This window comes from Bubalus kerabau, chromosome 20, assembly GCF_029407905.1.
Source record: "Bubalus kerabau isolate K-KA32 ecotype Philippines breed swamp buffalo chromosome 20, PCC_UOA_SB_1v2, whole genome shotgun sequence".
Classification (NCBI taxonomy): domain Eukaryota; kingdom Metazoa; phylum Chordata; class Mammalia; order Artiodactyla; family Bovidae; genus Bubalus; species Bubalus kerabau.
In genome coordinates, this window is record NC_073643.1 from 55,220,429 (window position 1) to 55,484,826 (window position 264,398).

At 47.1% G+C, this 264,398-nt stretch overlaps 3 protein-coding genes, 3 long non-coding RNA genes and 2 other non-coding genes across 15 annotated transcripts; 3 read left to right on the forward strand and 5 right to left on the reverse strand.

Moving 5' to 3' along the window:
- The first annotated feature begins 15,462 nt into the window (after positions 1-15,462).
- SLC6A20 (solute carrier family 6 member 20) lies at positions 15,463-74,651 on the forward strand. Of its 5 annotated transcripts, none has more exons than XM_055557120.1 (11): positions 20,290-20,528; positions 27,263-27,403; positions 29,041-29,132; positions 32,947-33,174; positions 38,087-38,197; positions 39,079-39,320; positions 40,518-40,680; positions 68,800-69,004; positions 70,876-71,035; positions 71,588-71,753; positions 74,129-74,651. In XM_055557120.1, exons 2-11 carry the CDS (start codon positions 27,289-27,291, stop codon positions 74,276-74,278), a joined length of 1,632 nt encoding a protein of 543 aa, XP_055413095.1. In that variant the 5' UTR covers positions 20,290-20,528; positions 27,263-27,288; the 3' UTR covers positions 74,279-74,651. The 5 variants fall into 5 exon arrangements, with proteins under 5 accessions (XP_055413099.1, XP_055413095.1, XP_055413098.1 ...); XM_055557123.1 differs by lacking the exon at positions 74,129-74,651 and adding an exon at positions 71,961-71,993; XM_055557121.1 differs by lacking the exon at positions 20,290-20,528 and adding an exon at positions 20,535-20,698.
- Positions 19,637-20,290, reverse strand: LOC129634812 (uncharacterized). Its single transcript, XR_008705916.1, has 2 exons — positions 20,082-20,290; positions 19,637-19,822 (listed from the first exon to the last, which is right to left on the reverse strand). It is a non-coding gene; the product is annotated as an uncharacterized LOC129634812 (long non-coding RNA).
- On the reverse strand, positions 63,801-70,455 carry LOC129634811 (uncharacterized). Of its 2 annotated transcripts, none has more exons than XR_008705914.1 (3): positions 69,490-70,455; positions 66,832-66,966; positions 63,801-66,287 (listed from the first exon to the last, which is right to left on the reverse strand). It is a non-coding gene; the product is annotated as an uncharacterized LOC129634811 (long non-coding RNA). The 2 variants fall into 2 exon arrangements; XR_008705915.1 differs by having other exon boundaries at positions 66,382-66,966.
- Positions 74,652-81,951: 7,300 nt separating the features above from the next.
- Positions 81,952-151,752, reverse strand: SACM1L (SAC1 like phosphatidylinositide phosphatase). Of its 2 annotated transcripts, XM_055557118.1 has the most exons (20): positions 151,210-151,752; positions 120,823-120,920; positions 118,112-118,186; positions 116,718-116,845; positions 111,432-111,581; positions 110,118-110,177; positions 109,225-109,258; positions 104,352-104,453; positions 102,198-102,283; positions 101,328-101,414; positions 100,767-100,835; positions 97,937-98,020; positions 94,967-95,061; positions 91,144-91,282; positions 89,099-89,168; positions 88,908-88,980; positions 88,086-88,179; positions 87,886-87,978; positions 86,425-86,482; positions 81,952-83,803 (listed from the first exon to the last, which is right to left on the reverse strand). In XM_055557118.1, exons 1-20 carry the CDS (start codon positions 151,239-151,241, stop codon positions 83,667-83,669), a joined length of 1,764 nt encoding a protein of 587 aa, XP_055413093.1. In that variant the 5' UTR covers positions 151,242-151,752; the 3' UTR covers positions 81,952-83,666. The 2 variants fall into 2 exon arrangements, with proteins under 2 accessions (XP_055413093.1, XP_055413094.1); XM_055557119.1 differs by lacking the exon at positions 94,967-95,061 and having other exon boundaries at positions 97,941-98,020; positions 151,210-151,751.
- Positions 151,659-151,731, forward strand: TRNAR-ACG (transfer RNA arginine (anticodon ACG)). Its single transcript has one exon. It is a non-coding gene; the product is annotated as a tRNA-Arg (tRNA).
- Positions 151,753-158,514: 6,762 nt separating the features above from the next.
- Positions 158,515-234,135, reverse strand: LIMD1 (LIM domain containing 1). Its single transcript, XM_055557116.1, has 8 exons — positions 232,011-234,135; positions 197,156-197,257; positions 173,630-173,697; positions 167,494-167,556; positions 161,980-162,110; positions 161,368-161,419; positions 160,321-160,389; positions 158,515-159,309 (listed from the first exon to the last, which is right to left on the reverse strand). The coding sequence occupies exons 1-8, from the start codon at positions 233,395-233,397 to the stop codon at positions 159,172-159,174; spliced, it is 2,010 nt and encodes a 669-aa protein (XP_055413091.1). The 5' UTR covers positions 233,398-234,135; the 3' UTR covers positions 158,515-159,171.
- A 12,867-nt stretch (positions 234,136-247,002) lies between these two features.
- Positions 247,003-247,076, forward strand: TRNAR-CCU (transfer RNA arginine (anticodon CCU)). The gene has a single exon. It is a non-coding gene; the product is annotated as a tRNA-Arg (tRNA).
- Positions 247,077-260,414: 13,338 nt separating this feature from the next.
- On the reverse strand, positions 260,415-263,734 carry LOC129634914 (uncharacterized). Of its 2 annotated transcripts, XR_008705995.1 has the most exons (3): positions 262,748-263,734; positions 262,168-262,251; positions 260,415-261,694 (listed from the first exon to the last, which is right to left on the reverse strand). It is a non-coding gene; the product is annotated as an uncharacterized LOC129634914 (long non-coding RNA). The 2 variants fall into 2 exon arrangements; XR_008705994.1 differs by having other exon boundaries at positions 260,415-262,251.
- Positions 263,735-264,398: the final 664 nt, after the last annotated feature.

Sequence of the window (264,398 nt, forward strand, 5' to 3'; positions counted from 1 at the left end):
GTAGCTTTTTGAGGACCCTCTCTGTTGTGTCCTGCCGTGGCCGCACCAGTTCACACCCCTCCACAGTACATTCTCGCCATGAGTTTTGGTGCTCTAAAGTAACATCTTTAGAGCTGCTCTAGAGTCTGCTTAGATCATTATATATTCTAAACAAATAAGCCATCTTATGTCTAATCACCTTTTTGAGGTAAACTTTACAGTAATAACATACATGCATTTTAAAGTCCTGTTGGATGGATTTTGGTTGATGCAGTCACCTGTGTATGTGCTACCACAGTTAAGATACAGACATTTTCACCACCTAAAAGCTCCTTCCTGCCCCTCTACAGATGGTCTTCTTCACCCTGGGCCCTGGGAAGCCACTGATGTGCTGTCTCTCATGATAGGTTAGATTTGCCTTTTCTAGAATTTTCATATGATCTCACATAGTGTGTCATCCTCTATGCCTGGCTTCTTTAGCTCAACAAAATATATTTAAGATTATCCATATTGGTGCGTGTATCAATAGTTCATTCCTATTATTATTGAGTTGTATTCCATCATAGGCTATCTCACAATTTTGTTTATCTACCCAACTATGGAGAAGGCAATGGCACCCCACTCCAGTACTCTTGGCTGGAAAATCCCGTGGATGGAGGAGCCTGGTAAGCTGCAGTCCACGGGGTCGCGAAGAGTCGGACACAACTGAGCGACTTCCCTTTCACTTTTCACTTTCCTGCATTGGAGAAGGAAATGGCAGCCCACTCCAGTGTTCTTGCCTGGAGAATCCCAGGGACGGGGGAGCCTGGTGGGCTGCCGTCTATGGGGTTGCACAGAGTCAGACACGACTGAAGCGACTTAGCAGCAGCAGCAACCCAACTAAACCTTAGAATACCTTAAGCAGTATTTACTACACTTCACTTGGGAGTTGAAGCTTAGACACTCTCTTTGGACAAATTTGAGATGCCTCCCTTCCCTGACTTCCAAATGGGGATTTGGGTAGGTGGTAGACACACAAGTCCAAACATTAAGGTGGGGTCGGGGCTGAAGCTACAGCGTCGTGAGTTACAAATGTAGAGGTGGCTTGTAAAACACAGTTACGAAAGATACAGAGGCGAGTGGAGATGAGAAGCCCAGGGCCCTCCAGTATCACGGATCATGGAAAGAGGAGGAAGAAGCAGAGGAGAGCAAGGAGGGGAACCAGATGACAGTGCCGCCCTGGCAGCAAGCCTGCAAGGCTACCAGGAGGGTGGAGCGACCACCTGGCTCAGACTCTGCTGGGTGGTCACGGGAGGAAGGCCTGAAAACTGGCCACCCAAGTCAGCCACGTGGGCCCATCGGTGACCTGGACAGTTTGTTAGAGTGGCGGTGGCCGGCCTGGAGCGGGAGACTGTTAGCACCAATGGGAGGAGAGAGTCTGCAGACAGAGTGGGTATAGATATCTCTTGATGAGTTTTCCTAGAAAATAAAGTAGAAACAGGGTAGAGGCCAGAAGGAAAAGTGGGATCAAGCAGAGGGATTGTTTTTCTTGAGCTGGAGAAGCCACAGCATGTGTTCTTACCAGAATGCCCGTCCCAGAGAGCTGGGGTCTGGGCTGTCCTGTTTATTCATGCCTGCCCAGTGCCTAGAGCAGGGCCCACCCAGCACAGGGGGACAGTCAGTAATTACCTCTAAGTGAACTGACGAATCAGACCTGATAAACCAGAAACTCACATTATATGCTAAATGGTGATAAGGGCCAAGGAGATAGCATGAAGCAGGCGAGAAGGGCATAAAACGTGGGGTGGTGGCTGACCTGTTAGCTAAGCTTATCTCTGAGGCCTCGGGAGAAGCTGACTTTTGAGCAAAACTCTGAGGAAGTAGAAACAGCTGTGAAAAGAAGAGAAGCAAAAGGCAAAGGAGAAAAGGAAAGATAAACCCATTTGAATGCAGAGTTCTAGAGAATAGCAAGGAGAGATAAGAAAGCCTTCCTCAGTGATCAGTGCAAGGAAATAGAGGAAAACAATAAAATGGGAAAAACTAGAGATCTCTTCAAGAAAATTAGAGATACCAAAGGAACTTTTCATGCAAAGAGGGGCTCAATAAAGGATAGAAATGGTATGGACCTAACAGAAGCAGAAGATATTAAGAAGAGGTGGCAAGGATACACAGAAGAACTATAAAAAAAGATCTTCATGACCCAGATAACCATGATGGTATGATCACTCACCTAGAGCCAGACATCCTGGAATGTGAAGTCAAGTGGGCCTTAGGAAGAATCACTACAAGCAAAGCTAGTGGAGGTGATGGAATTCCAGTTGAGCTATTTCATATCCTGAAAGATGATGCTGTGAAAGTGCTGCACTCAATATGCCAGCAAATTTGGAAGACTCAGCAGTGGCCACAGGACTGGAAAAGGTCGGTTTTCATTCCCATCCCAAAGTAAGGCAATGCCAAAGAATGCTTAAACTGCCGCACAATTGCACTCATCTCACACGCTAGTAAAGTAATGCTCAAAATCCTCCAAGCCAGGCTTCAGCAATACGTAAACCGTGAATTTCCATATGTTCAAGCTGGTTTTAGAAAAGGCAGAGGAACCAGAGATCAAATTGCCAACATCCGCTGGATCATTGAAAAAGCAAGAGAGTTCCAGAAAAACTTCTATTTCTGCTTCATTGATTATGCCAGAGCCTTTGACTGGGTGGATCACAACAAACTGGAAAATTCTGAAAGAGATGGGAATACCAGACCACCTGACCTGCCTCTTGAGAAATCTGTATGCAGGTCAGGAAGCAACAGTTAGAACTGGACATGGAACAACAGACTTGTTCCAAATAGGAAAAGGAGTACATCCAGGCTGTATATTGTCACCGTGCTTACTTAACTTATATGCAGAGTACATCATGAGAAACGCTGGGCTGGAGGAAGCACAAGCTGGAATCAAGATTGCTGGGAAAAATATCAATAACTTCAGATATACAGATGACACCACCCACCCTTATGGCAGAAAGTGAAGAGGAACTAAAGAGCCTCTTGATGAAAGTGAAAGAGAAGAGTGAAAAAGTTGACTTAAAGCTCAACATTCAGAAAACGAAGATCATGGCATCTGGTCCCATCACTTCATGGGAAATAGATGGGGAAAGAGTGATAGACTTTTATTTTTTGGGGGGGCTCCAAAATCACTGCAGATGGTGACTGCAGCCATGAAGTTAAAAGACGCTTACTCCTTGGAAGAAAAGTTATGACCAACCTAGATAGCATATTAAAAAGCAGAGACATCACTTTGCCAACAAAGGTCCGTCTAGTCAAGGCTATGGTTTTTCCAGGAGTCATGTATAGATGTGAGAGTTGGACTATAAAGAAAGCTGAGCGACGAAGAACTGATGCTTTTGAACTGTGTGGTGTTGGAGAAGACTCTTGAGAGTCCCTTGGACTACAAGGAGATCCAACTGGTCCTGAATATTCATTGGAGGGACTGATGTTGAAGCTGAAACTCCAATACTTTGGCCACCTGATGCAAAGAACTGACTCATTTGAAAAGACCCTGATGCTGGGAAAGAGTGAAGACAGGAGGAGAAGGGGACGACAGAGGTGAGATGGTTGGACGGCATCACTGACTCGATGGACACGAGTTTGAGTAAACTCCTGGAGTTGCTGATGGACAGGGAGGCCTGGCATGCTGCAGTGCATGGGATTGCAAAGAGTCAGACAGGACTGAGCGACTGCACTGAACTGAGGAAGTAAGAGAGCCTGGCTCTCTCCAGGCAGCATGGCACCTTGGTTAAGTAAGCAGGGAAATATTTCGAGCTCCTCAGGTTCAGGAGGAGACATTTTTGTTGTATATACAACAAAATTATCTTTCAGATCTTTTTTGTTGACTCAAGTGTATTTTAGAGAGGAAATTGAAAAGGTGGAAAAAGGCAGGTAGAAGGGGACCATTTACAAGGAGCCCTGGGGACATGGGAAGTGGAAAATGGAATGGAATTTTGAGGGGAGATGTGCAGCCATGAATAAAATGAGTGTGGCATGGTGGCAGTAAGGCTCCTTCTTCTACTGGAAAAGGTAGCTGGAGCCAGCTCCCACGTGACTAGAATTCTAAAGGGAGCATTCACTGGGATCCTGCGTGTGTGCTTTAAAGCTGCATAGAGGATCCTGCTGTGAAACCAGGTTGAAGAACGCAGCAGTGCTCCTGAGACCTTGACATCCCTACAGAGCCCCTGGGGGTCTTGCTGAAACATAAGTTGTGACTCAGGAGGCCTGGACCGGGGCCCGGGAGCCTGCATTCCTCACAGTCTCCCCGGTGGTGCCCCTGCTGGGCCAGTGACCACATTTTGAATACACACAGGCACAAGAAGTCCAGTATAACTTGAAATGTTGAGCTTGTGAAACGAAGCATGTGTGTTTTCTGGCAGAGTGAGATTCACAGGGCTTTCCTGTTGTGAAATGAGAACAGGCGCAGAACAGCGCAGCAGGACACGGTGAAGCCCCTTAGGGGCCACTAATTGAGCTGTCTGTGTGCTCTGACCCTGGGAAATATTTTCACAGGGCTCTGTCTGTTTTTCTCCACCAGATTATGCCTTCTAGTGGGTCCTGATTGCTTGTTCCTGGCAAACAATATTTGAGCTGAAGAAATAAGTTTAGCCAACACCAACACAAAGCATGGAAGGGTTCTTCGCAGCTCTTGGGCCGCTGTTTTCATAGTGCTTGGCTGGATCTTCCTCAGGCAGGTGATCAGCTGAGTGGTCATGGGGAGAAACTGCGCTGTTTTCCAGATAGCTTGTTTCTCCATCTGTTCCCTCTGACCTGAAAAAAGCCTCTTTGTTCCGTCCAGGCCTTTCTAAACAATGCCCACTTGGTGCGCTTTACACACAGGAGTTCCTGCAGACAGCAGAAGGATGGATGTACAGAAAAGCCTTGCAGGTTGCTCAGCTGAAACAGTTGTCCTTTGGAAGTGAGCCTGTGGACAAAAGAGCGCAGCATGTTGAATGTGTTATTTTCTGTAACCTTACTCTGAGTCTCACAAAGCCGTGAGTTTTGACCCGTAATTAATAGTAAAGTTGCTGTTGTTCAGTCACTCCGTCATGTCCGACTCTGTGCCACCCCATGGACTGCAGTGTGCCAGACTTTCCTGTCCTTCACTGTCTCCTGGATCTTGCTCAGACTCACGTGCGTTGAGTCGGTGATTCCATCCAACCATCTCATCCTCTGTCATCCCCTTCCCTTCCTGCCTTCAGCCTTTCCCAGAATCAGAGTCATTCGGACACAAAGAGTAAGTTATACAAATTCAGACATTTATATTACGACTTCCCTATCATTTTAGATTGTCTTTGCATTCAAGCCTTAGACTTCTCATTCTCTTTTATCTTAAACTGCCATCCGAGTCATCTGTGTCCCATCAGTTTTCCTGTCTCACAGCAGAAACAACACTGGAAACAGCCACAGCCTGCAGCTGCCACGCCAGGCCCAGCTCTGTGCGGCCACCGGACTTCAGTTCTGGCCAGCAGTTCTTCAGCATCCTAGGCACTCTCGGCTTCACTGACACATGCCAGATAATCTCAGTTTAGTGGAGAACTTCATTTCGGTTCAGTTGCTCAGTCATGTCCGACTCTTTGCAACCCCAGGGACTGCAGCACACCAGGCTTCCCTGTCCTTCACCGTCTCCTGTAGCTTGCTCAAACTCATGTCCACTGAGTCAGTGATGCCATCCAACCATCCCATCCTCTGTTGCCCGTTTCTCCTCCTGCCAGCAGTCTTTCCCAGCATCAGGGTTTTTTCCAGTGAGTCGGTTCTTCACATCAGGTGGAGATACATCACAAAGTAGCAGAGCTTCAGCATCAGTCCTTCCAATGGATATTCAGGACTGATTTCCTTTAGGATTGACTGGTTGGATCTCCTTGTCAGGAGTCTTCTCTAACACCACAGTTCAAAAGCATCAATTCTTCAGCTCTCAGCTTTCTTTATACTCCAACTCTCACATCCATACTTGACTACTGGAAAAACCATAGCTTTGACTAGATGGACCTTTTCGGCAAAGTAATGTCTCTGCTTTATAATATGCTGTCTAGGTTGGTCATAGCTTTTCTTTCAGGGAGCAAGTGTCTTTTAATTTCATGGCTGCAATCACCATCTGCAGTGATTTTTGAAGCCCAGGAAAATAAAATCTGTCACTGTTGCTGTTGTTTCCCCATCTATTTGCCATGAAGTGATGGGACCAGATGCCATGATCTTAGTTGCTTGAATGTTGAGTTTTAATCCAGCTTTTTTCACTTTCTCACTTTCATCAAGAAGCTCTTTAGTTCCTCTTCACTCTGCCATAATGGTGGTGTCATCTGCATATCTGAGGTTACTGATATTTCTCCCAGCCATCTTGATTCCATCTGTGCTTCATCCAGTCCAGCATTTTGCATGATGTACTCTGCATGTAAGTTAAATAAGCAGAGTGACAATATACAGCCTTGACGTACAGATTTCTCAGGAAGCAGGTCAGGTGGTCTGGTATTCCCATCTTTTGAAGAATTTTCCACAGTTTATTGTGATTCACAGAGTCAAAGGCTTTGGCGTAGTCAGTAAAGCAGAAGTAGTTGTTTTTCTGGAAGTCTGTTGCTTTTTCTATGATCCAGTGGATGTTGGCGATTTTATTTCTGGTTCCTCTGCCTTTTCTAAATCCACCTTGAACATCTGGTACTGTCTCCCATTTTACAAATGTAAAATGTAAATGCAGGTTATACACTCATTTTTTTCCCAAAGTCTGACAATAGCAAATATAATTAAATGCCTAAGTGTATTTACAGTGCTATAATATGTATTATACATGCCATATAAAAACTAAATTAAACACATTCTCTGCAAGTTATAGGGAGAAAAAAGGTGTTAAATAACCCCCAATGAAACAGTCAGGCAAATCCTGAATGTAAAATATTCTGCAATTTAAACAATCAGTTTCGTCTCTTCAGAAAGTCAATGTCATGAAATTTAAAAGTTGGGAAAACTGTCCTAAAATGAACTCTGTTCTTACCAACTGCATGCAATCTGTGACCCTAATTAGATCCTGGGGAGCTATGAAAATCATTAGGGCCGAGCCCCCTGAAATGTTCACTGTGCATATACCATCACAGAGTCTAAAGTTATTCACCTCTGGGGAGCGTTTGAATTCTTGTGCTATGCTGTGCTCAGTCATTAAGTGTGTCCGACTCTGCGACCCCACGGGCTGTAGCCTTCCAGGCTCCTCTCTCCGTAGGATTCCCCAGGCAAGAAGACTGGAGTGGGTTGGCATCTCCTTCTCCAGGGGATCTTCATGAACCCGGGGTTGTGTCTTCTGGGTCTCCTGCATTGGCAGGCAGGTTCTTTACCACTGTGCCCACTCTTGTAAATTATGTGCTGTTCTACTTTTTCAGACCTAAGTTCTGTTTTCTAGTTTTTCAAAATCCCCCAAATTGAACAGTCCTCTGCAGCGAGACCTTTGTCATGGATTAAGGGCTCTCCCTGATGTTCTGGAGCTTCATCATGAGCCTCCTGATACATATTTCATTCTTTTTTTTTTAATCGTGCATAAGATTGACTGGACTAAATGAATCCATAGTGGAAAATGCTGAGCCCCTAGTACTTTTACAAGTATGGGTCTGTCTCAGTTTCTTTTCTCATTCTAGAGTTGTAAATAAGCGTGTACTACTTTATTGCCCTGTGTATCTTATCTGTGTATCTTCTCATATATTTTTTACCTGTTTCTGTGTAATCTTCCAGAAAATTTCTGACATATCTTTGAGTTCAACAAATCTCTCTTCAGCTGTATCTAATCCACTTTTAAACCCATTCACTGGGTTTCTGATTTCAGTTATTTTTCATTTCTAAAAGTTCCATTTGGCTCATTTAATAATCTGGGTCATTTTTCATTCCTTGTTCTTTACTTTTTATTTTCTGCTGTATCAGTAATGGAGCGAGGAGTATGGAAATCTCCATCATGATGTGTCCATTTCTCCTTGTTGTTGTTCAGTCGCTCAGTCATGTCTGACTCTCTGTGACCCTGTGGACTGCAGCACCAGGCTTCCCTGTCCGTCACTCTTTCCCGGAGTTTGCTCAAACTCATGTCCATTGAGTCAGTGATGCCATCCAACCATCTCATCCTCTGTCGTCCCCTTCTCCTCCTGCCTTCAGTCTTTCCCAGCATCAGGGTCTTTTCCAGTAAGTCGACTCTTCTCATCATGTGGCCAAAGTATTGGAGCTTCAGCTTCAGCATCAGTCCTTCCCATGAATATTCAAGGTTGATTTCCTTTGCTTCCCAGCTTTTGAAGCTATATCTTTCTGGCAATAGATGTTATTTCTATCATCAATAATACTCTATTTAGAGTCTATTTTGTCTGATGTAATATAGCTCTCCTTAGCTTTCTTTTAGATAATGTTTTCCTGCTGTTTTCCTTTTATCATTTTACTGTAAATCTTCCTGTGATCTTCTATTTGATTTTTCTCTTGTATATGGCATGTAAATGTATGTGTGAATTTTTAAATTCTGGTCTTATAAGTCTCTGTCACCATACACATTACTGATGACATCAAAGACATGTTCCCACCAATTAATCCAACAAGCCTACAATAACTGCAATACCAGATAGTAATTTAGTATTGAATATTTCCCAGATCATGTGAATCTGAAATTCATTCTGATCCATTTCCTTTGTATTTCTAAGAATTTATTTAAGCACTAATTTCATTGCAGCATATGTACTCTTAATTGCAGCATATAGAATTTAGTTCCCTGACCAGGGCTCGAACCCTGGGCCCTCTGCATTGGGAACCACAGAGTCGTAGCCACTGGACCACCAGGGAAGTCCTTCCTGCTTCCCGTTCTTTTTAGTCTCAGGAATTGGAGAGGGTCAGAAAAGATCAGTTGAGAGTCCTGGTAGAACACTTACATCTCAAAGGCTCAGGGTAAAAAGAAACTGGTTCCTCTTACAAGACCAGCGTCTTCTAACTGCGAATGCAAAAACCCGTTTTGGAATGTCAACAGAGCCCCATCTTCGCCATTTCATGCTGGTATACTTCAGTTCCCAAATAGCCAGTTCAGTTTAGACAAATCACAGTAATATTTAGTAACACATGTCATTCACTCACCTTCACACTTCCAGACAAACTTACTGTTCTGAATCAGGCTCAAGACCACATTTAAACTGTCAGTTTCTAAGAGTGTCTCGACCACATTTTCAAGTTACCAAGGACTGTCTAAATGGTCAAAACCAAGGATAGAAGACTTGAACATGTGTGTCAAGACACTCATGCACACACACACAAGATGAAAACCAAACCAATTCCAAAAGACTTATGTTGGTACAGTAGGATAAAAGCCTACACGTAAGCAATGTCATCCCAGGTCCCTTCCCTTTTACAAAGCAGCTCTAATGGAAAGATGGTGTTACAATCTAAAGAGCCATTGAGGGGCTGTTGTTCTCCAGATCCCAAGGAGTACTGAGGCTAAGCAGTATTACAATAAAATACCATTTTTTTTTATGGGAACATAACTGAAGATCTCCCAGTTTTGAAAAATACACCCTAGGAAACTCCAAAATGGAATAGAGTTACGGTTTCCCATTATTCTTTCACATGGCTGGTATTAGTAGAAACAGGCAGATCAGTATCTGATGCCTCTCAGAGTCACGGTTCCCTAGCACAGGAATGGAAATTTCCCAGATGGGGCTTCAGACAAGCCTTGATCTAACAGGGAGTTTCCCTCTTACCACTCAGGCGATACCTGATGACCCAAGGACTCCTCGACCCGGAATGGGAAATCCAGTAAAGCGGTGCTCCACTCAAAACCAGATGACCGAGTCTCATGCCTTCCCCTCCCCAGGAAGGGAAATTCTAATCAGGGCAACCCAGTAGAGAAGAATAGCCTGGTGGCATCACATAGAGGTTCTGCCACTTGCCAGCGAAGTCTTAGACACCAGGCTTTCCGTCACCGTGAATCAAGAGCACCTGGGTTAGCAGCAAGTTTGGGGGGTTTGTCCCTGAGACAGGGGCACTCGGGCAGCTACCGGACAGGACCCACCTGCCACCACCAGCCAGGGATCAGTGTGCCATGGGCAAGATGCCCACTTGAGACAGCTGTCCTTTCGTGGTTGCCAGTATTTTAAGTGAACTTGACTTCTGCTCACCTGCTGCACAACAGCAGGTTGTGGTGAAGGAAAGTACAGCATTTGTTTGCAGAGCATCAAGCAAGGAAAACAGGGAGCTCAGGCTCAAAAGACCCTAACTCTCTGCATCTTTCAAGAAGGGGTTTCTAAAGGCAGCATTTGGGGTGGGGGCTGCAAGGTGGAAGACTTCCTTTGGATTGCTTGGGTGAGGTAACTGGTTGGTGTTTCAGCAATCTAATTATCAGCCTTCTGATTCCAGTCTGAAGTCTGTATGCTTGGAGTCAGCAGAGTCACCGTCCTCCACCTGGGTGGCGGTCTTAGTTTCTGCCTAAAAACTCAGAGATCTGCGTCACATTGTTACATGTGTCCCCTGAGGGGAGCTAGGGCTGTGTTTTATCACTGAAGTAATTGGTTTTCCTGCTGAACTGTTCGCTTTTCCTTCTTTGTGTGTTCCCTCACTTCCCTAATTAGTAACAGGCTTGAGTCTGCTCTTTGGAATTCAGGGAAGGCCTAGGAGACTAAAGCCATTTTCTCCAGACAAGAAGCAGGGGACATGGAGAAACTTCTGTACCCAGGAAGGCCTCGCAGGACCCTGCTCGGTTTCACCATCTCCTCAGCACCACACACACACACAACAGAGGCCTGTGCACACATCGATGCACACACAAATACACATTTATATACATGTGTACGTGCACTCACAAGCATGTATGCAGGCACACATACAGGCACACACAAATACATGCACATGTGTATGTGCTCACACTCAGCCCTGGGGCAGGGGCTCCCCCAGACTCTTTGGAAGACCCTCCTCTTTACCACCTAGGCTGGACCAGTGCAGCATTTCTTCCGCAGGACCTCCTCCTGGTGGCTGCCACATGCCTGTGCGCACCGTGTGTGTGTGTGTGTGCGCGCGCGCGCCCCACAGGAGAATGAGCAGGTGCCTCAGACAACAGGGGAGGGAGGACCATCAGTGTGCAGAGGTTTTACCTCAAGTCCCCAAGCCGGCTCCAGGCACACAGTAGCAGGTGGGCAAGAAAGACTTGAACGTCTGCAGAAACCTGCAACACGGGCAACTCAGGGTCTTGGATGAAATTTATACTGAAGTGCTTGGATCCTGCAGCAGGCTTCTCATGTACCCACAACCTCAATGAGACTCAGCTGTGCGCCTGGCACTGGGGAGTAAAGGATGACTGTAAGACATGATTCCAGCCACAGCCCGAGGGGACATGTATATATCTTGTAGTTTTCCTGCCAAGGCAGCACAGAAAGTGTTAGAAACCAGATATGTACCCAGTCCTGAGGGCAGGGGAGAAGAAGGAATAGATTCTGCCTGGGGATAGAGCTGCTGGCACTTCTGGAAAAGAGTAATATTCCATCTGAGTCGAGAACAACGGACTGGCTTTTCCCTGGTCAAGAAAGGAGAGCCTGTTCCTGGTTGAGGGAACTGCCCTGAAGTATAAAACCGCACAGCTGTTTCCAGGAGGTGAAAAGTCTAGCCTCTCCTGGAACCTAGGTGAGCAAGGGTCAAATTCCTCAGGGCCCAATTAAAGAGAAAAAAATTCCCAGAGCCTCACCGACCAGGCTGAGGAGTTTGGACTTTTATCTTGTGGGGAACCGAGAGCCACTGATGGGATTAAGTAACAGCGGGGTCACTAGGGTGAGCGCATTACTGAAAGCTGCATGGCTGTAACTTGTGGGGTAAGAATCTGGAATCCTGGCACGTGGCTGTGACCCACACCCACACGGCTGAGTCAGGGCCACCATCCATGGCTCCACCCTCATCCAGAAATCAGATAAGGCGCACAGGCTGGCTTATCCTTCAGGGAGTGTGTCCCGCGTGACATGGCCCAGTGAGACCGGACAGGCCGGTCCACGGGAAGGTTTGTCCCACACTGCCCGTCGCAGCCCCCCAGGAGCACTCAGGGCAGGGCTTAGCTGAGCCGAAAACCCTGCTGCCCATGGGCCCTGGCCCTGAGAGCTGAACTGCCCCCGTCGCCCCTGCCATACAGAAGTTGTTCCCCAACCCCGGGTCCTTACAGGGCGCTGGGACAGGGCCTGTGGGCTGGTGAGCACCACCAGGTATATATTCAGGAATTGTGTGTGGGAACTGATTGCTAAACACAGTTATTATTAAAAACTGAGTGTTAGAAACCAGATAAGCACCCAGTCTTGAGGGCGAGGGAGAAGAAGGAATAGATTCTAGTGGGAGATAGAGCTGCTGGGGTTTCTTAAAAAGGGTAGTCCATCTTTTTGAGGAGAATGGACCAGCTAACAATGTAAATCAGAAGTAGTAAATCCCCAAAGGCCATCGCTTCCTAAATTATCTCCTACACTATTAGCTCTGTTCTTACTGAGGTTGCTTTGTCATTGCATTTGTACGGTGGACATTCGGTTTCATGGTGAGCTCCTGTACTTCTCTCCAAACTCCTCGTTCGGTGACACCATGTTGGTAGCTTGGAATCAGCCCTAGTGGAGGCATCTACACCATAGAAACTGGTTAACCGACGTATCAGCACTCCTCCCACAGGGAGCCGGTTGTTAAACGCCTGCCAGCCCGCTGCTGCTTTGCTGGCCCCCCATGGAAGCACACCCCCCTTCCCAGGCCTGTTCTGTCCTCTCCAAGTGGCCACAGCAGCGCAGTGGGTCTTGTCAGGTTACAGTCTTGTCAGATGGGGTTCAGGAAGGTGTGGGGACCTCAGCAGGACTCCTGAGTATTACTTAGTCCTGTTATGGGGGGTGTCCCCGTGTGCTGCCCATGACCCACCCAGGGCCTCATGCCATAAACAGGCCCCCACGATGTCTGGCGGTGTGACTGAATGGAGGTGCTGGCTTGATCCCCGGGTTAGGGAATTGAAGAGGGGTCTGGCCTATGTCAGACCAACAAATGCCAAGCAGCCTCCTGTTTCAGGTCATAGGCTGGGCATCTCCCTAAGGTGTCCTGTTCCTGAGCCACTGTATAGCCAGCTTCCCTCTGGGAAAACTCATTTATGAGAATAAGAAAGTGCCAAGTGAATGGCTAGAGACAGCAACATGCCTTCTTTACCATTCAACAGCATTAAAAGGCCGCCAATCTATGTGTCACCAAGGCTTATTTTGCCACAGATTTTAATTATCTCGTCATGACCCTGGAGTTGAGAGATTTATAAAAATTAAAAAAACCAAAGGGGAACACTGAAATTAACCATTGGTAAATTCTGACTTTATTAAAATTAAGTGTCTATTCATTGGTAGGTGAAGACATCGGAAGAATAAAAAGGCAACTCACTGACTGAGAAGAAATCTGTAATACACAAAACTGACAAAGGGCTCATATCCAGAATATGTAAAGAACCAAACCCACAAGCCGTTTAACGGTTGGCAGAAGACTTAGGCCCTCCAGGAAAGGATGTGCAAATAACCCCATCAGCCTATGGCAAGGTACGCAATACGGAGCTTAAAAGCTACGGTTAAGGATCACTGCACACCCACCAGGTAGGGTAGACCTTTGGAAACAGCGACAAGTGTCAGAGGCACAGCCAGTGTGTCAACTGGCACAACCTCTGGTGCACACATGCCTGCCTCAGGGCCCCGAGTTCACGCCATGAGTGGGTTCACGCACCCAAGGACTCATACTAGATGTCGTTAACACTATTCATCACAGCCACAAACTGGAAACAACACAGACACCCATCAGCCGTGATGGACGCACATTCACACCTCCGAATACTAGGCGGCAGGGATAAAGGACACTGTCCACTGCGCGCTGGAATGTGAGTAAGTCCCACTGAGGAAGCCAGGCAGCACAGCCACATTGCAAAAGTTCAGTTTTGTAAAGGTCAAAGCAGCTGAAACAGACCCATGGGATAGAAACCAGGGGGGTGGGTTCCTCGGGCGAGGAGGGCAAGGGGTTAAAAAAAAAAAAACAATAAAACCCCTCTGTCTAGAATATGAAGTCTAAAAGTCAAAATCGTCTCCCTGTTGCATCGAGAATTTGTTCTGCTTTGGTTTTTGGAGGTAGGAAGGTTGAAGACAGGTAATATGTCTAAGGAGCCCCTACCTTCCTCACGACACCCCACTTTCTCTTCTGCCACCAGCCAGGGGCAAGTCTAACCAGAGACTGAGGCACAATGGTGATTGCCTTTTGGCATCACATAAGATTTCCACTGGCAACTCTGCTTTTTGTCTCTTTAATTTTACTTATCAAGTATTTTCTTAACTGTTACTATATAACAAGTGGACTGTTCAAAGTATGTAATTATTATTTAGTGTATTACCTGTTCATTTATTCAGCCTATAATAACGGCTTCTTTATTGAGCACTTAGTATGTGCCAGATAATAAGCTAAATTGTTAATTCTCACATTAACCCATGGAAAGGGGAATATATTTGTTCACACTATAGATAAGGAAATGGGCTCAGAGAGGTTAAATGCCTTGTTCAAGGTCACAGCCAAGTCAGAGGCTTTGAATCAGAACTGAGATTCAAAGCCAGATCGTGCATTATTCCAAAGCACCCAACTTAGTCGTTGCTAGGGACCTCCTTAAACCCAATCACCTTGAGAGACTGATAGAATCGAGGCTTCTTAGGTCCAGACCTGAGGCTAGTGAATCGGAATCTCTGGCCCCAGGAGTAGAATATCCCACAGTGGTTGTTGGAAACCTGGTCCAGCCTCCTCTCTCCCTACAGAGCCATACTCCTGGCCCTGCACACAGTAGGCACACACAACCTGTCTGTAGATGGAAGCAGATGGCTGCGTGGGTCACTGCCGGTCCGCTGGGGAGGTGGGGGAGCCCCTCACTTTTTCCTGGTCCCTGAACAAATACAAGCCCCCTGCTCTGGGAAGCCCTCCTTGACCACCCCAGCCTACCCACCCGTAACTGCTGACCCCTTTGCTTTGCCTTAGTTGCTCTCCTTGTGTGTTTCTGCCTTAAATATGGAGTAAGATAAACCATATGGAGTTATCCTTTCTGGGGGTAAAACCTGGTTGAAAATGGGCTCTTTGGTCCAGTCCATTGAAGCAATTCCTTTTACCAGAGTGTCAGCTCCAGGAGGGCTGGGGGCTATCTGTATCGTTCACAGCCCCATCCACAAAGAGTGGCACACAGGTGGCCACACTGTAAATAACCCCTCCCCGGAGCTCGCAGCCGAGACACCAGCCCCCGCGTGGAACCGGAGGGGCCGGGGCGCCTCCCTGTTCGGCGCAATGTCGGGCGCCTTCCCGGCCGCGGCGGCCCGGCGGCGGGGTGGGGCTCGCCGTCACCCATTTACTAGCCTCGCCCCTCCGACGGGCGCGCCGTTAATGAGATTAGCAATTAAAAAGCCGGCGAGAGGCAGAGGCGTGGGGCCATCCCCTGGCCGAGCCGGGCGGTACGGCGCTCCTGGCGGCCGCGCACCCACCGCGCCGCGCGCCGAGCCCGGGGGCCATGGAGAAAACGCGGCCGCTGTGGGCCACCCCTCTGCAGTTCGTGTTCGCCTGCATCTCGTACGCCGTGGGCCTGGGCAACGTGTGGCGCTTCCCCTACCTGTGCCAGATGTACGGCGGAGGTGAGTGCCGGCGCCCGGGCTGCGCCCACCCCGCCAGACCGGCGTGTGCCCCTTCCGACCCGGGGGGCCCGGGGCGCGCTGGGCTTGGTCCCGTGTTGTGTGCCAGGAAACTGAGGCTCAGAGAGCGAAGCGATTTGCCCAGAATCACGGAGCCCGGAATTGGACCTAGGACATCCCAGTCCACAGCTGGAGCCCTTTTCCAGAGCTCCCTCCCGAGCCCTCTGGGGCGGCCAGGCGCCCCCCAGCACCCCCTGTCACCCCGGTCGGTCAGGCTGCCGCGCTAGGAGCAGTAGGAGCCGTCAGGGACACTCTTTTCCTCCCTCCGGAGCAGTGGTGATGATCTGACTGCTAGTGTGTAAACCTCACGTTTAAGTGTAAAAAGTGAGCAGGAAATTGTGTTGTTTAACAGAAACTCGTTATACAACTTTCAGATCCGAAGCATATTCCTGGCAGCATGACTTGAAACGCAAGATAAAATGATCTTGAGCTAGGCTTTTTTTTTTTAAACTTTTTAATCACAAGATTAATTTGGGTTTGGAACCACAGTAGGCAGGAAGGCTAATCACTCTATTTCAGTTTAGTTCGTTTGTTTTCTGCAAAATTTCCCTCACGTCGCAGGGCATCCCAGCCTTTTACTGGACAGCCGCACACCCACACAGCATTCCCCTGCCTTGCACGGAGCTGGACGCACCTTCCAGGACCTGCCAAGGAGCCCCGGACACGGCCAAGTGCATTTTTGGGAGGCAAGGTGGCAACAGGGATTGAAGTCTCAGCATTAAAAAAGTTTTTGAAGTATTCCATTTCTAGAACTTTACCTAAGTAAAATAGTTCTGAGAGAAGGCAGACACCAGAAGGATGGCCTCCGTCTTTAAATAAGAGCAAGATATTGGAGACCTCCTAAGCCCTCAATTAAAGGGGACTGCTTCCCTGAGTTCTGGGACCTGCACGCCACGCACGGTGCTCTTGGAAGCCATTAAGACGGTGTTTTCAAAAAAAGTATTTGAGTATTTTTTCACGTCATAGATTAAACAGAGGGAGGGAAGTCAGATTCGAATCTGTATAAAATGAGTGCTCTTAATTATGTTTGAAACAATGCAAAAAAAAGGGAATGAGCAAAAACATAGCCAAGAGAATAAAACAATAGATATCTCTGGGTGGTTTTTGCTGACCTTGTGCTATGTGTGCGTGTGTGGTGTCTTCTGTAATCAGCATGAGCTGTTTTTTGTTTTTGTTTTTTTTTTTTTCACAATAAAGGACAACGAAAGATGTTAGGTCAAAGTATTTACCAAATTTAAGCCATTTAAGAAGACCAAGACTAAAACACTGCTCCGTCAAGTCACTCTCACTCCCAACTCCCAGCTCAAAAAAAAGAAAAAAAAAAAAAACTTGACAAAAGATTGTACAGGTTTTTTAATATAGTGCAATCTTAATCCTCTGACTCCTTCTTAAATTTGAAAGACATATATATTATATATCATAATTATGTGAAGTGCATGGGTTCTCATATGCTATAACAGCTTGATAATTGACTTTTGAAAGCTGTCAGGATGAGATTTCCACATCATTCTGTGTTCAGCACACCTACCTGCAATACCTGTATCCTGGCTACACGTTTCCCAAACATCAGGCCGGGTGAGCCGTACTGTCACAGGGCTGTTTAATCCCTTGTTTCTAACAACACCATCACCTGGATAGTCTGCAGGTAGACACCGGTAGGGAGGGGTAGTTCTGAGGTAGAATACAATCGACCCTGGAACGACAAGGGGGTGAAGACACCCATCCTCTGTGCTGTGGAAAATCCCCATATAACTTACAGCTGGCTCTTTGTATCCATATTTCCTCTAGATCCACGGTTCAGCCAAATGGGGATTATATAGTATTATTGGATTTACTATTGAAAAAAGTGTGCATGTAAGTGGGTTCATGCCATTAAATCAGGGTGGTTTAAGGGTCAACGGTGTATATAAGTTGCTGGGGAGATGGTAAGACCTTCAAGAAGCAGGAAAAGAAGGAAGAAATCTTGTACCTGGTACAGAGTCCACTTAAGCTGATAGATGGACAGGTTGATGGATGGGTGATGGTTGAACAGAGAATGGATACTGGAGAGAGGATGGATTAGGGGGTGGGGGAGTGGATGGATGAATGGATGGATCTAGGGTGGACAGATGTAGCTTAGGTGGGTGGCATCCTCTCAGTCATGTGTCTGCAGATCAAGGACCAAAGAGTTTATCCTGTCTCACTGAGCATGTGACCACCCAGCACCTACCCCTGTTCTCACCTCATCTTCCAGCACGCTCTCCAGTTATCCTGAACAGCTCTTTGTTTACTGAACACTCACTCTGCCTGCACACTTTGCTCAAGCTACTTGTCCACCTGGACGTTAGCCTGGGGCACTCCCAGCACTTGGTCTGAAGGACTACACTTTGTTCTAGAGTTTCTCCCCCGTCTCTGTGAAGTGGTGGGGTCAAAGGAGGTGTCCAGTCAATGTCTGTTGAATGAAGAAGGCAGGTCTGTGAGGAAAAGCTGCCGAGTTTGGGAGGCGGGGGAGCGGGGGGCTTTCCCGAGCCTCTCACTGCCCAGTGATGTCACCTACAGTCAGTGACATGTGTTTACACTCCCATCCTGTACCTGACTGCTAACCAACCACATCATGAAAAGCTCTAGTGGGGTGTCTAACTTCCCTCCGCACAGAGCCCTGGCTTCCACCACCCCTACCCCCCACCCTCCAGCCAACAAAGAGCTTGTTTATAAACCGCAGAGCCAGGCCATGCCCAAACACTCCCCGGAATAAAAAGGATTAGGGTCCCGCTCCTCTCATCAGGCTCTGCCCGTGACCAGCGAGGCTGGTTTCCTGGCTGCTCTGCGGGCCGGGCTGCACGAGGAATGTTAATTCTGAAGATTACAGGCCAGCTGCCGGCCCAGAGCAAAGGAAAGGCAGCAGAAGGGACTGGTCGCAGTCTGTGCTCCGCAAGGCCAGCCGGCCTTGGCGGCTGTGCCAAAGTCTAAGGCCGTGGTGTTCGGGAAGAAGTCAGGATACAAACGTGTTGCATCCTAACGTGTGGAAAATGAGTGCACCCACGGTTGACTTTTATATAAATTTTCTCTTCCTCAATGGCTCAGCGGGTAAAGAATCTGCCTGCAGTACAGGAGACACAGGACACACGGGCTCAATCCCTGAGTGGGGAAGACCCCCTGGAGGAGGGCATGGGAGTTCCACTGCAGGATTCTTGCTTGGAGAATCCCATGGACAAAGGAGCCTGGCGAGCTACAGTCCCTGGGCTCGCAGAGTCGGACGCAACTGAGCGCGCGCTCAGATCATGGAGGAATAACCAGTTCTGTGGCTGATGGAAAGGTGGATTATTTTTTCCCCTTATTTTCTATATATGATATTTACCCCTTACGGGGAGGGGGGCAGTTAGGGGACACCTGACTCGGAAGTAAGATGATGGGACTTTTCTTCAAAGCCCCTCCTGCTCCTCCCTGGTACTTAGATCTTTGCATCTCGGATTTGCCCACGAAGCTTCTTGATGAACTACTGGCCCCACCCTTAGAGATTCTGACATGGAGACCTGGGGGAGAGGGCAAACTGCATTCCACACTTTAGAGGAATCCCACCCCGCCAGGCCACTAGCTGCTGGGAGCCAGGCACTGGGGCTCCATTCATGTAGTGCTGGCTTTGGAAGGAGGAGCAGGACTTAATTTATAGTGTTTGCTGGTGTGTGATGTAAACACTCACATGATGGCCGCATTCACACGGCAAGTGTGGTGTCCAGTGTAGTGTGGGGTTTGAGGAGACGTGCAGCTCTCGACAGCGGGTGTGAGCGGGCCCCGGCACGCCTGGAGCTACAGCCCTCTGGGCAGCACCCAGCCTGGGACTGAGCCACTCTGGGTCAGTCCACGGATGGACAGGCGGACGGCATGACCACTGCTCCCTTGTACTGTGTGTGCATGTGTGTGTGTGCGTGTGTGTGTGTGTGTGTGTGTGCGTGCTCACGCACTCAGTCTCTGGCTCTTGGTGTTTCTGCAGAATCCGGAGTTTCAGAGGCTATAAAGTGTCAAGCACAATTTGGCAAGTAAGCTTGAGATGCTGGGTCCCAGGCGTCAGGAAATGTGGCCGGGCGGTCCCTTGAGACAACACGTCTGTGACTCATCCTGGGGATTCTGGGTTCGGTCCCAGTAACAACCAAGCTCTTGGGCTCCTAACACGTGCTGGGCACCTGGAAGGTGGACACAGGGAACTGCACAGAGATGCCAGCAGAGTTAGCTTGGGGTTAGGCTGGGCCCAAAATAGGGAAGAACCTTTGTATTCTAGCACAAGTTAATCACTAAAGGGATGTTGCCTTAGGCTTGAATTATACATAATGAGCCATCTTTGGGAACCCTGGCTCCCAGGGTAAGAGGCATCAAGCTAAAATAGCTTTGTTTATCTCACAGGAAGGACTGTCCAGGTGGCTCAGTGGTAAAAAAAAAATTCACCTGCCGATGCAGGAGACCCAGAAGACGTGGGTTCGATCCGTGGGTCAGGAAGATCCCCTGGAGGAGGAAATGGCAACCCACTCTAGTAGTCCTGCCTGGAGCATCCCCTGGACAGAGAAGCCTGGCGGGCTATGATCCTTGGAGTCGCAAAGAGTCTGACACAACCGAGCGACTGAGCACTCACAGCTCAGAAACATCCTGGTCAGGCCCACGAGTGAATTGGCTGCATTGCTCTCCCCCATTCCCCCAACCAGGCTGACCGGAAGCAGGAAATGCTTGGCTGTACGCCCTCCCCCTTACTATAAAAGAGCCTGATTTCTTAGTCTCAGCTTTGAGTCCGCCATCTTCTCAGTCTGCTAGCTTTCTGATTAGAGTTGCTATTCCTTGCCCCAGCAACTCATGTTTCCATTAATTGGCCCGTCATTCAGTCAGGAGTACAAACTTGGAGTAAGTAACAGATTTGGGGGAATGTTTGAGTAAGGCCCTAGCAGCCCTCAGGACCGCTTGTTCTGTGCACCTGGGCTTCAGAAGTCTCCAAAGCAGCACTGGTTTCTCCAGTGCTTGGCGTTGGGAGCTAGGAATTGATATCTGGGATCCAGTGGATTTCATAGAGTAAGGTAAATCACGCTGGTGTGTACAGCCGGAAACTTGATTTCCTTTGGGTGTGGGGCTTTTTCTTCAAAATAAGGCAAGTTGTTATGTATTTGAGTGGGCTACCCTGTTGGAGAGAGGAAAGAGTTGCTGGACTTGTACCTGGTTCGTTTGCTTCTTTGTTTTCTGTTCTTTTGTACAGATTTATTTTTTGGCTGCACTGCATCTTCGTTGCTGTGCTCAGGCTCTCATTGCGACCTCGGGCTCTAGGGCACGTGGGATCTTCTTGGACCTGGAACCCATGTCCCCTGCATAGCAGGCGGGTTCTTTACCCCGGGACCACCTGCTTTCTCGGATGTTAGCATGTGTATGGGCCGTCTATATTTTGTCTTGAATTTCTGTCTTTAAAATGGGAAATGTTTCAACTGTCCCTAAAGAAAGCCCTCAGAGGCGTGTTTTGGGTGAGTGATCTGATTCCAGCTGTGAGCGGAAGGTGATTTCACTGTAACCCCGAGTGGCCACTGCACCTGTCAGGGTCTCCTCCCCAGGGGGCTCCAGCGGGGTGCCCCAGGGGCCCTGTGCACCAGGCACTGCCGCCCTTGCTGTGTTAGTGACGTCGCCTGTGGCCTCCTGCAAAACCCCGAGACCAAACTGGAGGTTTATTTAGGATTTTCTGATTGTCTTTGGGGTTTTTTGTTTCATTTTGTTTGACCCTGTTCCTCCACTTACAGCCAAATCAATTTGATGATATTTAAAACATTTAATGATGTCACATGGAGGAGAGTAATAGAAAAGAAAAGAAAAAAAAAAAAAACCTCCTCTTATCCCAGAAGAGAAAGGTTCCGCTTGGTTCCTAAAATCACCAAACGCCCCAGCCCAGCATTCAGCCTGGTTGTTTGATACCAAGGCAAAGCACCCTTTTGTAGTTAGAGATGATCCATTGCTATTTATGGTCTTAGGGTGGCTGTTCTGTGAAGAATGGGGGGCGGAAAATGACATTCTCTACATGCAAGCGTTTGTGCTATTACACCAGAGAAAATAAGAAAAAGAAGGTAGGGAGAGTGAGGACAGGTCGTTGCAAACCTTAACTCTTCCAGCTGAGCCCAGGATGACCCCTTCTTCAAGGGATCAACCAGAAAACCCTGTGTGAGCACTGGGACGCCGGGACCCGGTCTCGTATCACCATCTAAGACCCGACAGGGCACCAGTTGGGGCCAGAAGCCGCTCCCGGGACAGGGCAACTTGCCTTACCCCGTCCTCTCATGGGGGCCTCAATGCCAACCACCTGCTGGCTAGGTTTCTCGGACGAGTTTATTTGGAAAGATCCTGACCCCCTTACAAGGAGGCTCTCCTACACCTGAACCCACTTGGCAGTATCACAGCTGAACCAAATTGGGTCTCAATGAGGGAGGCCTGCTCTTATTCCAACGTTGCTTATATTAGTATGTCCTAGCCAGGCTTTGAAAAGCGGACCCAAAGCAAAAGAGTCTGAACAAAATTCAAGCAATTCAACAAAAACCAGTGAAGACCCTTCTAAATTTTTGGAAAAGATTTATCAGGCCTACAGACATTATACTAATACAGATCCTGAGGCCCCTGAAAATATAAGGACGGTAAACTTGACCTTTTTTTGGCGGGGGTTAGGGAATACCTTACAGCAGGAGAAAGTTGCAAAAATTAGTGCGTTTGGAATGAACCTTCTCAGTTGGTAGATGTTGCTTCCTAAAAGGGTTCAACAGGGAACAACAACAGAAGAAAGAAAACACAAAATGAAATGCCACTTTTTTGGAAGTGGCACTGGATTCCGTCAAAGATGAGTAACTCAAAGAGTTTAAAACCTTGGGCACTATACTAAGCTCTCCACGAGTTTGCCTCCAACAGGTAGGTCTGCCTGTCCAATGAAGTAAATGGTCATTTCATTGTAACTGGAGATGTGTCAACCTGTTTAATTTTGTCCAAGTAAAAAGTCACAGCTAACACGGTTTCCTCACGCTTCTGTCGGTGGCTGGGCGCTTCTCTTCCAGTCTCATCAGGCCTGGCTCACACGGCTACATTTGCTGGTGGGTCAGTTGGGGTGGAAGGCCCCCCACGTGTTGGCAGTTGGTGTCGCGTTGGCTGGACCCCTTGGCTGTCCTCCGTGTGGCCCCTCATCCCCAGGTGGCCTCTGCGTGGTGGCCTCAGGGCTGGGCTCCAGAAGGATGAGGCTGGAGCTGGGAGGCATCTTGAGGTCTGGGCTCTGCAACCATCATGGTGCCCCCTTCCCCACATTCTAGTGGACAAAGTAAGTCCCAGGGCCTCAGCCCAGACCCACGGGCGGAAATAGACTCCGTGTCTCTGCAGGAGCGGCCAAGAGCGCACATGTGGCAGGGGGAGGTGGGGGTGGGGGTTAGTCTCCCACTTTTGCCCCATTGACATGCAGGGGAGCAGGCTCACCAGCCTCAGGCCTCTGTTAGCTTCTCTCTGATGCCAGGCTCTCCTCATACAGAGCCTGGGTCAGTATTCTTATATAAAAGGAGTTTGAGGAATAGTCCAGTTGGAAGAGGGTTTGGTGAGTGGGCTTGTACTCAAACTGATCACAAAACAAAATTCTTTTATTGAGATTTTTTGCATGCAGAAAAATCGACATTTTTTGGTGAACAGTTACATGAATTTTGACCAGTGCAGGCAGCTGTGTTATCCGCACCACAATCATGCCCCGAGTAGTCAGCCCCTCCTCACTCCAGCCAGCCCCCGGAAGCCACAGCTTTTTCCCTATAGTTTTGCCTGTTTCAGAATGTCGTATGAATGGAATCACACAGTACGTCGCATCTTTTGAATCTGGTATCTTCCACTTAGCATAATGCTTTTGAGATTCTCCCATGTTGCTGCTTGGGAGAGCTTGTTGTTTTTTTTTTTTAATTGGCTGAGTACCATTTCCTTATATAGATACACTAGGATTTATTTATCCATGCACTCACCGAAGGACAATTAGATTGTTTCTAGTTTATGACACCGTGAATACAGACCCTGTAAATGTCAGTGTATAGGTTTTTGTGTGAATGTAAGTTTTCATTTCTCTGGAGTCGATACCCAGGAGTGGGATTTCTGGGTCATACGGTAAATGTGTGCTTAACTTTAGAAGCAGCTGCCAAGCTGCTTTCTAGAGTGGCTGAACCATCTTACATTCCCACTAGCGATGTGTGGGAATTCGCAAGTCCTCGTCTGCGCTTGGAATCGTCGGCGTGTCGTGTTGCCGGCATTCTGTTCGGTGTATGCTGACACCCCGTGGAGGGTCAAAAATGCATTCTCCTAGCGAACACGGCTTATGTATTGTCTTCAGTGAAATGTCTGTTCATTCTGCACATTTCTGAACGTGTTTTCTCATTTCTGAGTTTTTATTAATATATATTCTGGATATGAAGAAACGTGGATGTCTTTGTCAGATGTGTCTCCCTGATGCTTTCTCCCAGTTCGTAGCTTGTCGCTTTGTTTTCCAGACTTCTTTCATGAAGCACAGTTTTAAAATGAAGCCCAATATCTTACCAACATTTATCAATATTTTCTTTCACAAAAAGCTTTTCTGATGTTGTATCTAAGAAATCTAGGCCTAACCCAAGGTCAGAAAGACTTTCTCTTGTGTTCTCTTCTAGAAGTTTTATAGTTTTAAGTTGTCCATTTGGTCAGTGGTCCATTTCAAGGGCCTTCTTTTTGGGGGGGTGAGCGGTGTATAAAATGTGAGACATGGGTTGAGCTTCACTTTTTCTACATATGGATGGATTGTTCCAGCATCATTTGTTGAGAAAGTGATTGTAAACCAGATCCACTTGGGGTTGTGTGTCTGTTGGATGGTTGGGTGATGGGAGAGGATAGTAAACCCACTGAAGGAAGGGCAGGGCTGCAGAGCCCTCATATCCCCATCTGGGCACCAGGCCTTGAATTTCCAACCTTCCCACGGGCAGTGGGCCATCAGGCAGGCCCTGTGAAAGAGAAGAACGTTCTGTGGACCTTGCCAGGCCTCCCATGGTTACTGTTTAACATCTCGGGTGAAATGAAGCTTTTCTTACAACCACTGAAGGCTGCTCCAGGCAGGCTGTATCAGCACAGCCTGTACGGATGGTGTCTGTTGGGCGCAAGCCCCCCACGGCCTCTTGGACTCCTTGCTGTTGAGAGGAGCCGGTTAGATGATGAAGCCCGGCGAGGGCCTGGCAGAGTCCAGAGATGAGGGGGCAGGATTTGCTGTCGCCCTGATGTGAGCAGGGAGTTCGGAGCTGGGTGTGCAGAGCCCTGCTGGTGTGCGGCCTGCTCTGGTGAGCACACGCTCGCACCTTTCTCTCCGAGGTGAGAGGGTCGGGCGGGGGCTCTGCATGGCCTTGGTGCCAGCCGCCTCCTTCTGGGATTTCTATCCCGAGGAGATAAATGCACGGACCAGGCTTTGCTTACGATGGCAGAAGACCAGCAACAGCCTAAGTCTCCAGGGACCGATGAGGAATTGTGGGCACGTTCTCCTAGTGGAATGTGGACACGGTGTGGTCCAGAGAGTGGTCGTGAGACCCTGTCGTGAGAGAAACGTGGGCTACAGGACAGCATGCGTGTACAGTGGCGGCTTTAAAAAGAAACCTGTTTGGCTGTGTTGGGCCTTAGTTACTGCACGCGGCATCTTGTGTTGCGGGACGCAGGATCTTTTTCTTGCAGCCCACGGGCTTAGTTGCCCCACGGCATGTGGGATCCTAGTTCCCTGACCAGGGAGAGAACCCGAGAACCCTGCATTGGAAGGCGGGTTCTTCACCACTGAACCACCAGGCCAGTCCCCAAGGGAGCATTTTTGTGAGTATTAGATGTGTCTATGAACATATGTATTCTGTTTACCTTAATACTTCCAGAGCCAGTTCCTTCTGTAAGCAGCCCTTAATCCCTGCAGCTGTAGGGTCAGGGTTTTCTTTTACTCAGAAGTCCTGCCCTCCTCTCCCAGCGAACGTTTCTTCAGGTCCACTGCCAAGGAGCCAGGAGCTGGGGGAGAGGTGTCCGAGGGCATATGGAGGAGGAGACGGGACCAACAGCAGAAACAGTGGGGCAGCTGGCCTGGGGCCCCCCCTCCAGCAGGCTGCCAGCCTCTTTCCATGTGTCTGAGGGTGGGGGGGTTCTTTCTTAGCTCTGTTCACTCACCCTACTCCCCACTATCACCAAGGGTCCTTGTCTGCAGATGGCTCCTTGGGAACCAGTGGTTCAAATCTGCACTAGTCATAGCGGTGGTGGTGTGCAGTCGCTCAGTCGAGTCTGACTCGGTGCAACCCCGTGGACTGGAGCCCACTGGGCTCCGCTGTCCATGGGATTTCCCAGGCAAGAATACTGGGGTGGGTTGCCATTTCCTTCTCCAGGGGATCACCCCGACCCAGGGATAGAACCTGCATCTCCTGCATTGCAGACGATTCTTTACCACTGAGCCACTTGGTAACCTGTTATTAAAATGAAAATTTAGGCCGAGGGCCACTGTATAAAATGGACATATATACAACAGAAGTGCTCCTTCAAGGGAGGCGGTGGCCTGGGTTCTGTCTATTGGGGAGCCCTTGTCTCCACACATACCTATCAAGCCCCGGCCTCGTCTCTGAAGACATAAGCCCTGTGAAGTACCTGTGGCTCTCGACAATCATGAGGCCACTGAAATTCTTCTGCCCGGGTGACCCCTCGTGGGCATAAAGCAGGGCTGCTATTCTCCCATCCTCCGCACACTCAGCTCGGGGCCTGGCCCAGACGAAGTGTTCAGTGAGGCACCTGTTTAGGGTAACACCCGCTGTGGGGCACCATGCGGGCCCCGTGAAAAGCCCAAGGGAAGTACGTGGAGGTGGGTGGCTGTCTGGCCGGATAAAGGGGCGATGTTCAGAACAGTTAACCACTCAGCGGCCTGGGCTCTGACCAGCCATTAGCTGCTTTAGTAGAAATGGAACGGGGGCTTCTGGCAGAGGGGCGGGGACAGCCGAGGCACTGAAGGCACTCGAGGGTCTTGGGACAGGGGCACTTTACACACAGGATGGAAGTACTTAGAGATATTAAGGACTCATGTGGGTGCATGTGATCCGTGGGTGGAACGGTGAGTCGAAAGGTAAAAGGATAGAAGGATGGGTGGATGGAAGGACAGACGAGTGGACAGGTGGAGGGATGGATTCTGGGGAAAAGGGAAAATTCAGGAATGGATGGATGGGGCTTCCCTGGTGGGTCTCTGGTAAAGAATCCAATGCAGGAGACAGGGGTTTGATCCCTGGTCCAGGAAGATCCCACATGCCACAGAGCAACTAAGCCCCTATGCCGTGACTACTGAACCTGAGCTCTAGCACCCCGGGGAACCACAGCTACTGAAGGCTTCTCACTGCAGCTGGAGAGTAGCCCCCACTAGCTGCAACCAGAGAAAGCCCGCGTGCAGCAACGAAGACCCAGCACAGCCAAAAGTAAACAGAATATATTTTAAAACTGTGTTTAAGAACGGATGGATGAAGGGAAAGTTAGGAGAAGGAAGTGGCGAGTAGAATGGGGGGCGGTGGAGAGGGAGGGTGTGTGTGGGGGTCCCCGGGGGGAGCCCCGGGTGACGGCCCAGCTTTGTCTCTGCCCGCCTGCAGGGAGCTTCCTGGTGCCCTACATCATCATGCTGGTCGTGGAGGGCATGCCGCTGCTGTACCTGGAGCTGGCGGTGGGGCAGCGCATGCGCCAGGGCAGCATCGGGGCCTGGAGGACCGTCAGCCCCTACCTCAGCGGCGTCGGTAAGTGGGCACCCCTCAGTCCCGTCTGGAACAGGGAAGTAGGGTTTCCCTGGTGACTCCACAGCACAGAATCTGCCTGCCAACTCAGGAGACGTGGGTTCCATCCCTGGCTTGAAAATACCCGCTGGAGGAGAAAATGCAACCCACTCCAGTATTTGCCAAGACTCAGACACCACTGAGCGATTTAACTCATGCTACTTATGGCTTGCCAGTATTCTTGCCTGAAAAGTCCCATGGACAGAGGAGCCTGGCCAGCTACTGTCCAGAGGGTCTCAAAGAGTCAGACGAGGGGGCAGTTCCGCAGGATGTGTGAGGCCTGAACAGCTGCACACACACATAAGAAAGAAAGGCCCAAGACAAGAACTGTAACCCAGTGTCTGGGCCCTTCCACCGGCCGCTGCGGGACCACACAGTGGCTCCTGCTAAGTACTGACGTCTCCCCCCGTCAGCGAGCACCAGTGCTAGGAGCTGGCCTGTGAGTGTGAGCTCACGAATTGTCATCACACCAGAAGGCTTGTGGGGTGCTGTTAATATCCCCAGTGCATGGAAGTAGGGGCCCAGTGAGTAGCAAGAGGGGTACTGCCTTCCCTCTCGCCTCTTGAGTTACTTTGAGCCAGTGTCTGGGGCGCCCTCGTGGGATCTTTGCTGCCCAGCGCGGCCCTTGTGTGCCAGGCTCCCCTGGGAGCAGGACGAACTTTGGCCAGCAGTGGCCACGGTCTGTTCTGCTCACCTCTCCCACACCCACACCCACACCCCCACACACATACAGGCAGAAAGGGGAACAGGAAAACACAGGAAAGTTGCAGGAACAGGACACGTGTGAACTGGCACGTAACTTCCTCTCAGGTGCAGAAGAAGTGTGTCCAGAGGCCTCACACATCCAAGCAGAACTGCCCCCTCCTCTTGAACGGCTGTTAATTTTTAACGTAGAGGTGTGTGGTTTTACTATCTGCCCAAGCCGTCAATCACAGAGGGCTTCTCCGAGGCAGCGGAGAAGCTGCCTAATAGGAAAAACACCAGATGTGGGTGCCAGCCGGGGATGCTGGTGAATGTTTACCAGCCAGCTCTGCAAGGCGGGGTTGGGTAGGAAAGGCCCGAGGAGAGGTCCCGGAGCAGGGGCTCGGCCCGGAGGCGCGCACTGGCTCTCCAGACCCCCACACTCTGCTCCGGGTCCCCCGGCACCCCGACTGGCTCCCTGCAGGCCTGGCCAGCTCAGGGGCAGCCCCGTCCCCTCCACGCCTGACACTGCTCCCAGCCTGCTCCCCACCACCACCGAGCAGGGTGTGGCACCAGTGACCCCGCTGTAGGCAGGCCGAGGAGCGGGCAGCTGTGACGTCTGGCATCAGTGACTCGAGGCGTGAATCCCAGCTCCACCGCTTCATAGCGGCGTGGCCTCGGGCAAGCGCTGTGTTGGCTTCCCCTCTGCGAAGCGGGCCTGAGGTCACGACGCAGCTGTCAGGCCCCTAGAAGAGCGCCCAGAGCAGCGTCACCAGCTTCACGGCCGAGGAGGCGGGGAGGGCGGCAGAAGGCGAGACCGACTCTTAGAGGGCGCTCGCGGGTGCCAGGCCCCACAGCTGGCCCTGTGGGCGTGTCCTGGCTCCGGGCGCTCCTCAGGGCCCCGCGTCCTGTCTCCGCAGGCGTGGCCAGCGTGGTGGTGTCCTTCTTCCTCTGCATGTACTACAACGTGGTCAACGCCTGGGCCTTCTGGTACCTCTTCCACTCCTTCCAGGTGAGCGGCCACGGGCAGCAGCAGGAGGGGTGGGCAGCAGGGCCCGGGGGGCGGGGGTGAGGGGCGCTGGCCTCAAGGGCGCCATGCCAGGCCAGGGGCGGCCAGGCACCCCGGGCCGAGCAGAGTGCTTCCGAGCCGGGGATCCGTGGACCCCTGCTGTTGTGTGTGATGTGTGCATACGTTTTTGGGGAACAGGCCCCCAGATCTCATCAGGCGCTCTCTGAAGGATGTGACCCCCTCCCAAATAGTAAGAACCGCTGCCTGCTGGGCCGGGGGAACCTGTGGGGACAGCTGATGGGGACGGGCCCCCAGCGGAGTGTGACTGCATGGCCTCCCCCCCACTCTGCCTCCTGCCTCTCACCACGTGTCCTCCCAGGTTTCTGACCCCAGCCGGGTCCCTTCTTGTCTTTGCAAAAGTTCTAGAAGAACCACTGTCACCCTGTAACACAAAGATGCGCATTTGAAACATGCATTTCTGATTGTAGCCCTAGTTGATGCTCATTGTAGAAAATGTGGAAGGGACTGGGGCTTGTGGTGAAGAGAGGACCCTAATTCCACGCCGAGAGGGGGTCTTAGTGTCCAAAGCTTCCCCTCGTGGCCTGTGTCCACATCTTTTCCTCCGAGTCTGTCTGTCCGCTCCCAGGGCCCCTCTTCATGCAGCCTCCTGCACCTCAGCCTCTTCCCAGACAGGGAAAGATGGGGAGACGGGAGCCCCCTGGGGGGATGCCTGCCCCTTCACCACGGAGCCAGGCCTTTACGAGCCAGACCCTGTCTCCAAGGTCAGAAGCTATGTGGGCCTGGTCGTGGACTCAGAACTGACCCCAGCTTGTGAGGCCAGTCTCTGGAGCATTTGAGTACACCCTTGAATCTTTGGGGCCCCGAGAAATGCTTGGGTGAATGACCTCAGTAGTCAGGGGCTGGCATCCTTCTCAGAAGATGCTATATCCACATCCAGCGGTAGCTTTCCACTCTGCCACACCCAGGTCATCTGGTTGGAAAATGCCCTGACAGGACGGACTCTGCCCTGAGCTCACCTGTGCCTCCCTTCCTCCCCCTGGGTCAGCCTAGAGTTCCATGAAGACTAATCGCAACTGTGCCCCTCCTCCACCTTCCGGGTGGCAGCGGGGCAGCCTATCTGCTCTCCCGCCTAGGGACCATTCCGTTCCTCCGTGCTGGGCTGCCACGTGTGGCCGGGCAGGCCGATGCCATTCCAACTGCGGCGTTGCCATACGTGCCGCGGGCATTATATACAGGCATCCTGAAGGCCGTTTTCTGAAAGTAGAAGCATTGTGTGAACAAATCAAGATGATTTGACCATTTTCCAAAGGCAAAAATAAAGGATATAAAGTAAGGGGGTACCATTTTCTAACCCTCAGAAGTGTCAAAGTCACGGATTCCTGGAAATCACTTGGCCATTCATTCCAGCCCTCACAGGACCATGTGCCTCTCCCGCATCCCTCTGCCGTGAGGCTGCCTCCATGGTCCCAGAGGAATGACCATGCCAGCAGCTGCAGACACTCACTCACACTTGCTCCAGGCCAGCTAGCGCCACCAGCACTTTAGAACTATGCCCTTGTGTAATCACGGCCACGCCCTGCGATACTGATGCCCCAGCTTCCAGAGGGGCAAAGTTGGAAGGCTGGACGCAGCAGCCTGGCCGTGGGGTCTGTGCCCTGGTCCAACCAAGTCGGGCTTTCCAGCTTTTCCCCGTGGGAGCTCCAGGCTAATAAGCATGTGAATGCAGGGGTCTCGGCCTCCTCACCTAATGATTCAGGGGGAGAGAGGCTGGGTGCTGAGAAGTGGTCAGTCTAAGTCCTTCCATACTTAAAGCTTCTCCATGCTGGCTGCGAGCTGGAATCACCTGGGGAAGCTTTTAAAACTCAGACCCAGGCCCCACCCAGACCAGTGAAATCTGAGTCACTGCCTATGCAGCCTGGGTGTCAGAGTTTTTAAAGCCTCCCTTCCTCTGAGTGATTTAAGTCATGTTTGTGTAGCCAAGGTTGGCGACCAGGCTGTGCTGAACAACAATGAATGGACGCAGTCAGTCCCCCCTAGGCCAGGCGGATCCAGGGGGGCTGTGCTCTGGGCTTCAGGTCCACAGGGACCCCCCCCGCCTGACGGGGGTGCAGTCCTGGCTGGCACTCCACCTTCGTTTGCTCCACGCGGCCTTTCTCTCCACCAGTCCGCCTCGCTCAGCAGTCCAGCCCGACGGTCTGTGTGGGGTGCTGGTCCATGAGGGTGAAAGTAAAAGCTGCAAGGCCTCGGATGTGAGGCCAGGAGGTCACGCAGCCGCACCTCAGTGCCTCCTGCTGGTCAGACCTGGACACAGGTCAGCCCGGGTCACGGGCAGGGGCAGAGGGCGCCGCCTCTCAAAGGGAGTTGCTGGTGGTCACCTTTGGAAGCATTTTAGGTCAAAGCTAGAAACCGGCTTGGAGGGGTCGTTTTCTGCCAGGGGTCCCAGTAGCACAGGGCCTAAGCACTTTCCAGGTGATAGACGTGGGCTCCAGCTCCTTACCAGCAGAGTGGCCCTAGCCCATCAGGTAATGCTGTAGGGGCTCATTTCTGTTTCCTGTGAAATATAGGGGTTGAAGCCATTGGGGTTAGACTTGCTTCTGTCAGCGGGGAGTTTTTATCTAATGAAATCTGATCCATGTGGGGCTGGTTTTTGGCAGAGCAGAGGTGGGACCCTAACCCCCTCCCTCCCCACTCAGTTCAGCACTTCTCTTTAGCTCTTGGCCTTCAGTCATGTTCATCATACCTGCACCATTTCAGTTCAGTTCAGTCGCTCAGTTGTGTCCAGCTCTTTGCGACCCCATGAACCGCAACACGCCAGGCCTCCCTGTCCATCACCAACTCCTGGAGTTCACCCAAACCCCTGCACCATTTAGGCACTCTGGTTTCTAAGGGAGAGAGAACCCAGCTGGAGCTAGCTGATGCAGAAGAAGCCCTTCCTGGCTCTATCTGCAAAGTCCAGGAGTGGAACTGCTTCAGGTGTAGCTTGACTCAGGCTTAACAGGAGTCATCAGTACCTGCTCGTCCGTCTTAGATACAGAAGAAGGCTGCGGTGGGGACGAACCGCAGCCCCCTCGAACTTCCAGACACAGTGACTGTTAGGAAATGACCATCTCCACCCAGGTAGCGAGGGCAGGACCCAAGTCTTATTCCTGCTGGGACTTGCTAGGGGCTTGTGGAAATAAAGACCACCCAGATGAGAGCAAGCAGAGGCTGTTTATCCAGAGTTTGTTACAACGAGGGAGTCCCATCACTTGCATTTGACAGAGACTCCAGGGCAGGCAGAGGACTGGGGAATTGTGTTGGGTGTGTGACTGGTTAGGGGAGGGTCTCTGGCTTTTTCCTCTTGGTCCTGAGTTGGAGGGAACACAGGTTCAGAAAGCTGCAGTCAGTGACCAAGTCCTGGCCGGTCCGAGCTGATGACTGCAGGCGCTGCGGTTTGGGTTCCTGGGCTGGAGGCTACAGAGGTTGTGGGTCAGAGTTCATTTGTCATAGACAATCTGGCCATTGTCCCTTTGATTCGATCTCTCCCACCCAGCATAGAGCTGAGATGTTTTCAGCAGACACCCACGGGATCAGTGGGAGTGTGGGGCCCCTGCCCGCCTGTCCCTCTGCCCAAGCCCCACCTGTGCCTGGGGTGAGGGAGAGCCTTTGGCTCCTGGTCTGCCTTCAGGAGCTCCTGCCCTTTGGGGACCAGTGACCTCTTCCAAGAGCCTCCCCTCAGGGCCAACTCCCGTCCTCCCACCCCGACCTTTGGCCTCCACCTGCACCTCTGAGTGTAATGTTTCTTTTGACCCCATAGGACCCCCTGCCGTGGTCCGTGTGCCCGCTGAATGGCAACCGCACGGGCTACATCGAGGAGTGTGAAAAGGCCTCTTCCACGCAGTACTTCTGGTACCGTAAGACCCTCAACATCTCGCCGTCCATCCAGGAGAGCGGGGCGGTGCAGTGGGAGCCGGCGCTGTGCCTCATCCTGGCCTGGCTGGTGGTGTACCTGTGCATCCTGCGGGGCACCGAGTCCACCGGCAAGGTAGGACTTGGGGGGTTAGTGCCCCGGGCAGCGGTGAGGCTGCCTCCGCAGCCGGCGCTGGGGAGGAGGGGCGGACGGCGATGCTGGCTTGCATCTAGCCTCCAGAGACGGCCAGCAGTCCTGGAAGTCAGAGCCCTGAATCTTGAAATGAGGGCCTCCCCCGTTCCCGGAAAGATGAGCCTGTCTGTCCCGGTCCCCCGCCCGAACCACCCAGGGGAGCCAGGCAGCTCGACCTAGTTTTCCTCTCTCTGAAAACTTGTCACGTCGATGTCGTCCCCAACACACACTGCACTCAGCCTCAGCTGCACCGCCGGGAGAGCTCCTAGAACTTGGGTCTGACCCTCAGCTTCCGAGACGGTCTGTGTGGGGTTCCCCTGAGCACTGGGACTTTCAAAGCTCTCCAGCTGACCCGAGTGAGCAGCTGAGTCTCAGAACCTTTGGTCCAAGCTGCTTTCCATGACCTAGAGAGCTGTCGGGCCTGATTAGAAACCTCATCTCTTCGGTGTGTCCCTAAGTTTGTGGTCCTGCCAGAGCGGGGACGTTTCTTTGATCCGCTCCGTGTGGAACGTTTTCCTGGAGGGGTTCCCTCACCTCCCATCTCTCTCCAGCGGCAGCAGACGCTCTGGACGCGCGTGTGCCCCCCTCACGCTCAGTCACGGCTCGCAGTCCATCCGTCGTGGGTGGGACACGCCCGTTGTTTCAGTCTTCAGTCCTTCCCAATAGATCTCTCTGTCCGCTCACCTGAGGCTTTCAGAGGTGAAGTCCTGCCCCAGGGCGCCGAGTAGAGAGGGCAGAGCGAGGCAGACCCTGCTTTGGCCCAGAAACTCCCCATTATTTTTGATCGAACACCTCCTGCTGGCCCACACTTTTCAGGACTCAATCAAGCCCAGCTTTTCCCTTCTGAAGGCCGTACGAGTCCACCTGGCCCCTTGCTCCTGGCCAGCTCCGTCACCTTCTCCAGCCCGCCTGTGTCTCTAACACTGGCTGGTCTGTTTACGCCATTAGTCTTAGCGTGGCGCCGTCCTCGCTGTAGCCTGTGGCATCTTTGGATGCGGCGTGCGCGCCTCTCCCCGGCTGTGGCGTGCGCGCCTCTCCAGCTGTGGCGTGTGCGCCTCTCTCCAGCTGTGGCGTGTGGTCTCAGGAGGTGTGGTGTGCTGGTTTACTTGCCCCGCAGCACATGGGATCCTAGTTCTCCAACTAGGGATCAGACCCCTGTCCCCTGCACCAGAAGGCGGATCCGTGACCACCGGACCACCAGACCACCAGGGTAGTACCCCCACTGTGTGTTTCTTGAGGCATCAAGACCAGAACTACCCACAGTATTTTAGGTGTCCGGTGACACCCCAGTTCCGTGTCTAGTAGGTTATCTTCTTTCGGTTTCCGGGGCCCCGTGATGGCCAGCATCTTAGTCCCAATAACCCCCATCTCACCATCAAAAAGCTGAGATTCTACAGCAACTCACTCTGTCCCATCTTGAAGTTTGGAGGATATTTTATGCTCAGAAAAATGGTTTCACCACTGGCCTGTGCCAAATTATCATGAACATGATCCAGAAGATTCAAGGGCAGTATCTGCAAATGTGGAGATTCAGTGTTCAGTTCAGTTTAGTTTAGTCACTCAGTTGTGTCCGACTTTGCGACCCCATGAACCACAGCTCGCCAGGCCTCCCTGTCCATCACCAACTCCCAGAGTCCAGCCAAACCCATGTCCACTGAGTCGGTGATGCCATCCAACCATCTCATCCTCTGTTGTCCCCTTCTCCTCCTTGCCTTCAATCTTTCCCAGCATCAGGGTCTTTTCAAATGAGTCAGCTCTTTGCATCTGGTGGCCAAAATATTGGAATTTCAGCAATGAGGCCATCCCTTTTCCAGATCACTGAGAAACTTGCTAAATGAGGACATGTCATGACATGAAAACTTACTATTTCCTCGGCTTAAGCTACGCCCCTCTCCATGACAAAAGTGCCCAACAGTTGTTAGTTTATGGTGTACAGCAAAGTGATTCAGTTGTGGGTATTCTTTTCATATTCTTTTCCTTTATGGTTTATTACAGGATATTTAGTGCATCCTGTGCTAGACAATAGGGCCTTGCCGTTTATCCATTATATGTATATATATTTTATAGTTTGCATTGGCTAATCCCAGACTCCCAGTGCAACCTCCCCTACCCCCCTTTTTCCTTAGCAACCACAAATCTGTTCTCTGTTTGTTTTGTAGATAGGTTCATTTGTGTCATATTTTAGATTCCACGTATAAGTGATATCATATGGTATTTGTCATTCTGACTTACTTCAGTTAGTATAACTTCTGGGTCCATCCGTGTCACTGCAGATGGCATGATTTCATTCTCTTTATGGCTGAGTTGGAGAAGGCAATGGCACCCCACTCCAGTACTCTTGCCTGGAAAATCCCATGGACGGAGGAGCCTGGTAGGCTGCAGTCCATGGGGTCGCTAAGAGTCGGACACGACTGAGCAACTTCACTTTCACTTTTCACTTTCACGCACTGGAGAAGGAAATGGCAACCCACTCCAGTATTCTTGCCTGGAGAATCCCAGGGATGGTGGAGCCTGAAGTGACTTAGCAGCAGTAACAGCAGCATGGCTGAGTAATAGTCCATTGCTTACATATATCACATCTTTATTCATCTGTTGATGGACATTCAGGCTGTTCCCATGTCTTGTCTGTCATGAATAGTGCTGCTGTGAACGTAAGGGTGCACGTATCTTTTTTAATTTTAGTTTTGTCTGAATATATGCCCAGGAGTGGGACTGCTGAGTCATATGGCAACTCTAGTTTTCGGAGGCTTTCTCTAGTGGCTGTGCCATCTTACATCCCACCAACAGTGTGGGATGGCTCCCTTTTCTGCACACTCTCTCCAGCATTTGCTGTTTGCAGACTTTTTTTAATGACGGCCGCTCTGACCGGTGTGAGGCGATGCCTCATTGTAGTTTTGATTTGTCTAGTGACTAGCGACGTTGAACATCTTTTCATGTGCCCATTGTCCATCTGAGTGTCTTTGGGAAAATGTCTATTTAGGGCTCCTGCCCATCTTTGGATTGGGTTGTGTTTTTGTTTTTTGTTGTAGCTGTTACTGAGTCATAGGAGCTCCAACAGCTCTATCCGTGGGGGTGAATTTTGTTAAAGCCTGGGTCCTGTATGTTGGCCTTCTTTGTTGGACTCTGCTTTCGTCCCCTCCCAGGTTTGTTTTCAGATTATTCACAAACTGTTTTTCCAAGTAGTTCAGGCTGGATCACACATCCAGCAATCCTTCTAGCTTCCCTGACTGGGGAGAGGTGAGCCAGCCTGGTCTCGACTGAAGAGAGCTCTCCAGGAAACGTGCCGACCTGAGGGGGACCAAGGTCACCAAACCTTGCTGACCTTGGGGGCGACCAAGGCCTGGCTCCATGTGTCCAGTGCCCCCTCGTTACAGACGGTGGTCACCCCTCCCCTGTTGTCTCTTGATTTCCTTCAGCTCACTGGCCAGATGCCCTCTCTTTCCACTTTCCTGTTCCCATCTTGAACCTGGTTTATCTTCGTGTAATCTCATGTGGCTGAATTACTCATCTCAAGTTACAATATCCTCACTTAAGAAGCAATCATAGAAGACACACCCGACGTCTGCCTGCTGTCCCCAGGGTGACAGGGCAGAGCGCCACTCAGGTGTCCTTGGAAATTCTTGGGAAGATAGTGCCACACCTCAGTGGGAGTGGAGGGCCAGGTGCAGCTGGACTTGAGTCATCAGCTCCGTTTCTCACAGGGGGACCCAAACATGAAGGGAACTGCTTTTACTTAAAAAAAAAAAAAAAATACAAGAAACAAAAGAAACGAACCCAAAACAATCCCCCCTGCCAAAGAAGATAACCAAGCAAACAAAAAAATTGAGCAAAGTGTTTGAAAAGGGGCTCTGGTGCACATATGAGTTGATCTGCAGAAAAACTAATTCCAGCCCCGTGTGGGCATCCGTGCACTCCAAAGCCTCCATTGTAAGACTTTGTGGAAAAATGGCCCAGTGTGGAGAGGCTACTTGCAAAGCTACCATGAAAGTCAAAGATACAACATCAGTGAACCCGTGACATACGTCAGCAGGGAAAGAACTGGTTGACAAAAAACCTCCCACTGATATGCGCCTTTAAAGCCCAGGGAAGGCCTCTCTCACCTTCTGAGGTGGCCCACACTCTGTATGTGGGGTGTGCTTCCCTCTAAATACATCCCCTTCGTACCTTAAAGAAAAAGCCCGTGGAAGTGAGGCCTTGCTTGAAAGCCGTTGCATTGCTATTGTATTTTTCACAGGAACACCAGGTGGCACTGCTTTTCCTTTATACACTCACGGCCAAGCTTGTCTCGGGCCCCAGGCCTGGGGGTGCCTGACCTTCCTCCAAGCTCCTGGGTTTTTTTCCCTTTCAGAGACGATATAAATCCTGTGTGACTGCTTCCTGCTCTGCTTGGGCCATGAGGAAGCTCAGATCAGCCTGGCTCAGAATCTGGGTGGCACCTCACCTCTATCTGTGAGCCGCCTTTTCCTCGGGGCGCACCTTCCTGTTGCCCACATTTTCTTTTTACACGGATATCTCATGATGTATTCCTGTGGGCAGCCTCGAGTCCTTTCTGGAATAAGGTTGAGTTGCAGGGAGGCTGGAGGACAGAGCTTTCCAGGACCTGTTCCTCTTCTCCACTGAACAGGAGATTTCCTGGGGGTCACATGCGTGGGCATCCATGTCCACCACCCAGTTCCCCAAACTCAGAACCCGTGTCTGACCAAGAACCACAATACCTTCCCAGCTGTCGGTCACCCAAACAGCCAAGATGGCGCTGTGGCGTTCTGTGGGGATGGCGGGTCTGCCTTCCTTGGGCCTAAGGGCCCTGTAGTCCCCGCTTCTCCAGGGAGCTGACTCTGTGCTCTGGGGCCCACAGGTGGTATACTTCACTGCATTGCTGCCCTACTGTGTGCTCATCATCTACCTGGTCAGGGGCCTCACGCTCCATGGAGCCACCAATGGCCTGGCATACATGTTCACTCCCAAGGTATGGGCTGGAGGGGAGGGGCCCCCAGGGTACCCCCATTCATTCCCCCACCTTCCAGGATGGGTGGAAGGGGGAGACCAAGCGGGAGTGGAGCAGTCGTGAGCCCACCAGGCAGTGAGGGTCGTGGCTTCCCTGTCCTCAGCCAGGGAGCCCCCACGCCTGTGAATGCTGGGGCGTGACCCTGTGGTCCACCTTCATGCTCATCCTCACTGCCCCCAACCTCTGCTGCCCCAGCCTCACATTGGGCCTTTGCCCCAGTCTCACCCCAAACCCTACACTCCAGCTGCGGACCAAGTTGTTCACCAGGAGCATCCCTGCAGTCAGCTCACCCTCCTGCTTGCACTTCTAGGCACCCCTTTCCCTATGGGGTGAACCCACACACGGCAGGGCCCCCTGTGATCCTGCCCCAGGCACCCCATAGCTGATGCTCATCGAGAGAGCCCCTGTTGCCTTTGGGATGGGACAGTCATTTAGCAAGTCTGGTCCCTGGAAACAGTGACTGGAGCAGCATTGCCCCTAACGTCAGTGCCGGGGCACAAGTCAGCCTTGGGCACCAGCACCTCCATTTCTGGAGGCCAAGACCCATGCAGTGCATGGGTCATGGATCAGGGGCTCAATTCCTTTGAGAACTATTTTATCTGACACCGTCTCCTCTGGGTAAGAGGCAGTGGAGGCTGTGACATGAGGATGTGTTTTATCTGCTGAGAACCTGGCCCTGCCAGGTTCGAGCCTCAGGTCTGCCCTGGCTGGCTGTGTGCCGCAGGCCAGTTCCTTCCCCTCTCTGGGCCCCTACCCCCTGCTGGTCTGAGACCCTGGGGTTCCCACCTGGGGTTCACCCACCCTGTCCCCACTGGCTTTCCCCCCCCAATCACTCCCCACAGATGGAGCAGTTGGCCAACCCCAAGGCCTGGATCAACGCAGCCACCCAGATCTTCTTCTCACTCGGCCTGGGGTTTGGCAGCCTCATCGCCTTTGCCAGCTACAACGAGCCCTCCAACAACTGCCAGAAGCACGCCATCATCGTGTCCATCATCAACAGCTCCACCTCCATCTTTGCCAGCATCGTCACCTTCTCCATCTATGGCTTCAAGGCCACCTTCAACTACGAGAGCTGCTTGAACAAGTAAGCCTGGGCCACCTGGTGAGCCCCAGGCCTCAAGGGGGGCAGTGAGCCTGCAAAGGCCTGAGCTGAAGGGCCTCTGAGAAGAGGCAGAGCCCAGAAATCAAGGGGTATTTTGATACCCCTTGGGGCAAAGGGCACTGTCTTTGCCCCCCTCGATCCAGGGTTCAAATCAGAACCACCAGCGTCTGCCTGAGGGGATGAAGGCAGTTTTGTGTTTTCAGAGCACTTAGCACCAAAGGGCATTCAACACATGAGAAACTAGCTTCTTCTGCCCCATCTCCCCCGCCTCAGAGGTAACCAAGAGCTCCCCAGCTGAGCCGTGGAGCTTGCAGAGTCTTTCTGGCGCCCCCTTACCCAAAACAAGAAACATCATCCAGAAGGTATGCTGTCCAGTACAGCAATCCCTAGCCACAAGGGGCTATTTACAAATTTAAATGTAAATTGATTTAACATTAGCTAAAGTTTTGTTCTGTTATTGTCGTTCAGTGGCTAAGTCTTGTCTGACTTTGCCACCCCATGGACTGCAGCACACCAGGCTTCCCTGTCGTTCACTGTCTCCCAGAGTTTGCTCAAACTCATGTCCATTGAGTCAGTGATGCCATCCAAACATCTCATCCTCTGTCACCCCCTTCTCCTGCCTTCAATCTTGCCCAGCATCAGGGTCTTTTCCAGTGAGTCAGCTCTTCGCATCAGGTGGCGAGAGTATTAGAGCTTCAGCATCAGTCCTTCCAATGAATATTCAGGGTCGATGTCCTTTTAGGATTGACTGGTTTAATCTTTTGCTGTCCAAGGCACTCTCAAGAACCTTCTCCAGCACCACAGTTCAAAAGCATCCATTCTTGATTTAAGATTGGTCTCCATCTCGGTGTAAGGTAGTTGAAATCAGCCTGTCAGTGGCTCTAGCCTCATTCGAGTACTCAGTGGCCACATGTGGCGAGTGGGTACAAGGTTGGAAAGCACTGATGTAGAACTTGCCCATCGTCGCTGAAGGTTCTCTGACAACGCTGATCCTGAGGTTAAAATAGCCCACCCAGCCATGTGGGTTTGGTTCCTTTGGTCATCACTGTTTCTATCTGAGGCTCCTTCAAAGTCATTTACAATCACCCTGTCCTTTAAAAGCTCACCAGTCAACACATTCCCTAGGTGGGAGAGCGTTTGGCGACAGCCACCTTTATAACCAACTGCTGTGCTCTGCAGGGTGATTCTGCTGCTGACCAATTCTTTCGACCTTGAAGATGGCTTTTTGACAGCCAACAACCTGGAGCAAGTGAAAGATTACCTGGCGTCTGCGTACCCCAGCAAGTACAGCGAGGTGTTCCCACAGATTAAAAACTGCAGCTTGGAAACGGAGCTGGAGACGGTAAGCTGCTGGCAAAATCTTGACTTGTTTCACCCACACGCTTCACAGGGGCCTTTGACCCTGCCCATGAGAAAGAGCGACTTGAGGGGTACACACACCCCGTGAAAATCAGGGAAAACTCTGAATTGTCTTCCCTGCACCTCTTAGAGGACGAGCGCCCTGCCCACCATTCTCCCAGTGCTGCACGGGCATCCCAGTCACTACACAGCTCCTTTGGGACCCCTGTGTCCTTTGTTTCTTTAACTTGGCTCTTTTCAAAATTTAAAAATAGAAGAAAGGATGAAGAGTAATTAAACAAACTCCCACCTGTCCACCTCTCAGAATGAAAAATTTAAACATTTTGTCAATTTGGGGCTCAGATTTTCTTTTTTATGTAAAAGGAAAGAACATTTTAGGGACAAAGGTAGAATTCTCTTTGTTACTCTCCCGAAAAATCTATCCTACTCCCAGAGCCCAGAACCTTCGTTCTGATGACTTTATTTCCCATATATATCATGGGTAATGTTGTTGTTTTTCTTGGCAGTTTTTAAGTGGAAATAAATGGTCCTGAGAGAGACCTTTCTCATTCAGCATTTTATTTGAGATTGCTCTATGGGGATACATATGGACTTCCATTCATTCACTGTAAGAGTGACATTTTGTTCTATCATAAATATCCCACACTTGACTGAACCTGAGCCACCGGCACTGGAAGCCTGGGGTCCCCAGCTGGACCCCCAGAGAATTCTCTGTGACCTTCCCCACGGATAAATATTAGGGTTTTTCAAAAAACTTCTGCTGCAAAAATCGCTCTTGAATACATTTTACAGAATTAAATCACTATGCTGGGACCTCTATTTTTAAAAATATTAAAAAAAAAATTGAACTCTGCTTGATTTAAAATCTGTTATTTTCTTATAAACATCACAGTGATTCAGTTACACATAAATTTTTCTTCATATACTTTTGCATTAAGGGTTTGTATAGATTATTTAATACAGTTCCTTGTGCTATAAGTATTACCTTGTTTATCCAATATATCAATAGAAGTGTGTGTGTGTGTAAGTTTTCATCTCCAGGTTCTAACTCTCAATTCAACCTTCCTCAGCACCACCCTCCATGCAATCACAAGAATATTCTCAATGTTTGTGGCTTTCTTCTTTCATAGAAAAGTTCCTTTTAGTCATATTATTTTGTAAATTATTATTAATATAATTTTATTTTATAATGAGTACAGTTGATTCACGCTATTGTGTTTGTTTTGGGTATCCATCAACTTCAAACAGTTATACATAAAAGTATATCTATTATTTTTCAGATTCTTTTCCCATATAGGTTATTAAAGACTGTAGAGTACAATTTCATGTGTTATAGAGTAGGTATAATTGATACCTATTTTATATATATATTAGTGAGTATGTATTAATTCCAACTTCAAAATTTATACTTCCCTGACCTGGCTTTTCCCCTGTGGTAACCATAAGTTTCTTTGTAAATCTAAGAGTCTGTTGCTATTTTGTAAACAACTACATTGATATCCATTTTTTAAATTTATTTATTTATTTAAATTTATTCATTTTAATTGGAGGCTAATTACTTTACAATATTGTAGTGGTTTTGCCATACACTGACATGAATCAGCCTCGGGTGTACACGTGTTCCCCATGCTGAACTCCACTCCCACCTCCCTCCCCATCCCATTCCTCTGGGTCATCCCAGTACACCAGCCCTGAGCACCCTGTCTCATGCATCGAACCAGGACTGGCGATCTGTTTCACATATGATAACATACATGTTTCAATGCCATTCTCTGATATCATCCCGCCCTCACCATCTCCCACAGAGTCCAAAAGACCATTCTATATATCTGTGTCTCTTTTGCTGTCTTGCATATAGGGTTATCATTACTATCTTTCTGAATTCCATATATATGCATTGGCTATGGTTTTTCCTGTGGTCATGTATGGATGTGAGAGTTGGACTATGAAAAAAGCTGAGCGCTGAAGAATTGAATCTATTTAGTTCTTTGGCCCATTTTGAACTGTGGTGTTGGAGAAGACTCTTGAGAGTCCCTTGGACTGCAAGGAGATCCAACCAGTCCATTCTGAATGAGATCAGCCCTGGGTTTCTTTGGAAGGAATGATGCTAAAGCTAAAACTCCAGTCCTTTGGCCACCTCATGCGAAGAGTTGACTCATTGGAAAAGACTCTGATGCTGGGAGGGATTGGGGGCAGGAGAAGGGGACGACGGAGGATGAGATGGCTGGATGGCCATCACTGACTCGACGGACATGAGTCTGAGTGAACTCCAGGAGTTGGTGATGGACAGGGAGGCCTGGCGTGCTGCGATTCATGGGGTCGCAAGGAGTTGGACACGACTGAGCGACTGAACTGAACTGAACTGATACTGTACTGATGTTTTTCTTTCTGGCTTACTTCACTCTGTATAATAGGCTCCAGTTTCATCCACCTCATTAGAACTGATTACAATGTATTCTTTTTAATGGCTGCGTAATACTCCATTGTGTATATGTACCACAGCTTTCTTATCCATTTGTCTGCTGATGGGCATCTAGGTTGCTTCCATGTCCTGGCTATTATAAACAGTGCTGCAATGAACATTGGGGTACACGTGTCTCTTTCACTTCTGGTTTCCTCAGTGTATATGCCCAGCAGTGGGATTGCTGGGTCGTATGGCAGTTCTATTTCCAGTTTTTTAAGGAATTTCCACACTGTTCTCCACAGTGGCTGTACTAGTTTGCATTCCCACCGACAGTGTAAGAGGGCCCTTTTCTCCACACCCTCTCCAGCATTTACTATTTGTAGACTTTTTGATAGTAGCCATTCTGACTGGAATGAAATGGTACCTCATTGTGGTTTTGATTTGCATTTCTCTGATAATGAGTGATGTTGAGCATCTTTTCATGTGTTTGTTAGCCATCTGTATGTCTTCTTTGGAGAAATGTCTATTTAGTTCTTTGGCCCATTTTTTGATTGGGTTGTTTATTTTTCTGGAATTGAGCTGCAGGAGTTGCTTGTATATTTTTGAGATTGGTTCTTTGTCAGTTGCTTCATTTGCTATTATTTTCTCCCATTCTGAAGGCTGTCTTTTCACCTTGCTTACAGTTTCCTTTGTTGTGCAAAACCTTTTAAGTTTAATTAGGTCCCATTTGTTTATTTTTGCTTTTATTTCCAATATTCTGGGAGGTGGGTCATAGAGGATCCTACTGTGATTTATGTTGGAGAGTGTTTTGCCTATGTTTTCCTCTAGGAGTTTTATAGTTTCTGGTCTTACGTTTACATCTTTAATCCATTTTGAGTTTATTTTTGTGTATGGTGTTAGAAAGTGTTCTAGTTTCATTCTTTTACAAGTGGTTGACCAGTTTTCCCAGCACCACTTGTTAAAGAGATTGTCTTTAATCCATTGTATATTCTTGCTTCCTTTGTCAAAGATAAGGTGTCCATAGGTGCATGGATTTATCTCTGGGCTTTCTATTTTGTTCCATTGATCCATATTTCTGTCTTTGTGCCAGTACCATACTGTCCTGATGACTGTAGCTTTGTAGTATAGCCTGAAGTCAGGCAGGTTGATTCCTCCAGTTCCATTCTTCTTTCTCAAGACTGCTTTGGCTATTTGAGGTGTTTTTTGTTTTTTTTTTTACCTTCTTTTTTCTTTTTTAAATTTATTTATTTTTTAAAATTTAAATTTATTCATTTTAATTGGAGGCTAATTACTTTACCATATTGTATTGGTTTTGCCGTACATCAACATGAATCCACCAGGGGTGTACATGTGTTCCCCATCCTGAATCCCCCTCCCACCTCCCTCCCTGTACCATCCCTCTGGGTCATCCCAGTGCGCCAGCCCCAAGCATCCTGTATCCTGCATTGAACCTGGACTGGCGTTTAGTTTCTTATATGATATTATATGTGTTTCAATGCTATTCTCCCAAATCATCCCACCCTCTCCGTCTCCCACAGAGTCCAAAAGACTGTTCTATACCTCTGTGTCTCTTTTGCTGTCTCACATACACTGTTATCATTACCATCTTTTTAAATTCCATATATATGCGTTGTATACTGTATTGGTGTTTTTCTCTCTGGCTTACCTCACTCTGTATAATAGGCTCCAGTTTCATCCACCTCATTAGAACTGATTAAAATGTATTCTTTTTAATGGCTGAGTAATATTCCATTGTGTATATGTACCACAGCTTTCTTATCCATTCATCTACTGATGGACATCTAGGTTGCTTCCATGTCCTGGCTATTATAAACAGTGCTGCGATGAACATTGGGGTACACGTGTCTCTTTCACTTCTGGTTTCCTTGGTGTGTATGCCCAGCAGTGGGATTGCTGGGTCGTATGGCAGTTCTATTTCCAGTTTTTTAAGGAATTTCCACACTGTTCTCCATAGTGGCTGTACTAGTTTGCATTCCCACCGACAGTGTAAGAGGGTTCCCTTTTCTCCACACCCTCTCCAGCATTTATTGCTTGTAGACTTTTGGATCGCAGCCATTCTGACTGGAATGAAATGGTACCTCATTGTGGTTTTGATTTGCATTTCTCTGATAATGAGTGATGTTGAGCATCTTTTCATGTGTTTGTTAGCCATCTGTATGTCTTCTTTGGAGAAATGTCTATTTAGTTCTTTGGCCCATTTTTTGATTGGGTTGTTTATTTTTCTGGAATTGAGCTGCAGGAGTTGCTTGTATATTTTTGAGATTGGTTCTTTGTCAGTTGCTTCATTTGCTATTATTTTCTCCCATTCTGAAGGCTGTCTTTTCACCTTGCTTATAGTTTCCTTTGTTGTGCAGAAGCTTTTAATTTTAATTAGGTCCCATTTGTTTATTTTTGCTTTTATTTCCAATATTCTGGGAGGTGGGTCATAGAGGATTCTGCTGTGATTTATGTTGGAGAGTTTTTTGCCTATGTTTTCCTCTAGGAGTTTTATAGTTTCTGGTCTTTTGTTTACATCTTTAATCCATTTTGAGTTTATTTTTATGAATGGTGTTAGAAAGTGTTCTAGTTTCATTCTTTTACAAGTGGTTGACCAGTTTTCCCAGCACCACTTGTTAAAGAGATTGTCTTTAATCCATTGTATATTCTTGCTTCCTTTGTCAAAGATAAGGTGTCCATAGGTGCATGGATTTATCTCTGGGCTTTCTATTTTGTTCCATTGATCCATATTTCTGTCTTTGTGCCGGTACCATACTGTCTTGATGACTGTGGCTTTGTAGTATAGCCTGAAGTCAGGCAGGTTGATTCCTCCAGTTGCATTCTTCTTTCTCAAGACTGCTTTGGCTATTTGAGGTGTTTGTTTTTTTTTTTCCACCTTCTTTTTTCTATTTATTTATTTAGTAAAATTTAAATTTATTTATTTTAACTGGTGGCTAATTACTTTACAATATTGTATTGGTTTTGCCATACATCAACATGAATCCACCAGGGGTGTACATGTGTTCCCCATCCTGAATCCCCCTCTCACCTCCCTCCCTGTACCATCCCTCTGGGTCATCCCAGTGCGCCAGCCCCAAGCATCCTGTATCCTGCATCGAACCTGGACTGGAGATTAGTTTTTTATATGATATTATATGCGTTTCAATGCCATTCTCCCAAATCATCCCATCCTCTCCCTCTCCCATTCTTCTTTCTCAAGATTGCTTTGGCTATTCGAGGTTTTTTGTATTTCCATAAAAATTGTGAAATTATTTCTCCTAGCTCTGTGAAAAATACCATTGGTAGCTTGATAGGGATTGCATTGAATCTATAGATTGCTTTGGGTAATATACTCATTTTTACTATATTGATTCTTCCAATCCATGAACATGGTATGTTTCTCTATTAGTGTCCTCTTTGATTTCTTTCACCAGTGTTTTATAGTTTTCTATATATAGGTCTTCAGTTTCTTTCAGTTCAGTTCACTCCCTCAGTCATGTCCGCCTCTTTGCGACCCCATGAATCGCAGCACACCAGGCCTCCCTGTCGATCACCAACTCCCAGAGTTCACTCAGACTCACGTCCGTCGAGTCAGTGATGCCATCCAGCCATCTCATCCTCTGTCGTCCCCTTCTCCTCCTGCCCCCAATCCCTCCCAGCATCAGAGTCTTTTCCAATGAGTCAAGTCTTCGCATGAGGTGGCCAAAGTACTGGAGTTTCAGCTTTGGCATCAGTCCTTCCAAAGAAATCCAGGGGCTGATCTCATTCAGAATGGACTGGTTGGATCTCCTTGCAGTCCAAGGGACTCTCAAGAGTCTTCTCCAACACCACAGTTCAAAAGCATCAATTCTTCAGTGCTCAGCTTTCTTCACAGTCCAACTCTCACATCCATACATGACCACTGGAAAAACCATAGCCTTGACTAGACGGACCTTTGTTGGCAAAGTAGTGTCTCTGCTTTTCAATATGCTATCTAGATTGGTCATAACCTTCCTTCTAAGGAGTAAGTGTCTTGTAATTTCATGGCTGCAGTCACCATCTGTAGTGATTTTGGAGCCCAAAAACATAAAGTCTGACACTGTTTCCACTGTTTCCCTATCTATTTCCCATGATGTGATGGGACCAGATGCCATGATCTTCGTTTTCTGAATGTTGAGTTTTAAGCCAACTTTTTCATTCTCCACTTTCATCAAGAGGCTTTTTAGTTCCTCTTCACTTTCTGCCATAAGGGTGGTGTCGTCTGCATATCTGAGGTTATTGATATTTCTCCCGGCAATCTTGATTCCAGCTTGTGCTTCTTCCAGCCCAGCGTTTCTCATGATGTACTCTGCATATAAGTTAAATAAGCAGGGTGACAATATACAGCCTTGATGTACTCCTTTGCCTATTTGGAACCAGTCTGTTGTTCCATGTCCAGTTCTAACTGTTGCTTCCTGACCTGCATACAGGTTTCTCAAGAGGCAGGTCAGGGGTCTGGTATTCCCATCTCTTTCAGAATTCTCCACAGTTTATTGTGATCCACACAGTCAAAGGCTTTGGCATAGTCAATAAAGCAGAAATAGATGTTTTTCTGGAACACTCTTGCTTTTTCGATGATCCAGCAGATGTTGGCAATTTGATCTCTGGATCCTCTGCCTTTTCTGAAACCAGCTTGAACATCTGGAAGTTCATAGTTCATGTATTGCTGAAGCCTCGCTTGGAGGATTTTGAGCATTACTTTACTAGCGTGTGAGATGCGTGCAATTGTGCAGTAGTTTGAGCATTCTTTGGCATTGCCTTCCTTTGGGATTGGAATGAAAACTGACCTTTTCCAGTCCTGTGGCCACTGTTAAGTTTTCCAAATTTGCTGGCATATTGAGTACAGTGCTTTCACAGCATCATCTTTCAGGATTTGAAATAGCTCAACTGGAATTCCATCACCTCCACTAGCTTTGTTCATAGTGATGCTTTCTAAGGCCCACTTGACTTCACATTCCAGGATGTCTGGCTCTAGGTGAGTGATCACACCATCGTGACTATCTGGGTCATGAAGATCTTTTTTGTACAGTTCTTCTGTGTATTCCTGCCACCTCTTCTTAATATCTACTGCTTCTGTTAGGTCCATACCATTTCTGTCCTTTATTGAGTCCATCTTTGCACGAAATGTTCGCTTGGTACCTCTAATTTTCTTGAAGAGATCCCTAGTCTTTCCCATTCTGTTGTTTTCTTCTGTTTCTTTGCATTGATCGCTGAGGAAGGCTTTCTTAACTCTTCTTGCTATTCCTTGGAACTCGACATTCAGATGCTTATATCTTTCCTTTTCTCCTTTGCTTTTCGCTTCTCTTCTTTTCACAGCTATTTGTAAGGCCTCCTCAGACAGCCATTTTGCTATTTTGCATGTCTTTTCCATGGAGATGGTCTTGATCCCTGTCTCCTGTACAATGTCATGAACCTCCGTCCATAGTTCATCAGGCACTCTATCAGATCTAGTCCCTTAAATTTATTTCTTACTTCCACTGTATAATCATAAGGGATTTGATTTAGGTCATACCTGAATGGTCTAGTGGTTTTCCCTACTTTCTTCAATTTAAGTCTGAATTTGGCAATAAGGAGTTCATGATCTGAGCCACAGTCAGCTCCTGGTCTTGTTTTTGCTGACTGTATAGAGCTTGTCCATTTTTGGCTGCAAAGAATATAATCAGTCTGATTTCGGTGTTGACCATCTGGTGATGTCCATGTGTAAAGTCTTCTCTTGTGTTGTTGGAATAGTGTTTGCTATGACCAGTGCATTTTCTTGGCAAAACTCTATTGGCCTTTGCCCTGCTTCATTCTGTATTCCAAGGCCAAATTTGCCTGTTACTCCAGGTGTTTCTTGACTTCCTACTTTTGCATTCCAGTCCCGTATAATGAAAAGGACATCTTTTTTGGGTGTTAGTTCTAAAAGGTCTTGTAGGTCTTCATAGAACCGTTCAACTTCAGCTTCTTCAGCATTACTGGTTGGGGCATAGACTTGGATTACTGTGATATTAAATGGTTTACCTTGGAAACGAACAGGGATCATTCTGTCATTTTTGAGATTGCATCCAAGTACTGCATTTCGGACTCTCTTGTTGACCATGATGGCTACTTCATTTATTCTGAGGGATTCCTGCCCACAGTAGTAGATATAATGGTCATCTGAGTTAAATTCACCCATTCCAGTCCATTTTAGTTCGCTGATTCATAGAATGTTGACATTCACTCTTGCCACCTCTTATTTGACTACTTCCAATTTGCCTTGAATCATGGACCTGACATTCCAGGTTCCTATGCAATATTGCTCTTTACAGCATTGGACCTTGCTTCTATCACCAGTCACATCCACAACTGGGTATTGTTTTTGCTTTGGCTCCATCCCTTCATTCTTTATGGAGTTATTTCTCCACTGATCTCCAGTAGCATATTGGGCCCCTACTGACCTGGGGAGTTCCTCTTTCAGTATCCTATCATTTTAGTTTCTTTAGGTAGATATATCTCTAAGTATTTTATTCTTTTTGTTGCAATGGTGAATGGAATTGTTTCCTTAATTTCTCTTTCTGTTTTCTCATTATTAATGTATAGGAATGCAAGGGATTTCTGTGTGTTGATTTTATATCCTGCAACTTTACCATATTCATTGATTAGCTCTAGTAATTTTCTGGTGGAGTGTTTAGGGTTTTCTATGTAGAAGATCATGTCATCTGCAAACAGTGAGAGTTTTACTTCTTCTTTTCCAATCTGGATTCCTTTTATTTCTTTTTCTGCTCTGATTGCTGTGGCCAAAACTTCCAAAACTATGTTGAATACTAGTGGTGAAAGTAGCAGTGGGCACCCTTGTCTTGTTCCTGGCTTTAGGGGAAATGCTTTCAATTTTTCACCATTGAGGATAATGTTTGCTGTGGGTTTGTCACATATAGCTTTTATTATGTTGAGGAGATAGCATATTGAAAAGCAGAGACATTATTTTGCCAACAAAGGTCCGTCTAGTCAAGGTTATGGTTTTTCCAATGGTCATGTATGGATGTGAGAGTTGGACTGTGAAGAAGGCTGAGCACTGAAGAATTGATGCTTTTGAACTGTGGTGTTGGAGAAGACTCTTGAGAGTCCCTTGGACTGTTAGGAGATCCAACCAGTCCATTCTGAAGGAGATCAGCCCTGGGATTTCTTTGGAAGGACTGATGCTAAAGCTGAAACTCCAGTACTTTGGTCACCTCATGCGAAGAGTTGACTCATTGGCAAAGACTCTGATGCTGGGAGGGATTGGGGGCAGGAGGAGAAGGGGACGACAGACGATGAGATGGCTGGATGGCATCACTGACTCGACGGACATGAGTCTGAGTGAACTCCAGGAGTTGGTGATGGACAGGGAGGCTTGGTGTGCTGCGATTCATGGGGTCACAAAGAGTCGGACACGACCGAGTAACTGAACTGAACTGATGTTCCTTCTATTCCTTCTTTCTGGAGAGTTTTTATCATAAATGGATGTTGAATTTTGTCAAAGGCTTTCTCTGCATCTATTGACATAATCATATGGCTTTTATTTTTCAGTTTGTTAATGTGGTGTATTACATTGATTGATTTGTGGATATTGAAGAATCCTTGCATCCCTGGGATAAAGCCCACTTGGTCATGGTGTATGATCTTTTTAATGTATTGTTGGATTCTGATTGCTAGAATTTTGTTAAGGATTTTTGCATCTAAGTTCATCAAGAGTTGACTCAGTGGAAAAGACTCTGATGCTGGGAGGGATTGGGGGCAAGAGGTGAAGGGGACGACAGAGGATGAGATGGCTGGATGGCATCACTGACTCGATGGACATGAGTCTCAGTGAACTCCGGGAGATGGTGATGGACAGGGAGGCCTGGTGTGCTGTGATTCATGGGGTTGCAAAGAGTTGGACACGACTGAGCAACTCATCTGATCTGATCATCAGTGATATTGGCCTGTAGTTTTCTTTTTTGTGGCATCTTTGTCAGGTTTTGGTATTAGGGTGATGGTGGCCTCATAGAATGAGTTTGGAAGTTTACCTTCCTGTGCAGTTTTCTGGAAAAGTTTGAGTAGGATAAGTGTTAGCTCTTCTCTAAATTTTTGGTAGAATTCAGCTGTGAAGCCATCTGGACCTGGGCTTTTGTTTGCTGGAAGATTTCTGATTACAGTTTCAATTTCTGTGCTTGTGATGGGTCTGTTAAGATTTTCTATTTCTTCCTGGTTCAGTTTTGGAAAGTTATACTTTTCTAAGAATTTGTCCATTTCTTACACGTTGTCCATTTTATTGGTATATAATTGCTGAGAGTAGTCTCTTATGATCCTTTGTGTTTCTGTGTTGTCTGTTGTGATCTCTCCATTTTCATTTCTAATTTTATTGATTTGATTTTTCTTTCTTTGTTTCTTGATGAGTCTGGCTAATGGTTTATAAATTTTATTTATCCTTTCAAAGAACCAGCTTTTAGCTTTGTTGATTTTTGCTATGGTCTCTTTTGTTTCTTTTGCATTTATTTCTGCCCTAATTTTTAAGATTTCTTTTCTTCTAGTAACCCTGGGGTTCTTCATTTCTTCCTTTTATAGTTGCTTTTGGTGTAGAGTTAGATTATTTATTTGACTTTTTTCTTGTTTTTGAGGTATGCCTGTATTGCTATGAACTTTCCCCTTATCACTGATTTTACAGTGTCCCACAGGTTTTGTGTTGTTGTGTTTTCATTTTCATTCATTTCTATGCATATTTTTATTTCTTTTTTTATGTCTTCTGTGATTTGTTGGTTATTCAGCAGCGTGTTGTTAAGCCTCCATATATTGGAATTTTTAATAGTTTTTCTCCTGTAACTGACATCTAATCTTACTGCATTGTGGTCAGAAAAGATGCTTGGAATGATTTCAATTTTTTTGAATTTACCAAGGCTAGATTTATGGCCCAGGATGTGATCTATCCTGGAGAAGGTTCCGTGTGCGCTTGAGAAAAGGGTGAAATTCATTGTTTTGGGGTGAAATGTCCTATAGATATCAATTAGGTCTAACTGGTCTATCGTATCATTTAAAGTTTGTGTTTCCTTGTTAATTTTCTGTTTAGTTGATCTATCCATAGGTGTTAGTGGGGTATTAAAGTCTCCCACTATTATTGTGTTATTGTTAATTTCCCCTTTCATACTTGTTAGCATTTGTCTTACATTTTGTGGTGCTCCTATGTTGGGTGCATATATATTTCTAATTGTTATATCTTCTTCTTGGATTGATCCTTTGATCATTATGTAGTGTCCTTCTTTGTCTCTTTTCACACCTTTGTTTTAAAGTCTATTTTATCTGATGTGAGTATTGCTACTCCTGCTTTCTTTTGGTTTCTATTTGTGTGGAATATCTTTTTCCAGCCCTTCACTTTCAGTCTGTATGTGTCCCTTGTTCTGAGGTGGGTCTCTTGTAGACAACATATATAGGGATCTTGTTTTTGTATCCATTCAGCCAGTCTTTGTCTTTTGGTTGGGGCATTCAACCCATTTATGTTTAAGGTAATTATTGATAAGTATGATCCCGTTGCCATTTACTTTGTTGTTTTGGGTTCGAGTTTATACACCCTTTTTGTGTTTCCTGTCTAGAGAACATCCTTTAACATTTGTTGGAGAGCTGGTTTGGTAGTGCTGAATTCTCTCAGCTGTTGCTTGTCTGTAAAGCTTTTGATTTTTCCTTCATATTTGAATGAGATCCTTGCTGGGTACAGTAATCTGGGCTGTAGGTTATTTTCTTTCATCACTTTAAGGGTGTCCTGCCACTCCCTCCTGGCCTGAAGAGTTTCTATTGAAAGATCAGCTGTTATCCTTATGGGAATCCCCTTATGTGTTATTTGTTGTTTTTCCCTTGCTGCTTTTAATATTTGTTCTTTGTGTTTGATCTTTGTTGATTTAATTAATATGTGTGTTGGGGTGTTTCTCCTTGGGTTATCCCGTTTTGGACTCTCTGGGTTTCTTGGACTTGGATGATTATTTCTTTCCCCATTTTAGGGAAGTTTTCAACTATTATCTCCTCAAGTATTTTCTCATGGTCTTTCTTTTTGTCTTCTTCTGGGACGCCTATGATTTGAATGTTGGAGTGTTTAATATTATCCTGGAGGTCTCTGAAATTGTCCTCAATTCTTTTAAGTAGTTTTTCTTTTTTCCTCTCTGATTCATTTATTTCTACCATTCTATCTTCTACTTCACTAATCCTATCTTCTGCCTCAGTTATTCTACTATTTGTTGCCTCCAGAGTGTTTTTGATCTTATTTATTGCATTATTCATTATATATTGACTCTTTTATTTCTTCTAGGTCCTTGTTAAACCTTTCTTGCATCTTCTCAATCCTTGTCTCCAGGTTATTTATCTGTGATTCCATTTTGATTTCAAGACTTTGAATCATTTTCACTATCATTATTCTGAATTCTTTATCAGGTAGGTTCCCTATCTCTTCCTCTTTTGTTTGGTTTGGTGGGCATTTATCCTGTCCCTTTACCTGCTGGGTATTCCTCTGTCTCTTCATCTTGTTTATATTGCTGAGTTTGGGGTGGTCTTTCTGTTGTCTGGCAGTTTATGGAGTTCTCTTTATTGTGGAGGTTCCTCGCTGTGGGTGGGGTTGTACAGGTGGCTTGTCAAGGTTTCTTGGTTAGGGAAGCTTGTGTCAGTGTTCTGGTGGGTGGAGCTGTATTTCTTCCCTCTGGAGTGCAATGAAGTGTCCAGTAATGAGTTATGAGATGTCAATGGTTTTGGAGTAACTTTGGGCAGCCTGTATATTGAAGCTCAGGGCTGTGTTCCTGTGTTGCTAGAGAATTTGCATGATATGTCTTGCTCCAGAACTTGTTGGCTCTTGGGTGGTGCTTGGTTTCAGTGTAGGTATGGAGGCATTTGATGAGCTCCTGTCGATTAATGTTCCATGGAGTCAGGAGTTCTCTGGTGTTTTCAGGATTTGGACTTAAGCCTCCTGCTTCTGGTTTTCAGTCTTATTTTTACAGTAGTCTCAAGACTTCACCTTCTTTTTTTTTTTTTTTTTTAAGACTTCACCTTCTATACAGCACTGTTGATAAAACATCTAGGTTAAAGATGAAAAGTTTCTCCACAGTGAGGGACACCCAGAGAGATTCACAGAGTTACATGGAGAAGAGAAGAGGGAGGAGGGAGTTAGAGGTGACCTGAATGAGATGAGGTGGAATCAAAAGATGAGAGAGCAAGTTAGCCAGTAATCACTTCCTTATGTGCGCTCCAGAGTCTCAACTGCTCAGCGATGTTCATGGAGTTATACAGAGAAGAGAAGAGGGAGGAAGGAGACAGAGGTGACCAGGAAGATAAAAAGGGGGAAATCAAAAGGAGAGAGACAGATCCAGCCAGTAATCAGTTCCCTAAGTGTTCTCCACCATCCAGAACACACTGGTGATTCACAGAGTTGGGTAGGGAAGAGAAGGGGGAGGGAGGAGACAGAGGCGACCTGGTGAAGAAAGAGGAGAGTCCAAAGTGAGAGAGAGCAGTCAAGCCAGTAATCTTGCTCCCAAGTAAAAATGGGTACTGAGGACTGGGTTCTTAAAGGTCCAAAATTGATAACAAATACCAAAAAGCAAAGATTAAAAATCTAGAGTAGAGGTTGGATTTTCAAAAATACAATATTAAAGAAAAGAAGAAAAAAACACAAGACAAAGTCACAAAAATTACAAAATATATATATATATATGAAGTTTGCTTTAAAAAAAATAGGGTCTTTTTTTTTTTGCAAAGTAATAGGTTATAAAAATGAAAATTAAAGGAGTAATAGAGGATTTAAAATTTTTTTAAAAATTAAAAAATAATGATCGTAAAAATAGTAAAAATATATCTAGGACTTTCTGGTGGTGTTTTGGGCAATGTGGGGTCAGTTCATTTTCAGATAGTTCCTTGGTCTGGCTTATATTTCTCAAGATCTATAGGCCCCTTCCTATGTAGTCGGTACTAACTACAGGGTTTTAATCTATTGCGCCTGTCACTTCCAAGGTGGTTCCTTCTGTTTTAACTTCTTCTGTTTGCTGGTCTCTTCAGTGTCTGATTTCTGCCCTGACACAAGGGGGGCAGTGGTGGACACTTTTTTTTTTTTTTTTTTTTTAGGCTCACTTGTTCAGTCATGCTGTGGGGAGAGAGGGACACTGCAAACAAATAACACTGGCGTGTGCTCGCAGTGTCTCAGCCACAGTGGGCCTGCCGCTGCTCACAGCGCATGTGCCCTCCCTGCCCACACAGCTCAGGCTCTAGCTTGCTCCGCTGGGAACTGTCCGAGGCTGGCCCTGGGCTGCATGCACCTCCCAGGTCTAAGCCATTCAGGTTCAGGCCCTCAGGTAGTCCTCAGAGGCGCAGACTTGGTTGGGCCTGCATTTTGTGCCCTTCCCAGGTCCAAGCAGCTCAGATGATGAGGTGTTTGGCTAGCGCAGTCGCTGTGACTTATCACCTCCCCCATCCCTGCTGCTTGGTTTTCTGGGTATACAACCGGCATACCTTCTCAGGCGGATGTTGACTGTCCAGAACCCCAAGAAGTCTTAGTTAGCAAAGAAGCCTGCTTGCAGTTTGGTAGATAATGTCTCTCTAGGGCTGCGATTGCCCCCTTCCGGCTCTGGCTGCCTGTCACCGGAGGGGAATGGTCTGCAGCTGGCTAGTTCTGTTCAGTCCTTTGTTCTGTGCGCAGGCCTGGCACTATCTTAGGTTAGGACTTTTTGCGTGGTAGCTATCCCATAGTCTGGTTTGCTGCCCAAGTTAGTTCGCTCAGATTGCCCTCAGGGCATTCAGGCCTGGTCCTTACTCTAAGCAATGCAGCTCACGCCTCCATGCCTAGCCCCTGCTTGCTAGTGGCGGGTGCAGGCGTCTGCACTGCTTCTCCACTGGGGGAGTTACCATTGGGCCTGTAATCTGTGGGTTTTAATTATTTATTTATTTTTCCTCCCTGTTATGTTGCCCTCTGTGCTTCCAAAGCTCACCACAGACTCAGCAGTGAGAGTGTTTCCTGGTGTTTGGAAACTTCTCTCTTTTTAAGACGCCCTTCCCGGGATGGAGCTCTGTCCCTACCTCTTTTGTCTCTTTTTTTTGTCTTTTATGTTTTTTCCTACCTCCTTTCGAAGACAATGGGCTGCTTTTCTGGGTGCTTGATGTCCTCTGCCGGCATTCAGAAGTTGTTTTGTGGAATTTACTCAGCGTTTAAATGTTCGTTTGATGAATTTGTGTGGGAGAAAGTGGTCTGCCCATCCTATTCCTCCGCCATCTTCGTTTTTTTGTATTTCCATACAAATTGTGAAATTATTTGATCTGGTTCTGTGAAAAATACCGTTGGTAGCTTGATAGGGATTGCATTGAATCTATAGATTGCTTTGGGTAGTATACTCATTTTCACTATATTGATTCTTCCAACCCATGAACATGGTATATTTCTCTATTTGTGTCCTCTTTGATTTCTTTCATCAGTGTTTTATAGTTTTCTATATATAGGTCCTTTGTTTCTTTAGGTAGATATATTCCTAAGTATGTTATTCTTTTAATTGCAGTGCTGAATGGAATTGTTTCCTTAATTTCTCCTTCTGTTTTCTCATTGTTAGTGTATAGGAATGCAAGAGATTTGTGTGTTGATTTTATATCCTGCAACTTTAGTATATTCATTGATTAGCTCTAGTAATTTTCTGGTGGAGTCTTTAGGGTTTTCTATGTAGAGGATCATATCATCTGCAAATAGTTTTACTTCTCTTCCAGTCTGGATTCCTTTTATTTCTTTTTCTGCTCTGATTGCTGTGGCCAAAACTTCCAAAACTATGTTAACTAATAGTGGTCCGAGTGGGCACCCTTGTCTTGTTCCTGGCTTTAGGGGAAATGCTTTCAATTTTTCACCATTGAGGATAATGTTTGCTGTGGGTTTGTTGTATATAGCTTTTATTATGTTGAGGTATGTTCCTTCTATTCCTGATTTCTGGAGAGTTTTTATCATAAATGGATGTTGAATTTTGTCAAAGGCTTTCTCTGCATCTATTGAGATAATCATATGGTTTTTATCTTTCAATTTGTTAATGTGGTGTATTACATTAATTGATTTGTGGATATTGAAGAATCCTTGCATCCCTGGGATAAATCATGATGTATGATCTTTTTAATATGTTGTTGGATTCTGTTTGCTAGAATTTTGTTAAGGATTTTTGCATCTATGTTCATCAGTGATATTGGCCTGTATTTTTTTTTGTGTGTGTGTGTGGCATCTTTGTCTGGTTTTGGTATTAGGGTGATGGTGGCCTCATAGAATGAGTTTGGAAGTTTACCTTCCTGTGCAGTTTTCTGGAAGAATTTGAGTAGGATAGGTGTTAGCTCTTCTCTAAATTTTTGGTAGAATTCAGCTGTGAAACTGTCTGGACTTGGGCTTTTGTTTGCTGGAAGATTTCTGATTACAGTTTCAATTTCTGTGCTTGTGATGGGTCTGTTAAGATTTTCTATTTCTTCCTAGTTCAGTTTTGGAAAGTTGTACTTTTCTAAGGATTTGTCCATTTATTCCAAGTTGTCCATTTTATTGGCATATAGTTGCTGATAGTAGTCTCTTATGATCCTTTGTATTCCGTGTTGTGATTTCTCCATTTTCATTTCTAATTTTATTGATTTATTTTTCTTTCTTTGTTTCTTGATGAGTCTGGCTAATGGTTTGTCAATTTTATTTATCTTCTCAAAGAACCATCTTTTAGCTTTGTTGATTTTTTGCTATGGATGCTTTTGTTTCTTTTACATTTATTTCTGCCCTAACTTTTAAGATTTCTTTCCTTCTACTAACCCTGGGGTTCTTCATTTCTTCCTTTCCTTTGCTTTAGGTGTAGCTGCTGCTGCTTCTAAGTCGCTTCAGTCGTGTCCGACTCTGTGTGACCCCATAAACAGCAGCCCACCAGGCTCCCCCATCCCTGGGATTCTCCAGGCAAGAATACTGGAGTGGGTTGCCATAGGTGTAGAGTTGGGTTATTTATTTGACTTTTTTCTTGTTTTCTGAGGTAAGCCTGTATTGCTATGAACCTTCCCCTTAGCACTGCTTTTACAGTGTTCCATAGGTTTTGGGTTGTTTTCATTTTCATTCGTTTCTATGCATATTTTTATTTCTTTTTTGATTTCTTCTATGATTTGTTGGTTATTCAGCAACGTGTTGTTCAGCCTCCATATGTTGGAATTTTTAATAGTTTTTCTCCTGTAATTGACATCTAATCTTACTGCATTGTGGTCAGAAAAGATGCTTGGAATGATTTCAATTTTTTTGAATTTACCAAGGTAGATTTATGGCCCAGGATGTGATCTATCCTGGAGAAGGTTCCGTGTGCCCTTGAGAAAAGGGTGAAATTCATTGTTTGGGGGTGAAATGTCCTATAGATATCAATTAGGTCTAACTGGTCTATTGTATCATTTAAAGTTTGTGTTTCCTTGTTAATTCCATAGGTGTGAGTGGGGTATTAAAGTCTCCCACTATTATTGTGTTAATTTCCCCTTTCATACTTGTTAGCATTTGTCTTACATATTGTGGTGCTCCTATGTTGGGTGCATATATAATTTGTAATTGATTTATAATATATCTATATATTATATCATTATATATATCATCTATATATATATATATAGATCTATCTATATATATATCATCTATATATATCATATATAATATATCATTATGTAGTGTCCTTCTTTGTCTCTTTTCACACCTTTGTTTTAAAGTCTATTTTATCTGATGTGAGTATTGCTACTCCTGCTTTCTTTTGGTTTCTATTTGTGTGGAATATCTTTTTCCAGCCCTTCACTTTCAGTCTGTATGTGTCCCTTGTTCTGAGGTGGGTCTCTTGTAGACAACATATATAGGGATCTTGTTTTTGTATCCATTCAGCCAGTCTTTGTCTTTTGGTTGGGGCATTCAACCCATTTATGTTTAAGGTAATTATTGATAAGTATGATCCCGTTGCCATTTACTTTGTTGTTTTGGGTTCGAGTTTATACATCCTTTCTGTGTTTCCTGTCTAGAGAAGATCCTTTAGCATTTGTTGGAGAGCTGGTTTGGTAGTGCTGAATTCTCTCAGCTTTTGCTTGTCTGTGAAGCTTTTGATTTTTCCTTCATATTTGAATGAGATCCTTGCTGGGTACAGTAATCTGGGTTGTAGGTTTTTCTCTTTCATCACTTTAAGTATGTCCTGCCATTCCCTCCTGGCCTGAAGAGTTTCTATTGAAAGATCAGCTGTTATCCTATGGGAATCCCCTTGTGTGTTATTTGTTGTTTTTCCCTTGCTGCTTTTAATATTTGTTCTTAGTGTTTGATCTTTGTTGATTTGATTAATATGTGTCTTGGGGTGTTTCACCTTGGGTTTATCCTGTTTGGGTTCTCTGGGTTTCCTGGACTTGGGTGACTATTTCCTTCCCCATTTTAGGGACGTTTTCAACTATTATCTCCTCAAGTATTTTCTCATGGTCTCTCTTCTTGTCATCTTCTTCTGGGCCTCCTATGACTCAAATGTTGGGATGTTTAACATTGTCCCAGAGGTCTCTGAGGTTGTCCTCATTTCTTTTAATTCTTTTTTCTTTTTTCCTCTCTGATTCATTTATTTCTACCATTCTATCTTCTACCTCACTTATTGTATCTTCTGCCTCCGTTATTCTGCCGTTGGTTCCCTCCAGAGTGTTTTTTTTTATCTCATTTATTGCATTATTCATTATATATTGACTCTTTTTTATGTCTTCTAGATCCTTGTTAAACCTTTCTTGCACCTTCTCAATCTTTGTCTCCAGGCTATTTATCTGTAACTCCATTTTGTTTTCAAGACTTTGGATCATTTTCACTATCATTATTCTGAACTCTTTATCAGGTAGGTTCCCTATCTCTTCCTCTTTTGTTTGGTTTGGGGGGCATTTATCCTGTTCCTTTACCTGCTGAGTATTTCTCTGCCTTTTCATCTTGTTTAGATTGCTGAGTTTGGGTGGCCTTTCTGTACTCTGGCAGTTTGCAGTTCCTCTTTATTGTGGAGGTTCCTCGCTGTGGGTGGGGTTGGATGGGTGGCTTGTCAAGGTTTCCTGGTTAGGGAAGCTTGTGTCTGTGTTCTGGTGGGTGGAGCTGGATTTCTTCTCTCTGGAGTGCAATGAAGTGTCCAGCAGAGAGTTTTGAAAGGTCAGTGTGTTTGGTGTGATTTTGGGCAGCCTGTATATTGAAGCTTGGGGTTATGTTCCTGTGTTGCTTGAGAAATTGCATGGTATGTCTTACTCTGGAACTTGTTGGCTCTTGAGTGGTGCTTGGTTTCAGTGTAGGTGTGGAGGCTTTTGGATGAGCTCTTATCAATTAATGTTCCCTGGAGTCAGGAGTTCTTTGGTGTTCTCAGGATTTGGACTTAAGCCTCCTGCCTCTGGATTTCAGTCTTATTCTTACAGTAGCCTCAAGACTTCTCCATCTATACAGCACCAATAATAAAACATCTAGGTTAATGATGAAAAGTTTTTCCACAGTGAGGGACACCCAGAGAGGTTCACAGAGTTATAGGGAGAAGAGAAGAGAGAGGAGGGAGATACAGGTGACCAGTAGGACAACAGGTGGAATCAGAAGGGGAGAGAGCAAGCTAGCCAGTAATCAATTCCCTACGTGTTCTCCACAGCCCAGAACACACAAAGAGCTTCACAGAGTTGGGTAGAGAAGAGAAGGGGGATGGAGGATATAGAGGCGACCTGGTGAAGAAAAAGGAGAGTCAAAAGAGGGAGAGAGCAATCAAGCCAGTAATCACACTCCCAAGTAAAAATGGGTACTGAAGATTGGGTTCTTAAAGGTACAGAATTGATAACAAATACCAAAAAGCAAAGATTAAAAATCTAGAGGTTAGACTCAAAAATACAATATTAAAAAAATAAAGTCACAAAAATTGTAAACTATATATATGAAGTTTGCTTTAAAAATAGGGTTTTTTTTTCCGCAAGGTAATAGTAGATTATAAAAATGAAAATTAAAGGAGTAATAGAGGACTTAAAAATAAAAAGAAATTTTTTTTAATTTAAGAAATGATAATAGTAAAAATATATCTAAGAATTTCTCTGGAGCTGTTGTGGACAGTGTGGGGTCAGTTCAGTTTCAGATGGTTCCTTGATCCGGCTTATACTTATCAAGATCTAAGGGCCCCTTCCAGTGTAGTCAGTGCTAACTACAGGGTTTTAATCTGTTGCACCTGTCACTTCCAAGGCGGTTCCCTCTGTTTATTTTAGCCTCTTCTGTTTGCTGGTCTTTTCAGTGTCTAATTTCCACCCTGACACAGGGGGGCAAAGGTGGTCACTTATTTAGGTTCACTTGTTCGGTCGTGCTGTGGGGAGGGAAGAACACTGCAAACAGCTATCACCAGCGAGTGTGGGGAGTGCTCGCAGTGTTTCAGCCGCACCGGGTTTGCCCCCACTCACAGCGTGTGTGCTTTCATTGTCTACACTGCTCAGGCTCTAGGTTGCTCTGCTGGGAACTGTCTGAGGCGGGCCCTGGGTTGCATGCGCTTTCCAGGTCTCAGCCGCTCAGGTTCAGGTTCTCGGGTACTCCACAAAGGCGCAGACTCAGCTGGGCCTGCGTTTTGTGCCCTTCCCAGGGCCGAGCAGCTCAGGTGACCAGGTGTTGGTGAGCGCAGTCGCCCCCAGCTGGGGGGTGCATCTTGTCGCCTCCCCCGTCCCAACCGCTGTTTTCTGGGTGTACAACGGGCGCGCCTTCTCAGGTGTGCCGTGTGTCTCTTTTGGGGAGCTGATCTCTGGCTGCAACCCTACAGGTGGAGGTCAACCATCTAGAACCCCAAGAACTCTTGGTTAGCAACGGAGCCTGCTTGCAGTTTGGTAGAGGATGCCTCTCTGGGGCCGTAATTGCCCCTTGCCAGCTCTGGCTGCCCCCGCACCCCGCTTGTCTCTGGCGGAGGATGGGCCGGTCTGCAGCCGGCTAGCTCTCCTTTGGTATTCGCTCAGTCTTGTTCTGTGAGCGGGCCTGGCAGTGCCTCAGGTTAGGGCTTTTCACGGTATAGTTCTTTCTTTTCCTTCCTCTCTGGCTATCCCACAGTTTGGGTTGCTCTCTCAGGTTAGTTCCCTCAGATTGCCCTCAGGGCATTCGGGCCCGGTCCTTACCCTGAGCAATGCAGCCCACCCTCCCTGTTCAGCCCCCGCTTGCTGGTAGCGGCTGTGAGTTGCTGTTAGGCACGTAATCTGTGGGATTTAATTATTTACTTATCTTTACTCCTGGTTATGTTGCCCTCTGAGATTCCAAGATTCCCCACAGATCTGCTGGTGAGAGTGTTTGGAAACTTCTCCTCTTTTAAGACTCCCTTCCCAGGACGGATCTCCGTCCTACCTCTTTTGTCTTTTTATCTTTTATATTTTGTCCTACCTCCTTTCGAAGACAATGGGCTGCCTTTCTGGGTGCCTGGTGTCCTCTGCCAGCATTTAGAAGTCATTTTGTGGAATTTGCTCAGCGTTCAAATGTTCTTTCAATGAACTTGTGGGGGAGAAAGCAGTCTCCCCGTCCTATTCCTCTGCCATGTTAGGACCGCCCCCCCACATCCATTTTAAAGTTGCATCTATAAATGGTGGCATATAATACTTGTAATTATCTGGCAAACTTGACTAGTATGATCATCTCTGGTTCCATCCATGTTGCTGTAAATAGAGATTTCATTCTTTGCTCTAATAGTCCATCATATGGATGGTGCATGTCTTCATGTGTATTCTGTCAGTGGACAGATGGGGAGTTCACATGCTTGTTGTAGGTAGATGGGAAAAAGGCCACTGGACTCCATGTGTGATTGTTGTCAATGGTTTTCTCTTTGGACAGACAAGCAGGAGGGGCACTGCTGGATCTTCGGGGAGCTGCACCTTTCCTTTCCTAAGGACCTTCTCTACTTCTCTCCATACTGGCTGTGAGAAATTTACCTCTCCACGTATACATTGCACAGGGTCCCTTCTCTCCAGGCCCCCTCCATCATATATTCTGTGTAGTCTCTTTAATGACTGGTGCCAGGAAATACCTCCTTGTAGATTTTATTTGCATTTCTCTAAGCACTAGAGTGGAGAAGGCAATGGCACCCCACTGCAGTACTCTTGCCTGGAAAATCCCATGGATGGAGGAGCCTGGTGGGCTGTAGTCCATGGGGTCGCTAAGAGTCGGACACGACTGAGCGACTTCACTTTCACTTTCATGCATTGGAGAAGGAAATGGCAACCCACTCCAGTGTTCTTGCCTGGAGAATCCCAGGGACGGGGGAGCCTCATGGGCTGCCGTCTGTGGGGTCGCACGGAGTCTGACTTAGCAGCAGCAGCAAGCACTAGAGATGCCCTCCCCCTTCCAACCCCAGGGGTTTTAAAAAGAAAAACACAGGTTGAGTAAACTTTCCCCTTTTGAATTTGGTTTGTCACAGGATGGCCCATTTTTTAATGTGTCTTCGATTCCCTCATGCAGACAATTTCTTGAGAGCTATGGTGTTTCACAGCCCGAGGCCTTTTTGCATGTTAAGTACCCAGAAGCACAGGGTTTAAGGCTGTTGCTCCTAGAAATGGCCACAAGGCGGCAGCACTTCTGCGTCAGCTCTCTGGTAACCTAGGTAACCAGAGTCTGGAGAACGCCCTGTTTCTTGTTTGTCAATCAGGTGGAAAGTGCCCTAACAGACGCCCAAGGGCTTGTGTCTCATTTCTCCTGGCTCCATGAACTGCTGCTGCTAAGTCGATTCAGTCGTGTCCGACTCTGTGCGACTCCATAGACGGCAGCCCACAAGGCTCCGCCATCCCTGGGATTCTCCAGGCAAGAACACTGGAGTGGGTTGCCATTTCCTTCTCCAATGCATGAAAATAAAAAGTGAAAGCTAAGTCACTCAGTCGTGTCCGACCCTCAGCGACCCCATGGACTGCAGCCTTCCAGGCTCCTCCGTCCATGGGATTTTCCAGGCAAGAGTACTGGAGTTGGGTGCCATTGCCTTCTCCCCATGAACTTCTAGAGAGATCCTAACACCTGTGCCGGTGGTACGCAACTGAGGGACTGTAAGGAAGGAGGCTAGAGGTACCTATTCACCAGAAGCCATGAAGACTGGGGGGCTTGCTGTCCTTGCCCAGGGAGTCCACCACCCTTTAGCTGTATGAGACTTGGTTTACCTGCAGAATGGCTCGACTGTATTTAGAGATCACGGTCCCATCCAGAGGAGACCAGGTACTACAGGTCCAAGGTGGCTTGTATGCTGGCTGTCCCATTCTTCCCTGGTCACTGGGGCTCATGACTGTCAAAATAGGGACCCAAGCCACCTCTGCACTCCAGGAGATAAGCCCAACCAGAATCAATTAGGCCTGAGTAAAACAGGTCTTTTTATATTGAATTTTTATTTTCTCCTGGAATATGGTCAATTTACAGTCTTTGAATTCAATAGGTACTGGATTCAAGTTCACATAAACAAGGACCGATTTTTCTTTTTATTCTTTTGTGACAGTGTCTGTAGTGAGTAGAGTTGTCTGTGCTATGCAGTAGGGCCTCATTACCTGTCTATTTTACCTTTGTATGTAAGCATGTACCAGTTCAGGCTGACCTCATGATTTTTCTCTCCAACCTCGCCATCATGCTCCACCGGAAACTCTGAATGTTTTGTCTGAGGGTGGGTGTTTACATTTCCCTGTCAATTCAGCTCGGTTCATTTCTAGTTTCCACCTAGAAGTGGTATGTCTGACTTACCTGAGTTAGAGAGGTCTTCTCCAGGTCCAGGCATGCTATTGTCAATGGTGTGTTGCAATTTGGTTTCCTGAGTAAGTCTGTTGTATACAAGGGGTCGTCTTTGTCTGTTCTACTATAGCTGGACAATAGTTTGCATGCCGTGCCCATTGTAGGTAGATGGGAGAAGGCCAAGGGAAGGAGTGTGTGATTTTCACTGCTGATCTTCTCTTTGAACATAAAAGAAGTAAGTGCATGGCCAGATGTGCGGAGCTGTAGCTCTCCTTTCTTAACTAGCTTCTCTACTTCTCTCTATACTGGCTCTGAGCAATTTACCTCTCCATGAATACCTTGCTCAGGGTACCTTTTCTCCAGGCCTTCTCCATCATGTATTGTGTGTAGGATTTTTGATGATTTGTGTCAGAGATACCTTGTTGTAGATTTCATTTGCATTTCTCTAAGCACTAGAGATACCCACCCCCCCTCCCCCGCCCCACCCAGGGGTTTAAAAAGAAAAACACAGGTTGCATGAACTTTCTCCTTTTGAAATTGGCATGTGGCAAGCAGACTCTTGATGAAAATTTTTCTTCCATTACTTCCTACAGAACTTCATGAAAGCTATGACCTTTCACATCCTTCAAACCTTTTGCTTATTAAGTACCCAGAAACATAGGTTTTACCTTAGGGTCACAAAGAGTCAGACACGACTGAGTGACTTCACTTTAAACATAGGTTTTAAGGTTGTTGATCCTAGAAACAGCCACTGTCAAACTTGGGATCCAAGCTACCTCAGGGCTCCAAGATATGACCCCAGCCCAGACCAGTTAGGCCTGAATGGAAAAGAGGGGGCATTTCTAAAGTGAATTCAAGTTTTGAGTTGAATGGGAACTGGACTCCGATTCAAATGTACATGGAATGACTGTTGTTTGGATTCTTTGGGACATAGTTATTTGTAGAGTGAAGAGAGTTGTCTGTGTTCCACACTGTAGGGTCTCCTAAATCATCTATCCTAAATATGTAGACAAATACAGGCATGTGTAGCTGTGAACTCCGAGCTTGCAATTTCCCTCTCCACCCTCCCCATCGTGCCCCTTTACATTTTTTTGGTGTGTGGGTTCAGTGCTTTTGGGTGTCCGCCTATATGTGGCATCGTCTGTGCCTGGCTTTTTTCTGACTTGAGTTACTGTATCTTGTCCGGGTCCATCCACACTGTCGTCAGGCCTGTGCTGTCGTTCGGTTTTCTGAGTAGCAGTCCGTTGTTTATCTGAGCCGATCTTCTTTATCCTTTCTTCTGTCGCTGGGCATTCGGGTAGTTTCCATGCCTTGCCTGTTGCAGGTAGATGGGCAAAGGCCAGTGGAGTGGGACTGCCGGGGCTTTAGGGAGCTGCACCTTTCCTTCCCTAAGGACCTCATCACTTCTCTGCATACGGTGAGCCACAGCCTTCCACAAACACCTTCCTCAGTCACTTTTCTCCACACCCTCCCCATTAGATGTTCTGTGTCGTCTCTTTGATGACAAGTGCCAGGAGATACTGGGCATCTTTACAGGGACCTAAAAAAAAAAACACACACGCAAGTTCCCGCTACTTCGCCCTTTGACGCTGGCTTGTCACCAGTTTGCCCCAGTTGACGTTTTATGGGCTCACCTCCTGCAGTAGATTTCTTGGGAGCTCTGGCCACGCACAGCCCCTGGAGCCTTGTGCACATAAAGTAACCAGAAGCATAGCGCTGGAGGCTGCCGTTCATACAGGCGGCCTCAAGGCGGCAGCACTTTTTCATCCGCACTCTGCTCTCCCGGGTAACAGAGTCTGGGAGAAAGCCTTGTTCCTGGGATGTCAATCAGGTCAAGAGTGCCTGAATAGGCACCCAAGGTGGGTCTAATTTTCGCCCCTTGGAAGTTCAAGACCAATTCCAAGGCCTGCACCAGTGGCATGCAGTTCAGGAACTCTAAGAAGGAGGGCAAAGCACCTCTGCTCCAGGAGCCATGAAGACTGGGTGACTCTTCACTCTGCCCTGGGATACACCATCCTTTGGCCATAGGTGGTTTGCTGTACCTGCAGGAAGGCTCATCTGATTGGGTCGCATCCAGGGCTTACCAGGCACTTAAGGTCTGCTGTGGCCTCCATGGAAGGCTGTCACTTTCTCCCCACGCAGGGGAATCATGACTTTTTCTTGAGGCGTCACGGCCACTTCAGGTTCCAGAATATGATCCCATCTCGAACTGTGTATTCCTGAATGGAAAAGAGTATTTCTAAAGTAATTCACTTTTTATCATCTCCTAGAGTACAATTAACAGTGCCATGTTGAGATCATTAGTAACTGGACTCAGTATCACCTATATAAGGACCATATTATCTTTGGATTTTGGGAGACAGTCATTTGTGAGTACAGTTATCCCTGCACTACAGTAGGCCCTCATTTACTGTCTATTTAAGATACAGATACATACATAACATATACATACACACACACCCCTCACTGAGTACCAGTGAACCCCACCTCCTAATTTCCCTCTCCCCCCTCCACATTAGCCGTGTTAGAAACACTCCGTTTCTCTCCTGAAATTGGCTGTTTCCATTTCCTCGGTGTGTTAGTTCCAAAGGCCAGTGGAGCACGTACTTGTGTATTTTCGAACAACGGTCACCTCTCCCCACATGCAAGCAGGAGTGGGATTGCCGGGGCTTTAGGGAGCTGCACCTTTCCTTCCCTAAGGACCTCATCACTTCTCTGCATACAGTGAGCCACTCAGCCTTCCTCAGAGTCACTTTTCTCCACACCCTCCCCATCAGATGTTCTGTGTTGTCTCTTTGATGACAGGTGCCAGGAGATACTTCGTTGTAGATTTCACCTGCCTCTCTCTAAGCACTGGAGATACTGGGCATCTTTTCAGGGATTTTAAAAAGGAAAACACAAGTTCACTCTTCTTCACGCTTTGGCGCAGGCTTGTCGCCAGTTGGCCCTCACGTCCTGCAGTAATTTCTTGGGAGCCTGGTCACTCACAGCCCCTCAAGCCTTGTGCACATTAGGTACCCACAAGGATAGCGTTTCAGGCTGCTGTTCGTGGAAACAGCCACAAGGAAGCAGCACTGCTTCACCACCACCCCCGCCCCCCCCCCCCCGACTCTGCTCACCAGGGCAACCCGAGTCTGGAGAAAGCCTTGTTCCTGGGATGTCAATTAGGTCGCGAGTACCGGACTAGACATCCAAGTCGGGCCTCATTTTCCTCTCCCCATGAAGCTCTAGACCGATTCCAAGCCCTGCACCAGTGTTAGGTAGTCGCGAATTCTAAGAAGGAGGGCAAAGCTACCTCTGCTCCAGGAGCCATGAAGACTGGCTGACTTTCTAACTCACTCTGCCCCAGGACACACCATCCTTTAGCTGTAGGAGGTTTGGTGTACCTGCAGGAAGGCTCGTTTGGAAAAAGGCTCGTTTGGAAATAGAGATTGGGTTCCCATCTAGGGGATACTAGGAACTACAGGTCCACAGTGGCCTCCTTGGAAGGCTGTCACTTCCTGCCTTCCTCACGGGGACTCACGACTTTCCATCGAGGAATCCCAGGCTTAATCAGTTCAGCCTGATTTCAAACCGGATGCGTTTTTAATCTCGTGCAGTATGGTAGTTTACTGTGTCGTGTCTGAGTTCAGCAGGAACTGGATTCATCTTCACATACGCCTGCAGTGATTCTTCTTCACCTGCTGCTGTATGCTTTTGTGTCTTAGCTGTGCCTTCACCATCTCAACTCCCAGGTCACCCCCTCAGTCCTGATTAGTGAAGCAACAATTATTCCAAGCTGTTAATACCTCATTAGTAGAGAATGATGTAAGTTCTGGCAGAAAAAGCACACTCAGTGTCTGAAGCAGTTAAGAGTCAGGTATGAGGTCTCAACAGGTGACAGTTCTCTCGAGCCCGGGTCAACCTCAGGTGCTGCTGGGTAGATGGAAGATGCAACCTCAGAATGTGGCTTCTCCTCGCCCATTTAAAGGTGCCCCAAGTACCTTAGCAGCACGGGTGTTGAGGGAGTCCTAACTTCCCTGGGTGTGTAACTGTGTTCTTGCCTCGCATAGGCCGTTCAGGGCACTGGCCTGGCTTTCATCGTCTACACGGAGGCCATTAAGAACATGGAGGTATCCCAGCTGTGGTCGGTGCTCTACTTCTTCATGCTGCTACTGCTGGGCATTGGGAGCATGCTGGGCAACACGGCCGCCATCCTCACCCCTCTGACGGACAGCAAGGTCATCTCCAGCTACCTGCCCAAGGAGGCCATCTCCGGTGAGTGGGCCAGGCACCAAGGCGGTGGGGCTCGGGGGGGCCGAACGGAGGCGCCGTCCTCAGGACGCACCTGCCCCGAGTCACTGCCGCATCCAGGAGTCCTGCCACAGCTGTCAGGCGCTCTGGGAATGTAACTCACCCCACGTCTGGCCCTCCACATCATGGGTAAGTCAGGTGGTCACCCCAACCTTCAGCAAAGGCCAGACTCCCCAACACGGCCCTCCAAGCTCTCCAGGCATTCAGAGAACATGCTTTTGTCTGTGCTGACCCAAGAACAACAATGACAATTTGTACATTTCTTAAACACACTCTCAGTGACCCACCACCGAGTCAAGGTACAGAGCCTTTCTCTCACCCTAGAGCCCCTTCCCGCTGCTGTCCAGGCAGCACGCCCCGCCCCCAGCAGCCGCCTCTGCTCCGAATGCTGCCTTCTGAGGTTGCTCCTGCTCTCACACTGCACGTCAGTTAAGTCACACTGTACTTACCCTTTCTGTCTGTTGTTGTCATTCAAACTCAGTCAGTGAAATCCACTCTGGTTCAGTTTAGTTCAGTTCAGTTGACTCTGCGACCCCATGAACTGCAGCACTCCAGGCTTCCCTGTCCATCACCAACTCCGGGAGCCTACTTAAACTCATCTCCATTGAGTCGGTGATGCAATCCAACCATCTCATCCTCTGTCGTCCCCTTCTCCTCCCACCTTCAATCTTTCCCAGCATCAGGGTCTTTTCCAATGAGTCAGTTCCTCGCATCAGGCGGCCAAAGTATTGGAGTTTCAGCTTCAGTCCTTCCAATGAATATTCAGGACTGATTTCCTTTAGGATGGACTGGTTGGATCTCCTTGCAGTCCAAGGGACTCTCAAGAGTCTTCTCCAATACCACAGTTCAGAAGCATCAATTTTTCGGCGCTCAGCTTTCTTTATAGTCCACCTCTCACATCCATACACTCTGGCAAGTAGTAATCATCTCTCTCTTTTCTGTGAAAAAATCCATCAACAGCCCACATGCTACAACATATCTGCCCATTCTGCTCTTGGTGGACAAGCATGCCTCTCCACTTCACCCCACCACCCATCCGCTTCTCTCCAGCCCACAGTGTCTGGAGGACCCTGGCCCCCCAAGCCCTGCCTCTGATGACACCATTCCAACACACCCACAATGCCCCTCCAGCCCCAACCCAACTCTGCTCCTGTCAGCGCCCGCTGGCATCTCCTCTCAGAAGCCAGCACTGTGTGGCTGCAGCTCCCTGACGGCTCACAGCCTGTTCTCCCCTCGGGACACCGGTGGGGCTCTCATGGCGGGTGGCAGTGGACGGCGAGGGGGCAGCGTTAGGGTCTCATACCTTTTGGGGGGGGGGGGTGTCTGTGTTCCATCACTGCTTCTTTTCATGCTGTGTGATGTTGGGAAAGTTACCTGACATCTCTGAGCTTTGGCTCCCCCGACCCTATAAAAGGGGGCTCAACTCCTGCTACCTGACTCACAGCCTTCAGGAGCCGACAAGGGACAAATGCCTAAGGCGCCGTGGGATCTCGGTCAGCATTTGTTTCTCCTCTTCCCCTCTCCCCGGTCAGATGTCAGTCCTCCACTGGGAGTCCTGCAGCTCAACTCTCCTCCCTGCTAATTCACCTCCCCCGAGCTCGGAGGTTGAGTTGTTGGGATGAACAACATAAGCAGGCCCACAGCCCGGGTGGGACCACTTAGACAGCAGTGCCCCGTTTTACCTTCTACACTGGGTCAGGTGTCCTCTGCCAGACCCCTCCGTGAATGAGCGTCAGGAAGTCCTGCTGACACGCCTCCCACCGCCTCGGCCCCACGGGAAGCTGGGGGAACAGGCGCGGTCGCAGGCGGGTGAGCAGGGCGTCTTGTGGTCCCAGGTCTGGTGTGCCTCGCCAACTGTGCCATCGGCATGCTGTTCACCATGGAGGCCGGCAGCTACTGGTTTGACATCTTCAACGACTACGCTGCCACGCTGTCCCTGCTGCTCATCGTCCTGGTGGAGACGGTCGCCGTGTGCTACCTGTACGGGCTGAGCAGGTAGGGCTGCACGGGAAATGACCCACGAAGGCCCCAACTCCCAGCACTTTCTCCACGTGTAGTTTCCAGAATCCCGGAGAAGCCTGTCCAGTCTACTGTAAGACAGACACTGTCAGGCTACGTCTAAATTCAGGCAAGGGTCAAGCTATGAGAAAAAGAGGGCCCGCAGACACGATGGACACCACAGTGGTGGGCTGCAGGGCAGGAGGGACGGGGCAGGGCTGCCCTCGGGGCCCCCCGGGGCTGAGGACGGCTTCATGGGCGTCTCACCAGGCCCTCTGTGCCTGCTGGCGCTGGGCGCTGCCCTCCTGTCTGCAGCAGCAGCCTCTACCTGGAGGCTGGCACCAGAGGCATGTCCTCTGATGCCCACTCACCTGTGGGCGGTCGCTTTGCCCCCTTGGTGGCAGCCTGTGCCCCTCTCCCCATGGTCGTGTTCAAGCACCAGTAGTGCCCAGCACAAAAGCTTCCTAAGCGCAGAGGGCTCCATGGCCTGGCCCGCCTGCCTCCAACAGCACGGGCTATCCAGACTTTCTCTCCCCGCTCTCCAAACAGATTTGAAAGCGACCTCAAGGCCATGACTGGACATGCCCTGAACTGGTACTGGAAGGCCATGTGGGGCGGCGTGAGCCCACTGCTAATCATCAGCCTCTTCATCTTCTACCTGAGCGACTACATCATCACAGGGACCCTGCGGTACCAGGCCTGGGATGCCGCCCAGGTACCTGCCACCTCGGGGGTCTTGCCTTGCCTGTCCAGAACAGGGGCGGTTATTTGTCACAACGGGGAATCATCATTCAGGTCCTTGCTTTCTTCAGTTTTTATTGGAGTGTGGTTGCTTGACAATGTTGCGTTAGTTTCTGCTGCATGACAAAGTCAATCAGTCATACATATATCCATTTTTTTTTTGCACTTTCTTCCCATTTAGGTCACCACAGAGCTCTGAGTAGAGCTCCCTGTGCTACAGAGGGAGGTTCTCATTAGTTATCTATTTATACACTGTATTATATATATGTCAATTCCAATCTCCCAATTCATTCCATCCTCCTCTCCCGCTGATACCTCATTGTAGTTCTCGTTTCTCTAGTAATTTGTGAAATCGGAGTCTTCTGCGTTTCCAAGTGTGGAATGTTTTGTTCTAGTTCTGTGAAGATGTCCTTGGTAGTCTGACAGGGATTGCAGTGAGGCTGTGGCTTGCTTGGAGCAGTATAGTCATTTCACAGTATGGAGTCTTTCAGGCCAAGAACACGGTAGATCTCTTTATCTGTTTGTGTCATCTTTGATTTCTTTCATCAGTGTTTTATAGTTTTCTGAGTACAAGTCTTTTGCCTCCTTAGGTAGGTTTATTCCTAGGTATTTTATTCTTTTTGTTGTGATGGTAAATGGAATTCTTCGTCTCTCTTTCCCATCTTTTGTTAGTGTACAGGGATGCGAGATTTCTGTGCATTAATCTTGTGTCCTGCAACTGTAACAGATTCACTGATTAGCACCAGTTTTCTGGTGGCTCTAGGATTTGCAGATGACATACGATACACAGAAAACAGGATCGTTTACCTTCTTTTCCAGTTTGTATTTCTTTTTCCTCTCTGATCACTGTGGCTAGGACTTCCAAAACTATATGGACTAGACCTACTAGTGCACAGCACAGGGCACTCTGTTCCGTGTTACGTGGCGGCCTGGACGGGAGGGGAGTCTGGAGAGAATGGATACATATGTACGTATGGCTGAGCCCCTTTGCTCTCCACCGGAACTATCACAGCACTGTCAACCAGCTTCACTCCAATACAAAAAGTTAAAAGTAAGTATCTCAGAAAAAGTCATAGAGTTGTGGACATAAAGGTTCCCACTACTGTTGTAGCAGACACTGCTCCTGCTCTCGGCATCTGGGAATTCATCCCTTCTGTGTGGACATGAAGTGATTCGTGAACTCAGAGCCAAAGTGCTTGCTGTTTCCTCAGATGTACAAGCTGTTTGGCTGGAACTCTGCAAGCTTATTATCAGTCTTGGACATTTTCTTAATTTCTAATTCCTAACAGAGGAAATAAAAAGGGGGAACAAAGTCATTAAGGGGGCGTATGCAACGATTTCAGAAGAATAGACTGAACATATATAATATACCCTTTCCCCGATTATGAGAGAAAGAGGCGGTTATAAAGTCATAGAAATAGTAATTTGAGAGGGCAATTTATTCTGTTTACATGGAAAAGAGAACACTAGTATCTTCATCTACAAATACAAAGCAGGTCTACAAAACAGCACCTCACATGAAGCCCCCAAAACAGGGAATGGGAGGAAACTGTGGAATAAGCACGGTGGGAGGGACGTCCTTGGCCCATTCCTGATCTTAGCGGAAATGCTTTCAGGGTTTCACTGAGAATGAGGTTTGCTGTGGGTTTGTCATTTATAGCCTTTATGATGTTGGGGAAAGTTCCCTCTTTGACTACTTTCTGGAGCATTTTTACTGTGAGTGAGTGATGAGCTTTGTCAAAGCTTTTTCTGCATCTGAGACAGAGAACATAAAGAGCAACAGACGCCTGTGGGCTGCTTCCCACAGCCACACTCGGCGCGGCGTCTTGGTTTACACACCATACGTACTTTGGTTGACAGCAGGCTCCCTCGACTGGAGCGTCCTCTGGTTCCGTGGTGGGAAGGCAGCCTTTGTTGGCTTTGGGGCCTCAACTGGTTTGTCATCAATTTTGCATTTAGGGAAATATCACAAATCCTACCAACTAAGTCCATCAACCCTTCTCTTGAGACGAGATCTGTGTTACTGGATTTAGTAGCTAACAATCCACATGGGGTGGTTTGAACTCATTAAATAAAATTTAAAATCCAGCCCTCTCTCATCTCTGGCCACATTCCCAGGGGCCACCTGTGTCTGATGGGGGGCAATCCAACGAGACAGCACTGGGCAAGGGGAGCCCCTGCCTTTTGGTGCCTCTGTTGCTGCCTTGAACACAAGCCTTTATCACCCATGGTCGCTCTTCACGGGGAGCCCCAAACAGCAAGCACGCTGCTTGTGTTCACTGAGGGGCACGGACACGCTCCTCCTCCCACCGGGGGGGGCGTCTCCTGACACTCGGGTTCTCTCCTCAGGGTCAGCTGGTGACCAAGGACTACCCGCCCCACGCCCTGGCCGTCATCGGGCTGCTCGTGGCCGCCTCCACCATGTGCATCCCGCTCGGGGCCCTGGGCACGCTCATCACACGCCGCCTCAAGCGAGGAGACACAGCCCCTGTGGCCTGAGAGCCGGGTGCCCCGGGACTGACACCGGCCGCTCTGTTCCAGCCCCTCACCCAAAGATGGGCACACTGGCTGCTGCCAGAAATCCCGACTCCAGACGCACTCAGCCTGCTGTCTTCTTGCCCATCAGGAAGGTGAGGAGGTGACTCCCTGATGAGGAGCCCCGTCCTGCCCACCAGGCGGCCCTGTGTCCCCTCCGCGATCCCAGTCACACCCCGCCACCAGAGGCAGGATTCCCACGGCGAGTCTGGAAGGTGGCTGTTTGATGGCAGCAAAGTCCAACAAGCAGGGCGCACTGTGAACTGAAATTTGACTTTATGAAATAAAATTTTAGCATTTTTTTTTCTGAAGAAATCTCAAAATGTTAGAGGGCACTCATTTGTAGAGAAGTTGGGAAAAGGAGTTTTCAGTGCCTAAGATGACAAATCTCAATGTCATCAGAGCAAAATGAGTTCTACTTTCAGACACGGTGACCCTGCAATCAACTGTGTTCTTCCCTGAGAGGATGGGCTGGCCACAAAGAAAGAGGGGCTTTGCTCAGGGCTCACACAGGAGGTCACGATTCCCTCACCTGCGGCCTCTCCACGAATAACCCCAAACCCCAGTGTCTCAGAGCCCTCACCAGCTGCCAGAGTCACTGCAAGGATGAAAGTGAAGCCAGCTTTCCCACAGGCCTAAGGTAATATTTGGACATAACAACCAGCTCTTTATAGCAAAGACCATGATCACAACTTAGTGCTAATTTACCTGTACATAAGTCTTCTAAAATGTAAAGAGAGGCTCTGTTTGAGACCAGTCTTTCTAAAGTGAAGACACTGTATTTATGACACGGCATTAGTCCACCATGCAAACATCTGCTTTTAACCTGTAACAGCAAGCAGGTCAAGCTCATCCTGACTTGAGAGGGTCCCTTCCTGTTCTAATATTCCTGAATCCCATGATCGCAGTGAAGCACAGGAAGGTTCTTTGGGTACATTATACAGACATCTTTAAAGACACTTAAACACTCACCTGGGACATCAGCTGGAGATGGCTTTTCTTTTAAAACTGTTTATTTTCATGCTATAAACTTCCAGCTTCACCTGATGCCCAGTTATAGAAAGACCATTTGGAGGTGTGGGGTAAGCTGGAGAGTCACATGTAGATCAATGAAGTTAGGACAGACCCTCACCCCAGATACAAAAATAAACCCCAAATGACCTAAAGACTAAATTAAATATAAGACATGACACCGTAAGACTCATAGAAGAGAACACAGGCAAAACATTCTCTTGGCATAAACCACACCAATATTTTCTTAGGTTAGTTTCCCAAGGCAATAGAGATAAAAGCAAAAATAAAATAGGGCCTAATCAAACGTATAAGCTGTTGCACAGCAAAAGGAAACCATAAACAAAACAAAAAGACAACCTATGGACTGGGAGAAAACATTTCCAAATGTTACTAACAAGGGCTTGATTTCCAAAATTTACAGATAGCTCATACAACTCAACAGCAATACAGCAACCTAACCCAACACTGGGCAGAAGACCTAGACAGACAGCTCTCCAAAGACAGCGTACAGACGGCCAATATGCACATGGAAAGGTGCTCAGCGTCAGAAACCATCAGAGAAATGCAAATCAAAACTGCAACGAAAACATCACACAGGTGAGAGTGACCATCACTGACAAGTCTACAAATAAATGTGGAGAGGGTGTAGCAAAAAGGGGCCCTCCTACACTCTTGGTGGGAGTGTTCACTGCTGCAGCCACCGTGGAAACCAGTATGGAGGCTCCTCACAAAACCAGAGTTGCCAGATCACCTAGCAATCCCACTCCTGGGCATACATCCAGACAAAACTAGAATTCAAAACGATGCACGCGCCCTATGTTCTCGCCAGCACTATCACAGCAGCCCAGACCTGGGAGCAGCCTAAATGCCCATCAGCAGATGGGTGGAGAAAGATGTGGCACGTATATGCAGTGGAAGATCACTGAGCCACAAAAAAGGACAAAATAATGCCGTTTACAGCAACAGGGATGGGCCTAGAGATTCATTCTACGCAAGTCAGAAAGAGAAAGGCAAATATCATGATGTCACTTGTAAGTGGAAGCTAAAACACAATGCAGAGGAACTCATTACGAAACAGAAACACTCAGAGAATCGACTTGTGGTCGCCAAGAGGGAGGGATGGTGGCCGAAGGATGGCCTGGGGGTCTGGGACTACTATGTACAGGATGGACAAACAGCACGGTCCTACCGAAGGGTGCAGGGAACTGTATTCTACATCCTGTGATAAACCGCGATAGAAACAAAAACTACTCGGCTTTAAAATGTATGCACTTACGTACCACATCTAGTCAGTCCTTTGAGTTCTCATCAGAGGGTTCTTCAGTGTCCAGACCCCTCAGCTATCAAGGCTTGAAGAGTGGACACACTCGACAGTAAATACACCACACACAGTCTGCTCCTACCACCTTACAGCTCGGTCCCCACCTCAGCCCTCAGTCACGATCCTTGCAACAGAGGCCACCCCTCTGGGCTTGTTCGTCAGCTGGGCGTCTCAGCCCCAAATGCCAGGGTCCTTAGCAGCGTGGACCAATTCTGTCCTCAAGCAGCACCACACTCACAGCGCTTGGACCTTGGTGGTCCTCCACCAGTGTCCCTGCCAGCCCGCCGGGTGCACTTAAAACTCCTGATGTGCGGGCCACCCCGTGGAACCTGAGAACCGGTGCCCTACTGGAGAGAGATGGGGAATGGGTCAAATGTTCAGGCACATTTACATCAAAAAGTCTGAGAGCACTTTTGAGCACGGAAAAGTCACTTCTCCAAAATAATTTCTGCTCACAAAAGTCAAACACAGAAGAACCATTATTATAGACTAACGTGCTCCAGATGAAACTGTCTCCAGTTTCAGTTCAGTTTTATCCTGGTTTCTAAGAACTGCATGAAGAGCAGAACATTTCACAGTCACCCTCTTAAACCACTAGTCCTGTTTCAAAGAAGCCTTTCCTGGCTGTTTTCTAGGGACTGCACCCGAGCAGTCATCTTGGCATCCGTCCACCCTCCTCCAGGAAGCTGGAGGAAGAAGGCACACTCCATCCCTGCACGCTCAGTGGCACCACGACATCAGCACCAGGCAGGGGCTCTGTGAGCTTCCCACTTACACTAAGCACACCAACTCCTAGGGCTAAAAAGTCAGGCAGGGAAATATTGTGTTTTTAGCCACTGTCATAATAAAACCCTAAACAAACAGGTATCTCTCTTGGTCTTTTTGGTCATTTATGGAATGTTGTTTTGAAACATCTCTAAACACAAGTTTTTCCCTTCATTATGTGAACATACTACCTAATTTTGGGAAAAAAAGGAAATAAAGGAACAGAGAATCTGTCTGAGTTCTCTTTCATGTTTGCTTCCTCCTATGCACTGAAGCCACACCAGTGCAGTAGTGTGGGAGGGTCATCACCTGAGAACAGGGTCAGATGGTAACAGAAAGGGCAGCATCCCAAAGAAAAATCAGGGAAATAATTCTAATTTGCTGGATTTAAGCAGAATGTGAGCTCTTCTGAAGTGCTGCAGAATCTTTCCAATCCTTCTGAGAGAGAGGTCCTGGGCAATCTGCCCACCTCAGGATCCCTTGTTGGCTGAGGCCACAAGAACCTGGGTGTGACCTTGGAACTGTCCTGGGGTGGAAAGGGTGTGTTACCTACTGTGTTAGATTTTTTTTTATAACTTGTTGTACATAAAAACTTGTGGCTATTGCATTTTATAGACAGAAAAGCTGGGGAAAAGAACTCACCCAACATTTTCTACCGAACATTCAAGGAAAGAAAGAGAGTGACCGGTTTAAAAAATCCTTTTGCAAGGCAAAAAGTGCATCTACAAATATGAAATTCTCAACCAGAACTTTCTGACCCGTCTCTTCAGGTCAATCTTGTGTCCTTTGGCTACTGCTCACGTGCAGTAGCCGAAGGACAGGATCCACCTTCATGGAGTCTGAAAACCAGCCCTGGGGAGGTTCTAGGGACAGTTCCGGTCCCTGGACTTGATCGCTGTCAGATTCTAGAAGGGAAGAGAAACAATAATAAATGATACGATCACAGACTGCGGTCTTTTCTAAAAAGGAAATAAACAAGCCTGGTGATGGTGTGAGAGGGACAATTCGTACTATCAAGTGGCTGAGGAGGAGAGGCGGGGCCTGAATTTTGGAGAATGAACTGTAGTTGCTGGAATTGCTGGAAGGTCCATCCAGGCAGAGGCAGTAGCCGTGCAAAGGCCCGCAGGGAGAAGGAGCAGAAAGGAGGCCTGCAGCTGGACTGGGGAGGAGAGTGATGGTGGGTGGGCTTAGGGAGCAGAGGGGGACCAGGTCAGATGAGGCCTGGTAGCCATGACAATGAGGTGGCATTTTCTTCAGAGAGCAGCAAAATCTTACCCAAGGGCCTTAACATGGGGCCCTGGGTCACCCAGCTGACACTGGAAGATCACTGGTAGCTGTGGAGAAGGGACCGGAGGGGCTATAAATGGGGGTATGAGTCCATGGGAGAGACGGGGTTGGGGTGGACACTGACATCACGAACTGGTGGGTCTGAGGTGTATTTTGGAGGGGAGAGTTGCCAAGACTTGCTTAGGGACAGGATGCATAGTTGAAAGGAGGAGACGGATATAATGTCACACTTACTGGGTGGATGTTGGTGGCATTTTCTGAGATGGAGAAAGCTGGGCATGGAACCAGCCAGTCTACAGAGTACAAATCAAGAGCCCTGGGTGGGGGGGGCGGGGGAGGGAAACACCTCTGCTAGACTGCATTAAGTTTGAGGCGACTGTGCATCAGGGGGGAATATGTGGTAGGCTGAACATTAGAATCTAAGCTTTGGGAAAGATCCAATCTAGAGGCATATTTTTGGGAATCACAGTATAAAGATGCCATTCAACCCGGGTTTCTAAACAGCATCACCAGGGGCGAGTGTGTACATGGAGAAGAGGGCTTAGGACGGAAGGCTACAAAAACCCCAGTGTTGCAGACACAGCCACGGCTTCCTTTCTATCCTTCTCACAGAAGAGGGGGTCTGTGTGCCTCCCCAGGCATCTGAATGGGCTTCTCAGTGCTCTGACCAGGGAACCTGGTGGAAGGGACGCCCTCTGACATCAGGCTTGACCACACAAGCTTCCACCTGGATTAGTGCACCCCTCACTCGGGCCGCCCAATGCTGCAGAGCCGCGTGGAGGCGCTGAGCGAACAGAACCAGTGGCGCCCGCCTCTGGCCTCCCTTGTGTAGCGCCAGACCAACCTGGACCAGGGAGACCAGCCCCTCTGTCAGCTGAGAAACCCCATCAGCGCCCCCTGGATCACAATCACCCAGCTGAGCTCACACCCAGCTGTGACTCCTGACTCACAACGCTGTGAGACTACGTTCCAGTAAGAGGAAACCAGAACATAGAGAAGACATCAACGGGTGAGACTGTGGAGTCAAGAACCCAGGAGGAGGTGTGCTCCCAAAAGCTCAGACAGAAGGACATCTCCAGGTCTCCTAGACATGACTGACGACCTGTACTTATTACTTCTCATCTCAGAATCTACACCTAAAGCCAACTGTAACAGGAGATCAATTTAGGACATAAAATGTACGATGGTATTTTAATGGATGATACTGTAGCTCTGTACAGCTAGAAAAATAAATACACAAAAGGCATGCATCATTGAAAATGGCGAATGAAGAGGAACGCCTGGGCCTTGGGCTAAAACAAAAAGGAAAGACAAAGTCATGCTCAGAATAACTGGTTAAAGGAAGTGCTAAGAACAAACAGGCCATCTAACCAGTTCAGCCAGGACCAGGGCATTCGTGGTGATAATTACATGTCACAACAACTCATTAACTGTTCTGCTCCCCGCAGTGAAACCCCGTTCATGGCGCCTCTGCATGATGTCCAACCCAGAGGACGGGAGCTGGACCTCGAGGAAGACCTTCCGCCTGTAGACTTACCTGGGCTTCTCAGCAGGTGTGTGCACGCGCATCCATGTGGTGATCTTAGCAAACTGCCGTGTGGATGAGAATCAAAAAATGTGCGGAGACCAAGTACAACACTCAAGTGAGGTCCAAATACAAATCCAAGCCCACGTTTCTCAACTCCAAGGCCAACTGATTGCTCTCATGCACGCCTTATCCAAAATCAATTTCACAAGATGCTCTGTAAATAAAAAAATCCCGCAGACCAAAAATTCTGGTGCTGCTGTGTTACACACACCCCTCTCTAGGAGTCCCTTTTCAAACCTCTGACAAGCCCAAGAGTTGAGACAACTGTGACTTTAATCTGATGTCTGCAAATGGCTCTCACCTCAGATCCCTACTGTCAAAAAAACAACAGCTATGAGCACCCAAGACTCGGGTTACTGCAAAACACCCTCCGGAGAACCCTCCGGCCCAAAGACTGAGGAGCTGGGGCCCCGAGCTCAGGGCAGAGCCAGGCCACCCTGCAAGAGGCATCAGAGTGAGGACGCGTTCTCGGCAGTGGAGAAGCCTGACGCCCCTGGGAGTGGAGGGAGCCTGCAGTCCGACAGAGGCGGTGCTGTACCACAGGGCGGGGGAGTGGGCAGGCAATCTGCTGCCTCTCCCAGGAACCACGCGGGACAAGAAAACTGGACCACGTGTCAGATCACAGCACACAGTCTCTCCCGGGCTGCGCTCCTCCATCCGGCACTTCAGGTTTGGCCACGCGACCTGCTCTGACCAATGAAATGTGAGCAGAAGGGGCTGTCACCTTCAAGTGGAAACGTCTCCCTCTCCTTCCTGCCAGGACAACTGGTCATGTTCCGCGTGAAGCTGTTCCATCACTGGGCCCCAGGATGCAGACGGCACGTCGCAGAGCTGCAGCAGACCCTTCAAGGACACACAGAAGCAGTGAGAAATAAGCCTTTTTTTTTTTTTTTTTATGCCCTTTAGAGCTGGAGGAAGCTTCCAGGTGGAAGCTTGTGTGGCTCATTTGTTACCTCAGCATAATCTCATCTACCTGGACGGACAAAGACCCTTTCCTTACTTTACAGGGAGGAAAAAAGACCTAAACGGTGAAAAGATCAAAATTATGTCAAAAGGACGCCCCCACCTTGGAGCTGAGCCATGTGGCCATACCCAGGCACAAGTGGTGGGAGCGAATGTTTGGTACATTCAACACCACTGAAAGTACACACTTCTTTCACCAAAAGTCACAAGAAAATGAAGAGAGAAGTCACAGACACCAACAGAGAATTCCTCTACAAACAAGTATTCCAACAAATCTTTAAAGACAAGCAATCTTACAGACAATTTAGAAGCCCCAAAGGCACAGCACAGGGAACACCCGATTCTCACCAGCTCTGAGTCACGACCTTGGATCGCTCCCCTCCTTCCAGGCTAGGCGGCCAGACTCGCAGAGAGGCCCTGCCCTGTACCCGCGCCCTGCGCGGTCCCCTCCCCGAGTGCGCCGACCCAGTGACTTGTTTCTACTGCAGAGAAGATGGCACGCGTGAGAGATGAGAGGACACTTTGGAGATGAGGTTACGGGCTTTGATGAACCAAACTGCCAAGACGGAGAGGCCTATGTGGCAAAGAACATAATGTTTTAAAGATGATAATGACCATGCGCTGCTTTGCATGATTGTTAAAATTCTGAAATAAAAAAGAATATCCCTTTGAAGACAAGGTACAGGAATGACACCAACATTAGTTAGAAAAGAATATGTCATTTTATTTTCACTTACAGATGAGACAGTACATGAATTTAGGAATAAAATCACTGTAGGTTTCTGAAATATTGACACCTCAAGGTCTAACACACCAACATTAGCCCATTCACTGCAAAACAGCCACATCAGCATTCAGATTTGGTCTTTGTCATGGTTGTTGAAATAAGTTCTTAATGTGAAATGCCCAGTAGCATCTGACGATCCATCACAGTAGACATAAACCGAGTTTTGATATTTTCTCTTTGGAACAAATGATGCTTATTTACAAGTCAAGAGTAGGCAGTTCTAATTACTTACCCTATTGTGAGTGTTAATGACTGACTGTAAGCTACAGAGGGTTTTCCAGCTATTATTTCCTTTAGAGTTTCTAAAAGCAACAACTCTTATTAATGTTTATAAACGATAATGTTGGGAAAAAAGGTGATGTTAAAATCAAGGCGCTTTTTAGAGATATTTAAGGACAACAAAAGGTATTACCATTGGGAAAAAAAAAAAACTGTACATATTTTCAACCACAACACAAATATTGCAGGAGTATTTAATCGAACTATTTTAAAATAGTGGCAATTACACTATCTTAGATACTTCCTAGTTTTTAAACCTCATAATTACAATTTCAATATACAGTTTCCGACTTATTAATTAGAACTATGCACAGCTTCTAAAGCGTATTTTTCAGGTTTATTTCTGCACATAAATTAAAGCTGTCAGTTGGTCCTTGATCTGGAGAGCGATGACTACCTGGAAGCACTGAATTTCAGACACACTTACTGATGCAACAAAAATAATCACAGAGTGAAAAGCGCCAACACTGCCGTGCGTGCACAAGCAGCTGCTGCCTCCAAGGGCAACACAGAGTTCGGCATGAGACGCGCTCAGGGACCTGCATGTCTCGAAGAAAGACCCAGGAAAGCACAGGGGCCAGGAGGGAGGGGCTGACCAACCGCGGCTGCTCCCACACCGGGGCAATCCTGAAGACCGAGGCGGCTTTGGACCTCTAGCATGAGGAATAGACTTTACATTCACTGATTTCATTTACACCTTTTAAAAAAGATAGAGTATATCTGACACTTTTCTCATCACACTTAAACTGCACAGTTCAAACTGACTGAACTCGTAAGGCGGTCCAACTAGAACTCGAGAGGAACACCTCCTTCCTGCTATGTAGTCATGGACGATTTCGTCCAACTATCTGATCTATGTAGGAGATTTACATGTTATGAACAGACTAGTTAGCTTATCATTAAGCTGTTAAGAAAAGTCCAAAGGTATATGGAAAAGTAAGCCTGCTAATAGCAACTGCTTTTACAGTGACCATAAACTGAGCTAGAAAAATAATTTCACTGTTTCAAATGAGGGAAGAAGCTAGATTTTTTAAACACATTACTCATTCTGCAATGGCTGATTAAACTGACGATGTATAGGTTCCTTCCATTCTGTGAGCTGAATTCAGGTTACATTTTAATTATAGACTAGCTTCAAATTATAAATATAACTATCCCAACAGTAAAGAGATCATCAAGGCAGTTAACACCAGATCAACTCTAAGTCATCACCCCACACCCAGCACAAGATGTGCTCCTGGATAAATGATTTACAAAGACCTCAGCTGCCGTGGAAAGCGGGTCAGTAAAGACTCCAGTTCTGCATAATGGAATCTTCCAGGCCAAGCCGCTTTCCACAGACACAAATTCAGTCTATCTTTTCTTTTTGGACCAATCTGGGAGCATCAACAAAGTCTTTGCCATTGTAAAGAATAATAAAAAATGTTCCGATGCTTGCGACTCCCCAGAAGAGCACATAGGCCAGTGTTTCTGTCCAGGTGTCACCTGTTGATTTTAAAAAACAAAATACTGATAAATAACAAGCCATTTTATTGACACTAGTTCCAGCTTTCAGCTGTTTAGCACATCTTGACAGCATTCAAGTTTACAAACACATCCAAAGGAAAAACGTAAGAACTCTCAGTTAAGGTTTGAACCAGTGGTTCTCTGACTCTGGCTGGCTTGAGAATCTTCTTCAGGGCTGGAAACAGTGTCAGCTGCGGGGCTCATCCCCAGCCCGTGTGCTTTGGCAGGGCTGAAGCAGGGCCCCCGAAGCTGCATTTCTCAAAAGTTCCCAGATTATGCTGATGCTGCTGGTCAAGGGACTACATTTGAGAACCACTTGACAACACTTCCCTGGTGACTCAGACATTAAAGAAGCCGCCTGCAGTGCAGGAGAGCCGGGTTCGATCCCTGGGTTGGGAAGATCCGCTGGAGAAGGGAATGGCAACCCACTCCAGTATTCTTGGGCTTCCTTTGTGCTCAGCTGGTAAAGAATCTGCCTGCAATGTGGGAGACCTGGGTTCGATTCCTGGGTCAGGAAGATCCCCTGCAGACAGGCAAGGCTACCCACTTCAGTATTCTGGACTAGAAAATTCCACGCACTGTATAGTCCATGGGGTTGCAAAGAGTTGGACACGACTGAGCGACTGTCACTAAAAACCAAAGTAGGGGCTAGAAATCAAACACTGTCATATCGAACACCACAAAGATCATTATGTTACAACAACTGACATCAAAGATCACTATCCACAGCATCCAGTCCATCTTCACTTGTGTAACATTCACATTTGTACAGTTGCTAATTCTGACAGCTCTGGGTTTTAAAGCTCTTTCTGGATAAAGAGAAAGGCAGTTCCTCACAAGTCCACCCTGGGTTGCTCCCCAAAGGGATGACCCATTTGTTCCGGCTGAGTCTCGGTCCTGGCATCCCTGCTTTTGCAGATGCTCTATAGGGAAATGTGCGTATATAAAAAGACCAAGATAACAAAGCTAACTCAACAGTGGAGTGGCTCCCAGAAAAGGCATCCACTGGGCAGTGTGTTAAAGAAAGAAGTCAGAGGACTGAGGGCATGGACTGAACCATGAGCAGCACAGTCAGCTGGTCCCTCCTTTTCCTCCCTGCCCCGAACGTGACACAGGCCCCCGTCCCGGCACACAGCGATGCTGCACTCGAGACGCCCTGGCCTGTTTTCATCCTGTGAGAATTCTTACATTTTCAAACAGCTGCAAAAACAGTGTGCAAGAGAGACCATGTGTAGCTTGCAGAATCGAAAAAAATCATTGTCTGGCTCTTTTCGGAAAACATACGCTAACCTCTGCCCTAGAGTAACAAGGAGGGCAGCTCCTTCCTGTGTCGTGACCACCTTCACTGCTGAACACTCGGGGATTACAGAGACGAACAGGTTCCGAGCCACCCCTGAAGAAGCTGGCAGAATTAGTGTGGGGGGTGAACAGGAGGCCTTAATCCAGGAAACTTTTGCTGAGGGCTTCCTGTATCCAGTATTCTTGCCTGGGAAATCCCATGGACAGAGGAGTCTGGTGGGCTACAGTCCATGGGGTCAAAGAGTCGGACACGGCTGAGTCAACTTAGCACGCACGCCCTGTGTCCTAGGCACAGGAGGTAAAACAGTAAGACAGGTCTCTGCCTTCAAAAGGCTGCTGATGCACTCAGAAAGATGAGCAAGGATGCAAAGCATTACCACTCTACCAAACTAGAAACACCACGGGGTGCTGGGACAGCACGGAGCAGAGCGCCTCCCAAGATGAATCCCCCAGTGCTTACGCGGTTAGGAGAGGGAAGAGGGAGGGACACACCGCGCTGCGGAGCCCAGAAAGGGGGAGCCGAGGTCTGTGCAGGGGAGCCTATCAACCCAGCGGCGCCCTTCAGAGTGCCCGCGGCTGCACCTCCAGGCAAAACACAGCACCACAGGCTCATTCTCAGAGCACTGAACAGTACTAAATAAGCAGTTAAGGAACTTAACCCCATTAACTTAGCGACACAGGCAAACACTGAGAGGAAAAAGAAAACCAGCAACACTCCTGTCTGTTAGCTCAGGTTCCTAGGCAATGCTTCTATTTAAATTTAGTAAGTAATGTATTAATCTATAATACTATTGACTTGCCCAACAATAGGTGGTTGGCTACATAAACTATACATCCATCAACGGAATACTTTGCAGCCATTCAAAATAAAAGACATGGGGAAATATTTATACTGCTCAGTGAAAAAACCAGTACAAAAAAGTTTATAGGATCTGCCTTCTGAAAAAAAAATACATACCTATAAAGATTCAAACATCAAAATGTTAAGAGTAATTAGCTTATCTCTGAAAGGAAAGGTGATAACATTTTCTTTTTTGTCTAAGTGTATTTTCTGTAATTACTATGTATTACTTTGGTAATGAGAGAAAAAAAAAAAAAAAAAGAGCTCAAGTGGAAAAAAACACACTATCAAGCTACCAAGTATACTTTCCTTCCTGTCATCTAAGGACTCACCTCACCTGCTCCCTTTACTCATTCAGTTTAACAGGGACACACCATGTACTGAGCAGGCGCAGACTTAAGATGCTGTACAGGAAAGGTCAACATTCTAAAAGATGAATGTGAAATCAGTGCAGACTTACCAGCCATCAGCAAACAGATAATGCACATGGAAAAGGCAACAACCATGATGATAGGCAACTGGAAAAGGAAAGAGAGAGAGAAACCATCACGTAAGATGCTAATCGTGGCTGTAAAATCAGCTTTCCCTGAAAGACAACAGAACCCGTCTGCATCTAATACACAAAATACCTTTCTTTCAGAAAACGTCATTAGAGTTTTGATCATAACTGCCCAAATCTTCAAACAGATTAAAAGATCTGAAGAAAGTGGAGGGAAGTCACCCAGATGTGTACTCAGACTCTAGGCCCCCCACTCCAGGACACCCTGCCTGCTCGCATGAAACCCCAGAGAGGCTCTTGCAAAGTCTGGTGAATGAGTCAGAAACGAGAGACGTGTCAAAAACATACAGATTTCTACATCACAAGTTTGCCTCCAGCAATCAGGGGGAGCAGAGTCTCCCTGAAATGAGAGACCCTCACAACTGTTCCACGTCTGTGCTTTCACTTAAACAGCATCTGCAGCTGGACATCTCAGTGCTTCCGCGTCTTGGCTATCATAAACAGCGCTGAGATGGACGCCGGGGTGCGTGTCTTTTGGAACTGTGGTTTCTCGGGGCATATGCCCAACAGCGGGGCTGCTGGGTCATATGGCAGATCGTTCCTAGTTTTTTAAGGACTGCATGCTTTTCTCCATAATGGCTATGCAGGTAACATTCCTGCCAACAGTGAAAAAGGGCTCCCTTTCCTCCACATCCTCTCCAGCATTTACTGTTTATAGATTTTTTAAAATGTGGTACATATATACAATGGAGTATTACTCAGCCATAAAAAAAAAGAACAAATCTGAGTCAGTTCTAGTGAGATGGATGAACCCAGAGACTGTTCTACAGAGTGAAGTCAGAAAGAGAAAAACAAATACTGTGTATTAACCCATATATGTGGAATCTAGAAAAATGGTACTGATGAACCTATCTGCCGGGCAGGAAATACAGATGGAGAGGACGGGCATGTGGGCGCAGTCGGGGAGGGAGAGGGTGGGACGAGCGGAGAAAGAAGCACTGATGTGCACACACGATCATGTGTAGGATGGAGAGCTGGTGACGAGCTGCTGGGAGCCACAGGGAGCCCAGCCGGCCCTCTGTGCTGACCTGGAGGGGGCCGGATGGGGAGGGGAGGGAGGCGCAGCAGAGACGGGCTTTATGTATAATTATGGCTGATTCACGCTGCTGTACAGCAGAAACCCAGACAACACTGTAAAAGGTAACAAAACAAAACAAAGGAGCTGCAAAAGACGGTCAAGTTTTAAAGAAGAAACATTCCAAAGTTACCCCACTCTTCTCCCTGATCTTCTCCTTGGGGCAACCTAAGTATTTATATTCCATTTAGAACAACACATAATGTTTTACGTCAATGGGAGTTGGACCATCTGTACCTTCAGTCACAATGCTATTAACAACTTAAAAAACATAAAAGGTTTCTTACAGCCAGGAATTTCAGATCTCTTGGAACACTTAAAGGACTATGAGATTCTAATTCATCCACTGAATAGTTCCCAAGAAATAAGTCTATGGAATCCTAGAAGAGAAAAAAAGGAAAATAGTAACTCCCAAATTAGGTATGGGGAACAGTACAAAGATACAGCCACCAAATAACCACAAATTAGCATCAGAAAACAAACTTACTTGTCTAAATCCATCAGAAAAGTTGTTCTTGTAATACCGTATTAGTGAGTTCCAGCCATCCATTATAAGTCCCAACTGAGTTCTCTTCCCAGTTCTGGTTAAGTAAGAGTTTTAAGTTAAGTTTTGAGTTACAGATTTGCATATTAAATTCTCACACTGTTTATGGCTAATAAGTACGTGGTATGGAGATAAGTAAATTATAAAGATTTCTTTTTTACAATTCCTGTATAAAGGAGACATGTCACAAAAGAAAGCAGTACTGAGTCCAAGAAATGTGCATCCTCTTTCTAAAGCCTTGCCACAGTAGACACAGAGGAAACATGCTCAGTTCCCCTTGCAAAGGCAAGAAGCAAGAAGAGAAACACAGCCCAGGCTAAGTGGTATAAAGCAAGCAGACTAGAAACCTTATCTTGCTCCCAGGGAATCCATATGGCAGAAAAAGACCCAACCACATCTGTAACAAATTCACAACGTTCCAACCTCTCACTCCCCAGTACGTTCCTTGAAACCAGCCCAGCATCACGCGGGCACAGCCCCAGGCCCCTCCCAGACCTGCTGCAGGGCCTGGGGTGAGTCCGGTGCACAGAGGTGGCTGAGAGGAGCCGAGGCGCCGTGGCGCTCAACCCCACTGTGCACCAGGATCACCCAGGGGCGCTACGAAGCCACCGGTGCCTGGGCCTCCTCTCCCCCGAGTCCCAGCTTGACGGTCTGGAACGAGGCCCGGGCACCAGTGGGCACTCTTGGGTAAAAGCTGTGCGAGCAATCTGCCAAGCACCGGAACTGTGCAGCCCTGGACTGACGCGATTTCAGCGCGCGGCTTGCCTGGTAAAGTCCGTCTTCAAGGCACCGGTTCCCGCGTACTGTTTGGCACAAGCATTTGCATTGTCAGCCCAGGCTGTGGAGGGGGGAAAAAAGGAAAAATCAGTTAATAATCACTGACAACCAATGCTCTAAATCCAAAATATTTAGTTCAAAATTTGAATAACCTTGCCTCTGTTCAAGAAATGACCTACCATTTTTGTAAATCTTCTCAAATTCATCTTGTTCTTCAAGCTTTTGTCCCACATGCAGAACTCCTAGTCTCTGGAACAAGAATCACACCCGTGTTTACATGCTACAGATTCCAGCACATGTGATTTAGAGCACAAAGCATAGTCTCCACCGAGTCTCATGTGGTGCTGGCTTCAGCCAGGAGATGTTTTCCTTGTACACGGGGACCACAGCCCTCTCCTGCTCAGCCCGGCTGCAAAGCCTCTCTCTGGGCTCCCATCCGCCCACAGCCCCTCTCTCCCGAGCCCCAGACCACAGCACCAGCGGCAGGACTGTGTAAACCCAGAGACAGGGGCAGAGGTAAAGGCGGGAGTATGCGGTCAGCGCTCCCTCCTTCCGTGCCACCACCCCCAACCTCCCACCACCGGGACCCTCTGCCCGCCTCACAATTCACCACCCAGGCTGCTGACTCCACACTTACCCTAGCCGGGGCCTTTGAGAACCAGAGGAATGCTACCTCCCTCCCTCCCTCCCCACAAACTGCACAGAAGCACAGCCCTTTGCATGTCATCTCACAGGACTCGGGGCAGCCCGAGTCTCTCCATGGACTCCCCTTTGGAGCTCAGACCACAGATTAGGGACTCCTACCTTGGTCTTTGTTTCGGGCCCGCAAGCCTCTTAGAACCACTATCCTCACTGCTCGCCTTGGATGAGCCCTCCCTCACTCCCCCAGCACAGGGCCTGCCCACCCCGGTGACCGGCCCTCTCTGGAAGGGGACAGGCACAGCTGGAGGCCCGTCAGCGGGCCCTGAGGCTGGAGAGGCTCCTGCCCGAAGGCTCTTTGCAAGTTGCGGAGCTTGTATAGGACTGTTTTTAGCATGTAAATTAGTTAAATACAGATTACAGAACCCAGTCCAATAGATTTCTGTTAACCAGCCTTGGAAATAACCAGTCCCGATATGGTTTCTATGGAAAAATATCCTCTGAATTAAATCCATCAGACTGACAAGGACTCAGTATCACACAAGCTGGAGTACTCAAGGGCGGTGAGCACGCCTTCAGGATGAGTACGTGAGGATTCGGGGAGGGATTTTACTCCACAATTCTTCCCCAAGTTCCACAGAATTGCCATAAACAAAGACGAATTCTTACAAATGATTAAGGCGGAAATCATTTGGGATGCATTCTGTTTGCTCCCTACAACAAACAGCACTGCAGTCTGGAAATCTAGGCTGTATGTATTTTTAACTCCATATATAAACAAAAGAAACTATTTATACCTACTCTTTCTCAAAAACACAGTCACACTGGTGAAGCAAAGCTGTGTCACGAGTATTTCCCTGGGTGTTAACATCCCTTGCCAACAATAAAAGAGATACAAACAAAACAACTTAGAGGTGCTACTCGGTACCATTAGAAAAGAAAACCTTCCTCGATAAAAATAATGCTACCAAGATTCTTCTCTTATTTCTGGCTAGTGTTAGGGGTAAACTGGTGCAACCCTCTTGGAAAGTATGCATGCATGCGAAGTCGCTTCAGGCGAATCAAACTCTTTGCAACCCGCCAGGCTCCTCTGTCCATGGGATTTTCCAGGCAAGAATACTGGAGTGGGCTGCCATGCTCTCCTCCAGGGGACCTTCCCAACCCAGGAATCAAACCCACATCTCTCTCGTCTCCTGCACTGGCAAGCAGTGCCGCCTGGGAAGCCCCTTGGAAAGTAGAAATTCTCTTTAACCCAGAACAAGTTAACTCGAAGGAAATAATTCAAGCTAATGATATACACAGGTGTATTCTCTACAATCTTATCTATAAGCCAAAAATGTAGCAACCTAAATGGCTTAGTGAATTACAGCACAACAGTACAACTCTTAAAAAACTATAATGCTAGAGCAAAATAGCAGACTTTAAAACTGTATATACACATTGACCGCGGTCACGCACAAATTATACCCATGGATGCCAAGACACAAAACCACAAAGAGCTGGGTTAGGGCGGGGGCATATGAATGTGTTTTATTATTGGTTTTCAAAAATTGTTTACTTAATAGAAGGAAAAAAGCATGTGCACCTGAAGCTGGGCCTGAAGTGAACGGCGAGCCAGCAGACTCTGGATCACGTTGGTTCTGTCCAAACAGTCCATGCAGTTGCTGCGGAACACGCCCTCCTGGGTACTCAGCACCACGCCGGCTGGGTCTACTAGAAAATAACTAAAACATATTTGTATAAACACTCTCATACCAAAGCCAGCCAAGCGATCTTCCCAACCCAGGGATTGAACCCAGGTCTCCCACGCTGCAGGCAGATTCTTTCCCAGCTGAGCCACAAGGGAAGCCCAAGAATACTGGGGTGGGTAGCAGGGTATCTTCCCCACCCAGTAATCAAACCAGGGTCTCCTGCATTGCAGGCAGATTCTTCTATGAGCTATCAGAGAAGCCCTCCCACTAAGGACAGTCCTCTTATAACACAGGTCTATGTCAGAAACATTATTAAAGCCGGTAAATTAAAGGACAGACAGGAAATGTACAGTTCAGGTATATTTGATTACCAAGGACCAAAGGAAGTTTGAACAGAACAGGCAAGACAGACTCTATCTCAAAACAACTGCAGCATCAAGGTCACTTCACCCAACAGATGTGAAAAAGGAGTTGGGAGTATTGTAACAGATGCAATGGGCAACACCACGTCTCCCCAAGGCCGAAGAGGGCTTCCTTTGATGTAGTGCAACTATGACCCGCTCCTCAGTCCCCTGGGCTGCATCACAACTCCCTGAGTTGTTCATTAGAAATGACCATGCTTGACCTTCATTTTTAACAAAAAACTCAGAAATAAACTGAATAAGAATCTCTGAGGCAAGGATTGGATATTGTGCATTAAAAACATTTTAAAATCCCTTCTTCAAATGGCTAATATATGCAAATAGTACACAGTTTATAGGGTATGATAGGGTATTATTTGAAAAATCTGTTTTACTTTCTCCCCCGAACCACCCAGATGTCTGCACTGGAGCCAAACACAGTTACCAGTTCCTGTGGTTCCGTCATTTTTAACAATACGTTCAGAAAATTCTATGAACCCCCAAATTTTACAACATATAGTGTGGCGGTGAGGAGCGTAGACTTTGCCAGCAAAGTTTGCTAGCCTTAGTTCCTAGGCAAGTTACTAGCTGTGTAATTTTAAGTAAATAACCTAATTTCTCAGAGCCTGTATTCTTTCATCCACAAAGTGGAGATGGCAGCACCACCAACAGGCTGCTCTACAGTCAGTGAGATCGTGTATAATGCGTACAAAGCGCTTGGCAGAGGGTATGGGATGGAAAATACGATGAATACTAAACAGTATTAAATTAACCACACTAAAATCAAACAGTGAAGGGGAAATACAATAGATTCACCACAGGCTAAAAATCATGACCTTAAAAAACATGGGCTTAATGGATTTCCCTGGCAGTCCAGTGGTTAAGACTCCACGTTTCCAATGCAGGGGACACAAGTTAGGTCCCTGGTCAGGGAACTAAGATATCATATGTCAGGACACACACACACACACACACACACACACACACACACACACACACACAAAGACGGCTTAAAAGAAAGTGTTTAGACTAAAGATATACAAGAGGTTCATTCCAAACCAGTGAGGTTCAATTAGAGTATGTATATATAGAGTGCATGTGAGTGTTGGCATCCCATTCAGTTCAGTAAGTCGCGTCTTGACTCTCTGCGACCCCATGAACCGCAGCACACCAGGCCTCCCTGTCCATCACCAACTCCCGGAGTCCACCCAAACCCATGTCCATCGAGTCGGTGATGCCATCCAACCATCTCATCCTCTGTTGTCCCCTTTTCCTCCTGCCCTCAATCTTTCCCAGCGTCAGGGTCTTTTCAAATGAGTCAGCTCTTCGCATCAGGTGGCCAAAGTATTGGAGTTTCAGCCTCAACATCAGTCCTTCCAATGAACACCCAGGACTGATCTCCTTTAGGATGGACTGGTTGGATTTCCTTGCAGTCCAAGGGACTCTCAAGAGAGTCTTCTACAACACCATAGTTCAAAAGCATCAATTCTTTGGAGCTCAGCTTTCTTTATAGTCCAACACTCACATCCATACATGACCACTGGAAAAACCATAGCCTTGACTAGACAGACCTTTGTTGACAAAGTAATGTCTCTAGTTCTTATAAATACTACATATTTTATAAATATTACTTCTTAAACTACAGAACAAGTCTAAGAGATAAGTATTATTATCTCCACTTTCCAGATGGAGAAATCAAGGCTTGAAGATAACTAACTTGCTCCTGTTCACATGGCTAATAAGAGGCAAACTGAGATTTCAAACACTCTGGGTAGGGCCCCAAAGCCCAGATTCTTTCCACTTTCCCCCAAATCCCTGAGAACAAATGTACAGAGAGGTCTGAACACCACAGTTTCGTGAAAGGGGTCTACTGTCCCTGTGGAACATGGTGACTGCAATGGACACAGATTTTGGTGTCAATCTCTCCTTCTTTCTTAACTCTTGTGGGGCTGCAATTAACAGGTGAACTCAAGGAAATATCCCCCGACAATGTTTCTCTACACCCCAGTAATGATATAGGTCAACCCCTCTACACTAGCTATGCTCAAAACAAAACCTCATGGGGAAGGGGTGGGGGTGGGGGAAAAAAAGCAGATTAAACTAACTATAGCTGGGATTACTGGAGAAGGAAATGGCAACCCACTCCAGTATTGGTCCAACCCACTCCCATTCCAGTACTCTTGCCTGGAAAATCCCATGGACGGAGGAGCCTGGTAGACTACAGTCCATGAGGTCACAAAGTCAGACACAACTGAGCGACATCACTTTTCTTTCATTACCAATAAGAGACTCTCCAAGATTTTAAAAAACATGAAACAAAATGTTGTAATTAAAGAGTAGGCAGAGGCAATTCTTGGAGAAGGAAATGGCAACCCACTCCACTATTCTTGCCTGGAGAATCCAATGGACAGAGGAGCCTGGTGGGCCACAGTCCATGAGGCTGCACAGAGCTGGACATGACTGAGTGATTTAGCAGCAGGTATTACTTAATATGTATAAAAATATTTTTTTCTTAAAGCTGAGCAAATGACTATAGGAGAAGCTTTACTATGTTACCATGAAACTGAAATTCACACAGTACATTTGGCTTGCCAAGATTAGAACTACAAAGGCAAAAACAAAATAAGACTAGTTTCCAGATTCCTACTTCTGGCTCTAAAACAGGTCAAGACTGATATGCATAGAGTACAGTCCATCTATGAAGCCACACAGTAATTAACACCTTAACACACATAAGTACCATAAAGATATTTAGACCCTTCAGTCCATTATCCTGCCCTGAAGAATTTAAGAAACAATTTAACAGAAGTAAAAATACATTTATACCCAGGGATTCACTGAAGCACAGTCTTTCAGGGGAGGAAGAGAAAAGGAAATGAACCAGATGCCCAATGTGAAGAAGAGCGTTTAGCTAACTGTGCTATGACACAGTGGAACACGGCAAAGCCACTACATGCTAACATTACAGTCTTGGTAGGCTAATGACAGAAAGTAATAGAACATTTAGTGAAAAGAACTGAACATAAAACAGTAGCAAACTATCTTTAATTGTGTAAAACTTTGTAAATGTGTAGAAGATAATACATAAAAATATGAAAATACCTAGACTTGGGTCATTTTTAAAAATTTTAAAATACTTAAAAATCACCAAGCCTAATCTTTCAGGAAAAAAAAAAGAAAAGAAAAATGAAAACAGACCAGTCGTATGAACCTAGTGAACTATATGTGTAGGTCTGCTAGATAAGGCATAACATATGTGATTAATGTATGCACCTATCTCATCCCTCAATTTCCACAGAGAAATAGCAGAACTTACCTTAATTCATCTTGCATTTCTGCTACCTGATCCAATAAAATACTTAGCCGATCCCACCTCATATTTTTACATTCCTTATGGAAGTCAAAGGCAATGTACCTAACAAAACAAAAGATATTCAGAAACTGACTAAAAATTAATCATTTTTTCTTTCATAAAACCTTCATAAGCTGATCTTCCTCTCTAAATACATTTCACCTAGGAACATACATTTACTCTGGGTTTACCACTATACCTACACACACACAGAGGCATGCACAGATATGCTGACCTTCTCATGCTCATATCTACTGAAGGAAAAAAATACACACCAGTATCTTTACACGTTTTTCTCTTTACACGTTTTTCTAGAGGCCCTAAGATAGGAGTCAACAAGCCCAGCAAAAGGCTAGAGACGTGAGCTCAGGCACAGCAATGAGGCAAGTTAATATAAAGTAGCCTTGTCCAACTGAGTTATCTATTGTGTATTTATTCTCTGCCCCCAGGTGCCAAGAATAGGGCCCCTTTCTGATTTTCCAACCAATTAAGATATTCCAAATGGTCAAACTCGATTCAGGCCAAGGAGGGCTAGACTGTGTTGCGTGCTTGAGGCTGTGAGAAGAACAGAAACAGGATGGCCCCTACTCCGGTTGTTACTTGTTCATCCTGCCAAATATTCACTTTATCAACAGCCACACATCACACACGCAAGTGGTAGAGAGAACTTCCTGGTCTGCCAACCGGTAATGGGTTGTTTTCAGTTATCTGATATTTAAGAGGCATAAATCTCAAAGCTGGAACACATCTAACAGGGAAGGTATCCTCCTAGGAATTGAAAATGCTGCCCCTTGAGAGGGAGGAGAAAATCATTAACCAACTCCCGAAAGTCAAGAGAGGAAGAAGAATGCAAAGAACCTGGGCACCAGGGTACCTGATGATTCTCACACAAGCCACTTTCACCCAACTTCCTGTTCAAGCATCAAGTCAAGTCATGGAGGAGGAGGACTAGAAGGAGACTACACTCTCCTCAACAGAGCAGAATTTGGATTAGGCGCCTGCTCTCGTGTGACTTCCTGGCTCCAACGGCTGAAGGAACAACAAACACCAATACAGGGTGGGCTTCCAGCAGGTCAAGAGCGCGGTTCTCTCACCTCAGCGGTTATCTCAGGGCACAAGAGGGGCCTTAGGCATTAGCATAAAAACAGACGTTAGCCAACTGTGGGGCCTTGTTGTTGCTGAGTCACATCCGACTCTTTTGCAACCCCACGGACTGTAGCCCGCCAGGCTCCTCTGTCCATGGGATTCTCCATAGTAGAGTGGGGGTTACCATTTCCTTCTACAGAGGGACCTTACACACTAGCATAAAAACAGAAATTAGCCAACTGTGAGCTAGACTTTGGGCAGACTGAGAGTGGGGGAAGCACTTTCAAAGGCAGCTCCATTAAAATTGGTGGCATCATATTTATTTTTGGAGAGCTCTGATCATGGCCATAGACTCTTCTGAAGAATTTAAGCGGCTCATTAGCACCTAAATGCATTTGGATTCTTCGGCTTACATCCTTCTAAAATTATGTTTCTGTCTTCTCAGAATATGTCTTACATCATTGTATTTTGGTAACAATAGCTTTAGGGTTTCACTTCTTGGCAGAAAGAGCCTTCCAAGTGCACTGGAACACCAAGGGCACAACTTTAGACTGACATATGCCTCAAGTTCTCAAAGTTAGCTTCTGCTGCAAACCCGCCTACAGAAACTCTCTGAGGCACAGAGAGAGTCTTAACCAGGGGTGTAACCCAGCAACCAGGAGATAAACTTTTGCTAGAATATATGATACATGCTGGTTCAGGTCTTAGATATATTCTGAGTAATTCCTCTGAAAATTTTAAGGCACATCTTGGACAGGAATCACTTCTCTGATTCATGCAAAGTGTGTCTGGACAGGTCCCACTGTGAGAAGGCAGAAATGTGCATGGAGCAAGGGTCTGAAGAATTTGCTCGAGTTTTTGAGTTGGATAAAACAAACTTAATTTCTTCCCCAAAGGTTATGTCCTCATTTTATGTTTTAAAATTTTCTATAGCTTAAAAAAAACTGTCCCCAAATAACCCAGTACCATTTCTTTGAAAGCCTTCCCCGCTGCCTGTGACCACTTCCTACCAGAGTACACCCCATCTCCTAGCCCAGATTCTGGATGCAGGATGCTCCAAGCAGCTGACTCATCACCCTGCACATGCCACAGGGCAACTACTAATGTTTTGGGGTCCCCCTCTTTTCTGACAGAGCTTCAGAGAATTCCTACTGTTGTCTGGTGACTGACAGGAGAGGCAAGCTGCCGCTCCAGACAAGGCCACCACGCAAGAGTAAATGGCTCCAGCTTGTGTGGGGTCAGGACCAGGCAGAGGCGAGGAACTTAAAGACCCAGTGGCTGTGGCAACACAAAGCCTCAAGGCGAGGATTTCAACCCAAATTCAAATTAAAACTCAACTGTTAAATTATTCTGTACAAATGAGCTTATTTATAAGTAGAGTCACGGATGTAGAAAACAAACTTACGGCTACCAGGGGATATGGGCTGGCAGGGGATAAATTGGTAGACTGGGACTGATATATACACGCTACAATATATAAAGAGATAAAACTAATAAGAACCTGCTGTGTAGCAAAGGGAACCAAGGAACTCTACTCAGGATTCTGTAATGGCCTATATGGAAAAAGAATCCTAAAAAAAAGAAGAGTGGATATATGTATGTGTATAATTGACTCACCCTGCTATATAATACCTGAAACTAACACAACACTGTGAATCAACTGTACTCCCAGTAAAAATGAAAAAAGAAGTTATCCTGCAACATGAGTTATGTCAGAGAAAATTTCAAGCAAACAAAATCACGCTTTAAAAACAACAAACTGAAATATGTCTAGAGAGAGATCTGTGTACTTGCATGTACATGAAGTGCACACATAACCTGAAAAGCCCAACAACAGATTCTAGTGAGGTACCTGATCATTCCATTCCCCAAGGAAGACACCATTGTTGCAAATGCCTGTTCAAGTGGCTTCTCTGAGCCCTTCTGATTTACCTGTAAAAAATTAAAACCACCATAGCTTTAAGTTTAATTAAAAGGAGATAGTGACATCAGCAAAATGGCAGACTATGAAGCTTTAAGCTCTTGTACCCTCACAAAAACATCGGAGAAAAGAGATGCTGTCTAAACCAAATTTGTAGGAACTCTGGAAAACAAAGGTTTCTAGCAACCAAGGAGAGGTCCAATCAAGATAAAGCCATCTTCAAAACTGGAGGACAATTTTGTAGCATTTTTCTTGCCCTTGCCTTACCCTTTCTCCAGTGCAGTGACAATCTTAGCTTAAGCAGCAGCACCAGTTCTCAGTCCCTCTCCTCTAATTGGAGGGAGCAGAGGAGAACTTATTTGCAAACTATTGTGTATGTTTTGTTCTGATCTGAAGGAGTGACTTGGCGGTCTCTGTCCTGCATAAATGTGAACACAGGCAGGGAAAGTGGTCAACACTGCTCATATAAGCTGCAAGAGGACTAAAAACCAACAGATGCCTAGGGCAAGATATTTCAGGTGGTGACAAAGAAAAGACCATCTAAAGCCGCAGAAGCAGCTGGGGTGTTAATGATGACTCTTTGGGAAATTAGGATATTAAAAAACAGCCACATTCATGGAGGGTTTTAGAAAGCCCTGTGCATACCCAAGCAAGATGCATACTCTGAAAAATCCTAAAAAGACCTTAAGGCTTCACCTCAAGCTAATCCCTAGGTTCCGAGCAAGCCTAACTAAACACGTGAAGGACTGCTCTACCACAGAACCAGTCAGCAGAAATTGGGAGATGGGTTTGTTCTCTTTTTTGGTTCTTCCTTTGTCTATTTCAGGTCCTGACACTCAAGGAAATTTCTATCACACTGTTAGCTGAACACAAGCAAGCTAAAAGAATAGAGACTTTAGTGAGCATACACAAGGAACAGTCTTTGCAAAAATAGTCTGGAAAAGTCTCAAAATAGATGGATTACTATAGCATTCAACAATCAAAACAAAACAGGAAACCCCCAGGAAAGAAGAATCTGACTTCCTGAGTTACTGTACTATGTACATCCAATAGCCTGTTTTCAACAACAAAAAAATCATAAGGTATACAAAAAAAAAAAAAGACAAGGCTTAGTTAATGAAAAAGGATAAACTGATAGAAATCATCTCTATAGAAGCCCTATTTATAAAGAACTTTCAAAATAACTGTCCTAAATATGCTCAGAGCTAAATGAAAACACAAAGAAGTAAAGGAAATCAGTAAAAAAGGATATGAAAAAAAAAATGAGAAGATCAAAGAAACAAGAATTATTCTAAGGAACCACACAGTAAGTCTGGAGTTGAGAAGTACAAAAGGGAAACTAAAAATCCACTAAAGGAGTTCAACAGCACACTTGGGCAGGAAGAAAAAACAATCAGCAAACTTGAAGATAGAACAAATGAAATAATCAAGTTGAAGGAGCAGAAAGAAAAAAGAATCAGAAAACTGAACAGAGTCTAGAGGACTTGGAACACCACCGAACACACATACATTCACTATAGGAGTCCTAGACAAAGGGGAGAGAGGGCCAGAGAGCCTAGAGAGAGAAAATGGCAAAACAATTTCACTACAGGAGTCCTAGACAAAGGAGAGAGAGGGCCAGAGAGGCTAGAGAGAAAATGGCAAAACTACTTCCCAAATCTGATGAAATACAGAGATCTTCAAATCCAAGAGGTATCCAATCTCCAGATATGACAAATCCAAAGAAATTCACATCAGATATTATAATCGAGCTACTTAAAGACAAAGAGAGATCTTAAAACCAGCAAGAGAGAAAGGACTCGTCACATACAAGTGATTCTGAGCAGAATTATATGCCAATTTCTCTTCAGAAACCTTAGAGGCCAGACGGCCATGAGATGGTCTATTTATGTACTGAAAGGGAAAAAAAGGACTGTCAACCAAGAATTCTATATCTGGCAAAACTGTAATTCAAAAATGAGAAATTAAGATATTCTTAATTTTTAAAAAAGCTGAGGGAATTGGTAGCTCAGCTGGTAAAGAATCTGCCTGCAATGAAGGAAACCCTGGTTTGATTCCTGGGTCAGGAAGATCCCCTGGAGAAAGGATAGGCTATCCACGCCAGTGTTCTTGGGCTTCCTTGGTGACTCAGACAGTAAAGAATCCACCTGTAATGCGGGAGACCTGGGTTCGATCCCTGGGTTGGGAAGATCCCCTGGAGGAGGGCATGGCAACCCACTTAGTAATCTTGCTGGGAGAACCCCCAAGAACAGAGAAGCCCGGCAGGCTACAGTCCATGGTGTCACAAAGAGCTGGACATGACTGAGCAACAAAGCACAGCACAGATCTGCCCTACCAGAAACACTACACAGAGTCCTCAGCTTAGAATGAAAAGACATTACAGAGTAACTCAGAGCCAGGTAAAGAACAACAGTCTGCTTAAGATAAGCAAGACACAAAGGAATGAACGCTACGCAGTATAATTTAGATAAGGCACTTAGAACAGGCAAATCTACAGAGACAGAAGCAGAACAGAGTTAACGGGAGTTGAGGTGAGAGGGATAATAGAAGGTTACTACTTAAGGGATACTGAGTTTTTGCCTGCTATGATGAAAACTTCTGGAAACGAAGAGTGGTGATGGTCGCACAACACTATAAAATAACTTAAGGCCACTGAACGGCACACTTAAAAATGGTTACAATGGTTAAATTTTGTCATGTTAAAAAAAAAAAGATGCTAAGGTTTTGTTCCCCAAGAAATGTAAGAAAGACACATACCAGATTGATTATGACTTGTTTTCCATAAATAATTATTTGTGAATCAAAATGCCTTTGGAAACCATCCATCTAGAAAGAGGGGGAAAAAAATTATATACTTTACCAGATTACAAGAATACTTCCAAAATGTTTAAAAGGATCTCCTTAAATGTCCTATCTCTATATTCAAGAGAATGACATTAAGCTGTCTTCTAGATATTCTTAATACTGTGTAGTAAGTAGTAATTATAAGCCATTCTACTCTGAGCTACAATATTACTATTTTATTTCTGAGCTTAATCTCAAATAGAATATACTAAATATTTTAAACAGCATAAGGTTCCAAATCTCACTGAGATCTCTAAAATCAAAATTTACTGTGACGTTCAATTTGTTTTTCCACATTTTAATATGCCATCTATACAGTCTCTTGGTTTAGAGGTCCACTCTGTGCCAGAACCAAGGAGAAAGGCCTCAAAGACATTGAAGCCTGACTTATGAGGAATACATGCTCTATATGCAAATTATAATTCCAGTAAGCTTCTATTCATAGTCAATGAAAATAGCATGGAAGATACACACATGATTTGCTACTTTGTTGATCAGTGGCAATGGTTTGTACTTGAGGTTTGGTCTTTGAGACCAATAAAGTGGTATTGATCCTCGAGTCTACAAAAAAAGAGAAGATATGTAAAAAGAAACATATACACACACACTTGTTTTTCTCAGCTTTCTGTCAGGGGTATGTAAGTATCAATGACTGAAAAATAGAAAAATAAACATATGACCTACTAACTATGAAACAAATTCATGCTTACCTGCTCCTAAATTCGTATTTGGTGGGGAAACATTTAGAAAGGACTTTTTCTGATTTTACATACATGTACTTGTGGACAGTTGGGCTTCTCCCAAATTCTAAAATAAATCAATTTATCTACAAGTAAAAATTACCAAGTTATATCTGCTATATAATTTGGCATTATAATAAAACGAGAAAATAGCTTTATTCATTCTCAAAAGAGTACCTTTACGAACTTAAAAATATTTTTAGCCATTAATGCTCTCAACCACCAAGTGAGCCACTGCTCGGGTATTCCGTCACAATGCCGTGCATGGCACGTCGGGTCGGGCACAAACCAGCTGCTTGTCCTGTGCTCACTGCCCTGTAGAAGTCTGACGGGTTAAGCACACAGATGCCCCATTTCCACAACCCCTGCACCGCCTACCCTATCCTCTTCTGTAGGGATTTAATTCAAGGGCCGGAAACAGAGGAAGCTGAGTGCCAGCCAGCTTAATGGAATATCCTTATTCTGGGTGAACTCTATCCACATCATAGACTGCGATATTTCTTTAAAAAGGAGAGAAAAGGAGAAAACCTTCAACAATATAACGGGAAACCACAACCCAAGCTGAAAAGGCCAACTGGCTGGCTGCCTCACAGACGTAACTTGCCTGTACAAATGAAGCCCTGCTCCCATTGTAATGCACAATTTGTTCTGTTTCTACAAAGTTAGCTGCATGGCCTTCGGAGTCAATTCCTGAATTGAGAAAAAAATTAACTATATTTATTACATAAGAAAAACACAAGAAACTCGCTAATTCACTCTTAACTTGAAGAGAATTAAGTCAGTTCAAATTAGTGGAAAAGTACTTTCAAAACTAAATTTCAAACAAATGCAGAGTACACCATCAGAAAGCTAACAACAGATGCTTGCTCATTTACATGGGCTTAAAGGCAGTATTAAGGACCTATTAATAAACAAATGCTGTTGACTGCTATTTACTATATCAATTATTTATATATACACAATTCCTCCAAAACAGTGTTTCTCAAACTTTGTACATCGTTTAAGAAAAAATAAGTTCTCAAAAACCTCTGAGAGTGTATTATGACATAGATGCCAGTTTGAAAAACACCATTTTGGAAGTTAAACCATTAAACACAGTATTAAATGCAAATGTGGGCCATTTTGTTAATAGTTTTTGTTATAATGATGCAAGTAACCCAGGAGATGCTGATAATTTTAACTATCAAAATGAAAGCACAAAAAACTGTATATAATCCTATAATTTCTAGAACTCCATGCATACACCCAAAAAAAACTAATTTGAAAAGCACTGCTCTTATTTAGCCTTGATTTAGTTAGTTCTTTCAAATGTTTGAAGCATTACCTTACTATCTTGTTTATATTATCTATTTTAACTAAGGAAAGTTTGCTAAAAATAAGCAAAGGCAACTTTCAATTAGTGCCTGACTCAAATTATCAGTAAAAAAAAAAAAAAAAGTAGATTTTTAACCATCTCAAATATTTAACATCCTTTCTATCTGACATATTTTTAAAACACATAACACTGAGGTGTAACATGAATATCACTGTTTTTGTTAACATATTTACCAGAAAGGGAAAAAAATTATGAGTCAAATCAGCAATAAAATGCCTTTTCAACACCTTCTAAAACCACTTGTTGAAGCATGGGCTATACTCAGTTCTGCCCAGAATTTTCATTAGGGATAATATGTGGTTATTTTAAAAACTGAGACTGGGAGTAAGAGTGTGCAAGAGAGAAGAGCTAAGAGTTATGTGAGAGAGAGGATCTTTAAGAAGGGATTTTCAATATATATTTAGTTTAAAAAAACCCAAGGTGCAAGAAAATGTACACAGTATACAACCACTGCCTACAAAAGGAGAACACAGTTGCAATAACATAAACATTATCTGGAAGATAAGAAACCAACAACAGATCAGCTGGTCAGGGGTAAGACGCTGCAGATACAGTCAGAAAGGAGAAATATTTTTAATTGCATATCTTTTTATATTTCTTGACTGCACTGCAAATTTAAAGCTTTTAATTAAAAAATATGACTCCATCTAAGACAATCCAGATACAAAGGCACTGCTAACTTTAATCCTGGTTCTATAACCTTGGTCAGGTAACTCACTAAATGTCTTTCTTCCTCTGCTGTGCTCAAGATTAATGAAATGACTTTTACAACCTCCTAGCCCAAAACTTTCAAGATTTACCATAGAGTAAATCCACAGTTTTATTCTGATATATTTTGGCTTAAAAAAATAGATTCAAGGAAACTTCTCTTCACAATGACAGTAACTTTTAATACAGATTTTATACCCTGGTTTAAGCAAATTAGCATGTTGCTAGGACAAAGTCTAGAGAATAAATGCTCGAATGTAAATCTTAAAGGCTGAAGGCACAAAGTCAAATGTCTAGCTTTATACATGCAAAGAAACCAAGAGCAATAAAAGAAAAATACTTTCTGATACTGGTTTAGGTTACTGAAAACTACAGTGATTTCAGCTATGCTTTCGGACATTGAGCAAATAACACGACCGGCTCATCCTGAAGTATTAAGCAGCAGTCTACAGTCTCACGAACAATGCAACGGCTGTCACCACAGCAGCTGGAGTCAAGCACAGAAGACCTACCTAATCATTATAATGAAGCAGGAGATAAACATTTAGCGAGGCTATCAAATGATAATGAAAACAAATAAAATACAAAAGGTTACATTCATGTCACCATGAGCCAAACACGAATTAGAGACAGATATAACCCAGTACCAAATCGCGCCGACAAAATTCATCTCACCTCTCACATAATAGCGCACACCAGCTCTGAAACAACTCCTCCTCGAGATGAGAATCCAATCAAAGTATTTTCCATTAATAGAACATGAGTGCATGGTAATAACTCAACTACATTAAGAAAAATACAACATGTGGAGAAATCATTTGTATTATTTTCAGATGAAATTTGAATCTCTCTACCCTAGTTAAAATTACTCTGTCTCTAAAAGGAAAAAAAAAAAAGCACAGAGAATATGCAGATCTTTGTTTCTTCATGAATATTCATTCACAAGCCTTTACTTCTGATTGTGAAGTTCTGTCAAGTCAATAACCCTATGATGACATATAGTCAGTGTGTTTAAGTGGTTCATTAGAGTGTCTCTATTTACATAATATGATCTCCTTTCCCTGACAGTCTCAACCACTTTGTGGAAGTATACTAACCACATCACAAAAAAATCATCTTTGAGTCAAAAACATACACATTTAAAAATAGATTAACCTTCAAATAAGAAATGGAAAAAAGACTAGGCTACTGAAATTTGTATTATATATATTATATGCATAATTACAAATAACAGTTGGTAAGCATATGAAGATTTACAGGTCAAATTGTAAATTAAAGACTTCAGAAGCAGATAATTAAAAATTATCTCCTCCTTCCTCATGTGTTTGGCCATGGTTATTTTATATATATATATATATAACATTTTTCTTAATATAGTTTGATTCATCCATTATAAAGCATTCAGTTCAGTTGCTCAGTTGTGTCCGACTCTTTGCGACCCCATGAATTGCAGCACGCCAGGCCTCCCTGTCCATCACCAACTCCTGGAGTTCACTCAGACTCACGTCCATCGAGTCAGTATAATAATAAAATATCTATAAACCTACTTTCAACTTCCAAACAGTATCAAAACCCTGAATCTAACCATCTGCTCCTTGATCCCATCCAACTGTCTACTTGCCCACAAGGCTTGTGTAGACCAGTCTTCCGCCTTTTAAGTGTAATCCCTGATGGCTCATTTGGTAAAGAATCTGCCTGCAATGCAGGAGACCCTGGTTCAATTCCTAGGTCAGGATGATCTGCTAGAGAAGGAACAGGCTACCAACTCCAGTATTCTTGGGCCTCGCCTGTGGCTCAGCTGGTAAAGAATCCACCCACAATGTAGGAAACCTGAGTTCGATCCCTGGGTTGGGAAGATGCCCTAGAGAAGGGAAAGGCTACCCACTCCAGTATTCTGGCCTGGAGAATTCCATGGGCTGTGTATAGTCCATGGGGTCCCAAAGAGTCAGACATGACTGAGTGATTTTCACTTTTTCATATGCAACCATGACTTAAAAACACACAGCTTGTTTATAAGAATGGCACAACATTCTTAATATAACTCCAAGTCCTTGTTTATTCCCCCAGTAAGTACCTAAGAGTCATCATTACTATATGAAGCAGCAGTTCGGTCCTTTTTGGTGTCGTATGAAATCTGATAGGACCGTATCACAAAAGCCCTAATTGTGCTGATGGAACTTGCAGTGTTCAGAGTCGGTTCTAACATTGGTGCTGCGGACATTCTTAAAAAACCTCCTGGTATAAACACGTTGGGTATACAGAGGGGAGGGCCTAGTAAATTCACAAGGAAATGCTAAATAATTTTCAAAACAGCAGTACCGAATGACACTAGCAATATGAATTTCTAATGATTCATCCTTCTCCATCACCTGGTATAATCAGCTTTAATGATTCATCTTGAGCTCCCAATACACAATCCTTTAAAAGCACAGTGCTAAAGAAGACTTCAAAGCACTACTTATGCATTCATTTGCTCAAGTTACCTCTTTGGAGCAGGGCACAAAGATGGATCAGACAGGAGCCTGCCCTGACAGAACTGAGTAAAGCATGGAATATGTCTGTTTCATGAATCATTTTCTTCTGATTACAAGATGAATATCCTTCCAGAAAGCATTGGAAGGAACAAGAGAAGAATAAAAAGTCATGCAGAAGCCCCTCATCATGACACAGCTTAAGTCAATGTGTTTACTTCTAATCTTGTATCAATTAGTGACTCCCAGGGCCACACGCTCCCACGTGGGATGCCCATTTCACATGTCCTCAGCTTCTGACTACTCCTCACAGCTAACGGCACTGCTTCCATGTCACCGTGAAAGTAGCCGCCACCACATGCTCCCACCACACCCATGCACCGGCCAGCCTCCACACCCACAAAGCTGCTTCCTTTCTGCCACGGCGGCTGAGCTGCACAGTCCAGCGGACGAGCTGTCCTTGCCAGGCCTGTGACCTGTGCACGGGGTCCCAGCCCCTCACACACTCAAGGACACTGTGCCGGCAGGGACTGTGCTCTCACCTTCTTCACAACCTGGCTTCCCGGGATGTGGTGAGAGCCCCCACTGGGGAGGGCAGTGAGGGAGCAGGAGCCTAACCTCCCTCTCTAACGGTCATTTTAAACGACCAGCAGCACGTCAGCTGATCCGACCCTCTGCGTGGACACCTGGTATGCCTTTGCTTTGGGACACAGCTCTCACTTGGCTGGGTCTCCTCTTCCTCAGTGGCCTTTGCTGGGTGGTCTTTATTTCCCCAACTTTAAATCTTAGAGCCACTTTGTGTGACCTGTCCTTCCACTCACTCACTCCGACGCCCTGCTTCAAAGGCCCTCCATCCTCTCTGGGGCTCTAGCATGGACTATCTAGGATCCCCTTCAGACAGTCTTCTCTCTTCTCCACACCTTTTCCTTTGCTATGTACCTTTCTCCCTTTGAGGCTCTCATCCCGTAGCTCTGAATGCCATCTGTACCCTGAGGACCCTCAAATATATGTCTCCACTGTGGACTTCCCGCCTAAACTCCACTTTCATTAATCCATGTTTTCTTGCCATCTCTACTCTGATATCCACAGACATTTCAGGCTTAACATGTCCAAAGAAAGGCCTGAATGCTCTGGCCTCCCTCCCACCTCAGCTCTTCCCCATCAGTGCATGGCTTCCTTCCACTTACTCTGGCCAAAAACCTTAAGATGCATACTAAACCCTCTGTCCTTCCCCATGTAATATAATTTGTCAAACTCCTTTTAGCTCTATCTTCAAAACTTATCTGGAGCCCGAGCACTGTTGATCGCCATCACCTCCCATCCGGATTACGACAACTGCTCCTAACTCCGCCTTGCATCCCCCCTGCTCCCCTTGGGCTTATTCTCTGCACCAGTGTCCAGGTGGCCCTGTCCGACCATGCCGATTCTCTGCCCAGATCCCAAGCACTCCTCCTGACAGTTAGGCCAAGCTGCCGAGGGCCTGCAGGATGCAGGCCCAGCTGCATCTTGGAACCCAGCTCCCGCCTGCCCTGTCCGCTCTCTGCCCCAGTCATGCTCCCGCCACGGGCCCTCTGTTCTTGCTGGTCTCTAATTACAGAACCCCTGACGACAGTTCTAGTCAAAAGTCAACACTAAACAAAGAACAATGTAGGGCTTTCCTGGTGGCTCGGTGGTCAAGAATTCCCCCGCCAATGCAGGAGACACAGGTTTGATTCCTGGTCTGGGAAGATCCCACATGCAGCAGAGTAACTAAGCCCGTGTGCCACAACTACTGAGCCTGTGCTCCAGAGTCCAGGAGCCGCAGCTGTTGAAGCTCTCACACCCTACAGGCCGTGCTCTGCAGAGAGAGAAGCCGCTGCAATGAGAAGCACACGCACTGCAGCCAGGAGCAGCCCCACGTGCTACAACTCGAGAAAAGCCTGCACACAGCAACAAGACCGCCACAGCCAAAAATAACTACATACATTTAAACATTTTTTAAAAGGCCAATGTTGAGCTTCAGATTTAAAGCTAAATGGATAATCTGTTTCTATAATCCCATTTACCATTATTTGCCCATTCACAATCTCATTTTGGAATTAAAACACACACACACAAACAAGTGGCCCAGATCCTTAAAGCGCTACCTACATAGAACATTTGCTATCATTTTACCCTTAGGAGAACTTGAGAGAGCTTCAGGGAAAAGGCAAAACAAAACCAGAAAAAACAAGGGCTTTTATCCTGACATTTTCTGATTTCTATTCCCTCACAACTGTAGAAAATCTTTCCTGCATTACTGTTTTCTGCTTTTAAGTATAATAAGCATGATAATTTAAGGAAATCACATTAACACAATGAACAAATAAATCACAGACTGCTGTGTTAGCTCACAAGCTTCTTTGGGAGTACTTGAGAGAGACCCCCCTCAGTTTCTAGCAGAGCCCCGATCTCGGGCGCTCAGCAGCACACTGGGCGGACCCTTTAACAGCCAGCTCAGTCTGCTCCCCTGTTTTTATTAATATGATGATGTCTCTGATAAAGATTTTTTTAAAATGAACTTACAATTAGATAACCATTACTCACTCTGTACTAGTACCGTACCTGCTCCACAAGCATCATTCTTTGTAAAAACATCTATGTTTCATTTTTTCTGGGGCTATTTCAAATGACAAATATAATTTTCAACTGTAATTCTCCTCTCCAAATTGCTGATCACCCTAGTTCCTGAGTCTTTCTTAATTACTAAGAAAAATGTTCACAAGTCAGGCTAAAATTATTCTTGTTTATTGATAAAGTCTTAAAAAGCCAAAACACAGTGGACATATTTCTTCTTTTAACCCACTAGGCCTGGAATTCTGGGAGAGCGAGAACATGATTCAGTCTAAAGAGTTCATTCTATTTAAAAAAAAAAAAAAAAAGGTCATTTACAACCAGTATTCTCAGATTTTGTTAATAGGTTTGATTTTATCAAAAGTAGTACCTATTAATTCTAAAATACTCTCCTCATGTAACAGTTGAGACTGTCTTTGAATCTGCCTTATAATAATATTTAAATAAAGACTACCAGAAAACTAAAGAGTAATATGTAAGGATACAGCCATGTAATACCGGAAGGGCAAACCGATGGACCTGAAATGAAGATAATGTTTAGGAATAAATATACTTTAATAATAATAAGAAGCACTATATAAAAAATATTTAAAGATGGAGAGGTAATATACAAATACAACAAAGTAGCAAACTTATGGGCAACTTAATTTTAATGAAATTTTTCTAATGTCACATTGCCTTTTCAATTTAAAACATTTAAGTATTTGCTGGAATCATTTGGGCTTGAACATTCATCGATATTGGAACACTAACAAGACTACACAAGGGTCAGAATGTTTCTCTCTGTCAGTCTTGGCCTACGACAACTGCACTCCTCCAGGGAGTTCACTCTACTTTTCCCAAAACAGCAAAGCAAATGTCAAAAAATGAAGCCATCAGGCAAATCTATTTACCTAGATTCCATACATTACGCTTCAGAAGTGGGCCTCCTTGTTTATACCTCATTTGCATAAACCAGGAAGAGAGGAAGGTGACATCTATGCACGTCTATCCTGGGTGACTGAAGGGAGCCAGGATCCCTTACAGACACAAATGCAGAGCTTTCCACTTGCCTGGGGAATTAGCCATGGCTCGATTTCTACATTATTCATGTTCCAAGACGTATTCTCTCTCTCTTCCTTACAGAAACCAATGTTATTTTTACTCAGATATGTTTTTCCTGTATTTAAGGCTTCCGTACAAGAGCAAAGTAAAATAACTAGGCTTCTTCAACTTAGAATGATGTGAGAGGGTAGATCTAATCGAAGTCCACAAGTTTATAAACAGAGTTAAATCAGATTTCTTTACCAAAATCCTTAGTGATTAGCCATTATGTAACATGTATTCAATTACAACTTGGATGGTGACAAATAAGCTGGTTGTATTTACTGTATATTACCTCTGGCTGAGCAGAAAGTTCTCGGAGAAGATGACCATTCCATACAAACCGCTGATCTGCCTGAGAGAGAAGTTTTAAAATTAATGTGGGCTCAGTCATGTCCAATTCTTTGCAACCTCATCAACTGCAGTATGCCTCTGTCCTCCTGCAGACTCCTCTGTCCTCCACTGTCTCCTGGAATTTGCTCAAATTCACGTCCACTGAGTCAGTGATGCTATCTAACCATCTCATCCTTTGTTGCCTCCTTCTCCGTACACCTAAGCCTACATATAATTTTACCAGAGTAGACTATTATAGTCTTTAGTAAGTTGCTGCTGCTGCTAAATCGCTTCAGTCATGTCCGACTCTGTGCGACCCCATAGACGGCAGCCCACCAGGCTCCCCCGTCCCTGGGATTCTCTAGGCAAGATCACTGGAGTGGGTTGCCATTTCCTTCTCCAATGCATGAAACTGAAAAGGGAAAGTGAAGTCGCTCAGTCGTGTCCAACCCTCAGCGACGCAGCCCACCAGGCTCCTCCGTCCATGGGGTTTTCCAGGCAAGAGTACTGGAGTGGGGTGCCATCGCCCTAAGTTAGTCAACGAAAATATTGCTTTAGGTTGAACTATATAAAATTATCACTTTTATGGATCAAAAATGGTCAATTAGTGGCAATTTCATATAGTCTAAGCCAATAGATGACTGACTGCAACTTTATAAATGCTATCTGCCCCCTAAACATATCTATTTTTGTTAACAACAACAAAAAAAACCAAGGCAGCAATTATCTAGGTTCCTGAACAGCAGAAATTTCATGTTAAATCATCTGAGGTCTAGTTTTAAAGATGTGCTTAATTAAAAAAAAAAAAGGTGGAGGAGGGGGAATCACCAAAAAACCCATACTAAACAAAAGCATATTTTCCAAGTTAACAAGCTGTTACTTTTCTTGTTGTAAAAGCTATAAATGACACCACTACAATAAGAAGTTCATCTCTCAGGACATTAAGTTTACAAGCACAATGGTGTTGCTAATGTTCTGCTATACCACAGACCACTGAGAGCCAGGAAATGACCAACATGTGTGTTCAAGCTAGATTTCTGAAAATGCACAAATGCAGTTCTCGATCGTGTCTGTGAAACATACAGATCCTGGGATCTTGAATCTGAAGTGTGATGTCTACTTGAAACATGGTATGTTTTCAAAGCCCCATACGTGATCCTGATACAGCCAGAACTGAGAAAAATCAATATATATTTTATGGATAAAATAGAGGGATGCTCCTAAAAATTAAAAAATAAATTAAAATTAAAAAAAAAAAATAGAAGATTAAGCTTACCCTTTCCAAGAGACTCATTTCCTGGAATTCTGGACTAGTGTTGGAGAGCCGCTGCAAAGTATGGGTCAAATCATATGTTGTTGAAAAGTAAAACCCATCCATACTCAAGACATGGTTCATCATTGCTAGGAAAGTTTTATTATCTTGTAACTACAAACAAAGCAGAGAACACAGTCAGTCTATCTTATCCCTGAAAAGGAATCAGCATGATCAGAGAGTCAAAGTAAAAATCTTTAAGTCAAGCCCTGTTAAATGCCATCAGCACAAAGACTGGACAAGGGGGATGCTCGCTTCCCTCGGACCTGGGACAGTTCCTGTCACACAGGCAATCAAGAGCACAGGGTATTACAGAAACTGGTAGGCAGACCTCCTTCCCATTAGCATCCTTCACAATTTTTGCTCTAAAGGGCAGAAGAGGTGGCTTAATCCAACACCACCGCCTTAAGTTATGACCTACTGAGCCTCACATACTTTATACAGAGTCTCTGTTGTGCTCCCAGGAACTCCCTGCCAGGTTACCGTAATTATCCTCATGTGACAGAACCCAGTAACACAGAGAGTCAGTGACAAGAGAATAATACCGTCCTCATTCCTAAGAAACTTCACTGGTTTGGGCTAGTTGGGAAGTCAAATGGAATTCTTTTTAAAAAAAAAGCAAAAATGGAAAAGTCCAGGAGAGAGTGCAGTGGTCAAGGCGGTAATGAAGGAAGACCCTGAGCTCACCTCCTCCCACAGGCACCAAAATTACAACAATCCACACAGCAACTGTCTATGAAAGCAAGCTGAAGCCTGGTGGGACACATCTTTCACAGCTGAAGATATCAAGAAGGAACCATGAGATGGGTGAGAGAGGTGAAGACCCGGTATAGTCAAGACCCACACCCTCAAGTAGGTGATTCACAAACGGGAGGATTATCACAACTGCCAAGGTTGTGATAATCCTTGCCCCTTTTCCCAGTGGGCAAGGGGTCTGAGCGCTACGTCAGCTCTTGAGGTCAACGATCTTGTGCCAGCAAGACAAGCTCCCAGAAATGTCTGGATGTGAAGGCAGGCAGGGCTTGTGTACAGGAGAGCAGGAGCACTGCAGAAAACAGAGGCTCTCCTCCTAAAGGCCTGCGGAGGATCTCACGCACTCCAAGGCCTAGCATGGGGGCCTGAAAGGAGCCAGGGCCAGACCCACTTGGTGATCTTGGCAAGCCTCCTGGAGAGGCAGAAGGCAGCTGGGACTGCCACTGTGGGTGGAGATGCTGGCAGCAAGCACCTTAGGGAGCTCATTCCACCAGAAGGACAGAGGTGCTAGCAAGCGCCATTCTGGACCCTCCTTAGCGCCTGTTAGTGGGGGGGGCTTCTGCGCCCACCAGCTGGCTGGCAACAGAGAAGAACAAGGAAACCAAGACCTGATCCTTTGAAAAGGTAAACAAAATTGATAAATCAAGGGAAAAACAGAGAGGACTTAACTAAAGTCAGAAACAAAAGAGGACAAATTACAACGGACACCACAGAAACACAAAGCACAGAAGAGCTTATTACAAACAGCTGTCCGCCAGCAAAACAGACAACCGAGGAGACGGATACACTTCTAGAAACACCCTCCCAAGATTGAATCAGGGAGAAATAGAAAATATGAACAGATTTATTTCCAGCAATGAAACTGAATCAGTAATTAAAAAACTACCAAAGTCCAGGATCAGACAACTTCACCGGTGAATTAAACCAAAGAGTTAACGCCTCTCTGAAACTATTTCAAAAAACTGAAGAGGAAGGAATGCGTTCACACTCATCCCAAAAGGCCAGTATCACCCTGATACTCACATCAGATACAGTTATCACACAAACTCACAATCATAGGCCAGTATCACTGATGAACACAGCACAAAATCCTCAACAAAATACTAGCAAACCAAATTCAACAATACATTAAAAAGATCACATGCCATGATCAAATGGTACTGAGCCCAGGGATGGGAGGACAGTTCAGTACCCACCAATCAAACAATATACTACATTAACTGAAGAATAAAAATCATATGATCATCAACAGATGCAGAAAAAGCATTTTACAAAATCTATTATCCATTTGTGATAAAACTTCTCAACAAAGCATGTGTGCTGTGCTTGGTCGCTCAGTCATGTCCGACTCTTTGCGACCCCAGCCACAGCTGGCCGGGCTCCTCTGTCCGTGGGATTCTCCAGGCAAGAATGCTGGAGTGGGTAGCCTACCCCTTCTCCAGACGATCTTCTCAACCCAGGAATCAAATCAGGGTCTCTCGGATTGCAGACAGATTCTCTACCAGCTGAGCTACCAGAGAAGCCCATAAAGGGAGTGTACCTTATTAATAAAGACCATATATGATAAACCCATAGCCAGTATCAAGTTCAACAGGGAAAATCTAAAAGCATTTCTTCTAAGATAAGGAACAAGACAAGGATACCTATTCTTACCACTTTTACTCAACATATCAGATGTCCTAGCCAACTTGGTTGGAGAAGGCAATGGCACCCCACTCCAGTACTCTTGCCTGGAAAATCCCATGGACAGAGGTGCCTGGTAGGCTGCAGTCCATGGGGTCGCTAAGAGTCAGACACAACTGAGCGGCTTCACTTTCGCTTTTCACTTTCATGCACTGGAGAAGGAAATGGCAACCCACTCTAGTGTTCTTGCCAGGAGAATCCCAGGGACGGGGGAGCCTGGTGGGTTGCCATCTCTGGGATCACACAGAGTCAGACACGATTGAAGTGACTTAGCAGCAGCAGCAGCCAACTTGGTGGACATGAGTTTGAGTAAGCTCTGGAAGTTGGTGATGGACAGGGTAGCCTGGCATGCTGCAGGTCCATGGGGTTGCAAAGAGCTGAACATGACTGAGAGACCAAAGTGAACTGAGCTATAGCAACTAGACGAAAGAAATCAAAGGAATTTAAACTGAAAAGGAAGAAGTAAAATTGTTACTGCTTGCAAATGACATGATACTACGCATAGAAAACCCTAAAGGAAAGAGGCCACCAAAAAAACTAGTAAAATGTCAGGATATAAAAGTAATATATTGAAGTCCGTTGCATTTCAATACAGTAACAATGAACTAACTGGGAACAGAAATTAAGGAGAAAATCCCACGTACATCTGCATGAAAAGCATAAAATACCCAGGAAAAAAATCTAACCAAGATGGGAAGAAAACCTGTCACTGGAAAACTATAAGACAACGATGAAAGAAATTAAAAATGACCCAGACCCCCAGAGAACAAACTGATGGTTACCAATGAGGAGTGCAGGTAAGAAGGATGAGTGAAGTAGGTAAGGGAGACTAAGAGATACAAACTTCCAGTTATAAAATAAGCAAGTCACGGGGATAAAATGTACAGTATAGACAGTACAGTCGATGATGCTTTGTGTGGTGACAGACGGTAAGGAGATTTATTGTGGTGGTCATTTTATAATGCATAAGAGCACTGAACTACCATGTTGTACATGCGAAACTAATATTGTAAATCAACTATACTTCAGTAGGAAAGAAAGGAAGACTCAGTAAATTTCTACTTATTTTCTGATCATCATTTTAGCTGGCTTTCACAATGAATACTGAGACATTTGTTTTTATCCTTGTTTTAAAAAGTAATTTTTAATGTCTGGTAATACTTAATGTTTAACAAACGATTAACATTTAATCTACATATTACAAATCTACATACTACAAAATTTTTATTTTGGCCTCAACAATGTTTTGAAAAACGGAAGATACAAATAAGCAATTAGTTACACAGTCTGACAACAAATTAGAGCAATCAAGAAATTGTTCACTATTACTGGGCTATTAAATATAAACATTTTCATTGCCTTAAAATTATGTCTCATAGAGGATAAATATATTAATACACTGATTGATATATAAGCAGTAGAAAAAATAAATTTTAAGTTTAAAGTATAAAAGCCATATTCTATAGTTTTGTCATTGTTGTTTTAAGTTGCTGTTGTGTTCGACTCTTTTGCAACCCTATGGGCTATAGCCTGCCAGGCTCCTCTGTCCATGGAATTTCCCAGACAAGAATACTGGAGTGGGCTGCCATTTCCTTCTCCAGGGGATCTTCCTGACCAAGGGATCGAACCCATGTCTCCCGCGTTGGCAGGCGGATTCTTTACCAGTGAGCCAACAGGGAAGGCCATTCTACAGCTTTACTTAGTCAATAAGACAATAGCGTTAGGACTAATTTTTTTTAATGTCTATTACAGGTAAGATACATGTTTCAGAATAGTTAGCTTTTTTTAAAAAACAAACTTTTTATAATTCTGGGAATAAAAATACAATGTAAAAAAATTTTAAAGCTACTATACTATAGTACATACTAATATAGTATGTACATACTAATGTACACACTATAATGTACATTTAGAAAACAAATACTCAATAGATATAAATCTCTAAATATAATGTTGATTTAAGGTAATTTTCAAAAAATAGAAGAGTTAATGCCATTCAACTAAGTTTTTAAAAATACTTCAAGCAAAAATAGCTTTGTTTGAATAAGAATACTGGCAGTCTTTGCTTTGCACAATAGGGCTGGACCATGCAAATGACCAGGCTATCCTTCTCAACAATCTTAACCTATGTTAATAATCAATAGGAAAAATTACAACTGTTGCATGACAGATTTTTAAAAACTCAAAACATTAAAATACTCTCCTACTGTAAGTTATAAATGGAAAGATGAAAACATAGTAAAACTAATATTATTTAGTATACTATAATTTAAAACATCAAGAATTTAAAATATTTTATTTCTTGTCAAAACTGTATCAAGAGTAGCCTGAACAGTGCTTGTGCTGCTCCCGTCATGTAACTTATGAGCCATCTTTCTGTACTCTGGTGGACTATCACACAGCTAAGCCGGAACCAGTTTCTAACTCTTAAATATGAACTGAAATCTATGTGTTGAGTACATGGGCATTTTCAGTTTGTCCTTTTCTCTTTTACAAAATTTCATATTTTAAGAATTGAGTCAGTTTAAAAAAAAAAAAAAAAAAAGAGCAACAACCCAAGAGCAATAAAATATATGAAGGGATATATACACCTCTCCCTGGTCAGGGAACTGGACCCCACATGCCGCAACTAAGAATACGCATACCGCAACTAAGAATACGCATACCACAACTAGAGATCCCTCATACTGCAACTAAGATAGCCAGATAAATGTATTTTTTTAAACTGCACCAAACGTTCTATGTTCCACCTCCCTTCCCCACCCATGCCATGGGACTTCTTTGGGTTTTGCAATTATTGTTTCCAGTCCTTACCTGAATATCAGTTAAGTGCAACATCGTCTTCTTATAAGAAAGGACATCAAAATCTGTTGCTTTCCAGATTACATGATTGAAAAATTCACCTATTTTTTTCTTTTTGGTAATGACAATTAGATAATTACCTGCAAAAAGCAAAGCCAAACTTAGGTAAACAGAAACAAGGCAACTAGAAAGCCAGGAGTAGCAGTCCTTTAAACTCCAGAGGCAGGAGTTGTGCTAAAGAAAGGACGAACGCATTTTTAAGGCAATCTTATAATTTATGAATAGAGAGACGAGCATATTATTTAAAAATATTTTTTTGAAAGGTCAATTTTTTTCTCAAAAATGTAAAAGCAAAAGCTTTTGGTAACCAGAGTAGTGGTCCTTGCAGATGGAAAATAAGAGACAGAAAACACCTCTCTCTCTCTCTTTCGCCCCATACGTGCCTCTGCTAATGCATTTCCCAATGTGTAGCTTAAGGCATCACAGGTCATGAGATTTGGCCAGTGCAGGACAGTGTCCCGTCTACAACCCCCACGTCATCCCGTTATTCTGAATGGCAGAGAGATGTGCTGGGCAGCAAAACTAACTGGTTACTGTACACTCCAAAGATGAGTGGTCAGCAAGCAAGAAGCCGTCAGAGCACCGTGTGTAATACACCAACCCTGATCTTGGCCACCTCCCCTTCCTCCCACAAATAAGCCAGGGAAAGCATTTACCACTAGATTTGGTCTTCAGATCTGTTTGGGGCTCTAACAAGTGCCCTCTCTGGAAGTTTTCCTAGGTACACCTCTCTCCTAGAACTTGTCACACTGTACTGTAGTAACTTACCATTTAAATGCCTCTCTCATTTGACTGTAAACTGCAGGACAAAAGGGACCTGCATCTTTTACAACAGCATTCAGCATTTTATAGATATAACAGCATTCAGTTATATTCAGCATATAACTGTATGCCTGAAACAATAGGAACTTTTTACAAGTATGAAATAAAATTTAAATTCAAAAAATCACTCTTCTAATAACTAGAACCAGGTAACATTGTCTAACATGCTCTATGTCATAATCAACCCCAGTAAGGAGCTGAAGGTAGAGAATACTCTGGTTCATCAATGCATTAAAATTTTTGTGTAAATACTCTTAGAATTTATGAAAAATCTCTAGCGGACTAGAGATTTCAACTCCAGTTGAATAAAACCAAAATCAAAACTTAAAAAAAAAAAAAAAGAACCTCAGGCTTATAAATTTAACCACTTGCTACTAGGGGTGGATTACTTTTAGAAATTAAGGACAAATACCTAAACTACAGATTCATTGCTTCAAGTAAGATATAAAGTGTGCCTTCATCTTTATACTCTAGTAGGGTCGATTTAATTACTGTTTTTCCCCACTTTAGCTCATTTTTCTTACCTGCCACCAGATGGATTGTGCCCAGTATACCAAATATTGGTCTCGTAACCGCTGAAGGAGGAATATCTTTCTTGACTTTAAAGAAAAAAGTAAAGGAAAAAAGAAAACTCAATGAGAAAAAGCTCAGCAACAGCAAAGGAAATTTAGTTTCATTTCAATGGTTACTTCAACTAAATCAGTATGCATGCTTTGTTCTAAGAAAGTGATATTCCTTCATTAGTGCTAGACCTCCATTTTGGCAAAATATAAAATAAAGATGTCCATGTTACATCACAAAGGTCTCTGCCTGGTCTAGAATATGGTGCCAAAAGTAACATGCTTCAGAAACCTATGTAAATTATGGATTAGTTCCAACGGCACTTTTCAAATCATTTGTTCAGCCTCTTGTCAGAAACTTGTCTATCCCTTTAAGAGAATTAGAAAGTAAATGGAGATTGAGATGAGATTTTAATTTCAACATGCAACAAACGGAATGTAAAACAGGACTCTGGTGATCCTAAGAACGTGGGAAGTGGGGGCAAAGACCCAAGAGGGGAAGGAGGCAGGACAAGCCTCCTCTTGGTGCCTAAGAGCTGACACAAGCACCCAGGGAGGCCGCGTCACTGGCTGTGATTTATCAGCAATGCCCTCATGAGTGAAGAGAGCCTTAGATTCAAGGTTCATTTCACAACTGTTAAACTTTAAGCCAATGTGCTACACAAAACATATTTTGTAGAACTCTAGTTTAGGGAATAATGGAAAAAAGGAGGGAAAGTAGGGTCTCCCAGTCAAAGAAGAGTGTTTTGCTACATCCATAGAAACTCTGCTTCCTCTGAGTAACAATGTACAGTGGGAGATTAAAGGCTCTGAGAAGGCCTATGGTAAAAGAAAGCTGCTCCGTGGTTGAAGTCAAAGTTTTCCAAATTTACACGGCTATAAAGTGTTTCTTTCAGTCACATTTTAATTATCATCCATTTTGAAACACTGCTGTCTCGTTTCTTTACGGCAGTCCTGGAATTCTAAAATTTACTTTTCTCTCAATAATTCAATTTACTTAGTAATGCTATGCCATAGCTAACTACCATGAAAAATGGGAATACCAGTGCAGTAAAAAGCTCAGAGAAAACTCTGAACATATTGAGATGTCTGATAAACTTAAATGTACTATTGATAGAACTGTAAGTTATAATAACTCGAGTGTAACAGCAAGGGAAGTAAGAGTGTCAGTCACTCAGTCGTGTCTGACTCTGACACCCCACGGACTTCAGCCCACACTCCTCTGTCCGTGGAATTCTCCAAGCAAGAATACTAGAGTGGATAGTCATTCCCTTCTCCAGGGGAATCTTCCTGACCTAAGGATTGAATCCAGGTCTCCTGCATGGCAGGCAGATGCTTTACCATCTGAGCCACTGGGGTGATAATTCCTAGGACTATGATAATTTTTTATGGAAGAAAAAAAAAAACTCCTCTTTCTGTGGCAATGGTCTGCATTCCCGGTGGTAAAAGGAAACTGGCAGAGAAACTGGGATCGACAGGCTCTCATCACCACTGGCTTAAGGTCAAAGCATCTCTTCATGTGTCTACCGATGACCACTAACATTCCTACATCCACACTATTCAAGACCTTTAGCTTTGTCCACTCAAATGGCTCAGCAATCACTACTTCAAATAAAATGTCACTGACAGGTCAAAAGAGTAACTGAAAATACATCTACACTAAAGCTTTTATAAGACACTAGGTTGTATCAATGTGGTATAAAGAAGTTTGGGGACTAAAGTTTAGAAGTAAACTAACAGTGTGATAAAACCAGTCAGCCATTCTGAGAGCAGCCACCAAGCAAGTCATAGGAAAGGCCACATCACCAAACTACAACAGCCGGCACTCCACCGGTCAAACGGAAAGCTATACACAGTCCTTAAGGAGAACAAGCAGATACCCAAAAACACAGACTGAGAGTCCTAACTGTCTTACACTTTAGTGCCCTACGCAAAATATGTTCACGTCTCACTTTATCCATTCAAAGGATAGTTACTCTTTACTGAAGTGACATATGACATTCTAAATGTGATTCTCACATGGCACATTGATTTGTCACTGAAATTATTTCACATTAGTCAGAAATCAGTGTTCCACACAACTGAACAACAAGTTGTTTTTCACACCCCAGAGAAGCAAAACCAAAATACAGATAGATTAACCATTCTGCCTAAAACATAAGTTTTAGTGATATGTATATAATTTTTCATTTATTAAATTAATAAATGAAATTTATTATATAATTTATATAATTATATAAATTATAATATATAATTTATTTATAATTTATATAAATTAAATTATCCTTGTAGTCATGAATATTTTCAAAAACAAAGCGGTTGTTAAAATTCCACACATTTTATGCTACAACAACTTGCTCACACTCTAATAGTTTAAATTTTATAGTTAGAGAGGAACATTAACGTATCAACAAAATCAATCCTGTTATTGGTACCGTTGAGAGAACAAATAAAGAAATAATTAAGTTTTTAAATCCTTATGAACAGTAAAATGCTAAAAATTTCAAGAAAAAGCATAAAATCAAGGCACAAAAATCAACTGAAGTAGTAAGAATTAAATTTTTTCTAAGAAGGCACTCAGAGATCCACACACCAACAAGGATCTCGCCAGTTTAACTGCTACTGCAGCTGAGGTGTAAACTCTTTCAGGACACTATAACCTGGCCATGGAATACCTGAGAGCGTAACTTCTGTGGACACGCGGTCGATGATAAGTACATCATCTGCTCCATCATCACAAGCTTCCACATAAAATTTTTCAGGGGTGACGTGCCTAAGAAGAAGTTCAAAACCATAAATAACTGAAGGAAATAATATGAACACTTCCCCAAAACCTACTGCAACAATGTAGTTCAACTTGGCATCACTTCCCCAGCTTTAACAGATAAAACTGTTATGCTCTTCTTATGTGTTCACTGCAACTCTTATGACTTAATTTAATGCTGATAAGGTTCTAATCTGCTCTGACACCACTGTGACTTACAGAAGACAATCGTGCTAGAATCTAATTTAGAGTCAGCAGGGTGCAGAGGGAATGCACCACAGCAGTCAGGAGCACGGCCTATGGGACCAGACTCACTGTGCTGTGTGAACTTGGGCACGTTCCTTCTCCTCTCTGTTCTTCAGTCCCCTTATCCACAAAATAAGGATACCACCAGACTCATGAAATAGCACTGCTGTGAGGATGGAAAGAGCTAACCATTGAGTAACTCTCAGAACACTTGATACACAGTAACCAAGACATGTTAGCCAAAAATACTAAAAAACACATTTCCAGGAAATTGCTTAAAATAAACTCTAACATTTTGGTATTTTGTTAGAATGCCACCTATAATGTTCTTGGGGGGAAGAAAGACATTCTTCAAAATAAAAAAATAGGGTAAAATCAGGGTTGGGAAAGAGTACTCAAAATGTATGCAACTTTTTAATCTGAGTTCAACAAAAATGAACAGTTGGATCTTCGAGAGAGAAACTGGGTAACTTCAGCAAGCAACTGAGCATGGTTCAGGAAATAATTATCAACCAAAACAACACAGTGAAAATCAAGATTTGCATGCACTAACAATGGAGATTGAGGCTGTTGTTAAGGTGGTGTGTGTATTAATCACGTCCGACTCTTTGCGACCCCATGGAGTGTAGACTGCCAGGCTCCTCTGCCCATGGGCTCTTCAAGCAAGAATACTGGAGTGGGTTGCCATGTCCTTCTCCATGGGATTTTCTCAATACAGGGATTGAGCCTGTATCTCCTGTGTCTCCTGCACTGGCACGTGAGAAGCCCACTGGGTTTATTATAATATTATTAAGACAGATAATAATAAACTATAGCCTCAAAAAGTTGGAGTATAAAATGAAGAAGGGCAAAGGTTAACAGAGTTTTGCCTAGAAAACACATTGGTCATAGCAAACACCCTTTTCCAACAACACAAGAGAAGACTCTACACATGGACATCACCAGATGTAATTAGCACCAACTTTGCTCATTACTCTTGAGAGTCCCTTGGACTGCCAGGAGATCCAACCAGTCCATTCTAAAGGAGATCAGTCCTGGGTGTTCTTTGGAAGGACTGATGCTGAAGCTGAAACTCCAGTACTTTGGCCACCTCATGCAAAGTTGACTCATTGGAAAAGACTCTGATGCTGGGAGGGATTGGGGGCAGGAGAAGGGGACGACAGAGGATGAGATGACTGGATGGCATCACCGACTCGATAGACGTGAGTTTGAGTGAACTCCGGAAGTTGGTGATGGACAGGGAGGCCTGGCGTGCTGTGATTCATGGGGTCGCAAAGAGTCGGACACGACTGAGCAACTGAACTGAACTGAACTGAGTAATGCTGGCCAAGTTAGGAGTGCTACCTCAGCCAGGCTTTGTTAGGTACTAGAGGTACAAAGTCCCCAGATCACAGAGCTTACATGGCAATGGAAAAGACAATACACATGGAAGTGATTCAATGATTTCAGATGGTGATCTGAACTATAAGAAAATAAAGGGGCCTCCGGTTCAAGAAGGTAGAGTAGAAGGACATGCGTTCATCTCATCCTGCGAGAACACCAAAATCACAACCATCTGTTGAACGACCATCAACAGGAGGACGCTGCTGCTGCTACTGCTGCTAAGTCGCTTCAGTTGTGTCTGACTCTGTGCGACCCCATAGCCGGCAGCCCACCAGGCTCCACCATCGCTGGAACCTACCAAAAATGATACTCCATGGCCAAAGACAAATGAAAAACCACAGCAAGACAGCAGGAGGGGCACAATCACGATAAAATCAAATCCCATACCCGCTGGGTGGGTGACCTACAAACTGGAGAACAATACCAAAGAAGTTTCCCCACTGCTGTGAAGGTTCAGAACCCCATGTCAGGCTTCCCAGCCTGGGGAACCAACGGAGGGACCAGGAGTCCCCAGGGAATGTGACCTTGAGGCCAGCAAGATTTGATCACAGGACTGGGGGATATAGACGTCAGTCGTGGAGGGCACAGACAAAACCGTGTGTGCACCAAAACTCAGGAGTGAAGCAGAGACCCCACAGGAGTCTGAACCGAAACCACCTGCTAGTGCTGGAGGGTCTCCTGTGGAGGCGGATCCGCAGGGGCTCCCCACAGGGACGGGGGCACAGCAGCAGCAGGCCTGGAAGGTCCCCCTTGGTGTAAGCCCTCTTGGAGGTCACCATTAACCCTGCCACAGAGCCTGCGGACCCCAGGGCTGGGTCACCTCAGGCCAAACAACTCCGGGGGGGGGTGGGGGGGGAAGCGTGCAACCCTACCCCTCAGCAGATAACTGGATTAAAGCTTTACTGTGCAAGGCCCTGCCCTCCAGAGCAAGACCCAGTTTTCCCCACCACCAGTCCCATCAGGAAGCTTACACAAGCCTCTTAGCCTCCACCATCAGAGGGCAGACAGAAAAAGCAAGAAAAACCACAATCCTATAGCCACTAAAACAAAAGCACATCCACTAAAACAAAAGCACATCACAGAAAGTTATTCAGCATGATAAAGCAGGAAGTTATTTCCCAGAGGAAGGGACAAGATAAAACCCCAGTAAAACAAGCAAATGAAGTGGAGACAGGCAATCTTCCCAAAAAAGAATTCAGAGTAATGATAGTGAAGATAATCCAGGATCTAGGGAAAACAATGGAGAAGATTCAAGAAATGTTTACCAAAGGCCTACAAGAACTAAAGAACAAACAGAGATGAATAATACACTAGAAGGAACCCATAGCAGAATAACTGAGGCAGAAGAACGGATAAATGACCTGGGGGACAGAATGGTGGAAATCACTGCCACAGAACAGAATAGTAAAAAAAAAATAAGAGTGAAAAGAAATGAAGACAGCCCAGAGACCTCTGGGACAACATTAGACACATCAACATTACAGTGGTCCCAGGAGGAGGAGAGAGAGAGAAAGGACCTGAGAAAATATGTGAAGAGTTAACAGCTGAAAACTTCCCTAACATGGGAAAGGAAAGAGTCAGTCAAGTCCAGGAAGCACAGAGATATCAGGCAGGATAAAGCCAAGGAGGAACACAGAGAGACGCACAGTAGTGAAACTGACAAAACTGAAGACAGAGATAAAACATTAAAAGCAACAAAGGAAAAATGACGGGGGAAAAAAAAAACATACAAGGGAACTGCCATCAGGCTATGAGCTCATTTATCAACAGAAACTCTACAAGTCAAAAGGGAATGGTACCATATAATTACTTTCCTGGTGGCTTAGATGGTAAAGTGTCTGCCTACAATGTGAGAGACCGGGGTTCAATCCCTGGGTTGAGAAGATCTCCTGGAGAAGGAAATGGCAACCCACTCCAGTACTCTTGCCTGGAAAATCCCATGGACGGAGGAGCCTGGTAGGCTATACTCTCCATGGGGTCGCGAAGAGTTGAACATGACCTAACGACTTCACTTTCACTTTCTTTCACCATACAATTAACGTGATGAAAGTGAGGACCCTTCAACCAAGAATACTCTACCCAGTAAGACTCTCCTTCAGAGCTGAAATCGAAAGCTTTCCAGATAACCCAAAGTTAAAAGAATTCAGCACCACCAAACCAGCTTTACAACAAATGCTAAAGGAAACACAAGAGAAGGAAAAGAGCTACCCAAAATGATTAAGAAAACGATAATAAGATCATACCTATCAATAATTACCTTAAATGTAAATGGATTAACTGAGCCCACCAACAGACAGACTGATTGGGCAGATGAGAACAAGCACAGGTATGCACTCCACTTACCACACCACTCTGCCTGACCCCTCAAATTGTATGTAATTATTTTACATTGTTAAGTTAATTATGTTCCCATTATGGCTTGCAACGGTAATTATCTTTTATTTTTTGTCTGGCTATTGACTGTGAAAACTGATAAAAATCTTTTGCTGTTGTGATTGTGTAACTATTACTCAATACCATTTTATTATGACTGGTCAACATAAAAATAATAAGAATTCTATTTCATCAAAACTACCATCTAGTAGAAAAACCTGTACTCACTTTCTAAAATCCAGATGCATATCAGAATTATCTTGAAATTTTTTGAAAAATACAAATGCCCAGGTAATTCCTGTTTGGTTTATTTTTTGGCCAGAGCTCCAGATATGTTTCTAACGAGCAGTCATGTTTAAAAACAACAAGACTACATGAGGATCTTTTACTTCTATCTAGTTTGTTTCACTTTTTCTATTTCATATTCAGTACTCCCATTTCATTTAGTTGATGTTTTCCAATTACTCCATCTCTTTTCTTGTTTCTGATGTTCTTTCTCAAGCTTTTAACAAGTGTAACAGAAAAACTTTTGTATACATATACATATATATAGAAATAATATGCATAATATATGTATTTTAGGATACTTATGAATTTTTGCCTAACTAAAACATTTGATATACCGATTCCACTTGCTTGACTTAGTATGAATAGAATGTTAGATTTCTAATTTAGAAAAATAGATATACAACAAGCAACAACGGTTTACTATATAGCACAGGGAATTACAGTCAATATCTTGTAATAATCTATAATGGAAAATAATTTCAAAAAATAACATATACATATAACTGAATCATATACATAAAAAGAATTCTACTTTTTGAAATTCAGTAATGTTTATCTTTTTGCCAGTTTTTCTAAATGTCCTATGGATATCTACTAACAATGTATGAGATACAAAAATTTAAATATATTTGTACAGGATATAAGATTAATATAAATTAATTAAATTAAATCATTGTATTTATTAATCACATCATTCAAGATGTTCCTATTCTTATTTTGTCGGCATTTGATAAAATATCCTCAGAGAAATGTATGTCTCGCTCTGATTATATATTTTTTCTTTTCCCTTATATTTCTTCTGATTTTTGCTTTATATATCTGTTTGTTGTCAAGTGTCTAATGGTTTATGACGTCTGTCTTCTCTGTGAATTGTACCTTTTATCATTAAAAATATTCATCTTTCTTTAAAATAAATTTTTTAGACTAAAGGTAGGGTAGGGAGACTGGTAGTTAAGGGCAAGGGGATTAAAACAAAAACAAACAAATGGGATCAAATAAACTTAAAAACTTTTGCATAGCAAGGGAAACCATAAACAAAATGAAAAGACAACCTAAGGACTGGGAGAAAATATGTGCGAATGATGTAACCAACAGGGGACAAATTCTTAAAATATACAAACAGCTCAATATTTAAAAAGAAAAACAATCAAGTCTCTTCAACAAACGGTACTGGGAAAACTGGACAGCTACATGTAAAAAAAAAAAAAAAAGAAATTAGATCATTCCTTAACACCATACACACACAAAAAAACTCAAAATGGACTAAAGGTCTAAATGTGAGACTGGACACTATAACACGCCTGCATGCTACGTTGCTTCGGCTGTGTCTGACTCTGTGACCCTCTGAACTAGAGCCTGCCAGGCTGCTCTGTACACGGAATTTCCCAGGCAAGAACATTGCAGTAGGGTGTCATTTCCTCCTCCAGGGTATCCTTCCCACCGGGGGATCGAATCTGCGTCTCCTGCATTGGCAGTCGGGTTCTTTACACTAGTACCACCTGGGAAGCCTAGAGGAAAATACAGGCAGAACACTCTCCGACAGAAATCACAGCAGTATCTTTTTCGATGCAACTTCCAGAATAATGGAAATTAAAAACAAAATAAGCAAATAGGATCCACTTAAATTCAAAAACTTTTGAACAGCAAAGGAAACAATAAACCAAATGAAAAGACAACCCACAGATTGGGAGAAAGTATTTTCAAATCATTTGACCGTTAAGGGATTAGTCTCTAAAATTTACAAACAGCTCATGATGCTTAACAGAAACAATCCAATCCAAAAAATGGGTGGAAGACCTAAACAGACATTTCTTCAAAGACACACAGGAAAAGATGCTCAACACTGCTCATTATTAAAGAAATGCAAATCAAAACTACAACGAGGTACCACTTCACACCAGTCAGAATGGCCATCACCAGAAAAATCTAGAAACAATAAATGCTGAAGAGAGGGTGGAGAGAAAGGAACCCTCTTGCTCTGTTGGTGGGAATGTACATTGATATAACTGCTATGGAGAACAGTATGGAGACTCCTTGTAAAACTAAAAATAGAACTACCATCAACTGGGCAACCCCATCACTGGGCATATATACCCTGAGCAAACCATAATGCAAAGAGACACATGTACTCCTGATGTTCACTGCAGCACAATTTACAATAGCCAGAACATGAAAGCAGCCCAAAAGTCCACTGGCAGATGAACGGAGAAAGAAGATGTGGTACGGACATACAATAGGGTATTACTCAGCCGTGAAAAGGAAATCGGGTCATTCACAGTGACGTGGATGAACCTAGACTCAGTGAAGTAACACAGAAATAGACGAGCAAATATACGAACATGTGTATATAGGATGTAGAAAAATGGTACTGATGGACCTATTTGCAGGGCAGGAGCAGAGATGCAGACGTAGAGAACAGACGTGGACGTGGAAGGGAAGCAGAGGGTGCGGTGAACTGGGCAGGCAGCACTGGCACACACACTAGCGCGTAAAACGGGCAACTGGTGGAAGCTGCCGTGCAGCACAGGGGCTCAGCCCGGCGCCACTGACGACCTAGAGGGGTGGGGGCGCGGGGAAGGGAGGCGAGCCGTGTCTACACAGGGCTGAGTCACGCTGTTCTACAGCAGAACGAGCACAGCAGTATAAAGCAATCATACTCCAGATTAAAAAGATCAATTTAAAGAGTGCGCACCACGATGCACTCTGTCAGCGCAGCCCTGCGCTTACAGCAGCAGCACCCACAACGGAGCCACGGCAACACCCAGCATCCAGACCCAAGAATGGATAAGGAAAACGTGCTGCATAAACACGGTGCGATTACTCCTCGGCCAGGAAAAGGAAGGAAATGACGGCATCTGCAGCAACATGGGCGGACCTAGAGAAATACAGATATCGGACGATATTGCTTACACGTGGGATCTAAAACAATGATACAACTGAGCTCACTCACAGAACAGTGAGCATTAAATAAGCATCTATTAAGTACTTTGGCTCAGCATAACAGGGCTAACTCAGGTTTAACAACTTTCTGTCATTAACAACAGTCTTTAAAGGAGAAGAGACAGAAGTTTCAAGTTTTCATTATAGGGCCCTAAACACAGGACCTTAAAGGGTAATCAATCCATATTTTAGGAAATACAATAGAAGGCATTGATACCTTTGCCAATGGACAATATTTAAGCAATTTACTTTTGTTAGGAAGATACTGAAATCAATTTATATCTCAATTTGAAAACATTCTATTTTGGGGGGAGGGGGGCATAGAGCATGTGAGATCTTAGATCCCTGCCCAGAGACTGAATCTGTGCCCCCTGCTTTGGAAGCTCACTGGACCACCAGAAAGTAAAGAATGAAAGTGAAGTCACTCAGTGTGTTCTACTCTTTGCAACCCCATGGACTGTAGCTTATCAGGCTCCTTTGTCCATGGGATTCTCCAGGCAAGAATACTGGAGTGGGTTGCCATTTCCTTCTCCAGGAGATCTTCCCAACCCAGGGATTAAACCCAGGTCTCCCGCATTGTAGGCAGACACTTTACCATCTAAGCCACCAGGGAAGTCCTAAGGACCACCAGAGGAGCCCCTCAATTTAAATATATTCTATTTGAACATACATAACTGGAATACATGAACACCAACCTATTATCTATATTGTTACTTTGTTGTTTAGTCACTAAGTCATCTTTGACTCTTTTGAAACCCCATAAGCTGCAGACCATCAGGTAGGCTCCTCTGTCCATGGGATTTCCCAGGCAAGAATACCGAAGTGGGATGCCATTTCCTTCTCCAGGGATCCTCCCAACTCAAGGATCAAACTCACATCTTCTCCATTGGCAGGTGGGTTCTTTACCACTGAGCCACCAGGAAAGCGCTAGCTATAGCTTAACTCATATGGCTTCACAACTGTATTAAGCTACTAATTTTACCACATATTTCTAATTAGATAAAACTATTCCAGTAACAGTATTCTAAAAAGTAAGAATACCTAGGTTTTTTTTTGGCCCCAGAATTACAGTGACAAATCTGCCTTTCTCATAATTCCAAGCTTTTTAAAGACCTAATTATTTTCCAATATATCTGGACGGAATTCACATCAATGTAAATCTGCACGTTTACAAGAAAGGCATTCTTCAAATCAGAATATGACAAAAACCAATCCAAGAAAAAGTTACATTCCAAAGCAAGAAACCAGAGTAGCATATCAGGGGTAAATCCTCACCCAAAACATCAACACTACATAATAGAGAGGTCTGATTTATCAAAGACATAAGTTCTGAAATTTATAAAAATAAAAACACTAAGAATTATGAGTGAATGTCTTTCTCCATTTATTTGTAAAGATCATGAGTCTATAATAAGAAAAAAGCTTTTAGTATAGCTTTTTTAGTCAGCTTTTGAAAGACAGCATAAGATGCTGGTTACAACCCTGATACTTATTTTAGGAACCACTTTTACTTTGCATAACTATTTAAAAAATCTGAACAGCTCAACTGCAGACAGAATATGCTGAAAATTAAAGAGTTTTCCTGCAAAAATGATTGTGGTAGGCAGAATTCTAAAGATCACTGCCTAAGATTCCCACTCCTAATTATTCAATCTAGGTACTGCCCTGCAGATGCGAATCAAGGTTACTAGTCAACTGGACTTAAAGAAGGGAGATTGTCGGACTTCCCTGGTGTGGGTCCAGTGGTTAAGATTCCACACTTCTACTACAGGGGGTGTGGGTTTGATCCCTGGTCAAAGAAGATACACATGCTGTGCCCTGTGGCAGAAAAAAAAAAAAGGGGAGGAGATTACCTTGGATTGCTGGGATGGGAAGAAGACAAAAGCAAAAGACAATGGAAGAGTCTGTCAGAGAGAAGGCTCAGAAGCGGGGAGGAGAGATTTGAACCATGAGAAAGATTTGACAAATTGTCGCTGATTCCTGAGATGCTGAGGTCACATGCAGGGACGGGAGAGTGACCTCTAAAAGCTAAAGGTAGTCTCAGGCTGACAGCCAGCAAGAAAAAACGAACCTCAGTCCAACAACTACAAGAAAGCAGAGGCAGTCAACACCCTGAATGAGCTTGTAAGCGAATTCCTCCTCGAAGTTTCCACCATGAAACACTGGACTTTGGCCCACTGAGACTTGCACTGGACTTCTAAGAGATAATATACTTGTATAGTTTCAAGTTTCTAAATTTATAGTAATTTGGTACAGCAGCAAGACAAAACTAATACAGTGATCAAACCCCTCCTAGAATGAAATAACCTCCACACTAACCTCTGGCCAAAACACACTTCATCTTCCCGGCAGAAAGCAAGGAGATGTTTCCCTCAATTGAATTTGACACCTGGTGTCTGAGTTTCTAAGTGATAAAACTTTTTAAAAACTATTTTTAATATAATGTCCTTATATTTTATTAATCCAAGTTTTTCCCCCTTATGTCTTAATCTACGTATAAGTAACAATGTTTCCTTGAAGCACAAGAATCTCTGAATACACTGATTTCTAGGCCATCCTACCAAAAGATGATGTCTTTAAATTCTAGGCCTTAGGAAGCATCACTACGAACAAAGCTAGTGGAGGTGATGGAATTCCAGTTGAACTATTTCAGATCCTGAAAGATGATGCTGTGAAAGTGCTGCACTCAATATGCCAGCAAATTTGAAAAACTCAGCAGCGGCCACAGGACTGGAAAAGGGCAGTTTTCATTCCAATCCCAAAGATAGGCAATGCCAAAGAATGCTCAAACTACCGCACAATTGCACTCATCTCACACGCTAGTAAAGTAATGCTCAAAATTCTCCAAGCCAGGCTTCAACAGTACCTGAACCGTGAACTTCCTGATGTTCAAGCTGGTTTTAGAAAAGGCAGAGGAACCAGAGATCAAATTGCCAACATCCGCTGGATCAGCGAAAAAGCAAGAGAGTTCCAGAAAAACATCTATTTCTGCTTTATTGTCTATGCCAAAGCCTTTGACTGTGTGGATCACAATCAACTGTAGAAAATTCTGAAAGAGATGGGAATACCAGACCACCTGACCTGCCTCTTGAGAAATTTGTATGCAGGTCAGGAAGCAACAGTTAGAACTGGACATGGAACAACAGACTGGTTCCAAATAGGAAAAGGAGTACGTCAAGGCTGTATATTGTCACCCTGTTTATTTAACTTCTATGAAGAGTACATCATGAGAAACGCTGGACTGGAAGAAACACAAGCTGGAATCAAGATTGCCGGGAGAAATATCAATAACCTCAGATATGCAGATGACACCACCCTTATGGCAGAAAGTGAAGAGGAACTCAAAAGCCTCTTGATGAAAGTGAAAGTGGAGAGTGAAAAAGTTGGCTTAAAGCTCAACATTCAGAAAATGAAGATCATGGCATCCGGTCCCATCACTTCATGGGAAATAGATGGGGAAGCAGTGGAAACAGTGTCAGACTTTATTTTTCTGGGCTCCAAAATCACTGCAGATGGTGACTGCAGCCATGAAATTAAAAGACGCTTACTCCTTGGAAGGAAAGTTATGACCAACCTAAATAGCATATTCAAAAGCAGAGACATTACTTTGCCAACAAAGGTCCGTCTAGTCAAGGCTATGGTTTTTCCTGTGGTCATGTATGGATGTGAGAGTTGGACTGTGAAGAAGGCTGAGCGCCGAAGAATTGATGCTTTTGAACTGTGGTGTTGGAGAAGACTCTTGAGAGTCCCTTGGACTGCAAGGAGATCCAACCAGTCCATTCTGAAGGAGATCAGCCCTGGGATTTCTTTGGAAGGAATGATGCTAAAGCTGAAACTCCAGGACTTTGGCCACCTCATGTGAAGAGTTGACTCACTGGAAAAGACTCTGATGCTGGGAGGGATTGGGGGCAAGAGGAGAAGGGGACGACAGAGGATGAGATGGCTGGATGGCATCACTGACTCAATGGACGTGAGTCTGGGTGAACTCTGGGAGTTGGTGATGGACAGGGAGGCCTGGCGTGCTGCGATTCATGGGGTCACGAAGAGTTGGACACGACTGAGCGAGTGAAATGAACTGAACTGAACTGACTGTGATTCTATTTTACCTTCTGGTTACTGTTTCACTTATATTTTTATTTTTTTCTAAAATATCTCTTAGTTTTCCAATTTTATTTTTTATTCTCTGTTATTGTTCTGCTCCTTTTTTTTTTCTTGCCGCACCGCGCGATTTGCATAATCTTGGTTCATGTGCTTAAGGTTGGGCCTGAGCTCCTGTGGTGGGAGCACCAAGTTTGAACTCCTAGATTAGCAGAGAACCTCAGATCCCTGGGAATATTAATTGGAGAGAGGTCTCTCTGAGGTCCTGACCTTGGCACCAAGACCCCGCTCTACCCAAGTGCCTGCAGACAACAGTGCTGGAAGCCGAAGGCCAAACAGCCAGTAAGACAGGAACATGTGTATGCTGAGTCGCTTCCGTCTGTCTCATTCTGTGAGACCCTATGGACTGTAGCCTGCCCGGCTTCTCTGTCCATGGGCTCCTCCAGGCAACAATACTGGAGTGGGATGCCCTTCTCCAGATCTTCCTGACCCAGAAGATAGGAACACTATCCCACCCATCAAAAAAAAAAAAAAAAAAAGAAACAGACGGCAAAAAAATTTTTCAGGTGAAAGTGCAGGTTAAAAACCTACAAGCTCAAATAAATGAAGAGGAAACAGGCACCCTACCTGAAAAAGAATTCAGAGTAATAATAAAGACGATACGAAATCTTAGAACGGAGGCATGGATTGAGAAAATAGAAGAAATGTTTGGGACTTCCCTGGTGGTCCAGTGGTTAAGAATCCGCCTTGCAACGCAGGGGACGCACGTTTGTGCCTGGTTAGGTAACTAAGATCCCACACGTGACAGAGAAACTAAGCCCGCACAGCCACGACTGCTGAGCCTGAGACTCACAAGGAAACATCCCACATGATGCAACTAAGACCCAACGCAGCCAAAGAAACACACACACACGAACCCAACAAAGGAGCCCTCAGCACACAAGGCGAATGCTCACAGCCATGACAGGAGGCTCGACAGCAGCACAGGGACAGCCCCTCCCAACAGGGGACAGACAGACAGAAGATACGGACACACAAGTTTTACATGACACCTCAGGCCAGACAGACTTAACGAATAGGACATTCCACCTGAAAGCAGCAAAACACACTTTCTTCTCAAGTGCATGTGGAACATTCTAGAATAGATCATAGCTTGGACCACAAATCAAGCCCTGGTAAGTTTAAGAAAACTGAAATTACATCCACCACCTTTTCAGACCACAACTCTGTAAGATTAGAGATCAATGAAAGAAAAAACTACTATAAAAAGCACAAACACCTGGAGGGTAAACAACACACTATCAACCAACCAAGCGACACTGAAGAAAGGCAGGCAGGAATAAACACACATCAGACGAACGGCAATGCAAGGACGATCCCACACCTGCGAGGCCAGCGAAAGCAGCTAAGACGTTTACAGCACCTCAGCCACACTTAGAAAAGAAAAACCTTACGTAAACAATCCACCTTACACCTAAAGCAACTAGAGGAAGAGTAATAGCAACAAAAACCAAAGTCAGTAGGAAAAAAATCGTAACGATCAGACAGAAATAAATGAAATAGAATAAAGAGAAAATAGAAAACAAAGAATAGAAATAGAATAGAAATAGAAACAAAGGAAAGACAATAGAAATAACAAAAAAGCAAAGGTCAATAAAACTAAAAGTTGGTCTTATGAGAAGATAAACAAAACTGATAAAACTCTGGTCAGACTCAACAAGAAAAAAAAGAGAATTCAAATCAATAAAATTAGAAATGAAAAAGGAGAAATTACAACTGACACCACAGAAATACAGAGGGTCGTAGAGACCACCACTACATGCTCTGCTGTGCGCAGTCGTGCCCACTCTGGGCCCCATGGGCTGCAGCCCGCCAGGCTCCTCGTCCATGGGATTCTCCAGGCAAGAGTACTGGAGTGGGATGCCATGCCCTCCTCCAGGGGATGTTCCCGACCCAGAAATCAAACCTGCGTCTTATGTCTCCGGCATTGGCAGGTGGGTTCTTTACCACTATTGCCACCTGGGAAACCCTATAAGCAACTATACCTCCCCCAAATGGACAAATTCTATGGAAGGTACAACTTTCCAAGAATGAACCAGGAAGAAATTGAAACTATAAATGACACTCTTCCAACAAAAACAGTCCAGGACTAGATGGCTTCACAGGCAAATTCTATCAAATACTTAGAGAAGAGCTAACAGCTTTCCTTCTCAAAGGCTTTCCAAAAACCGCAGAGGGAGGAGCACTCCAAAACTCATTCTACAAGACCACCACTACCCTAATACCAAAACAAGACAAAATATATCAGAAAAAAGCGAAAATTACACACCAATATCACTGTTGATCACAGATGCCAAAATCTGCAACAAAATACTAGCAAAGAGAAGCCACCAACACATTAAAACAATCATACACCATGATCAATTGGGATTTATCCTAAAGATGCAAGGAGTCTTCAACATACCAATCAATGTGATATACCATATTAACAAATTAAAAAATAAAAACCACATGATCATCTTAACAGATGCAGAAAAAGATTCTGACAAAAGTCAACACCCATTTATGATTAAAAAAATAAAAAAAACTCTGGAAAGCGGGCATAGAGGGAAACTACCTCAACATAATGAAGGCCATGTACGACAAACACAAAGCAAACATTCTCAACAGTGGAAAAGTAAAAGCATTTCCTCTAAGAGCAGAACAAGACGAGGGTGTCCACGATCAGCACGCTTACGCATCACAGCTTTGAAAGCCCAGCCATGGGAATGAGGGAGGAAAGGAAGGAAAGAGTGCAGCTGTCACTGTGGACGATGCGCGGCTATACATAGAGAATCCCCAAGACGCCGTTAGGGACTGCTGAGCCAGTCAGTGAATCTGGTGAAGCTGCAGAACGAATGCACAGAAACCTCTTCATTCCTATACACTAGTAACGAAAGATCTGATAGGAAAATTAGGAAACGATGCCACTGTCCATCACAACAACAACAAAACACCCAGGAATAAATCTACCTAAATAGGCAAAAGACCTACCCTCAGAAAACCATGAAACACTGATCAAAGAAATCAAAGATGATATAAGCAGAGAAATTTACTGTGCTCCTGAATCAGAAAAATTAACACTGTGAAAAATGACTATACTACCCTAAGCAATCTACAGATTCAATGCAATCCCTATGGAATTACCAATGGCATTTCCCATGGAATCAGGACAAAAAATTTTACAATTTGTATGGAAAAATAAAAGACTTCAAATAGCCAAAGCAATCTTAAAAGAGGTAGCTGAAGGAACCAGAACTCCCAGACTATAAACTGTACTACAAAGCTACACTAATCAAGACAATATGGTACTGGCACAAAAAGAGAAATACAGATCAATGGTGCAGGATAGAAAACCCAGAGATAAACCCAGACGCCTATGGTCACCTCATCTATGACAAAGGAGCAAGAATATACAATGGAGAAAAGACAGTCTCTTTAATAAGCGATGCTGGGAAAACTGGACAACCACGTGTAAAAAAATAAAATTAGAACACTACCTAACACCCTACACAAAAATAAACTCAAAATGGATAAAAGACCAAAATATAAAACTGGACACTATGAAACTCTTAGAGAAAAACATAGGAAAAACACTCTTTGACATAAACCACACCAAGATCTTTTTGGACCCACCTTCTAGAGTAATGAAAATAAAAATAAAAACAAACAGGACCTAATAAAAATCAAAAGCTTCTGCACAGCAAAGGAAACCATAAAGAAGACAAAAAGACAACCCTCAGAATGGGAGAAAATATCTGCAAATGAAGCAATGGACAATGGAATAATCTCCAAAATATATCAACAGCACCTGGAGCTCAATATCAAACAACAGCACCTTCCTGGTCTCAGTTCAGCTCAGTCGCTCAGTCGTGTCCCACTCTTTGCGACCCCATGGACTGCAGCACGCTGGACTTCCCTGTCCCTCACCCACTCCCAGAACTTGCTCAAACTCATCAAGTTGGTGGTGCCATCAAACCATCTCATCCTCTTCTGTCCCCTTTTCCTCCTGCCTTCAATCCTTCCCAGCATCAGGGTCTTTTCCAACGAGTCAGTCCTTTACATCAGGTGGCCAAAGTACTGGAGCTTAACAATTGGAGCTCCTGGTGGTCTATTGGTTAAGAATTCACCTACTAAATCAGGGGGCATAGGTTTGACCCCCAGTTGGGGAAGATTCCACATGCCACAGGGCAACTAAGCTGTGCACCACAACCACTAAGTCTGTGCTCTAGAGCCCACAGGCCACAACAACTGAGGCGCACATGCTCAGGAGCCCATGTCCCCCAACAACTGAAGCCTACACGCCCTAGAGCCCATGCTCTGCAACAAGAGCAGCCTCCACAATGAGGAGCCAGGGTTACCGGAATGAGAGAGTAGGCCCCACCTGCTGGAACTAGAGAAAGCCTGGCTGCAGCAATGAAGACCCAGCACGGCCAACAATAAATTAACTTAAAAAAAATCAAAATAAAAACAACCCAATCAAAAAATGGGCAGATGACCTAACAGGATGGGAAAGAATCAGCTTGCAATGCAGGAGACTTACAGGAGAAATGGGTTTGACCCCTGGGTCAGGAAGATCCCCTGAAATAAGAAATGGCAACCCACTCAAATATCCTTGCCTGGGAAATCCCATGGATAGAGAAGCCTGGCAGGCTGCAGTCACAGGGTCCCAAAAAAGTAGAGCACAACTGAGTGAGTAGACAACAACAAAAAGCACACAAACATTCCTAATTAAAGTAATGCAGATCAATGAAGAATCACCTCATACCAGCCTGAGTGACCATCGTCAGAAAAATCTACAACAGTAAATGTTGAGAGAATGTGGAGAAGGGAACTGTTCCATATCGTGCTGGGAAGGTAAACTGATACAGCCCTTGTGGAGAGTTGTATGGATGCTCCTTAAAACACTAAAAGGAAAACTACTATATGATCCAGAAATCCCCCGCGCCTGGGCATACACCCTGAGAAAATGACAATTCAAAAGGACACATTTACCAATGTTCACAGCAACACTGTTTCCAGTATCCAGGAAGCAACCTCAAAGTCCAAAAACAGATGAATGGATAAAGCGGAGGAGATACATATACACAGTGGAGTATTCCTCAGCCACAAAAAGGAATGAAATTGGGCCATTCGCAGAGATGTGGATGAACAGCCACTATGGAGGTTCATTAAAAAACCAAAAACAGGACTTTCCTGGTGGTCCAGCGGTTAAGAATTTGCCTGCCAAAGCAGGGGACACAGGTTCAATCCCTGGTCCAGGAGGATTCCATACACAACTAAGCCTGTGCTCTAGGCCTGTGAGTCACAGCTACTGAAGCCTGCACACTCTAGGGCTCACAAGCCATAAGAGTGAGCCCAACCACCGAAGCCTGTGAGTCTAGAGCTTGTGCTTCACAACAACAGAGGCCACCGCGACGAGCAGCCAGTGCACCACAACCAGAGAAGAGTCTCCACTCACTGCAACCAGAAAAATCCCACACAGAAACAGAGACCCAGGCGAGTAAAAATAAAATAAGTAATTAAAAAACCTAAAACTAGAACTACTGTGAAAACAGTGAAGTGTTAGTTGTTCAGTTGTGTCTGACTCTTTGAGACTCCATGGACTGTAGCCTGCCAGGCTCCTCTGTCCACAGAATTCTCCAGGAAAGAATACTGGAGTGGGTAGCACTCCCTTCCCCAGGGGATCGTCCCTACCCAAGGACTGAACTGGGTCTCCCACATGCAGGCAAATTCTTTACCATCTGAGCCACCAGGGAAGCCACGAACTACCATACGAACCAGCAAACCCAGTGCTGGGCGTATACCTTGAGAAAAGCATAATGCAGACAGACACGTGTGTACCCCAAGGCTCATGGCAGCGCTGTTTACAACTGTGAGGACATGGGAGCAACCTGCATGTCCAACAAGTGATGAGTGGATAAAGACGATATGGCACATATACAATGAAAGTATATTTCACAATATTGAAAGTGAAAGTCGCTCAGTCATCTCCGACTCTTTGCAACACCATGGACTATACAGTCCATGGAATTCTCCAGGCCAGAATACTGGAGTAAGTAGCCTTTCCCTTCTCCAGGGGATCTTTCCAGCCCAGGGATCAAACCCAGGTCTCTCACATTGCAGGCGGATTCTTTCCCAGCTGAGAGCCACAAGGCAAGCCCACAATGGACTACTGCTGCTAAGTCACTTCAGTCGTGTCCGACTCTGTGCGACCCCATAGATGGCAGCCCACCAGGCTCCCCTGTCCACGGGATTCTCCAGGCAAGAACACTGGAGTGGATTGCCATTTCCTTCTCCCATACGTGAAAGTGAAACATGAAAGTGAAGTCGCTCAGTCGTGTCCGACTCAGTGACCCCATGGACTGCAGCCCACCAGGCTCCCCCGTCCATGGGATTTTCCAGCCAAGAGTACTGGAGTGGGGTGCCACCGCTTTCTCCGCAGGAGGACGCTGGAACCCACCAAATTGTCCAAAGACGAAGAAGCTGCAGCAAAGACGGTAGGAGGGGCGCAATCACAATCAAATCAAATCCCATACCCATGACATGGGTGACCCAAAACTGGAGAATAAGACGACCAAAGAAGTTCTCCCACTGTTGTGAAGGTTCAGAATCCGCTGGGCTTCCCAGTCTGGAGATTTGACAAAGGGACTAGGAATCCCCAGGGAATCTGGCCGCGAAGGTCAACAGGACTTAATTATAGGGCTTCCACAGGACTGGGGGAAACAGAGACTCCAGCCCTGGAGGGCACAAACAAAACCCTGGGCACAACAAGACCCGGAGCAAAGGACCAGTGACCCCACAGGAGACGGAACCGAAACCACCTGCTAGTACTGGAGGGTCTCCTGTGGAGGCGGGTCCGCAGGGGCTCCCCACAGGGACGGGGGCACAGCAGCAGCAGGCCCGGAAGGTCCCCCTTGGTGTAAGCCCTCTTGGAGGTCACCATTAACCCTGCCACAGAGCCTGCAGACCCCGGGGCTGGGTCACCTCAGGCCAAACAACTACCAGGGAGGGCATGCAACCCCACCCCTCAGCAGATAACTGGATTAAAGCTTTACTGCACAAGGCCCTGCCCTCCAGAGCAAGACCCAGTTTTTCCCACCACCAGTCCCTCCCATCTGGAATCTTACACAAGCCTCTTAGCTTCCTCCATCAGGGGGCAGAAAGAAGAAGCTAGAAGTGGCTTCTTGCTACAGTGGCTGAAAGAAAAAACGTATTACAGAAAGTTAATCAGGATGAAAAGCAAAGTTATGTCCCAGAGGAAGGGACAATATAAAACCCCAGAAAAACAACTAAATGAGGTAGAGATAGGAAACCTTTCAGAAAAAGAATTCAGAGTAATGATAGTGAAGATGATCCAGGATCTAGGAAAAACAATGAAGAAGATTCAAGAAATGTTTACCAAAGACATACAAAAACTAAAGAACAAACAGAGATGAATAATAAACACACTAGAAGGAATCAACAGCAGAACACCTGAGGCAGAACAGATAAATGGCCTGGAGGCCAGAATGGTGGAAATCACTGCCACAGAAGAGAATACGGAGAAAAGAAAGAAAAGAAATGAAGACAGCCTCAGAGACCTCTAGAACAACATTAAACGCACCAACATCAGCATTAGAGGGGTCCCAGGAGGAGAAGAGAAAGAGAGAAAGGACCTGAGCACAGAGTTCCAGACAGGATAAACCCAAGGAGGAACACACTGAGACACACAGTAATGAAACGGACAAAGATTAAAGACAGAGATAAAATATTAAAAGCAACAAGGGAAAAATAACATATAAAGGAACTCCCAGCGGGCTACAAGCCAGAAACTCTACAAGCCACAAGGGAATGGCACCGTATGTTTAAAGTGATGAAAGGGAGGACTCTACAACCAAGAATACTCTACCCAGCAAGACTCTCCCTCAGAGTGGACGGAGAAATCAAAAGCTTTCCAGACAAGCCAAAGAGAAGAGAGTTCAGCACCACCAATCCAGCTTTACAACAAATGCTAGAGGAACTTCTCTAGGCAGGAAATACAAGAGAAGGAAAAGACCCACAGAAAATAAACCCAAAACAATTAAGAAATGGTAATAAGATCTTACACGTCGGTAATTACCTTAAATGTAAATGTATTAAATACACCAACCAAGACATGGACTGGGTGGGTGGAAACGGGCACGTATGCACTTTCACTTACCACACTCTGCTCGACCCTCCAATTGTATATAATTATTTTATATTGTTTAATTATGTTTCCATTATGGCTTGCAACTGTAATGAACTTTTATTTTTTGTCTGGCTATTGATTGTGAAAACTGACAAACATCTTTCACTATTGTGATTATGTAACTATTACTCACTTAATACCACTGCATCATGATTGGTCAACAGAAAAATAACAGAACTCTGTATCACCAAAACTACAACTTAATAGAAAAAAACTGTAGTCACTTTTCAAAATCCAGGTGCATATCAGAATTACCTTGAAATTTTTTGAAAAATACAAATGCCCAGGTATTGCTCTTTTTCTCCAGAGATGTTTCTAATGAGCAGTCATGTTTAAAAACAACTGGACTATATGATGATCTTTTACTTTTAAAGATCTAGTTTCACTTTTTCTATTTCATATTTAGTACTCCCATTTCATTTATTTTATTCTCCAATGTCTCCATCTCCTTTTTTCAAGTTCTTTCTCAAGCCTTTATCAAGCACAGTAGAAAAACTTTTGTATACATATATATAAACAATATGTATAATATATATTAGAAAACTTATGAATTTTTGCCTAATTAAAAATCTATAACCTTTTGATTACACTTGTTTGACTTAGTATGAATAGAATGCTAGATTTCTAATTAAAAAAAATAGATACGTAACAAGCAATGAAAGTTTACATATAGCACAGGGAACTATAGTTGATATCTTGTTACAACCTATAATGGAAAATAATTTCAAAAATAATATGTGTACATGTATAACTGAATCACTTTGCTGCACACTGGAAACACTGTAAGTCAGCGATACTTCAGTGAAATATACATATTAAGAAAAAAAAAAGAGCTGCAGAATAGGAAAGCATAGAAAGGAAGAACGGGGAGAGGAAGAGGGGGGTACAATCCAGGATGCTCAACATCCGCGGAGCAGGAACTTCAGGACAGCAGACAAGAAAAAAAGAAATCAAAGAAATAATGCCCAAAAGAACCTCAAACCAAAGGACAAGTTTCCAGATGTAAAAGGCCCACCAAATACACATGGAAAGTGTGCGCGTGCGCGCGCGCGCGCACACACACACACACACACACACACACACACACACACACACAGGCACATTAAGGGTAAAACTTCAAAACACCATACAGATACAATCCTTAGGTTTCTAGGGAAAAAAAAACAGCCAAAAAAGTAAGAGAAAGAAGTACTGAAATATTCAACAAACTACTGGATTACTCAACAGCAACACATTCTGGACTATTCAACAGCAAGGTCTTCAATTCTAAAGGATAATAAAATTCTAGCCGAGAATTCAATACTTAGCCACATATAACTGTACCTGAGGACAAAATGGAAACATCTGCAGATGTGCAACATCTGAAAAGATACTTCTCTTTCACTCTGAGAAAGAAGGAAAAGCTCTTTCATCAAAATGGAGTAAATCAACATAGTTAGAATCCAAAACAGGAGAGAGGTAAAAGAAACTGTTGTGATGATGGTAAAGGGAGGGTCCAGGACAACAGCTTACACAAGAGGCCTAAGGAACAGCCAGTCAGATTAAAACAGAGAGGACAGGGCTCCCGGAGGCGACACTCAGAGAAGATGAATCGACAGCTACCTGACCTCCCTGAGAAGTTTTACTGCTGTCTCAGAGACTGAAGATTTATTAGCAATAAGGACATAAAGAAAAGCCAAGCAAATAAAATACAGGCACTTTTTTAAAAAAGCTTATTCTGTACCAGGGTCTAGCCCATTAACAAACAACGCAGTGGTGGTTTCAGGTGAACAGCCTACACAGACATGTATCCATTCCCCCCCCACCCCCCCCCAGCCCCTCTCCCATCCAGGATGCGCAACAGAGAGCAGAGTTCCACCTGCCGTGTCGTGCGTCCTTGTTAGTCATCCATTTTCAATACAGCAGTGTGCACATGCCCACCACAAAAGACACTTTCTAATTCAAGGAAAAACAAAGCGTTTTTATAAGCAAATGTAATATTATAATATGCTGTTGATGTCCTTTGAGTCAATCCTATGCAACCATAATAATGTGAGCCCTAAATTACTACATTGAGAGAAGAGAAAGAGAGGTACAAAAACTGAATTCCCATTTTTTGAAGCAGAAAGTCATCATATAACTAAAAGTGAAAAAAAAAATCAGGAAACGGCACTATAAGCATGTTGTTAACAAGTGCGGAGCAAAGGATCAGAGGAAACTGCATAAAAACATGAAAGCTGATCTCAGGGACAGTGGAGCTTGGGAGTGCGGAAGAGTGCTCTTTTATAATAAGCTTTGCTCGTTTTAAACTGTACACTTGTATTAGATTACAATGAAAATTAAGTTTTAAAAGGTGTTAAAAGAACAAAAACAAAAATAAGAGTAACTGCGGATCAAGCTAAAAAAGAGTTCCATCTAGCCCAAGGGCTCTGGGACCTTTGCTGAATCTAAGTTACTCCTGGTGCTGCCAGCAGGCTGCTCTGATCAGTGTTATTGACAAGTTTACGAATTGGAAAAATGAAGATATGAACAGTGACTGCTACCTAATCAACATTTCTAAGCAGAGTAATTATAAGTAACAGCTCAGAAGCCAACTAATTATAACAGCAAGTATCATTCCAACTCGTATCTTGGTTAGTCCCTCGGTCCTCTCAGACTCTTTTCGATCCCATGGACTATAACCCGCCAGGCTCCTCTGTCCATGGGATTTCCCAGGCAAGAATACTGGAGGTGGGCTGCCGTTGCCTACTCCAGGGGCTCTTCCCAACCCAGAGATCAAACCCACTTCTCTTATGTCTCCTGCACTGGTAGGCGGGTTCTTTACCCCCAGTGCCACCTGGAACGCTCTTCTGCAGTTATGCTGTAACCAATAAGAGGAGAAAGAGGAATCGGGTGTTCTCTGATTAGAAGCTCTACAAACTATCACTAAAGCCAAGTTCTGCCTGGAGTTTTTCCAAAATTAACGTCAACAGGCTACACCAAGTTCTCAATGGCTTAAGTACACAGAAACTAAGAACACTCAGTGATGAACAAATACAAGCAAGGACTTTCCCTGTGGGCCAGTGGTTAAGACTTCCTGTTCCCAATGCAGACGGTATGGATTCCATCCCTGGTTTGAGGAACTTAAGATCTCACATGCCCCTCTCTGTGGCAAAAAAAAAAAAAAAAAAAAATCCTAAGATAAAAATAAAGATCGATTCTCTGGTTTGCAAGTGTGTGTGTGTGTGTGTGTGTGTGTGTGTAAAATTTTCTTCCTGTTGCAAAAGGAAAAATAACGGCCCTCAACTATGTGATTTTTTTTTCAAATTACTTATCTTACAAGGTAGATTTTACAAGTTAAAGAAATTCCCTGTGAAAAGATTATTTGATCATTAACTATGCTGTTGATATCAAATCTCTAAAGTTCAAAGTAATATCGCATACTAAAATAAACCGGTGAGGTCACAAGAATCCAGGAGGTATAAACAATTCTAACTCAACAGGAATACTACCTGGTGTCTTTCAAGACAGAGGATTTGACATCAACCCAGAGTTCTGACTTCTGTTAAGATGACACTTAGTTTTTGGAAGACACATCAAAATAGGCCCAAGCCTGCACTCTCTCTTCTTGATCCCAGAGACCAAGGACTTCAAAGCCCATTAGGTTTTAAAAATAAAGGGCTGTGAGGCCCATGGAGATGCGTGGCCAAGATGGCAAAGCTAGGAAGATTGTGAGCTCGCCTCCTCCCACAGGCCCGCCAACGTCACATTTACAGAGCAACTACCGACGAGACAAACGGAAGACCAGCAGAAGAGATCCTCTACGACTACAGACCCAAAGAAGGAACCACAACAAGACCGGCAGCAGGGAGGAGACGAGGGGTAGGTGCGTCCATACCCCTGGGTAGGTGACCCCCAAAGGGAGGTAACTCAACTGCAGAGGCTCTCCCCAAGGCGCGAGGGCTCCAGCCCCACATGGAGTGCGCGCTCCAGTTGGGTGCTCCTTCACTGGGAAGATCAGTCCCTACAGCGTTTCACTTCGAAGGCCAGTGGGCCTTACTTTCAGGACAGCCAGAGGGCTGTGGGAAATAGATTCCACTCTTAAAGGGCGCACACAGAATCTCACATGCTCCAGGACAGAAGCAATCATTTGAAAGGAGCCTGGCTCAGACTCACCCGCTGACCCCAGAGGGAGAAAGATGGTGGCAGACGTCTTTCCCTCTGTCATACGGGCACTGGCAATGGCAAGTGTCACTCTGGAATCCTCTTAGCTTATCAGCACAAGGACCTCACCCCACTAGCTGTCTAGCCTGGCCTGACTCCACAAGCGTCAGTACTGGGACACCTCAGGCCAAGCAACTGGCCAGGCAGAGATACAGCCCACCTACCCACCAGCAGACATGCTGTCTTAAGACCCCTGAGTCCACAGCTGCCCCATGACCCAGCCCTGTACACCAAAGGGCAAAGGATCAGCCCTAGACACCAGGGTCCCGGGACTAGCCCCAGGATCCCCAGGAGCCTGCAGCCAGAGGCCCTGGGACCACCAGTGGGCTGGCACCACCCCTGGGGCCCCCTAAGTCCAGCCCCACAGTTCAGTGGGCAGACAACAGCCCCAGGAGCACTGCAGCCCTACAGCCTGCCATACCAGAATCCAGCCGCATGTTCTGAGGCCGAGCTCTGCCCACCAGCAGGGCAACTCCGGCTCTGGGCTACCGTGCGCTCCGCAGCCAGTGGATACAGCCAGGAAAATCACCTACATCCACAATAAGCAGTTAAGGGATACGCAAAACAAAAAGATGTAAAGGATGATGTCAAATGAGTGAACACGCGAGGCTGGGGGCGGGGAGGAGAGTAAAAGTGCAGGGTGGTTAAAATGCTTTTCACTTAAGAGAGCAGCAGCTTAAAATAATGATAGAGACTTCTATATATAAACCTCGCAGTAACCACAAACCAAAAATCTGTAACAGATACACACGCGTGTGTGCACGCATGCACACAGACACACACAAGACTTCTTCCAAAGTGCACAAGGAACATTCTCCAGGACAGTGTGTTGGCAAAACTGTGGACAGCTACATGTAAAAGAGCTAAAGCGTTCTCTTACACCATGGACAAAAGTGAATTCAAAGTGGATTAAAGATTTAAATGTAAGATCTGAAGACATAAAATTTCTAGAAGAAAACACAGGCAGAATGCTTTTTGACATCCATCTCAGTAATTTTTTTTTTTTGATATGTCTCCACAGGCAAAGGAAACAAAATAAAAAATAAACAAATGTAACTACATCAAATTAAAAAGCTTTTGCACAGTGAAGGAAACTGTGAACAAAAGGCAGCCTACTGAACGGGAGAAGTTACATGCAAATGATATATATGACATAAAGAACTCTAACAACTCAAGAGAAAAAAAACGAACAACCTGATTAAAAAATGGGCAGAGGATGTGAACAGACATCTTTCCAAGAAGATATTCAGATGGCCAGTACGCACATGAAGAGGTGCTCCACGTCACTAATCATGAAGGAAAAGGCAATCAAAACCACAACAAGACACCGTCTCTCACCTGTCAGCCGGCTACTATCAAAAAGACAACAGAGAACAAGTACTGGCGAGAACGTGGAGAAAACGGAACGCTTGTGCCCTGGTGATAAGTTAGTGCTGCTGCTGCTGCTCAGTCGCTTCAGTCATGCCCAACTCTGTGCGACCCCATAGACGGCAGCCCACCAGGCTCCCCCGTCCCTGGGATTCTCCAGGCAAGAACACTGGAGTGGGTTGCCATTTCCTTCTGCAATGCATGAAAGTGAAAAGTGAAAGTGAAGCCGCTCAGTCGTGTCCGACCCTCAGTGACCCCATGGACTGCAGCCCACCAGGCTCCTCCATCCATGGGATTCTCCAGGCCAGAGTACTGGAGTGGGGTGCCATTGCCTTCTCCGATAAATTAGTGCAGTCACTTTAAAAAAGAGAAGGGAGGTTCCTCAAAAAATTAAAAACAGAAATACCATATGATCCAGCAAGTCCATTCCTGGGTATTTAACTGAAGAAAACAAAAACGGTAATTAGAAAAGATAAATGCATTCCTACATTCAATGCAACATTATTTACAAAAGCCAAGATATGGAAACAATCCAAGTGCTGGTCAATAGAGAAATGGATAAAGATGATGTGTTTTAAATATATACAATGGAATATTACTCAGCCATAACAAAAGAATGAAATCTTGCCATTGTAATAGCCAATGAACTAAAAGGGTATTATGGTAAGTGAAATGAGTCAGAACGAGAAAGGCAAAATCTGTATGACTTCAGCTGTATGTAGACTCTAAAAGACAAAGCAAGTGAACCAACCTAACGGAACAGAAGCAGAGTCACAGATGCAGAGAATGGGGTGTTGTGGGAGGGAGGGGGGGTGCAAGATTGGAGGGAGGTAGAGGGAAGAAAGGAACACGTGAGGGAGATTAACAGGTACAAACTTCTAGTCAGAAAGTAAATGAGTCAAGGGTATGAAGTGCACCATGTGGGAAGACAGTCAATAGTTACTAATATCTCTGATGATGAAATAGCATAACCAGACTTATACACTATGAAAAGCACAAAAAGCAAATCATTATGCTGCGTACCAGAAACTAACAGTGTTGTAGGTCAATTATGCTTCAAAAACAAGCTCATAAAAGAGATCGGATTTGTGGTTATCGGGGGCCAGGCAGGGGGAGGCAGAACTGGATGAAGGCACAGGAAGAGAGATGTGTGAAAGATCCGAATGCTCAACGTACTGGACAGACTACCGACACCGTCAGCAGACTAGCCCGGTCTACGTCTGTGCTCAGGGTTCTAGCGCCTCTGCCCTGGTTGACCTCACAGCTATGACCATTTTTTGAAAAAGAAAGGCCACTTCTTAACTGAGGAAACAGTGTTTCTTTAGTATAAGCTGCAGCCTGACTCGCTTGCTAGATTTCCTGCCTTACACATTTTTCACCTGACACTGTAAAAGGAAAAAGCACCTTTCAATGTTTCCAATAATGGATTTCTGTTGTTAAGTGTCTTGTAATTTCAGATTTCTCAGTTTGACATCAAGCTTACATAAATGATTTAAATGAAATAGAGTACTCAGAACTGCCTAGATGTTAAAGTTATATAAATTTCAAGTTCCAAACAAATCAATATTGTTTTCTACATGTTCAAATTAAAATTGCACACGTCCATTATTTTCAACCGTATTTCCACACCACCCCAGGACTAAGACGAGAGCAGACTGGTAAGAGAGGAAAAGGTAGCGTGCAGTGAGCAGCGCAGTGTGATGGGAAGACCAGCGGACTCTGGGCCTGCCGCGTCCACGGCCAGCTCTGCCACCGCTGGGCTGGGTGACCTACCTGTGGGCCAAAGGCACTGCCCTCCCTGTCCTCCACAATGACAGAGAATACACATCAGCCTAGACTTCACCGAGGCACTGGAAAGCTAACACCATTCAAGAAATGCTTAAGTTGCTGCTGTTACATCATACACTCCAGATCACCCCAGACTGTGATCTTTCTGAAGCGCTAGTACTAGAAGGCAGCACTACAGAAAAGTGCTACTTTCTAGACTAGAAAGTTCTTTTCATTTACTCAGGCGCTCCACCGAGGACCTGCCATGCACCAGGCTTTATGCTAGGTACTGAGGAGGGCTAGAGAAGAAATCAACATTCAGATGTTTCTAGTATGCTCTACATACTTGTAACCCGGCTGGAGAAACGAAGTGCACATGATTTCATGGTTTCTAGATGGCCAAGTGAACGCCACAAGCGCTGCTATGGATCAGTCATTCTAACTTTCAGGCCTCCTGTCCATTAGGTCCTAAGTACACTGTTAACGAATCCTAAGAGACAGATGTGCAAACTCACATGGACATCTGGGGTCTGGTCCCTGTGAGAGCAGACTGTTACAGGAGCCCAGTGAAGAGACAGATACGGGGGGAAAGCTTCACAGAGAAACAGAGTTACCTGTTAAGCATGCTGGTTTTGTCTACACTCTGTCAACCCTTGTAATAATGATACTGTGAGGTAGAAACCTTCCCATTTTACAGATTAAATCCCATTCAGAGAGAGTAAGTAACAGGGTCAGGACACAAAGCGGCAAGGGAATATAAATCTGCTGTGACTGAAACAGCTTGCACTCTCTCAGCTCTACCACAAATGTGATCAGCATGTAAAGAGGGGAGAGAGGAAGAAGCCCTTCTGGATACGAAGATCAAAATAAGACTAACCTGGAGGTAAAAAGAGGGTGGCCAAGGCTGGCGAAATGAGAAACAAAAGGCATTGAGCAGTTACGGGAAATAAGGTCAGAGGACAGACTGTGGAGAGGCAAGAACACAGGTGGCTGAGAAACCTGGGCTTAATCCTATGGGTCAATAAAATGGAACTGGAGACTGTAAGCAGGAGAGTAGAGGATGAAACGCAGACATTAGAAGGTGACCATCATACGACAGAGATGGGCTGGGAAAAATGTATGGCATAACAAAGGACAAATTTTTAAAATCCCAAGCACTTCAATATTTAAATAAAGCCAGTAACAATACTTCCATTATAAAATAATCATACTATCTCTTGCACAAATCTCTTAACACACATCTCTAGGCACTTGAGAAAATGACCATTGTGTCCCACTAATTCTTACCTGGGTCAGAAACTGCTTCAACCTCCAATGCATCAACAAAACAAAACAAAACAAAAAAACCCCTCAGGTCAGAGAGGCCACATTTTAAAACCACGCCTCAGAGCAGCAAGGGCAAAACAGAAGAAATAAGAGCAGGCTCCAACACACACACTCCCTGACAAAGAAAAATAAAGTTGTAAAAAAGTTGTATCTATCAAAAAAAAAAAAAGTTGTATCCTCGTTTACAGAAGCACTTAGAACTATTTTTTCAGGCAGAAAAACTTAAGAACTGACAAAGTGCAACGTGACTTTCATATAACCCCAGATTTGCTTTTTCACCCAAACAAATTTATAGTCTCCACTTCTCACAAAAATCAATGCAAAAAAGCATCAGGCTCACCATGTCAGTGCCAAGTTTCCTTTCTCTTTTATGTATATGGAGCGCCCCGCCCCACCTTTTTAAGTCTGGGGACTGCTTCAGTGCCTCCTAGGCAGTTATCACTCTAACTCTCAAGTTCTCCATCCCAGTCAACCTTGGCCACAGGAAAATTGGACCTCGTTTCCTAACCTAATGCTGAGCGGCAATCAAGCCAAGGCTCCAAACTGCTTCAACACAATTGACACCTGGTAGAGGATCCATTAAACCCTTCAGTGACTATCAGGTAGACAACAATAACCTAATTAGCCAGGACGGCCCACGTGACACTAGTCTGGCCAGTACCAGTCAAAGACAGCTCCCTAGACTCAATTAACCAACAAGGATCACCTTGCAAAGGAGAACCAGGCGAGAGTGCCTGCAGCTGGGGTTTTCCAAGGGAATTAGAGTCAGGAGACTGGCAGGTGGGGGGCGGGGAGCGGCTGAGGAAAAAGTAATAGTCTTTTACGCAAAACATCTGACGTGGACATGACCTCACTTTCAATTCTGCAGCCATAACCTTTATCTGAACCTTCCAGAAAGTTAAGTGAGCTTGAGATTCTGTGAGCATAGGAAGTGTCCAAACCACATCTTGCTGTCCTCCTTTCCCTGTAGAGGAAATGTGATATCTCTGCCTAAGTCCCAAGATATTTTAACTTATTTAAGGACAGATAAGCTTCTGGAAAATTACATTTGCTTTTGCTGCCCGACATTCTGAGGTACCAATCACTGGATTTTCAGTCTAGAGGTAAAACATTAAAACACGAAGTGAGTAGAACAAAGTTATTCACAGACAAGCAAAGTGCAAGGGCTGATGCTAAACCCTAAGGGAAATACACGTTACTACTTTTTAATCCAGGACAAACCTCAAACCCTACCAACACCTAATTCACAACTCTTAACAACCAGAGCCTATTTTCTCAAAGCCTCGAGAGCTTGGCTTTAGCGAAAACTCGATCTGCAGAGCCAAAAATTCTCGACAGTAGCCCCTGGCTGTCAACATGGACTTAGCAATGTGCTTTATGCTTGGGCGGCATAACATTTAGAGCCAAGTAGGCAACCCACTCCAGTGTTCTTGCCTGGAGAATCCCAGGGACGGGGGAGCCTGGTGGGCTGCCGTCTCTGGGGTCGCACAAAGTCGGACACGACTGAAGTGACTTAGTAGTAGTAGTAGACTTTTTTAGGGCCTTGAGAGTACTGGCTTGTACTTTTAAATTTTTCCTGCAGCCTAAAGACTGGTCGGGAAGGCTTCAATGGCCAGCTAGACCAGGTTTATCCACTTGTGTGTGAGCCTTTAAAATGCTGCCATGGACCCATGAAACAAGAAAAAAACTTTTTCTCTCCTAAGCAATAAGGATAAATTTAGACGCCACCACTGCAAAAAAAAAATAAAATGGGAAGGAGGGCGCCCGGAGGGCTGCATGCTAACGCCGAGCCGGGCGAGCAGCTCTGCGCCCCCGCCGCGGGCGCTGAGGCGGAGTCCAGCGGAGAGAGGCTGGCGGGACTGTCGCTCCCGGGCCTGTGGAGACTCCGGCAGGGCCCCAGGGGCGGCTGCGCCCGGCCAGGAAGGCGGGGAGCGCGCGGGGCTCCGACACCCGGCCCGCCGCCCCAGGCGTGGACTCAGGAAGCCTCCCCGCGGCCGGCGGCCGACACCTGCCCCCCACCGCACCCCGCTGCCCTGCAGCCCCCTCAGGCAACGGCCCCTGGCCCGCGGAACTCACAGCTTCAGCCGCTCGTAGGTCGTGGCCGCCATCCTGCACCACAGCCTCCCTCCTAGGTTTCCGACCGCGCCGCCCCGCGCCACCTCGGCTCCGGCAATACCGGTCACCCTCCTACAGCGGCCGCAGGTCCCAGCCTCTTCCCACCGCCCCGCCCCGCCAGGCTGAGAGAGAAAACGGGACGCGGCGCTGGACAAACTTAGTGCGCGGGCACTGAGCTCCACAGGCGCACATTCCGACGCGACGCCGTGGGAGGGCGAGGAAGAGCGCGGTGACGTAGCGACTGAGGATTGGCTGAGCGCGTTGGCTGGGAGAGGCGGAGCCTTGGGAGCTTGCAGACCCGAATCACGCAGCGCCCGGCCGAGCGTCGGAAATGCAGCGCTACTGTCGTGGAGCCTGTCGTTAGGTGCGTAAGGCGTGATCTGCGCTCTAGTGCAAGGATGACTTGTACAGGGCCAGTGGCGCAATGGATAACGCGTCTGACTACGGATCAGAAGATTCTAGGTTCGACTCCTGGCTGGCTCGAGGTGTACTTTTTGTCGTGTCTGGGCTTGATGTTAACAGGGTGTCCTTAGCAAGGACTCTCGTCAGAAGGGTAAATGTCTCGAATGTTAAGGCTTGTTGTGTTGCTGTTCATTCGCTACCTCTTGTCCGACTCTTGGCGACCCTATGGACTGTAGCTGGCCGGTCTCCCTTGTCCTCCTGTATCTCCCGGAGTTTGTTCAAATTTATGTCCATCGAGGCAGTGATATTTCATCCTCTGCTGCCCCCTTGTCCTTTTGCCTTCAGTCTTTCCCAGCATCAGAGTCTTTTCCAGTGAGGCGGCTATTCGCATCAGGTGGCCAGAGTATTGTAACTTCAGCATCAGTCCTACCAGTGGATATTCGGGGTTGATTTCCTTAAGCCTGCTCTGTCCAAAATGTCATCTGTTGAGCTGGGTTTGGAACCCGGAGTTGTCTCAGGTGGTTTGTAAATTGCAAAGTGCCCTAATTAATGATGCACACGAGGAGACTCTGTAAACGGGGTACATTTAAGAAAACACAGCTAGGATGGTGGTAGTTGGGGGGTGGGGGGTGTGCTGTGGTAGGAGGTTAGCTAGCGGATGACGCAACTGCGCATTTAAGGCAGAGATTCTGGCCCTATTTCCTGTGGAGCAGAAACCCCCGCGGCGACGCGAAGAGCCGCGCAGTCCGTTTCCCGGGATCCGGCGAGCTCTAAGCTGCAGCGGAGGCGGGAACGCTGCAGTGCGACTGCGCGCGTTGCCTGGGGGTCCGCAAAGGGCTCGGGGTCTGCAGCCCTGTCCTTTCAGAGGGTGTTATCTAATATATTACAGCTCCTTTTATTGGTGCCTGAGTGGAAGACCTAAGAAGGACGGAAGGTCTGTGTTGGAAACGAGAGTGAAACCTGAAACGTAACATCTGACACTGTCCATTCACTAATCATTCAATCGATCAGTTAAACTCTCCAACACGTTTTTTCCTCCTGAAGAAATTACAAGACATTTGTAAAATACAGAAAAGTACTGGGAATTAAAAAAAAAATCCAAATTCCCATCACGAGATCATTACTATTAACGTCATAATTCCTCCTCATTACTATCAGCGTCATAATTTTTTTTTATGGACTTCTTCCATACTTTTTAATATAAATAAACCTATACACGTATTTTTTCCCAAATCTTTTTTTTAATTGAAGGATAATTGCTTTACAGAATTTTGTTGTTTTCTGTCAAACCTCAAGCATTTTTTCCAAATTTGAGATTGTTTGACAAATGTTCTCATTTTGTTCCCTTAGCTTTCGTCTGAGATTTATGGTCATTAAATATTCCTTGAAGATAGCCCGTGAAAAAACTATATATTTCAAATATTTACCTTTTTGGGGAATTTGAATCATCAGTTTAATACTTAAAAAAATAATGCTGAGTTGAATTATTTCTGATATGTATTAAAAGTTTTTAGATGTTGAACGATCAGACAGATGTTTTTAAAGTCCATTTCATGGATGTTTTTAATACTTTGGTACATATTTTCACATTGCCTGCCAAAAAACTAGATACACATTTCCATCAATAGCATCAGTTTCCTTGAATGTTCATCAGTATTATAAATTTCATTATTTTTTGCAATTTTCATAATTGAAAAATGGAACTTCCTTTGGCTTATATTACTTAATGTATATATTTTATCTTGATATATGTACTAATTTTCTTAATAGATTTGTTGAACTTTTAAATATATTAAGGATTTTAATTCTTTAGCTGTCAAACACATTGCAACATTTTTAGTTTATTTACATTTTCCTTTTCCTTGTATTTTTGAACTTCAAGTAATTTTCACTTTTATATACTCAATAATTACCTCTTGATTTTTTTTCAAATTGTTTTTGTTTGTATTGCTTTTTTCCACGTACTTTGATCCATTTGTATTTTGTTGACTGTCCCCATGGAAAGATCTAGTACGTCTTCAAACCTGTAACTTGAGCAGTGGCTTCCCTGGTAGCTCACATGGTGAAGAATTCGCCTGCAATTCGAGAGATCTGGATTCAATCCCTCAGTTGCGAAGATCCCCTGGAGAAGGGAACAGCTAAATACTCCAATATTCTTGCCTGGAGAATTCCGCAGACAGAGGAGCCTGGAAGGCTACTTTCTTTCAAGAGCTCTGTTTGCTACTTGAACTGTGTGTATGTATGTGTGCTGTGCTCAGTCGTGTTTGACTCTTTGACCCCCTGGAATGTAGCCCACCAGGCTCCTCTGTCCATGAAATACTCCAGGCAAGAATACTGGAGTGGGTTGCCATTTCCTCCTCTGGGGGATCTTCCTGACCCAGGGATTGAACCTCCATCTCTTGAGTCTCCTGCAGTGGCAGGCAGATTCCTTACCACTGAGCCACCCAGGAAAGCCCTTACTTGGACTAATTCAGTCAATTCCACAATAGTCCTATAAATTAAGTTCCGTTGTTATAGCCATTTTTACAGATGAGGGAACAAAATTTGCTTGCGTTCATTGAGCAATTAGGTGGTGGAATCGGAGTTAGATCTTGAATCCGGGCTTTTGATCCCAAAGGTGTCCTGCCCAAGGGCTTCCTGTGCCCCAGAGGGTTGACCACAGGAATTGACTCAGGGCATTCCCTCCCTGGTCATGGAGGGCAGTCACATAGGCTCCTCTCCTCTTCTTCCATGCTAGAGCAGCCAGGAGACCTCATCTCTAGTCCTGGGCACACCCCAGCCCAGACGTCTTCCCCAGCTACATCTTCATCCCTTGTAGCGTCAGTTGTAGAAAAACAGTAGCCTAACATCTGTAAAGTCAGAATAGCCACTCTTGTTGCTTGCCGCTTCCCCTTGCCAAGACCTGCCTTCCTGCACATGGCTGCCTTAAATCTAGAGGGTCACTCACCTCTGGGATTCAATATCCTGTGATAAACCATAATGGCAAAGAAAAAAAAATCCAGAGCTCTAAAAGACCAAATCCCATTAGCAAAAAGCACCATCTACTTATTACTCCACACACACAAAGAAGATCCAGGAAACATCATTATGGTGGAGATCACTTTAATAGTCTACAAATTAAGGCAGTTTTATTGTCATGAGATTTTGAATAGTTTTACAGTAACAGTAAAAATTTTGAATAATTTTATCATAACAATCTTTTGAATAATTTTATAGTAATATTCTGAATAATTTTATAGTAACAGTAAAATTATGAATAATTTTACAGTAACAGTATTTTGAATCAATCAAAGTAAAAGAAGAGACACAGGGAGGGGACAATGATGTCTCTGCCAAGTGAACTTTTCATCCACTCTATGGAAATTGCCCACATCTGTCCAGTGCTGGCTCAGAACAAATGATAGTTAACACTTCTTCCTCATCTTTTTCCTGTAGCTTTTAAAAGTTCTTAATACTTCAGATAGTAACTGAGAAATCAGGACTCATTGCTGGCACAAAGAAGACAAAGCATGTGGTTTCCTGGCTGATAGTTTGCATAGGTGCATCAGACAGCAACAGTGTGGGGTCAAGTCTTACACATATTCTTTACAAGAGCACCAGCAGCCGTCATAGCCCTCATAAACCTTCACACTTGTAGTTAATGGCACACAAATATGGCCTGCAAAGAAGTGTGAATTCCAGATCATTCTCTCAAATTCAAACATTATTCTTTTTCATCGTGGGTGACTCGAGCCCAGGGAAACAAGCCAATGGCAGGACCTGAAAGCGATCGGAACTCTTTGATTACGTCACTGGCCTCCCGGACTCAGGAGAACAACTTCAGTGGACTGGGCTGAAAGCGGTTTTCACTCAAGCGCTATAACCACGGAGAAACAGAGTCCTGCCGCCACGTGCAATGACCCAACAGGACTCAATGCCCTTCCTTATAAAAAAATGAACAAATCACTTTCTACTCAGCCACGGATGGGAGGGTAACAGCAGAGAGAATCCTGATACTATAGGCCCAACTGGCTTTGCTCAGGGCACCCAGGCAGTCTTTGAAGGACCCTAGCTGGGGTGGAAAAAATGACAAGAAAAAACAGGGGCAAAGTGAAGCAAGGGACAAGGTTGGAGGCTGGCTCTGGGGTCTGGAATCAGCCATAGTTTTTGTTTTATCTAAAGTCCAAGCTCAAGACAGGGCTATTTGCTCTACCTTTTAAAACAAACTTATTCATCCTGGTCTAGGAAGTGCTTGTGTGTTCTGTGTGTGCATGCTAAGTTGCTTCAGTTGTGTCCAACTCATTGCAATACTACAGACTGCAGCCCACCAGGCTCCTGTTCATGGGATTCTCCAGGTAAGAATACTGGAGTAGGTTGCCATTTCCTCCTCTAGGGGATCTTCCTGACCCACAGATCGAACCCAGGTCTATCATGTCTCTTGCATTTGGCAGGTGGATGCTTTACCACTAGTGCTACCTGGAAAGCCCATGTTCTTTCTACACACCTATAAATAACTACCCGTTACAGCTTGATTTGGTTAATAATTCATAGGAAGTTTAAAATACCTGGTAAGGGTGCATCTATTCACGGCTTTTGTGCAAGGGCCTGAGGAGGAGACAGAACTGGCACAAGATTCCTACCCAGTACCCTCTCCAGGGGAACCTGATAATAAGAGAAGCTGCTGCTCAGATTTCTAGTATGTCTAGAAATTCTGTTATTGTCCTTCAATTTGTATGAAATATTTGCTGAGAAACCGAAATTGCCTCAATCAAGGCCACTTTAAAAATTTAATTTAAAAAATCAATCACTGGTTTTTAAACTACAGTTGATCTTCGAAAAACCCTAGGGTTAATCCTCATATAACTTACAGTCAGCTGTCTGTAACCATGGTGCCTCTGCATTGTGGATTCAACCAACCACAGATTGTGCAGTACCAACCGCAGTATTTAACTACTGAAAAATAGCCACATATCAAGGGACACAGGCAATTCAAACCTGTGTTGTTCAAAGGTCAACTGTTACCCAATTTGCAAACAAATCCTCTACTTCTGACGTGGCTCCAAGGCAGTTTTCTTTGCTCTGCTTGACTTGACAGTGGAGCAAAGGCGTGTCATCAAGGCCAGAAATTAACCTAGGTTGGCCGAGAAAGGTTAAGATATACTGACTGGCTCCATCTGTCCACCAGCCTCACCGAGGCTGAGCTGGATGATATACTGGGAAGGGAGGGGTGACCCCAGGGTTCACTTCCCCAGTCCCCCTATACTCACAGGTTTTTAAGAGGCTCGGCTTATGAAAAGGAACCAATGGAAGCAAACATCACAGCCTGGGTTGAAGTGACATCTGGCCAAAGTATTCCAACAGAATGAAATTAACCAAAATGGAAAAGACAAGCCACGGTGCCAATTCTGTGCTGCTTACAGGCAATTGCCACCAAATGAGCCAAAACATGGCTTACAAGTAGAGCAGGGCCAGTGAATAGCCTGTGAGTCCCTTGTGACTTTGGGGTCCACGGACACCTTCCAAGGTCCCAGCCACCCAGTCCCTGACTCTGGGTGTGAGGTCAGGAGGCAGAGAGCAGACACCGGCCGCTGTGTTCCCTGCCAGCTGGCACCAGTGAGATGGCCCCTGCCTTCCTGCAGCAAGGCCCAGGGCTCCTCCCCGTGGGCTGAGAGGGTGAGTGCCAGCCAACCTTTCTCTTCCACTTTCTTCTCATTGAAATGCCAAAGGGTACTGACCTCTGGCCTTGGGCATGTGACACAGGGCAGACTTTGGCCTTGAGATCCTGCCAGCGTGTGGCCCTTAGCCCCTGCCACCCTGGGGGAACCAGGATGATGAAATGAATACGGCAAGAGCACCCAGTATCAATCAGATCTATTCCCAGCTGACCTTTAGTTACGATTTCAGTGTACTGACCCACTGGGCTGACCTGGGCAAAGCCAGGGATTCCTAACATACACCGGCTAAGCCAGTGTGATGGACAAATCCTTCCTTAACGTGAAGCTCTTTACTGTGAGGTATTTTTTTGTGTGTATGGGAGACTAAAAGTAGAGAGAAACAACTTTTTAAAAAAGAAGAAGAAAAAAAACAGACAAAAGCAGTGTACCTTATACTAATGCCTGGGCCAAGAACTGGGCAAGAGAGAAACCTGTGAAATGAATATAATAACTTATGCTGATTCTCTCTCCCAGGCTGGCTTTGAGATCTCACACACACAAAGTCTCCTCGTTTATAAGGGGCTAGGTCTCAGTACATGTGGGCACCCTTTCCCAAAGCCCATGTTAAATAAGCAAAACACAAGAGGATCCCCACAGAAGATCCTGAGACCTGCCTTTGCAGGAGCAACTCTGAAGTTCCAGACTCTCGAGAGCCCCAGAGGGAAAAAGGGCAAGCAGGCGGGCAAAAGAGGCCTGGCGCCTGCACCGAGTTCTCAGCCCAAAGCCCACTTCGATAGAACAGGATCGACCTCCGTCAGGCCCCCAGGCTGCCTTTAATGGCATGAGGATCTGCAGGGGCACCAGAATGCTATCCGGATACAAGGAGGAAATTCCGTCTCATTTCAAATCTTGGTTCTGTTTTAACCAAGTGAATGCCTCCTAAGATGCAGAGCACATATTAGAACTTCCCTTTTGCAAGGATACAATTAAAATTTGTAGCCATTCTACAGAAGTGAAGCTCTGGAGTGGAAGGAAGTCTTAAATTACGGTGTGTGTGTGTGTGTGTGTGTGTGTGGTTGGGAAGGGGTGTTTGTGGGGGGGGTAAGGGGTGTGTGTGTGTGTGTTTGGGAGGGGGTGAGTGTGTGTGTGTGTTTGGGAGGGGGGGTGTGTTTGGGAGGGGGTGTGTGTTTGGGAGGGGGTGAGTGTGTGTGTGTGGTTGGGAGGGGGTGTATTTCTGTGTGTGTGTTTGGGAGGGTGTTTGTGTGTTTGGGAGGGTGTGTGTGTTTGGGAGGGGGTGTGTGTGTTTGGGAGGGGGTGTGTGTCTGTGTGTGTGTGGTTGGGAGGGTGTGTGTGTGTTTGAGAGGGGGGTGTATGTCTGTGTGCATGTTTGGGAGGGTGTGTGTGTGTTTGGGAGGCGGTGTGTGTCTGTGTGTGTGTGGTTGGGAGGGGGTGTTTGGGTGCAGGTATTTCCCAAAGTGGAGAGAAAGAACTGAACACACTGGCAGCTGAACTCTCTCTTCAGAGCATACGCTGAGTGCAAGTCTTTCCCTCTGAAGCATGAGCTCCTCCCGGAAGGACAGGAGGGTTCATTCAGTCGCATCAATGAGATCTGTCACGTGCCATGTGCTTGCTGAGGCGTCTTCCTGAGTCATCTGATGAGGGTGTGGCAGCAGAGAAAGGCACTTGGAAAATACACAGCCCCAGCCCGGCAGGGATCCCCTCCCTGGTTAAAGCAAAGGCGCCCCCTGCACACACTCAGGAAATCCCCTGCCTGCCCTGCCTCCCCCGGCCCCGATCCCACCCCGGGGGTGTCTGGAATGAACTGGCAGACTTCTCAGGGTGCATCCCTGGCTCCTCATCTGGCCGTGAGGTCTGCAGGAGGCTCTGGCTAGAAGTGGTGCTGGCGAAGGGCTGCAGGTGAGGGGCCCTTCTCCAGCCTCTTGACATGGCAGGAGTGGCAGAACAGGTGGTCCTCCAGGGGGTAGCATCGGTGGCCATCTTCATCATTGAGCTCCAGGCCGCAGTCCTGGAGTGAGGCAAAAACACGCAGTGGTGGGGAAACAAAAGCAGACTGCAAGAGGCCCTGCACGGCTTCTGACTTCAACCCTGCAGACCGTGAAGGCTGGGCACCTCGTCTTACGTCCCTGGATGTGTTCCAGTGTCTCCTGGTTTATAATCTGTAGGAACTTGAACTTGTATCCTGCTGTTGCGTGAAAATTGTATAAACCTTATGTTGAATTGGTTCATAGTGCTTTTCAGGTCTACTCTATTTTTCTACTTTCCTGTCTATTCATTCTCTTAATTTTTGAGAGTTTGATACTGAAATTCCAACTAAAAAGTCTTGATTTATCTACTTAAAAGTTGTAATATATAGTGGAACTATATGTAACTTTGATCTATATTTTCCACGTCTCCTGTAAATGTCTTACCATACTTTCATAATTAAAATAAACAGATTGCAGGAGTGACATGAAGGCAACACACAGACCCAGACACCAGCAGAGGGTGCTGCCTCACTCTGTCTGGGCAGAAAACGACGGTGCAGAGACGCAGCTCCAGCCTGCCCAGGGAGGGCCTGCCCTCACACCAACCAGGGACATGCCTGTTTCCAAGTGTGGCATGGCAGCGAGGTGGGGAGGGTTTCTTCATGATGAAGAAACCTACAAGCTGAAGGGGAGGGAGTCTATTCCCCCAAATGACACACCAGCCTGACAATCTGGGCCCCCAAAAGGATCTGAAACCCACACTTCCCGCCACCCCCTCCCTCAACTCTGCAGCTTCAGGGAGAGGAGCCGTGACGAGTTCAGGACTCGGTGGTTACAAAGGTGGAGAAAATAGTAAAAAGACTGTTATACCCAAACATCTGCATCTTTTGCAACCTCTGCCCCACCCCACCACCAAATCACCCCACTTCTTCCATCAGCCCTGGGACACAGCTCCTGGCCCGCATCTTGCCCCCATCAACCCATGATGCTTCCTTCTCAGACTTTTACGATGTGTCCTGAGGGCCTTCTAGGGCAGGAAGGGGCCCGCCTACCTCACAGTGGTAACATTCCACGTGATAGTCTCTGTCCATGGACACGACGCGGATGGTCTCATCTGAACCCTAGACCGAAAGAGAGCAAGAACCCAAGGCTAGCTGGGAGGCCACTGGGCTCTGCTGCCAGGGGCTGGGGGAGGGCCCCGGGGCAGCAAGACAGTGGCCTTAGGAGAAGAGCAGGAATCAGCCGTGGATACTAACAGCGGCAGGAAAAAGGACACAATTAGGGGATGAGGGGAAGCGAGAGGGATGTAGGTCTACCATCTGGAATGCTGGAGTCAACAGTGAAAAGACCACCTTGTTCATCTCTCGTCGTCTAATCTGGGAGCTAGTATCGAGTCAAAGAATATTTTGCAGGGACTTCCCCACACGTCCACTGCAGGGGGCATGGGCTCGATCCCTAGTTGGGGAATTAAGATCTCACATGCTGTGTGGTACGGCAAAAAAAAAGGATAAAATTTTTTTAAAGAAATTGACCCAATTACAGGGACAGATAGGGCATAAGAAGGGCACCAGGCTCGGGAAGGCAGCTAATGAGAAAGAGGCTTCTTGGTGTGGACACCACTGTCTCAGAGCTGAGATTTTAGAATTTTTAAACAGGTATAAGAACAGGGCTTCCCGGGTAGCTCAGCTGATAAAGAAACCACCTGCAATGCAGGAGACCCTGGCTCAATTCCTGGGTCGGGAAGTTCCCACGGAGAAGGGATAGGCTACCCACTCCAGTATTCTTGGTGGACCCACACCAGCTTTCCTGATGGCTCAAACAGTAAAGAATCTGCCTGCAATGCAGGAGATCTGGGTTTGATCCCTGGGTTGGAAAGATCCCCTGGGGAAGGGCATGGCAACCCAATCCAGTATTTTGGCCTGGAGAATCCCCATGAGCAGAGGAGCCTGGTGGGCTACAGTCCACGGGGTCGCAAAGAGTCAGACATGACTGAAGAGACTTAGCACAGCATAGCACAAAAACGGGACACAGATCTTGTAAATGACCCAGGGAGCTATGTCTGGGAAAACCCCAGGAGCAGAGCTGAGAAAGCATCTTACCTCAGGAGGAAGGATGGGAAGGCCGCAGGCTGCACACTTGGGGGCCAACACCCTGTGGGGAGAAGCAGAGCGCAGTCGGCTCTCCCCGCCTCCCGCCCGTCACCCGTCACATGAACCCCTTTATGAAGACGGGCCTGGCACATTCTTGGGACTATTGCTTTGGGCTTTCCCCAGCGGTAACAAGCGCACGTGGCCCCCTCACTCCACTTGGGATGGAGACTGTCTGTTTAGCCCCCTCATGGTGCCTGGTGAAGCCTCAGGCAAACTGGGGGTGTGGAGGCCAGCCCTGAATCGGTGCCTGTTGAAGTCTGGTAAGGCTGGAGCCACAGAGCTTGGCAGACTCCTCCAGCGGCCTAGCCAGGAATCTGACTATAGGTTTTTTTGGTCCTGTTTTCCCAGTAAACATAACTCTTTAGCCAGTTCCTGTCCCATGGGCATCCACAGATCCCGAGACGCGGTCTGCACCCCTCCAAACCACTGCACGTTGGCTGCACCGTGGAGAGCGGCTCAAACAGCCTGCAGACTCGCCTCCTCGGGCCCCACCCTCCAGTCTGTAGGGCTGCAGCCAGCGTGGCCGGCACGAGCGGCTCTCCCCACCCCGTCCCTCCTTACTTGTGGTAATCCCGGACACAGTAGATCTTGTTCTCCGAGTCCACAGTGAAGGGCACCCCGTCCAAACACTCATTACAGATGACGCAGCGGAAGCAGCCGGGGTGGTAGGACTTCCCCAGGGCCTGCAGGATCTGGGTGTGCAAAAGGAAGAGGCCAGGACTCAGCAGGGATTATAGGGAAGGAAGGGAGAGACACATCAGACCAAGGGACCATATGGGAAACTGTCACCCTCAAACCAGTCCATCCTAAAGGAAATCAACCCTGAATACTCATTAGAAGGACTGATGCTGAAGCTGAAGCTCCAATACTTTGGCCACCTGATGGGAAGAACTGACTCATTGGAAAAGACCCTGATGCTGGGAAAGATTGAAGGCAAAAGGAGAAGGTGGTGGCAAAGGATGAGATGGTTAGACAGCACCCCTGATTCAATGGACATAAATTTAAGCAAACACCGGGAGATAGTGGAGGACAGAGGAGGCTGGTGTGCTGCAGCCCATGGGGTTGAAAAGAGTAGGATACAACTCAGCAGCTGAACAACACTCTCATCCCAGTTTCACTTGGACCAGGTCAAAAGATAATGACAGACTTCCCTGGCGGTCCAGGGGTTAAGACGTCGCTCTCCAATGCAAGGGATGTGGGTTCAATCCCTGGCTGGGGAGCTAGGATCCCACATGCCTTCAGGCCAGAAAACCAAACACAAAACATAAAACGGAAGCCATATTGTAACAAATTTCATAAAGACTTAAAAATGGTCCACATCAAAACAATTTTTAAAAAAAAAAAAAGATGATGAGGCAGGAAAGGCTAACCGAGTTACAGGTGTAAACAGGAAGAAACCAAACAGGGTCCTGCTCCAGCACCTGTAAACCTCCAGGAGGGAGGGTTCTCTATCAAAACCATGATTCTCTGTACAAAGTGATGCAAAGCAAGGCCATGAAAAGACCCACCCCAGATTTGGAAAGCAGCAAATACACGGAAAGACAAAAGTTAACTCCATCAGGAAACAGCAGAGCTCAGGAAAAAAACCTCTTAACTTCTCCCTCCTGGGTACCCCTTCTAAGCAGCTTTGTCTCTGCAGCCGTTATAATCCAGAAGCCGTGACTTATCGCAAATCCAAGTGTAAGTAAAGTGAAAGTGAAGCCGTGTCCGACTCTTTGTGACCCCATGGACTGTAGCCCACCAGGCTCCTCCGTCCATGGGATTCTCCAGGCAAGAGTAGTGGAGTGGGTTGCCATTTCCTTCTCCAGGGGATCTTCCCAACCCAGGGATCAAACCCAGGTCTCCCACATTGCAGGCAGACGCTTTACCATCTGAGCCACCAGGGAAGACCAAGTGTAAGGAAAGCCTCTCTGTTACTGCTGCTTTTAAACACAGCCAGGAGAAAGCCCCGGCACCTTCTTCCTCTACGCTTTATTTGATCTGGATGTGGCTGATACCTGGGACTGTTAGAGGCCATCCTGAAACCAGGACAGAGCCTAGACGCAGAAGGTGGGAGAGAAATGAACATCCTCAGTGATGGAGGTGAGTCACCAAATTAACTCTCCACCAAACTGCCTACCCCCCCAGCCTCTTAGGTGAGATAAGACATTTTTCCTGTTAAGTTCAGTGGTTCTCAAAGTTTTGCCTCTGGACCTGCAACATCAACATCCTTTGGGAACTTAATTAAAATGCACTTTCTTGGGCCCTGCCCCAGCAATGGGTGTTTTAATATAGTGATTCTGACACAGGCGACAGTTTCTCAAACTTGAGCTGAGTTTCTGTGATTTGCAGCTCAAAGTACCTCCAATAATTCAGCAGCAGATTCGTTTCTGGGATTACCTGCACGATGACACTCAGCACAAACAACACAAGCGTGGAATCCACGCCAGTGAGCCGGCAGCAAAATGCCCGCTGGCGAGGAACGTACAAAGCAGTCATGAGCACCCCCAAGTAGCACCACACAGAAAGCCTCCCACCAGGCAGAAGAAGGGGACTTGGAACTGAACAGAACCTCGGCAGAGGGTCGTGAGTTCCGTGGGAAAGCTGTGCTGTGTCCTGGCCCCTTCCGGCGCCCGACGCTGCCTGCAGAGGCCAATGCCACGCCTCACAGCTTGCAGTCCGGGGGGCACCAGGAGGACATAGTGCTAGTCCAGCTCTCCTCGAAAAGCTCAGCTTTCAAGCGTCCTCATTCCCTCTGGGATTTCATTAACCTCCCAGGCTCCTCAAGCTGCCAAAGCGGCCGGGCTTCAGAGACTCCTTGGCAATCTGGACCTTGGAACGCATTTTGTCCCCAGACTAATGCTGTCGTGGCAGAAACAGACCCTTAAATTAATTTAACCCACACTGTGCCAGAAGTACGATAGGGTAATGATGCCATTTTGCTGCATTCTGACTAGCTATAATAATTTTTTTTCAGGCGGGAAATGCCCAGTTCCAACCTCCAAGCCCAGAGTATTTCCCTCAATGAACAAAGATGGAGCAGAGACAGACAATTTACATCACAAGCTGGACAACTGACGTGTAACTGAAGGAATGGTAACTGAAGGAATCTTTCTCTATATTGTTGTGATTCTTAGTGGCAGTTCTGAGTTCTATTATTAAAACTGAGTGTCACTATCAGACAGACATTGGCTGAAAGTTTTCAAGTCTGAGAGCAGACCTATAAGAATCCAGGGGTGACTTGGCTTTATCCCACAGGGTAGAGAAGGTCTCCAAACTCAGTTCATTTCCTTCCTGTATGCATAGGCTGGGAGTGGCTTTGTAACTTTCTTTGATCAACAGAATGAGGAAGGGGGACTTCCCTGACAGTTCAGTGGTTAAGGCTCCAAGCTATCAATTCCGGGGGCACAAGTTTGATCCCTGGTCAAGGAACTAAGATCCCATGTGTCCCTCAGCATAGCCAAAAAAAAAGAAGAATGAGAAAGAAATGATGTTCTGAGATTTTTTTAAGTCAATGATGAAAAAAGACTGGTAGCTTCCACTTCCTCTCTCTTGTTGAAAGGAAGTCCAGGCTAGACTATTGGGTAAGATTAGTGGCCACAGGGAGAGAAGCCTGGAGGGTGAGAGGTCAACCTTGTGTACCAGCTGAACACAGCTGAGTAAGTGACCCCAGCCATTGCCACATGGAGCAGAAGAACTGCCCTGTCGAACCTTGACCTAATTCCTCACCCATGGACTCACGATCAATAATGATCACGTAGCAATAGCTAAGGGCTTCCCAGGTGGCTCAGTGGTAAAGAATCCACCTGCTAATGCAGGGGACGTGGGTTCAATCCCCTGGGTGGGAAGATCCCCTGCAGTTGGAAATGGCAACCCACTCCAGCATTCTAGCCTGGACAATCCCATGGACAGAGGAACCTGGCGGCCTACAGTCCACGGGGTGGCAAAGAGTCAGATACAACTGAGAGACTGAGCACACACACACAGCAATAGGTACGTGAAACACCCTGGGACCCAGAGAAGGCTTAGTATATTGACAAATAAGAATAGGGTACAGTCCCATTCATAAATTTGGACACTGTTGGCCTCATATATGGTAGGTTTGTCGGAAGGGCTCTAAAATCAAGGGCAAATTCTGCTAGAGAAAAGGAGCCCTGTGGAGTCGGGCAGGGACCTGGAGAAGGAGGGAGTGGGGCAGGCTCCACCTGCCTCCTCCAGGGGGTGGCTGGAGGGTGGTATTCCAAGGGAGGCCTCAGCCACTTATGAGGACGCTGCTCACGGGGCCACGCTGTACTGTGCTCTGTCAGAGCCCGGAGTGCAGTGGGGTCTCCTCTGCTCTGGTTCTGTTTTCTACATGTTAGCATAAAACCAGCTTATGTCCATCAAAGACATGCCTACGAGCGTTCATGGCAGCTCAGTCATAAATGGCCCCAAACTGGAAACACCCAAATCTCCATCTGCAGGAGAATGGATAAATAAACAGCGCTATATCCACACAGTGAAGTTCTACTTAGCGATGAGAAGAAGTGAACTTACAACACACGAAACAACATGGATGAATCTCCAAAATATTTTCTAAGTGAGAAAAGGCAGATCAAGGGAGTCTATACTGTAAGATTCCACAGTATGGCGTTCCAGGACCAGTGAAAGGAGTCTGGGGCCACAGAGGTCAGAACGGTGGGTGTCTTCATGGGAGAGGGTCTTTCTGGATATGGGGAATGTTCTAGATCTTGATCTGTGTGGTGTTGACACATAGGTATAGTGGTAAAGAACTCGCCTGACAATGCGGAAGATGCAGGAGACGGGGGTTATTAGATCCCTGAGTGGGGAAGATCCCCTGGAGACAGAAAGGGCACCCGATTCCAGTATTCCTGCCTGGGAAAGCCCGTGGACAGAGGAGCCTGGTGGGCTACAGTCCATGGGGTTCCAAAGACACAAATGAGTGAGTAGGCACACAGACACATGAACATTCAGTCAGCTGTGTACATACGACGTGCGCCCTCTGGGTTGCTTCTCAATAAAAAAATGGCAAAAGAAAAAAAATACAACTAGCAATTCCCTTCGCCAGAACAGAATTAATGGCTCAGCTTAGAGAGGGATTTAACTATTGCAATGAAAAGAATGGGATATAATGATTCTCTCTGACCAATATATGAAAGAAATCTGACAGGGTCGATGTCCAGTGGTGGCAAATTTGATCCCTGACGCAGCATAAGAACCCTGTATTCAAAAACTTCACAACCTGAGGAGGCCAGGAAGGAAGACCTGTCCCCACTCAGGACAAGCTCAGAGAGCCATGGCTGAGCGAGGAATGGAGTGGATAAAAACCCGCTCCCTGTTCTTCTATCTCAGAACTAACGATGCGGCCCCAACCCTCATCTTAGGAAATGATTAAGCTGGGAAGAACATGGGGGAAAAGCAACTGTGTTTATCTGACTTTCTGTAGCCGATGCCAAAGCAGCTAAGATTTCTCTGTGAAAACATGATCCGTTTGACATCTCACCTGGGATGCCACAAAGATCAGAGAAAATCAGAGAGGCCAGCATGACGTGAACAGCCCAGAGGAGAGCACCCTCAGAAATGACCCTGTACGGAATGCATGGTGAAGGATGCTAATTCCAGTAAAAGCCAAATGTGGGGCTCCCACAGCAAGCAAGCTGCATGGGGTCTTCTTCAAATAAAACCAGCCATAGGGACACTTCCCTGGTGGTCTAGTGGTTAAGAATCACCTCCCAGTGCAGGGGACACGGGTCCGATCCCTGGTCTGGGGAAGACTCCACATGTTGCAGGGCACCTAAGCCCAGGAGCTGCAACTACTGAAGCCCACGTACCTAGAACCCCTGCTCCGAAACAAGAGAAGCCACTGCACTGAGAAGCCCGCTCACCGCAACTAGACAGAAGGCCCCACTTGCTGCAACTAGAGAGAAGCCTGCACAGAGACGAAGACCCAGCAGAGCCATAAATAAATAAAAATAAAACCAGCCATGATCACAAATCGAGGTAGGAAACATTGTTTTCAATTATTATTTTTTTCTGCCAATGCCTCCCCTGCCCACCACGTTATCAATATTACCTTGTTCGCCTGACCCTACTCACCATGTCCATGATCAGATGTCCACAGAGAAAACACCTGTCAGCGGACTGCTGGAAACCAGAGTACTGCAGAGAGAAGAGAAAAGAAAGTTCAGCCCAGGCGGGGCAGAGGGATCTAGCTACTTCCCCGCCAGCCTCGAGGATCACAAAGAATGTCTTCGAGAGACGTGTCACTCTATTCAGGAATCTCTCAAGTCTCTGTGGACAACAATGTGGTGAATTACAGAATACCCTCCGCCACAAGAGCCATTTACAAACGCTGATACCGCTCATCTCTCAACAGCTGCACCCAGGCATCCATGACAGGCCAGGCTCTGTGAAAGAGGCTGTGCAGAGAGGCATCAGCCTCTAATCCAGTAGTTCTCAAGACACGTTCCCTGGCATCACCTGAGAACTTGTCAGAGTGCAAATTCTTAGGCTCCATCCCTGACCTACTGAATTGGACAATTGGAAACTAGGGGCAGGGGATGAGGGGTAGAGGCAATCTGGGTTTTTGCAAGCCCTTCAGGGAATTCTGATGCATGCTCAAGTTTGAGACCATTGCTCTAAATTTTCAAAACAATTCTGCAAGGTATATATTACACTGTTTCTCAAATGGAGACAAAGCAAAGCTCAGAGAGGTAAAGTTACTTTCTCACGGTCACATAGCCTATCAGGGGTGAGGATGGGATTCAAATTCAAGTCTGGGTCTGGTTAAAAAGCCAATGAATGCCTTGATGGAAGCATACATACTACCATAGGTAAAATAGATAGCCAATGGAAATTTGCTGTATGGCTCAGGGAACTCAAACTGGGGTTCTGTAATAACTTAGAGGGGTGGGAAAGGGTGGGAGGTGGGAGGGAGGTTCAAGAGAGACGGGACATATGTACACCTATAACTAATCCATGTCGACATATGGCAGAAATCAAACCAATATTGTAAAGCAATTATCCATCAATTAAAAATAAATAATTTTTTTAAAAAGCCAATGCCTTTTACAATCAGCTTCAAAGAAACTAGATAAATATGATTTACCTTATCTTACCAAAACACACATACACACACACACAGAGCTGGAATCTGGAAAGAAATGAGGAACTCACCTCAGAAAACAGACTAAATACTACACACTGGAAGATACTAGAAGCTTAGATATTGCAAATACAGCTTAACAAGGGAAACATAATAGAAAGGAAGGTGGAAAAGAAAAGGGAACTTTTCTGGAGCCCTACACCACACAGCACAGGGGTTTGCTGCCCAGCATTTCCTCCTGATTTTAGGGCTAACAGTTCTTTATTTTTTAATTTAATTTTTATTTTTGGCTGTGTTGGGTCTTCCTTTCTGCATGTGGGCTTTCTCTAGTTGCAGCAAGCAGGGGCTACTCTCTAGCTGCAGTGCACGGGCGTCTCACTGCAATTACTTCTCTTACTGTGAGGCATGGGCTCTAGGCATGTGGGCGTCAGCAGTTGAGGCGCACGGGCATAGCAGCTGTAGCTCCCGGGCCCTAGAGCACTGGCTTGGTTGTGGTGCACGGGCTTATTTGCCCTGTGCTATGTGGGATCCTCCCGGATCAGAGAAGTTCTTTATTTTTGCTTGAGGTCCAGCCTTGCTCGGTCACCCTGTGGTCCTGTGATTTCTGTGGGGCTGGCCCCCCATGCTAGGTCCTGAGGCAAGATCAGATTAGATCAGATTAGTCGCTCAGTCGTGTCCACCTCTTTGTGACCCCATGAATCGCAGCACGCCAGGCCTCCCTGTCCATCACCAACTCACATCCATCGAGTCAGTGATGCCATCCAGCCATCTCATCCTCTGTCATCCCCTTCTCCTCCTGCCCCCAATCCTTCCCAGCATCAGAGTCTTTTCCAATGAGTCAACTCTTCGCATGAGGTGGCCAAAGTACTGGAGTTTCAGCTTTAGCATCATTCCTTCCAAAGAAATCCCAGGGCTGATCTCCTTCAGAATGGACTGGTTGGATCTCCTTGCAGTCCAAGGGACTCTCAAGAGTCTTCTCCAACACCACAGTTCAAAAGCATCAATTCTTCGGCATTCAGCCTTCTTCACAGTCCAACTCTCACATCCATACATAACCACAGGAAAAACCATAGCTTTGACTATACGGACCTTTGTTGGCAAAGTATTGTCTCTGCTTTTGAATATGCTGTCTAGGTTGGTCATAACTTTCCTTCCAAGGAGCAAGCGTCTTTTAATTTCATGGCTGCAGTCACCATCTGTAGTGATTTTGGAGCCCAGAAAAATAAAGTCTGACACTGTTTCCACTGTTTCCCCATCTATTTCCCATGAAGTGGTGGGACCGGATGCCATGATCTTCATTTTCTGAATGTTGAGCTTTAAGCCAACTTTTTCACTCTCCACTTTCACTTTCATCAAGAGGCTTTTGAGTTCCTCTTCACTTTCTGCCATAAGGGTGGTGTCATCTGCATATCTGAGGTGATTGATATTTCTCCTGGCAATCTTCATTCCAGCTTGTATTTCTTCCAGCCCAGCGTTTCTCATGATGTACTCTGCATAGAAGTTAAATAAACAGGGTGACAATATACAGCCTTGACGAACTCCTTTTCCTATTTGGAACCAGTCTGTTGTTCCACATTCAGTTCTAACTGTTGCTTCCTGACCTGCATACAAATTTCTCAAGAGGCAGATCAGGTGGTCCGGTATTCCCATCTCTTGAAGAATTTTCCACAGTTTATTGTGATCCACACACTCAAAGGCTTTGGCATAGTCAACAAAGCAGAAATAGATGTTTTTCTAGAACTCTCTTGCTTTTTCGATGATCCAGCGGATGTTGGCAATTTGATCTCTGGTTCCTCTGCCTTTTCTAAAACCAGCTTGAACATCAGGAAGTTCACGGTTCACATATTGCTGAAGCCTGGCTTGGAGAATTTTGAGCATTACTTTACTAGTGTGTGAGATGAGTGCAATTGTGCAGTAGTTTGAGCATTCTTTGGCATTGCCTTTCTTTGGGATTGGAGTGAAAACTCCCCTTTTCCAGTCCTGTGGCCACTGCTGAGTTTTCCAAATTTGCTGGCATATTGAATGCAGCACTTTCACAGCATCATCTTTCAGGATTTGGAATAGTTCAACTGGAATTCCATCACCTCCACTAGCTTTGTTCGTAGTGATGCTTTCTAAGGTCCACTTGACTTCACATTCCAGGATGTCTGGCTCTAGGTCAGTGATCACACCATTGTGATTATCTGGGTCGTGAAGATCTTTTTTGTACAGTTCTTCTGTGTATTCTTGCCACCTCTTCTTAATATCTTCTGCTTCTATTAGGTCCATACCATTTCTGTCCTATATCGAGCTCATCTTTGCATGAAATGTTCCTTTGGTATCTCTGATTTTCTTGAAGAGATCCCTAGTCTTTCCCATTCTGTTGTTTTCCTCTATTTCTTTGCATTGATGGCTGAAGAAGGCTTTCTTATCTCTTCTTGCTGTTCTTTGGAACTCTGCATTCAGATGTTTATATCTTTCCTTTTCTCCTTTGCTTTTCGCTTCTCTTCTTTTCACAGCTATTTGTAAGGCCTCCCCAGACAGCCATTTTGCTTTTTTGCATTTCTTTTCTATGGGAATGGTCTTGATCCCTGTCTCCTGTACAATGTCACGGACCTCAGTCCATAGTTCATCAGGCACTCTATCAGATCTAGGCCCTTAAATCTATTTCTCACTTCCACTGTATAATCATAAGGGATTTGATTTAGGCCATACCTGAATGGTCTAGTGGTTTTCCCTACTTTCTTCAATTTAAGTCTGAATTTGGAAATAAGCAGTTCATGGTCTGAGCCACAGTCAGCTCCTGGTCTTGTTTTTGCTGATTGTATAGAGCTTCTCCATCTTTGGCTGCAAAGAATATAATCAATCTGATTTTGGTGTTGACCATCTGGTGATGTCCATGTATAGAGTCTTCTCTTGTGTTGTTGGAAGAGGGTGTTTGTTATGACCAATGCATTTTCTTGGCAAAACTCTATTAGTCTTTGCCCTGCTTCATTGCGTATTTCAAGGCCAAATTTGCCTGTTACTCCAGGTGTTTCTTGACTTCCTACTTTTGCATTCTAGTCCCCTATAATGAAAAGGACATCTTTTTTGGGTATTAGTTCTAAAAGGTCTTGTAGGTCTTCATAGAACCATTCAACTTCAGCTTCTTCAGCGTTACTGGTTGGGGCATAGACTTGGATTACTGTGATATTGAATGGTTTGCCTTGGAAACGAACAGAGATTATTCTGTCATTTTTGAGATTGCATCCAAGTACTGCATTTCGGACTCTTTTGTTGACCATGATGGCCACTCCATTTCTTCTGAGGGATTCCTGCCCACAGTAGTAGATATAATGGTCATCTGAGTTAAATTCGCCCATTCCAGTCCATTTCAGTTCGCTGATTCCTAGAATGTCACCATTCACTCTTGCCATCTGTTTGACCATTTCCAATTTGCCTTGATTCATGGACCTGACATTCAAGGTTCCTATGCAATATTGCTCTTTACAGCATCGGACCTTGCTTCTATTACCAGTCACATCCACAGCTGGGTATTGTTTTTGCTTTGGCTCCTCAGAGCCTTGCATGACTCCAGCACCCATCACTTTGCCCAGGCATGGGCAGATGACCCATCCAGAGCCCATGAGACTCTAGGAGCAGGACAGGCACTCAGCCCAGCAGATTTGAAGCTGGGAGACAGTCAACTCAGGTATGGCGCCACCATCTGACTATCACATACACAGCACCAGTGACTAAAGTGAACACATGGGAGGAAATGACCTCCCGAAGGCATGCAGGAATCAGTTTCCTTGGGTTTGCTTGCCTGTTACTGGCAAACATGAGTCATCATGAATCAACCCACACATCCATGAAGAAGCTGGTCCAGAGCCATCTCTGGGTCACACACTGGTCATCCTACTGACCGGGCATGGCTCCTTGCCTGGCGCTGTGTTAGGGTCTAAAGATGAGAAGGTGAAACATCGTGTTCCCCCCTCCCTAGGAACTTTCAGTCAAGTCAGGGGAGACTTGTAAATGGACAGGCAGTGCGCTAACCGCTGGCCAGAAAAGGCCAAGGGCAGCAGCACAGAGGAGGGGGACCCACTTTGAGGCCAGGGAACATGCAGGCTGTCGGAGGATCTGGGCAAACAAGCAGGGAAGGCATTCCTGGCAGCGGACCCAGTGCAGACTCCAGCACACAGGGCGGGACGTGGGCGTGCAGAGAACCGCAAGCCCCACAGTGAGTGAGACGCAAGGCTGCGAGGGAGGCCGCCCGGACCGCAGGGAGCTTCCGCGCATGCGCCGAACCCTGGCGCCAGGCCTGGGCGACGTGGCCGTGCAGCAGGGTGCAGGCCGCGGAGCCACAGGCGCCTGGGGGGCGACACGGTGGCACCAGTGCCTGGCCGCGCTCTAGGAGGAAGAGGAAGGAGGCGGGGGGCAGGAGGAACCTAGGGCCCTGTTCTGAGAGTCGAGGTCCCAGGCAAGGCTGTTTTTTGGCTTCAGGTGACTCTCAAGGGAGTGGGAGGGCTGGGGGCCAACCCTGGGCCTGCCCAGTGGGCAGGGAGACCGTGAGCAGCTGGCCTCAGAGGTGCCCACAGGGCTGGAGTTCAGCTCTGGGACTCTCTGACACATGGATGGACTTTTCAGCGAGTGGGAGAGGCAGAATGAGACATAAAGGGGACCGGGATCCCAGAGAGAGAGTTAAGAGCAGGGTGGAGGGGCTTCCCTGGTGGCTTGGTGTTGAGGAGCCTCCTTGCCCATGTAGGAGGTGCGGATTCCATCCCTGATCCAGGAAGACCCCACATGCTGCAGGGCAGCTAAGCCTGGGAGCCACAACTACTGAAGCCCACATTCCTAGAGCCTGCGCTCCTCAACAAGAGAGGCCAGCGCAATGAGAAGCAGGGAGGACCCAGTGCAGCCATAAATAAATACAATTAAGAGCTGGGTGAGATGGGCAAGGCACAAGAAGTCAGGCTGAGTGACCGTGAAGTCCCTGAAAAGCACAGAGCTGTGCGGCTTGTCATTTTCCTGGGAACGTGGGCCACTCGCCTGCTGCCGCAAAAGAAACGACTGGACCCCTTTCTCCAGCGGCGCGGCCTCCAGGGGGCGCTGGGGGGCGCCAAGGAGTTAAACCACCTTCTGCCAGGCCTGCTTGGGTGACAGACTCACCAGGAAGTCTTCCTCGCAGAACACTTTGCCGTTGACGAAATAAAAGGCTTTTCCTCTCAGCTTCCGGCCTAAGGAGAAAGCACAAAGGCAGGGTAAGAAGAAAATGTTCATAGGCACTGGAAAAGGAGACAAGAAGGGCTTGTAAAGCAGAAATAATCATGCAGAAAACAATGCCAACCATTAGTCACAGGTTCTGGTTTCTGGAAGGTGACGTGGCCCTTGGTAACAGGCAGACTCGGGCCAGAAGACAGGGTCTCTGATATGGGTGCCGCCCGGCAGGCCGACTGAGGAATCCTCCTATACCTACTTCTGCCACCTCCTCTCTGCTGAGAAAGAGGCCACTGAGACACTGGGTGACAAGGTGGCAGTGGAGCCCGCATGCGGGGACCAGGCTACCGTCTCCTGTGAAGCTGCCGTTTCCCACAGGGCTGGGGACCCTCGTCTCTGAGGTGGTCTCCAGGGCATGCTGGAGACAGCCTGTCAGGAAAGTCCCATAAACTGGTCAGCTCTTATTTTCCTTACTTCCACGTCTTTTCTCATCTGAACGACAGAAAACGCACGCTGCTGAAAAGATGACGAAGTTTCCTGTTTTCTCTGGATCTCAATGGGGTGGGCGGGAGTGGGAAAAATTCAAGACACCCGGACTGCTCAGATGTAACTTTAGTTCCAGAGAGCTAGGATGCTGACAAGAAGTGTACTGTTTATCAACTCCTTAGATCCCTTTTGGAAAAAAAAAAAAAAAACACCTGTTCAAGGTAAATGGGAACATCTTGGTGGGGGACCCTGAAGCAGCAACCCCAGATCTAAGAATATTTCCAGGGCCACACACAAAACACACCCAGTAGACTCCATGGAAGCTTCAGAAACTGAATAATTTCTAAACACTAGTGGAATCAAGACCCTTAGGCCTAGTTCACCTGAAACCAAAATCACCAATGTCAAAAACACTAACAGTGCTCGAGACACACAGAAATCCCCCCATACAGTGGGTGTCCTCACCTGTGACACCCCGGAGCAGGCAAACAGTGCAAGCTAACTGGGGAGAGGGTGCTGATGAGGACTCTCAGAGCTCAGAGAGGACTCTGAAAGCATCAACACAGGGGAAGCACCACAAAAGGGAAAATAAACTATAAAGGCAAACCTCCAGATAGACTAAAGACCTCAGGCTTTCTGTGAAACACAAAAGCCACTGTGTTAGAAAATACAGGCGACTGTCTTTGACTTTGGCGAGGTAAGGATTTCCATCCAGTGACCTTCCACTAGAAATGGGCTTCCCTAAGTAGCTCAGTTGGTAAAGAATCCGCCTGCAATGCAGGAGACCTTGGTTCGATTCCTGGCGTGGGAAGAGCCCCTGAAGAAGGGATAGGCTACCCACTCCAGTATTCTTGGACTTCTCTGGTGGCTCAGCTGGTAAAGAATCCACCTGCGATGTGAGAGACCTGGGTTTGATCCCTGGGTTGGGAAGATCCCCTGGAGAAGGGAACAGCTATTCCACTCCAGTATTCTGGCCTGGAGAATCCCATGGACGGGTCACAGAGAGTCAGACACGACTGAGTGACTTTCACTTTCATAGTAAGCTCCTCGGGAAGGCCCTGACCCTATCCTGGCCTCATCAGACCCTTTGTGTGGTGTTAGCTGCTGCCAGATTCACTGTTATCTCACTGTCGCCCCAACCCTCTGATTGGTTCCTCTAGAACAGGTTAATGCTCTGAGCATGTGCTACATTCCCTGAGGATGTAACTGTAATTTTAATTCAGACTTGGGATAAGCGGGCTTGGTAATCATCTCAGTTCAGTTCAGTTCAGTCGCTTAGTCATGTCCGACTCTTTGCGACCCCATGAACTGCAGCACGCCAGGCCTCCCCGTCCATCACCAACTCCCAGAGTCCACCCAAACCCATGTCCATTGACTTGATGATGCCATCCAACCATCTCATCCTCTGTCATCCCCTTCTCCTCTTGCCCTCAATCTTTCCCAGCATCCGGGTCTTTTCAAATGAGTCAGCTCTTCGCATCAGGTGGCCAAAGTATTGGAGTTTCAGCTTCAACATCAGTCCCTCCAATGAATACCCAGGACTGATCTCCTTTAGGATGGACTGGTTGGACCTCCTTGCAGTCCAAGGGACTCTCAAGAGTCTTCAACACCACAGTTCAAAAGCATCAATTCTTCGGCGCTCAGCTTTCTTTATAGTCCAACTCCCACATCCGTACCTGACCACTGGAAAAACCATAGCCTTGACTAGACGGACCTTTGTTGGCAAAGTAATGTCTCTGCTTTTGAATATGCTGTCTAGGTTGGTCATAACTTTCCTTCTAAGGAGCAAGCGTCTTTTAATTTCATGGCTGCAGTCACCATTTACAGTGATTTTGGAGCCCAGAAAAATAAAGTCAGCCACTGTGTCCACTGTTTCCCCATCTATTTGCCATGAAGTGATGGGACTGGATGCCATGATCTTCGTTTTCTGAATGTTGAGCTTTAAGCCAACTTTTTCATTCTCCTCTTTCACTTTCATCAAGAGGCTCTTTAGTTCTTCACTTTCTGCCATAAGGGTGGTGTCATCAGCATATCTGAGGTTATTGATATTTCTCCTGGCAATCTTCATTCCAGCTTGTGCTTCCTCCAGCCCAGCGTTTCTCATGATGTACTCTGCGTAGAAGTTTAATAAGCAGGGTGACAATTTACAGCCTTGATGTACTCCTTTTCCTATTTGGAACCAGTCTGTTGTTCCACGTTCAGTTCTAACTGTTGCTTCCTGACCTGCATACAGATTTCTCAAGAGGCAGATCAGGTGGTCTGGTATTCCCGTCTCTTTCAGAATTTTCCACAGTTTATTGTGATCCACACAGTCAAAGTCTTTGGCATAGTCAATAAAGCAGAAATAGATGTTTTTTCTGGAACTCTCTTGCTTTTTCGCTGATCCAGCGGATGTTGGCAATTTGATCTCTGGTTCTTCTGCCTTTTCTAAAACCAGCTTGAACATCTGGAAGTTTATGGTTCACGTATCGCTGAAGCCTGGCTTGGAGAACTTTGAGCATTACTTTACTAGCATGTGAGATGAGTGCAACTGTGCGGTAGTTTGAGCATTCTTTGGTATTACCTTTCTTTGGGATTGGAATGAAAACTGACCTTTTCCAGTTCTGTGGTAATCATCTAACCGAGAGCAATAAATTGAATAGAAGGAAAGCAAGTCAAGGATGAGAAGATGGCTACAACATAGCATTAGTATCTAAAACGCATAAAGAACATCAATAATCCTGAGAAAAAGACAATTGTGTGTGTGTTTGTATACCTAGATCAGATAAACATGCACACTTTATATGACTGCAAAAATAAGTGTATGCTCATACATACATGTAAACCGAATGTCAATAGTCACCTCTGAGTAAAGGAAATGGTGATTTTTATTAGTTTTTTTTCCCCCCTGCAATCACTACGTATATTACTTTTATTGCCTGAACAACAAACCTTAATGGAGTGAGAGAGTGTGAAGGGCAATGGAGCGTATGTTAGAAGTCTTTAGCTCTCCAAACTTTCCTTCTGTCCTCCCCTCAGAGTTGTTCTAGGAGGTTCTCATTATAGAACCTTCACAAGCATTTCCCAACTAAACTAGACTAAAAAGAATGAGTACCTACAGCTCAATGATTTCAGGGTCCCTATAACAGAATCCTCTGACATCCATAGAAGTTTAATTTAACAATGTTACTGACTTACAATTCTCCCCCTCCATAAAAAGATTCCAGAGGACCCAGAGTTTCAGAAAGGAAAGTGAGAACTAATAAGAGTGTCTTTTCCACCTTGTGCCCCGACCAGGCTCAGGGTGACAGCTAATGGGCTGCTTCCCTACAGCCAAGCCGACAAGGACACAAAGAGCCCACCGTTAAAAGGAGCTGCCCAGACATGCAGGAAAACAGTCCCCCCGCCACACACACCGTCTGGCTGCAAGTCTGTGGCGCCCTTGCTCTGCTCTGGGGTGTCCCAACCAGGATGAACCAGTGCGGATGAGAGCCAAGGAAGCAAGGCTGCAGCTGCTAAGGAGGTCACTAGAGGGAGCCCGGAGGCTGCCTGGAAACGCACAGGACTTCCCAGAGAGAAAGCTTCTGAGCCAAGGTGTGGAGAACACCCAGCTCCTCTCTTGGAATGGGATCAGGGACATTCTAAGGAATCTCGGCAGGAATTAGCTTTTTGATTTAACAGATGGTAGATCACCTCTCTTCCAAAAATCACAGAGGAAAAGGATCACACACGCCAAACTCAAACCCTGTAGCAGTCTAAGAAAGATAAATGAGAGCTTTTTCACATATGATAACAAAGAATTTTTTAAATAATCACATTTGTTTGTGATGGCCATCAGTGCATATTTCTGTAAGCTACAGAGAAGAGTGTAAAATGATAAGCTCACCCTGGAGAGGAAACTCTTAAAATTATTTATCTCTGACTCAGTGGGGCTGTCTGGGACTTAGCTTAGGGAATGAATCAGAAATATGAATAAATGTTTACTTGGATCCAAACTGGCAGCCTTAGAGGAAATGATCACATAAAGCAGAGTACATGTAAATGTTACATGTAGCCACTTAAAACACCCTTCAAATAAGTGTTTCAGTGGTATGAGAAAATGCTTTACTATAGGAGGGTACTCAAATTATGTTAGTAAGGGACAAACACAAGCCAGATACCTGCACCTGCGTTTACAGCACAATTCCATTTTGGTGACCTATACCACACACACACCACTGATGTTAAAAATGGAAGGCTGCATACTAAAACTAATCGTTTTTAGCACTGGTCAATAGTACTACAGGAAAATTTCACTTTCCATTTTATATTTTTCTTTCAAAAACTTATCTAATGTTATATAGCACTGACAGGCTTATTCAGGGAAATTTCACTTACCACTTTATACTTTTCAATATTTACAACATTTTTCTATTATTAAATACAGTTCAGTTCAGTCGCAGTCGTGTCCGACTCTTTGCAACCCCATGAATCACAGCATGCCAGGCCTCCCTGTCCATCACCAACTCCCGGAGTTCATCCAAACTCATGTCCATCGAGTCGGTGATACCATCCAGCCATCTCATCCTCTGTCGTCCCCTTCTCCTCCTGCCCCCAATCCCTCCCAGCATCAGGGTCTTTTCCAATGAGTCAACTCTTCGCATGAGGTGCCCAAAGTATTGGAGTTCCAGCTGCAGCATCAGTCCTTCCAATGAACACCCAGAACTGATCTCCTTTAGAATGGGCTGGTTGGACCTCCTTACAGTCCAAGGGACTGAAGAGTCTTCTCCAACACCACAGTTCAAAAGCATCAATTCTTCGGTGCTCAGCTTTCTTCACAGTCCAACTCTCACATCCATACATGACCACTGGAAAAACCATAGCCTTGACTAGAAGGACCTTTGTTGGCAAAGTAATGTCTCTGCTTTTGAATATGCCATCTAGGTTGGTCATAACTTTCCTTCCAAGGAGTAAGTGCGTCTTTTAATTTCATGGCTGCAATCACCATCTGCAGTGATTTTGGAGCCCCCAAAATTAAATACAGTAGAAGATGGTCTAAGAGAAATTTCACCTTCTGCTTCACACATTTAAAATTTTTCTAGAATCATGTATTCATAATCTGAGAAACAATACTTTCTTCTTAACTTTCAAATAAAACTCATGTAATAATGTGAAAAGGAAAAAAAAAAAGTAAGATTCAGTTATGTAATGAAGAAATTTAAAGAAAAAAGACTGGAAAGGAAATCTGTGCAAGAATGACAGAGTCTCTGGGTAGACGCACATGGGATTTGAATGACTGTGGGGGGTGAGGCAGGAATTCACTAGTTGTTTGCTTCTTTATACTCTCCTAAACCTCCCCAGACTTAATAATGAGCAGGTGTCAGTTTGATGATCATTCTAAAAAGTGCCCAACTGGCCAGACAAATCCACTCCCTGCCAGGTCCCAGAGCTGAGGAGTCCCATGTCCAGACCCCAGAGGCGGGGGCAGCAGACAAAGGTTGCATCTCTATTTCCTTTATTACCAAAAAAATATAAATAAACAAGGACTTCCCCCACAGACCCAAGAAGGTGGGGCCTTCCTCTGCTCTGAAGAACTCAAACTCTAGTTTTCACGAAAGTTTTAAACGATCCACCCCACCCCCACCCCAAGTTTAGAAACCGACTTCCACACCCATAGTTAGTTTGCATTTTCTCAAAGTGAGAGAAGGAAACTAACATCTGTTGATGGCCTCCTGTTGTTTCAAGTACCGTATTTATAAGTTTCATACACTAAAAAATAGTTTTTAAAGTGTCTGAATACACTGCCACACTTGTTACTACATCATTAGTCCCCCTTCTGTTCCCACTTTCCATGTTCCTTTCACAGAGACATTTCACAAACCACTCCCCATCTCCTACTCTAGGATGCATTTAGCGGGGAAAGAATTCACCAAAGAATTAGGCAGAAATAGGACCCATCACATGTCAACATCATGGAGCAGTGTGGGGATGCAGGAACTGGGGATCACTGGACATGACGGCCAGTGATCTGTGGTCAGCAGTCTGGGCTTCCTCTTCTCTTTCATAAAGACGCCATGTGGTGCCTACTCACTCTGTTGTGTCTGACTCTTTGAGACCCCATGGACTGCAGCCCACCAGGCTCCTCTGTCCAGGGGATTTCCCAGGAAAGAATACTGGAGTGGGTTGCCACTTCCTTCTCCAGGGGATCTTCCCAAGCCAGGGATCAAACCCACATCTCCTGCATTGGCAGGCGGATTCTTTGCCACTGAGCCACCAGGGAAGCCCTAAAGACGCCATGGAAAGTGAATGTTAGTTGCTCAGTTACGTCCAACTCTTTGAGACCCACGGACTGTAGGCTGCCAGGCTCCTCTGTCTATGTAATTCTCCAGGCAAGAATACTGGAGTGGGTAGCCATTTCCTTCTCCAGGGGGATCTTTCCGACCCAGGGACTGAACCCAGGTCTCCTGCACTGCAGGTGGATTCTTAGGTCAAACAATATCATCTCCACCTCATACATTAGGAAGGCTCAGCGAGGTTCGCCCAGGTAATGAATGGGCAGGTTGGAAGCCAGGCTGTCTGACGCTGACATGTGTGCTTGTCCCATTGTACCATAAGCCCACCTGCACAGTTTAACATCTGCTGAGTGCACACCGCCATGTGGAATCCAGTCTCTCTCTCCCTACTGGGGAATGGAGAGGGCGTTTTCATTTTTTAAAGTGCCTTCTATGTACTGGGCACTTTACCTACCCTGTATCCCTTTAACTGTCTTGACAATGCTGTAAAAACCCCTTGTGATGGCATCCATGTGGGAGATAACTCTACTGATGATGAGCCCCATATTCTCCCCTAGACACACTGAAGGAAGGTAAGGCCATGCAGAAAACAGCAAGCAAACTCATCTTGAAAAGCAGGGAGGCAGAAAGAAGGTATTGTCCAGGCTGAATCACTCTAGATCTAGCCAATGAAACAGACACCGATGAACTGGGAAATTCCTGGAATCACAGCCGCTGTCCTGAAAGTTCCAGGCAAGGGCAGGACCCCGAGCCATCCTCACTGACAAATAAGCTAGAGCAGCCAAGAACCACCAGATGGCGCCAGACGACATCCAGGACGGGACAGGCAGGAACCACACAGTGGGGCTGGGAACTCCAGGCTGGTGGGCGTTGGAGGTTGGCTGGGGTCTCATTAAACCCGGCAATAATGTGACCCCAGAGCAGTTTAACTCCACTTATGGCATTGTATGCAGTTTCACTGAGTCTTCATGTTGCAGATGAGGAAACAAAAGCTAAAGGGGTCAAGCACATTTGGCTGTCTGGCCAAGGCCAAGTACAAGAGCTGGGGTTTGAACCCAGGCCTCACAAGAAACCCACTCCAGGATTCTTGCCTGGGAAATTCCATGGCCAGAGGAGCCTGGTGGGCTACAGTCCGTGGGGTCGCAAAGAGTCGGACACGACTGAGCAACTAAACGACTCACTGGTGCTAGGTCAACTCTTTCCATAGCACTATACTATCCCTTTGCCCTGGAATGGGAGAAGGTGGGTTTCTTGACCTTCCCAATGACACTTCTTCCCCATGTGACTCCCCTGAGTGGTGGTGACAAGCCACAGTCCTCACACTTCCGATGGTCGCACGTATTTGGAGCCAGCGGAGCCGTGCCAGAGCTCCACACAGACCAGAAGATAAAGCAGAACGGCCAAGGCGTGAACACGAGAAAACAGGCCTGCGGTTCTCAGACTTTAGCGTGCTTCAGAACCAGCCGGCAGGTGTGCTAACACACAAGGCTTCTACGGCCCCTCCTCAGAGATTCTGACTCAGTAGGTCCGGGAAGGGCCTGAGGATCCTCCTGTCGGACGACTTCTCAGGTGCTGCTGACCGTGCTGGTCCAGGGACCACACTTGGAGAACCACTGAGTTGGGCTGCGCCTCGGGCCTGTCTCTGAACCAGCATCTCCACTAGAAGAGATTCATCTTGGTCCAACAAAAGTGCTAAGCCCTGGACCGGGACTTCCCTGGTGGTCCAGGGGTTGAGAATCCACCTGCCAATGCAGGGCATGTGAGTTCCATCTCTGATCCGGAAACTAAGATCTCACACATCACAGTGCAACTAAATCCATGTGCCACAACTACTGAGCTCGCTTGCCCTAAAGCCTGTGCCCCGCAACAAGAGAAGGCACCGGAACAAGAAGCCCACACACTACAGCTAGAGAGTAGCCACCGAGTATCACAACTAGGGGAGGTCCGAGCAGCAACGAAGAGCCTGTGCGCTGCAGGTGAGACCCAGTGCAGCAAAAACTAAAGACCCAGACCATTCCTATAACAATTAGCATCAAATACAAAGCTGTTGAGAAGGAAGAAAGTGTGTCGGGTTACATCTTCGCAACTCTAGTTTCAGAATCATCCTGCTTCAAGCAGAGGAAGTCCCTGAAACGGGAAACAGCTGGTGATATGCACACGAAAAATATTCCAAATCAAGAGTTTTTCCAGAGCTATGGAATATAGTAGTCAAAGTCACTCTTTATTTTCTGATTACAACAATAGCTCATAAAATATTGACTAATAAATGCACAGACTCATCAAGAATCCACTCCAAAAAGCCACTTCCCATAGATGCAGTGAATGAATATTTTATACAGGTCTACGGGGGCACCTCCAGATGAAAAGAGAAAAATGTGGATAAAGTCAGTGTAGCTTAGTGAGGGAAAGAGCAGCTGAGGACGACACTAGAGAGGTCAGCCACTTAGTGTGACAAATAAAACTAAACTGGCAATACTCACCATTCTTCCTGATTTCTAGAAATAGAAACAGCTCATCTATTCTGGAAAAGTAATTGGCCCTTAGCGGTAAGGTCTTACCGCAAATTTGTTTCCAAAATATCTCCCTGAAAAGTAACAATGCAAAGTTTTCCCGACAATGAAGATACTTGCTGAGAGAAGTAAAAACCAGCAATCCTTCAGATATGTTTTTATTGTACTGTTCCAGCTGCTAACTTCTACCCGTGCCATCCGCAGTGGCTACCAGCCCATATGTGGCCATTGATACGTAATTCTGTATTATTCAAAATAACATTAAAAATTCAGTTCAAGGGCTTCCCTGGTGACTTAGCAGTAAAGAATCCTCCTGCCGATGCTGGGGACGTGGGTTCGATCCCTGATGCGGGAAGACCCCACGTGCCGCAGAGCAGCTAAGCCTGTGTGCGACCACTACTGAGGCCTGTGCACCCTGGAGCCCGTGCTCCACAGCAAGAGAAGCCACTGCAACGAAAACCCGTGCACCCTGCTCAACGCAACTAGAGAAAAGCCCGTGCAACAGTGAAGACCCAGCACAGTGAAATTCTTTTTTAAAATTCAGTTCAGGAGGAGGAAATGGCAACCCACTCCAATATTTTTGCCTGGGAAATCCCATCAACGGGGGAGCTTGGCGGGCTATAGTCCATGGGGTCACCAAAGAGTCGGACACGACTCGGCGACCAAACGAGAACGACGTTTCAATGCATAATAAAATAAAAATGTCTGCTCAAAAAATAAAAGAGAGGTCAAGCTTCCTCAAGCAGGGTCTGGGGAAGGAGTGGCAGGCGTCACGTCAGGCTTCGAGGGTGGACGAGGAACATAAGGCGTTCAAGCACAAACAGGAGGAGAAGCAGAAGAAACTCGAGGAGCTAAAAGCAAAGGGCAAAGGCCTCGGGGAAAGGCCCCCCGGCCACCTGTGGAATTAAGAAATCCAGCAAAAAGGAAGCTATTCCCTGTGCCGAGGCAATGATGAGCCTTAGTTCCATTCCTGTGTAAACATCCGGATTCGCTGCCGTAACAGCTGTTGCCACCTGTAGCTATAACTAAATGTCGTCTTGGAACCTACTGTACATTTAAGAATAAACTTTTGTAAAAAAAAAAAAAAATCAGTTCAAGTATTTGAACAAGTACATTTCAAGTCCCCGGAGGCCACTTGTGACCGGGGCAGCTATGGGGCAGCTATAGAGCACCTGCGTCATTCACAGAGGTCTATCTGATCTACTTCTTCAAACAGCTTTTCCAGAACAGGTTAACTGTAGAAGGCATTGCTAGTAACAAAGCAACAGAAAGAAACCAAGCAAATTGGTTGGGTTCCGATGAACAGTCTGCCTGGATTCCATAGGCTCACGCCGGCCCAGTGGGACGAGGAACAAAGCAGCAAAAGCAAAGTGGAAAAGCACTCAGGCTGGGGTCCTTGGCTTCTACTTCCCAGCAGTGAGAGGCTGGCCGGTCACCTACACCCCTGGGTCCCTTCGGTACCGTGGAGAGGACCGATTAGGGATGACAGCGGGCCCAGCACAGCACCAGCGCATACTAAGCATGTGCCGTAAGTCACTGTTGCCAGGATCCCATCGAAAACCTTCAGTTTCTGAAGCAAAAAAATCACCTCCACCTCCATCTCCTTCTTTGTCCAAAACCTCCAGATCACTGCTGCTTTCTCAGTTTTTCTGCAGTCAAGGGCCAAGTCTTGGGGGTTTTGTTTTTAATTTCCATCTGCCAGACTTATTTTCTCATAAAATACAATAATGTGGGGAAATGAAAACATATGAAATCCAAGCCCCAATTTGCTTTGTCAAGTTGTTATGAAAGTGTTCAACGTCTGTTGGTTAGGAAAAGCCTCCATGTCTGTGCTTCTGTCCTACTGGCCAGCACTGGTCGAGGACCACACTCTCGAGCAGCCCACTCCACACTGCAATCTTCTTCTAAATCGCTGCTCCGGAGTCCTTTTTTTTTTTTTTTTTTTTTTCCTTACAGTTTTACAAATCATTCTCTTCTTGTTTTCCATGTCCATTCTTCCAGACCATCATCATCTGGGTAAGGGAAGAGAACGCTGCACAGAAAGAAAAAAAAAAATCCCAGAGCTTTGCAGAAGGGCCTCCTTGGAGGATTTAGCAGAGCACAGATCAGCACAGGCATGTGAAGAAAATAACCACAGCTGGGGCCGAAAGACATCCAGAAGGATGAGAGAGAACAGTGCCTGATGTTCACAAGGGCCGGAAACAGTCGATTCCCAGCAGACAGACTGGGAGGATGCATAATAATCCAGGCGACGCCGAGTAAGGTTGTGCCCTGTGTTGGAGGGACTAGTTAACCCTAGACTGAGGTCTGCTGTATAAAGAAAGCTGAGCGCTGAAGAATTGATGCTTTTGAACTGTGGTGTTGGAGAAGACTCGACAGTCCCTTGGACTACAAGGAGACCCAACCAGCCCATCCTAAAGGAAATCAGTCCTGAATATTCATTGGAAGGACTGATGCTGAAGCTCCAATACTTTGGCCACCTGATGTGAAGAACTGACTCATTTGAAAAGACCCTGATGCTGGGAAAGATTGAGGGCAAGAGGAAAAGGGGATGACAGAGGATGAGATGGTTGGATGGCATCACCGACTCAATGGACATGAGTTTGAGTAAACTCTGGGAGTTGGTGATGGACAGGGAGGTCTGGAGTGCTGCAACCCATGGGGTCGCAAAGAGTCAGACACGACTGAGTGACTGAACTGAACTGAGGTCTGCTATAAACTCACTTAGCAAATCATAAAAACCACCCTGGAAAGGATCACTGTTTCCAAGTAACTTATCTGCACCCCAGAATATTTAACTGCTCAAGAAGATTTAATAGAATGTAAAAATACCCAGGACTCAATAAGGTATGGTTCACAATGCGTGGCTTCCAGTCAAAGATGATTCAGTAGGCAAAGAAGCAAGAAAACACATCCCATAATGAAGAAAATAATCCATCTGTGGAAATCAACCCAGGTCTGACACAGACATTAGAATTAGTAAAGAAGGACAAGTTACTGTTGTTCTATTCCATGTAACAGTAAGTAACTTTGCCCCCAAAGTTAACCAGCGACCCAGAAGATATTAAGAGGCCTAGACTGAACTGGTAGAGATGAAAAGTATGTCAGAGATGAGAGAAACACTGAATTAAATGCAGATTACACATTGCAAGAGATAAAATCTATCTCTTGCAATTAAAGGCACAGCAATTGACATTTAAAGGCACAGCAATTGTCTGAAATGCAACAGAGAGGAAAAGAATTTGAGAAATGAAAAGGCCGTCAAGTGAGCCATGGGACAACTTCAAGGTGCCAAAATGGGAATTCCTTGGCAGTATAGCAGTTAGGACGTGGCGCTTTCACTGCCGAGGACGTTGATTCAACCCCTGGTGTGGAATTAAGATCCTTCAAGCTAGAGTGTGGGGGGCGGGGGGGGGAACATATATATATATATATATATATATATATATGCCAAACCAAGGGACCACTGTGTCCCTGAAGTGGAGGCTCGAGGGGAGAATGGCAGAAAATTGGAAGAAATGATGGCCAAAAATATTCTAAATTCGATGAAGACTATAAAGTCACAGATCCAAAAAGTTCAGCAAATCTCAAGCATAGGAAGCATGAAAACTACACCAGGGACATCATGATCAAATTTCTCAAAATCAATGACAAAGAGAAAACCTTAATCTAAGGAAAAAGACGTTACATACATAAAGACAAAAGATAAAGGTCGCATTGGATTTCTCATTGAAAACAAGACAAGCAAGAAGACAGCGAAACAACATCTTTAAAGATGAAATAAAAAGCTATCGACCTAGAATTATACACCCAGAAAATATATATATATTTCTATTTATATATTTTAGGACAATTTATATCTTTTATAACCATTATAAAAGGCATTATATCTTTTATAATATTATATCTTTTAAAACCAGTGTGAAGTAAGAATGAATTCAGACATTCAAAAGCTGAAAGAATTCTTTACAGGCAGATCGGCACTACCAAAAAAAAAAAAGTTAAGTCTTTCAAGGAGAAAGAAAACGGAACCAGATGAAAACCTGGATCTAAACAAAGGAATAAAGAGGACCAGAAACAGTAACTGATTTTTTTCTTATTAGTTAAATCTCTTTAAAAGATAATTGATTAGCACAATGGAATAAAATTGAAAGAACATAAGTAAACCCTAACATTTAGCATCAGTTAATTTTTGATGAATATCCCAAGACAATCCAATTGATAAAGACTGGTCTTTTCAACAGATGGTGCTGGGAAAACTGGCTGTCCACAGGCAAAAGAATGGATTTGAACTTCTGCCTCACACCACATACAAAAATGAACTCAAAATGGATCAAAGAGTTCAACCTAACAACTAAAACTATAAAACTCTTAAGAACATATGGGCATGAATCTTTGTGACCTTTGATAAGGCTATGTTTACTTAGATAAAGCACCAAAACCACAAGAAACAAAAGAAAAAACAGATAAATTAGACTACATCAAAATTTAAAAACTTTTGTGCTGGAAATAATAATGTCAAGAAAGAGAAACAATGGTATACAGAATAAGAGAAAATATTGGCAAATTATATATAATAGATTTATATGAAGAACATATAAAGAACTATTAAATGTAATAATAGAAAGACAAATAACCCAACTAAAAATGGGTAAAGGGTCTGAATAGATTTTTTCCAAATAAGACATACAAACAAGCCCATGAAAAAAATGCTCCACATTACTGGTCATCAGGGAAATGCAAATCAAAACCACACTGAGATTCAACGTCACGCTCACCAGGACGGTCAGAATCATTCAGATAATCACAGGTGCTGGCAGGAAATGTGGAGACGTTGGAACATTCAAACGCTGCTGCTGGGAATGTGAGATGGTGTCGCCACTTTGCAAAACGGTTCCTCAAAAAGGTAAACACGGAGTTACCATATGACCCACCAGTTCCAGTCCTAGGTATCTATCCCAGAGAACTGAAAAAAAATATGTCCACACAAAAACACGCACAGGAATCCTCACAGCAGCAAATGGCAAAAAAGTGGAAAGGAGGATCCACTGACTGTGCATGGATAAAATGCAGTCCATCCGTACAATGGGTTATTATTCAGCCATGAAGAGCAAGGAAGTTCTGACACACACTCCAGCGTAGCTGACTCTGGCTAATATGATGCTAAGTATTAACAAAAGAGGCTAGTTACAAAAGACCACATACCTACGAGTCTATTGATATGGAATATCCAGAATAGGCAGCTCTATAGAGGAGAGGTTGCTTAGGGCTAGAGGCATGGGGGGTGGGGAGCAGGGTATGGTTAAGTGCCACCTTTATGCCCCCCGATATTTCCTCAGTGCTAACTGTATGCTCTGCCTTATAGTAAAGGTGGCAGATCAAGGGAAAAATCAAGATCAGTTCAACACTGACCCCATTCTCCCAAAACCAACCTCAGAGGGGGAGGCACAGACCCTGCAAACAGTTTCAATCTAATCATATTTCCTCACACCCCGACACAGGTATAGTGTTCCTGAGATGGATAGGATACCTGTACCCGAGAGGGGCCACAACAGAGACTGCAGTGGAGGACACAGCTCAGAGAGCGATGAGCACCTGTGGGGATGAAGCGGGAGGCACAGGGGTAGGAAAGGGGTGGGTGACGTTCAGTGCGGCTGGAGGTTCCCAGGGACATGGGGTGGAGGAGACAGTGGCAAGAGAGTGGACGAGAAAGGGGCTGGAACCACGTGGAGCAATGTGCTCAGCGTCAAGTAAAGGAATCAGACTACGATGTTATGAGAAGAAGTGGCTGAGCTGGGGAATGGTCCCCTCATAGCTGTGCTCAGAGGCCAGCTGTGTGGATGGGGCTGGGCAGGGCAGCCGACAGGACCTGAGGCGGTTGGGGGAACAGAGAGGGTCTTCCCCCCGTGGGGGACCCAGACAACCAAACCCCCCAGTGGTGGCCACTGCTGCCCGAACTCTCTGCCCAGGCATTGGATCTGCCAGACTCCCAGGCTGGCCGGGGCCCCAGCGGTGCCTTGAAAAGCCAACCACAGGATCCACGCCTGGCCCCCATGGTGAGGGTTCTCTTCCCCTTTAAACCTTAACTGGCAGGAAGGTCACACTGGCTTTGAAACATCAAGTCAACAGAATCGTATGCAGCAGATGCTTCAGAAGACCACAGGGCGACAAGGAAGGAGCGTGAGACATACTTCTAAATGGGAGAAACAGAACATAAAAGCAAGCGCCGGGATGACTTCTGAGCACTTGAAATGCGGCTAGCGTGACTGAGGGATTAAAACCTTTATTTCATTTTAATTAACGCAGTTTCCATTTAAATAGCCACATGTAGCTGCTGACTACCATACTGGACACTGCAAGTCTCTACTCCCTAAATCATAGTTCACTTATCAGTAAGAAACAGTCAGTACGTTTATTGTTTTTAGCACTTTATACATCACAAGGGCAATATAGTCACACTGTAAAAAAAAAAAAAAATACATGTGGGAGAAGAAAATCACCCATAACCCCCAAAACAAAACAAATAATGTCAGTTCTGGAGAATCCTGCAGACAGAGTAGCCTGGCAGCCTATGGTCCATAGGGTCGCCAAGAGTGGACACGACTGAAGCGACTTAGCACGCACGTATACTCACACGGGTCTGTCATCCCGGTACTATCATTAGGCCAAAATCTGGGCGCCCAGTGGCCCAGTCAAGTTGACACATAAAATTAACCATCACAGGGCCAGAGTGGGGGACAGAAGTGTAAAAGAACATTTGAGAGATGGAATATTTGAGAGAGAGGAGATGCTCTTAGCAGGATGAGATCACCAAGGAGACCCAAGCAGTGATTGTGATGGAAGCATAAAGCTCAGTTTTCTGTAAAAGCTCTCACTCCCCGGGATTCTGGCACTCACTGCAACACCATGTGTTCATTAGGATGCAGTGAGCCCCGCTGCGTGTCAGAGCATCCTACACTCTGCTTTTAGAGTTGAGGAGACCCTGGGTACCACCAGGGCTCACCTTTGGTCTGGTTTTACTGAGGGAACGGGTGCAGATTTCCACCCCAACCATGCGTGTGCAAGTATCAGGTGCTTGGAATGCGGATGTGGCAATTAATGACACAGGTCACACTGGAGTTACCCTCACAACGTGGCTTAAAAGTCCCAGACTCCTTTCGTGTCCCAGGCACAAAGAAGCTGACGCCTTCCCGCTGTCGAGGACGTCATGGCCTCGGATGGCAGCAACAGAGTCTGCTCTGGGAAACCAAGCCTGCTCCCAATTCTGCTGCATGCAGCAGAAGGGGATTTGCTGGAGAGGGACACGTGACTCTGTGACGACGCGCCAAGTAAAAGCCTCTCCTCTGACCCGTGCAGCTCTTTGCTCAGCTCTGTCTATTTTGGTGGTTTCCTGATTCTGCCCTCGCCCACTGGCTCCCTTTGTTATCTGCCCACTCTCCCTTTCTCACATTCTTGATCTTCAGCTTTTCCCCGAGATCCAGCTGACTCATTCAGCTCATGCGCCAATGCTGAATGTGATGAGAAATATCGGGAATGACTCAGCAGCTCAGAAAACTCAGGAATCAAAGGGCCTAAGGAGGAACAGACCTCTAATGAAAGCCCTTAATCCATTTCTCTCCTATGGGTGCATCACACCCGCTACCGAATTCTGACTCCCCTATTCCAAGTACCAGGCCACTCCTCTGCATTCACACATTGAAAATATCCCCGAACCCAATCTTTGCTGTCACACAGCACCCAGGCGGAACTGAACCTGAGATGTCACGGCAAGATCCCGTGTCTCTCTAAGCAAAGCTCATTAGATACAGGGGCTGCGATCAAGGGCTGTGCGTCCACACGGTCCTGGTTTCCATTGTCAACCAGGTTATTTAACATCAATATAACCAACCACAAGGAAACTCAACTTTCCAAGCCTCTGCTCATCTGTGAAATGAGTAATAACAATGCTGAACTCACTCGGGTTGATACGCTGATTCAGTGAGCAGGTGGAGGGCTCGGGGCAGGGGCAGGCCGACAGCAAGCTAGAAGGCTTACCTGTGAATTACTTATAAATACTGAGATGACTCTTAAGAAAGCAGGCCTGCCATGAGTTAAAGAGAGACCTCCCTAATTCAGGCTCGACTATTTCAGAGTCTGGACATCTCCGAAAGCTGGGTTGGTGAGGCGGCATATACAAAGTCAATGAAACATCACTTTGCCAACAAAAGTCTGTCTAGTCAAAGCTATGGTTTTTCCAAGAGTCATGTGCAGATGTGAGAGTTGGACCATAAAGAAGGCTGAGCACTGAAGAATTGATACTTTTGAACTGTGGTGCTAGAGAAAACTCTTGAGAGTCCCTTGGACAGCAAGGAGATCAAACCAGTCAATCCTAAAGGAAATCAACCTGGAAGGACTGATGAAGCTGAAACTCCAGTGCTTTGGCCATCTGATTCAAAGAGCTGACTCATTAGAAAAAACCCTGATGCTGGGAAACATTAAGGGCAGGAGGAGAAGGGGGTCTACAGAGGCTGAGATGGTTAGATAGCATCACTGACTCGACAGACATGAGTTTGAGCATGCTCCGGGAGATAGTGAAGGACAGGGAAGCCTGCATACTGCAGTCCATGGGGTTGCAAAGAGTTGGATATGACTAACAGAAACGAAACACCCTCCAAGGACCCTCTGGTACTTTAGCTGTGACCTTCCTGGTGGATAAATCATCAGTCACTGATTTATTCACTAAGAACCTCTGTCCCACAAATCTGGGCTTATTTCTAGTTGTTTCATTTACTCAAAGGAATGGATTGGCACTTTCTAGTGTCCTCAGTGCAGACTCTAACCTATAGATAGACTCTATAGACTCTAACTCTATAGATAGAGTTCCCCAGATGTTTAGTCGACAAGTCATGTCTGAATCTTTGCAACCCTGTGGACTGGAGCCCACCAGGCTCCTCTGTCCATGCGGATTCTCCAGGCAAGCATACTGGAGTGGGTTGCCATTCCCTTCTCCAATAGATCTACCTGACCCAGGGTCGAACCCTGGTCTCCTGCATTGGCAGGCAGATTCTTTACCACTGAGCCACCTGGGAAGCCACTTTTCCAGGTGGGGTCTAAACAAAGGTGTGAGATCTCATCAAACAACCCCTTCACTACCTTCAACAAGCATGGACGTTTGGGTTTTGGCAGGTGGGATGGGCAGTGGCACACATTCTTAGTTTTGCTGTGTATCTTCCCTCAGGGACGGTTGGCAGATCACAATGCACGCCTCCGTCCAGGAACACAACACTCAGAGTTACCTGCTCTGGCCATGACCTGCACACCTCAGCCCTGTCCCGGGAGGGGACCCCATCTGCCCTCCTCTGAGCTCAGGCCCACGCTGGGCATATTCCTCATTGGCCTTGGCACTGCCTGCCCCCAAGACCAGGGCACCCTCATGGTCCATGGGCTTCTGGACAGGAACATCTCTTATCTAGTCCATTATTTTCTACTCCACACAAAATCCCTACTGAAAAATAGTAGGGGTTGTGAACCAGGAAACTGGTTTCACCCATGATTCCAGCGTGGAATTTATTTAGTCTTTACAAGATGAACAAAAGCTTACTTTCTGGACCTAAAACGGCCTGGAGTGAGGACACAGAGTCTGGACTTCTCTCTGCCTCATAGTTGCTTCTGGAAGGTGCCAAGGAGACTTCACTTGACTCCACAAGCCCAGCAAACTTTTTCTTCCTTCTTATTCAGCCTGTCTCGAGCCCCAGACAGGCGCCAGCTTCTCCTCGGACTGGCCACTTGACACAAGGTGTCCAGACACGCGGCATGTGGCTGCCAGCCAAGGCCGTGCCCTCCCTCCACCCGACTGTGCCCACAGCTCCTGAGAGCATCCAGCTGGGGGCATGGCCACCTTGGGTGGGCAGAGCCCATTGCGGGAGAGGGAGACCCACTGCACACATCTCCATGGCAACCAAACATACCCACCGCTGGAGGAGCCCGTTAAGAAAGAACTTTAACAAACCACATAAACGCCCACGCCTCGTGCCCTGAATGCTTGCTTCTGGAAACCAACTCCAAGTAAACGACTCACTAGAGGGAGAAAAACACACAGGCACAGAGACACTTGCTGGAGCCATGTGTAATGTGCGCGTGTGTGGCTGACTCACTGGTGTGCAAAGCAACGCTACGCCAATACAAATTAAACCAACAAGAAACCCCGGACGCTCCCTGTGCCATCAAACCGTCGAACGGCTCAGATGACAACCATGTAACTATTAAAATTATTAAACATAAAATGACTTATTTTAAAACTAGTAACATGACCACTAACGTAACGAATGTAACAGTGTAACTAACAAAATTATCACTGTTATTACAAAGATGACAGAGACATGGGTGAATGTATGCCACAACGTTACATCGGAAAGGACACAGTATCGGTGTACAAGACGACAACTCTAAGAAATGCGTATAAATGTGGACAAAATCTAGAAGGGAAAACACGAGTGAAAACGCCTGTTCTAGAATGATAACAAGACGGGTTTCTGTCTTTGAAACTTTTTGTGGCTGTCATGTTGTTCCCACACTAAAAATGAACTAGACATCGTTGCCTGTTGGCAGATGGGGAACTTCCACCATCCAGAGGCAACAGGTTTGTCTGCGTGTAGACACCTTGGGATAGGAAGGCGGCTACGGCCCACATGACCAGGCAGCTTGTCCAGGACTGGCTGCTGAGCAGCCCAGAACTTACGCGCCAGCCACTGGCCCTTTAGTCTCAGTGTCGTCCTCTCCAGGGTGTGCGAGAGGGATACAGGCACCTCTGACAGGCCCTTTCTGTTGCTCACGAAGGGAATAAATTGTCTGAACCTAGAAGTAGCTCGTTTTATCTCTAATGGTCAAATCCATCAGGCCTTGGCCTTGCCTTGTAAGTGCGTGAGAGCTCAACAAGATGCCAGCGTTATGTTTCAATAAAGTATCAACAAGACCCAAGAAGCGAGTGTGTGAGTGCAGGTGTGTGCACGCATGTGTGGGTACCTACAGAAACACATCGCAATGGTGTTTCGAGCCAGATTATTTTCATAAACAAAATGAGGAAACAGAAACACACACACAAATACGGAAAAAAACACACTTATCACATACACTTTAACCAACCAAACACATGTTCAAGGCTAACCTAATCTAGATTTAGAAGCCATGGATTCAGCCTAGAGAGAGGCCCTTCCCCTCTCTGACCCCATTTTTCTCTTCCACCAACAAAGTCGGGGACAGAGCGGATGAGCCTGGCCGCTGCTGTGCCGCGTCCACATGCCAAGGCTCATGGAAACACACTCGAAGACCCGCAGAGCCAGGATGCAGGGCACCCTGGCACCGCCTTCTGCTGAAAGCATTCACCGGCAGCAGCAAGTTAACTGAACAAAGTTAACCACTGCTGGCATCCACGAGAAGCTGCTCAGGCACGTGCCTGGGTCTCCAACCGCCCCCTGCCAGTGGGGAGGAAGCCGCGTGTTTACCCACAACAGGAGGGCCACCACACTCTGTCCTGAGGCCCGGTTTGCTGGCACTGGAACTGCAGAGAGAGTGGTTCATGGTTTATGTGAGAAGGCAGGGTGTGCCTAGTTCAGGAGAAAAGGCTCCTTCCTGCTCAGGGAACAAGGAAGGCTTCCTGGGGGAGGAGGCACTGGGGCGGGTGCTAAAGGCGGGACTGAATTTAAATGCCTGCAGTGGGTGGGGAGAGGGCTTTCCAGGGGTGAATGTGGAAGGGAGAAATTCAGTCAGACTGTAATAAGAAAGTAGGAAGCAATAAAACAGAGACCAGACAGACCACAGGGCCTTCAATGCTGGGGCAAGCACAATCCCAAAGCAGCTGTCGTCTCAAGTGTGCGGATCTGCCTTCATTTCAAAATAAACTGATTGAGGAACTGCCAGCTAGTCAAGCGGCCACTGGTGCAACCAATGGACTCAACAATAGCCTTTGGCCCCCAAGGACTTTCTAGTTCAAATGGTAATTGCTTGAGGTATAAAAACAGCCTCTGCTCAATATTTATTTTCTCTTTTCCTGGAAGATAGAGCAAATATCAAGAAACAGTTGCAGGAGCCAAGAGTCTGAGATCATTTTTAAAAGAAGGCATGATCACAACTCTTTACAAATAAGACAACAACACAGGACAAATATTTTATTTAATTCATCAATTAATGAGAGACCAATAAGATGTGATTGGCTTCCCAGGTGGCTCAGTGGTAAAGAATGTGCCTGCCAATGCAGGAGATGTAAGAGATGTGGGTTCAATCCCTGGGTTGGGAAGATCCCCTGGAGAAGGAAATGGCAACCCACTCTAGCATTCTTGCCTGGACAATTCCATGGACAGAGGAGCCTGGTGGGCTACAGTCTCTGGGGTCTCGAAGAGTCAGACATGACTCAGTGAGCACGCACACACACAATAAGGTGTTATACCTGGGAGACACGGAAGAACCATCTAGATGCGGCCATCAGAAGTGCTGACGTAAATTGCTTAACAGACGCCAAAACTGGTCAGTCTCCACCAGACAGTTTGCAGAGCTGTGGACAAGAACCACAGGCTTTGCCATCAAGATTTTACAACTTACGGCTCAAAGGCAAGGAAAGGCCCAGAGACCCAGGGAATCTGATAACCAGGGAAATCCTACATTCCCACTGCGGATGCTAGGAGATGTGTAATCCATCTCAAGTGAAGTGAAGTGAAAGTCGCTTAGTCGTGTCTGACTCTTTGCAGCCCTATGGACTATACAGTCCATGGAATTCTCCAGGCCAGAATACTGGAGAGGATAGCCTTTCCCTTCTCCAGGGGATCGTCCTGACCCAGGGATCACACCCAGGTCTCCTGCACTGCAGCCAGATTCTTTACCAGCTGAGCTGCCCAGGAAGCCCAATCCATCTCAAAGTCTTTCACAATTTGCCCTACAAAGGTGAATACTGATCAAGGCGGAAACTCTTAGGCACGTGTTTTATGGAAAACCTAAGTGAGGATGAAGCCTGAGGTTGGGAACCAGGCCTGTGTCGTCAAGACATGGCAGGCCCATGCCAACCCAGGGAACGTCAGACTGGGAGCCCTGAGGCTCACAAGGGCTGTGCCACAAACCAGGTGACAAAGACCCTCCCATTTCTGGAGGCTCCTAAAATGAGGAGCCTGGCATGAATCCCAGGTGCTCAGTCTGGCCATGCCTGGGAGTCACCTGAGGAGCTAATAAATCTCTCCTGCCCCACTCTAGAAACCCCAGACCTAGAGCTTCTGATTGTGCTGGTCAGGGAGAGGCCACAGCATCACTGGCTTTCAAAATCTCTCCACCTCCCCAACACCACCCGGTGATTCTAATGAAAACTCAGGACTAAGGACCACCAGGCCAGACGATAAGACCCCTTTGTCCTAGACACTCTTTGGGCTTTGTTGTAATGTTTTCTTTTAACTGACGGCTGTCAGCCTCAGTGCAAAACTGGAGAATGTCAATGGGACATTTTTCAAAAACGCTCCTCAAAATTAATCTTTGGTAGATAGCATGAAACAAGCATAATTCATGACTTGGTCAGACTTGACAAATAGCCTCCAATATGTTAGAATCTTCCACTGTGTTTGCCATTCATTCAGCGAGCAGTCTGAGCTGAGCACAGGCCTGGTCTCCTGATTTGATGTTTTAGGTATAACGTCCTCAAAGCAGTACAAAAATACCCACAGGTGTTGCTAAGAGGCACCCACACATATTGCTAAGAGGCACCCACTCGTGTGTGGCGTGCATTCACACACACACTCACACTCTTCACTCAAACAGCAGCCTCCAGATGAAAGGTCAGGGCAAAAGAGCTAAGAAGGGACCCCGCTTCACACTGGGGTAACTGCTGAATCACCTTTTGGTTGGCTGGTCCCCACAGTGGGGGAGATAAATGACAAGAGGGCAGACAACGGTGAATCCCAGCGCTCTCCTCCCCACTCTTCTGAGACCTCTGATGTTATTAGGGATCGCTCAGCTACACCGGAGTGGGCGCCAGGCAGTGTCTGGTATTTTGATGGGCCTTGAGCTAATAGTACAAACCCCTCTTCTAGAGGACGCTGTCTTGCCTTCCCACAGGACCACGCAGGGACACGGGCCACGTGTCTCCTGGAAGGATGCTCTTCCGTCTCCTCCCTTCCTCGGTCCTCCTGTTCCTCACCCTGGGCCCCCCACCCCTCCACACACACACACACACACACACATACACACACACACACACACACACACACACACACACTTACTGCAGGCCGCACAGGTGAAGCACGCGTCGTGGTAGAGGTTCCCCATGGCCTGGCAGGCCTGGCCGGCCCCAAACACCCCCTTGCTGCATTTCACACAGGCTCCTGCAAGGGAAAGAACACAGCAGTGAGTGGGGAGAGAAACAGTGTAATGTGAGTCAATAAAAATCAATGGACAAAAGCAAGATACCCAGCCCTCCCCACAACCAGCCCATCCCCGAATCCCGAGGGTCACTCCTCTAGAATGTCTCTCTCTCTCGCTCTCTCCCTCCATCAGTCTCCCAACCGTCAGTCCTTTCCAATGCAGGAAACAGCCCCGGGCTCATGTCCACGCTCCCTCCACACCAGCGTTTTAATGCTCAGAAAACCTCCATTTCTTGCATCTTCTTCCTTGCCCAAAGCTTTCAAAGGCTCTCACCGGGGACTTCCCTGGTGGCCCGGTGGCTAAAAGTCCACACTCCCAATGCAGGGGAACCCGGGTTCAGTCCCTGGTCAGGGAACTAGATCCCACCTGCACCAACTAAGACCTGGTGCAGCCAAACAAATGAGTATTAAATTTAAAAAGGCTCCCACATTACAAGACAATGTCCAAACGCTGCACCGTGATTAAAACAGGCCAAATGTGCAGGCTAAGTGAAAGTTGCTCAGTCGTGTCGGACTCTTTGCGACCCCGGGTATGGCTCCTCTGTCCATGGAATTCTCCAGGCCAGAATACGGGAGTGGGTAGCCTTTCCCTTCTCCAGGGGATCTTCCCAACCCAGGATCGAACCCAGGTCTCCTGCATTGCAGGCAGATTCTTTACAAGCTGAGCCACAAGGGAAGCCCAAGAATACTGGAGTGGGTAGCCTATCCCTTGTCCAGTGATCCTCCCAACCCAGGAATCGAACCGGGGTCTCCTGCATTGCAGGTGGATTCTTTACCAACTGAGCTATGAGGGAAGCCCAGTATGCAGGCTGGCCAACTTCAAATTATTTCCTTTAAGTCTCAATGGGAACCACCAACGGGGACTTACTAACCTCACTTTTTACAAAGGGCGATCAGGCCCCCAAGCCCCAGGTCCATCAGACTGCATGGCCAGTGCTCCTTCCTGCCCCCACCCTGGCCGCTGGGTCTCAGCTCCTGGCCTGGGCTCCGGGCTTCCCCGCCTGCACCCCACGCCCACCCTCTGCTCCCTTTATGTGGTCCCTTATGTGGACCAATCCACATAAAGGGGGGTGTTGGGGTCTCCCTCCCAAAGAACTCCCTCATTATAGTCAAATGAAAAAAAATTACAATTATGTAAATAATGTATGAATTTTTAAAAAAGATTCAGGAAAGAAATACACCAAAACTATAAAATTATGACTGATTTCACTGCTTTGCATTTTCTGTATTAGAAAAAAAAATCTTACATTGCTTTACAGCCGAAAAAAGTCTAGTCTCAAAAAGTATTTTGTATCTGGTTTTTGTTCTTGGCCACACTGAACAGCTTGTGGGATCTTAGTTCCTTGACCAGGGATTGAACCCAGGCCACAGCACTAAAAGTACCAAGTCCTAACCACTGGACTGCCAGGGAATTCCCCTGGATGTGTTTAAGTGTATTGTATAGTGTTAAAATTTTTGAGAAACTGATTATATACTTATATACAATTTATATATAAATACAAATAAACATATGTAGTTTTTCCAAAATTTAGAATATATATAAAAAGGTCCTCTAGGCTTCCCTTGTGGCTCAGTGGTAAAGAATTGGCCTGCCAATATAGGAGACATGGGTTCGATCTGTGGTCCAAGGAGATCCCACATGCTAGGGGCACCGAAGAGAGTGAGTCACAACTATTGAGGCTGTGCTGTAGAGCCCGAGAGCCACAACTCACGAAGCCTGCGTGCCCTAGAGCCTGTGCCCCTCACCAAGAGACGCTACCGCAACTAGAAGCCCACAGACTGCAACTAGAGAAAGACTGTTGGCGACGAAGACCTACCATAGCCAAAAAACAACAAAAAGCTCCCCCAGCATTCAGCAGCGTAACCAGGGGCTCAGCCAGCCTTTTCTGGCTCTGTCCAATCTGTTAGGCTGTTCTCAGGCTGCAAATTCACAGCCAAAAGTCCTGTGTTTCACTACAGGGCCAAAAGTCCTGTGTTTCAAAGTTCTTATCATTCCAAGCTGATAAACTACACCACCTTCAAAGGAAGTCCAAGCTGACACAGGCTTCATGAAATGAAGCGCACCCGCTCCAACCCCAGCAAGTCCACAGAGAACGCATAAGTCCAGGACCCGCACACTGCTTCACCAACACTCCTTTAGGAAGCAGGTGCGGCCGTCAGTAAGAACGGTCCTGTGTCAGCTGAGAAAACCGGCTCCCGAGAGAATTCGCTGTGCACAGCTTTAGGGATCACAAGAGGTGGTTATTTGTCGTTCTTCTGTTTCAACGTTTTATTACGAAAACTTTCAAGCGTGAAAAGAAAAATGGAAAAGAGTCCCATGTGCCCATGACCCCAGTTCTACAATCATTGGTACTTTGCTGCCCTCCCCTCAGTCAACCCTGCTGTCCAATTCGTGATGCATTTCGCAGTAAGATGCAGAAAGCAGTCCACTTCATCCCAAACACTTCAGTCTGAATATCATTAATAAGAGTTCATTATTTGCGTACAGTTATCTTTTCCAAGATAAAATTCAAACAGTGAAATGCACAAACTGTAAGTCTATCACCCGATGAGTTTTGACAAGTAACCTATGTAATATAACCTCCAAGTAAGACACAGAACATTTCCAACACCCCAGCAAGTTCCCAAAGGTGCTTCCCTTCCATCTTCTCTTACTGGCTATGAAATTGCCTGTGTATGTGTGTGCGTGTGTATGTGTGAGTGTGCATGCAAACACACATGCAGGATGAAACTATTGGACAGCTGGTATTTCTTTACCTCGGCAACAGCATGATAAAATTGAAAACTCCAAGGAACTCAGAGGCATCATCGTGTATTTTTGTCTGATTACTTCATATACAACGTAGGCTGCTCAAGTAAGTCAAGAACTACATCTATTCTGGAACTTCCTTGGTGGCCCGGGGCTGAGACTCCACAGTCCCAGTGCAAGGGGCCCGGGTTCAACCCTTGGTCAGGGAACTAGATCCCACATGCTGCGACTAGATAGCCCACATGCGCAGTCAAGACCCCACACAGCCAAGTAAATATCCATCCTGGGCAAACTGCATTCCTTTGCTGGCACAGTCAGCGCTGCCTCCAACGAGCAAGGGGAGAGTGACGAGGGCAGGACTCTGCCGGCACCACTCCTCTGGGGCTGCTAGAGCAGGCTCATCCGTCTAGAGACCAGCAGTGCTGGCGGCTGCCGCTGGGGGCCGGGGCACCGGCCACTGAAGCAGCTGGGCCAGGAGTGTGTGCGGACATGGAAACAATGGGGCGGCTGTGCCCGGCACTGGACACACCTACTGTGCCGTGGCAGGTTCCTGGCTCCCTGGGCACTGGCCCGTCTAACCTAGTGAACCGGGGGCACCTTCAAGATGGGGGCCACGTCGACTGTGAGCTGGTGCAGCCACTGGAAAACAATCTGGTGGTTCTTTAAAAAAACTAAAAATAGAATTACCATATGATCCAACAATCCCACTCCTGGGCACGTATCCGGAAAAGACAAAAACGCTAATTTGAAAAGATACATACACTCCAATGTTCAATTTACAATAGCCAGGACGTGTGTGTGTGTGTGTGTGTACATATGCATGCATGCATGCTCAGTCGCTTCAGTCGTGTCCAACTCTTTGCGACCCCATGAATCACAGCACACCAGGCCTCCCTGTCCATCACCAACTCCCGGAGTTCACCCAAACTCATGTCCATCAAGTCGGTGATGCCATCCAGCCATCTCATCCTCTGCCATCTCCTTCTCCTCCTGCCTCTAATCCCTCCCAGCATCAGAGTCTTTTCCAATGAGTTAACTCTTCACATGAGGTGGCCAAAGTATTGGAGTTTCAGCTTCAGCATCAGTCCTCCCAAAGAACACTCAGGACTGATCTCCTTTAGGATGGACTGGTTGGATCTCCTTGCAGTCCAAGGGACTCTCAAGAGTCTTCTCCAACACCACAGTTCAAAAGCATCAATTCTTTGGCACTCAGCTTTCCTCACAGTCCAACTTTCACAACCATATATGACCACTGGAAAAACCATAGCCTTGACTAGATGGACCTTTGTTGGCAAAGTAATGTCTCTGCTTTTGAATATGCTATCTAGGTTGGTCATAACTTTCCTTCCAAGGAATATTACTCAGCCATAAAAAGAATGAAATAATGCCACTGGCAACAACATGGAAGGACCTAGAGATTACCAAATTAAGTGAAGCAAGTCAAAGACAAATTTTATATGATATCACTTATATGTGGAATCTACAAAGTAATACAAATGAACTTGTTTACAAAAAAGAAATAGATTCACAGAGATAGAAAACAAACTTATGATTACCAAAGGGGAAAGAGGGCAGAGGGATGAATTCGGAGTATGAGATTAACAGGCACACACTACCGTATATAAAATAGGTAACAAGGATTTACCACACAGCCCAGGGAACTGCATTCAGTATCTTATAACAACCTATAATGGAAAACAATCTGAAAAAGAATATATACAGTGGCTCAGCTAGTAGAGAATCTGCCTGCAATTAGGGAGACCTGGGTTCAATCCCTGGGTTGGGAAGATCCCCTGGAGAAGGGAAAGGCTACCCACTCCAGTACTCTGGCCTGGAGAATTCCATGGACTGTATATAGTCTCTGGCGTCACAAAGAGTCAGACACGACTGAGCGACTTTCACTATATTATACATACATATAAAATCCAAACTGCTTTGCTGCACATCTGAAACTAACACAATGTTATAAATGAACGATACTTCAGTAAAAAATAAAAAAAAATGTTTAAAAAGTAAAACAAAACCTCCAACAACAAAAAAAGATGGGGCCATGTCTTAGCTACGACCCCGGAAGTGTTCAATGAAGAACCGCTGAGTTGAATCCATTTCTGTGCAGCTCCACACACAGCCCATGCCGCCTCCCCTCTGCCCTGGCGCTCACCCGTTGTACCTGGGGTACCCACATCCCAAGCGCCTTTTACAGAGATTCAGAGTCTTACCATCTCTGAACACCTGCAGTCCCTCACAGGGTGCACTTGTGCCCTCAACAAACATACATACAAATAGAAATGGACGGCATGGACCTCTGCTGACCACTTCCAGGGCCGCTGTATAAACACAGTGATGGGCCGAGAACTTTCTCTTGAATGGCGATTATTGGACCATGGTGAGGTATCAATAATACCATTTGGTGATTCTGGGGTAGATTTTCAGATCATCCGTCCCAAGTGCCCTGGAAGTAGACTCTAAATCTTCACAAAGAGCAACAAAGGCTGGTTTGTCCGGGAGCAACCAAAGCCGGCTCAAAGCAGCCCAGAAGGAACGTCAGAGCAACGTGAGTGTGGTTCTGCTCACGGACACAGAACCTCCCCATGCTCCACATCCCTTCTTCCCTCTTCATCACCGTGGCCCCTGTGCTTAAGCCCCACAGAGATGCCGGCTGCAAAGCGCAGAGGAGCACTGAGGCTCAACAGCCTGGTCAGACTTCCACCCGGCCGCGTGGTGAGCGCAGGGCCCTTGAAGACAGCTCGCCCATGAGGAGAGGCGGGATACACCTCCTGAGTCAGGGGGATGGAGCTGACTCAGGATGCCGAGAACTCAGCTGGTCCGGGCTTGGGGGATAAAATCAGACCACCTCTCGCTCCTGCTCATAAAGTGAGTGGCCGGATGGCAGCGTCTTCCAGTGGACACTGACAACTGCCCAGGCCCCCTGGGCTTCCTGCTGTGTTATCTCTCCACATCAGGCCTTCCTCTGCTTCTGCAGCCAGTGGGGGGACACTCTCTCTGGCTTCCTCTTGGTCCGCAGGCTGGGACCTACTGACTTCAGCCTCCCCCTCACTCTCTCTCGTTCCTTGGGGCTGCCGACATCCTTTCTCACCACTCGGAGCACCGCACACAGATACAAAGCAAGGAAGGAAGCCACTTGTGTTCTAAACACTCAGTCACGGACGGAGGAGGTCCCCCGAGAAGCCAAGGAGGTAGGAAAATGTTTCATCCCTGTGGCTTGCGGTGAATGGATAGCAAAGCACTTCGTGGGCAGGAAATAGACTCAGTCTTCCTTTGGCATGGGGAAAAAAAATACTGAAGTAAATTTCATATTCTAGGAAATAATGTTCCTACCAGACCCCAGGCTGGGCTTGTTCATTCAGTGAATGTAGGGTATGCGCCCCTTTCTCAAACCCAAGTTCCATAAAAGTGCTGTGATGAAGGTCATGCTGCTGGCAGGTTTGAAAGATGGAATCTGAGCCCAAGTTCTAACTCAAAGGTCCCGTTATCTCCATCTGGTTGGCAGTCACGCGGCTATTCCTGCCACACACGTGGAGTCCCCCTCCCCAAAGGGGGCTCCTTCATCACCGCCTCCCCCCGCCAGCTGCCCAACACACAACCTGTTCAGGGATTCAGACTCAAGGGAAGCTCCGCCCCAGATCTCCCACTGGCCATCCGGGCCACCTCCCATTCTGGCCCATCCTATACACCCAAGGCCATCCTCCTCCCCAGAGCCTCCATCCCAAGGCCCCCCGCCCCCGCCCCGCCCCAGTGCAGAGCCCCTCTGTTCCTCCTGCCCTTCCACCAGGGACACTGCAACTGAAGGATTTACCCACCAGTGCTTCTGCACCATTCATTCGGAGCCAGGCTCTACGTAGACGCTGGCAGCAGGATGTGAGCAAACTGACTCTGGCCCTGCCCTCGGGGGATGGTCATCCAGGGAGCCGGGAAACCAGAATCTGCCCGTGCTGATGGGTGAGCTAACCCACGTCACCCCGAGTCTTGTGCTGTGAGCTCACTAAGGGGCCAGCGCTGAGCAGAGGCTCGCGTGTGTGAAATAACAGTACATACAGCACGATTTCTGCCCCCAGCTCCCCAGTTTGATACCAGTTCCAGACATGGAGCCCCTGAATCTCTCAGAACGTCCTGGGCAAAATGAGCATCCTTGGTTCTACTGAGGAGGTTCTGGGTGCGCTCCTGGTTGGGTGCTGGTCACCAGAAAGACCAAGCCAGGCTTCCAAGTTTGGAATTTTCAACTCTACCCCTCCATCTTCCAGGGAGGGGAGAGGAGCTGGAAAACGAGTTAATCAATCATGGCTATGTGACGAAGCCTCCTCAACGGGCAGGGTTCAGAGTGCTTTGAGGTTGGGGAATACATATACCTGCCAGGAGAGCAACATACCCTGACTCCCTGGGGCAGAAGCCCCTCGACTCGGGGCCTTTCCCTATGCATCTCTTCATCCAACTGTTCGACTATATTTCTTATCATACCCCTTATAATAAACTGGCAAATGTGTTTCCCTGAGTTCTGTGAGTCATTAAAGCAAATTATCAAACCCAAGGAGTGGGGTGGGGGGGGGTGGGAGCCCTGATTTGCAGCTGGCCTGTGGGAAGCACAGGTGACAGAGTGGGAGGGGATGTCTTGTTAGGGCTGCGTCCTCACCCAGTGAGGGCTGTGCCTGCCCCGACCAGCGTCAGACTGAACTGAACTGTAGGACGCCTGGCTGGTGCTGCAGAATTGGTTGATGCGGGAAAAACCGTATATCTGGTGTCCGAAGCGTGAGCACTAGGAGTATAGAGGCAAAACAGAAGTGAGTTTTTGTTTTTTCCCCTAAACAAGGCTCAATGAGGGGTTGAGTCACTGATCCACTGGTGGTGCAGTGGTCAAGAATCCTCCCAGCAAGGCAGGAGACATGGGTTCAGTCCCTGATCCGGGAAGGTCCCATAGGACTAAGCCCATGCCCAACAACTACTGAGCCTGTGTCCTAGAGCGAGCCCGTGCTCCTTAACAAGGGAAGCCACCGCAGTGAGAAGCCCCAGCGCCACAACTGGAGAGAGTCCCCGCACACCAGAACTGGAGAAAAGCCCCCCCAGCGATGGAGACTTCTCTTTGCAGTGGCCCCTCCTGTTGCAGAGCCCAGGCTCTAGGCACACGGGCTTCCGGAGTTGCAGGAAGCGGGCTCAGTATTTGCCGTGTGCAGGCTCTAGGGCTGCACCATGCAGGCTCAGTAGGTATGGCGCACAGGCTTAGTTGCCCTGTGGCATATGGGATCTTCCCAGACCAGGCATCGAACCTGTGTCCCCTGCATTGCCAGGCGGACTCTCATCTGCTATACCCCCAGGGAAGTCCTCGCAGCTTTATTTTAACTCAAGGAGTCTCCCAGGCTTGCCCCATTTGCATCCCGTCCCTCAAGGATTGTTGTCCATCCTTGCCTGATATCCAGTATCTTGAAAATCTTTGGTTTATAGACTGATTCAAGCTGGTCTAACTCTCGTGGTGTACAATAGCAGCTTTCAAATGGCTTAGAGGGGGAGAACCTTTTCTCAAAAAAAGTATCAGTGGAGCCACAAGTATACATAACAGACAAGAGGGAAACCACGATGGTTGAGGTGGGACAGAGCCTCCGGGAACATCTCGGGCCCCTGAGACAGTTCCAGGAAGATTATGTGAGAAGCAGTCACACAGCATAACTGACCAAATGCAGACACCACCCAGCCTAGCCTGGGCAGCGTTCCACGCGAAGTAAGTGATCTTGAATTGACGTTAAATGATCTCCTGCACACCCAAAACCAAAAACAAATTGGGTTTAGGGCCATGGCACGTTCCCCCGTGGCTTGCAAAAGCAGGATTTACAAACCAGGAGGCCGGCAAAGCAGCCTGAGGTTTGCGCTCCAGCAGAATTCCTGCTTCCTTCCTGCAGACAGCCGGACAGCTGGGCTGAGGACCCTGCAGCCTTCCTTCCACTGACACACAGCCAACCTGGGTGACGACCGAGTCGGCACCTTTTGCTGTTAGCACGAGGTCTGAAATAAAAAGACGCCGTCGGGCCAGCTGATGGGACTGGCACCCATTCCCTCCGGCTCACACCTGGCCTTGTCCAGGTGACTGCTCCTCTCCCAGTGAGGACTGGGAGGCGGGGGCATCCTTTTTAGCTCTGCCCAGATGCAGTGAGTCACATGACATCACAAAGCCACGGACCACATATTGCACTGAAGAGGGGTTGAGGCCAGGTGCAGGGCACGCAGTACGGTTAGGGGTGGTTGGGGGAGCAGATTTGAATGAATTAGTCTGCACGCAAGTTGAGCAAGGCTTTTTCTCAGCAGAAGGTTGCAGCCTATGGACCTGGAGGTCAATGGGTTCTGGAAGAGGTGCCAAGCATTTGGGGCAGAACCAGACCAATGGCCCCAGCAACAGACTTCTACCAGTCACCATATAAGCTCACGGAAAAATCCCCCAAGGCAATGGGAGCCGGGCTCCTGCCTCCCAGGCAGACGGCTGCTTCTTAGGTCTGGCTGCAGGTATCAGAGTGGACGGCCACCCCTCCACCTCCAGAGACTCAGGTTCCAGTCTGGGGACAGGACCACAAGGCCTCAGCTGACTCTAAGGTGTGGCCAAGGCAGAGAAGCCCCGATGCCGAGGACACACCCAACCCCACACTCCCTGGCCTCTGGGCCTCCCCTGCCTGCCCTCTCTCCCACACACCCTAATTCTCACCAGGCCGCAAAGGAAGTATTTAAGGCCATTCGGGGTTATGGGGTCATTGTACTCTCGAAGCCACTCGAACCAATGATGGCTTCACCTCACTGCAGCGGGAAAGGGAGTGTCTCGCAGTTTCCCAACCACTACCCTAAGCTCGGGCTCCTTTCGCCAGAGTCCCAGCAGGCGTGCCTCTGCCCCGGGGCACACCCATCCCCTGGCCTGAATTGTTCCCTGCCCTCCACTATCTGGAGGAAAAAAAGTTCAGCGTATCCCTGAGAGAACCCTGCACCCGACTCCCCCAGAGCCCCCAGGGCACCCTGAGCCGTGGCATCTGGGCTTGCCCACTGACATCCTCCCCGTTCCAGAGCCTGGGTATCTTTCTCAACTCTAATCTGAAATAGAAACAGCCAGTCAGCGTAGGAAAAGGTGTTCCACCTTGTTGCTGCTGTTCAGTTGCTAAGTTGTGTCCGACTCTTTGTGACCCCATGGCCTGCAGCACACCAAGCCTCCCTGTCCCTCAGTATCTCCTGGAGTTTGCCAAGTTCATGTTCATCGAGTCGGTGATACCATCCACCCTGTCAGGAGCCAAATGCAAAGGTGGATGCCACTCCTCACTGTCTCGGGGGCAGAGATGAAAATCAATGGTAAAAACAATAATAAGAGTGTCACGGAGGGTGCAGAGAAAAGGGGAGGGTGCAGAGAAAAGGGCATCCTCGCTCACCGTTACTGGAAGCATAAACGTGGAGGGCCTTTCTGGAGGGCCGTGGGGCACCACGTATTAAGTACAAGCCTGAATAACCTCAAGCCACCGGACCAAGAATTTAACAAGGTTAAAAAAAGAAAAAAAGATGCTGCCCAAAATGGATATGCAGAGACAGTAAGTAGATGACTTGGGGACACGGGGTCAGGGAGAATCTGCTAAGGAGCGGGTTTTCTTTTGGGGAGGGATGAAGGTGTTCTAAATTAGATATGGTGATGGTTGTACAACCAGGTGAATATACTAAAGGCTGCTGAATTGTACACAATCAAAGGATCAGATTTATGGCATGTGAATTATATCTCAGTAAAGAAATATCAATAACCTCAGATATGCAGATGACACCACCCTTATGGCAGAAAGCGAAGAGGAACTCAAAAGCCTCTTGATCAAAGTGAAAGAGGAGAGTGAAAAAGTTAGCTTAAAGCTCAACATTCAGAAAACGAAGATCATGGCATCTGGTCCAATCACTTCATGGGAAATAGATGGGAAAACAGTGGAAACAGTGTCAGACTTTATTTTTTTGAGCTCCAAAATCACTGCCGATGGTGATTGCAGCCATGAAATTAAAAGACGCCTACTCCTTGGAAAGAAAGTTATGACTAACCTGGGTAGCATATTGAAAAGCAGAGACATTACTTTGCCAACAAAGGTCCAGCTAGTCAAGGCTATGGTTTTTCCAGTGGTCATGTATGGATGTGAGAGTTGGACTGTGAAGAAAGCTGAGTGCTGAAGAACTGATGCTTTTGAACTGTGGTGTTGGAGAAGACTCTTGAGAGTCCCTTGGACTGCAAGGAGATCCAACCAGTCCATTCTGAAGGAGATCAGCCCTGGGATTTCTTTGGAAGGAATGATGCTAAAGCTGAAACTCCAGTACTTTGGCCACCTCATGTGAAGAGTTGACTCATTGGAAAAGACTCTGATGCTGGGAGGGATTGGAGGCAGGAGGAGAAGGGGACGACAGAGGATGAGATGACTGGATGGCATCACTGACTCGATGGACGTGAGTCTCAGTGAACTCTGGGAGTTGGTGATGGACAGGGAGGCCTGGCGTGCTGCAATTCTTGGAGTCGCAAAGAGTCGGACACGACTGAGCGAATGAACTGAACTGAAAGCTGTCATAAAAAAACAAAAATAGTCATCAAACTATTATTAAAATAGTGGATGGTTGATTCAATCATATGGATGATTGAAAACAATTTAAGTAACTAAATGAAGAGGGAAAGTTAAATACTGCTGCTGCTGCTGCTAAGTCGCTTCAGTCGTGTCCGACTCTGTGCGACCCCATAGACGACAGCCCACCAGGCTCCCCCGTCCCTGGGATTCTCCAGGCAAGAACACTGGAGTGGGTTGCCATTTCCTTCTCCAATGCATGAAAGCAAAAAGTGAAAGTGAAGCCTCTCAGCCGTGTTTGACTCTTTGCGACCCCACGGACTGCAGCCTACCAGGCTCCTCCGTCCATGGGATTTTCCAGGCAAGAGTACACAACTTTAAAAAATCATATTCTACAGCACTGCCATCCAACAGAACTTGTTGTGTGATAAGAAACTGTTGTGTTCTACACTGTCCGTGATAACAGGACATGCGATCGTGGAGCCCTTGAAACGCAGCCAGTACACCTAAGTACGGGCTTCCCGGATGGCGCTAGTGGGTAAAGAATCCGCCTGTCACTGCAGAGACGTGGGTTCGGTCCCTGGGTGGGGAAGATCCCCTTGAGTAGGAAATTGCACCCTGTTCCAGTACCCTTGCCTGGGAAACCCCATGGACACAGGAGCCTGGTGGGCTACTGTCTGTGGTGTCGCAGAAGAGTCGGATACCACTCAGCGACAAAACAGCAGCAACAACTGGGTGATGATCCATTTCTATTATTTGTTTTGAAGACAGATTCTCAAGGTAGCTCACTTTTAACATCATTCTTCCTTGTGAGAAGGCTCAAACTTGTGCCTGTTTCCCAGGACCTTTGCACAAACATAAATTACTAGAACAAATGTCAGCCTCCAGCAGAACCCACTTCAAAGGCCGAATGGTACAGCATTTACATCACTGCTCCCTTCCCTGTCAGATTATTCCACACGACCCTCTCCTGAGGTGGTTCGATGTCCCACCAGCATCTCAGCATCCCCAGCCTGCCCCCATCCGCTCTTCTCCTGGATTATTTTCTTGCCTTTGGCCTCCGAATCCTTTGATTTCTCACATGAGGCTCAGTTGTGCTTTCATCTCCTTCACGTCTCAGCTCAAACGAGGGTTATCAGATAAACTACTGGGTGGCCAGTTAAGTGTGAATTTTAAATAAACAGCGAGTAATTTGTTAGTCTAAGCGTATCACATGCAAATTGGACTTTTAGGTAAGTGAATAACTGTGTAGTATAAGCAGGCCGGGCTTCTCAAGTGGCAGTAGTGGTAAAGAACCTGCCAATGCAGAAGAGACGGGGGTTCAATCCCTGGGTCAGGAAGATCCCCTGCAAGAGGGCATGGTAACCCACTTCAGGATTCTTGCCTGGAGAATCCCATGAAGAGAGGAACCTGGTGGGCTACAGTCCATGGGGTCACAGAGTCGGACATGACTCAAGTGACTTAGCACCCACACACTTAAGTATAACATGCATGAAGAAAACCCCACAGAGCGTTAACTTTACAGCTTGATTTTTCACAAAAGAAGCACTCCTGTGTAAACACCACTCAGATCAGGAAATGGAGAGCTCCAGAATCAGGGTCCACTGCTGCTGAGCCTGAGGATGGCCTGGCATCCCTCTCCACCCCCCTACCCCATAGTGGGTCTGGAAAGCATGAGTTTGGGCATAAACCCCGGGTTCAAATCTCACCTTGGACACAGGTATGATTTCCTCATATGCCAAATGAATTTTAATACCATACACATTTCATGGGGTAACTCTGAGGATCACCTGAGACCATGTAAGTGCCTGAAATTGCTCCCTGCACATGGGAGGGGCCCAGGAAAAGTTCATTTCCTTCCCTCCCTGTCCAGGAAGGTGTTTTTCCTTCCTAGTTTCCTACCAGGCCTGAGACTGAGAATGAAAACATATCAGCCACTCTCCTGACAGTCACCCACACTCCAAACACCTCACAAAACTCCTGAGTCCTTCTGGGGAGGGGGTGCAGATCTGAGCTCCCTCCATTCCCCCACTGTGTTCTGACCGCACTGGGGGGGCAACTGCTTCTGCCCAGGACATGCGGGTGCTCAATGGACATTTGCTGGTTGCATGAATAAATGAATGAATGAACGGATCAAGCCATACTCCCCGCCCCTGGCTCCTCTCCTGCCCACAGGGCTCCATGCAGTTGCGGGGACCGCCGTGACACAGAGAGGCTCTGAGATGAGTGACCCCAGGTAGGCTTAGACAGGAAAGAATCTGCCAGCAATGAGGGAGAGCTGGGTTCAATCCCTGGGTTGGGAAGATCCCCTGGGAAAGGGAATGGCTATCCACTCCAGTATTCTGGTCTGCAGAATCCCATGGACAGAGGAGCCTGGTGGGCTATAGTCCATGGGATGTCAAAGAGTCAGACAAGACTGAACAACTAACACACACACAGCTGTGAGAAGTCTCATACGAAGGTCTGATGCCAAAGGTACAGCTAACCACGTGCAACCAGAAAGGAACGGGAATAAAAATCCTTTTTTCCAAGGAAGAAATCAAGTCTTGAACTTTCCTTAGAAATAACAAAGCTGGGTGACTTCCCTCATGGTCTAGTGGTTAAGACTTTGCCTTCCAACGGAGAGGGTGCTGGTTTGATCCCTGGTCAGGGAGCTAAGAGTCAGACACGACTGAGCGACTTCACTTTCATGCATTGGAGAAGGAAATGGCAACCCACTCCAGTGTTCTTGCCTGGAGAGTCCCAGGGATGGAGAAGCCTGTGGGCTGCCATCTATGGGGTTGCACAGAGTCGGACGTGACTGAAGCGACTTAGCAGCAGCAGCAGCAGGGAGCTAAAATCCCACATGCCTCATGGACAAAAAAACAAAACATAAAACAGAAACAATATTGTAACAAATTTAATAAAGTCTTTAAAAATGGTCATCATCAAAAAAAAAAAAAACTTAAAAAAAAAAAGAAATAACAAAGCTGATTTTAGAGATGGTGAAGATCCACATTCACCCAAGATGAGAAAAGGGCATGACGGAGAAGAACAACAAGACAAAGTGAAAGACACCGGTGGACCTGTGAAGCTGAGGGGACACGTTTGTCTCTGCAGTTCCCAGAGTCCTCCCCACCCCATCCTTCCTCTCCCTCCCCTGGGAAGTCAGGAGCAGAGAGCTGGGCTGGATTGAGTCCCCAGCTTCAGGACTGGCGGGAGAGAAACACCAGCAAAAGACTTGCCCTTAGAACAAAGAGGAAGTCCGGAAGCAGGCTTTGATGGGTTCAGGGCTGAGCCAGTGAGCCATCTTGGACCAGTTAATTCGTTGCTCAGTTTTCCCATCTTCAAAACGGGGAACTAGTCCTGGGCGTGCTGCAGGGCTGCGGGGAGCCTGAGAGGCGGCACGGGTGAAACCCCTGCACGTCACTCCTTCCTAAACAGTCCTGAGCAGTGTGTGGGAACGTTGGTTTCAAAACGGAGGTTTTAACATCACTTGTGGGCTCGACTGAGAGTGTAACACATTCCCATTTTTGAGAAAAGACAAAATAACTGCTTTTAAAGACTACCCCATTTAGAATCTGCAGAACGGATGAGCTACCTGTGAGGCACACAACGACATGAGTTTCCTGGGAGACCAAGAACCAAGACATCTTTCAGGGAGGGGCCTGAACAACTAAGCCAGACAGAGAGAGGAGCCAGGAATGGGGATGTCCATCATGCATGGACCGGGAGAGGGGAGGAAGTAGAGGAGAGAAGGTTGGCTGGACGATGGCTCCAATTCTGAGTGTGGAATGGGGAAAAGGAGAAGAGGGGGTCTTTTCTGAGGCCAGTAGTGACAGGACCTGGTCGTTTGAACAGGCAGTTGGGTCAGATCTAGGAAGACGGGAGCTCAAACAGAAGACTTCCTAACGATCTGAACTGGTCGACTTGAAGACTGAGCTCCCTGGACTGCTGAGTGACACACAGGAGAGAAGAGGGGTCTTCTGCTGCATGGAGCCAGTGGGGGGCGGCGGGGAGAGGCTCCAGACTCTCAAGTCTGATTCTTTAATAACTTGCATGAAGTTAGACTGGCTGCTCAGCCTGCAGAAAATCAAGCCAGCAGCTGGAATGACACAGAGTCCCCCAGAAGTTCCAGAAACCAAACAGAAGTGCCGCTTCCAACGAGCAACAGAAATGGAAAGTGCCTCTGCACTCTGGCTCTGTGGCATCCCGGGAGACCCCCCAACCTCTATGATTCTAGCCAAAGTCTAAATATCTATGCGTTTAAAACAGTCTGTCTTAGGGAAAAAAAAGCCATCTGTCTTGGGACTTCCCTGGGTGATCCAGTGGTTACGACTCTGCTCCAAAAGCAGGGGGCCCAGGTTCAATCCCTGGTCAGGAAACTGGATCCCACATGCCGCAACTAAAGATCCTGCACGTGGTAATGAAGATCCTGGTGCAGCTAAATGAATAAATAAATACTTAAAAAACAATAACAGGTTAAAAATAATAACAATAAAATAGTCTGTTTTAAGCATGATTATCCCTATGTAAAATGATGGACGCCTTTAATTGGCTTGGCCAAAAAGTCCATTCAGGTTTTTCCATAAGATGTTACAGAAAAACCCAAACAAAGTTTTTGGTCAACTTCAATATTATTATTTTTGTCTATTATGTTCTGACTTTTCTACATCCCTATGTAAATGATGGACACTTTTAATTGGCTTGGCCAAAAAGTCCATTCAGGTTTTTCCATAAGATGTTACAGAAAAACCTGAACAAAGTTTTTGGTCAACTTCAATATTATTATTTTTGTCTATTATGTTCTGATTTTTCTACAGTTCTACAGTGTTTGTTTAAACAGTTTTAAAATGACAAAAACCACAGAGGAAAGCTGCAGGGGAAAAAAAAATCAAACCCTTAAGACAGCATCAATTCAGTTCAGTTCAGTCGCTCAGTCGTGTCCGACTCTTTGCGACCCCATGAACTGCAGCACGCCAGGCCTCCCTGTCCATCACCAACTCCTGGAGTTCACTTAGACTCACGTCCATCGAGTCAGTGATGCCATCCAGCCATCTCATCCTCTGTTGTCCCCTTCTCCTCCTGCCCCCAATCCCTCCCAGCATCAGAGTCTTTTCCAATGAGTCAACTCTTCGCATGAGGTGGCCAAAGTACTGGAGTTTCAGCTTTAGCATCATTCCTTCCAAAGAAATCCCAGGGCTGATCTTCTTCAGAAAGACAGCATAGTAACTACTAAAAAAGGGATGGAAATCTCTTGCAAAGATATTGCAACAGAAGAAATTAGAAGAGTATCAGCCAAGTGACACCAGCTTGCAGAGCAGGTGGTTTAGAAAGCGACAAGCAGAACAGAGCCCAGAGAAATTCCAGAGGCAGGTCAAGCCAACGACCATAGAACTAGTGTGGCCACTATGGGAAACAGCACAGAGGGTCCACCAAAATCTAAAAACAGGACTACCACACCACCCAACAACAATTCCAACTCTGGGTATGTATCTGAAGAAAATGAAAACACTAATTCAAGAAGACTCTTGAGAGTCCCGTGGATTGCTAGGAGATCAAACCAGTCCATCCTAAAGGAAATCGGCCCTGAATATTGCTCCAGTACTTTGGCCACCCGATGTGAAGAACTGACTCACTGGAAAAGACCCTGGTGCTGGGAAAGACCGAGGGCAGGAGGAGAAGGGGGCGACAGAGGACGAGATGGTTGGATGGTGTCATGGACTCAACGGACAATGAGTCTGAGCAAAGTCTGGGAGATAGTGAAGAACAGGGAAGCCTGGCGTGTTGCATTCCATGGGGTCACAAAGAGTCAGACACAACTGAGTGACTGAACAACAAACAATTTAATAGGATACACACATCGCAATGCTCACAGCAGCACTATTTACAATAGCCAAGATATGGAAGCAAATTAAGCATCCATCAACAGATGAATGGATTTTAAGAAGATGTACTCCCCCCACACACACACACACACAATGGAATACTACTCTGCCATTAAAAAGAACAAAATTCTGCCATTTACAGCAACATGGACAGACCTAGAGAATATGCTACTTGGTGAAATAAATCCAACAGACACAGACAAATATTGTGTGATATCATTTATACAATAATACAATACAAATGAATGCATATGCAAACAGAAACAGTCTCACAGATACAGAAAACAAACTTGTGGTTACCCAAGGGAAGAGGGAAAGGAAGAAGGACAAATATGGGGTATGGGATTAGCAGATATCAACTACTACACACACACACACAAAACCAGATAAGCCACAAGGGTATATTGCAGAGAACAGGGAGTGATAGCCATCACCTGGTAATAATTTATAACAGAGTATAATCTGCAAAAGTTGAATCATCATGTTGTATTCCTAAAACCAACAGAACCTTGTAAATCAACTATACTTCAATTACAGATATCTGCACACACACACACGCTGCACAGGAGGGCTCCCGCACCGCTGGCAGGAATGCCACAGTGCACAGCCACGCTGGGAGCTTGCTGGCAGCTGCTGGGAAAGCTAAACGCGCGCCTACCATATGACCCAGCATTTCCACTCCTAGATATACGCCCAGAGAAATGAGCACATATGTCCACACAACTGACGACAGCAGATGTACTCATCATTGCCCTACACTGAGAGAACCCACACTTCCTTCAAAGGGAAATACAAAGACGTGGGTTCACACCACAGGGTATTACTAGGCAGTGTAAGAGGACACTGTACAGGAGACAGGGATCAAGACCATCCCCATGGAAAAGAAATGCAAAAAAGCAAAATGGCTGTCTGGGGAGGCCTTACAAATAGCTGTGAAAAGAAGAGAAGCGAAAAGCAAAGGAGAAAAGGAAAGATATAAGCATCTGAATGCAGAGTTCCAAAGAATAGCAAGAAGAGATAAGAAAGCCTTCTTCAGCGATCCATGCAAGGAAACAGGAAAACAACAGAATGGGAAAGACTAGAGATCTCTTCAAGATTAGAGATACCAAGGGAACATTTCATGCAAAGATGGGCTCGATAAAGGGCAGAAATGGTATGGACCTAACAGAAGAAGAAGATATTAAGAAGAGGTGGCAAGAATACACAGAAGAACTGTACAAAAAAGATCTTCATGACCAAGATAATCACAATGATGTGATCACTGACCTAGAGTCAGACATCCTGGAATGTGAAGTCAAGTGGGCCTTAGAAAGCATCACTAGGAACAAAGCTAGTGAGGTGATGGAATTGCAGTTGAGCTATTTCAAATCCTGAAAGATGATGCTGTGAAAGTGCTGCACTCAATATGCCAGCAAGTTTGGGAAACTCAGCAGTGGCCACAGGACTGGAAAAGGTCAGTTTTCATTTCAATCCCAAAGAAAGGCAATGCCAAAAAATGCTCAAACTACCACACAATTGCACTCATCTCACATGCTAGTAAAGTAATGCTCAAAACTCTTCAAGCCAGGCTTCAGCAATACGTGAACCATGAACTTCCAGATGTCCAAGCTGAGTTTAGAAAAGGCAGAGGAACCAGAGATCAAATTGCCAACATCCACTGGATCATCAAAAAAGCAAGAGAGTTCCAGAAAAACGTCTATTTCTGCTTTATTGACTATGCCAAAGCCTTTGACTCTGTGGATCACAATAAACTGTGGAAAATTCTTCAAGAGATGGGAATACCAGACCACCTGACCTGCCTCTTGAGAAACCTCTATGCATGTCAGGAAGCAACAGTTAGAACTGGACATGGAACAACAGACTGGTTCCAAATAGGAAAAGGAGTACGTCAAGGCTGTATATTGTCACCCTGCTTATTTAACTTATATGCAGAGTAGATCATGAGAAACGCTGGGCTGGAAGAAGCACAAGCTGGAATCAAGATTTCTGGGAGAAATATCAATAACCGCAGATATGCAGATGACACCACCCTTATGGCAGAAAGTGAAGAGGAACTCAAAAGCCTCTTTTTTTTTTTAACCTGTTTTTTATTTTATTTTATTTTTAAACTTTACATAATCAAAAGCCTCTTGATGAAAGTGAAAGTGGAGAGTGAAAAAGTTGGCTTAAAGCTCAACATTCAGAAAATGAAGATCATAGCATCCGGTCCCATCACTTCATGGGAAATAGATGGGAAAACAGTGGAAACAGTGTCAGACTTTGTCCCATCACTTCATGGGAAATAGATGGGAAAACAGTGGAAACAGTGTCAGACTTTATTTTTCGGGGCTCCAAAATCACTGCAGATGGTGACTGCAGCCATGAAATTAAAAGACGCTTACTCCTTGGAAGGAAAGTTATGACCAACCTAGATAGCATATTCAAAAGCAGAGACATTACTTTGCCAACAAAGGTCCGTCTAGTCAAGGCTGTGATTTTTCCTGTGGTCATGTATGGATGTGAGAGTTGGACTGTGAAGAAGGCTGAGCGCCGAAGAATTGATGCTTTTGAACTGTGGTGTTGGAGAAGACTCTTGAGAGTCCCTTGGACTGCAAGGAGATCCAACCAGTCCATTTTGAAGGAGATCAGCCCTGGGACTTCTTTGGAAGGAATGATGCTAAAGCTGAAACTCCAGCACTTTGGCCACCTCATGCGAAGAGTTGACTCACTGGAAAAGACTCTGATGCTGGGAGGGATTGGGGGCAGGAGGAAAAGGGGACGACAGAGGATGAGATGGCTGGATGGCAACACTGACTCCATGGACCTGAGTCTGAGTGAACTCCAGGAGTTGGTGATGGACAGGGAGGCCTGGCGTGCTGTGATTCATGGGGTCGCAAAGAGTCGGACACGACTGAGCGACTGAACTGAACTGATAAGAGGACCAACCACTGACGCAGGCAGCCACAGGAATTAATTTCAGACATTATCTAGGTGAATAAGGCAGACAAAAGAATACTACAGTAGATTCTCGCTATTCGCGAGGCAGTTATGCTCCATAAAGTCACCACAAACACCAAACTGTTCTGTTGTTGTGCAGTCGCTAAGTTGTGTTCAGCTCTCTGCGACCCATGGACTGTAGCCTGCCAGGCCCCTCTGTCCATGGGATTTCCCAGGCAAGAATACTTGGGTATTCTTTTTGGGGGGGTTTCCAAGTCCTTCTCCAGGGGATCTTCTCGAGCCAGGGATTGAACTCATGTCACCTGCATTGGCAGGTAGATTCTTTGAGCCACTGAGCCACCAGGGAAGCTGAAATTGTGAATAGCAAATCACTGCTCCCAGAAGAAACACAAGGTTAGGTTCCTGTGAGCCTCTGGGCACAGGAAAGTCAGTGTTCTATTTGGGGTTCATACCCACTACTCTGCTTCAGGACTCCAGAGCTCTACTGGGCCAAGCAAGACAGGAAACCATCCAAAGATGCACACAAGTTCCATGCCGTCCCACTGAAATCCCCTTCTCGGCAAAATGTGGTCACGTCTCAGGTTTGCCCTGGGGGACAGGACCTCTCCAGGCTTACAGACTAGCCCACCCGCCACCAGCCACGTCACCCAAGTCCTCACTCAGTAAGCTCACCCTTCTGCTCAGATCGGTGGTCAAGGTCTGAAAGACGTCACACGGGGCGTCACACAGGGCGTCACAGCTACCACCGGGCCCAAGCGATGGAGAAAAACTGCGTCTGCAGCAGCCACTGCCTATCAGCCTGCTGGCATCGTAACCAAAACACTTCCACTTTTCACTCTGATGGCACAACATGATACATACACTCCATGATTCATTCATTCAACAAATACTTTACGCGTAACTTCTACAGACCAGGCCCGGGGTTTTGTATTTTGAATCCTGTCACTAAATCGATGTTTGGTTTGATTTCCTCACTGTCCTTATTTCTTTTTTTAAATTATATATTTATTTATTTGGCTGCCTTGAGTCTTAGTTGCAGCACTTGGGATCTTTCCGTATGGAATGAGGGCTCTGTTGCCCCGAGGCATGTAGGATCTCAGCTTTCAGACCAGGGGAGACAGGCTCTTAACCACTGGACCACCTGGGAAGTCCTTTCCTTATTTCTTAAGAGCTGGATTATCATACAGCTCCAATTTTGTTTCCCAAAAGAAAGCAGTTCTGACTTCATGAGCATGGCTGATGATGACCAAGCACTTTTAAGGGGACAAGGGCATTCCGCTGTCACCTCTGCTGGGACGTGATCTCATGGAGGGACGTGGCGGGTCAACCAGGAGAAGTGCCTGTCATCACCACCCGCTGGCCTGCTGCCCGGGGCGCATCTGTTATTTATCACGCCCTCCCCACTCCGGCTTCTGTGCTCTGTGGCTGGGCTCTAGGCAGGCCAGCGAGGGACCCGCTTCCATCCAACTGATGCCCATACGCCCCCCATCCAGTGTCTGGGTCCCGCCTCCAAAACACCGTCACCCCTAGAGCCAGGCGTTTCCTCCCAGCCAACAGCCCTGAACCCAAGATCAGCTTTGGAGGCAAATGACCACATTTGCCGAAGCACAGAAGAGGAATCAGAATTATAAGGAGCCCAGGCACTCCTTGGAAGGAAAGTTATGACCAACCTAGATAGCATATTCAAAAGCAGAGACATTACTTTGCCAACAAAGGTCCGTCTAGTCAAGGCTATGGTTTTTCCAGTGGTCATGTATGGATGTGAAAGTTGGACTGTGAAGAAAGCTGAGCGCCGAAGAATTGATGCTTTTGAACTGTGGTGTTGGAGAAGACTCTTGAGAGTCCCTTGGACTGCAAGGAGATCCAACCAGTCAGTTCTAAAGGAGATCAGTCCTGGGTGTTCTTTGAAAGGAATGATGCTAAAGCTGAAACTCCAGTACTTTGGCCACCTCATGTGAAGAGTTGACTCACTGGAAAAGACTCTGATGCTGGGAGGGATTAGGGGCAGGAGGAGAAGGGGACGACAGAGGATGAGATGGCTGGATGGCATCACTGACTTGATGGACACGAGTCTGAGTGAACTCCAGGAGTTGGTGATGGACAGGGAGGCCTGGCGTGCTGCAATTCATGGGGTTGCAAAGAGTCGGACACGACTGGGCGACTGAACTGAACTGAACTGAACTGAACAGGCCCTCCAGTCCCCGTCTGTGAAGTGGAGCAGGGCGTCCGGGCTGGCACAGAAGGCCCGCATCTTGCTGCCAGCATGTTCCACATGACCGTAGCTGTCAGCAAACGCGCTGGGGCCCAGCCCTGAAATCCGCCTCTCTCTACATTCACCACCTGACTGCACCAGCGGGAAGCAACACGAGCCAAGGAGGGGGAGAGGGGGACTGAACAGGAGATGCTCCGGCAGGCGGGAAACCGGACCTCCTCCCCGGGGCCAGCCCTGCCTGTCCTGTGAGCAGACGCGGCCGCGACTTGGCTCCACTCTGCTGAAAGGAAACCAGAAACTCGGCTCATGGGGAGGTTCGGCCGAACAGGGAAGCTGCTGTCAGGCTCCCAGGCAGCAAAAGGCCAATCTGCTACTGTCTTCTGAGGCTGAGGTGACTGTCACATGCAGTCAGGCCCACGGCTGCCGTGACGGGTACCCCCTGACTCAGGGCTGCATTATAAGATGGGGGCCGTGTTTACAAGGCCCTGAAAGACCTGAGTCACTAGACCTCCCAGGACCAGCTACAGAACTCAAGTCCCCTCCTCGTGATTGACAGCATCACAGAAGGCTTCCAGAACCTTCTATATGTTACAAAGACATGTGTTGGGGGGAAGGACTCCTGACTAACTTCCAGTGACCGGGAGTAACCAGACCGCGCTCCCCCGGGACACGCGGAGACGAATCACAGAACAAAACAGATGAGGGGAGAGCTTGGCCAAGTCTAAACTCGTGGCTCTCGAGATGTAAAAATAACCTGGCTCTAAAGTATTCCCTCAGAAACACTCAGGCAGAGAGCCTCCAGCCTTCCAACATGACCCTGAAGTTCTACGTCCAGCTGGTTTCCCTGGGAGGGGACAGATGACAAACAAAGCCTGACACAGATATATGTATTTGCTGGCAGGCACAACTCTGCAGCTGACACGCCTTGGAAATTTTGGAGGCCTGTTTTGATTCAGGGTAAGGTTTCTGTCCGGTTTGCCAGATGGACTCTGAGCGTAGCTTCGTCCGACATTTGGGTTTAAACATCTAGACACACAGCCTGCGGTTGATACTGACCCTGAGACCAGGCACCCTGGCTACCCCCAAAGAAACTGTGGACTGGCACACCCCCGTCCTTGCGCACAACACTTGGGGGTGTCATGGGGCACTACCGACGGCATGGCCTGCCCGCCCTAACCCACACCCTTCAGGGGAACAGGAGAAGTCCGGGGCCTGATGAGTTGTGGGCAGTCAAGACTCCTGAGCAGCCCACGTATGTATTAACACCGCTGAGCCTGCATGGTCGCCACCCAGCAGGGAGGGGCTGGTATGAGCCCCTGGCTCCTGGCCTGAAGACGAACCGGAGGGCACACCTGGCTGCGAGAGGGGGATGCGCCCCTCGAGCCACCTCAGGCATCCCCCCCGCCGTGGCCTGCCTTCCTCATCACTCCACCTGCAAAGGGGGAGGCCTCAGGCCTGACCTCCTCGTGGCCACGATGCCCCCTGAGGTCCCTCTGTCAGAAAGCCCCTGTGCTCCCAGGAGCCGAGGGCCAGTGCGGCATGCAGGTCAGGATCCCGGGCTTAGCAAAGCTCCTTAATAGATATCTTGGGCAGGTTATTCACTTCTGTGTACCTCAGCTTCCCCATCCATAAAACGGGGATCATAAGACAGGCTTGTTGGAAGGATTAAACACGTTAATGCATGTGAGATGATTAGCGAAGTGCCTGACACAGAGCAACTTGCTCGATAAATTTTAGCAAAACTACCTCAGAGCCACAACCCAGGTAAACATCCTTTCCTTTTCCCCCTCCACACCCTAAGTGAAGCCCCTCCATTCCTGAAACAGACATCCACCCACCCCCACGAGGAGCCTGAAGGGCCAGGCCCCGAGGTCACTATTCCCCGCCCCATGCTAAGCCTGAGACCTAGAAACGCTGAGACCCAGAAACACAAGAGCCCTTCAAAGTGTCCTGGGAAATGCCAGCAAAAGCAAGTTCACTGAGTCCCATGGCTAGTCCCCTGCTGTCACCCACACTAGGGACCCCAAGTTTAATTAGAATGAGAGGGCTTCCCTGGTGGCTCAGTGGTAAAGAATCCACCTGCCAATGCGGGAGACATGGGTTTGATCCCTGATCCTGGAAGATCCCACATGCTGCGGAGCAACCAAGCCCGTGCACCACAACTTCTGAGCCTCTGCTCTAGAGCCTGGGAGCCTCAACCACTGAGCCCACTCGCTGCAACAACTGAAGACTGTGCGCCCTACAGCCCATGCTCCACTCCAGGAGAAGCCAGCAAGATGAGGAGCCCATGCCCTGAACCTAGAGAGTGGCCCCCGCTGGCTGCAACTAGAGAAAAGCCCATGCAGCAGTGAAGACCCAGCAGGGCCAAAAATATACAAAATCAGAATTAGATTGAGAGCCCCAAAAGGCTTCCGGCGGTGACCCCTGTAATGCCACTCTCTCCCCAAGTGTGGCTGTTTCCTAAAGGGCATCTTCAAGTCCTTCCTAAACTCCCTTTCATCAGACATACCCTGCAGAGCAAACTGGCTTCTAGCTCAGTAAAAGCTTCTACATCTGGTCAAAGGGCCAAGAACCATGATCCCTCCTGCATCACATGAGCTCTGGCCTCTACTGGGGATGAGAAACTTTCTGCAGAAAATCTGAACACTGATTACTCTAAGGACAAAAGGCAAGTCAGTGATCTGTGGTTCTTGTTTTAGTTGAATGTATTTTCTGGCATGCCTGAAGTAAAAAATGATTACTGCTTACAACTGAAAATGGAACTGTAACTAAACAAAACAAGTTGTTTTTTAATTCTGTAGAGGCCTGGAAGGGGGACGAGAAGCTTGGCAGGTCAACCCTCTGCCCTTCCAGGCTCTTGCCACAGTGGATAATACTGAGGCCCAGACCCTTGTTACTTGACCAGCCAAGATCCAGGCATCCAACTGGACCCACGGCTATAGGACTCCGGGTCAGGAAGGGCCCTCAGAGGTGCCCCAGGGCTCAGTACAGGAAGAGCAGGTGGCCCCACGTCACACCTGGGGCTGCTGGTAGCCTGGGACCCAGAACAGCTGGCTGCCTTACTCCCAGATGCATGCCTTTCTTCCACAGTTCTTCCTCCCGAGTGGGAGCCATAAATCAAGAGATGTAAAGGAACATTAAAAAACCTCTGGCAGGAATAGCCACATCGGGTCAATTCGATGTTCTGGGTTATGAATCAAAAGAGCATGAGAATAAGATGGAAAAAACAAGACATGCTTTCCTGGTTACAAAGGAACAGAGCAGAAACATTTCACGGGGGAAGGACCTCAGAAAGACAGCCTGATGGGATGAGGCAGCCGCTGTGGGAAACCGCTGTCAGGACAGACCAGGGCTGCAGCTGCAGACCCGCTCCCCACCGCTTCCCCGAGGGGGATCGCTGGGGGCCGCGCCAGGCTGGCCGGACGCATGGGCTGGGGAACAGCAAGAGCAGAAGTCCTGGGGTGAGAAGGAACTCTGCGAGTTCAGGACCAGCCATGAAGTTGGTGCGACAGGAGCTGGTCATCGTGGTGGGGCTGCGGGGGACACCCCGAGTTTGGACCTGAGGCTGGGGTGACAGAACAGTGGCTGTCACTCCAAGTGCAAGGACTTGAGTCTGACCCTCCAGCGTCCTTCCAAGCCCAGTGCTAAGAGCACGGCAGGGACTGGACATGTGTACCTTGCTGACAAGTGAACTCAGTGAACAAGTGACTCACTCTGAATAAACCCTGGGGGTTGTTCATAATCCCTCCACCCCAAAATCTCAGAAGAGAAATCCTACAGAGAGAGGTAGGTAAGGAACAGGGATAAAGCATATGATAAACCATCCATCCGTCTGGACCGCAACACAGAGGACCCAAACAGTATCGGAGCCCTGACCCCTGGCCACGAGGGAGCAGCCGCTGTTTCGGAGCGAGCTGGACAGTCCCGCTGACGGCACTCACTCCTTGCTGTCTGAGCCTTGGCTGCACCCTGCTCAGCCCTGTGCTCTCCTTCCATCCCAAACCTGCCGTGATAGGTTTTGTATAATTATCTCAAGGTTGTAGGGAGCTTCCCAGGTGGCACTAGTGGTAAAGAACCTGCCTGCCAATGCAGGAGATGTAAGAGACTTGAGTTCGATCCCTGGGTTGGGAAGATCCCCTGGAGGAGGACACAGAAACCCACTCCAGTACTCTTGTCTGGAGAATCTCATGGACAGAGGAGGCTGGTGGGCTACAGCCCATAGGGTTGCAAAGAGTCGGACATGAGTGAAGCGACTTAGCACGCACGCGCAGGTTTTAGAAGTTACTTTAAACCACACGATTGCTCAGAACCTCGTATTTGCAGTCAGAAGCCACAATTCTGCCTGGAGAGTGGTGATCACTGTGGGGGGCACATGGCAGGGGGCTTCTTGGGTGCTGGTCCTGTTTTGTGCTTTGATCTGAGTTCTAGGCATGTTCACTTTGTGAGCATCTATAATACGTGTGTTTTGTTCCTGTTGTTGCTGTTGTTTAGTTGCTTAGTCGTGTCTGACTCTTTGCGACCCAATGGATTGTAGCCCGCCAGGCTCCTCTCTGTCCATGGGAGTATTCAGGTGAGAATACTGGAGTGGGTTGCCATGCCCTCCTCCAGGGGATCTTTCTGACCCAGGGACTGAACCACACCTCCTGCGTCTCCTGCGTTGGCAGGTGGATTCTTTACCTCTGAGCCACCTGGGAAGCCAGTATGTATATACTATACATCCATTTTTTTAAAAAAGTGTAAAATACATACACTCCTGGTTTTGAGGGGAAGATTACCTGGCCTACAAAAACAAACAAACAAACATCCACGTTTGCCATGCAATTTTTAAACGGCTAGGAGTCCCCACGTCTTAGGGTGTACACCTGCTGGGCTAGACAGGCAGATTTAGACTCTGGAGTGTCATTTACAAAAGTTACCAAAGGATCAGAAATTTACTTCCATGGCTACGGAAGCCTGGATCCAGTAGGTCCAAATTACCATACCATATTTCCTAATGGAATGTGGGCAGGAGTTCCCACACTTGGTCATGCCAGCTACTCAGACAGGCCCAATGGTTAATGATCTTCTGTCCCCTTCTCTTACTTCAGCGTTTGGCTTGGGTTTACTGCAATGCCTGATGTCTGGGGGGGGGGGGCGGGTGGCGGTGAGTGGGGCCTCTGGGGTGCACAGAGGCCACTGTCCTGAAACCTGGAGGGGCCCCCCTTCTACAGGATTGGCCCATGTTGTTTTCTTTTATATGACAAATGCTCTGAAAAATCACTCTCAATTGTTCGTTCAAGGCTGGACTTAAACCCCATATTTCAAGCAACTGTTGCTAATGAAGTCAGATAAATAAGCTCAAGTCATGTCTGACTCTTTGCGACCCCATGGACTGTAGCCCACCAGATGCCCCTGTCTATGGAATTCTCCAGGCAGGAATACTGGAGTGGGTTGCCATTTCCTTCTCCAGGGGTCTTCCCAACCCAGAGATAGAACCCACATCTCCTGCATTGGCAGGAAGGTTCTTTACCAACTGAGCCACCAGGGAAGCCTGGACGTCAGATGAGACTTAAAAAGGTCATTAAGACAACTTGTAGCTCAATGTTGAAGAGACGGTCAGATGGGAGGGAACAGAGAGGACACGTATGGGATCCTTGTCTGGACTGCTTACTTCACCTCCTGAGCTGCTAGTAAAACAAAATCAGGTGTGACAGGCTCCCTGGCCCCTGGCAGGGCTGGGCCATCCCTGGGAGGAGTCACACCTCTCCTCAGGCTCCCAGGCTAAGGCGGGTCTGCTGTTAACAGTTTTCCGAGCTCACATACTGCTGCAGGAATGTCCACCCAAGACAGGAAAACTGAAGACGCAGCCAGGCGTGCAGGTGGGCAAGTGCCCATCCGTCCACTTGCTGGGTGACCGGGACCCTGGAACCAGCTTCCTCTTGCCCCGCCACCCTGCTCGCTGGCACCTAACAGAGTGTGGCTCTCCCACAGCAGTGGGGGAGGGGAGACCTGGGGGGGTGGCTGCAGGTCCAGAGTCCTGACCCTGGAAAGGGCAGGGAGCCCACTGATGCCTCCTCAGCAGCGAGCAGAGACTGAATCTGGAGGGGCTCTCAGAGAACATCCACCTCAGCCCAGAAACGCCGCCCAGTTCATTCAGGGAGTCGGAGCCCCAGCTGGTGGGGTAACACCACCACCGACCGCGGTGTGGCCCTGAACCCTTCACGGCCTGGGTTCCTCAACTGCAAACGGAGGAGAACGGAGTCTGGCTGTGAAGGTTAAATACAGGCGCTCAACAGACATCACAATGATTAAAATCACAGCCAAGGTCACCGAGAGCGGGGTCTTATCTGCCCTGGACAGGGGATGTGGCAGGGTGCCCAGATCGCCCTTCAGTGAAGGAGCCTGGCACAGTGGCTGGGGCTGCAGGGGGGCAGCCCTCAGCTGTCAGCCCCTTTGGGCACGGCCCCAGCTACACAGAGGCACCTTGCTGGTCATGCCCACCCGGAGAGGACCAAGGAGGGAGTGGTGAAGGCCAGGCCGTCTCACCCCAATTCGGGGCAGCTCTGAAGGGCTTTTCCAGCCCCAGACCCCCCTGGGGTCGGCCCAGGCTGGTCAGGCCCGCAGCGCAGCCGGGGCGTCCCGCTTGCCCACTCCTGCGTCCCCCGCCCTCCACACACACGGTCCCAGCAGTGTCCCCTAGGCCGCCCCCTGCACACTAGGCTCTGCCTCGGGGTCAGCTTCCCCAGTCACCCAGCCGGCGACGCGTGCTTCATCTGTGTCCTTCTTCCTTAGAAGGGGAGGAGAGGCCCAGTGTGCGGAGGACAGATGGCCACTGAGGAGGAAAAGGTGAGAGAGAACCCACTGGCGTGAAAACAACCCACAGCGGCGCCGTCCAAGTGCGAGGCCCGGACAAGGAACCCGACGGCGTCCTCTCAGCAGCATCAGCTCTCCTCGAGGGAGAAACATGCAAAGCGGCCGCAGAGGAACACGGCGGTAGGACCAGGGGCAGCAATGCCTTCCCGGGACCAAAGTGTCCCAAACCCACGAGACCAGGCCAAGGAAAATGCCAGAAGGGTCCTCAGTGATGAGCTGATCAATAACCAGGCGCTGAGGTGTCTTCAGACCCAAGGGTTCCCGAAGGTGGTCTTGGGGATTCACAAAGTCTTCCCACAAGGTCATGTCCAGGAAGGGGTCCAGGTAACCAACCGAAACATCAACTCCGCTTTGCTTCTGGCTAGAATTACATTGACTCTAACGGGGACCATTGCATTTCCCTGATTCTCTCTGGCACGAGCCCTGTATCAATAGATAATCTTTCCGTTGTTGAGTCGCTAAGTTGTGTCTGACTCCTTGCAACCCCACGGACTGCAGCACACCAGGCGCCCTGTCCTTCACTCTCTCCCAGAGTTTGCTCTAACTCATGTTATTTAGAAGTAAAATTTCATCTTTATTTAGTGTGTTGGACAAACAGAAATCTGTCAGATAACACCAGATCTAGAGACGGGAAAGGCATCTGCTGACGTGAGCCCCTCAACAGGCCAAGCTCCTCGTGCTATGGAGAAGGGGAGAGGCCTGGAAGGGGCTAGGGTGTGTTCAAGGTCCCACAGCAGGGCTGGGCCACGCCCTGACGGCCAGGAGGCATGTCCTCCTCGGCTGCGTGGCCGGTTCCTTAGAGCAGCTGGGAGCTCAGCTACCAAAGCTCTCCTATATGATGGGCACTAGGGCGCCCATCAGCGGAGGGTGACTAGACAACACTTAAAGGGCACAAATGTAGTCCACCCGCCCTGGGAGTTTGTCCCAGGCTAGGCTTGCAACTTGCAGTTGGCCTGAAGTCCACATGAGGCTGCTTACGTGACCAGAGCACATGCACAGAGGGTGACACCGAGTCAGCGCAACACGTGCTGATGTGGAACAGCCGCCAAGATGCGCCGTTGGGAGGGAAAGGCAGAGAGCAGGTGGACAGCAGGCCTGGCTGCGACCCACAGAGAGATACACGCACGTACTCACACGCCAGGATGCTAGGCTACAAACGGGTGGGAAGGAGACTAACGCGTCACTCCGTCTGTTTTTCTGTCTTTGGAGTTTTCTACATGTGACTCTAATGCTTAGTGAAAAAATAAATTAGATATGATACCCTCAATGTTTCATACAGTGGTAGAACAGGCAAAGTCAGAGGGCTAGAACACAGATTGTCCACTGCCAGGAGCTGGGAGAGATGAGGGATTGAGAAGCAACTGAGTTACGGGTGTGGGTTTCCCCTGGGGGTGATGAATAAATGCTTTGGAACTAGACAGGGGTGCTGTTTGCGCGACATGACGGAAGCGCTAAATGCCACTGCCTGCTTTTAAAATTAAACAGATCGATTTTATATTATAGGAAGTTCTTCTTCATTAAAGAAAAAAAACATAAAAGTAAATAAATAAAGCAGGCTTTCACGTCTGTGCTTGGGAGGCAGCTGGGCAATGCTGGTTAGAAGAGTGGGAAGCGGGGCTTCTCTGGTGGTCCAGTGGTTAAGAATTCGGCTTGCAACACAGAGCACGCAGGCTCGATCCCTGGTGGGGGAACTAAGATCCCACATGCCACAGAACTAAGCCCTTGCGCTGCAACCACTGAAGGCTGTGCGCTCCGTGGCCCGAGAGCCACAACTAAAGCCCACACGTGGCAACGGAAGACTCCCCACGACACAACAAAGATTCCTCGTGCTGTAACTGAGGCCTGATGCATCAAATAAATAAATAAAATATATTTAAAAGAAGAAATAAAGCAAATTTCTTTTTTAAAAAGCATGTGACAATAGCACATTAAAATAATAATAATAATAAAGAGGAATGGGCAGGGAGGCCCAACTGTGGGGCTCAGACCTCACCTGTACCCAGTAGGCCCTGTGAGATGTGGGATCAGTCATCTAACCTCTCTGAGCCTCAGTTTCCAGGCTGGTGAAATGGGCTTCCTTCCTAAGCTCACATGAATAAAGTAAATAGGCCCCGAGGGCCTCTGCTCCTGCTGTCTGCCCTGCTGAGCATGCCCTTTCCCAGAGCAGACTCGAGGGTCACCCCGGCCTCCTTCAAGCCTAGCTCTAAAGCCACCTTCTCGATGGGATTTCCCCTGATCACTGGCTTGAAAACCAGAAACCTCCCTGGTTCGACTCCCTGCCCTGAGGCTCCATCCTCTCCACTTCCTGTTTCTCTCCCTCAAACCTGATTATTTATTTTGTTCATCTCCTGCCTCCCTCTCCTGCACCACCTGCTCTGGAGAAGTAGGGGTTTCTGTCTGCCCCGTTCATTACGTACGTCAAGGCAGATGTTCAGTAAATACGGGATGGATGAATGGATAGTGTTAGCTAATAGTTCTGCTATGATCTGGTGTGTGAACTTGCCTCCCTCCAAAAATAAAACCGTTGTTTGTTGTTTAATGATCTTGAAATTAAAAATTCAAGACAAATACTATATTTCACATATATGTGTAATCTAAAAAAAAACCAACACACACAGACACAAAAAACATCAACAGAGGTATAGCTATAGAGAACAAACAGGTGGTTGCCTGAGGGGAGGGAGGGTGGGGAGGAAAGAAATAGCTGAAGGAGGGTAACAGGTACTAAGTTTCAGTTGTGAAATAAACCAGTCATGGATATGAAATGTACAGTGTGGGGAATACAGTCAATAACAATGTAATATCTTCATATAGTGACATATTGTAACTGGACTGACTTGTGATGGTCAGAAATGTACAGAAATACTGAATCATGACATTGCATAATAGGAACTAACAGTGTTGTAGATCAATTATACTTCAAACTCATAGAAAAAGAGATCGGATTTGTGGCTACATCAGGGAAGGTGTGTGCTTCTTTGGGCTTCCCTGGTGGTTTAGACAGTGAATGAATGAATGAATGCATGAATCCACCTGCAATGCGGAAGACCTGGATTTGATCCCTGGGTTCGATCCCTGGGTTGGGAAGATCCCCTGGACAAGGGAACACCTACCCTCTTCAGTATTCTGGCCTGGAGGATTCCATGGACAGAGAAGCCTGGCAGGCTACAGTCCATGGGATTGCAAAGAGTCGGACACGACTGAGTGACTTACACTTCACTTCAGTGGTAGGTGGAAGGGGAGAGGGGGAATGGGACACGAAAGCAGTCAAAGGCATAAAGTTCCCAAGGATATAATGTACAACACGATAAATATAACTAACATTGCTATATGTTGCATATGAAAGTTAAAGGAAATCCGGAGTTCTCATCACAACGAAAAAGTAATTTTTTTTTTTTTTCAAAAAAGTAATTTTTTGAGATGAGATGAGATGATGGATGTTCACTAACCTTATTGTTATCATCACTTTATGATGCCTGTAAATCAAATCATTACATAAATCAAATCATCATGCTGAGGCTCTCCTGGTGGCTCAGTGGTAAAGAATCCTCCTTCCAACGCAGGGAACAAGGGTTCGATCCCTGGTCGGGAAAGACCCCGCGTGCCCCGGGGGGGACAACTGAGCCCGCGTCACAACTGCTGAGCCCTCGCTCTAGAGCCTGTGCTCCTCAACAAGAGTTGCCCCAGCTCACCGCACCTAGACAGAAAGCCCAAAAGCAGCAACGAAGACTCAGCGCTGCCAAAAATAAATAAATAAATAAATTTGCTTAAAAATTAAAAACCTTTTAAAAAGCAAAAACTTAGAAATCTTTTTTAAAAACTACTATGCTGTGTGCATCTTAAACTTATACAATATTGTGTGTCAATTACATCTCAATAAAACTGGAAAAAAATACAACAGCTTAAACTAAAAAAAAAAAAAAAAAAAAAGCCCACAGTATTTCCAGAGAAAAGTATTATCCCCAAGGAGGGGGATTTGCAGAGGAGAAGAGATGGCTCACAATGAGAGGCCGCTACATGCTCTAAAACATAAACGCCGAGTAAACAGCCAGCCTGACCTCTGACTGCCCAGGGTGGTGTGAGCGCTGCTCCTGCGAGGCTCTCATGAGAAGCAAGAACACAGTGCCCGTGCCTCGGACACATCCCTCCAAGCACCTCGGGACAGAATCATTCATTCATGCAGGATGGGGCAGACAGCAGCCAGCCAGTCACCCTCCCTGTGCAGGGCCTTCCCTGCCCCCCACCAAAAGCCTTCATACGGGGAAACGGTGACCTCAACTACGCACAGTTCAAAAATGAAAAACTAAAATAAAATATTGATACCATGCATAAAATAAAATGAGAAACTACTGTACACCTCAGAGAACTCAACTCTATGCTGTGCGGCGATCTAAATGGGAAGGCGACCCAAGCAAGAGGCATACATGCAGCTGATTCTCTTTGCACAACAGCAGAAACATACAACACTGTAAAGCAACGATACTCCAATCGCAAGTAATTTAAAAAAATAAATAAAACTCAGGCTCTTCTAGTTAGCACTTCTGTGAGATGGCTACATCGTTACTCAACAGGATGCTATCTCTGCTTTTCTGCTGCCTCCAAACTCTGCATGGAGGAAAAAATAAAAGCTGAAGCCAGCAGTCTCCGAGAGTTTGTGGCTTTAAAAAGAGAATAAAACAAAACCTGCAAGAGGAAGAAAAACCAACAAAGAGCATCTTCCATTCTCTTAGGAGCCACGACTGTGGGTGTAACCTGGCTGCTGGCTAGTAGTCAGGGTAGGGGTGCTGAGTTGGAAGGTGCCGAATGCACGGGTCTCCAATTTCCCAGAACGTCAGGAGCAGGGCTGGCTTGTGAAAAATGCCAACTGCTGGGCCCCATGCCAGAGTTTCTGATGCAGTAGGTTTGGGGTGGGGCCTAAGAATTTGCATTTTTAACTAGTTCCCAGGCAAAAGGACGCTGCAGGTTCAGACTACACTTTGAGAAGGACGGCTCTAGAACAAAGCCTTCCATGTCAGAGTTTCACCTCCCTCTGCTGAACACAGAACGTGCAGGCAGACACACGTGCACACAGGGACCCGCAGAGAGCCCACGCCCAACCACTGGTCCTCTAATAGCCAGGCTCCCCTGGCACAGCCAGCAACTGATGGAACGAACCCTCAGGGGTACATGGACCTTCTAAGAAGCCCATTCAGGTCCCGCCTGAGCCAGTCACTGTGACAGGTTCTAAGTCACTCCCGAAACCCCTGAAATCCAAAGTCACAGATTTCCCTTTTTGCGGGGACCAGTCATGAGCAATCCTGCCCTTCGCACATGGGTAACCACCAGCAGCAAGATCCGCTTTCTGCCTAGTGATGATCTCAAGTCTCTTTTCAAGTTTCAGAAGAAGCAGCTGAAAGAGGAAGTTAAAAAAAAAAAAAAGACAGGCGCACTCAAGGGGAGCGACAGCATCCCTGGTGGGGGTAGGGGGCGTTTCCCCCTAATGCCCAAATGCAGGGACCCCGTCACTCGCTGTGGGCAACCACGCCAGCCTCTCACTACTCACCAAAGTAATCGGCCTTTGGGTGAGCATCCATCTCCCGCTCCAGACGCTGGGTGAGGGCTTCTAACTTCAATTCGGCGGCCGTGGGTCCAAGCTCAGGGCCCGGGACGAGCGTCTGGCAGGGTAACCTCACTCTGGGGGAACTTGGCGTCTCTGGGAGCACAGGCCCCAGGCTGCCATCAGAGGCCCAGCTGGAGGCACCTTCTTTACAAGATAACTCAGGCAGGGTGGACATCACTGGATGGACAAGGCTGTTGGGGCTGAGCTTGGGACCAACGCCAGGATCTGTACAGCCAGGCTTGGGACCCAGCCCAGGGAGGGCACCCGTCTGCATATGGTCCATGCTGGCTGGCGAGGATGAAGGGGCAGAGCTAGAAAGGTAAGATTTGGGCCCATCTTGGAACCAGGGTTGAGGGTCCACAGTGGGTTTGGGCATCGTGCCTGAAATCTCACTCCCTACCCCCGAGTTTGTTCTGGGAAGAGAGCCTTGACTGGGCCGGTTCAGGGCCAGAGGCGCTGAGAAAGGGGTCCTGGGCTGAGCAGACCTCGGGAGGGCCCCATTCTCTGGGCCAGGGGAAGGGAGGCCAGGGCTCACTCGCTGGGAGGAGGCGGTGGTCCAGACCCCCGCTGGCTTCTCGCTGTTGCCTCCTCCAAGCCCACCATCCTGGCCACTCTGCAAAGACCTGCCAGAGCCTGGGGAGAGCTGTTGGTACAGGTGAGGATCCCTGGAGGGCTTAGACAGCAGTGGGTCGCTCCCTGGGGTCCCAGACCACGTACTTCCTACACCCAGCCTGATGCCAGGGGACACTCCCGGGTCGACGGCCCACTTGGGGCCTGCCAAGGACAGGTTGTCGTAATAGTCTCCGTGGGTGAGGCAGGAGGGATCCTCACAGGGGCCCGGCCGATGGAAAGCAGACATCTCAGAATTCGCCATGCTCTCCTTGGACCCACAGTCTTGGCTGCCTTGCCTCGAACCCCGGACGTACAGCTTGGCCCTCTGCTCCTGGGGTGGGTACGAGGGCTGCCCAGGCGCCACGGTGATGGTCGTCCCAGGGGCCACGGTTGAGGCAGCGAGAGGGGGCTTGGCAGCACCGTCCGCGGCCAGCTTGCTGCCCCCACCAGCTTCCCGGTGGGCCGGTGGGCCCAGGCGTCCCCCACCGTTAACGGGACCCCGGCTCGCCCTGGGCAGGGTCTCCTCCTGTAGGAGCTGCTGCTGCTGCAGGTGGATTTTGGCCATCTTGGTAGCAAACACCCTGCGTGTTTCCTCAAACTCCGGGTTGTTGCCTGCACCCTTGTCCACTCGGAAGAGTCCATCTTTGGAGGCCTCGTACATGTTCAGGTCCTCAATGAACTTACTGGCCTCCAGGCCCAAGTCGTCATACTTATCCATGTTGCTGACCCGGCCTAGCCTAGTTGAGTGCGTGGAGCTGGGGCGGTGGGGGTCCTGGCAGAGGGCGGACACTCAAGTCCAGCCCAGGACAGGTACAGCCTTCCACCTGCCCAGCATGAGAGTCATGACCCAGGGCCTTAGAGTCCAGCAGATGCTGAGGCCTCAAAGTCACTTGGGCCAAATTTGCTTCCAATTCCCCTTCCCCTCGGAGGTGTCCGCGTGGGGGCGGCTGGCGGCGCTTGGCTGTCCGAGCTGGCTGTGAGTTCTTTTCTCGGTTTCAAATCATAAAACGTAAAAGAAATACGGAAAAAGAAAAAAAAAAAATCACATCCTCCTTAAGCAACCAAACTCAAGACACCCACAAGAGGCAGCAGCCGCTGGACAGGAGGGAAAGTTGCGCAGAGAGCAGAGAGCAGAGGGCCCAGGACCGGCCCGGCCGGAGCGAAGGCGCGGCGGCGGGAGGCGCGAGCACGTACCGGGCGCTCGGTCCTCCGCGGCTTCCCCCGGTGGCGCGGAGCTGCGATCGTGGCCGGCACGGGGACGGATCGGGGATCGGGATCCGGGGCACACGGGCCGGCCGGGCCCCGGCGGGAAGTTCACGGCAGCCGGGCGGTTGGTCTATTGTCCGATGGCGGCGGTGGCTGGGCGCGCGCGAGCCGGAGGGCGGCGGGACGCGGAAGTGAGTGCGCCGGACGCAGTCCCCGCCGCTCGGTCGCCGGCCGGGCACGTCGCGGGCCTGCTAGGAGGCGGAGGCGGAGGCAGCGGCCGAGGGGCGGGGGCGCGGGAGAGGGGCGGGGTCGGCGCGCGCGGCGGCGGGCGCCCCGGGGCAGGCCCGAGCCCGACTGGGCTGGGGAACCTGGAGGTGTGGCCCGCGCGCCTCTTTCAGCTCTTGAGCGCGGGACCGCCCCAGGAGAAGTCCGGCCCTGCTCCGGTCCTTGGGCAGAGCGGGGCGGAGGCCACTCCGCGGGGATCGCTGGCAGGCGACCTGGACGGCTTGCGTGGACCCGAGACATGCCGCTTGAATTTTGCGGGAGTCCCGAGGTCGCACGCTCCTCGTCCCACTGTGCCTCGGTGTCCCGAGTGGAAAGTCAACCCCTTGTGCCGGCTTGGCCCCGGCAGTGCCCTCGCCCCTACACAAGGTGCAGGATTGGCGACCCACGGAGTCACCTGAGGGCTGGCCCAAGTCCCCTTGGACAAGTAGGGAGACTGAGGCATCGAGGGAGAAGGGTCCAAGATGCCATCATGACTAGCGAAGCGTGCATGGGTGCCTAGGTCCTCTGAAAGGGGGTTAAAAGGCACATTGTTGCCCGGAGGGAGCGTCCTAAGTCCCTCTGTTAGGTCATAAAATCACGTGCCCTGCTGGCTCATTATTCATGGTCGGATTTCTGATCTCCCAAGTAGATCTGCAGGACGCTGGGGGCGCCAGGCCTGCCTCCTGGGCACCCTAGCAAGGCCCACCACTCCCTGCACTACCTCCTAGGTGACCCTGGAGAGGTTTCATTTCCCAGAGAGCAGATACCGTGATCCTAAGGCCGATACCAGACCAGTCAGTTCCCTGGTAACCCTCAGTGCTTACCAGGGGCTTGGACTGAAACCGACCCCACAACGGCCTTCCTGCTCTGGCAGGGTCTGCCTCCCCGCTGCAGGTCTGACTGGGGAGTCTTCCCTGCCACTAGCTGCAGGAGCTTCCTGGTGTCTGCCCAGAGCTGGCCCTTGAACTTCTCCGTGGCTCATCTTACCATCTCTGCCAAAATAACAGTCTCTAGAACCCTTCTTTTTCGGCACCCTCTTTATTTCCTCATCAGTTCTGATCACTATTTATATTTATCTGTTTACATGCGGTTTTTTGGTGGGTGGTTGGTTTTCCACCCCATTAGACCATATCTGTATGCCCAGTATCTATATGTCACAGTACCTAATGGTTGAATAAGTGAATTAGTGAATCTATTTGCCAGCATTGTGACAAGGAGCAAATAATGCAATACACGTGACAGTGCTTTGTACTCTGTAAATCCAAAATGTGGTTCATGGGCAGGTAGACAACCTCACATGCAGATGACATCATGCTAAGGGCAGAAAGCGAAGAGGAACTAAAGAGCCTCTTGATGAAGGTAAAAGAGGAGAGTGAAAAGGCTAGCTTAAAATTCAACATTCAAAAAATGAAGATCATGGCATCTGGTCCCATTACTTCATGGCAAATAGATGGGAAAACAATGGAAACCGTGGGAGATTTTATTTTCTTGGGCTCCAAAATCACTGCAGATGGTGACTGCAGCCATGAGATTAAAAGATGCCTGCTTCTTGGAAGAAAAGCTATGACAAACCTAGACAGTGTATTACAAAGCAGAGACATCACTTTGAGGACAAAGGTTCATATAGTTGAAGGTATGGTTTTGCCAGTAGTCATGGACAGGTGTGAGAGTTGGACCACAAAGAAGGCTAAGCGCCAAAGAATTGATGCTTTCAAATTGTGATGTTGGAGAAGACTCTTGAGAGTCCCTTGGACAGCAAGGAGATCAAACCAGTCAATCCTGAAGGAAATCAGCCCTGAATATTCATTGGAAGGACTGATGCTGAAGCTGAAGCTCTAATATTTTGGCCACCTGATGCGAAGCGCCAGCTCCTTGGGAAAGATGCTGGGAAAGATTGCAGACAGGAGGAGAAGGGGGCAACAGAGGATGAGATGGTTGGATGGCATCATTGACTCAATGACATGAATTTGAGCAGACTCCAGGAGATGGTGGCAGACAGGGAAGCCTGGTGTGCTGCAGTCCATGGGGTCGCAAAGAGATGGACACGACTGAACGGCTGAACTGAACTAATAGGAGGTACAGAGAGTCAGCTGAGAGTGACCTGGGGATGCGGCTGCAGGGAACTGGCTGTTTAGGGCGGTGAAAGCGTGAATGGACTGAAGAAGAATGCATGATGGAAGCATGAAGCCTCCCCCTGTGCTCCCCACCCCCACCTCCACTCCCACCCGAGATCCTGGCCCTGAACTGCAAGGAGGCCAGCCAGCACAGAGCACGTGTCTCTGCAGCCGAGGTTCCATTGCACAGATGTGGGTGTGGAGTTGGGTCTAACCAGGGCTGCCTTTTGCCAAGTGAGCGCAATGTAACTAGAGGCACAAGAGAGTCACTGTCTCTTCTGCCTAGAACTGCTCCACAGATATGCCTCTGACTCCCGCCTTTACAGCCCTCAGGTCTCCACTCAACGGTCACTTCCCTGGGAAGTCTGCCTGCCCCCTCTCCATCCCCAACCCCACCTGCCCCCACAGTGACCAGCTGGCTCCTCACCAGAATGCAAACATCACGAGGCCCCAGATCTCTGCCCATTTTGTTCATCACAATAGCCCAGGAAACCAAAACACTGCCTGGGGTGGGGTAGGATCCCCAGATGCTTGATAAATGAAGCCCGAGTCACATCAGAAGAGGAAGTACAGGGTTACCATCCACAGAGAGAAGGAGTTAACTGGACTTCGGAACTCCCTGGTGGTCCAGGGGTTAAGAATCCGCCTGCCAATGCAGGGGACTCGGGTTTGATCCCTGGTCCAGGAAAACCCCACATGCCGCGGGGCAGCTAAGCCGGTGCTCCTCAACAAGGGAGGCCCCGGCAGTGAGAAGCTCATGTCCCGCAACTAGAGAAAAGCCCATGTGCAGCAAGGAGATCCAGCACGGCCAAAAATAAATCAGTAAAACCACTAAATGAATAAATAAGCTATAAAGACATGACCATAGTAATTAAATTAACAACAACAAAATAATTCCATGGACTTCACAATGACCCAGATTCAGAGAAGCAGTTCGGAGAAGAATACAGAGGAGACTGTATTCCTCCTCTTGTAACTGTGTGTGTCACTACAAACCTTCTGCAGATCTTGTTTGATCACCTTGTACCAGATATTTGATCTCCCTCGGAGACCGTATATCTTGCCAGGCAAGAGTATGACTACATAGAATTGTTCATGTGTGTGTCTGGACGTATACGGGAACGTATTGGACTGAAGAGTATCTGTTTGCATGCCTACATATATGTTTTTTATATAAGCGTGTATAAAGAATCATTGACCAAGAGGCATTTGAAAAACCCTCGTCCAACAGGCTAAAGGCAGTAAACGGTGCTCAGACAGCCAATGAATTACCGGAGGGCCCAGGAGGCAAAGGGCCCCCATCCTTGGACGGAGCCCTGCTTATTTTGCAGTTAACTGAAAGGGCCTTTCTGTCCCTTTTGCTGGGCTACAGGGAATGTCCCAGCACACAATGCGGTGAGTGTCCAAAGCTGGAGGGCTACTTCAGGGAGAGCTCTGAAAAGAATCTTTGTATTTCAGCCAGGCGGATGGATGAAGAACTAAGAACCCAGGTTCCTCTGAGCTCTTTCCATCCCACGGATGCCTCAAGCAGGCCAGGAAACCCTGGCCCTTCCAAAGCTGTTTCCTGAACCTTAGGCTTTCTCTCTGGTCCCAAGTTTCACTGTGGAACTGTCCCATGAATGGAGAGAAGCAGCTTCAATAAAGGCCCTTTCCTGGCACTACTAACGAGCCTGTGTCTCGTGACTGTCCGCCCTGGAAAGCTGCCCAGGCCAGACCCAGACATGAGGACCATGATCTTGCCCTGCGTGTGCTACCGGCGCCCACTCTTGACCAGTCTCAGCCCCACACCCTGGGCCTTCCGCTGCACAGGAAGGCCCAGCTGCAGGCATGTGCCTGGCCACAGGGCCCCACGTGGCTCCCCACAAGGCTCCCCACACACCCATGGGGGAGGGAGGCTGCCCCCTGGCCCTGGCCCAACCCCTCCCGGGCCATCTGCTCAGAGTGCAGTGAAATATGTTTAGCAGAACACAGTGAACTGGAGTGCTGATTTTTGAATCAGCACCAATTTTCTGCTTACTCCTTTTGTGTGTGTGGTTGTTACATAAGTAATACAAGCATACAGCTTCAAGTTCAAAAGGTGCAAAAGAGCACACGTGGTGAAAGCAGTCTCTGGTGCCCCTGCAGACACACCCTGTGACCAAAGTACACAGGCATGTTCTCTTCTTTCTTTTTTTAAAAACACAGAAAGTAAAAGGGCACTACCCTTTGCTTTTTGCATTTAACAATACTCTTGGAAACCTTTTCACATCATTTCACATGCAGCTGGCTCGTTCTCTTAGAGGGCTAACATTTTTTTCTTTGGGTGAGTCATGGGTTTCTTAATCAGTCTCCTGTTCACAGACATGTAGGCCGCTTCCAGGTTTTAGCTATTACATATTCTGTGGCTACGGCTGACTTATAAACCGTATCACACCTGTGCAAGCAGGGCCCTGGGATAAACACCCACGAGGCAGGCATACTCTTGAGAACTCCACCATACTGCCTGGGTTTCTTTCGTCACCAAGAAGCCCCGCCTCGCTCTCTGCTGGTTACTGTCTCAATGGAGTCAGAGTTAGAACCGTTGATGAGTCATAGCAAGAACAACAATTATGAAAAGCATCGTAGCACCTACGCTTTGCCCAGCACCATTCTCTACACTCAGTATATGTTACAGTATATGTTGATTGCTCATAACAGGTCATGAGATAGGGTCTATTCATGCCCTCCTTTTAAAAAAAAAACAACCTATTTTATATTGGAGTATCACTGACTAAAGATAGAAGGCAAAAAGAGAAGAGGGCAGCAGAGGATGAGATGGTTGGATGGCATCACCAACTCAATGGACATGAGTTTGAGCAAACTCCAAGAGACAGTGAAGGACAGGGAAGGCTGGCGTGCTGCAGTCCGTGGGGTCACAAAGAGCTGGACACACAACTGAGCAACTGAATAACCACAAGGCCTGGTTAACAATATTGTGACACTTTCAGGTGGACAGCAAAGCAACTCAGCCATACATATATGTGTGTCCATTCTCCCCTAAACTCCCCTCCTGTCCAGGCTGCCACAGAACACTGATATTACACCCTCCTTTATAAAAGCAAGGAAATTGAGGCACAGGGGAAGGAAGGAACTTGCTTGAAGTTCCACAGCTAGGAGGCATCTGGGATTGGAACACAGGCAGCCCAGCTCTGTGACACGTCACCTCTCATGACAAAATCTTCTAAGTAATCACTTGGCTACTAAAGCTGCTTCCAGCGTGTGTGTATCAGTGGGTGCTTGCCTGCAAAGCCCAAATGGGAGCTGTATCTTCTATTTTCAACATCACCATGTACCCAGAAGGAGGCTGGACCAGCTTGTGCACTCCGTGAGGGCAGGGACCAGCTCTGCCCTGTTCACCCTGGTATCTTACATGCTGCTCAACTAGTTACTGTTGAATGACTGAATAAATATTATCCTGGATAATAATACTGCTAGGGGACTTCCCCAGGCTCCCCAGGTGGCCCAATGGTAAGGAATCCTCCTGCCAATGCAGAAGACTCAGGAGACGCAGATTCGATCCCTGGGTGGAGGAGATGCACTGGAGGAGGACACGGCAACCCACTCTAGTATTCTTGCTGGAAAATGCCATGGACAGAGGAGAGGAGCCTGGTGGGCTACAGTCCATAAGGTCGCAGAGAGTGAGGCTGTTGTTGAGTCGTGTCTGTCTCTTTGTGACCCCGTGGACTGCAGCACGCCAGGCTTCCTGTTCCTCACCATCTCCCAGAGTTTGCCCAAGTTCCTGTTCATGCCATCCAGCCATCGCATCCTCTGACGCCCTCTTCTCCTTCTCCCCTCAATCTTTCCCAGCGTCAGGGACATTTCCAATGAGTTGTCTGTCTGCATCAGATGACCAAAATACTGGAGCTTCAGCTTCAGCATCAGCAAGAGTCAGATACAAGAGAGCAATTGAGCACACGCACACACAAAGGGGACTTCCTGGTGGCCCAGTGGTTAGGATTCCATGTTCCCAACTGCAGGGGGTGTGGGTTTGATCCCTGGTTGGGAAACTAAGATCCCGTAGGCTGAATGGTGTGGCCCCCCCAGAAATTATTTTTTGAATGCTAGTAATAGCTGATATTTGGAGAAGGCAATGGCACCCCACTCCAGTACTCTTGCCTGGAAAGTCCCATGGACGGAGGAGCCTGGTGGGCTGCAGTCCATGGGGTCGTGAAGAGTCGGACACGACTGAGCGACTTCACTTTCACTTTTCACTTTCATGCATTGGAGAAGGAAATGGCAACCCGCTCCAGTGTTCTTGCCTGGAGAATCTCAGGGACGGGGGAGCCTGGTGGGCTGCCATCTATGGGGTCACACAGAGTCAGACACGACTGAAGCGACTTAGCGGCAATAGCTGATATATACGGAGCACCAGCTAAGAGTTTGCCATAAATTATCTCATTTAATCCTCACAACGGCTCTCTGAGATAAAGTCCATCTTTACTTCCATTTTACAGATGGAAAAACAGAGGCTCAGAGAGGTTGAGTAAGTTGCCCAAGGACACACAGCTGGTATTAACAGATGAGTTGGGATTTGATCCCTGGATGTCTGCTCCCTGCCTCGAGTGATTTCTGAGTGACGCCTGAGGTCCTGTCTGCACCTAAATTTGTGAATCCACGAATTTCCCACTTAGGAATTGACCTCCACTGGATGCAGCCTGAAGATAAGAGCCACACGGTCTTTAAAAAAAAAAATTAAATAAACTTAATTTTTAGAGCAGTTTTAAGAGTAGAAAGAACACTTTTGTGTACTCCAAGTACAATTTTCAGTTTCACAGAAATACTGAGTGGAAAATACAGAGATTTCCATATGCTTCCTGACCCTACACACATAGCCTCCTCCTCCATCAACATCCTGACCAGAGTGGTATGACTATTACAATCAATGGATTTATGTTAACACATCACTATCACCCAAAGTCCATAGTTCACCTGAGGGTTCATTCTTGGTGTCATACAGACTATGCATTTGGACAAATGTAAAAGGATGTGTATCCACCATTATAGTATCATACGGAGCAGCCTCAGTGCTCTAAAAGTCCTCTGCCAGCTCATCTCTCTCTCTCCTCTAAGCCCTGAAAACCACTGATCTTTTTCTGTCTCCGTAGTCTTGCCTTTTCTAGAATGTCATATAGTTTCAATCCTTTCAGACTGGCTCTTTCACTGAGTAAGTCTCATTGAAGCTCCCCCCATGGCTTTTCATGCTGTAGAGTAAATAGGTTACAGTTTGTATCTGGGGGGAGGAAAAGCTAAGAAAGTTTAAAGACAGAAAAAAGAAAGACAGCTAAAACTGAAGCAACTGAGTCTGTGGTCTACCTGAAAAAACCAGGGGCGAACAGAAGCAGAAAGACGTCTGTCTACCCCAGGGCCTCCCGAGGAGCTGCCAGCCCTTTACACAGGGCCCCGGGCTCCACTTTAATCACGGTCTTCAGGTGAAGGGAAACAGAGAAGCACCGACAAGAATGAGACTAGAAGGCGTGTATCACAGCTGCATGCCTCTGTCCCTTTAGCAGCCATGTTGCCCATACCAGCTACAAGGAACTCATTTAAAAAAGAAACAAATCCTGCTGGGGGCACAGGTTCGATCCCTGGTCAGAGAACTAGATTCCATATGCCATGTGGCATGGCCAAAAAAAAAAAAATCCTGGGGGAGGGATAAATTAGGAGGTTGGGATTAAGATGTATACTTAGTCGTTCAGTCATGTCTGACTCTTTCTGACTCCATGGACTATAACCTACCAGGCTCCTCTGTCCGTGGGATTCTTCAGGCAAGAATACCGGAGTGAGTTGCCATTTCCTCTTCTGGGAGATCTTCCTGACCCAGGGATCAAACCCTCGCCTCCTGTGTCTCCTGCATTGGCAGGCAGATTCTTTACTTGAGCCATCAGGGATTAACATATACGCTCTACTATATATAAAGCAGATAATCAACCCGACCTGCTGTACAGCACAGGGAACTCTCAACACTCAGTAATAACCTCTATGGGAAAAGAATCCAAAAAAGAATAGATCGGCGATGGACAGGGAGGCCTGGCGTGCTGCGATTCATGGGGTCGCACAGAGTCAAACACAACTGAGCGACTGATCTGATCTGATCTGATGTCTATATCTAACTGAGTCAGGCTGCTGTACACCTAAAACACAACATGTAAAGCAACTACATTCCAGTATGAAATAAAAATTTTAAAAATTAGTCCTGTGGTCATGTTATGAGTGTGGAGTTTTGTGTGAGTTTAAGCATGTTAAACATACTAACATACTATTTCATTACATGTAAATATTTAAAATATGCCACAAACTTTGAACTCTATTCTGATGTTATTTGTTTTCAAATATACTGGGAGCCTCAACAAATCAAAGCAGCCAGGACCTCTCTTGACCTTACGAGGCGCCATCCGCTGGGGATCTGGGAAAAAAGAAGTTTAAAAACAGCGTGTGTCTCTTTGTTGTTCAGCCCCGTCCCTGAAGAGAGGATCGGAATCTGGAACAGGCTGATGAAGGATTTAGGACACGGCACGGGGTTCCAGCGGGAACAGAGCGGGAGGGGGCATCCAGCCCATCCCAGGGCTGGCCCTCTGTTCTGTGGGCTCCAGAAATTTCCATTGCTGCTGCTAAGTATCTTGTCTTCTTTGTGAGACTGGAGATCCACAGTTGTAGGTAAATGAGATGCTCAATTTTTGTTAAGCAAATGAATTTCATGATCAAGGACTTTCCATTTGCAGAGCGTATTTGAATATAAGGATAAGATATGTATTTGTCTCTCGTGTAAAAGATGCCTGGGGTGTGAAGGATGGTGCTCAGTCAGGGGGCCGCCTCAATCCTCTCCTCTCTGCTCATCACAGACGTTCCATTGACTCCTTGGGCCACGTGGTAATCACCACCGAACCCAGGTCCCGCCTGCTGGAGTCCAGGCCACCATAGGAAAACTGACTCCACTGTCTCTGTCTCAAACTCTAATTCTTGGGAAGAAACTCTGATTGGCCCGAGGTTAGGTCAGGTGATTCCCCAGCTCACTCACTGTTGTCGAGGGGTGGCCATTGTCCTGTATTAACAAGGGCTCTGTGAACTAAGTAGACACCACAAACAGGGAGGGGAAATGCCACGACCCTCCCAGTCTGCTCTAGAAGGGAGGGAATAGGATTTTCCGTGGCCCTTCGTCAGCTCATGGAAAGACTCTGGGTAGAGAAGCACATGTCCTTCACTCAAAGCTGTGAGCGAATAGGCATCATTTACTTCTCAGCCAATTCTTTGTGTTGCTAACAGTGAGGCCCTGGAGCCGATGGAAACTTAGCCTTTTGGTTATTAGCCTACCCACCACACCCCCACTGCTAACACACATACGCGGCTCACAGCGGAGTAAAGGGGGACATGATAGTCCTCTGCACAATAGAGGCGCAGACATTTTCAGGGAGTGTGTTAGGGAGGTATGGTAATACTTAAAGGGAGATCTGAAGCCTGAGAAAAAGCCAAGCCCTCAGACATCAGGCGAACGTTCCTGCAGAGGGAAGGTGGCGCCCAGCCCTGGGGCAGTAGGGCCAGTCAGTGTCGCTGGAACCCAGGGAGGACTGGGAGAGGGGTGCTGAGCCTGGCAGGGCTGGGGCAGAGGAGAGCTTTCATAGCTGAATTTGGCCTTGAGTGTTGTTAAAGCGGGGCTTCCCGGGTGGCAGAAGTGGTAAAGAAGCCGCCTGCCAATGCAGGAGACATAAGAGATGTGGGTTCGATCCTTGGGTTGGGAAGATCCCCCTGGAGAATCCCACAGACAGAAGAGCCTGGTGGGCTACCGTCCATAGGATCGCAAAAAGTTGGACACGACTGAAATGACTTAGCACGCCTGTGCATTGTTAAAGCAAGTAGTGATTTGGACTAAAAACAGTGGACGGGCTCGAGATAACTCGGGAGATTGTGGATGGAGATGCGGGAGGCAAGGAAAAGGAGAGAACCGAGGAGAATTCCTGTTTCCCATTTGAGCAATTGGAGGGTTGGGTGGTGGGTGATGCTCTTTTACTGGAGGGTAACAGGGTTGGAGGGAGAAGTCAAGAGAAGAGGCGAAGAAGCCAGCTGAGCAGCCAGAAGGGAGGTCTGGCTGGACGTTAGGTCTGGAGTCACTGGTGTTGGAAGTCGTGGGCCTGAGGGAGCTCACCTGGACAGAGGGTGGGGGGTGGCGTGTCGCTGGAGGACACATGGCCCAGGACCAGGTCTTGAAGTGCTCAGAGCGAGGCAAGGGCCAGAGGAGGAGACCGAGGCAGAGTGGCCAGGGAGCTCCCAGAAGAGGGGAAGGAGTATGTGATGTTAACAGGAGGGTCTATCCCTGTCGTGGGTTTGCACCTTGGAGGTCACTGGCGGGGCAGTTGCTGAGAAGGCCCATGGCTTCCCCTGGTGTCATGGGGACATGGGCTGGCTCTATTTCATTTGGGTAATAAGGAAGTGGGTGATGCCAGGGCAAAGGGTTTGGGCACCTTTGAGCTGTGTTTGCAGAGCAACGTGAAAAAGGAAAACAGTGCCTGTGACATTTACATCAGCCAGCATGGCTGGGGTGTGAGCCGGGAGGGCAGCCTAAGAAACTGTGAACTGGGGACCGGAGTGTGAAGCCGCTCCCCGTCGCCACCCCCCCGCCCCACCCCCAGGAGGAGAAGGGCCCAGCCACGTGGAGAACCTGAGCCCTGCAGACAGGAAGGAGGAGCGCCCTGTTTATTTCTGTCTGCCTGATTTCACGTCTGCTGACATCTTCACACCCACCCCGCCTCCCCTTCTTGAAGCCTCAATGGTTTAGGAGCTAAAAATGTAGCCCTGAGGCCAAAGCTATGTGTCATGCTCGGTCAGTTTGGCACAAGCAGCCTACCGGGGAACTCAAGACGCGAAATACGGAGAAGTAAAAAGGTTCACGATCCTCTAAACCTATACAAACACAAACCCCCGAAGATGGAAAAGATGTACCCCACGCCCTCCGAGTGCGGGGACCGAAAGATGGAACAGGCGTCCACCGGGCACCCAGCACATCTGAGGGCTGGCTGGAGCCCCTGTTTCTTTTTCCTGTCAAAACAACTGGGCCTTTGGTGTTGAAAATGATTTCACAGTTTCATTTCCTTCGAGGACACCCAGCTCTCATTGATGTGAATATGCTTCATGGAAATTCCTACCGCAGCGGGCTGGCTCTCCTGGGTGACCTTCATCCTAGGCGAGCAGGAGCCATCCTGCAGCCCCACCCACTGGAGGGCTGACCAGGCTGGGATTCCCCAGACCCCAGGCTTCTTCCCCTTATAGGGCCCAAGCTTACTGTTGGGCTGGGAGAGAATGGCTGGGCCTGTTGGCCACGGCAGGCCCTCCAGTCTCCTGCTGTGGGGGAGCAGGACTGCCTGATGCCCCAATGCCAGGCTCTGAGCCCAGGGGCATGGGCATGAGGCCACACGTCCCACAGGCTGCGCCCAGCCCCTGGCTGAGCTTCGCAGGGACAGATGCTAAGACAGGCCTGTTCCTGGGAGATGTGGGGCTCCTCCGCAGGCAGCTCTGGCCTGAGGAAGACCTTCCTTTGCCCTTCCTTCTTTCCTTCCCCGGGGTTAACCAGCATCTCCATCTGTGGGTTCCCCCAGCCTCCTACATCTCCCTCCCCCTCATCCTATGCAGGCGGTTTCTCCAAGACTCTCTCGCACTTGGAATCTCATCTTGGTATTTGTGTCTCAGAGGACCCAAGCTGGGCTTCCCAGGTGGCTCAGAGGTAAAGAATTCACCTGCCAATGCAGGAGACGCAGGTTCAATCCCTGGGTTGGGAAGATGCCCTGGAGAAGGAAATGGCACCCCACTCCAGTGTTATTGCCAGGAGAATCTCATGGACAGAAGAGCCTGGAGGGCTACAGTCCAGGAGTCTCAAAGAGCTGGACACAACAGAGCATACACACACATGTGGACCCAAGTTAGCACACCTGCAGCTTCCATAAATTGCCAGGAATGCTGCACACGGCCCCAGTGTTCTGTGCCTAGAGGGCACGGTCAGTCTTTTTTTTCAATTGGAGGATAATTTCTTTGCAATACTGGGTTGGCTTCTGCCATACATCAACATGGATCAGCCATAGGTATATCTACGTGCCCTCCGTCTTGAACCTCTCTCCCCAAGGCCAGTCTTATGCACAGTCTTATGTCAAAGCCCGTCTCTAACTGGGGTCATCCCTCTGTCCCCTTCTGAAGAGACACCGATTCCCTCACGAGGGTTGCACGCGGCATTCCCATGCCTCTTGGTGCCGGCTGCAGCATGCTGACGCTGAGCCCCAGCCTGTCTTAATCCATCCACCCAAGTCCCCGTGTGTCCCCATGACGGCACCTGGGTGAGCTGGTGATTCCCAGGTTCCAGTGTAAGGGGACAAGTGACCTCACACTGAGAAACACAAAGGGCTTTGGCACACAGTCAGCTACCCCTCCTCTTGTTTGTCAGGGAACATGACTTTAACCGGGGATTCTAGGTGCCAGGAGATTAGAGAAGAGGGATGGGAGAGGAGGAGGGTGGGGTAACCCGGTTATTGTACCACTAAGGGGAGGTGTGGGAGTGGAGGCGTGTGGAACGTGGGCAGGAGGTTAGAAAAACCAGACAGGAAGGAGCAGCTGGAGACCCGCACTGGGTTGATCAACCCCACCCCGCTGAATTCACGTCCTTCCTGGAACCTCACAAGGTGACATTATTTAGAAATAGAGGAGTTGCAGATGTCTTCAGTCAAAAGGATGTCAAACTGGGGACTTCCCTGGTGGTCCAGTGGCTAAGACTCTGCACTCCTAATGCAGGGGGGCCAGGGTTCGATCCCTGGTCAGGGAACGAGATCCCACATGCCACATCTAAGAGTTCAAGTGCCACAACTAAAGATCTCGCATGCCACAACAAAGATCAAAGATCCTTCGAGCCGCAACTGAGGCCCAGCACAGCCAAAAAAATAAATATTTTTAAAAAGGTGACATCAAACCGCAGTAGGGTGGGCTCTAAATCCAACATGACTGGTGTCCCTACAAGAAGAGGAGAGACACAGAAGCTGGGAGGAGAGACCTTATGGAGTCAGAGGCAGAGGCTGGAGCAGTCCAAGGGCGAGTGAGGAATGAGAAGATTGCGGGCAACCACCGGAAACTGGGCAGGAGCAAAGATTCTCCCGCAGCGCCTTTGGAAGGGGCGGGGCCCGGCTGCCAACCCTGACTTTGGGCTTCAGGGCTCCAGAGCCACGAGAGAAAAGATGTTTGTAGCTTAAAGCATGCCATTTGTGGTCCGTTGTTATGGCAGCCCTGGAAAATGATACTGCAGAGTCCCACGGTGAGGCACATTGGTGAAAGTGTTGTAATAACAGCTCATTCATTCATGCAACAATTATTCACTTCTGCCTAGTTGGTGCCTGGGCCTGTGCTCAGTGCCCCGGAAGCCTCGGGAATGAAGTGGATGTGCCCCTGGCCCGGTGGAGCCCCAGCTAACAGGAGACAGATGCACCTGGGAGAGTCGCACACCGATGGAGAATCACGAGTTGTAAAAAGAGCTGGGGAAGGCAAAGAACACATTCCTATGAGAGCGATTGGGCATGAGGGACAGGTGAGGAGTGGAGTAGTCAGGGAGGACTCTGCCAGGAGGTGACGCTTCAACCAGGACTGTGTTGGAGGCCAAGGGGAAGAACCAGAGGAAGGGTGGCTGGGTGGCTGGGCATCTGGACTGAGCGGGTGGCAGGGCAGCGCTCACCCTTCAGGAACTGAAAGAGGGTGTGGCTGGGCTCAAGAACTGGGTGGGGTGCGGCTGGGAGAGGGAGGCAACCCCCTAGGGCTTCCTGGGGTTCTGGATTCAAAATCGGTGAGAACACGGACTTCCCCGGTGGTACAGTGGATAGGAACCTGCTTACCAATGCAGGGGACATGGGTTCAATCCCTGCTCTGGGACGATTCCACATGCCACGCAGCAACTAAGCCCATGCGCCACAACTACCGAACCCAGGGGCCGCAACTACTGAAGCCCACATGCCTGGTGTCCGGGCTCCCCAACAAGAGAAGGCATCACAATGCACCACGTCGGAGAGTAGCCCCTGCTCGCTGCAACTAGAGACAGCCCGCCCTGGAAACAAAGACCCAGCACAACCACAATTAATTAATTAATTTTAGAAAAAGATCAGTGAAAACACTCCCAGTTGAAGCCTCACCCCAGGCGGCGATGCTCATGGAGGAATTTTGAAACGGGGAGAAGAGGGTGGATGAGCCATGATGAATTGCCGCCATCTCCCGGCAGCAGTGGGTCACCCCAGCGGAAAATGCACCCTGCGCTCCTTCTTCAAGTGTGTGCACACCCCGGACGGAGTCTATATGGAAAAACAGGCTACCTCTCGCCTCCAAATTGAGAGGAAAAGGCAGGAAAGCGGAGGGTGGAGGGACCGCCCTTCTGCCCTTTACAGTAAACCACCCTGACTGTCCTCTGAGGCTGGGCGGTGCCTCTGCAAGTGTGGCTGCCTTATTCAGGGGCAGTGTTTAGAGAAGAAACTTGTCCGGGTCTCAGCTGTCTCAGCACTGCCCTGGATCTCAGAGGCCCTGCTGCTCCTGCATGTGGGTGTCTCTTCCCTACACAGAAAGGAGGAACCTGGGAGGAAAAGCTGGGCAGGTCGAGAAGCAGGTCTCCCATGGAGGGTCACAGATGGGGCACTCAGCAGGGCTTCCCTCCCCTCTCCTGTGACTCGGCAGGAGCAGGCCAGGACCCTGGGGAGAGACATCCTCAGCACCTCTGGCTTCAACGGGAGTCTCACTGTCCAGTGCAGGTCTCCATTTTTATGTCTGTGTGCCTCTCATCTCTTCACTTGATAGTATGCGTTCATTCACCTGCTCGCTCATTTTTTCAACCAATATCCATTGTAGTCAATATTCTGGAACTGCAAACAGCATCAACCTCAAACAACACCAGGATCTTTCACATGGCTAGGCGGGCTCCCGCCCACCTCTTCACGGCCCCCTGCCCTCACTCACGCTGTTCTGGCCACTCATGCCTTTCAGTTCCTCAGTGATGCTGAGGACTTTCTTGTCACCGAGCATTTGCACAGGCTGTCCCCTCTGCTGGGACCACCCTACCTTCCAGTGTTTACCAGCTCCCACTCCCTCTCAGAGCTGGAGCTCTCCCACTGGTCCTCATCATCTTCCCCCTGCCACCCACAGTACATTGCCATCTCACTGGGACATCATCCAGCCGCTACTGCTTCTGTCTTGAGTGTCAGGGGATCCATCAGCACCCTCTGGAACCCACCACTCGGACTTGGGGACCACCGTTTTCTCCCAGAATGGGTGGCCCGCCCGGCCTCATTTTCATCATGGGGCTCTGGCACATATACTGATAGAAACGTTGTTGGAAACAAGCTTACAAAGTGAAACTGGGCAGGTGCCAATGTGCCATTGGTCAGTGAGGACGTCAGGAAGGCCGTCTCTGGGTCACCTGCTGCGCACCCCCACCCTCATCCAGTCCTCCTCCACAGGAAGTCAATGCCTACATCTTCCCTTCCTCCAGGGAATTCCCTAGTTCCATCTAGATAGGCACAGAATGCTCCCATATGCTTCTCCTCCCAGAACAACCATCCACAAAACCTGCCCAGCAAGGTCAGTGCTGACGTCCCTGCCTTTGGTCACTCTGTCGTCTCCTCTTCCTAACCACCGGACAGAGCTGCGTCTTTCAGAAGCGCTGGGTGTACGGATCGAGGGCCTCTTTGCTCTGGGCCTGACTGAGGACCCAGTGCAAAACCCTGTTCTAAATGCCATGACGACCCTACACCCCTCTGGTTACACACTCATCCAGACATCTGTTTGTTCATTCAAAAATAATTTAGTAAGTGTTCGTTTCTGACCCAATTCACAACCACTATCTATTGAGGGGAAATAGTGAAGGATGAGACACAGCCCTTGATCTTAAGGAGCCTATGTGTTGAGGGAATGGAGTGGGGACAGGAGAGAGTAGAAATCCAGGTCATTCCAAAGCAATGGGGCAAAGGCATGGAGGAAGGTGTGTGTGGCGGTGGTGGAGGAAGAACTCTAATGTAGCTAAGAGGTTCCAGGAAGGTTTACTGGAGGGAAGCCTCAGAGCTGAAGGGTGGTTGGCCTGGTAAAGAACAATGTCATTTATAAATCTGGCAGAGTACCTGGGGATGATGTTCAGAGTTGCCAAATCTCCTTAGCCACCTGTTCAGAGGCCATCTCTGCTGGAGGGAGGGGCCTGATACCCACTCAAGACCTGAAATTAAGTGAACTGCAACTACCAAAGCTATGACTGAGTCCCCAAAGAGTTTATCAAGTCCTTTCTGGGAAGACTAGTACCCACCTCATCCTCTGTGTGCTTTATAACTATACCTGGCATACGGAAAAAAAAAAAAGTTATGACACACGAAGAAGCACGAAAATGTGATCCATCGAGAGAAAAGAAACACATAACAGAAACATACACAGATACGCAGGTGTTGGAACACTTTAAAGATTAAGCATTTAAAATAACTTTAAATATGTTTAAAAAGTTATGTAAAAAGATAGACAAATATAGGAAAACATGACTAATGCAATAGAAAAATGAAAACCTATTTTAAAAAAGCAAATGGAAAATTTTGAATTAAAGTATATGGTATCAGAAATGAAGAATTCCTTACATAAGTTTACCAGCAGACTAGGCACATCGGTGAACTCAAAGAGATGCAAGTAAATATATAATTCATATGACCCAGAATTATAGTCTTGGGCATTTACCCCAGAGAAATAAATGCTTATGTTCACACAAAAACCTATACATACATAGCTTTATTGTTAATAGCTAAAAACTGCCCACAGGACTGGAAAAGGTCAGTTTTCATTCCAATCCCAAAGAAAGGCAATGCCAAAGAATGCTCAAACTGCCGCACAATTGCACTCATCTCACACGCTAGTAAAGTAATGCTCAAAATTCTCCAAGCCAGGCTTCAGAAATACATGAATCATGTACTTCCAGATGTTCAAGCTGGTTTTAGAAAAGGCAGAGGAACCAGAGATCAAATTGCCAACATCTGCTGGATCATCGAAAAAGCAAAAAAGTTCCAGAAAAACATCTATTTCTGCTTTATTGATTATGCCAAAGCCTTTGACTGTGTGGATCACAATCAACTGTGGAAAACTCTGAAAGAGATGGGAATACCAGACCACCTGACCTGCCTCTTGAGAAACCTCTATGCATGTCAGGAAGCAACATTAGAACTGGACATGGAACAACAGACTGGTTCCAAATAGGAAAAGGAATACGTCAAGGCTGTATATTGTCACCTTGCTTATTTAACTTATATGCAGAGTAGATCATGAGAAACGCTGGGCTGGAAGAAGCACAAGCTGGAATCAAGATTGCCGGGAAAAATATCAATAACCTCAGATATGCAGATGACACCACCCTTAGGGCAGAAAGTGAAGAGGAACTCAAAAGCCTCTTGATGAAAGTGAAAGAGGAGAGTGAACAAGTTGGCTTAAAGCTCAACATTCAGAAAACAAAGATCATGGCATCTGGTCCCATCACTTCATGGGAAATAGATGGGAAAACAGTGGAAACAGTGTCAGACTTTATTTTTTGGGGCTCCAAAATCACTACAGATGGTGACTGCAGCCATGAAATTAAAAGACGCTTACTCCTTGGAAGGAAAGTTATGACCAACCTAGATAGCATATTCAAAAGCAGAGACATTACTTTGCCAACAAAGGTCCGTCTAGTCAAGGTTATTGTTTTTCCAGTGGTCATGTATGGATGTGAGAGTTGGACTGTGAAGAAAGCTGAGCACCAAAGAATTGATGCTTTTGAACTGTGGTGTTGGAGAAGACTCTTGAGAGTCCCTTGGACTGCAAGGAGATCCAACCAGTTATCCTTAAAGAGATGAGTCCTGGGTGTTCATTGGAAGGACTGATGCTGAAGCTGAAACTCCAATACTTTGGCCACCTCATGTGAAGAGTTGACTCACTGGAAAAGACTCTGATGCTGGGAGGGATTGGGGGCAGGAGGAGAAGGGGACGACAGAGGATGAGATGGCTGGATGGCATCACTGACTTGATGGACATGAGTTTGGGTGAACTCCGGGAGTTGGTGATGGACAGGGAGGCCTGAAGTGCTGCGATTCATGGGGTCGCAAAGAGTCGGACACGACTGAGCGACTGAACTGAACTGAACTGAAAAACTGGAAACAACTCAGATGTCTTAAAGATAGTATGTACATACCATGGCATGCATCTCAGTAATAAAAAGGAACAGACTACTGATAAATGCAAAAACTTGGATGAACTTCAAGGGCATTGTGCTGAGCAAAAAGAAAAAAAAAAGCCAGTCCTAGAGATTACATACCATATGATTCCATTTATGTAACATTCTTGAAATGACAAAATTATAGACACGGAGATCAGATTAGTTATTGTCAGGGGCTAGGGATTGGGTGATGATGTGGTAGGGGGTAGGGTGGTTATAAAAAGGCAGCCGAGGAATCCTTATACTCACTGTTCTGTATCTTGACCACGGTGGGGGACACATGATAAACCTGCCATTGTGATCCAATTGCTCTCGACTAAACACACGCACACACATATACCAGCTCAATGAGTAAAACTGAGGAAATCTGAATAAGATCAGAGGATTCTATTAATATTATTATTCTGGTTGTGATATTTCACTGTAGTTCTGCAAGATGTTATCACTGGGGGAATGGTACAAGATCTGTTTGTATTATTTCTTACAAATGCATGCGATTTGATTTTTAAAAAAAAAAAAAAGAAAAAAGAACAGAGTACCAGAAGACTGTGAGACAACATCAATGATCTAACATAAATGTAAGTGACATATCAGAGAGGGAGGGGAGGAGAAAAATGGGGCAGAAGAACTGAAGATTTAACAGTAGACAGTTTTCCAAAAGCGTTGAATGCCATCTCACAGATGCATGAATCTCATGAACCCAAGCAGGGTAAAAACAAAGAAAACCATGTCCAGGGAGTGGGTATCCTCAGGGGACATACCCTAGTCAAACCACTGAAATACAGAGTGAAAGAGAAAACCTTAAAAGTAGCCAAAGGAAACAACATATCTTCAATGGAATAACTAAAAGAATGATGGCTAAAGTTCATCAGAAACAATGAGAGCCAGAAATCAACAGAATTGCATCTAAAATGTTGAAAGAAATTTGTCACCAAGATATCTATACCCAGTGAAAGTAGAGGGAGAACATTTTTTTTCGCACAAACAAAGGCTGAGAAAACTTGACAGAATTTACTGCCAGCAGAAGCACTATAAGAAACACCAAAGAAAATTCTGTAGGGCGATGGGAAATTATCTCAGATCGAAAGTCAGATCTGCAGGAAGAATCAAGAATACACAAAATGGTAGGTATTGGGGTAAATAAAAAAGAGAATTTTTTTCTTTTTAAAGCAAAAATAGTAACCAGTTTATGTGGGATTTATAACAAAATAATTTGACAATAATTTGACAGGAGGACAGGAGAGGATAGTTCTGTAAGAGTTCAGTCTGTCCACCTTCAAGTGATATAACGTTAACTCAAGGAAGATGATTATCGGTTAAGCTTGCATGTTGTAATTTAAGATACCCATGAAAAATAACAGAAGGAGTTATAATAAATACATTATCTATTAAATATTCATGACAACTAGGCAGAATGGGCATTACCACACAATTTCACAGGTAAAGAAACTGAGCCTTGAAGAGGCGAAGGCTTTGCCTGCCGGCACTAGATTGAAAACAGATGCACCAGAACTCAACCCAAGTGTTCAGACGCCTCAAACCCAATGTCCCCCCTCATCATTCTGAGGTTCAACAAGCTTTCTCAGTGCAGGCCCAGACTATGAATATTTTAGGCTTTGTGGGCCACAGAGTTTCTGTCACAACTACGGAACTCTGCAAAAACAACCACAGAAAATTCACAAATGGCAGTGTTGTGATAAAATTTTATTTATAAAAACAGGTGGAGGGCCAGATTTGGCCCACGGGTCACTGTTTCTCAGGCTTATGCTACTGTCCAGCGGTTTTTGTTTTTTTTCTTTTTTTTGGCTCTGGCCCAGAGAGGATCATTGTGACCGACAGTCAGAGCCCAGGGCCACCAGCATATAGCAACAGGCTCTTGTTGATCTATGGCTGCCACCCGTCTCCCCTGCCTGGCTCCCGTGGGCCCCACCCCGCCTTACGATAAATAGAAACCTTGGTTCTCACTCCTGCCTCGGGGAAATATCCAATGAAAGACTATTGCATCACATCTTGCTCCCTCACCCTTGTCAACCTTAAAATAAAACCACAGTGCTCCCTCCAGCAGCAGCTCACTGCCTTCTCACTGTCTCCACGTGGCCTTTGCTTGAAGCTCCCTCTCCTGAGGGCCTCCAGTCCTTGGGGTCAGCCCAGCTCTTGACGATCAAGACTTTCAAACACACACACACACACACACACACTGTTTGCAAGAAGCTCATGTGTTCCAATAAAACCACGTGACTTACGTTTATTGATTCTGTGGCAGCCCAGGCAGCAAGTCTTAACTGAAAGGTGGAGCAGGAAACCATCCAACTGCTGTCATTTTGTTCCCCTGGCAGAGAAATCCCAGGACTGTCGTTTAGGGCTGCTCAGCAGTTTCCAGTTTACAAAATATCCACAGACTATTTTCAGATTTCCCTTCCAGGACACCCACCCCACCCACTAGCTGGCATCACTGTGTCAGTTTTGTAATTAAGGAAATTAAAACCTCTGCTGGGTTAACAAGGTGCTCAAGGTCACTGAGCCCACTTAGGACCAGAATCATTCTTGCAAATATTTACTGAGCACCTACTGTGTGCCTGATGGTGTAGGCCTGAGATACAACAGAGAGGAAAACGACTGTAAGTAAATAAAATAAGGCTGCAAGAGTACCTGCCCTCACAAAGCTGACTTTCTGGAGGGAGAGACACATGATAAGATAAATATGAAAACTGTGTGGTTATTAGCTAGGGAGCAGGGCATACTGGGGGCGGAGTGGTGTTTTGTATAGAATGATCTGGGAAGACCTCACAGACTGGGCACCAAAGTGGGTAAGAGAACCAGCAATCTGGGCAAGAGCCTTCTCGGCAGAGGGACTCAAGTCTCGCTTGTGAGGCAGGCGTGTGGCCAGTGTGGCTGGGGAACAGCAAAGAAGCCAGGGTTTCTGGAGCTGAGTGAGCTGGGGGCAACGTGGAGAGGTGGGGGTGGGAGTGCGTGGACCCATCCTGCGGAGATCTTGTCCTGTTCACTCCAGGTTCGCTTTGTTGAGCACCGCGGGGCACGGCTCGGCTCATCAGAGGCTGACGGCAGCCAGCGGGGCTGCAGTAGCGGATGTCGGGGAGCTGGACCGTGTGGGGGACCGGGTGCTCCATCCTCACCTGGAATCTGTCCCTGAGCTCCTTCCTGCAGGGAGCAGCCTCCGACTCACATTCTTGGCTCTTGCGCTGAAAGATCGGCATGCAGATAAAAACAAGATGGGATCTGGAAGTGAAGAGCCACCCCCTCAACCCCCGTGCCTTGCCTCTGCTTCTCCCTGACCCCCAAGGTCATCCTCTGGGAAGCTTGCGTTTGTCATCACCCCGGACAGGCTCCAGTCCAGACCTCTGACCCCTGCCCCTGTCCAGGGCTGTGCCTCACCTTGCCTGCCCCACCTGTGACCACGGAGCTCTCAGGGCCAGGACCTGAGAGAGCAGGGACTCCAGCCATGCTGAGTTCTAGGGTCCTTCATCTCACTGCCACTTGCCAGGTTCAGTCTCTGCACAAAGTCAGTGCTCAATACATAGGAGAGCCCCGACTTACTACTGTGCTTCCATCAACAACACAGATGATTCTCACCACAGGTGGGTGCTGCCGGAGGAGGGGCCCCTGCAGTTGGACAGCTCTGGTGATAGGGTCACTGAGCACAGGTGAGGGTGGGGGCCTCCCTGTGTGACTGTCCACCCTGGCCCCAGCCTCCAGCCCTTCCCTGCCTGGCAGCAATGACTTGGATTAATCCTCAAGACAAAATTGCCCTCCCCACAATGTCCCCAGTTACCTGTGAGGCTCGTCCTCTGGCAAAAATAAATTACCAGTTACTACTCCCCAAAACAGGCTTTTGGCTTGGGTATGTGTGTGTGTTGCATGCTGGTATGTATGGTGTGGGGGGTGTGTGTGTGTATGTATGTTGTGGTGGTGTGTGTATGTGCTGTATGTGAGGAGTATTGTGTGGGGTGTGTGTATGTTGAGGTGGTGTGTGTTATGTGGTGTGTGTGAGGAGTATTGTGTGGGGTGTGTGTGTGAGGTGGAGTGTGTGTATTTATGTTGAGGTGGTGTGTGTGAAGAGTATGTGTGAGGTGGTGTGTGTGTATATGGGGTGTGTGTGTATGTTGAGGTGGTGTGTGTGTGTGTGAAGTGGTGTGTGTGTGTGAGGGGGGGTGTGTGTGAGGGGGGTGTGTGTGTGAGGGGGGTGTGTGTGTGAGGGGTGTGTGTGTGTGAGGTGGGGTGTATGTTTATGTTGAGGTGGTGTGTGTGTGTGTGTGAGGTAGTGTGTTTGTGTGTGTGTGTGTGTGTGTGAGGTGGTGTATGTGTTTATGTTGAGGTGGTGTATGTGTATATGTGGGGTGTGTGTGAGGTGGGGTGTGTGTGTATGTTGAGGTGGTGTGTGTGGGTGTGTGTGTGAGGTGGTGTGTGTGTGAGGTGGTGTGTGTGTGTGTGAGGTGGGGTGTGTGTGAGATGGGGTGTGTGTGTGAGGTGGTGTGTGTTTGTGTGAGCTGGTATGTGTGTGTGTGAGGTGGTGTGTTTGTGTGTGTGAGGTGGTGTGTGTGTGTGAGGTGGTGTGTTTGTGTGTGGGGGGTGTGTGTGTGAGGTGGTGTGTGTGTACGTGGGGTGTGTGTGAGGTGGGGTGTGTGTGTGTGTGAGGTGGTGTGTTTTGTGTGTGGGGGTGTGTGTGAGGTGGTGTGTGTGTGTGTGAGGTGGGGGGTGTGTGTATGTTGAGGTGGTGTGTGTGTGAGGTGTGTGTTTGTGTGAGGTGGGGTGTGTGTGTGTGAGGTGGTGTGTTTTGTGTGTGGGGGTGTGTGTGAGGTGGTGTGTGTGTGTGTGAGGTGGTGTGTTTGTGTGTGGGGGGTGTGTGTGTGTGAGGTGGTGTGTGTGTGTGTGAGGTGGTGTGTGTGTGTGTGAGGTGGTGTGTGTGTGTGAGGTGGTGTGTGTGTGTATGTGGGGGGTGTGTGAATGTTGTGGTGTGTGTGTGTGTGAAGTGGTTGTGTGTGGGTGTGTGTGTGAGGTGGTGTGTGTGTGAGGTGGTGTGTGTGTGTGTGAGGTGGGGGGTGTGTGTATGTTGAGGTGGTGTGTGTGTGAGGTGTGTGTTTGTGTGAGGTGGTATGTGTGTGTGTGAGGTGGTGTGTTTTGTGTGTGGGTGTGTGAGGTGGTATGTGTGTGAGGTGGTGTGTTTGTGTGTGTGAGGTGGTGTGTGTGTGTGAGGTGGTGTGTTTGTGTGTGTGGGGTGTGTGTGTGAGGTGGTGTGTGTGTACGTGGGGTGTGTGTGAGGTGGGGTGTGTGTGTGTGTGAGGTGGTGTGTTTTGTGTGTGGGGGTGTGTGTGAGGTGGTGTGTGTGTGTGTGAGGTGGTGTGTGTGTGTGAGGTGGTGTGTGTGTGTGTGAGGTGGTGTGTGTGTGTGAGGTGGTGTGTTTGTGTGTGGGGGGGTGTGTGTGAGGTGGTGTGTGTGTGTGTGAGGTGGTGTGTGTGTGTGAGGTGGTGTGTTTGTGTGTGTGGGGTGTGTGTGTGTGAGGTGGTGTGTGTGTATACGTGGGGTGTGTGTGAGGTGGGCTGCGGGTACAAGTGTCCAGGACCAAAGCACAAGGTGAAGTGTTTAGGGCTGTGTCACATTTCTACCCTGAAGAAACAGCCCTGACCTTTCAGAAACAGGAATCTGAAGAATTTCCCAGGTTTCCAGCAGGGCAAGGGGAAACCTGCTTTCTTCTACCTTTTAATTAAAATGACCCACCTCCTCCAAAACATCAAAATGCTCCAAACTGTCTCCATTAATCAACATGTGAACATCACGGAGGAAGGAGACTGGGGAGAACTGGAGACCAACGAGCAGAACTCTGGAGTAAAAATTGGCCGTTTATAAGGCGGCACAAAGCAGATCTGTGATTTCATACATTTCTGGAGCGAGGCCTGGAGTCCAGGACAGAGGGAAGGGCGGCACCGTCAGGCTGGGAGGTGATGAATGAGTTATTTCAGAGCCACAGCCTGCAGCTTTCACAGATTCAGAAGGCACACGGTCCTTGCTCCGGACGGGGAGGGGGTGCCTATAAATCTCTGTGTCAGCAGACAGCTGAGAGATTCAGAAGATAAGACAGACACTGACAACCAAGAGTCTGAAAACAGAAAAGACAGCCAGGTGGTGCAGGCAGGTGGCTGCCCACCTTAGATCTGGGTTCCCTTCCCTCACGCGGACTTGTTGCTGGGGAGATGGCTGCCCACATTTCCCAGTGGGCAGAAGAGATGCATGCCACTTTAGGTTCTGACCCTAGAAACCTCCTTATGAAACTCCAGCTCTCTCTGCCTGTATCTGAGGGCTGGGTATCAATGTTCAGCCCTGAGAGCCAAGAGGTGAAGACAGAGGAGTCTCCTTCATCCATTTCCTTGATGGGTGGGGGTGTGCTCGCCCCGCCACCCATCAAGCTGGAAAGGAACAGAGCCCCTCCCCTGCTGCCTTCTCCAGAGGGTTAGACTTACAGGGAGAACTAAAGTCTGCCGGGTGAGGACATCATGGTTTAGGGGTTCATCTGCTATAGTTTCCCTGGTGGGTCAGATGGTAAAGAATCTGTCTGCAATGCAGGAGACGCGGGTTTGATCCCTGGATTGGGGAGAACCCCTGGAGAAGGGAATGGCAACCCACTCCAGTATTCTTGCCTGGAGAATCCCATGCAGAGGAGCCTGGTGGGCTACAGTCCACGGGATCGCAAGAGTCGGACACAACTGAGCGACTAATGCTGCTGTTATAGTTACATCAACAATTAGCTGATAATTAAAAAAAAAAATATTGCTAAAGATGGCTGGTAGACAAGAAACGAGCAGACTGGGACTCCACCGGTGGTCCAGCGGCTGGGGCTCTAAGTTCCGGATGCAGGGGGCTTGGGTTCCATCCCTCGTCAGGGAACTAGTTCCTGAATGCTGCAGCTGAGACCCGGCTCAGCCAAGTAAATAAAATACTTTTTAAAAAGATCCTAGCGGACCACCAAGTTGTTAGTGCATAATTAAGGGGTTGCAGTGCAGGTAAGAACCATGTAACTGGTAACTGAGCTCTACTGCACTCACTAAAAGGGGAACTGACTCCTGAGATGGCAATTTTTGAAGGAGTTGAATACTGGCCAGAGCTTGTTATGCTCTTTCCAAAACATCATATTGCTCTCCTGGTCCATATGGTTTCTAAGGGCAGGAGCCCTGTGTTTTATCTTGGCAGTCTCAAGTGCTACTTGGTGAAATCACAGTGCTATACTTCGAAAGACTCTCAGACCTAGTTAAAAACTAGATAAGGTGTTTTGAAAATAATATGACATGTATGCTTTAGGAAAAATTTAAAGCAATAGGTAGGTCAGTGGTAAAGAATCTGCCCACCAATGCAGGAGACTGGGTTTCGACCCCCTGGGTTGGGAAGATTCCCTTGAAGAGGAAATGGCAACATGTTCCAGGATTCTTGCCTGGGAAATCCCATGGACAGAGAAGCCTGGTGGACTACAGTCCATGGGGTTGCAATGAGTTGGACGTCACTGAGAACATACGAAAAAAAGGAAAAGATGTTAGTAGCTGTTTAAGTTCTTGCTGCTATAACAAAGTACCATAGACTGCAGGGCTGATAAATGGCAGAAACGTATTCCTCACAGTTCTGGAGGCTGAAGCCTGAGATCAGGGTGCCAGCTTGCTGGAGTTCTGTCGAGAACCCTCTTCCAGTTGAAGACTGATGACTTATGTCTTCACGTGGCAGTATGCAGGAAGGAAGCAAGCTCTTCTGTGACTCTCATGAGGACACTAATCCCACCCACAAGGGCCCCACCCTTATGACCTCACCCAGGCACCTCCAAAGCCCCACCTGCTAGATACCATTACCTTTGGAAGTACAGTCTCAACATATGCATTTCAGGGGGACACAAACATCCAGACCATAATGAAAATCCATTAAAGTTAATTATTAATCAAAACTAAATTTTTATTACTAGCAAGCTAACGTGTTATCTGACAATTAACAGGTGAAGTGATAACTAAGAATGGAGATGCTTGATGACGTCTGGCTTTCCAACCTACTTCCTACTTCCATGCGGTGGCTGCTCTGTGTCCCGACCACAGACAGAGGCCCCTGGGGCACCCACCTCGCAAAGCCCCACTGGCGCAGCCTGGCCCTGTTTCTCAAGAAGGGAATGACACGCCTTTTCCTTGATGAGTGACATTGCAGGCTCAGGGAACGGTGTCACCTTTGGGGTGGCCCTTCCTTCCTGGTTGACCCCAGAGCATCCACTCTATCCACTCAACACTGACCCCTCCTCACAGGGTCTCAGGAAGAGGATTCCTGCCCAGGCCTGGTTCTCCTCCCAGTCCTGAGGGGAGCCCATGATGCAGGTCCAGTGCATGTGGCAGGCAAGTCCACCTCTGGGTGGGGCCAGGGCCACCCAGCCCTCAGCGATCTCAGAGGAGGCCTTCTGTGGTAGGAGGAAAGGATGGTCTGGCAAAGGATGTTCTGGGATGCTGTGAGGAAAGGCAGGTCTCCCCTGCTCCTGTCCATGGGATTTTCCTCCTGGTATTCGGAGTGGAGCCAAGTTGACCCCCTGACTTCTAGGTTTCACTGATGGGGCTCAAAGGTGATGGCCCAGGACTTCCCTGGTGGTCCAGTGGTTAAGAATCTGCCTTTCAATGCAAGGGATGCGGGTTTGATCCCTGGTCGGGGAATTAAGACCCCACATGCTGCGGGGCAGCCGAGCCCGAGCGTCACAATGAAGATCCTGTGTATCACAGCTAAGACCTGACATGGCCAAATAAATCCATAACTATTACAGGTGATGGGTCCCTGGGAGAGCTCAGGCCCGGGCTCAGAGAGAAAGCCCAGATCTGTCCCTGGGCACCAGGGAGGTGCTCACCCAGCTGTCCTCGGATCAGTGAGTGTGGGCTTGGCAGGTTCTTGACAACTGGAGAGTCAAAAATCAAGGCTGTGTTGGCAAACCCAGGAGGTTCAGGGCTGGTCTGCATCAAGGCCTGTGGGAAGCGGTGCAGTGGAGCAGGGTCGGACTCGCGGCTCTGCCAGCCTCTTCTGTGGTAAGGCTCCCAGAACAAGCCTGAGCACACAGCTAGCCCTCAGAAAGTGGCAAATGTTCTTACTGTTGCTGGTACGAGGGCATCTCAGGTAGACCCAGTGGGGTGATCCACACAGGCTGGCTCTTTCAGAGGCCAGACAAGACTTGGAATTCAAGTGCAGAGCTGGAGGCACATGGAGGTGAATCATGAGTGTCGGATTCCAGGCGCCTGACTCGGGCAGGCCTGGCCGCCACCTCCCCCCAGGGCCTTGTTACCCCTGCCTCCCCTCCGTCACGTGGGCAGACGTGATGAAGACCTGCAGTGAGGTCACCCATTCTGGACAATCGCTGGCCCCACCCTTGGATCCAAGGCCTCTGCCCACAGGACGGGTCTTTCCCCAGCTGTTCCTGGCCGCCCCCTCCCTGCCAGCACCGCTCGCCCAACCACTCTGGGGATTCCCTCTTGCTCATGGTTGGCCACCCTGGATTCCGATCTCCAGACTCATCAGCTTGGAGGAGAGTCTTTGGCCACCCACCCTCTGAAAAGCCAGACAGGGATCAGCCCATGAAACAGATGTTTTCTGCTTGCTCGTCTCAGAGGAAGAAATGGAGGGGGGTAGGGGGTGGGGGTGGGCAGACTCTTCTCATTTGGTTTACCCTGATGTCATCCACAGTTAAGAGCATTTACTTCCAGAGCTAAATTCTGTCTGGTGGTACCACCGGGCTTTTCCAGGGATACTCCTGTGGAATGAGCACAAAATGGGGTTGGAAATACTCGCATCACTCACTGTTGGGCCTCAAGCAAGCCTCGGCCTGGGTGAGTCATGGTCTTGTCATCCATAGAAGAGGGATGACGGCTTCCCGTTTGACTTCATCAGTCTCTAATGCAGTGGCACTGCCTGGAGACCCCCCAGCCCAGGGTACCAGGGCAGCCCCGAGGTAGCTCGGCTTGTCCTCACCCCATCCTGTGTTCATCTGCATCTCTTGTGACTTGGCGTCTGTCTGGAGCCTTTCCTTGCCCCCCAGGCCGCCTGCTTCTCAAGCTTGGATTCACACCCTCTCTTCTAGCAGTGGTCACCTTGGGTGCTCCCCTGGGTCCTCCTCACAGGCAGGGGCGCCTGGCCCCAGCTCCCACACATGCTGGTTGCTGACGGCTTGGCTGTGCTCCTCTCCGGAAACCTACCCTGAGCCAGTGGGAGTCCCTCCATCCCAAGATGCCCAGAAAATTATTAACTACCTCCCTCCACCCCAGGCTGGCCCACAGCCAGTGATGGATGGATTTGGGGTACAAAAGCCCAGCTCGCTTCCTCAAGGAGCATCTGCGGTGAGGTGAGTCAGGAGTGTTGGGCTGCATTCCGCGGGGCCGCAAATACACGCCAGAGCTCCAGTTTAGAATTCCTGGGACAGAAAGAACAAGCTGTATTTCCTCCCAAGACACCCCACTTCCTCCCTCCTGGAAGGCGGGTTGGAGAAAGCATGAGTCGTGAACAGGAAGGCAGAACAGGGGCCGAATCCTGGCTCGAGCGGTCATCAGCGGCAGGACTTGGGTAACTCGCTAGACTTCGCTAGGCTTTGGTTTTCCTCCGTAAAGACTGTGGGTCATAATTCTCACTTCGCAGCACTGCTGTGAGGCTTGAAGGGCAGCAGCAAAGCCCCTGCACGGTGCTTGGTGCACACAACGACACTGGAGGCTTGTCCACCTCCTTCCCTTCCCTCCTGGGAGGAGAAAGACCAAGAGGGAGGCAGGTGGTGGGGGCCGGGGCAGCTGGTGCAGGAACCAAGCCCTCTGGCCTGAGTGGTGGCCTGGCAGGAATGTCATCAGCCCAGGTGCATGGCTGTGCACACTAGCAGCCTCCTAATTCCGACCTGGGCTCAGATCAGGAATCAAACCACCTAGAGATGAAAACCAAAGCCAACTTCGGATGCTCAGCTTTTGGTTTGGAGTCTATCCTGTCTGAGCACTGGCCTGCCAAGGACCATGAGTGGCTTGCAAGGATCTCTGGTAGACTTCTTCATGTGGCCTCAAACCTCCAGCTCACATCACTGGGCCATCTGCCCCCAGATGCCTCAGGACATCAATCAGGGAATCCTAAGCCAAGGCAGCACAGAGGCAAGAAGAATAATGGCCACTCCATGCAGTCATGAGGTGTCCCTAGAGAGCCCCAAGCCTCCATCCAACACCTGAGTTTTCCTCAGTCTAGTACTTCCAGCCGGAGGAGGCAATGGCACCCCACTCCAGTACTCTTGCCTGGAAAATCCTATGGACGGAGGAGCCTGGTAGGCTGCAGTCCATGGGGTCGCTAAGAGTCGGACACGACTGAGCGACTTCACTTTCACTTTTCACTTTCATGCATCGAAGGAAATGGCAACCCACTCCAGTGTTCTTGCCTGGAGAATCCCAGGGACGGCGGAGCCTCGTGGGCTGCCGTCTATGGGGTCGCACAGAGTCGGACACTACTGAAGTGACTTAGCAGCAGCAGTAGCAGTATTTCCAGCAAGATGCGCAATGAGGTGAGGGGACTGGTAGACATGGTGGGAGGCACAAGGGGATTTGGAGACCAGAGGACTGGGGTTTGGATCTGGTTCTTCTGCTTACTGTGGGGCCGTGGTAAAGAATCCACGTGCTGATGCAGGAGATGCAAGAGACTCGGGTTCGATCCCAAGGTTGGGAAGATGCCCTGGAGAAGGAAATGGCAACCCACTCCAGTATTCTTGCCTGGAAAATCCCATGGACAGAGGAGCCTGGCAGGCTACACTCCACCGGGTTGCAAAAGAGTTGGACATGACTTGGTGACTTAACAACAGCAACAACAAAAAACTTCTACTTATTAGCTGTGCAAACTGAGCAAATTACTGAACCTCAGAACCTGGGTTTCTTCATATTTATG

What these genes read in the sequence shown, in the direction of transcription:
- SLC6A20 (XM_055557124.1), top strand. Translation starts at nt 15,485, where the DNA reads ATGGAGAAAACGCGGCCGCTGTGGGCCACCCCTCTGCAGTTCGTGTTC. An exon ending in TACGAGAGCTGCTTGAACAA is followed by an intron (nt 39,321 to 40,517) that starts GTAAGCCTGGGC and finishes TGTGCTCTGCAG; the next exon opens with GGTGATTCTGCTGCTGACCA. An exon ending in TACCTGTACGGGCTGAGCAG is followed by an intron (nt 71,036 to 71,587) that starts GTAGGGCTGCAC and finishes CTCTCCAAACAG; the next exon opens with ATTTGAAAGCGACCTCAAGG.
- SACM1L (XM_055557118.1), bottom strand. Translation starts at nt 151,241, where the DNA reads ATGGCGGCCACGACCTACGAGCGGCTGAAGCT. An exon ending in CACAATCCATCTGGTGGCAG is followed by an intron (nt 116,846 to 118,111) that starts GTAAGAAAAATG and finishes TGCTTTTTGCAG; the next exon opens with GTAATTATCTAATTGTCATT. An exon ending in AAATGAGTCTCTTGGAAAGG is followed by an intron (nt 110,178 to 111,431) that starts GTAAGCTTAATC and finishes CTTCTCTCTCAG; the next exon opens with GCAGATCAGCGGTTTGTATG.
- LIMD1 (XM_055557116.1), bottom strand. Translation starts at nt 233,397, where the DNA reads ATGGATAAGTATGACGACTTGGGCCTGGAGGCCAGTAAGTTCATTGAG. An exon ending in CTTCACCTGTGCGGCCTGCA is followed by an intron (nt 173,698 to 197,155) that starts GTAAGTGTGTGT and finishes CTTTCTCCTTAG; the next exon opens with GCCGGAAGCTGAGAGGAAAA. An exon ending in TTCCCATCCTTCCTCCTGAG is followed by an intron (nt 160,390 to 161,367) that starts GTAAGATGCTTT and finishes CTTTCGGTCTAG; the next exon opens with GGTTCAGATGAGACCATCCG.